The sequence below is a fragment of the Hyperoodon ampullatus genome, assembly GCF_949752795.1.
Source record: "Hyperoodon ampullatus genome assembly, chromosome: 9".
Taxonomy (NCBI): domain Eukaryota; kingdom Metazoa; phylum Chordata; class Mammalia; order Artiodactyla; family Ziphiidae; genus Hyperoodon; species Hyperoodon ampullatus.
Window position 1 is genome coordinate 47,403,701 of NC_136922.1, and position 288,358 is coordinate 47,692,058.

The 288,358-nt window shown below is 39.5% G+C and overlaps 2 protein-coding genes across 2 annotated transcripts; one reads left to right on the plus strand and one right to left on the minus strand.

Annotated features, from left to right (window-relative positions):
• Positions 1 to 1,918: 1,918 nt before the first annotated feature.
• MIOS (meiosis regulator for oocyte development) lies at positions 1,919 to 42,650 on the minus strand. Its single transcript, XM_079711668.1, has 11 exons — positions 42,271 to 42,650; positions 35,065 to 36,420; positions 34,649 to 34,736; positions 21,756 to 22,010; positions 18,872 to 19,041; positions 16,116 to 16,181; positions 14,378 to 14,536; positions 10,218 to 10,370; positions 8,372 to 8,576; positions 3,308 to 3,437; positions 1,919 to 2,146 (listed from the first exon to the last, which is right to left on the minus strand). The coding sequence occupies exons 2-11, from the start codon at positions 36,370 to 36,372 to the stop codon at positions 2,050 to 2,052; spliced, it is 2,631 nt and encodes an 876-aa protein (XP_079567794.1). The 5' UTR covers positions 36,373 to 36,420; positions 42,271 to 42,650; the 3' UTR covers positions 1,919 to 2,049.
• A 26,709-nt stretch (positions 42,651 to 69,359) lies between these two features.
• On the plus strand, positions 69,360 to 213,776 carry COL28A1 (collagen type XXVIII alpha 1 chain; the record flags this gene model as incomplete). Its single annotated transcript, XM_079711823.1, is given in 40 exon segments — positions 69,360 to 69,480; positions 70,354 to 70,413; positions 70,416 to 70,909; positions 77,572 to 77,592; positions 79,399 to 79,455; positions 81,097 to 81,129; positions 81,133 to 81,150; positions 83,021 to 83,062; positions 86,992 to 87,018; positions 91,642 to 91,686; positions 94,948 to 94,992; positions 96,057 to 96,110; positions 111,391 to 111,450; positions 112,567 to 112,635; positions 119,657 to 119,725; positions 122,202 to 122,270; positions 125,570 to 125,638; positions 130,974 to 131,042; positions 138,248 to 138,319; positions 139,073 to 139,141; positions 141,603 to 141,674; positions 144,585 to 144,653; positions 145,268 to 145,336; positions 148,791 to 148,859; positions 149,102 to 149,170; positions 160,691 to 160,759; positions 162,937 to 162,975; positions 162,977 to 163,006; positions 190,878 to 190,946; positions 191,500 to 191,580; positions 191,670 to 191,705; positions 197,288 to 197,324; positions 198,975 to 199,498; positions 199,500 to 199,530; positions 201,327 to 201,349; positions 201,353 to 201,381; positions 201,383 to 201,482; positions 213,274 to 213,453; positions 213,457 to 213,475; positions 213,712 to 213,776. Coding segments are annotated over 40 exon segments (3,243 nt in total).
• Between the last annotated feature and the right edge of the window lie 74,582 nt (positions 213,777 to 288,358).

Below are 288,358 nucleotides of genomic sequence, written 5' to 3' on the forward strand. Positions count from 1 at the left end.
TTGACTTCAATCCACTTTTATTCAATTTAAAAAAATAATAAAACACATTTGTTAAACATTTCTGTTGAACATGTTTAGGTAAAATATCTCGTTGAGTTTAAACCCAAATATTAGTGACCGAGTAATAAAAATGAAAAAATTAGTCTATTTTCATGTTTCACATACAATGAAATGCAAAACAAGCATAACAGACATCTTATATGAATATTTGGGTTTCACAGAAAATATTAGAAGGTTGACATAGGCATAAACAATTATTCTTAGAAATGTCATCCTGTGATTACAGGCAGATTATATAATAGACTTTATGCTTATGTCTTATATTGTACTTCCAAAAATTATAAATATTTTAGATATAACCCTATTCTAAACATCAATTCAAAAATTTACCTTACTTTAGCTAAGGAGAAATGAAAATGTATATAACAGTTTGACACTAAAGCTGACTTTTCATATTTTGGACAGAGTAAATTTGAAAGAAACACTTCAACTGAAGCAACTTTAAAGGTAAAGGTTATGTTTTAGTAAAATGAAATCAGTAAGATTTACTTAGAAGACTGGAAAAAGTCCTCTTAATAACAATCTTTGTTTAAAAAAAAAAAAAGATTGTAACTATTCCCAGTTCTTTCATTTAAACAAAAGATTGTCATCTAGGTGAGACGTTTAGAGTAGGTATGCAATGCTTTCCTAGAAAAAAGACTTTTGTAACAGATCTCAAAGTACAAAATAAATTTAATCCACCCTTGTTCAGGATTTAAGTCATACCTCAAATTAATCTAACAGATCTTAGTTTCACCAGGTAAAATTGCTAACGTGAAAGCTTCTAAAATTCTTGTTTAAGATATTTCTTTCTTCAAAATCTATAAGATAATTTTTAGGCTTACTTTTTATTTTTCTATAAGTACAACTTCAACTATGAAATTCAGTTCAGTCCTCTGCATATGTCAGATGATGCTACAAATCTTTTGTATTTCTCTTCCAACTATCTAGCTGTGAAAAGGGAAAAAATAAAATTTGAAAATAAAGTCCCTAAATTGGCCCAAATATACTTACTTTAAGAAACTTACATTAAAGGTGAAATTGTCTCCAAAGTGACTCTGGTTTCCCCAACATCTCCCAGTCTACCTTAGAAAAAACAGGATATTCTCCAAGAGGGAATCTGACAGTAGGACACAGTGACATAGATTATGCTGAATGGTTGGTCACATATAGACTTGTATAGACTTTGTATTCAGCCAAATGCTTCCAGATAATGAGCATAAGATGATAAATTAATAGGGACAGAAATCTTTGAAGATAAATAAGGACATTGGAAAGCAAAAGGTTGAAAAGGAAAATTTTATACGTTTCCTTGAAATGGTGCATATTTTTCTCCTCAGAAGAGAAAAAGTTGTAGGATACACTCTTAATTTTGACTTTTCTTTGGAAGACAATAAATCTCTGTGCCAAAAGATTTCTTATCTTAAAATGAAAGTGTATGAGAGAAGAGAATCCTTAAAAATATATGTATCAATCACACCTTGATAAATAATTCTCCAGTGTAGGGTAGGGGGCTTTCTAATTCTAAAAGTAAAAATCCACAATTTAAATTTAATCTGGAAGGAATCTAAGCATGAGTAAGCTTAAATTACCGTCTGAATCACTGAATTGGTCATATTATTCTATTTTAAAAGTGTACAGATTTTACTGAAAGATAACCAATTGCAACATAAAAAGTATGGTTTCAAGGTCTGTTCTTCGTCACTCCAGAAACTCTGTTTGCACAGTGTTCATAATTTCAACAAAACCCTAAAAAGTTCTTTCCAAAATGAACTTTTCCAACCTACTGAACAGAATTCATGCCCACACTCTGATGTTCATTTCAGCAGCATTTGTCTCTGTGAAGTACATCAAAATCACTCAAACATCAAATTGGTGATTTGATAGAATGATTTATTTTCCCATTACAGGAAAGTCACAAGTGACTTGTTCTGAGGTATGTTTCTGAGCTATGAAGGACATCTATCAGAAAGCTCCACACTTGAAGGTTCCTCTTTACGGGATAAGATTTTATGGCTGGACAGTCTCTGCAGGTACCAGATTCCCTGTTGTATCCAACTGCATACATTTACACGTGCATGCAGACACAGGACACTCGGCATGATCCCTGAAAAATAGGTCAAGTCACAGTTAAACATCTAAATTACACATACATACATACATTTATCTATATACCTATCGATATCTATAATGCAATTTTTCAGATGGCATTTGAAAAATACAGGAATTAAAACCCAAAGACAAAAAGCATTAAAAGCATTAAACTAGAAACGAGTGCCAAGCTGAACATGGGGAGAAAGTTACTGAAAAATGAACAGCTTCACTTTCTAATATATAATAAGCTATCTCATTTACAGTTATGAATGTGACAGGGATGTGCTCAGAGTTTAAATTAAAGCCAATGTGACAAACTGGGTGTAAAAGTTATAGCACTGAAGAGTACAGGGCCACTGATACTACTCAAAGTAAAAGTTAAATACGGTCTTGAGTCTCCACTGTATGAAGTGCATACTTACTACATAACAAACTTATTTACGAGATAACTAATATAGGAGTTTGACATGTATTCTATCATTGAATTCAGTTACATACTATATATTATATATGATAGGATATTCAGTCAGTCATAAAAAACTGTAAATATATCCTTTCTCCAAGTAAAGTTAAATAATGCTTTTCAAATATTTAACCCAAACATAATATTTAAACAATTTCTTATACAAGTATTAATTTTATAGTTTAAGATTACATAGGCTAGTGATAGAAATGTTCACACCACCTTTGTTAACTTAAGTGACAGTATAAAAGAAATTCATCCTTTGGCTGTGTACACCTGAACTATTTAAAAGGCCATCTGCTTTATCTCCTCTAACTCCAAGCCTATTAAAGAAAGAATGGGGACTTCCCTGGTGGCGCAGCGGTTAAGAATCTGCCTGCCAATGCAGGGGACACAGGTTTGAGCCCTGATCCGGGAAGATCCCACATGCCGCGGAGCAACTAAGCCATGCGCCACAACTACTGAGCCTGCGCTCTAGAGCTCACGAGCCACAACTACTGAGCCCGCGTGCCACAACTACTGAAGCCTGCACGCCCTAGAGCCTGCGCGCCGCAACAAGAGAAGCCACTGCAATGAGAAGCCCCTGCAATGAAGAGTAGCCCCCACTCGCTGCAACTAGAGGAAGCCCGCGCACAGCAACGAGACCCAATGCAGCTAAAAAAATTAATTAATTAATTAATTAATTAAAAGAAGAAGGAATGTGATGATTACCTGAACCAACTAAGCATGTGTCCAGCATGCCCACCGTGTCTGCAATTGTGACACCATGTAAACCAGTTGTTAAACTGAGCTAATTTTTTGTCTTTGCTCAAGTCTACCTTTTCATCTGATTTGGAGCCTCCTATGGGTTAAAGACAGTGATCTTCATTAACTATATCATAATACTTTAATCAAAGTTTCTTAAAAGGTATTTCTAAAATTATGTCAAAATACAAATCACATATCATACTGAAACAGCAATTTTAATGCTAGAATCTAGTTTAGATTGAAAAAAATACCAAATAACCAGTTTCCTTACATTTTTAATAGTCAATAATAAATGGAAAAATAGAAATTATCAAACCCACTTAGAAGCAATCTGAATTAACAATTTTAGAGAAACAATCAGTAGTTTAAAAAACTTCCCATAAAGAAAATACCAAGTCCAGTTTACAGGTGAGTTCTACCAAACACTGAAAGAACAGGTAATTTTCATCTACACAAAGAATAGGAAAGAATAGGAAAGAGGGGCAATTTCCCAATGCACTTCATGAGGTGGGTATAGCTTTGCTAACAAAATCAGACAAAGCCAATATGAGAAAGAAGATTATAGGCCAATCTTCCTCCTGAACAGACATAAAATCCTAAGTAAAACATTACCAAATAGTATGATTTAGCAATTCTACTTCTAGGAAAATGCACTAGAGAAACTTTTGTGTATGGTAAAAGGAAACATATGTAGGAATGTTCATAGCAGCACTGTTCATAACACTAAAAATCTGGAAACCAAGTGTCCATCAATAGTAGAATAGAAAAAATTTGTGTTGTAGTCATAAATGGAATACAAAGCAGTAATTAAAAAAAGGAATAAATGACCACTACATTAATCAGCATAATTGAAACTAGGAAAAAAAACCCAACTCCAATGTTGAGCAAAAAAAGGCTTGTCGAAGGACATATGCGTATGACTCATTTACACAGAATTTAAAACACAGACGACAGTAAACGTGTAAAACAACTATACAGACAAGCAAGAGACTAAACTAACGCACAATTTAGGACAGTAATGACCTTTGGGAAGAGCCCAAAGAGGTGGTATGAAGTAGGGAGAAACAATCCAAGGCACTAGTATAGACAATGCTATCTTAAAGCAGAGTAAAAGACTCACTGATGACTGATTTATCATAGTACACGATGTATACATTACTATACATTTGTCATTCACAAAAACTTGAAGAAAAATGTGTTATTACACATGTACATTTACACATGTACATCTACACACAAATTTACATAACTTTTAGTGCTTGAAAAATGCTCATTCTATTAATTTTGGTCACCTTAATACGTTTTTTGTCCTAAAACAGCAAATCAAATTATTTTAAGATCATATATAATTAGAGACAAGAATAGAAAAATGAGTAAGTAAAAATATTAAGTTTAATTAAGCAATTGTGTACCTATTAAGACATAATGCTATGTTCAAAATTTTACCTGGGCCATTGCTGGTCACACTGTAATGACCAAAATTGTCTTGCAAACAATTATTTAAAATACCCATCTCTTTTTGCTAATGGTATGGAGATGAAAGGATGTGAAGGTGGTTCAAGGATTTAAGATGTACACACACTGAAATTCTTCCTAAAAGCTTCATAAAAACAATTAATAATGAAAGAGAGAAAGAGAGAGAAGAGAAAAAGGAAATACAGACCTTTTAAATATAAGGTATTTTATACTTTTGTGTATAGTTCTCACTAGTGACTTTCACTTTGTTTTGTAACTTCTAATACAAAGAGAAAACAGACTGAGTCCAGAACAAATTAATCCTTATGTTTCTGATGAAGCTGAATATAACAGCTCTACCTCACTGCCATGTGAGAAGGCATTTTAAGATCAAATAGCTTTTAAATTTAAAAGATTTATAGTGAATTATGAAAAGTGCTATAGAATAGTTGAGGGTAACTAAAGTTTCACTTAGGCACTAACAACAACAATAATAATAAAAAAAAGAAGAGTAAGAAAGAAACTAATATATAATCTAACTTTTAAAAATATATCATACCTAGAAGTTAAGCTCTATAAGGACAGCGATTTTTATCTGTTTTGTTCACTGTAACATTTCTAGCACTTAGAAAAATAGCTATGAAAAAAACACTGTTGAATAATGTTTATAATTTTTAATGCTAAATATTACTGTTTATAACTTATAAATATTATAACTAAACACTTATAAACTCAATGAGACAGTTTCAATAGAGTTCCAATCTTCAAAGCACAATTGACTGTAAAAATTTGTTAACCCTCAGTTAAATAAGCTTATAGAAATTCTGGCCATTTGGATCACAGAGCATGATGGATGGATGCCATCTCTAATTGCAAGCAAAGCAACACAGAGGTTTGTATACCTAAATCTTTAAACTGCCATGAGAAAACATTTGATTTCTATCAGGTCCTGTTTTATTTTGGAACTCAGATTTTTCTGATTTTACAGAATAAAAAAAGAAAATGCTTATTACTTTGTAATTAACTCAGCTCAGTAATGCCTTTAAAGATCAGATTCAGGCTCCCCTAATTTTCCTACACTGTTTCCTAGGCTCTATCACACTGATGCACTTGGTAGTTCCCATACACTCTCTGTACTTATCATCTTCACTAATCTCTTTACCTTAGTTCATGCTTTGTACCCTTTGCCTACAACCTGGATAGGCTTCCCTAAAATCTTCACGTATTTAAATCTATCAGACTTTAGAGGATCAACTTAAACGGCATCTTCTTTTTGAGGTTTTTCAGATATGCTTCAGATAGAAGCAATGTTACCCTCTTTCAAAATTCCTAACATTTTCTTTATATAATATCCCTTATTCACCTCAGAGAGCTAGATGTATTTCAGAATTTGGAATCTTTGGGGATGTCAGGAAAATAATGAGCAAATATTATATAACACCTAACAAATATTATATAACACTTATATAAGTCTGAGGCACCATCTTGTAATTAAACACATTAGCATTTCTGCAGTGAAACATATGAATGTTCACAAATAAACAAGAGAAATAAAAACGTTAATAACCTCACGTCAATTCTGAACAGATTTTTTCTTTTGCCAAATGAGATTATTGTAAATTCATTAAAAAAAAAAAAACTTTGGCTTTTCAGATCTTTAGAGATTTGGGAATGACAGATAAAAGATTCTGGACTAGTATTTATTTTCTAGAACATATAATTTCTTATTTTACATTAGCTATTCTGCTCATTATATACCATAAGCTCCAAGAGGATCTTTGAGTCATCCTAGCACATCAGCCTTAACTTAGTGCATTAAACAAGTACTCAAACCTATATAAAGAAATTATTTCTGAAGCAAATTTAGAAAAAAATTTCTGAAGCAAATATGAGAAAATGTTAAGACTTGATAAACCTGAGTGTTGAATATTCGTTAAATTAACAGTCTCTATAACAGAGAACTTAAAATGTTTTATGATTTAATTTTCTTCAAATTCCAGAAAATTGCTTTTATCTTTTCTTACCTATTTCAAAAATAGAAAAAACTGAAAAGCTAGTATCTAGCAAAAAGGAACAGCACTCTAGCCATTACAGTTTCCTGAGGCTTATGGTCCAAAAGACATATTAAGTTGAACTATTTCCATGTATCTCAGTTCACATAGAAATTATTTACGCTATATTTTGCCTCCTTGTTCTTTCATTGTAGTAGATTTTTATTCCCAATTGTTATTTTCTATTTATTTGTATCAAGGACGTAAAAAAAGTGATCAACATGCAACGTTAAAAATGAAAATCCTTGGGGGTTCCCTGGTGGCGCAGTGGTTGGGAGTCCGCCTGCCGATGCAGGGGACGCGGGTTCGTGCCCCGGTCCGGGGGGATCCCACATGCCACAGAGCGGCTGGGCCCACAAGCCATGGCCTCTGAGCCTATGCGTCCGGAGCCTGTGCTCCGCAACGGGAGAGGCCACAACAGTGAGAGGCCCGCGTACCACAAAAAAAAAAAAAAAAAAATGAAAATCCTTGATTAAAGCTTAAGTCAAAACTAACATGTGCATTTGAAAACATCACATATTGCATTTGTTAAAAAAAAGGCACTATATTGAAAAATAACTTAATGATATTAGCAAATCTCTTTCACAGATGTTAATGTAACAATTAAACAGACTATTTACAAGAACCAGCTACAGAACAGAATTCCAGAATTTCACAACTAGAAGGGATCTCCCAGTCCAACACCTCATAAGTAAGAGCGTTAAAGTGACTCTCAAGGTCACCGACTAAATGTCACAGAGCCAGAACTACAACAGGCATTCTGATACCATACTCAGTTCTTTATTCCTTATTCATTTACCAGTATGCCAGATATTCAAATGTTTTTCATTAAATTTTTTGCTCTAGTATCATTTTCAAGTTATATAAATAGCTGAAATATTTCTAGCCACTAGTTACATTTTATTCAATTATCTACTGTTCTCAAAAATTTTCTCTATATGTTTACTTTAAGCAGTAAACAATAATGTTAATATTTCTAACCATTAAAAAAGTATATGTATTTACTAGGTAGCTGACAAATATAGCAGAAGCCAACACCAAAACTTAGAAGTAGAGGGATCTGACTTCTAGGTTAATACATTCTCTACATATTTTTTCACAGGTAGATTTTGAACATGAAATAAGAGAAAATGTCAAAGTGTTTTGAGACTATCAAAAATTCTTTATGCACACAAGGTATTTGTTACTAGATGGGGCCACAGTGACTTTTAAACATAAAATTTGAGGGAGCTCCTCTTAGAAAAAGTGGTAAGAAAATGGAATAAGATTATTTAATATTTAAGCTCTTCTCACGAATGTTAAATTGTCAAGCATTTGTGAGATTACCTGAGATATCATGGATATAGATTTTACTTTTAATGTACAGATTTCATAGAGAACACAAAAACCTTCAAGCCAGCGAAGTGGCTTGCTCTTAGAAATAATATAAACTCAAGTGGGTATGTCTTTTATTTACAACATCAAATCAATTATGTAGAAACAATTTCAGCTCCAAAAAGTATACTGTAGAATTATGTCATACCAGGACAACTAGAAACAGGTGTTCCCATATTGATGAGGCAAAGTGCACATCGAGGAAGGGGTTTTCGACAGCCAGGACAACTTGTGACTTTAGATTTTGTTGGTGAGCCACTGACACCATACTGACTAAAACCTCTGCCCTGATGGGGCACAGTTGAACAGCTGTAGGAGATAGACTTTCCACAAAAATTGCAACTCACAAACACCTATAAAACAAATGAAAGGAGAAATAAATATAATGCAAAGCTTCATGAATAAAATATAAAATAATCAAAGTTTGATCCTAACAAATTACTTTTAAATAATTTTTAAATTTTATTGTGTATTATAAAATAATTTATCTGCTAGGTTGATGAGCTCTCATTTAAGACTTCCACTTAGCAGTTACATTATTTGAATACTTCTCTGTTACCTTTGTTTAGTTATATTCTTCCTAACATCACTGTGATCTACAGAAAAAAATAACAAGAACTTTAGAGTTCACCCTGGGACATTACAGAATATCCCAATATGACTTTTGATACAAAGTTCAATGATATTATCTCCTAAACAAAATTTTCTTGTAAATAAAACACTCATTTCCTAAGATAAAAAGGAGTTAAGGATCCTATAATAGTTAAAACTTTAGAATAATAGCAATATAAACTGTTCATTACGCCTTTATATTAAACTCCTAGACTCCTGAACACTTATGATATAGATTAGTAACAAATATTACCATGTACTGCTATTTGATTAATACTCAGGTTGTTTTAATACAAACAGTAATTTCTCAAATTTCTAAAATAAGAAAATAGCACCATCCAGTGCTCACATGGAGCATATACCTGATATTTAACATCTGAACTCAGACACAGTGATTTCACATCAAGTGCTTTATGTAATAATTGATTTCACGTTGCTTTTTCTGCCTTTTTTTTTTTTTTTTTTTTTTTTGTGGTACGCGGGCCTCTCACTGTTGTGGCCTCTCCCGTTGCGGAGCACAGGCTCCGGACGCGCAGGCTCAGCGGCCATGGCTCACGGGCCCAGCCGCTCCGCGGCATGTGGGATCTTCCCGGACTGGGGCACAAACCCGTGTCCCCTGCATCGGCAGGCGGACTCTCAACAACTGCGCCACCAGGGAAGCCCACATTGCGTTTTTTAAATTGAAGTATAGTTGATTTACAATATTGTGTTAGTTTTAGGTGTACAGCAAAGTTATTCAGTTATATATGTATTCTTTTACAGATTCTTTTCCATTATAGATTATAACAAAACAGTAAATATATTCCCTATGCTATACAGTAAATCCTTGATGTTTATTTTATATACAGTGTTGATCTGTTTTTTAAACTACTGCTTAAAGAAAAAAAATTTTTCTATGTCTAATTAGACATATAGATATATATGTATATACTGTTAAAGAAACAACTCCTGCCTTATTACATATAACAGTGAAGAAAGTGTCAATATGTAAGTGGAATGTGTAAGAACATACAGTAGTTTAGATTCTGAAAGATCTTGGAATATATTAGAAAACCTTGGACAACCCTAGGACTGATTTAGGTTTGCCTAAGATCCTCTAGACCTGCTGTGGTTTGCTCTATGTCAGACTAAAGCTCAAGTCACTGAGATGATTGTTAGGAAGAGGCATGATCAAAAAAACAGGAAGATTAAGGACAAAGTGCACTCTGGGATAGATAAAGACATGGGAACTCAACATAAGCAAAAGAATGAGTATATTGATAACATTTTATTAAATTGAACCCTCAATTTACCCTATATAACATGCTGTAAACACTTCTATTTTTTGGCTGGGCTATTAGGTACATGTTACAATTTGATTCTCTCCAAAACAATGTACTTACCTGTGCTAAAGGCTTAGAACTGGGATCCAACTTACTCCTGTGAATATCAAATTCAGCTCGTTTGTGCCAAAACCTCCAGGCATCTAATAAATTTCTATAATTCTCAATCCAGTACTGAACTCTTTCATCTTTAAGAACATCTAAGGGAGAACCCTAAAAAGAAAACATGAATTATTTCAGTTTTTAAAATTTTCCTGGGTAAGCCTGAAGATTCTAGGCAACATGCGAGTATGCGGCACACGGGAAGAAACAGGCCTCTTCTTTGCCAAAAGCTGGCTCCTAATGAGGATACAGATAAAATAACTGATGGAAGCTCCATTAATTTAAGTTGGCCTCTACCAACGACATAAATATGCACTGTACATACCATTATACCTTGCCAGGGAAATGTAATTTTCTACCTCTTATTTAGGTTTAAAGACCTAAGAGCAATCAATTCACCTTCTTAGTTGAATGCAGTAAAAAAAGACGCAAATATTTTTTGTCCCAACAATTAAAACCTCTAGGTTCACAAAATATATTTACTATCTCATCTAAATACACACCAAAATTACTCAATCACATTTAAAAATAATACTGAGCCTGGTCCTTCATATCTAGCAATGTACTGTGGATTAAGATGCTATTTTTGTATACCTATTTATCTAAAAGTTAAAAATGCCTATTGTCTCCCTCGCCTTCAATTAAAACATATATTTATCACCTTCAAATTAAAAAAAAAAAGAAGAAAGAAAGAAAAAAACCAAAACTGAACCAGAAATGTTTAGTTCTTTTGCCCCTAGGCCACAGTGAAAAGTTACAATTCCTTTTCCTTAAATTTATTTTAGATTCCTTCTCATTAAGAACTTCAATTTTTTGCCACTAAGACTTTTCCTAAAGCTGTATTTTCCCTGGCAGCTGTGACACTCCACATTTCACCTACGCTTGCTTTGGGTTTTCGTAGAATGCTTTTAGCTCTGTCGAGGATATCGTCCTTATCTTCACATGATGAAGAAAGTAGAGAAAGCCTCTACCTCCAATGATGCTACGGCCATTAATTTAAAGCCAAGTTTTTCCGGTTCTGTTTGGGGGCCACAGAGAAAGTAAAATGTCAGAGGCAACTTAGCATGCATCTTATAGAAAAAGGGAAGAAACCTATAACAGCTAATAAAGACAATCTACCTTTAGACATTCTATCAAAATAGAAGCATATCTTTTACCTAGTAATTAAGTATTAATTTCAATTACTAGAGTTAAATTTAGCTAAAAGAACATGTGAAAAACTCATAGTTGACAACTTCATTTCTTAAAAAAATAAGCATCTACTACAGTCCTAATTATGACCAACTAGCCAGAACTAAGTACTAAAGTATAATAGAATCCCTGATTTAAAAAGAAAATTCACAGAAAAATCAGAAATCTTCATACCCCACTCCTTCCCCTTCCACGGCAGTGAGGATAAACTAAGAAAGAATCTGGTCAATTCCTATTTGGTAAGTCTTCTCTAGAACCGCCCCAATAAAACTTAAAATGATGGTCTGAAAAAGTCTGCAGAGAAAACAGTTCAGAGATTAAGTCTGACCAAATTAAAATTAGAAGGGCTTGGGAAATGCCATGGGCTTCCCATAGTAACAAAATGTAAGACCTAAGTGATCAGCAAGTAATTGAACTTCCAAAAGCATTAACCAACATTCTTTAGAAAAAAAGGAAAAGAACCCAGATGTCTATAATATACTGCAAACAATGGCCAGTATTCAATAAAAAAATCACTAGACATATAAAGAAACAGGTAAATGTGTTTCAAAGTAAAGGCAAAAGGCAGTCAATAGAACTAAACCTTAAATAGCCCTTATGTTAGAGCAAGTAAAGATCTAAATGCAGCTATTATTCAGACTTAGGGGAAAATAGTGTTTTAATTAGTAAACAGATAGGGCTCTGAGCTGAAAAATATAAACTATAAAAAAATGGAGACTCTGGAACTAAAAAGTACAATAACTGAAATTAAGAATTCCCTAGAAAACCTAACATCAGATAGAAGGTGACAGAATAGCCAATTAACAAATCCAAAGAATTTATCCAATGTGAAGAACAGAAGAAAAAAGATGAAAAGAAAATAAACAGAGCCTCAGATATCTGTGGTACAATATCAAATGGTTTAATATACGTGCAATAATAGTCCAAGAAGGGGAATGAGGTTGAGGCAGAAAAAAATATTGAGAGAAATAATGCTTGAAGACTTCCCAAATCTGATGAAAAACACTGACTTGCAGATCCAAGAACCTCAGTGAATCACAAGCAGGATAAAAAGAACCACAACTAGGCTTCAAGGGTTAAAGTGCTAAAAATCAAAAGAAAATCTTGAAAGCAGCCCAAGGAAAAATGAAGCATTACACAGGGGAAACAAGGATAGTAATATGTGACTTCTCATCAGAAACAATGGAGGCCAGAACACTGTGAAACCACATCTTTGAAATGCTGAAAGAAAATGAGCGAAATAGACATTTTCAATTAAAATTAAGCTGAGAGAATCTGTCCCCAGTAAATGTGAACTATAAGAAATGCTAAAGAGAAAGAGCAAAGGGAAATGATATGACATGGAATTTGAGTCTCTGGTAAGGAATAAATAGTACCAGGCATGGTAAATAAGTAAGTAAATATAAAAGCCCATGTTTTCATTCTTCACATAATTTACATAAAAGACAACTGACTGTTCAAAGCAAAAATAATAACACTAGGTTGGAGTTTATGATGGATGTAGAAGCAAAATACAAGACAATAGGACAAAGGAGGGGAATGTGTAAATGGAATTACACTGTTGTAACATGAAATATGAAGCAAAAAGCGGAAAGTGTCAGGTGTGAGGTAAGAAAGAGAAAAGGTGAATTAGGAAGCATGATGTATCAGGTGTGAAACGTAAAGTAAGCGGAGGTAAAATGTTGACTGATGAGTTAAGGATGCATATTGTTAGACCTATAGCAACTACTCAAAAGAAGAAGATAATGAAAAGGGGTATAGCTAAAAAGCTAATAGATAAAATAAAGTGAAATACTAAAATATTCAATTAGCCCAAAAGAAGGCAAGAAAGGAACAGAAAAACAAAAGGAAGAAGAAAAAGCAAAAGAGAAAACTAATAGCAAGATGACAGACCAAATCTTGACCATATAAATATAAATGGAGGGAACTTCTCAATTCAAAGGCAGCTGATCATCAGACTAGATTTTTTTTTAAAGCAAGATTCAATTACACACCACATTTTAAATGTATTTTATAAACCTTGTTAAGAGGTTACCAACCATTTGCATTCCATAGCCATATATCTACAGCTTGGTTTAACAAATGTGAACTCATTTCAGTAAGAAAACAATGATACCTTATGCTATAGAAGGACACCTTTTCTTCCATGGTCAGTGGCCTGTTACCTTAGGGTAAGTTTACATTGTGGTTTGTGGGCCAATCAATATCTACTTTTGTTCATAAGAAGGTAGGGTGGGGGGAGGGGGCATTTTACTTTGCTTAGCCAGTATGCAGCATGCTATCATATTGTATAAAAGGATAAGGACAGGAAAGAGAACACTAAGAAGGATAAGATTAGCTGGGGGGGCCATAGGAAATCTCAGGAAAAAGCTCTAAAATGTCACCATATTTCCAACAAAAGCAAAGGAGTAAGGAATCTTTGCCAGGAATCCATTTTTAGCCACTGGACAGTAAAAACTGAGAGAAAATAGATGACCGATTATACCAAATCATGCCCATTTAATAAATGAGGAAATGAGATAATAAAAGGGAATAATGAGAATTAAGACAGCTGTGTGTAACTTGCCTTCTGTATTTCAAGAAAGATGTATAGTAATTCAGATCAGGGAAAGGCAATCTCTTTGTAGAAGGTGTTGCTCTGTCAACAACTGGAGAAAACGAAGAGAGGTGTCTCTGCTCCATTTGAGCTTTACATAAATTCAAGACTGACACTTCTCAAAGTGAAAGGAAAACCCAGATAACCCAATACAGGAGGCGTAGGGACGTAAGGTAAGGCAGACGTCCTGTAGATCAAGTGATTAAAGCTAAATGTCTTCTAAAGATCGTCAGCAAGCAACAGGGCATATCCACTCAGTGAGGGAAGAAAATACTGAAGGCTAAGCAATTTTTTTCTCTTTAAAATATTGCTGCCGCCAGGCTGCGCTAACCTGTAACATGCAGTAACTTGCTGTTTGGACATCTCCAGTTTGGTCGACATAACTCTCCATTAAGTCCACTCCATCTTTAGTAAGGCCTGTAAGCAGTATTCCTTCCAAATTTCCAGCCTCCTTCATTTCGTTGGTCAACTTTTCGATGTATCTATTTAACTGGAAAATTCAAAGTGATTTTTCTAAAGCAATCCATTTGATTATTTGTATTTTCTGCTTCATAAATTCTACATTTGAAACGATTTTACTCTTAATGGAAAACAGTTTAAAAGAAAAGCCCTTGTAAAAATCTAGATATGTGATCTCTAAGAAGTCTGCATCTATTATAAATTACAATACAGCATTCATGATCACTTAAAATATTTTTTTAAAGGCAAGGTATTTACTATCTTTTGATAATTGTTCTATAAAAGATCCACAGAGGGTTTACTATTTTAAATTTAAAGAGAACTGTCCTTATTACTTTGCAAAGTTCTTGATGTCTATTATACAGTACGAAGTAATAAAGTCACAGAATCTGAGTTGGAAGGGAACTTCAAGATTACCAACAATAACCATTTCTTGTATTACATATAGGATGGATAAACATTAAGGTCCTACAGTATAGCACAGGGAACTATATTCAATATCCTCCTGTGATAAACCATAATGGAAAACAATATGAAAAGGAATACATATAGGTATAACTGAGTCACTTTGCTGTATAGCAGAAATTAACGCAACACTGTAAAACAACAATACTTCAATGAAATTTAAAAAAAAAGAACTTGTAAATCTCTTTTGGGATTTTGATCTGTAAAGCTCATGGGTCCTTTACAATCTTATCCTAAACAAACAAACACAAAAACAAACCATTTCTTATAAGGTCTTGCCTGACTTTATCCTACCCCAAACTCTAGCCAAGATGGCTTTATGTTCCCCAGCACTTTCTCATTATTGTAGTACTCAGCACAACGTATTACTAGTTGTTTATGTGCATTTCTCTCTCACTATCTACATAGCATATTCAGGTACTAGCTGTTTATTGTATTAAAAAATGAAGGAATCCTTTGATAGCATCGCTAAGAGGTGAGTTTAACATCTTTATCTACTGATTAACCTCACTCACCACAGTAGAAATAAACTAAAATATTAAGTCAGCATTTTAAAAAAAATTTTAGTTGGTTTACAATGTTTTTAGTTTCAGGTGTACAGCAAAGTGATTCAGTTATACACATATATATCTATTCTTTTTCAGATTATTTTCCCTTATAGATTATTACAAGATATTGAGTACAGTTCCCTGTGCTATACAGTAGGTCCTTGTTAAATCAGCATTCTTAAATAAGTAAACTTAGGTATGATACATGTTTATAATATCTCAATCTAATAAATTATTACCTCACTTTTTAGAGGAATTTATATATAAACCTCACAGATACATATTTATACATAAAGATTAGTTTCTTAATCCAGTGACAGTAAATATATATATATATATATACGTATTTTTTTTTTTGCGGTACGCGGGCCTCTCACTGTTGTGGCCTCTCCAGTTGCGGAGCACAGGCTCCGGACGCGCAGGCTCAGTGGCCATGGCTCACGGGCCCAGCCACTCCGCAGCATGTGGGATCTTCCCGGACCGGGGCACGAACCCGTGTCCCCTGCATCGGCAGGCGGACTCCCAACCACTGCGCCACCAGGGAAGCCCGACAGTAAATATTAATCACTTTAAATATGGAATTAAATCAGTTCTTACCTGACTATCACTAAGAAATTTACAAGCAAATGCCACTCTGTCACGTACCGCAACTTTGTTTTCATACTGAAAAGAAGAGAAAAAGCAAAGAGTTACTTTCGGGTGCTATGACTTATAAATTTTTGCAGACTAGGTATTTTATACCTAATATATATTTTGATTTTCAAATGTATTAATAGGTTACTGTGTATATACTGGCAGAGCCACTGATCGCCTAAGATGTTTTTCTTAATGTAACTCTAAGGAAACTCAGTGCTAAGGTTATTGTCCGTAGAAAGTAAAGATTTACCTCTTAAATAGACCAATTTAGTTTAAAAAAATTCCAGTTCTGTCTTATATAACTTTAACATAAAACAGAAGCAATGGTGAACAGTTTATCAAATTTAAGATGCCATGTAGTCCTTTCATCATAGAAATTAATTTTAGTGAAACTGAGGAAATCTTTCCTTCGCTTCTAAGTTAATCAACAAGTCTAGGAAATCTGTGAATTACCAGTAAATATACCGGCTCAGGATTTAGAAAGAATATCAATACATGTTTCTAAACACAAAATTTTAAAACATACCTTATAAGTAAATAGACACACTTTTGTGGCTATTGTAAAATACTCTTATATAGGTGGTTTGTGGCAAAATAAAAGGCATTATGATAAATTCTTAAATTTTTATATACTTGTCAATAATGTAAAACACTATTTTGAAAAGTGTTTACTATAAATGTAGAAAGATACAATTAATTTTGTGATAAGTAAAAAATAGTTTAAGGGTGGATAAAGGATCCTATTTCCACTGAAGTCTTCCATGAAATATAGTTTTCCTCCTTTAAACATAAGATCACTTCAGTTGATACCTTAGTGTGTTTTCTCAATTATAAAATATGGTTCTGCCCTAAAAAGGGGACATATTTGGTACAAATTAGATTTAACTCTTAGACTATGTTGCATGTGTTACAATTTTGATCTGGAAAGAGTTATAAATATTCTCTGTCCCATTTTATAGCTGAAAAAACTAAAACCCAAAAAAGTTAACTGACCAGCTAAGGTAACTGTGCAGAGCAAGGACTCAGACCTTTACCTTCTGATTTCCCAATTCAAAACTTTTCACTAGATTACTATAACTTAACAATTTTTTAAAAAGAACAATGATAATTATCATTATTTACATATAAAGTATAATCAGGGACACTCCTGAAACAGCTTGGAAATATCAATAAAAGCTTCCTACTCAGGATATGATATCCCTTACTTATTTAGGTATAAGAAAAGAAGGTATTTTTAATAGGTCACTTAATTGAAAATACAGAAGTTTAACATTTAGACAATATACTTCTCCATCAATTTAAAATCTGAACAATCCATTTCTTTTTCTAGTCTTCGTTGTCCTCTACCACTTCCTAAAAGTATCATTTTATTTCTTCAAGATGCAACATTTCAAGTCTTCTGTTTAACAACAAAGAGTAATAATTGTAAAAACAAAACAAAAAAAAACCCAACATGCTCTTGGATATTAATTTGAAGTGGTTAGAAAGGTTCAATAGTAATTTGTTAAAAGTAATGAACAAAACACACAAAGAATTGTCAAAATGGACACTAACAACATTTATTAATATATTCATTCATTTATCTCAATAAAATACATGTTTTTATAAATTCTTCAGAACTGACATTTAAATCAATTATCAATGTGTATTTTATAATATTGGGTTGGCCAAAAAGTTCCCTCAGTTTTTAAGTAAAAATAAAGGACACATTTCTCATTTTCACCAAGAACTTTATTGAACAACGTATTCACCATTTTGTTCTACTACCTTCTGCCATTTTTCAGGCAACTTCATAATTCCATCTTCCCAAAACTTTTTACCTTTTTGAGCAAAGAACTGTTCCAGGTGCCTATTACAGTCACAATACAATCTAACAAAATTGTTTTGAATGAAGTTAAAAGCGCTACTAGAGCCATCTTACAGAAAAAAATGAATGAACTTTTTAGCCAACCCAATAAATGTTACAATTGCAAAAAAAAAAAATAGAAATACATTTTGCCTTAGAAGGCTCTTCTCAGTGCTAGAAAGAAGCCCAACAAATGCCAAGGAAGTTGTGGTACTAAGGTGAAGCTTAAAACCCAATAACTAAAACTGATAAGCAACCCTCACTTCTTTCTTTCTGTACTTTGTGACAAAGAACCTATTTGGTGATGTGTTCGTAAGTGATTAAAGCAGGAGAGAGAGGAAAAAAAAAAAAAAAAACAGCAATGAAAAGACCAAATAGCGAAAAAATAAAATAGTCCACTGTAAGTAGTGTGATCATATAATTTATCTTCCAAACTGGTATGTGTCTGTGAATGACAAATACTAACTCAGACAAGATACATGGTTATCCTGACCATAACTGATCATGTACTGATTTACTTAACTAAGAAAAAAGCCAAAAACAAAAACACCATACACACATTTAAAAGATTATATTTCAATATACTATTCATGTTTCTATAGTTGTAGAGTTCTAGAGCTCAGTTCCTAAGCTAAAGGATAAAATCTTATTCCTCCAATGTCTGTAAATTATATTATTAAAACCATTAAAAAAAATCAAGTTCAGTTTGCTATCAGCTAACTCCAAATTTTTAAGATACCTATTTTAAATAATATAAAATGCATCAAAATATGACATTATTTTATGCAACTGACATTTGAAAATTTTAACAAAATTAGATTAAAAACTCCTATCTTAAAAGGAGAGTCTCATGAAACAGAAATTAGCTTACCAATACTCCATCATAAGATCCTGTTTCACTTGTCAGAAATGCAAACATGACACACAGATACGGGTTGTTTAACTGTAATCGTAAAGTGCTGCACATTTCTCTCCAAAGCGAGTTCTTCTCATCCGTATAACCCGATAAAGCCATTGCTACCACATTAAGATTCAGATCACCTGCATATTAAAAAGAGACAGCTAATCAAAGTAATCAAAAGCTTAATGTCTCCTAGTTCTTCAACTATAACAAATAAAGATCAGAGGGTGAATTTACCCCCCAGAAAAATAAGCCTATTAGAATAAGGGTTTTGACACAGACTAGAATATCTGGCAAGAACCACAAGCAAAAATTTCCATTCTTATAAAACTTCTACCCATATTGCAAACCCTGTGCAGGACAAGCACATCTTTTAATTCTCAAGTTTTCATCCCAGACAGATTCCTACACAGTATGTTAACTTAGGATCTAAATGAAGAGTAGTGAAGCAATACTATCAGAATCATTGCCAACTTCATCAACAAGTTAATTTATGTGGAGATGTTTCAAAGTGTTGATAGTAAATATTATTGTATCTCAGGACTACAATTTTCAAAATCATTTGTTTTCCTATTCCTACATATATAATGCTCATGCTTATGTATATGTTTTATCAGCAAAGTACTGAAAGCCAATATTTCAGCATTCTTATTATAGTATTATACTTTTAATTTTTCTAGGACCAAATTAACTATTATTATAGTATTATACTTTTAATTTTTCTAGGAAAAAATTAACTATCAGAATGATCACAGAACTGTATTTAGACATATTTGCAACAAAGCATTTTTTACCAATAGTCTTTTAAACATTTGTTCTTAGCAGTTTATACGGCTGCTGATGAGCTGCTAGCCTGGCAGTCAGCCCTACGGCTGCCTAGGCGTCTAACATTAAGTTTAGCTTCAAAAGAGAAAATTAAATTCATCTTTAGCTTTTACTCTTAAGTGTTTTCTACATTTATTATAGGAACTTTATTAGGTTTCTTGATCCTAATCATTTACTCTTTTTCCAAATAAAACAGCATTTCCCACTTTATGTTCTTAATAGCCTGTTCCTCATTTCTATAAACATTTTCCCCAAGTTATTTTGTGCCTGCTTCCTGTGCTTACTCTGTTAAAGTCTTTTTTCTTTTTCTTTCTTTCCTTCTTTCTTTCTCTTTCTTTCTCTCTCTCCCCGCGCCCCCCCTCTTTCCTTCCGTCCTTTCCTTCTCTCTCCCTCTCCCTCCTTCCCTCCCTCCCTCCCTTTCTTTCATTTTTTTAACATCTTTATTGGAGTATAATTGCTTTACAATGGTGTGTTAGTTTCTGCTTTATAACAAAGGGAATCAGCTATACATATACATATATCCCCATATCTCCTCCCTCTTGCATCTCCCTCCCTCCCACCCTCCCTATCCCACCCTCTAGGTGGTAAGAAAGCACCGAGCTGATCTCCCTGTGTTCTGTGGCTGCTTCCCACTAGCTATCTATTTTACATTTGATAGTGTATATATGTCCATGCCACTCTCTCACTTCATCCCCAGCTTACCCTCCTCCCTCCCCATATCCTTAACTCCATTCTCTATGCCTGTGTCTTTATTCCTGTCCTGCACCTAGGTTCTTCAGAACCTTTTTTTTTTTTTTTTTGGATTCCAAATATATGTGTTAGCATACGGTATTTGTTTTTCTCTTTCTGACTTTAACATTAAGAAACAACAACAACAAAGGAATATCTTCTTTGAATCCTGCTTAGAACATTTATCTCCAAATGGAAAGGAATATCTGATTCACAGAAATCTTTTCTCCAGTCCTCAACCAGGTTATTCAAATCACTGAAAAGATACTTTTCCCCTATTGTTAGTATGGGTGTTTAAATCTAACACCAAATTTTCCAGGTACACAAGACAAGGATTATCACGCTCTCAGATCATAGTAAAATTAGAATTAGAAATGGCTTTAAATATCAATTCTTTTTTCCATCACCACATATCTTCCACTGCACTCTCAAATGGGGAAGACTTATGCTAGAGCAAAACTGAAGGAAAAGAGGACAATCTGGGCAAAACATTAGCTTTTTCAACTTTTAGACTGCAAGTAAGTATATTACAGTTAATTTCAGGTGTTTTTCCTATGGTACCACAGAACTGTAATAGCTTCAAAATGGACCAGCAAATAAAAATTAAGTATTCTGAATACTCATAAATAATTCAGCCAGGTGTATTAAAAACTGATAGGTATATATACATCTTGAAGTGAAATATTCCCAATAAGAAAAAAACTGAATTCCTGGATTAATATTTATTTCTCTGAGTTTTCTCTTGCAAAATGTCAGGGTGAAAACTTTATCACATATCTTTGTTTCTTCTTTTTCAAAAAAATATTAAATGGAAACTATGTTCTAATCAGCAGACTCAAGTAGAAACACTTTTGTAGATCGAAGTATGATTGTTATAAGAATCTATGTTAGTCTAACTAAAAGTGTCATTCCGTTTCCTAAAAGTCAACCAAAAACCATACAAAAAATAAAGCAAAAACTAAAATACTCTCAAATGTTTGCCATAAAAATGCTTGCAAACTAAAGTAGTCCTAATCTCCAAGAAAATACATTTTTTAAATGTATGTGAACTATCAAGGAAAAAACATTGAAATGAACATACTTGAGTATTCCTTATAATATTAAAAAGACAATTAAGACATCTCCTTTTTCAATAAACAAAAGGGATGGACTAAACATTTACTTTAATAGACACAGTTCTGTGCTAATTTCTCTTTCAAAAAAACTTACCAAAAATATTGATTAGAGTTTTAACAATTATCAGCATCTTTTCTTTCAAGGATTCTATGAACAGCAAATATCTTATTACATAACCCAATACCTTTTTCTGAAGATGCCCCTTCATTCAGGATCTGGATTGCTCGTCGAATATCCAAGTTGAACAATGCCACAGCGGCAGCTCTCTCCCATTCCCCTTCTTGTACAAGGGAGTTCAAAAATGGCCCCACGTCGACATCCGTTCCTTTCTTTATCCACCCACAAAGCTGTAAAGCTAAGATTCTCTCTTCATTTAAATTCTGAATATCAGTTTGCTTATCCAACCCACTCCAATTATGTCTGCTGCTTTCTACCATTCCTAAAAAGAGAAACATCTTTATATTATTGTTTATTAGTGTTTGAAATGTATTTGGAAAATAAGTCAGTTTTACATAGGACTATTTCAACATTAGATTTTAAATATTCAACTTCTCAGCCACAATTTCATGATAGCATAAGTATAAAACATGCCACAAACAAAACACATTTTACATGTTGTTAAGTACAAATTTCCCCGAGTTACCAGAAAGAGCTGTGGGACTAACAGTCAATGCTTGATGGGCTATGCTGAGTCACTGCTTCAGAGCAGCCTCCCTGATCACCTAATCTAAAGTAGGGTGCCACCTGTATTATCTAACTAACCATTGGTTCCTCTATGTCCTTTACCTAACATAAGCTCCCGTATTTTATTTAATTTATTTTCAGTCTTATCTCTTCTCCTACTAGAACATAAGCTCCAAAAGGGCTCGCATCTTTTCTTTTTTTATTTGAAAGGTATCCCCAGTGTTTGAGATCTGATACTCACACTCTCTCCCTCCCCCTTCTGCCACTCTATGTATGAATATATACATCTATATGAAAAAAAATGAGATCAAAAACATCAAAGTACTTTGAAATGTTAAGTACTAAGCTAAAGTACAATAGGAATTATTTGAAGGTTCTCCCCCCTTACTAAACCAGGAGACTTTATGGCCTCATTTTCTTTTCACAAGGAATTTAAATAATTCTTGTAACATTACTTAGATTGCAATCAAGGCAGCTGATCCTAACTGGGGGATAATTTCACGTAAGATGATACTTGGTGCCAAATTAAGGTAAAAGAAAGATGAAACTTAAGGACTCTATTAATTGCAACTCAAATTCTTAAAAGTTCTAGAAAGTTTTACCATCAAAATTGTCATTAATTATCTGTTCTTATTTTAACAAAAAGGATTTTCAGAATAAACTGAATTAGGAATTAGGAAGCAAGAATGTCCAACATTACAAATGTCTTTTATTAGTAGTAATTTACACTTGTAATTTACAGCATCCTACATTTATATAGTTATATATAATACAATAATTATACATTTGTAGGGACTTCCCTGGTGGCGCAGTGGTTTAGAATCCACCTGTCAATGCAAGGGACACGGGTTCACTCCATGGTCCAGAAAGATCCCACATGCCGCAGAGCAACTAAGCCCATGCGTCACAACTACTGAGCCTGTGCTCTAGAGCCCACGAGCCACAGTTACTGAAGCCCGCATACCTAGAGCCCGTGCTCCACAACAAGAGAAGCCACCACAATGAGAAACCCGAACACTGCAACGAAGAGTAGGCCCCACTCACTGCAACTAGAGAAAGCCCACGCACAGCAACGAAGACCCAAGGCAGCCAAAAAAAAAAAAAAAAGAAAGAAAAAAGAAACAGAATACCTGCACATCAAAAAGAGGAACAGTGCTCCTCTATATGCAACCATGAGGGAAGTCAGTGAAGACAAAATCACTTATAGCTTATGAAAGTGAGATTTTAAGAACTCTGAGAAAACTTAGAATTAAATGATAAAGTTAATAAAACACTTATGTTAAAAATTAAAGAAGACTTTTTATTCTGAATAACAAATTTAAACTGTTTAAATAGCATGTAGTCATTAAATTTCATGTAGAACAAGCTGCAGATGTACTATAAGGTATTTACTTTCTTATCTCCCGTATAAATTTTGGATTCAGTGCTGATGATATTAGTTAATTAACTATAAAAATAACAATTTTAAGCAGGTGAACAAAAAGCAATTTATTTGTTAAACAATTCCTCACAGCTTAATAATTTCTAGTTTCTTAGAGTTTTTATTTTCTAGAAATTGTGTCATGGAATAGAGATCAATGTGTATGAATCCAAAGAGTTCAGTGCTAGGAGGTGGAAAATTATCCTGTAACTGCATGGATATTGTGTCATATTATTTTGGCTGCTCAGAGACTTTCCCACTGCTTAATAACTATGCTACAAGAAATTCGGGTTATCAAATAAGCAATGTGATATTATTGTGGGTTTTTAAGTACATAGTCATATTATGATTTTTAGTATGCATGAATTTTTAAATATATGATTAATTTAAATCTATTTATACACATTATGCAATACTAAAGTGACAAGATTGTACCTGCAAAATTTGAGACTACCCTATATTTAAATAATAAAATCAATGTTTTATGATGGTTGTGAGGGAAACAAGTGAAACAAGTTCACTTAAACATTAAAAAACATTAAAAAATTTTTTTTGTTTCAAATACTACATCAAGCAAGCACTGTTACTTGTAGATATGTTTGTTGCATTTTTACATCTATATAATAACAAAGCAGTAATTTTATCCAGTGTTTATAAGAACATTTTTGTTCTTAAAAACCTAAAGCCCAGCAATTCTGCCCGTCAAAGTAATTCTTCTTAACAGACATGCTTTCTAGATCAGTTTACCATTTAAGAATGAAAAATATTTTCATCATGTTGGATGGAAAGCTGACCAACATTATATAATTTTCTGCCATCTTAAAATGAAGGAATTATACCTACTGACAACCCTGTGACCCTGCTCCACAAGACGTACAAGGCATTCCCTCAGAGCATGCATTCTCTTCTTCCTGATTGATTTCAACACTTGGCCCGTCCCAAAAACTAGCCTTATCTCCACTGGCTTACACCTCCAATATTCTACCCACTCCTATCACAGACACACTCCAAATTATTCCTTCTCCAAAAGAGCCACAACCTCATAGCCTTCCAGCTCACAATCTCAACCTCACAATCTCTTGACCACTCATATCTTTACTTATTAGTCTTCTGTCATTCTCCTCCCTATACAAGTTAGATCCCAAGGACCAACAAATGAATCATTCTCTTGCCAGTATTCTTAACTCTCTTGGCCCACTGTCCTTTATTCTTTCTTCTGCTAAAGCAACAATGCCCCCACAGTCCTCCCATTTCTCAAGACAACTCTTTCTCCTCTTGTCTCTATCTCCTCTCCACAGCCTCCCTGCTCTTCTCAACAAGCAAACCTACTATGTTGAGAAAGTAGGAGCCATCAAGTGGAAAACCTGTCAGCCTCTGATCACTGAACATTAAACAACCTGCATACCTTTCCCCTCTCCCTACTGTGGAGTAGGTGTACATCCTCCTGTGTCTAAAGACAATCTTTCACCTGTGCTTTGGATCCCATTCCTAGGAATTCTGTTTTTCAGCCTCTTTACTCTGCATCTTCCAACCTCTTTCTAAGGGTTTCCTCTCATCAGCATTTAAACACACTTTAATCAATTCCATGTTAAAAACAAAAACTACACAAAAGCCCTCCCATGACTCCAGATTCACCTGCTGTTATCATTGTATATCTTTTTATCCTCCTTCATACAATCAAATTTCTTGAAAGAATTAATTAAAATGGATGACCTCTTTCTTCAACCTACATTTCTTGCCCATTGGACATCTTTATCTAGCTATATCAAATTTATCCCAAAATAAACTCTTTTCTTATTTTCAAATGCATTCTACCTATGTTATTCCTATCTAATTAACTGCAGTTAGTATTATCCCAGTTGTCTTAGCATGCTTTCATTTTTCCTTCCCCTCCATCCCCTGTATCCGATTAATTAAATTCTGTCCCACTCTCTATCCACATTTCTCTAGCTCTTCTGCCACTTACCTTCATAAGAACACCATCATATCTTGCCTGATAACTGTGGCTTCTGAGGTCCCTGCTATCAATCTTGATCCCCTCCAATCCATTCCACACACAGAGTGACAGCTCTAAAACACAAATTTCCCTAAACCCTTACCATGATTTCTAAGTCCTGGTTACCCCACTGCCTCAATTCTCTCTTCGCGTCCTCTCTCATGCTCTGTTCCTGCAATACTGAATGTGCTATGCTCCCTCTCCTCTGGGATCACTGCATATGCTGCTCCCTGTCTGAACCCTGTCTTTGCCTTTACCTCTTGCAGGAAACCAACACTAATTCCTAAAACCAGATTATGAATTCTTCTATACATAACTGTCTGTTCTTCCTCATATTATAACTATTTACTTGTCCATATTCTGAAGTACACTTGGCCCTTGAACAACATGGGTTTGAACTGCATGGGTCCACTTATACACAGTTTTCAATAGAGAAAATACCTGTGTTTTCATTTTATAGATCTCTAAATGTGGGGAAAAGTTAGTGTTCGACTAAAGATCACAATATGTGGAAACAAAAGAACAAGGGTTTGAGTCCTGATTCTACCAAACTGTTTCAGCTTCCTGTCCTTGAATGAGTCATTTATCAATTTCTTTGTTTTTCAAGCAGAAATACAAGTATGCAGATTTTTGAGTGGGGTAAAAGGGATCAGCAACCCTAACTACCCCCTCTCCTTGTTTAAGGGTCAACTGTAGAATGTAAACTCCCCTAGAGCAGGAATGCTATCTATCTTGTATAGTCTCCATGAGTGAAGAGACTCAGCTATCTTGTTTACAGTTATGTCTCCAGTTCCTAGGAGAATTCTTGGCATACAGTGAGCAAGTAATAAATACCTGCTGAATGAATGAATAAATTTACCTCATATTACAGTTGTAAGAATTAAAGTAACATGGAGAAAGCAACAAGTATGACGTCTAATTCATAGTAAGCACTCACTATATATTATCTGTCAGCAAAGTTAAAATTTAGCTCTAATAAACTTGTGCATTAGGTAATGGTGGGCAAGATGGCTCAATGTGTTGACTTACTATTTGTTGAATTATTAGAGATACAATTAGAAAAGAAGTATGGCCAGAGAAAAGACTGAAACTTAGGACTGCCATCTTTGACAATCATTTCTCTATTTTTTACTTTTTGGGTTGCAGAAACAAAATATCTAAACCAAACCAAACAAAAAGCCAAAAGTCTACCAATGAGATAATCTTTCCAACAGTAGTCTTTTTTAGTTTCGGTAAAGACTACTCTTGACTCAAGACAAGATACTCAGTTTGTCTCTACTGCACCAGAAACATATAAAGATATTCCATTTTCCCCCCTTGCTTTTCCTCAGAGGTAGTGTATTGGCTTTTCCCTGAAATATATCAAAGTACAGCTAGACCAGTCCCTCCCATCAGGAAGCTTGCACAAGCCTCTTAGATAGCCTCATCCACAGAGGGCAGACAGAAGAAGCAAGAAGAACTACTATCCTTCAGCCTGTGGAATGAAAACCATATTCACAGAAAGACAGACAAAATGAAAAGACAGAGGACTATGTACCACATAAAGGAACAAGATAAAACCCCAGAAAAACAACTAAATGAAGTGGAGATAGGCAACCTTCCAGAAAAAGAATTCAGAATAATGAGAGTGAAGATGATCCAGGACCTCGGAAAAAGAATGGAGGCAAACATCGAGAAGATGCAAGAAATGTTTAAAGAACAAACAAAGATAAACAATACAATAACTGAAATGAAAAATACACTAGAAGGAATCAACAGTAGAATAACTGAAGCAAAAGAACAGACAACTGAACTGGAAGAAAGTATGGTAGAAATTACTGCCATGGAACAGAATAAAGAAAAAAGAAAGAAAACAAATGAAGACAGCCTAAGAGACCTCTGGGACAACATTAAATGCACCAACATTTGCATTATAGGGGTCCCAGAAGGAGACAAGAGAGAGAAAGGACCCAAGAAAATATCTGAAAAGATTGTAGTCGAAAACTTCCCGAACATGGGAAAGGAAATTGGCACCCAAGTCCAGGAAGCGCAGAGAGTTACAGGCATGATAAAGCCAAGGAGAAACACTCCAAGACACACAGTAATCAAATGACAAAAATTAAAGAGAAAGAAAAATTATTAAAAACAACAAGGGAAAACTGACAAATAATATACAAGGGAACTCCCATAAAGTTAACAGCTGATTTCTCAGCAGAAACTCTACGAGCCAGAAGGGAGTGGCACAATATATTTAAAGTGATGAAAAGGAAGAACCTACAACCAAGATTACTCTACCCAGCAAGAATCTCATTCAAATTCCATGGAGAAAGCTTTACAGATAAGCAAAACCTAAGAGAATTCAGCACCACCAAACCAGCTCTACAGCAGATGCTAAAGGAACTTCTCTAAGTGGAAAACACAAGGGAAGAAAAGGACCTACAAAAACAAACCCAAAACAATTAAGAAAATGGTAATAGGAACACACATGTTGAAAATTACCTTAAATGTGAAAGGATTAAATGCTCCAACCAAAAGACACAGGCTTGCTGAATGGATACAAAAACAAGACCTGTCTATATGCTACCGACAAGAGACCCACTTCAGACCTAGGGACACATACAGACTGAAAGTGAGGGGATGGAAAAAGATATTCCATGCAAATGGAAATCAAAAGAAACCTGGAGTAGCAATACTCATATCAGATAAAATAGATTTTAAAATATAGACTGTTACAAGAGGCAAAGAGGGCTACTACATAATGATCAAGGGATCAATCCAAGAAGATGTAACAATTATAAATATATATGTAACCAACATAGGACCACCTAAATACAAAAGGCAATTGTTAACAGCTATAAAAGAGGAAATCAACAGTAACACAATAATAGTGGTGGACTTTAACACCTCACTTACACCAATTGACAGATCATCCAGACAGAAAATTAATAAGGAAAAACAAGCTTTAAATGACACAGTAGGCCAGATAGATTTAATTGATATTTATAGGACATTCCATCTGAAAACAGCCGATTACACTTTCTTCTCAAGTGTACACGGAACATTCTCCAGGATAGATCACATCCTGGGTAACAAAGCAAGCCTCAGTAAATTTAAGAGAACTGAAATCATATCAAGCATCTTTTCTGACTACAACGCTATGAGATCAGAAATAAATTGCAGGGAAAAAAACGTAAAAAACACAAACACACTGAGGCTAAACAATAGATTACTAAATAACCAAGAGATCACTGAAGAAAGCATAGAGGAAATCAGAAATTACCTAGACACAAATGACAATGAAAACGCGATGAACCAAAACCTGTGGGATGCAGCAAAAGCAGCTCTAAGAGGGAAGTTTATAGCAATACAATCCTACCTCAAGAAACAAGAAAAATCTCAAATAAAAAATCCAATCTTACACCTAAAAGAACTAGAGAAAGAACAAACAAAACCCAAAGTTAGTAGAAGGAAAGAAATCATAATGATCAGAGCAGAAATAAATGAAACAGAAACAAAGAAAACAATAGCAAAGATCAATAAAACTAAAAGCTGGTTCTTTCAGAAGATAAACAAAATTGATAAACCTTTAGCCAGACTCATCAAGAAAAAGACGGAGAGGACTCCAATCAATAAAATTAGAATGAAAAAGAAGAAGTTACAACGGACACCACAGAAATACAAAGCATCCTAAAAGACTACTACAAGCAACTCTATGCCAATAAAATGGACAACATGGAAGAAATGGACAAATTCTTAGAAAGGTATAACCTTCCAAGGCTGAACCAGGAAGAAATAGAAAATATGAACAGGCCAATCACAAGCACTGAAATTGAAACTGTGATTAAAAATCTTCCAACAAACAAAAGTCCAGGACCAGATGGCTTCACAGGTGAATTCTATCAAACATTTAAAGAAGAGCTACTACCCATCTTTCTCAAACTCTTCCAAAAAATTGCAGAGAAAGAAACACTCCCAAACTCATTCTACGAGGCCACCATCACCCTGATAACAAAACCAGACAAAGATTCTACAAAAAAAGAAAATTACAGACCAATATCACTGATGAATATAGATGCAAAAATCCTCAACAAAATACTAGCAAACAGAATCCAACAACACATTAAAAGGATCATACACCATGATCAAGTGGGATTTATCCCAGGGATGCAAGGATTCTTCAATATATGCAAATCAATCAGCACCATATCAACAAATTGAAGAATAAAAACCATATGATCATTTCAATAGATGCAAAAAAACCTTTTGACAAAATTCTACACCCATTTATGATAAAAACCCTCCAGAAAGTGGGCATAGAGGGAACTTACCTCAACATAATAAAGGCCATATGTGACAAACCCGCAGCAAACATCATTCTCAAAGGTGAAAAACTGAAAGCATTTCCTCTAAGATCAGGAAGAAGACAATGATGTCCACTCTCGCCACTATTATTCAACACAGTTTTGGAAGTCCTAGCCACGGCAATCAGAGAAGAGAAAGAAATAAAAGAAATACAAATTGGAAAAGAAGTAAAACTGTTACTGTTTCCAGATGACATGATACTATACACAGATAATCCTAAAGATGCCACCAGAAGACCACTAGAGCTAATCAATGAATTTGGTAAAGTTGCAGGATACAAAATTAATGCACAGAAATCACTTGCATTCCTATACACTAACAACAAAAACTCAGAAAGAGAAATTAAGGAAACAAACCCATTCACCATTGCAACAAAAAGAATAAAATATCTAGGAATAAACCTACTTAAGGAGGTAAAAGACCTGTACTCAGAAAACTATAAGACACTGATGAAAGAAATCAAAGTTGACACAAACAGATGGAGAGATATACCATGTTCTTGGATGGGAAGAATCAATATTGTGAAAATGACTATACTACCCAAAGCAATCTACAGATTCAATGCAATCCCTATCAAATTACCAATGGCATTTTTTACAGAAGTAGAACAAGAAATCTTAAAATTTGTATGGAGACACAAAAGACCCCTGAATAGCCAAAGCAACCTTGAGAAAAAAAAAAAACAGAGCTGAGGAATCAGACTTCCCGACTTCAGACTCTACTCCAAAGTTACAGTAATCAAGACAATATGGTACTTGCAGAAAAACAGAACTATAGATCCATGGAACAGGATAGAAATTCCAGAGATAAACCCACGCATCTATGGTCAATTAATCTATGACAAAGGAAGCAAGGATATACAATGGAGAAAAGACAGTCTCTTCAATAAGTGGTGCTGGGAAAACTGGACAGCCATGTGTAAAAGAATGAAATTAGAACACTCCCTAACACCATACACAAAAATAAACTCAAAATGGATTCAAGACCTAAATGTAAGACCAGACACTATAAAACTCTTAGAGGAAAACACAGGAAGACCACTCTTTGACATAAATCACATCAAGATTTTTGACCCACCTCCTAGAGTAATGGAAATAAAAACAAAAATAAACAAATGGGACCTAATGAAATTTAAAAGCTTTTGCACAGCAAAGGAAACCATAAACAAGACGAAAAGAAAAACCTAGAGTGGGAGAAAATATTTGCAAACAAATCAATGGACAAAGGATTAAACTCCAAAATATATAAACAGCTCATGCAGCTCAATATTAAAAAAACAAACAACCCAATCAAAAGATGGGAAGAAGACCTAAATGGGCAGGAGACATTTCTCCAAAGATGACATACAGATGGCCAAGAGGCACATGAAAAGATGCTCAACATCACTAATTATTAGAGAAATGCAAATCAAAACTACAATGAGGTATCACCTCACACCAGTTAGAATGGGACCATCAGAAAATCTACAAACAACAAATGCTGGAGAGGGTGTGAGGAAAAGGGAACCCTCTTGCACTGTTGGTGGGAATGTAAATTGATATAGCCACTATGGAGAACAGTATGGAGGTTCCTCAAAAAACTAAAAATAGAATTACCATATGACCCAGCAATCCCACTACTGGGCATATACCCAGAGAAAACCATAATTCAAAAAGACACATGCACCCCAGTGTTTATTGCAACACTATTTACAATAGCCAGGTCATGGAAGCAACCTCAATGCCCACTGGCAGACGGATGGATAAAGATGTGGTACATACATACAATGGAATATTACTCAGCCATAAAAAGGAATGAAATTGGGTCATTTGTAGAGATGTGAATGGACCTAGAGACTGTGATACGAGTGAAGTAAGTCAGAAAGAGAAAAACAAATATCGTATATTAATGCATATATGGGGAATCTAGAAAAATGGCACAGATGAACTGGTTTGCAAGGCAGAAACAGAGACACAGATGTAGAGAACAAACGTATAGACACCAAGGGGGGAAAGTGGCAGGTGGGGGGGATTAAAAAAAAAAGTACAGCAGAAACAATAAACCTCAGAATATTGAGAATGCAATGTGGTCTGACCTACTATATAGCTGTAAATACTATTTATGGGGGTAATACATAACTGTCCTTTTACTTTTATTAGTAAAAATGGAAGTCTCTAATTAAACTCTTTCATTTTATTATTTATAATAAAACTTACTTTTTTGGGTCAAGAGCTAATGAGAGAACACCAAAATGAAACAGATGATATAAGTAGTCTACTGAATCTTCAATGTGAACCACAGTAATTTAAAAGTCCTTTAAAAAAAATCAAAATAATATAACCATTTAATTGAAATGTTTAATGTACTCTTATTAAAAAACAGCATTTTGGGCTTCCCTGGTGGCGCAGTGGTTGCGAGTCCGCCTGCCGATGCAGGGGATGTGGGTTCGTGCCCCGGTCTGGGAAGATCCCACATGCCGCGGAGCGGCTGGGCCCGTGAGCCATGGCCGCTGAGCCTGCGCATCCGGAGCCTGTGCTCCGCAACGGGAGAGGCCACAGCAGTGAGAAGCCCGCGTACCGCAAAAAAAAAAAAAAAAAAAACAGCATTTTATTTTGTATTTTTTTGTAGAGTATTTATGAAAGTCCTATAAAAAAAAAGTTAGATTTATTACTTCTACTGCCACTCTTTGACTAAATAATGTAAACTGCTTTTCTAGCAGCTTGAGTTGGGCCCAAATTTGACTGCTATCAAAAACTAGATACCAAATCCTACGTTGGGAAGATAACTATAATATAACCCACAATTCAATTCCAATGAAGACAATAAGAACAACTGTTTAAAGAAGTCAGTGAAAAAACAGTAAGTTTGGCTCTTCTGTCATCTTTATTTTACTCTTAAATAGTTTATTAATTTGAATCCTACATTAATTCATGCATCATTCAATCATCAAAGACTACTTCACATACAGATGGCCAAAAAACACATGAAAAGATGCTCAACATCACTAATTATTAGAGAAATGCAAATCAAAACTACAGTGAGGTATCACCTCACACCAGTCAGAATGACCATCATCAAAAATCTACAAACCATAAATGATGGAGAGGGTGTGGAGAAAAGGGAACCCTTCCACACTGTTGGTGGGAATGTAAATTGATACAGCCACTATGGAGAACAGTATGGACGTTCTTTAAAAAACTAAAAATAGAGCTACCATATGACCCACCAATCCCACTCCTGGCCATATATCCAGAGGAAACCATAATTCAAAAGGATGCATGCACCGCAATGTTCATTGCAGCACTATTTACAATACCCAGGACGTGGAAGCAACCTAAATGTCAATCAACAGAGGAATGGATAAAGAAGATGTATATACATATATATATATATATATATATATATATATATCAATACAATGGAATATTACTCAGCCATCAAGAGGAAAAAATAATGCCATTTGCAGCGACATGGATGGACCCAGAGACTGTCATACAGAGTGAAGTCAGAAAGAGAAAGACAAATATCATATAATATTGCTTATACGTGGAATCTAGAAAAATGAACTTATTTGCAAAGGAGAAATAGAGTCACAGATGTAGAAAACAAGCTTACAGTTACCAAAGCGGGGGAAGCGGGGGCTGTGTGTGAATGAATTGGGAGTTGGGATTGACATATATACACTACTGTATATAAAATAGATAACTAATGAGAACCTACTGTATAGCACAGTGAACTCTAATCAGTGCTCTGTGGTGACCTAAATGGGAAGGAAATCTAAAAAAGAGTGGATATATGTATATGTATAACTGATTCACTTTGCTGTACAGCAGAAAGTAACACAATATTGTAAAGCACCTATATTCCAATAAAAATTAATTTTAAAAAAAGGAAAAAAGGAAACTGAATCTACGGCAATTAAAAAAAAAAGACTATTTCAGGTAAGACACCTCAGGTAAGGCCATACCTCATGTCATAGTTATACAGTACTTACCATTGGGTAGCTAAGTGAGAAGATTTAGGCAGCAAAATAAAAAGGGGTCTCCTTCAGTTGGAAATTTTTTAATTTAGTTTTTGTAAAAGCAAATACTGTGATAAAATCTGAACTAACAACCAGGATCCTATAAATCCTCTAATGTAATACCTTTCAAAGTGGGTCTTCAAAACCAATAATAGGGCTTCCCTGGTGGCGCAGTGGTTGAGAGTCCGCCTGCCAATGCAGGGGAAACAGGTTCGTGCCCCGGTCTGGGAGGATCCCACATGCCGCGGAGCAGCTGGGCCCGTGAGCCACGGCCGCTGGGCCTGTGCGTCCGGAGCCTGTGCTCCGCAACGGGAGAGGCCACAACAGTGAGAGGCCCACATACCGCAACAAAAACAAAAACAAACAAACAAAAAAAACCCAATAATAGTGAATAAATTAATGAATAAATTTAGAAAGTCAATCACTTCAAAGAACCAAGACTCCTTCCAAAAAGAATTTTAAATATAAGAACAATTATGCATTTAACGCAACAATTCACTAAAAATATCTAGTCAAAAACAACACAACAAAAAAAGAATATTTATGTATACTATCCTGAGATAACTAAATTTGGGGGAAAAATAAGAGTACAAAAATTATAAACATATTGCAGAAAATAAAATAGAATTTTCTTACCCAAAGATGATTTTACAATTGATTTAATTCCTGAATAAACCAATGATCCTTTGTTGCCTGGAGATTTCTGATCCATATCTTCTGTATACTGCTTCATAAGTATTTAAGTGCATAGGAAACACTAGTAATGATGCATAATAAAATATTTCAAAGCTAAATTTATTTTGATTTGGAGCCAATTCATAATAGGTATCAGTGCAAGAAGGTGGTTGGTTCTACTCTATTGTAGAGATATATTTTTCTCCCTCTTACACAATCTGCAAAGCAGTGTTTCAACAGTTTTAAACAATTTTACTTTGGAATTTTAGTATTAAGTAACTTGCATCTGCACATAAAACATTCAGCACGATATTTACAGACTGACTTTTCGGCAAATTTCAAGAACATTTCTACCAAATTCATCTTACAAAACTCACAATGCAAAGGATATAGTGCAGAGTATACCAGAGTGACTTGAGCTGTGGATCTTCATTTCCCGCTAAAATATGGTTTCTCCACACCTGTTCTGTATCAAGTCCGTACCTCGATAAAGCCCGAAGGCGCATCTTCGTTGCTATATCTTTTTCTAAAGAATTATCATTTTCTTCTTCCGCACATTCATACAAATGACGACCACAAGCCCACATTAAAGATGTAATTGGGCTCCAGGCAAGAGAGATCCTTTCAAAAACAGTGAAGTCAGACATTGTTCGGTTGGGAGTTACAACTATCATTCGATTTTGACTTGTTGGATGCCAAGCAAAGGAGGCAATGTAATTGTCACAAGGTTGCACACTTCTTTCAATTATTGTGGGTTCAGTTTCATCTCCAATGGGAGTGGGTGTGTGCTGCATATCATATAATCTAATAATATTACTATCCCTTGTTAAAGTGGCAAGCAGACCAGTCCTAGTTGGACACCATGCTACTTTTGTTAAGGGCTTTGGTTGCTCAGTCAAAGTCAAAACTGGCTTCTCAAATTTCCTAAGATCCCATATTGCAACCTGACCTTCATAAAAGGAAGCAACACGATCATGGAAGTATGGGTCTACTGTCACGCCCTGGACAGCTTTTGTATTCACAAACATCTTTTGGCTTGTATTCCGAAGATCAAAAATGGCTAGGTTACGATGCATACCAGCAAGGAGAAGTTTCTGGTCTCGTGGAAGCCAACAAAGAGAGAGACAAGCATCATTCTGTCCTAATTCATAGAGTGGTTTTGTTACTAATAATGTTGTTTCAGTTTCACCTGCCGAAAGTCTTACTTTCTCCATGGGAACTATATCAGGCGTGTATTTGCTGCAGATGTCCCAAATCAGCACTGAAAAGTCAGCTCTATGTTTATCTAGACCAGCAGCAAGCCAGTTACTATCCAATGGATTCCATGCAAGAGTATTGCATTGTCGTGCATGTTTTGGAACAAACTCTTTTCCTATCAAATCTTTGAACTTTGAGTTATGATCTTGACCAAGACTTGTAAGTACAACTCGACCATTTGCTTGTCCAACTGCTAGGAGACATTCAGGATCATAATTGAGATACCAGGCAACACATTTCATATAGGGTGTTTCTGAATTTATTGAGAGTAATGTAGCTGCAGAGTCTTCAGATAAACGTAGAGATCCAGCTTTGAATTCTGAATTCACAGTAGATTCCACGTGATAAAGGCTAAGTTCTGAGTCACATACAACAAATCTATCAACCTGGTGTGGCGCCCACAATATATCAGGTTTGGTACCACTCATGCTTACTGATGATCTCAAAGAGTGCAGTTAGGTCCATTCACTGAAAATCTGCTTAAAAATAAAAAGTTTTAAAATGCTAACAAAATACAATTCTAAGCTGAATCAACTATTCAGAAAGTCAGGAAATTTTCTACACAGGTACTCTGTTTCTCAATATATTTATATTTCTTCTAATTGCTATGAATTCAAGACAATATTTATTAATAAAAGGGGAAAAGAAGAACTTCCTCCAATAAGATGAGCTGGTAGGAATCTGAGAACTCCATTCTGGCTTTATTTCCCATGATCAGTTATCTTAACTGCACTATTACTAGTACCTTCAATTTAACCTCAGGGTTGAAATAACTTCAGTGTGGTGAGCAAATTAATAAGTATGATCCACCTGAAGGGGATAAAACTTTAAAGGGTTATGAATCACGTACCTAAGCAACAAGTTTAAAGCAGCACTATCCAACAGAAACTTCTGCAATGATAGAAATGTTCTGTATCTGTACTGTCCAATATGGTAGCTACTAGCCACATGTGGCTACTGAGCACTAGAAATGTGGCAGTGCAAATTTTAAATTTTATTTAATTTTAATTAATTTTAACATAAATAGCCACATGAGGCCACCATAATGACCATTACAGATTTAAAGTACAAAGCCACTAGTTTCTTCCTCAAATTTCAACGATAAGAAGCAGGAATGCATTGAGCGGAGTCGAGTTCAACTCCTAGCTCTGACATATACTAGCTATATACCTCAAAAAGGCCTTTGTGTTTGGGGGCCCTTTTATTTTCTCATCTGTACAACGTAACTGGTTTAGACTAGTGTTTCCCAAATTTCAGTTATTCATGTACCACCTGTGCCATTATTTAATATTTTTATTTAAACTGACTCATTTTTAAAATCTGAAAATCAATTTTAATTTCATCATAAGGTCCATGAGTCATGGGTACAATATGCTAAATATATTTTTTTCTAACATACTTAAATAAATATATAACTATTAAAAATGCTTGATTATGTTACCTAAAATCATCCTGTTTATGACCAGTAGGACACACTGCACTTTGGGAAACTGAATTAAGTGAGCATTAGAGGCTCTTTCAGTTTTCAATTCTATAAACTTCGAATAGGTATTTGAAACAAGAATTTTGAAAAGATAAATACGCTAGTAGGGGCTTCCCTGGTGGCGCAGTGGTTGGGAGTCCGCCTGCCGATGCAGGGGACGCGGGTTCGTGCCCCGGTCTGGGAGGATCCCACGTGCCGCGGAGCGGCTGGGCCCGTGCGCCATGGCCGCTGAGCCTGCGCGTCCGGAGCCTGTGCTCCGCAACGGGAGAGGCCACAGCGGTGAGAGGCCCGCGTACCGCAAAAAAAAAAAAAAAATACGCTAGTAGTAGTTTAAGCACATAAGCACTAAAAATAGTTTTGCTAAAAATGGTAGTTTAATAATAAAAGCTACTTACAAAAATGTAAATTTCTGTTTTTAAGCAAGTCTGGCTAGAGGTAACAGTCTGGATTAAAAATGAACAAAGAGGGCTTCCTTGGTGGCGCAGTGGTTAAGAATCACCTGCCAATGCAGGGGACACGGGTTCGAGCCCCGGTCCGGGAAGATCCCACATGCCACGGAGCAACTAAGCCTGTGCACCACAACTACTGAGCCTGAGCTCTAGAGCCCGCGAGCCACAACTACTGAGCCCACGTGCCACAACTACTGAAGCCCGCATGCCTAGAGCCCGTGCTCCACAACAAGAGACGCCACCGCAATGAGAAGCCTGTGCACCACAATGGAGAGTAGCCCCCGCTCGCTGCAACTAGAGAAAGCCCGCGCCCAGCAATGAAGACCCAACACAGCCAAAAATAAATAAATTAAATAAATTAATTTTTTTAAAAAAAGAACAAAGATACTCATAATCTTCATGGCAACTGGTATCTGTACACCCATGTTGTCAGTTCTTAAAGAGTGAAGTTATGGTTCATTCATCTCTCTATACCCTGTACCAGATGCAGAGCCTGGCACAGACTCATAATAAAGATATTCTAAATAAATTCAGCTCAGACATATGTTTTGATCTTGTAAAAGTTTCAGTTAGGAATTATTAGTCTAGAATTTCAATAAACTCATAAAATTTAGATGACTGGGAAAAGCTTCTAAGAATTCTCATACCACCTTATTTCCTTCCTTAATAGTTCTGAAGCCCAAGATCAATCATTTCAATTATATTCTTACTAGCACCCTCAATTTCTTCATTTCCTTGCCACTTTTGCCTTCCCCGACTAGCTCAACTGTCTTCTTTCTTCCACTAAGGCTGCAGAGTCTTACAGCTCTGCAGACTGACTCCATAAAAAATTAAGGTAGACAACATGTCTGGCCTGTGGTGCTGGTTCAGCAGTTCTTTTTTTTTTTTTTTTTTTTTTTGCGGTACGCGGGCCTCTCACTGCTGTGGCCTCTCCCATTGCGGAGCACAGGCTCCGGACGCGCAGGCTCAGCGGCCATGGCTCACGGGCCCAGCCGCTCCGCAGCATGTGGGATCTTCCCAGACCGGGGCACGAACCTGTGTCCCCTTCATCGCCAGGCAGACTCTCAACCACTGCGCCACCAGGGAAGCCCCCAGCAGTTCTTTTATTCATCTTGCCACTCTGGCCTTTATGAAATCAAAGTGATCTTTTTAAAATACAAACTTATCCAGGTTATCCAACTCCTGTTTAAAACCCTCTCATGGTTTCCAACTGCTGTTAGCATAGAGTTCTCATTCTTCAACAAAACCTACAAAACCCTAAATGCTTTGGCCTATCTACTGATCCAGCCTCAATGCACCCTGTTCTCCTCCCTGCTAACTGTGTTCTAGCTACACTGTCCTTTTCATTGCCTAGAATGTAATCCTCCACCCATCACCATACCTTTGCAAATACCATTCCCTCCGGTTGGAGCATTCTTCCCTCCCTTCTCGGCCATGTTAAAACCTGCTCAGCCTTGACATCAACCACACTCTATCCCCTCCCCAATCTAAATCAGGTTACTTAGATATATACTCTCAATGGAGAATATTCCTTCCCTTTAAATCACCCTCTCGGGCTTCCCTGGTGGCGCAGTGGATAAGCATCTGCCTGCCAATGTAGGGGACACGGGTTTGATCCCTGCTACGGGAAGATCCCACATACTGCGGAGCAACTAAGCCTGTGCGCCACAACTACTGAGCCTGTGCTCTAGAGCCTGCAAGCCACAACTAATGAAGCCCGCGTGCCTAGAGCCTGTGCTTCGCAACTAGAGAAGCCGCCACAATGAGAAGCCCACGCACCGCAATGAAGAGTAGCCCCCACTCACTGCAACTAGAGGAAGCCCGTGTGTGGCAATGCAGACCCAACACAGCCAAAAATAAAATAAATAAAATTTAAAAAATAAACAACAAAAAAATTCACCCTCTCCATCTCTCCTACTAGATTATAAACTCCTTAAGAGCAGGTGAAGTATCCTTTTTGCTCTCCATTTGAACCTCTAGTACCCAGCACAGTGCTGGGCACTTAGTAGATACTTAGTAATTACTTGTTAAATGAATGCATTTGTTAAATGACACCTCTCACACTGCTTTCTCCAAATTTCACTAATCTCCCCATGCTTACACCCACTGCCCTTTCCAGTAGGGGTTGGCTCAAGCCAAGAGCAAAGTGCTCACTGTCATAACTCGTTCCAATTATGGGTAAGCGCCCACAGTGAGCAACCCTGAGAGGATCACTCTAATACACTGACTTTCGTTTATTCTATAAGCATTTTGGGGCATCTTCTATGTTCTAGACACTGTTTTAAATGCTGGGAACACAGAGGTAAACAGGGACAAATAAGGTCTCCTGTTGCTATGGAATGAACTGTGACCCCCCCAAAATTCATATGTTGAAGTGTTAATCATGACTCCATGTGACTGTCTTGGAGATAAGAGTCTTTAAGGAGGTAATTAACGTTAAGGCTAAATGAGGTCATAAGGGTGAAGTCCTGATCTGACAAAACTGGTGCCCTTAAAATACAGAGATACCAGAGCCCTCTCCCCAAGTGAGTACACAGTGAGAAGGAGGCTGTCTGCAAGCTAGGAAGATAGCTATCACCAGAACCAGACCATACTGGCACCCTGATCTCAGACTTCCAGCCTCCAGAACTGTGAGAAAATAAATTTCTGTCGTTTAAGCCATCCAGTCTATGGTATTTTGTTATGGCAGCCCAAGTGAACTAATACACTAATAAAACCTGCATTCTAGTGCTGAAGTTATGTCCAATCTTAAAGAGAATTTAAAAATTTAAGAATGAGAAGGAAAAGAAGCACCTTGTGTAACAGGAAGTAGCTAACACAACAAAAAGAAGGAACAGATGCTGCCAAGTAAGGCTTTATTCATACTCATGCCCTTGCAAACAGAGGAAACCTCTTAACTGGAGGTATCCTTAGATCTGGCCCATCTTCCTATCTCACTGAAAGACAAATGCTAAAATAAGCACACTTTTTATATAGGCTTTCTTCCTACAACTGTACTCTTTACACAAATGATCCATGGTTAAAAAAAAAACTGGGTGCCACATGGAAAAATCCATCTTAAAAAAAAAAGAAAGTGTTACTATAATTTTTAAAACAATTTGATTTACATGACTCTCAATGAAGAATCATCCGTATTTCTTCTGATATTATGCACATATTTATATTACCATCCACAAAATCTGACTACAGTAACTCATACAGAATCACAGAACTTGAGAGTTAGAAAGAGGCTAGCAAACCCTGCGTAATTCACATAGGAGTAAAGAGAAGACCAGATGTTTTGATTCTTTTCCAACACCACCCTACTCCCATCCTAGATTACTGCACAGAGAAAGGGTCAGCTACATCATTTGCAGGGCCCCCTTCTTCAAAACTTATTAAGAATTTCAATACTGTGACAGCAGAGCATTAAACCAAGTGCCAGGCCTTCTAAAGATGGGCCTTGTGTGACTGCATGGCTCACACACCATGAAGCTGGCCCTGAATACAGAGGTACATCTATAAGCACCCTCTTAAGAAATGTACAGCTGACCCTTGAACAACTCAGGGGTTAGGCCGCGGACCCTCCAATGCAGTCCACATGTAACTTATAGTTGGCCCTCTGTATAAGTGGTTTCTCCTTATCTGTGGTTCTGCATCCTCAGATTCAACCAACTGTGGATTGTGTAGTACTGTGGTATTTACCACTGAAAAAAAATCCACGTATAAGTAGACCCATGCAGTTCGAACCTGAGTTGCTCAAGAGTCAACTGTATTTCTTTACAATCCAACACAATATAGATGGATCCTGGCTCCTGAACAAACACCACTAGGAATATGGTGGAGAGCAAAGAAAAGTGAGCCTGGAGTCAGAAGACCTCCAGCCACTACTAGCTAGACCCTAACAAGCCCCTTAATATTCCAAGACTATAAAATGGAGATAGAACCCACCCTATCTCCTTCTCACAGAGTTGTGACAATCAAATTAAATGAGTTCTATGCATCAACAAATGCGTATCACTACGATTCCCTTTAACAGCTCTGGAAATTAATGTTTTCAAATGCTGGAGACACTGAAAAATTGGGGGTAAAAGGGGTAGGATTTGCAATAATTACAGGCTTATATTTAGATGCTCACTTTCAAGTGTAACAAGCACTCACTTCCCATCAATGGTTTCTGAGCAAAGGAAAGCCATGATGATGATTCTGTGTTCCTCACCAGAACATCTATAACAGCACTGTCCAACAGAAACATAGTGTAAGCCATATAACTTAAAATTTTCTAATGGCCACATTGAAAAAATAAATAAAAAGAAATAAATCTAATTTAGCAATATATATTATTTAACCTAACATATCAAAAATATTATCCTTTCAACATGTAATCAATGTAAAATTATTAATGAGAAATTTACTTTTTTTCTTTTCTTTTTTTTGTGGTACCAAGTCTTGGAAATCCAATATGTATTTTACACTTTCAGCACATCTCAATCCTGTGTGGCTACTGGACAGTGAAGATCTATATAATACTAAGTATACAAGGTATCCAATCACCCTTTTATGTTGTTGTCTTTTCTACTTGTCTTACCATGACAAATAACAACAGTAGCAGTTTCAAGAAATTTCTACCATCACCATCTTCAAGGAGATGCTCTATATATCTCCAAATTTCCCTTAAAATATAGTTAAACAAAAGGCTGCAAAGGCAGTCATTTGCTAAGTAATTTAGGAATGCTCGTGGCTCCTGTGAGAAGCTTTATCCTCTTACGGAATTTTCATTACTCGTATATGCAGAGGACAGAGCTACGCGGGTGACAGGCCCTTTAAGAAGTATTTATTTAGAGTACAACCAGAGCAAGGCTGGCTGCTCTGCCGGGTAATGCAGAAATCTAAGGGCGACTCCCACGCTCCAGACACCTGGCTGAGCTTCGCGTCCAAGGGGAGGACGCGGTTCTAGACAACCCGGCCGCGGTGGAGGCTGCAGCGCGGACCCAGCACCCCGAAGGAGGTCCCCGAGCCCGCGGGCCGCTCGCAGCTCTCAGGCCCGGCCTGACGCCCGGCGCGGTTATCCCGCAGCGCTGAACGCGACTCCCCGAGCCTCGGCTCCAAGGAGGACCCGGGGTCCGCACCCGCCCGGGCTTTCCAACTGGGCTCGCCCGGGCGCCTAGCGGCCGTCCTGGAACTCCCGAGCCCTCGACTCGGGCGTCCCGGTCCGAGTGCGGAGATGCGGCCCGGCCCACACTCACCGACCTGGAAGGCAGCACTGCTTTCGTACTGCCGCTTCCGGCCTAGTCGCAGCCCCTCCCGACGGGGTTGGTCCACACGCCGGCAAGATGGCGGCCGCACGACGCGGCCAGTAACCGGGGCCACAGTAGCAGGGTCCACTTCCCGACCACCGCGCCTCTCAGACGCGCGGACTTGCCTGGGCCTGGGAAGGGGAGTTCCCCGCTACGAGCCCCGCCCCTCGCTCGCCCGCGGAGTCGCACCGCCCTGGGGCGGGGCCACGGCCCCAGAGGCCCCGCAGGCCCCGCCTGCTGTCCAAGCGCCGTGGTCCATCTCGTCAGGTCCCGCCCCCTGAGTCCCCAGGCGGGATCCTGGTCACGTGTAGCCGGACTCCTCTCAGAGCTGGGTTATCAATTTTAAGGGATTTGGATGCTTTAGCTCATTTAACTGGTTTAAATTTCCATTAAGGTACTTCCCTGGTGGTCCATGGTTAAGACTCTGTGCTCCCAATGTAGAGGGCCTGGGTTGAATTCCCGGTCAGGGAACTACATCCTGCGTGTGGCATCTAAGATCCTGCACGCCCCAACGAAGATGCCCTGTGCAGCAATTAAGGCCCTCACAGCCAAATAAATAACTATTTAAAAATAAATTTCCATTAAAAATTTATTTGTGGGCCATCTATGTAGTAGAAAGTCCAGGGTATTTGGTTCACGATTTATTCACTCATTTACTCATTCCACAAACACGTCTCGAGTGCCTATTGTGTACTTGCTGTAATTACTCCCGTAATTGAGTGAATGGGGCTGCCACAGGTGTTACAAATCTTACAGAAACTTTCTTCAGGTGTCCAGCAATCTGTGCTTGTCTGTTCACAGTTAAAGGTGGGTGATTTGGGGCTTGTGATAGATATAAACAGCATACTGAGCTTAGTCCTGATGATTTTCAAGGCGGATAGTTTGGGTAAGAGGATGAGTTTGGGGAGAGTATTGCCTGTGGAGGTATAAGGCTCCTTTTCACTCCTGCTGTTGGAGAAGTGGAGGCTTAGGAAGGTGCTGAGTACTGAGGGCAGATACCATAGGATTCATCACTTCAAACACTATCTTGCCAATCTTCTCAATAGTTTTGGTCCTGGCCCCAAATCCCCAACCTCAGACCAATACAAGTCCCTTCCTTATCCACTCCTACCATACAAAGCTGAGGGAAACATCTCACACTCAGGAGGTGACTTTGCTTCCTACTTCAGAAAGGAAATTAAAACTATTAGTTAGGAATTTCCAGAGCCTCCTACTATTTTCTCTTTCCTTCCCCTCACATCTTCACTCACTCCCATTTTTACCTTCTTATAGCTGACGTAGAGAAAGAGGAAGGGCCCTATATGCTGTTTCTCCTGGGACCTAGCACCATCAATTTTCTCCTCTTCCATGGGTCTTCAACCCCCTCGTTTCTACTGGTTCTTTACCTTCAATATATATTCAAGTCACTCCCACTTTTCTCCTTGAAGGAGAAAGCCATACTCACTCTCTCTAATCCCACATCCTCCTGTCTTCCCCTGAATTCGGTTGACTCAGACTTTCATGCCCACCATTCCATTAAAACTGCTCTTTACTTGCCTATTGTTGTCATCCCCTTCCAGAATATATGCTCCACATCCTCAGTTTTCATTCTGTTAAACCTCCACCTGCAAGTGTCAGCAAGGCATTTGGTGACCCAGTGAGGAATGACCATTCCTTGGCCTCCCTTTCAGCTAGGCATGGCTATATCGAAAAAGACTCACAGACTTAGAGAACGAACTTGGGGTTACCAGGAGGAGGGATAGTTAGGGAGGTTGGGATTGACATGTACACACTGCTATATTTAGGACCTACTGTACAGCATAGAGGGTACAACAAGGACCTACTGTATAGCATAGAGAACTCTGCTCAATATTATGTAACAAACTAAATGGGAAAAGAATTTGAAAAAGAATAGATACATGTATATGAATAACTGAATCACTTTGCTGTATACCTGAAACTAATACAACATTGTTAATCAATTGTACTCCAATATAAAATTAAAAGTTAAAAAAAAAAAACTGTGACCAGTGAGATGTGAGTAGAACTGGATCATGTCCCTTAAAAGAGAAGCTGCTTGCTGTCTACTACCTCTTCTCCCTTCTTGCTCTCTGGAAAATGGCAAAAAGAAACATGGACTAGAAAGGGAAGCCATGCATTTAGGAAAGCAAAACTGCTCCATTAGTCTAAGTCCCCGCCTAATTTGGGGAGCTGAGGTTCCCTCCTCCCTTGGATCAGCCAGAGTTTCGACCATTACACAAGAGAAAATAAACTCTCTTCTTTTAAAACTTACTGTTTGTTCAGACCTGTTTGTTACAGTGGCTTAGCTTATTCCCTAACTAATAGACAGGGACTCTGCTTTATTCTCTGCTTAATCTCCAAGACCTAAAGCAGTGCATAGCACAGAGCATATGCTCAAAACTTTGTTGAATAAATCCTAAAGCAATATCTTTCTCTGCTCTACACTCCCCTCTAGCTAATATCTTTTTCTCCCCTTCCTTTTCCATCTAAGCTTTTGTGAAAGTGTACTCTTTTCACATTGCTTTCAGTTCCTTGCACCCTAAAGTCCCCATAGGAAGAAGTGACACTTTTCTCATTCCACTTGGAGACTGATTCTCCTTCTTCACTAAACCATGTTCCTTGTGAGTAGAACTGGAGAATGTCCCTTAAAAGAGAAGCTGCCTGACATCGACTTATTCTTCTCCCTCCCTTGCTGTCCGGAAAATGGCAGACAGTATTTTCCTTGTGGATAGTAAACTTTTAGTATAGAACTTTGGATTTCCTCTAGCGCCCGACTACATAATATGTATTCAAAAATATTTACGAAGTGGGAGAGTACATTGTATTTGTTGGAAGATTAAACCGTATCAGGGAATTTAACACACTGGTCTGAGGTTACACTAGCTGTCTTTATCAAACATTCATTTTTGTAATGGATGCCAGAGTTGCTAGTCTTAATGTTTGTTTTGTTTTTTAAACTTCTGTAACCCTAACAGGATGCTCTTCTTTTTAATCTCCTTTATTAATGCTGTGGCGATCCAGTATAGGATTTTTTGTTGTGGTTTTAAACCAGTAAAGGAGAGCAGTTGAAGATTGTTAATTTCCTTCTTATTTACTGCTGCCCTCGGCAGCAATTCAGCAACCATTGGAATATTCCATGGAGTCTGTGACTGGCTAATCCCAACTCCCTTTATTTTCACATGAACAAAATCAGTCTGTACCTGAGAGCAACTTTTAACTCTTTAGGCAACAAGTGGAAATTAAGGCCCCGTGAACATGTGATATGGCTTAGGTAATCTTTTTACAAAGGTTGAGGATGAGAAGATTTGAGATATCTTAAAATAGTGCTCTTTAAAAAGTACTCTAAAGTTTCCCTGGTGGCGCAGTGGTTGAGAGTCTGCCTGCCGATGCAGGGGACGCGGGTTCATGCCCCGGTCCGGGAGGATCCCACATGCCGCGGAGCGGCTGGGCCCGTGAGCCATGGCCGCTGAGTCTGCGCATCCGGAGCCTGTGCTCCGCAACGGGAGAGGCCACAACAGTGAGAAGCTCGCGTACCGCAAAAAAAAAAAAAAAAAAAAAAAAAAAAGTATTCTGGCACACTCCCAAATTAATTTTGTAAAACAATGCACTTATTCATACATTTTGGGGGATTACATCTAACACTGTCATAGTAAATTTACAAAGTTGCCAAGGTTATGATTTTTAATACATTTTTAATGTTTATATTGTAAATAAAATGGTTGCATTGAACTTCAAATGTATCCAATGAAATTTAAATACCCTAGTGTAAATTTCTCACTATCATTCATTAAAAAATTTAGTGAATAAGCTATTCTTTAATTGTAGGAAATTTTATATTATTCTATTTTTTTCTCCTTGAACTTGTATGTCCATTCTACTGTCTCCCAGTGGATTATTTATGAGTTTGATAACAAACAATTATATAGCATGTACTACATGCCAGATACTTTACAATATAGGCTCATTTAACACTCTGTCTCAGATTGGGCACTTTCAGAGCCGTCTTTCAAGATGGAGATTAGGATGTAGGATACTTACTAGAGAGTATTCTTGAGATAAGCACTTGTGAAAGAGAGGAAGAAGATGTACGATTGGGCAGAGGGAGAAGCCGAGCTATGATTCAATACAATAAAGGGTTCAGCCAATCCATGGGAAACTTTGGAAATGAACTGGCCCTTCAGAGTTGTCTTGAGTTGGGACAAGGGACCCAAGCCCTTATTACTACCTCACTGATGTGGATGTGTCATTGATGTGAGCTGTCCCTTGAAAAAGGATGACTTTGAATGAAGCAGTTTTCTTGGCAAGGCAGTCCCCAAAGAAGGCTGACAGCTGTGGGCCAGCTGCTGGTAACACTCCCAGCAGCTGAAGGAATAAGTCACTCATTAATGAAGGGGGACATCTGGGTGGTGCATCACAGAATTCACCACAATCTTATAAGGATGAGGCTGATAATTTCCCCACTGAACAGATGAGATAACTGAGGCACAGAGAGGTTAAATAAATTGCCTAAGATATCTCTTAAGTGGTGGGGCTAGGATATGAACCCAGACAATCTGGCTCTACCCTTGCGCTTCTAACTACTGGTCCATTCACTACCAAATGAAACAGCCTCTGATCTAATTCTATGTGCCATTAAAATTATCTTTTAAAACAGAGGTTAGCAACCTTTTTGTGTGTGAAGGACCAGATAGTAAATATGTTCAGCTCTGCAGGCTATACTGCCTCTATCACAACTCCTCAATTCTGTTGTTCTAGTACAAAAGCAGCCACGGACAGTTCGTAAACAAAGGGGCATGGCTGTGTTCTAGGAAAATTTATTTACAGAAACAGGTGGCAGTTTGGATTAGTTTACTAACCTCTGTTTCAGGGAAAAAAAATATTTCAAGATAGAGGAAACACTCACCGTTTATTGTTATAGGAATAAAGTAGTACCAGATGGAATAAACGTAATGATCCTAACCTTATTTTTTAAAGACTAGAGGGAATTGTGCTAACATTTTAACAGCAGATGTCTCTGTGGGGTAGGTTTAAAGGTGATCAATATTTTCTTTATTATACTTTTCTATTTTGTGAGATAAAAAATGTAAAACTTTTTTAATGAGAGAAAACCCAGTGAATATTATTTTAAAGAGTATTGTTGGAGATATTAGGATGCTTAATTCCATAATGATAGACACTTCAACTTCATAATACTATACCCACAGAGTTAAGTCATAGATAATAAGGTTCAAGCAGCAATGCAAAGTGTCTATCAACTGGGGTAGTTTTAGGATGATAACCGCACCATGGGTGATGCGAACATTTCCTGTTTTGCTCATTGATTGCCTCTTCACAGGGTGTCTGTTTCACTAGTGGATATCTTGGCGTTATGGATTAAATGTTTGTACTTCCGGGGCTTCCCTGGTGGCGCAGTGGATGAGAGTCCGTTTGCCGATGCAGGGGACGCGGGTTCGTACCCCGGTCCGGGAAGATCCCACATGCTGCGGAGCGGCTGGGCCCGTGAGCCATGGCCGCTGAGCCTGCGCGTCCGGAGCCTGTGCTCTGCAACGGGAGAGGCCACAACAGTGAGAGGCCCGCGTACCGAAAAAAAAAAAAAAGTTTGTACTTCCCCTGTCAAATTGATATATTGAAATTCTAACCCCCCATGTGATGATTTTAGAAGGTGGGGCCCCTGTGAGGTAATTAGGTCATGAGGGTGAAGCCCTCAAAAGTGGGAGTAGTGCCCTTATAAAAGCGACCCTAGAGAGCCCTCTCAACCCTTTTCTGCCATGTAAGGACACGATGAGAAGTCGGCACTGGAACCCAGAGGAGGGCCCTCACCAGAACCCGACCGTGCTGACCTCATCTCAGACTTTCAGCATTCAAACTGTGAGAAATTATTTTCTGTTGTTTATAAGGGACCCAGTCTATGGTAATTTGTTACAACAGCCCGAACTGACTAAGAAATTGGGCTTATCCCTTCCGATGAGCACCGAAGCACTAAAGTAGCAGCCATCAACATTACAATCAAATCCCAGTGAAACCACAGCCATCTTTCTGACTGGTCTCTTCCACTCACTGGGTGGGATTTGAGTAAATCACATTTGGGCCTTTGAAACAGATAAGGTCTCTAAATTCTGCTAATTTCTCTGCTCCCACAGCCATTGCCCTAGTTTATTTAGGTCTTAATTACTGCTCACCCAGACAATAGTCTCCAAACTTGTCTCTGGTTCCCTGTTCCTACCCTTTTATGCTAAACCTTTGATCTTCCTGAAGCACATCTCAAGCGACTCTCTTATTTAGAACCCTTCATTGACTCATGTTTCCTACAGACCAATATCCCAACTCCTCAGCCTGGAGTTAAGATGTCAATATTGTTAAGTCTTTGTGGTTGATGAGAAAGAAAATTTGTATTTTCAATGGATCAACTTAATTTTAGAATTACCTGAACCCAATGAAGCCCAAAGCAGTTGTAAAAGTAGGCTTCTTTTGGTAGTAAAATGAGATAAAGATTTCCCGAACCAACACTGCAAGTTAGGCATATATCTAACTATGAAGATAATGAGTTCAGAACCAGTGTCATTTTGAGGAAAAGACCAGGTCACCAAAAACTCAAAGCATATCTGATTGGCCTCAGCCAATAATTTGGACTGTTTCTGATGTAATGTGCAATGTGTGACTATAAAATCTTCAAATGGGTAATGGACTTAATTCTCATGTTCAAAATCTTGGACTATCAGCCACTTATTTGCAAAACTAAGCCTGGCTTTCTCAGCTGAGTATAATTGTAACCCCAGGAAGAAATGGAAGAGGTAAGAATTCAGAAGCATAGAGAATCAGACTCAGGATAGAAATGATGAGGAAACAAATTTACTTCCTAAGTTTTAGCCCTTTTGTATCAGTCAGTTTTATAGTCATTGCAATGTTGAGTATATTTTGTCTTCTTTTGAAAAACATTTAAAAAGGGGGATTCAGTTTGCAATGATGTTTATGAGTTTGGAGAAATGTAATCTATTAAATTAGTATATTTCATGAATTATCTGTATAAGTGAGGTATATAAATTGTTTTAAAATTAATGTTAATAAATGGTGAATATTCCTCTCTATGTAACATACACAAAAGCTTCTGGGATATTAAAAGAAGTTATAGACATGAGATTGTCCCCATTCTGGCCCAACATATCTTTCCAAGTTGATCTTTTAACCCATACTAGCTCCAGCCCTACTGAATTATTCCCAATTACTTTTACAAAGCAACTTCCCTAAACATGTCTTTATTCCATTTTTCCCTGGAATATCCTTCTACATGGCTTAGAAAAATTAAGTTCTATCCGTTTCTCAAGATACGTCCCTCAGTTTCTCAAAGTCTCCCACAACTGGAGGTTATGTCTACCTTTCTGAACTCCTTGGTACTTGTCACTGTGCCTGTCTCACACCCTTAGCCTCTTTACACATACACACACATAATTACATATTATATTATAATAATGTTATTGCAGATTATATTACAATATACTCATATGGTTCTACTGTGAATTCCTTGAGAGTGGGATACACATTACAATTATCATTGTTCCCCATATTATTTGTCGAATCAAAACAACGAATGCATGATGAAAAATTAAAGAAACACATGAATGCTTCCATTCCAACTCAAAATTTAAAAATATTATTGCGAAAACAATATTGAAGGAAATGTCTTAAAATTCAGATATTTCTACCATGCACAACTGTTTTCATTTCTCTGCTTCACTTTCAGGATTTAGCTATGCTCATACAGCATATTTGTTTATGTAACAGGATGTTAAAAATAGGATTTGTCATCACTAGACTGGAGCAAAACGATAGGTGATGAATATTCGCACATTCCAAAGTGATATCACCTATGCAGTACTAGCATAGTGCTAGCATAGTGCTAACACCTATGCAGTGCTGGAAAAATTTTGTAACCTGAAGACCTAAACACACTGAAGGATATAAAGGGGTTGGAAATGAAGAATCTGGGAGAGATTTTTTTGGAGAAATTCATTTCCAGGGAGTCTTACTCCTTTTAGAGGTCTAAAAGTGCTGTTCTCAATGGAGAGCTTGATCTGTGCAACTGGCAACAGGGATGCAGGCAGGAAACGTGGCACACTGCTGTCTGAGCCATGCCTGGAGACTCAGAAGGCCAACTAGTTGCTCTGAAGGCCGGGAGGTGAGAGGTGCATCTATGGGAACACTTCATTCCTAGTGTTTGTCAGGATAAACGATGCAGGAGCGTGCCCTGCAGACTAGATGTGGGTCACAAGGGCAGAGAGGCAGCCTAGAGCAGTCAGTTAGAGGGCTTTCTGGTGGGAGGGAAGCGACTTCAGCTGACAGACTTTGGAGGCGTTTCATGTGTGGCGTGAAGGAGGACTGTGTTTGACACCTGCCAGAGAGGAGACCTTGCCAGGTTTAAGAGATCTTGACAAGGGATCCTCAGTGAAGCAGAATCCCTGACGAAAGCAGGAGAGCTGGAGAGTGGAGAAAGGGATCACGTGAATATCTTCCAAAACCAAAACAAAGTAGTAATCAGTTAAGTAGATCTTTCCAGGCTTTCTGCCTGAAGAGTCAGAAACTGCTCTTCATGAGTTTGGGGAAGACAGAGAGGCACAAAGTGGGGAAATGGAAATGACCAGGTCCCCTTTCCCACTGCAGGCTTCCAGCCTGAAGCGAGCCCCAGCTGGGGAGAGGAGAAGCTTTAAGCTCAGAGTTTTAGCTGCTACATGGAAACAGACTTTTTAATTATTGAAACATCAGTTTTATGACTCAATGTGAAAGAAGTGATTTTTATATCAAAGACTGATTCAGAGACTCATGACACCTGCCTATAATTTCATCCAAGGGGAAAGGAAAATCCTGCCCTCAAAAATAGGTATGAAAGGACAGTTGGGGGAAAAATAAAGTTGTTTTGTGATGGATCCTATGGAGTCCTGCTCTTTCAATAGATTGGTTACATTCAACTGTAATCAGAATGAGTGAACCATTTTATGCAACTAAAATTTCAAGTCTTTAATAAATTAGTACAAGTTGTAAAATATGATAAATACACAAAAGTTTTTGCAATTGTACACTAAAATATTAATTGCATAAACACTGTGATATTACACAGGGCTGAGGCCTATGGTTCTGTAGTTAGTGCATTAAACACCTCCAGGAAGGCCATTTGCATCATGGTTATTCTACAGTTGTCAGGCAGCAAGAGTCTTGAGGAAGGGACACTTTTCTAATATGAGGTATGATGCTATATGTTACATGTATGGTACCTTAAAGGAAATGATACTGTATATCCCAAGAAGTATTGACGCATGGTGTATTAACTAAGCAAATGCACAGACTATTAAAACGGTTATATTGTGATGATGGATGTTTTCACATTGAGTTTAAAAATAATCTCTCCAAAAGCAACTTGGTTTTTATTAAGCTGGGGGGAAAAGCATCTGTGTAACTGTTTATTTAATGGTTTAAAAGTTAAAATTCCAAATTTTATTTGTTTTTTTAACATGTCAGCCAAGAAAATACATATCTGTCATATCTGCTGTCTCATAAGTGTGCCAGAAATAAGCGTATTGGGTGAAATTGAATAGCACCAAAGACTGAATTTAACTGGAAGAGACTGTTTAAAATGGGAAGGCACTCAATTCTGTGAGAAACTCTAAGCTTTTTTTCTTATCCTATCCTACTATCTTATTCTATTATCAGGAACTTTGTCTCCCAATACATGTAAATCCTACATCTCTGATTGAAGATCTAAATCATTTCCTGTTTATATAGAAATAATTTCTTATATTAAAGCCTGCAAATTGTTTATTAAATACATGTGTTATTGCCTAACATTTTTTCTTTCTTGTAGTTTTACTATATATGTCTGGGAAGTAAAACTCCCACTTAATAGCCTATAAAGTCTGCTGATGTATCAGCAGTTGCCTTGACACTATTAGATGCAAGTAAGCCCTACCCTGACTATTAAATAGAATAGAATCTAAAAAATATAAGAGGAAGGAACACTTCCAAACTCATTTTATGAGGCCAGCATTACCCAAACCAGACAATGACACCAAAAGAAAAAAAAGTCACAGGCCAATATCCTTTATGAACACAGACGCAAAAATCCTCAACAAAATATTAGCAAACTGGAATTCAACAATACACTAAAAGGATCGCACACTATGAACACGTTGGATTTATTCCAGTGATGCAAGGATGGTTCAACATCCACAAATCAATGTGATACACCACATTAACAAAATGAAGGACAAAATTCATACTGATCTCAATAGATGCAGAAAAAGCATTTGGCAAAATGCAACATCCATTTATGATAAATAGAATTGGATAAGCTTATTCATTCTAATAAGTGCATTGACTCTATTCATTTTTCTTGTAGTTGAAATTAACATTGGTGTTCCTAGCATCTCTTTAAAATTTTAGTTTCTGAAAATTATTCCTTTTAACCTGAATGTTTTCCTTTGTGTTTATTTTAGAGGTTGGGGAGTGGAGAGTATATAAACAATGAAATAAAATCTACTCCCTTTTAACTATGCCCACATAAATACACAGGGGGATGGGAGTTAAGGGTGATAATTACTCACAGCATTCTTCCTCTGGACTTGGAGTTATTGATAATTGAGAAATACATACAATAGAGACATGGAGATCAGAGCGTCAGCATTACTATTAGTAAAGCTGAATGCAGCTTGGACCTGCCACCCCAGCTAAGTTTCCTGGTACTAGTATTCATGTCTAGACTTTGGACTTTCTCACCAAACAGAACCTTCCAGCTGCAAGGGACGTTACTCACTACTTCCCATCCTTAGATCTCTAATAGTAAGTTATGTAGAAGATGAGGTCAAACATGCACAGGACTTTGAATACATTAATTCTACCCACTCAGGAAACATGGACCAGTGGATGTTAGATTATTACCCCCATCATTTAGGATAAATCTAAATCCTCCTCCTGTGGAGAGGACGGAATAAGGGGAGAAAAGAGATACCAAAGGTTATACACTAGCAGAAGTATCATAGAAATATGAAAGCAGGGGCATACTTGTTAAAGAAAATGGGAATGTCAATCAACATCCTTGTTGGAACTACAGTCATTGATCAGTTGCAACCATAATTTGGCCCAAAATACAAGAATTTGGTAAAAATCAATGGAAGCATCCTATGAGCTTCAATTTGCTATACAGAATTTCCAGTAGATAACAGTGAGTATTTGGTTATTACAGTATTTGTAAGTACATATCCTTCATATCAGTAATATTTAGAGTAAACTTATGTACATATATATATATATACACACACACACACACTTTTTTTTTTCAGGGTCGATTGTTAAATACTTTTCAGCAAACTACTGGGTACTGTCCTTTTCCTTCATTTCCTTCCCTCTGCTGGGTCAGTTGGGTACTAAGCTCTTTGATTCTACTTTCTAAACATTTCTTGGAATTGTCCACTTCTTTCCATTCCTACTGCTGATGCTTAAGAGCCCTGTCTCTTATTTTACTAAGTTTCCTAATAGGTCTCTCAGTCTCCAGGCTTGCTTCCCTACAAGATTAATTCTTCACATGGTCACCAGAGTGATTTTCCTAAAATGAAAATGTAATCGTGTCATTCCTCTGCTTAACATTGTTCACTGGTTCCTCATTGATTTCAAGATAGTCTAAACCCTTTAACACAGCAGAAAAGAAAGTGCCTACTTATCCTCTGCTCCCTGCACTTCCAACCTCCGTGTCACAGTCTGGGCTGGGTGCCCTCTTTGAAGGTCTCTTTTATAGATATTATCATGCTGTATTGCTGTTGACTTTTTGTCTAATATTTTGTTATAAAAATTTTCAAACATACACAAAAGTTGACAGAATTATATAGCAAACCCACTACCCACCATGTAGATTCCACAATTAACATTTGATCTATAATATTTGACATATTTGCTATATCATAATATTCATCCATCTACCCATCCCTCTATGCATCTTCTGTTTATATAATGCATTTCAAAGTTGTAGACACCAGTATACTTGCTCCCAAACACTTCAGCATGATCTTATTAGCTAGAGTTGGATATTTGACTACTTAAAAATACTTTTGGTAAAATTTGTCATTGCCTTTTTCTTACCTATCTCTTCCACTAGGCAGAAGTGACTGTGTCATTTGTTTTCTACCCCCAAAAAAATAAGACACAGTATGCCTCACACATAGTAGGAACAAGGTTAACGTTTCTTAAATGAATACGTTTCAGATTTCATCAGATGTTAGTTTCTTGATTCATATATCAAGAAATTTTCTCACCCCTTTGATTCATCTTCTTATTCCCCTACCCAGAAAATTTGTAGACAGCAACTTTCATTCTACCTATTCAGCATCATAGGGAATTAAGAATTTTAATCTGTTAAAGATAGTAGACAAACTCTCTCATGGTGTCTTTCTATAAAGCCCCACAAGGTGGTGCCCAAATATCTTTTTTTCAAACAGTAGTCCCTCAAGACCCATCGTCAGTCCTCACTAATTTCTGTTAGTATTTGGCATTTCTGAATTTGGTTAATTAGCGTAATGGAATATTATACATATAAATATAAGTAAGAAAAATTACTTACATAAATAAAATTATACATGTGTATTTCCGAATCTATGGCTCTGGATATAAACGATGAATAATGATATTAAGTACCTTATATTTGTGTGAGTTGTATATCATTAAAATGTTTTTCACATCCAAAATAGTAAAATATGAATTCATCTCAAGTCCTATTTACCGTAAACTTTGTCCATGAAAAATTTACCCTTAGTACAGAATTTAAAAGGACAGAGGAAGAAACAAACTATTGTATAGGAGGAACTATGTAATTTAGATGTAACTCAAAAAATGATGACTCTGTTACCTCAACTGGGGACAATGTTGTGTGAACCAGAGCTGTAAAGGGTTGACATAATTATAATAAGTTACTTAATGTTCTTAAAACACTTTAGTTCCAGGAATTTGATTGATTTATTTAAAAAACTTTCCTTGTTGAATATTCTTATTAAATCCCAAATGGACTGACCAGAAAACTCAAATGGATGTTGAGTTTCTGCAACTTTTTATTCATGCAAATGATGATATTTAACCATATTACTAGCTGTATTTTGATCAGGTATCAATACCATGCACAGTAACCACAGTTTACTCAAATCAGTGTAACAACAATCCCAGGCTACTCTGGCAAAACTGCCCAAACCTAGAGGAGAAAGTTCTTCAACTCGGGGCTCTCATAAATGGTGTTCATTGCCTTTGATGGCCCAGGCATTAAGATTTACACAGTGAGAGATGAGACTCATTATGTGCTGGAATTTAGCCCATGATAATTTGTCTTGAGCCATTTGCTACTAAGGGAAAATTCCTATTTTTCAAACATAAATTGTTGGCCATATAACAGGCTCCTTTTTCTCCTGCTCTGGCACAAGCCTGGATGGTACAAAGGCCTAGAAACCTCCTGGGGTATTTAGGGATAATGAAAGATGACCAGCTGATGTACAAAGATCTAAACTTTGTTCCCTCACTATCTCACAGGATGATCTTTGGGTGGGTCTCAACACCTGCCTTCTATTTTATCACCTGTGAAGTGGAAGAATCAAACAAAAGTGGTCTCTAAGTTTCCTTCCAGTTCTGAGATTTGATGCTATTATTCGTCCCCAATAAAAGAAAAGTCTAAATACCATCTAGTGGGGAATGGAAGAATTCACCAAGATACAATACAACACTTTCTAATACCTGAAAATAAAATCAACTAAATGAAAAATAGAAAATATTTTCCCCATTAAAAGCAGAGTTTGGTCAAGGCTTAATAAATAGATCAGGGGTCCCCAACCCCTGGGCCACACAGCAGGAGGTGAGTGGCGGTCAAGCGAGCGAAGCTTCATCTGCCGCTCCCCGTCGCTCCCCATCGCTCCCCATCTCTCACATTATAGGCTGAACCATCCTCCCCCACCACTGCCCCATGGAAAATTCGTCTTCCACGAAACCTGTCCCTGGTGCCAAAAGGGTTGGGGACCGCTGAAATAGACCCTATCGTTTATTTTTGGGTGGATTCTGCATGAAAATGTTAAGACTTCTTTATTCACTGAAGGGAATAATTTTTTTAAAAGTTGGGCAGTCAAACTTATGATAGAGCAAGACCTGTCTACTTTCAGATATTTCTTAGAAAGGAAAATTGTAAAGATTTCCAGATAGCACCCTGATTTTTTGTCATAAAAAATCTGCTCTTAGTAAAGAATAAACAACACAGAAAGAGAAAATATAAATATTGAAGGAAAATTTTAGAGAAAGATTTTAATTGTCATAAGATTGGTACAATTGGGGAGACTTCCCCTGTGGTCCAGTGGTAAAGAATCTGCCTTACAATGCAGGGGATGTGGGTTCAATCCCTGGTCAGGGAACTAAGATCCCACACACCGCAGGGCAACTAAGCCCGTGTGCCACAACTACTGAGCTCGGCGCCTCAATGAGAGCCCGTGTGCCGCAAACTACAGAGCCTGCGCGCCACAACTAGAGAGAGAAAATCCGCACGCCACAACTAGAGAGAAGCCCTCGCCGCAGTGAAAGATCCCGCATGCCCCAACAAGGCTCCCGCATGCCGCAACTAAGACCTGATACAGCCAAAAATAAATTAAATAAATAAATAAATCTTTAAAAAAAAAAAAAGATTGGTGCAATGGGAGTTTATGCCATCACTGGGAATTTATGCTGTCACTGTGGTCTAGGGCACTATGTGTTGCATAAGTGACTCAACTATTCAGGCAGGGGACCAAATGATAAATAATAAAGCAACATATATCAGAGAGTAAATAATACAAAAAAATTGTGTAGAGGGAATGTGGAAGAGTCAACTTAATCAGAATTTGGTGAGGGGAGGGGTAATGGAGTCATGCTGTACCAGAATTAAGGGATGCCACATTTCCTACATTTTATTACCAAGGATAATTTTCAGGGAGATCAGCTCGGTGCTTTGTGTCCACCTAGAGGGATGGGATAGGGAGGGTGGGAGGGAGGCACAAGAGGGAGGAGATATGGAGATATATGTATACGTATAGCTGATTCACTTTGTTATACAGCAGAAACTAACACACCATTGTAGAGCAATTATAGTCCAATAAAGATGTTAAAAAAAAGGATAATTTTCATTTCCTTGCTGTTGAATGCTTTTAATCCTTCCCTTAGTTAATAAATAGGATCAATACCATTTTGGTGTTTTTCTAATTTACTGTGAATGACATGAGAGAATTCCTGTCATGCTTTTGGAACCAAGAAGGATAATGGATCACAGAAAGTTCAGAGCTTTGGGGCAAGTGTTAGAAATTCTATCAACATTTTATACTGAAAAAAATAGAGGGGGACCTCCAAGGACAAACTTCTCCAAATTGGGTAAAAAGGACATTGACTTCTCCCTTCTCAGTTGGAAATGTTCTTTTCTACTCTGGGTGAGCAGTATGGGAGGTAGAAATTGGGAGAAGATTGTGAAACATTAAATTATACCTTGGTCTTGGTATAATTAACCAATGTCTCATATGTAACTATGAGACAAGTTTGTGCTTTTGTGTTTCTATAACCTCAGGCAGAGAACACCTTCCAATATATACAAGTCATGCCAGATTTTGGTTCCTTTTAAATGATCCTAGGACCCCAAAATACCATCACTGTTGAAATGGAGACCTTGGCACTGGTACCAAAATAAAGCCAACATAGATTCTATATGGTTGAGAATTTTTTAAAAGTTGAAAAAAGATTTCCTGTTTAGCAGTGCTTTGAAGGAGAGCAGTCTGCTGTATCTGGGATCTCAGGTGATCGATGAACACTAAAAAAATTACTTCTAATTATCATTCTACTTACTCTAGGCCACCCACAGCAGGGATAGCAAAAATAGGGTGTTTTTCTGTAAAGACTTTGCTACAGAACAACTGTCAGAAAAGCCTGGACTCCAAGTTGCCTTTTTCCAGTCATCACTGTTATCTATGCTCTTTTATTTGGTCTGCGTGTGTAGCAGTTCAAGACCATCCTTAAAGTTAAGATTGCAGCCTTCAGCCATGGCGCATTGTTTCTCTGGGTGCAAACCTAATTGTTTTTTTGTTTTGTGTTTTTTGGTTTTTTTGTGGTACGCAGGCCTCTCACTGTCGTGGCCTCTCCCGTTGCGGAGCACAGGCTCCAGACGCGCAGGCGCAGCGGCCATGGCTCACGGGCCCAGCCGCTCCGCGGCATGTGGGATCTTCCCGGACCGGGGCACGAACCCGTGTCCCCTGCATCGGCAGGCGGACTCTCAACCACTGCGCCACCAGGGAAGCCCAATCTAATTGTTTTACATACATTGACAGAACAGAAGATTTTCTTTTGAGTCATCTACCCAATCAACTCAGTGCTGAGTGCCACACCGCGTGAGAGCTGGCAAATCTTAGGTTTGGGTCACCCTATCTGGCTTTGGGGTACAGAGGGGAATGAATAAGTAGGCAGGATTCTGACCCCTCACCTATTTCAGTCAGAACAGTTCTAAAGCAGGAGGGCTTTAGTCCATTTCTTGCCTCCAGACTCACCTGTTTGCATCTTTGAGGTACTGTTTTTCTGTAATTTGTTAATCTACCCCAGGAAAAAGAGTTGATCTTCTGAAAAATTGCCACTTCCTTGTCCCATGATTCTCTCCTCACAAAAGTGAAAGGTGTGGCTAACATCCAGAGGCTATTTAGGATATATATGTGGTTGCTTCCTGAGAAATTACATTGTTGCTTCTGCGATATATACACTATTTCTATTTTTCTATTACCAAAGCCCCACAAAACTCCCTTAGTTCCTCAAAACCTGCTGTGTGGTGAGGAGACAATGAAGACATTCACATTCACATGGATGCCTAATTTAATGCTGCAACTGTTGTTACAATTGAGCCTCTGTGATCAGATAGACCTGAGTTAAGATCCCATTCAGGCATTCTCTAGCATTAGTATGACAGTGGGCAAGTTACTGAACTCGTCCCTGCCTCAGCATCCTTATCTGTAAAACACGAATTCTTGCAGCACTTACTATAAGTAGATGGTTTGCTTTTGGAGGGTTAAATCCCATAATGTGTGTGAAGCAGTTAGCACAGTGCCTAGCACCTGGTAAAGAGTTCATGAAATGGAAGCTATTATTGTCACAATAATCAGAGCCATAAATGTTAAAATGTCTAAGAAAGCTGATTCTAGATAATTGTAACATGAACATTTACATGCTTTCTCTGATCGTCTTGCGATTCTTTACCCTTGAGGCAGTCTGTAGCGAAGCCTGCTGCTAGTTGCATTAAGTGTTGCACAAACACTGACTTAATATGGGCTGTAATCACAGGTAGAAAATAGGAAGAAAGAGAATGGAATCACTACAGTGACCACATTTCCTGGACGGAGACCTCAGAATATTGAGGTCCTCCCTCTCATGTTACAGTTTGATAGGATCTTGATAAATAATTAAATTCACTCCCTCATTTCATAAGTGGGAAACTGAGGTCCCCATGTTAGAGACAGAACCAGGACTAAATTCAGATCACTCTTCCACTATATATTCTATACATTTTATTATGAAAAATTTCAAAAATCACAAATGTAGAAAGACTAGAATCATGAACTTTTATATACTTATTGCCCAGCTTCAATAATTATCAACCCATTAACTCTCTTGAAAAACCAGGTTTGCATCTGAGTCTGGTATGACTTACCCTCTTTCACAGAGATCTTCAGAAACAGTATCTTACAGAGCAACCCCCAGGCAAAAGAACAGAAAGAGGACATGGCATGAGAAACAAAGGCAGGCTGTAAACAAATGCCTAAAATGTAGAAAGTCTGCCCATTTTTACAGCAGCCCGGAAAACACAGACTTGTTATGAAAGGACACTGTTCCTTTAAATTACTTACTGATTCCATCCAGATCTTGCACCCTGGTCAAATGCCTGACCACTCTTGCTTTAATTTAATCAAAAAACATGAGTAGAAGATTACAAAAGATCCAAACACAAAGACAATTTTTATTTCCCACGGAACAGAACAATATCAAATAACCAACTCCATCCCCAACAATGGTCCTTGCTGTTGGCATTTGCTTAACCAGTCTTTAATTCCTGTTTGGTAAACTTTATAAGGTAAGACGTAACCATTTTGTTTTAATCACTTGAAATAAGATAGGACATCTAGGAACTGTGGAAGACTAAATGGTTTACATACTTATGATGTGAAGAAAGCTTATCAAACTTTTTTATCCTCTGCTACTACTTTAAGTGCATTATCAGGGAAATATGAATAATTGTTAAAATGTAGAAATTTAAATTTTATTTTAAAGTTATTTTTATTTTTATTTTTTCCAGTCTGGCTCAGTACTTTATTTATTTATTTATTTTTTTGGATTTTTTTATTTTTTTATTTTTTGCTTTATAACAAATTTAATCAGTTATACATATACATATGTTCCCATATCCCCTCCCTTTTTGCATCTCCCTCCCACCCTCCCTATCCCAACCCTCCAGGCGGTCACAAAGCACCGAGCTGATCTCCCTGTGCTATGCGGCTGCTTCCCACTAGCTATCTACCTTACGTTTGGTAGTGTATATATGTCCATGCCGCTCTTTCACTTTGTCACAGCTTACCCTTCCCCCTCCCCATATCCTCAAGTCCATTCTCTAGTAGGTCTGTGTCTTTATTCCTGTCTTACTCCTATGTTCTTCATGACATTTTTTTTTCTTAAATTCCATATATATGTGTCAGCATACAGTATTTGTCTTTCTCTTTCTGACTTACTTCACTCTGTATGACAGACTCTAGGTCCATCCACCTCATTACAAATAGTTCAATTTCATTTCTTTTTATGGCTGAGTAATATTCCATTGTATATATGTGCCACATCTTCTTTACCCATTCATCCGATGATGGACACTTAGGTTGTTTCCATCTCCGGGCTATTGTAAATAGGGATGCTATGAACATTTTGGTACATGTCTCTTTTTGAATTATGGTTTTCTCAGGGTATATGCCCAGTAGTGGGATTGCTGGGTCATATGGTAGTTCTATTTGTAGTTTTTTAAGGAACCTCCATACCGTTCTCCATAGTGGCTGTACCAATTCACATTCCCACCAGCAGTGCAAGAGGGTTCCCTTTTTTCCACACCCTCTCCAGCATTTATTGTTTCTAGATTTTTTGATGATGGCCATTCTGACTGGTGTGAGATGATATCTCATTGTAGTTTTGATTTGCATTTCTCTAATGAGTAAAGATGTTGAGCATCCTTTCATGTGTTTGTTGGCAGTCTGTATATCTTCTGTGGAGAAATGTCTATTTAGGTCTTCTGCCCATTTTTGGATTGGGTTGTTTGTTTTTTTGTTATTGAGCTGCATGAGCTGCTTATAAATTTTGGAGATTAATCCTTTGTCAGTTGCTTCATTTGCAAATATTTTCTCCCATTCTGAGGGTTGTCTTTTGGTCTTGTTTATGGTTTCCTTTGCTGTGCAAAAGCTTTGAAGTTTCATTAGGTCCCATGTGTTTATTTTTGTCTTTATTTCCATTTCTCTAGGAGGTGGGTCAAAAAGGATCTTGCTGTGATTTATGTCATAGAGTGTTCTGCCTATGTTTTCCTCTAAGAGTTTGATAGTGTCTGGCCTTACATTTAGGTCTTTAATCCATTTTGAGCTTATTTTTGTGTATGGTGTTAGGGAGTGATCTAATCTCATACTTTTACATGTCCCTGTCCAGTTTTCCCAACACCACTTATTGAAGAGACTGTCCTTTCTCCACTGTACATTCCTGCCTCCTTTATCAAAGATAAGGTGACCATATGTCCGTGGGTTTATCTCTGGGCTTTCTATCCTATTCCATTGATCTATCTTTCTGTTTTTGTGCCAGTACCATACTGTCTTGATTACTGCAGCTTTGTAGTATAGTCTGAAGTCAGGGAGCCTGATTCCTCCAGCTCCATTTTTCGTTCTCAAGACTGCTTTGGCTATTCGGGGTCTTTTGTGTTTCCATACAAATTGTGAAATTTTTTGTTCTAGTTCTGTGAAAAATGCCAGTGGTAGTTTGATAGGGATTGCATTGAATCTGTAGATTGCTTTGGGTAGTAGAGTCATTTTCACAATGTTGATTCTTCCAATCCAAGAACATGGTACATCTCTCCATCTATTTGTATCATCTTTAATTTCTTTCATCAGTGTCTTATAATTTTCTGCATACAGGTCTTTTGTCTCCTTAGGTAGGTTTATTCCTAGATATTTTATTCTTTTTGTTGCAATGATAAATGGGAGTGTTTCCTTGATTTCACTTTCAGATTTTTCATCATTAGTATATAGGAATGCCAGAGATTTCTGTGCATTAATTTTGTATCCTGCAACTTTACCAAATTCATTGATTAGCTCTAGTAGTTTTCTGGTAGCATCTTTAGGATTCTCTATGTATAGTATCATGTCATCTGCAAACAGTGACAGCTTTACTTCTTCTTTTCCGATTTGGATTCCTTTTATTTCCTTTTCTTCTCTGATTGCTGTGGCTAAAACTTCCAAAACTATGTTGAATAAGAGTGGTGAGAGTGGGCAACCGTGTCTTGTTCCTGATCTTAGTGGAAATGGTTTCAGTTTTTCACCATTGAGGACGATGCTGCCTGTGGGTTTGTCATATATGGCCTTTATTATGTTGAGGAAAGTTCCCTCTATGCCTACTTTCTGGAGGGTTTTTATCATAAATGGGTGTTGAATTTTGTCGAAAGCTTTCTCTGCATCTATTGAGATGATCATATGGTTTTTCTCCTTCAACTTGTTAATATGGTGTATCACGTTGATTGATTTGCGTATATTGAAGAATCCTTGCATTCCTGGAATAAACCCCACTTGATCATGGTGTATGATCCTTTTAATGTGCTGTTGGATTCTGTTTGCTAGTATTTTGTTGAGGATTTTTGCATCTATGTTCATCAGTGATATTGGCCTGTAGTTTTCTTTCTTTGTGACATCCTTGTCTGGTTTTGGTATCAAGGTGATGGTGGCCTCGTAGAATGAGTTTGGGAGTGTTCCTCCCTCTGCTATATTTTGGAAGAGTTTGAGAAGGATAGGTGTTAGCTCTTCTCTAAATGCTTGATAGAATTCGCCTGTGAAGCCATCTGGTCCTGGGCTTTTGTTTGTTGGAAGATTTTTTATCACAGTTTCAATTTCAGTGCTTGTGATTGGTCTGTTCATATGTTCTATTTCTTCCTGATTCAGTCTTGGCAGGTTGTGCATTTCTAAGAATTTGTCCATTTCTTCCAGGTTGTCCATTTTATTGGCATAATCGATGCTTGATTCATCTTTAGTTCTTCTAGGTCCTTGTTAACTGTTTCTTGCATTTTGTCTATTCTATTTCCAAGATTTTGGATCTGGGAAATAGAATCTTGGATCATCTTTACCATCATTATTCTGAATTCTTTTTCAGGTAGACTGCCTATTACCTCTTCATTTGTTAGGTTTGGTGGGTTTTTATCTTGCTCCTTCTCCTGCTGTGTGTTTTTCTGTCTTCTCATTTTGCTTATGTTACTGTGTTTGGGGTCTCCTTTTTGCAGGCTGCAGGTTCGTAGTTCCTGTTGTTTTTGGTGTCTGTCCCCAGTGGCTAAGGTTGGTTTAGTGGGTTGTGTAGGCTTCCTGGTGGAGGGGACTAGTGCCTGTGTTCTGGTGGATGAGGCTGGATCTTGTCTTTCTGGTGGGCAGGTCCACGTCTGGTGGTGTGTTTTGGTGTGTTTGTGGACTTTTTATGATTTTAGGCAGCCTCTCTGCTAATGGGTGGCGTTGTGTTCCTGTCTTGCTAGTTGTTTGGCATAGGGTTTCCAGCACTGTAGCTTGCTGGTCGTTGAGTGAAGCTGGGTGCTGGTGTTGAGATGGAGATCTTTGGAAGATTTTCGCCGTTTGATATTATGTGGAGCTGGGAGGTGTCTTGTGGACCCGTGTCCTGAAGTTGGCTCTCCCACCTCAGAGGCACAGCACTGACTCCTGGCTCCTCAATTTGGGATGATTTGTTGTCTATTCATGTATTCCACAGATGCAGGGTACATCAAGTTGATTGTGGAGCTTTAATCCGCTGCTTCTGAGGCTGCTGGGAGAGGTTTCCCTTTCTCTTCTTTGTTCTCACAGCTCCTGGGTCTCAGCTTTGGATTTGGCCCCGCCTCTGCGTGTAGGTCGCCGGAGGGCGTCTATTCTTCGCTCAGACAGGAAAGGGTTAAAGGAGCAGCCTCTTCGGGAACTCTGGCTCTCTCAGGCCGGGCGGGAGGGAGGGGCACGGAGTGCGGGGCGAGCCTGCAGCGGCAGAGGTCGGCGTGACGTTGCACCAGCCCGAGGCGCGCCGCGCGTTCTCCCAGGGAAGCCGCCCCTGGATCCCGGGGCCCCGGCAGTGGCGGGCTGCACAGTCTCCCGGAAGGGCGGTGTGGACAGTGACCTGCGCTCGCACACAGGCTTCGAATGGAGGCGGCAGCAGCAGCCCCAGCGTCCCACGCCCGTCACTGGGCTCCGCGCTTTCAGTCGTGACTCGCGCCTGTCTGTGGAGCCCCTTTAAGCAGCGCTCTTAATCCCCTCTCCTCGCGCACCAGGAAACCAAGAGGGAAGAAAAAGTCTCTTGCCTCTTCGGCAGCTCCAGAGTTTTCCCGGACTCCCTCCCGGCTAGCTGTGGCACATTAGCCCCCTTCAGGCTGAGTTCTCGCCGCCAGCCCCAGTCCTGTCCCTGCGCTCTGACCGAAGCCCGAGCCTCAGCTTCCAGCGCCGCCCGCCCTGGCGGGCGAGCAGACAAGCCTCTCGGGCTGGTGAGTGCCGCTCGGCACCGATCCTTTGTGCGGAAATCTCTCCGCTTTGCCCTACCCAGGTATGTGGGGAGTTTCTTGCCTTTTGGGAGGTCTGGGGTCTTCTGCCAGCGTTCAGTAGGTGTTCTGTAGGAGTTGTTCCACGTGTAGCTGTATTTCTGGTGTATCCGTGGGGAGGAAGGTGATCTCCGCGTCTTACTCTTCCGCCATCTTACCCGGAAGTCTCTTTAAAGTTATTTTAAAATTGATTTTTAATTTACAGCTTACTACATAGAATTTCAATTATGTTAATACCTTTTGGGACATCTTTTTCTTAATTTGGAACAAGTTTTTATAGTTTAGTATTAACTACAGAATTCTTTATAACATGGTAAGTTTATCAATTTGAATAGAGTATTCGATCATGTTATTTTCATGGCGAAACAAATGAGATGCAAACACTGTGAATAAAATTAGTAAACTCTGCTGAAAGATAATTGTACTTCTGAAAAGTCGTAAAGTCTCTTGGATTTATTGATCCTGATATTTACCCCAAATAAATTTTAGGCAAAAAAGCCAAAACTATGGCATTTGGTTAAAGATGATCATTGTTTCTACATTTATAAAATGTAACCTATAGTAAGCATAGAGGTTTATATTTCTTTTATTTAACTAATGGCATTTTCCCCCGAAACCTATTTTGCTTGTATGTGACATGTAAATGAGAGAAAGGTGAGAACTATGAAAAACTGAGGTGAAATAAAACATGGCAAAAGTGATCAGAAATGGGTGGGCTCTTTAGGTACTAAACTAATAAAGAAGAAAGAGATTTCAAGGAAGTATTAGAACTAAAAAAGTGGAGAAAGTTGTAAGGGTGTCCTCTGGCTAATATCAGAAAACAGAAAGAAATAGTATGACTTTGGTTTGGGAGAACTAGATAAAAAATGTCAGAGCAAAGAGTAATAAAATATGAGATATTGTGATTATTGCTAATGAATCAGTTGTATTAGGGAACATTGTATATACAAGGCTTCGGGTATTAATTCATAATTATATGCCAACAAACTAAATGAGCAAATGCTTAGTTCTGGGAAAGATGTGTTTATTTGAAGCCAGCATTTCCGAAGCCCAAAATGAGGCCTGCAAATGAGAAAAATGTAGTTTTCATCTCAGGCTCCTATATGGGAATCCCCTTCCTTATGTTTTTGAAGAGCTGTCTTGCTCTACAAGCTTGTAAAACCTCTCTTGTTCTCAATGAAATTAAATTTTCCATCTCTTATTTCCAGAACTTCTGAGAACTTCCTTACATACAGGGTCAAAAAAAGAGAGATGGCATATGTAATACTACGGACATGATATTACACCTTTTTCCCCTCTGAAAATGCAATAGCAGCTGTGTTTTGCTACATAGCCTTATCCTTATACTAATCTTCAGTGTTAAACTTATACAGCCCTCTGTATTCTTCTCCTTGGTTAGCAAGGGATTACTTGGAGAGACATATCCTCGTTGTGTTCTACTTCCTCAGCACACTTCTTCTTCTTCTTCTTTTTTTAATACGCAGCTATCTCCACATCTTAGCATACCTGGTCTGAAGAGCAGTTGCCATTTGGTCAATTACACTTGAGGCACTTGCCAAGAGAGATGCTTGGCCATAGTGATACAAAGTCAGCTTAATAAAATTCCTGCTAGTTGATGCTATTCGAGGAGCAGACAATGGCATGGAGCCATCTACTGGTCCATCCCCAACCCAACAGCTTTGCTTCTCATTGGGGCTTCTCCATCTGGCATGTATGAAAGAAGTCAGTCACCCATCTCATTCCTCACTGCCTTTGCATATATTTCCACCCCCTATTCAGAGTCTGGAAAAATCATGCTATTTCCCAAGTTACCATTCCATGAAGGAAAGGTGCCAAAGAAGGAAACTGTTATTCCTTTTCCAGAACTTCTGAAGTCAATATACTTTAAACAGGCAAGCATTTTCAAACCATGCAGAACATTGGTTCAAAATAAGCTTTCTTGTTCCCATTCTAGGGTATACTGAGCTAGCCACACAGGAGTCTGCTCTTGCCAGGGAAGCCCGTGGGTTTAAAAGGCATTTGGTACATAGTTGGGCATACTGAGTGCTAAAGTTTGCTGAAGATTCAAATACAGGATTAGATTTTAAATTGTTAATCTACCCAGAAAAATAGTTTCACAGGGATGTTCAGAGGGGATTGCTTTCTGATTTCAAGTTCTCTTTCTGCGCAGTAGTTCTTCCAGCTAACACTTAGAAAATTAGTTTTGCTCTCATAATTTTTTTTTTTTTGGCCTGGTTTTATTTTTTATTTAAAAAAATTTAAACATCTTTATTGGAGTATAATTGCTTTACAATGGTGTGTTAGTTTCTCCTTTATAACAAAGTGAATCAGCTATACATATACATACATCCCTGTATCTCCTCCCTCTTACGTCTCCCTCCCACCCTCCCTATCCCACCCCTCTAGTTGGTCACAAAGCACCGAGCTGATCTCCTTATGCTATGTGGCTGCTTCCCACTAGCTCTCTATTTTACGTTTGGTAGTGTATATATGTCCATGCCACTCTCTCACTTTGTCCCAGCTTACCCTTCCCCCTCCCCGTGTCCTCAAATCCATTCTCTAGTAGGTCTGTGTCTTTATTCCCGTCTTGCCCCTAGGTTCTTCATGACCGTTTTTTGGTTTTTTTTAGATTCCATATATATGTGTTAGCATACAGTATTTATTTTTCTCTTTCTGACTTACTTCACTCTGTTCTCATACTCTTTTGATTGACTGGATATGCAGCTGTAGTACAGCTTGGAACTCTGGTGGAGTTGAAGTTAACAAAGTAAACACAGAAAATGGAGTTCTATGAAAACAGAAGGGCAATTCAGTTTTTGACTTGACCTCTGAACTCATTGAAATTGTGCATGTAATATTAAGACAGAAATGGTGGTGGTTCTCTACAACCCTGTAAAAATATTGGCATGGGCAGGAATTAGTTACAATGAAAACGAATGAAATACCCGTGCAGCAATCTGATACTACCTTGGAGAAGGTGGAAAAGTCAAACAGACCCTGTGATCGAACCACAGTCATCATATAGAGTGGGACTGAAATATTTTTAAATGGCTGTGTGCCTCCTGCTCCCCATAATATAATGGGAAATTCAGACTACTTGGGTGTAATTCTTTGAATATACAAAAATATTCATTAATAGATGTTTGGTTATGTTGCCGTGATCTATTTGGATTAGAAACTTTAAAAATCTCAATGTGGACAATTTTTTATAAATATGAATGAAAACCCTTTTCTCTTGCCACATGCCAGTTTTCAATACCACTGGCTTGAAATTAAAAATGACAAACTCTATATTTTATTAAAGTATTTATAACTGATTTTTCTACTAAAGGTGATACACGACAGATAATTTTCACCATCTACCATAATGTGGAACAGACATTTTGTCTGGTATCTCCTGCTTTTGCCAGCTTTTATGAGTCAAGCAATATATGGACAAAGAAAGAAAGGATCAAAGTCCAATTTACTTGCAAGGAAAAGTCTCCAGGGTAAAAAAGTGTTTTGTTCTGTCTTTATTAGTTTTAGCCTCTTAAAACTCCAATATGAATTTTTTCAAATAGTATCTGATGTAAATAGCAAACCACATATTTAGGTATATATGTGATATTCTATTTTGATATGATAATAATGCACCTTACAAACTTATAGAGCATACTTATAAAAACATCAGAATTTCTAGAGCACTTGTACATTTATTATCTCATTTGAGCTTCACAGTAGCCTTGTTAAAATGGGCATGACAGAGATTGCCACTCTCATAGATAAAGAAACTGAGGCCCAGAGAGGTGAAGTGGCACACTCAAGGCCACAGGCAAATTAATTAGTAAGTCACAGAGCTAGGATTCAAACTTAAGTTCTCCCTGTTAGGTTTCTTTGTCCCTTACCACTGCTACAATGTGATGTGTAGTCATTTTCTCCCTTGATTTCAAAAAAGTTAAAAAAAAAACAAACTGCACCAAAACAAGATGGGGCCTCACCAATATGATACAGTTTGAGAATTAGGCAGAGTATTATTTACTTCTAGACAACTTTGGCTAGTGTTTGTTGAATTTTTAAACTATAATGTACTTTCTTTCCCTCTCACTTTAAGCAAGTTTTACTTTGGGAAGATGCTCGGAATATATGGTATTTTGTTTGCTTTCGATTTGCACAATTTTACAAGAGGAAAAGAATTTGTAGACTTAGAAAGAGATTTAGTTCTTTACAATGTAAGCCCTATCTCCACAGTGCCTCTCTTTTTCACTTCCTTCTCCTCTCAGAAGCAAGCAATTCACGACCACACCACCTCAGGCCTTTCCTTATGCAGAGTTGTTTCACGAGTAAGGGCAAGGATTTTGCCTAACCTGTTCGTCCTATTTCAGACCCCACTTGCTTCATAGATTTTGTCTTCATCGTGGACAGCTCTGAAAGTTCTAAAATTTTTTCTTTGACAAACAGAAAGATTTTGTAGATAGCTTGAGTGACAAGACTTTTCAATTGACCTCGGTTGGCTCCTTGGAATATGACATCAAACTGGCAGCCCTTCGGTTTAGCAGCTCTGTCCAAATTGATCCACCTTTTTCTTCTTGGAAGGATCTACAGACTTTTAAACAGAGGGTCAAGTCTATGAATTTCATTGGGCAAGGTACTTTCTCTTATTATGCCATCGCCAATGTCAGGAGGGTACTTAAGAGAGAAGGGTGCAAAGATGGTGTGAAAGTGGCTTTGCTGATGACTGATGGCATCGATCATCCAAAGGATCCAGATGTTCAAAGTATTTCTGAAGACGCCAGAACTTCAGGAATATTATTTATCACCACTGGACTCTCTACTCTAGTCAATGAAACCAAACTTCGTTTGATATCTGGGGATCCACCCAGTGAACCCATTCTACTGTTGAATGATTCAACCCTTGTAGATAAAATTCAGGATCACCTGGTAGGTACCTAATGGGTTGGTTTTGTATATATTTCTCACCATAATATTGATAATTTGTTTACAAATTCTGTAAGGATAGATAGTGGGTCAAAAAATGAAAGGGAAAAAAAATCCACCTTGGAAATGGAAAAGGAGAATCTCTCCCATGTGTCTCTCTATCTCTCTACTTTCTTGATAGTTTATACCACGTAATCTGGGGAAGTCCCAGACTCATTCTCTGGAACTTCATTGTCAGCTACTGCTGAGGATTTTGAAGGGATTAATTTACATTCATCCACCTCAGACTCCTGTTTGTACATCCTGGGCTCATTGAACACTGCTGACTTATATTCGATTTGTAGTCAACTTGTGGTCTGCTGTATTTGTACTAAGTTCTTCTTTTCCCATTACACATGTGCAGGAATATTTTTTGACTGTTTGTCTCACCTATTGCCATATTATGCTCAAGTGAAGTTCACAGACTTCCATTAAAAAAAAAATCTCGGGCTTCCTGGGTGGTGCAGTGGTTGAGAATCTGCCTGCCAATGCAGGGGACACGGGTTCGAGCCCTGGTCTGGGAAGATCCCACATGCCGCAGAGCAACTAGGCCTATGAGCCACTATTACTGGGCCTGCGCATCTGGAGCCTGTGCTCCGCAACAAGAGAGGCCGCAATAGTGAGAGGCCCGCGCACCGCGATGAAGAGTGGCCCCCACCTGCCACAACTAGAGAAAGCCCTTGCACAGAAACGAAGACCCAACACAGCCATAAATAAATAAATAAATAAAATTAAAAAAAAAAATCTCCTTGTTTTTTAGGTGTTAACAAGGTCACCCAGTTTTAAATCAGCTATAACCTGCTGTCGCCCCACAGTTTCTCCCATCAAATCAATGAGTCCCACTAGATTGATCTGATTAGCTGTGTCACTGCTTTTCTTTATTGGTTGTGAGAGCCTTTCCTTGCTGCTAGGGAAAGCACAAGGCAAAGCAATCAAAACAAAATCCCTCTTCACAACATTTCTCAAGGAGGAAACTCCTGGAGATAAGGTGGTTGATTTAAGTGTCAAAATTGATTTTCTTAAGAATATTGATTTAAAAAAAATTTCTTGAGAGGAGGGCAAGGACAATGTGTCCTTTAGGTCCTGAGCACTCCATATGGGCTCTTTTCTATCAGTTGAAAAAAACGCAGGCCCTGTTTCAGAGTCTGTTTTTCTCCTTTTGTCCCTTCCCTCAATTCTTTTCCCAACATTACTTTGATTTTGTTACTCTCAGTTGTTTTCAGCATGAGATGCTGAGTTTTTCTTACCTAAATAATAGTGATCATGTCTTGAGTGCTCTCTGTGTATTATGCATTGCTCTGAGTACTTTACATATTTTATTTTATTCAATGTTTACAACAATCTTATGATGTAGGTACTATTATTATCTTCATTTTATAGTTGAAAATTTGAGGCCAGCTAAAAACCCTGGAGTCTGCATGCTTAACCCTGTAAAGTTATATTGAGAAGGAGAATAGTAACTATTTTTTATGGTTTTCTCAATTAAAATTGCCTTGAAACAGTTAAGGAACATCCCTTCTCCCAAGTTACTATTGTTTCTAGCCTTTTTAAACTTGGGCATTAGGGGTAGATGGGGAGAATTCTGACTAGACCGCAGGTGATAGGCTCAGCTCCCAGGTACTTGGGGTGAATGCTTATGTGAGCATCTCTTCTGCAAGAAAGGGGAATGTGCTGGGTGCCTGGCTAACTGCCTAGCCCTGCCTGTGCCATAGTTTAAGGAGTCCTCACCCCTGAATAAAAGTGAAGTTTCAAGCATGTTCAGGAAAGAACCCTGGGGTTGTGATGAGTCACCTGTTGCTGCGTGGAGAGGACACAGGACAGGCAGCTCCTTGTTTGTCCAGATGTGTCGGTCCAGGAGGTTCATACGCCCTCCAGACACACCCTTGCCAAGAGCTCCTGCCCAACTGAGAACACAGGCTGTTGGCAGTAAACCTGAAGCAAGACTGCTTGTTTCTGGGGAAACCAAAAAATGACTAAGCATCCTAATGACTCTGCTCTTCCATAGCATCCTGTGATTTCAGCTTATTTGTTCAGGTGGAAGCTCTGTGAATAAGCCACTTCTTAGAAGGAGGTGCTGCTTTCCAAACAAATTCCAGAATCCAAAGAGCTTATTAGGCTTTTCAAAGAAAGATATACCAAGCTTCAATGTTTCAAATTGCCATGGTCTAGGAAGCAGAACTTGACTTTTGATCAGACCATTGGAAAAAATCCTCATCTAATCTGTTTCTATTACATCTGTACTTCAATTTTTTAAAACTTTTTATTTTGTAATTATTATGCAGTTGATTTTTTAAAATAAGTTAATTCAGTATAATTTAAGTACACATCTGTGTCTACTTTGAGTGCACATTTCCCTGAGTTTTGATAGATGTATACACCCATGAAACAACCAGCATAAGTAGGATAGAGAGCATTTCTATCATCCCTAAAAGGTTCCTTATGCCTCTTTGCAATATGTGCTTCCCTTGTCTCTGAGATGCTGCTGATCTGACTTGTCATCCTAGATTAGTGTACTTTCTAGATTTTTACATAAACAAGCTCACACCACGTGCACTCTATTTGTGTCAGGCTTCTTACTGCCAGCATAATGATTTTGAAATGCATCTGGGTTGTTTTTTGTATCAGCAGTTTATTCTGTTTATTGTAGAGTAGACTTTAGTTGAATTTATGGACAGGAGTGTCCACAGTGAACAGATTTTGCAGGAGCCAAGACAAATCAAGGAACCACCACACATTCCTTGACACCTCTTGCAGGAAGTATCACATAAGAATCCCATGAAAGCATTTTAGTTCTGAATTACCCAAGAGAGACCTGATGATTCCAAGGTGAAGAAAATACTTGTGCTGCTATTTTATTATGATTTACATAACAGTATTGAAACCTAAGAAACAGATTCAAATCAATCTCCTGTATATATTACTTGGGCCTTCAAAAGAGCAAGAGAGAGTACATAGAGATTTTAAAAATTCTTTATCACCTTTGATATTAAAAATTTTAAAGTATGGGAATAAAGGTTGTGGCAAATTGGTCTCATTCTCTGAAGATAATTAAGCAAAACATCCATTTAGTGTATCCTCTCCTTCACATACAAAGAAAGGATCAACTTGATAATTTCTGTATCATCTTTAGAATCCTAGCCTTCATTAATTTATTAATTGTGGTCCACTTCCCAGTTTTTCAAGGCTTCCTCTGTTTAGAGCCTTACTTCTGTTCTCTAAGACTTTATAATGGCTATTCTGCTACTGTAGTAAGCTGCAAATATTTTTTTTTTTTGTCACAGAGTTTGTAATCCTTGCCTACTAAGTTCTTTATTCTCATCCCATTTGCTGTCATGCTAATAACTTTGACACCTTCCTCACATTTTCTCTGTTCCCTTCTCATAGCCTTGACCTCATGGTCACTCGCAAAACTGGCAATTCCATTCTAGCCTTCTTTTTTCACATATATGCCATCATAAAACTCTGACTCCATTAATAAAATGCCCCTTCTTTTGCTCTGGTGAGGTCCTTTCTCTATTTATATTTTTTCATTTAAACCAGTGGTCCACAACCTTTTTGGCACCAGGGACCAGTTTCGTAAAGACAATTTTTCCAAGGGCTGGGGCGGGGGATGGGGGAAGGTTTCAGGATGATTCCAGCGCATTACATTTATTGTGAACTTTATTTCTATTATTATTACATTGTAATATATAATGAAATAATTATACAACTCACCATAATGCTGACAGGAGGCAGGGCTCAGGTGGTAATGTGAGCGATGGGGAGCGGCTGTAAATAGAGATGAAGCTTTGCTCACTCGTCCGCCCCTTACCACCTGCTGTGTGGCCCAGTGCCTCACAGGCCATGGACCAGTACTGGTCCATGGCCTGGAGGTTGGGGACCCCTGATTTAAACTACAGTATCCACCTAGACCTTAATTGAACATGCCCTTCCCTCTGGCTTTGACCATATTCTCCCAGCTGTCCTCCACACAGCCTGCCTCTCCGCTTAAGTGAAAGGCCTCACTACTTCCCAATTCGCCAGCTCTGTCCACGTGGGCCCTTCTGTCCACTCTTTTCAATGTCCCTTCTCACTGCTTCCTTTGTCTGATTGCCCACACTTGTCTTTATGCCTTTTTTCCTTATAAACTTTGACATATAGAACAGCATTCCATCAATGAGTTGGTCCTTTGCATTCCTTTATTCAAAATTATCCACAAAGTCCAACTATTCCAAGAAACCGTCCTGTTCCTCCCCCTCAACGCCCCCTGAGTCTAGGATCTCCTTCCCAAGCAGCTTGCTTTGCCATGTTTTCTATCACTGGGGCTTATAGGCTGTAAGTGCCCTTAGGGAACGGAGCTTTGTTCTTTGTTTCAAACAGTCTGATCTGTTATGTAGTTTTGAATCCATTTTTGTTTCTACAGAAATATAAATTCCAGCAGACACAAAATCAAATGAGTTCCAAAAATAATTAGTAAGTTGTGCTGTTATGGTTTTTAAGCCCGTGGCACATATTTTTAAAGGGCAATACGGCAAAGCAGAAATTGAATTTTCAAATGAAAAGCTTAAAAGGTGTAAAATTACACATCAGCCACAGTAGCAGTTAAATTTATCAGTTTAAAATTGATAACGATATTGCTCATTGTAAAAAGGTTGGTAAAGTGACACAACTTTGAATTTTTCCTTATTTTAGTAGTTATTTTCAAATATTGCAATTTGACTTGAATTATTAGTCGTTTCATTGTCTCTTTTGAACTCCTTTCAAATTCCTTTCCTCTCTCTCCCTCCCAGAGGAAACCAAGTTTCTGACGTATATTTTAAATATTTTCACAATTTGGATCACATTGTATGTATTCATTTGCAACTTGCTTTTCCACTCAACTTTTTAGGAAATATATCTATGTTAAAATACAGAAATTCAACACATTGACTTTAACTGCTGAGTAGTATTTTGTTTATTGATCCATTACACTATTGATGGATATTTTATTTCAAATTTTTCACTATTAAAAACAATGAATGCTGAAATATACAAGTACAAGAATTTCTCTAGGGTATGTCTGGAAGGGATGTCAGGATCACAGGTGGAAGCAAGGACTTGTCCTGGGCAGCCTAGAGATAAAGCATGTACATTTCAACTTTCTAGGCACAGCTGAATGTTCTGGAGAGGGTAAAGCCATTTTACACTAAAATCGTCAGTTTTTCTGAGTTCCCATTCTCCACATGACCTACTAGTTCTTAAAGATACAAGTATCTCATCTGCTTTCAGCCTGGGTTTACACTGGCTAGTAATTTAAAATGACTGGGGCAGGGGATGATGGAGGGAGAGGGAAAGAAAGCCATAAGTGAGACTGAATTTGGTAGACAGGGTCTGTGGCCAGAGTTTTACAGCTCCCAAGACCATGTTGTCAAACTTTCTCATTTTATAGATGCGGAAAATGACCTGGAAGGATATATGACTTGCCTAAGGCCAGGTGGCTAGATAATGGTGGAAACAGGATGAAAACCCTGGATGATGAAATTCCCAGCCTAAATTTTTCTCTGATTAAATCCCTAGAATCACTTAAAGCATTTTGCTATCTCTTCCCTCTAAATGATTCATTTGATTGGAAATAGAGGTAGAGTAAAAACAAAACTAAAAGGATGCAGAGTCCTCCATAAAGGTACAACTCTGACTTATCTTTAGCTTCTTCATTACATGCTTTATTTTTAACATCTTGCAACAAATATTCTAGTGCTTTTTGCTTCCATCTTCTATTTTACCATGTGTAAATTACCCCTCAGATTCAGTCATAAGGCATTAATTTGACACATAACTTCTACCTTAAGAAAGCAATAATTCTATCTGTAAACGTAAGTTCTGTCCAGTGTTTGACTTCACACACGACCTTCAGTGCTCTTGTCAGGTAATACCACACTAAGCTCGAGTAGGGTAGTGAGACCTACATGTTGGACAAAAACCACATTGGGAATTTCTCTAAAATTATGAATTTAAAGTAGTTTTGAAAAACAGTCTGGGTACTTCATTTCTGTGTGGTTAAGTAGAAAATAGCACTGAACTTGGTTAGGCAGCTCAGCCCAAGTGTGTGACCTTGGGCAAGTCACAGCACTGCGTCTCACGTTTCCTTATGAGAGAATGAGCTGCTGGACCGCATTGACTTGTAAGGGTCATTAATATTTCATGAAATTATCACCCTAAAATTTATGTTTCAATGCTGAAAAATAAGTGCATATCTGTAAAGGAATAGAAAAATAGAGAAGAGAAAATACACAATTACATATTCTGCCGAAGTCTGTAAATAAAAGTGAGAAATTTCTTATTATGGCTGATTAAGCTTGTAGCCAAACTATGGAGATTACAGAGCTGATAAAAAACAAACGAGATAAAACATAGGATGCAAAAGGATAAAATTTCTAGAAAAAATTACTTTTAATGAATGCTAGTGCCCTTCATGTCTTCTATTAGTAGATGGCTCAGAGTGCTCCTTGGGTTGTTGGCTGGGGCTTTATTGATTTTACAAGGTTAAAAAGGCTGAATTGCTATTTTTCTTGGAAACTGCATATCCCATAGGGAATAATTAAGGTTAATAAGAAGCTGGAAGCAGAACCGTGAATTGAGTTAATGTTTCATTCTTTTTTCCCTCCTAGGATATCTCATTTGAAAAGAAGGTAAGCACCACATGCTGTGATTACTATGAATTACTCTAAAAGCTCACATAAGCAAACCAGCATTATAATTCACATTAGAAGATAAGGTGTGACTAAATAAAAATGCTTATTTTTTTAAAAGATGAGCCACTCTATTTTGAGGCAGCCATTTGATTTATTTTATGTCACCATATCCACTGCAGGCTGGACATTTTAGAAAAAGTAGGAAATATTTAAACAATTTTAGAGAGTGATTTTAGAAATCAATGATAACCAGACAACATAGTTTTTGCTGACTTTGATATGACTTCCTTTTTTCTAATTGTGTCTCAATATCTGCTACTTATGGGGGTCCTCCACTCTAGGACCTGTGCCTTGTGTTGGCCAGGGTTAGGCAGTGTTGCTGGCTAAGGGACAGGGCTTAGAGTTGCCCCCTGCTGCCTGGTGGCTGACTGAGTTTATTCTCCTCCCTGTTGGTGGCAACCAGACCAAGTGACAAAGGAAGCCGGCCAATATCGATTGGACAGTACTCAGCACAATAGATGACCATCAGCTTGCTGAGGACTGCTCTACTGGATGTGTGTTTCTGGGCAAAGAGTTTGGAACATCTGAACTTTGTTCAATAAACTGACTCTTTAACATTAGGAGTATCACATAAAATAATAGGAGCCAACCAAAGCTTGTAGAGCACTATGTTTCATTATTTTATATGCCATTAAGACAGATTAAAAAAAAAACCCTCTGGGGCTTCTCTGGTGGCGCAGTGGTTGAGAGTCCGCCTGCCGATGCAGGGGAAACGGGTTCGTGCCCCGGTCCGGGAAGATCCCACATGCCACGGAGTGGCTAGGCCCGTGAGCCATGGCCGCTGAGCCTGCGCGTCCGGAGCCTGTGCTCCGCAATGGGAGAGGCCACAACAGTGAGAGGCCCGCGTGCCGCAAAAACAAACAAACAAACAAACAAAAAACCCTCTGTCAATTAAACTATGATACAGTACCTTCTTATGAATTACAATTTTTCATTTTATACTATGGCAAGAGTCCTTTTAGATTTATTTAGATATAGATTTTTAAATTCTGTTATCACTTCTCTGCATACAGATAAGGGAAAATATAAGCAAACTAAATTGGTTATTTCTAAAACTTCTTCACATTCAAAGTTGAAATCCTCTAAATCACTTTTTGTCTCAGAGTCATTATTGGCTTTTCTACACGATACCAGCTCCTGTGCCACCAAAAGCGTTAGTGACACAGTATTTCTTCAAGTGCTCTTGTTTTATCTCTGGAGTTTTATTCCATCTCATTCTGGAAGCGCTGAAGTGCATGCGCAGAAAATACCAGCTTCATCTTGGTTGGGCCTGACTTATTTAATATGCATTCTGGTTTCAAAGATGTGAAAATAAGGAAAAATATGAATCTTAGAATTGATAAAATATGGTATAAGTCAAATTTTTTCCTTTTTTTGAGTAAAGGAGTATTTGGTGTTTGTATATTATTGAGCCTGGATGTGTTGTATAGAAGAGAAACAGCAGAATTTCCCAAAGTCCACTGAAAATGTTTATTTTTCCATTTTAACTGGCAAATGATGTTATACATAAATTTTTAATGGGAGGTCTATTTTATTTAACCATGGCAACATTTAATAATACTTTATTAGCTAGGTCTTCCCAGATCAGAGTTTTCCTAGAAGAATTTAATAGGGAGAGCAAAAGCTCCATATATTTGCAAGGTAAAGTTTCTTCAAAGAGTGCTCCATTTAGTTGTGTACTGAATGAGATTTAAAATGCTATATTTCACTGAGTGTTAATATTGTGTTTCATTATTGCTTTAGTGTGAACGCAAGAGTTGTGAATGTGAGAAGGGGGATCCAGGCGACCCAGGGCCTCCTGTGAGTATATTTCTGTTTTGAACTTAGGGTCAAGTCAGGAAGTCCTAGCAATGATAACTCTGCCCTGAAAACACTGGGCTACTTTGTGCTGTTGAAAAGCAGTTGTGTGCAAATAGCAGCAAAAACAGAAACGCTGTTCCTTTCTTTTATTCCTAAAGGGATACATTCTGTCCTTAGAAATAAGCTTGAGATTTTACTGAACTGAATTGAGGGCAGATTTGGTTTAAAATGACGACGTTCTTCCCACGAAGGATATTTCAGCATCACTTCTGATGCAACAATTGAAGCTAGAATTTCTCAGTACTGAAGTGAAAATTTAGAGAAAGAGCTCATACAAATCCTCAGTGCTCTAGGCAAAGCTTTATCCTACTTCCACCTAGAAACAAGTGACCTCTCCAGAAATTAACTGTGTCTTCACACTTAGCCAAGTGCAACCCCAAAATGCCTCGTGGGGAGGAAGCTTGTCAGGAAGCTCTGGGAATTAGAGTGAATTGCGTGAAATGGAAGACACCACTTGGCAAACAAAGGTAAAGGGCAAGATTTACTAAGATGATTCAATACTTGAAAAGATAATCCCCAAAGGAGTGCTTCCTTTATATTCTGCCCTAATATCTGGTAGGTGCCATGTCTGTACCGGGAAGGCATTGGAAACGACATCACAATGACTGGAGATGCTCAATGTTTCTCTAACAGACACCTTCAGGTGCCTCCACGCTGCTGCTTCAGTTTTCTATTTACTTCTGTGATTTCAAACCTTAGAGGTCAAAAGCCCTGTGGAGATATTTCACAAAAATTCATTGATAATGTTTTTGAACTGATGCTTGTATTTGGGGGCAGGGAGGGGAATGTGTACAGTGAATTTCTTAAGACTACAACACATTTTCCCTTGAGTATTGGGTCCAAAGCCTATACTTTTTCAAATCATTCTACTAATCAAGGCATTAGAAAGAGGGAGTGTTTGTCTTTTTTTTTCTTCAAAATACAAGTTAGATACATTACATGATAACGTGGCAGTCAGTAGAAGCTGATTTTGGCCAAAGCAAAGGTTTAACTTTCCCTTCCTATAAAGTCTTAGTTTATACTTATTACACCAAGAGATTGCCAGGGAAGGTTTGCTTGGGATATTCAATTACATTTTAGAATAAACAGTAAAAAGAAACCTTACAACTGCTGAGCTAATCTGACAATTTCAGTCCCTTAATATTGTTGGAAGAGATTACTGTACCATGTTTTAATAAGGATAGCCATAGAAATATGTTATTTAAAATTTATTGAGTGTTCCCAAAACCAGTTCACAGAAAAGTGAGATTTTTGGTGGTTTGAGAATAGGAAAATAAAATGCCTTTCTAGAATAGGATTGAAGAACTCTCTTCTTCCATCTTTTGAGATTCTCTCTTGGATATCAGGGATAGAGAGACATTATCTTTTTTGAGCAAATCTAGAGAATCTGCCATTTTAAGACTGTGCCATCTTCCTGGTGTGTAGTAAGGGAAAATAGAGTTGAATCTCTGCTTGGTAAGTAAAGTGTTTTTTACAATCTTCTCTAATGTTATGGAATGACGCCGATCAGAAATTAATGTAAGGTGTAGGAAACTAATAGAATACCTGGCTCCATATAATCTTTTTTCCCTTTGCCTTCAGGGTACACATGGAAACCCAGGTATCAAAGGTGAGTGAAGACCTAAAGGAAACCTGGTAAATGAATAAACAGCTTTCACTTAAACCAGTGTATCGCCTTCTAGGTCTACTTAAATAACAAAAATTAAAAAAACAAAGGATTGTAATATATGCCAATGCCAAAAACCTGATGATTCCCACAAAGAGTACAGGCCATTTACTTCCTACATCATCTGTCTGGTTTGTGTAAGCTTGTATTTACAAATTCTGAGAAACATATGACCATTTTAGTCAATAAGTTCAGGAAACCTAGGGAGCTGAATAAAGAGAAACTTGTTCTAAATAATGGTGGCCTAAATTAATTACTACAATGTTCCATGAATCACTAATACATATTCCAAAACAGATTGCTATTGACACTTGTATTTTTTATGGATTCACTTGATGGGTAACTCACCTACAATAACAATAGGAAAAACACCAGATTGTCTCTTACTCCCAAACCAAGTTCAGGCATTTCCCCAATTCTTTTCTTTGTGTACTCATCAAAAAAATCCTAGATTAATTAAAAAAAAATCATATCATTGTTGGGATGATGGTCTTCCAAGTTCAAGAGCAACAGAAGGAATCATAGGAGAGAGATTAGCAGATGTAACCATGTGAAAATTTGAGGAAAATTCATATATAATGAAAAATAATAATTAAAATAAAGAGGAAAACATATAGGGAAATGTTTATGTCAAAATACAATGGACATTGGGTTAATTGCTATAGTACATAAAGACTTTATAGAATAGGTGAGAAACTAATAATTAAATGGTCAAAGGACACAAACAATTTTCAAGAGAGGAAATAAATCCAGTGAAAAAAGAAATAGAAAAATGTTTAATTTCACTGGATAATGAATGAAATTTAAAGACAGACAACGAGGTACCCTTTACTACTAATTATTCACATTTTAGAAACTTTGGACTCAAGGGTGTTGGGTTGTTTTTTGCAAGGGAGGGGAGTAATTTTCTAGTTCACGGAGTTTGTTTTTTTCTGTATTTTAAATTATAAAAAACATTTCTTATAGCACTTAACACAGCAATATTAAAACAATAATAACTAGTGATAGCAATGTGGTGATGAAACTGGTTTCCCCTTCATTGCAAAGGTAACCTGGCACAAACACACAAACATTTTTGGAAGCAATTAGGCACTATAAGAAGCATTTAAATATTCAAAATTTTAATGCTAGTAACTCCATTTCTGAGAATATGTTTAGGGAGGTAATGAATAATATAATAAGTTAGGTGCATTAAAGTATTTTTGCCAGTTGCCTGCTTGTCAAAAAAGGGAATGTAAAGCATCCTTGGGTGGCTTTACAACACACACACACACACACACACACACACACACACACACACCCCTACACTCACCCATTTGTATGGGTCTAAATTGATGCCATCATGTCTTCTTTTTGCTTTGTTAAATACATGTTGTAAGTCTTTGCACGCATTTCATTTATTTGGCTTGTAATTTTGTGCCATATAATATATTTTCCTAAGTCTTGCTGAAATCAAGCAATCACTCTTAAGGACATTTTGGAAAACATTCCAAAGTCCCTTGGAGAAAAGCCAGAGTAGCTTGGCTCCGAGTGGGTACAATACTATATTTGAGAACAACGGCTGTGTTGTTAAACTAGGATGCAAGTCTCGGCCTAAGCTGTGAAAATATACCTGGATTCTGCACCCTATACATCTGGCTTCACTCCAAAGGGCAAAGGCTATCTGAGCTGTTATTTTCTTCCCTAGACTGCATGGTGAAAATGTCAATGGTCAAGGTCAAAGATATTTTCCCCATTGGTTTAACATATTAATCTGGGAAATCTGAATAGTGAATTTTATTGAGCAATCACTCGCTATGCAGGGACATGGAATTTTGACTAAGTTTTTTCTTGACACAGGGTGATGCCCAAAAAGGGGAACCGGGAGAAAGAGGCCCAGGGGTACGTACACAACTGAAATGCCTTCCTAAGAAAGTAATCCCAGGACACTAAGATTCTGTAATGGATCATTTTGACCCCTGCAGTGCAAGTGCAAAAATGATTTATGTCCATGTGTGCTCTTGATGGCTCAGACAGGCAATCAGACAGATTATGATCTTAGAAGTGGAAATGTGAGGAGAAAATACTCTGTCCAAAAGGAGTGATAATGGGACAGGGCGGTCCACCACATGACATTCCTTGATACTCAAGTTGAGATTTGTGAAAAGCTCAAATAAGAAAAATATTTTGCTTTGCTTCCTGTGTTTTTTTTTTTTAAATAGAGTAAATTAAAATTCTGGGAGCAGAAGAATTACATAATCTCAACTATCCTTTTGTAAATCCAATTCTACAGGCAAAAGAAGAGATTGTTCTAGTTGATTTATTATCCCTAAAATTAGAAGATGTCAAGAGATGGTGTGAGAAATAATTATAGTACATTTCTTCTTTTGCATTGTCCTGGAGGACTGCAGCAGTACAGCAAATAGCAGAGAAATGTACAGTGACTTAAAAGGAGGCTGGCATTTCTCCTCCCAGCTTTTCCCCTTGGATGAAAGCCCAGGACTCAGACCCAGAGGTTTTAAAAATGGTTCTCTTGGTGTTTTTAATAAATTTCATGAAAAATTCTGATAGAAAATTTGATCATTTCAATGGAAATTCCTTCAGAAATTTGTGTTAGTCATTCAGGAAAGACTTCTTAGGTATCTTATATATATAAAGCCTATTGTTATGTGAAAATTAAATTAAGACAAAGCACTTATTTTTGTGAAACATTCATTATCTCAGAGGAGAGGTAAAACAGCTACAATATGAAGTGGAATGTCAAAATATTGTAAAAATTTCACACATAAAGTATGGGCATTCAGAGGAGACCAGAGCTATCAGGGTAGGTTCTACAGGATGACCCCTGAAGGGTGTAGGACTGGGACAGGTAAAGACAGAACAGGAAAGTGGAAGGGGCAGGCATTCTAGATGGAAAGTGCTGTGAGCAGCAACCAGAGGGAGGGCAAAGTGTGGGGAATGGTGAGATGGGGTGCCTAGGGAGGAGTATTGGCAGAGCGGGTGGTCCATGCCAGCTGGAAGGCTGGGCTTTGCAGGGTGATGGGCACCTCCTGAGAGTTTAGATGAGGCGCATGGCCCAAGAGCTGTGGATTTGGAAGATTAATCTGGCCTGGCTCTAAAAGCAAAACTGAAGTGGGAACAAGCAGAAGGAAAGAGCATTTTGAAGAAGGTTTCTTGCTACAGGCTGTAGGAGAAGTAACAGGGTCATTAGCTAGAGCTGCTCCAGCCAATGTGAAAGCTGCTGGCCATGCGTGCTTAGCAGTTGAAAGAGGCTAGCCAGAGTGGAGGTGTGCTGGAGGAATAGACTACACACTGAATTTTTATGACTTAGTACCAAAAAAAAGATGTAAAATATCTTATCAATAATTTTTTAATATTGATCACATGTTAAAATGACAGTTTTTGGACCTATTGTGATACATACAATATATTATTAAAAATTAATTTCACCTGTTCATTCTTGCATTTTTTAAGTGGCTGTTAAGGAATTGAAAATGACATAGGCGGCTCATGTTATACTGGACAAAACTGGGCTACAGTGATGACAAAACAGAGAGGAAGAGAACATTGTGAGAACCAGGAAGGCGTAGAAATGAGGGGATGCAGTGACTAGCTCTACCTCAGATGTTCAGCAAGATTTACTGAGCACTTGCCATGCGCTGGGCCCTCTTTTAGGTGCTGGGGATACAGAGGTGAGCAAGGTGGAGAGACCCTGTTTCATAAATCGTTCAATCAACAGACAAACAAGTGAGTAAGAACTCCAGTCAGTGAGAGGGTTATGAAAATATAAAACGGGGCCACTAGGAGGTCCTAGGCAGAAAGAGAAGCAAATATAAAAGCTCTGAGGCGGGAGCAAGCTTGGTGGGCCCAGGAAATGCAAAGAGAGACAGAACTTGAGGAAGAGTGGCAAGGGAGATGAGGCTATGAGGTAGGCAGGGTCTAGATCACACAGGGCCTTCTTGGCCAGGGTCAGGAGAGTGGATTTAAAACTAAGTGCCCTGGAAGCTGTTGGAGGATTTTAACTGGTTGGATTAAAAGAATGGAGGGGGCAAGTTGAGAGCAAAGATGATTATAAATTTTGATTCTGTATGATTTGAAATATGATGGTACCATTCATAGAAATAGGGAAGTCAGAAGCAAATTTTGCAGAGACCAATGAGTGCAGCGCTGAATATCTTAAATTTGAATATTTTACAACTAGTAAGTAAGGTGCCCTGAAAGGAAGAAAGAAAGGTGAGATCAACCAAACATAAATTGACCAGAAAGTTAGGAAAACAAAACAAAAAACAGGAAAAAGAGTATACTATAAAAAGTAATATTCCTTGATTTTTAAAATTTATTTATTTTTTTTGCGGTACGCGGGCCTCTCACTGTTGTGGCCTCTCCCGCTGCGGAGCACAGGCTCCAGACGCGCAGGCTCAGCGGCCATGGCTCACGGGCCTAGCCGCTCCGCGGCATGTGGGATCTTCCCGGACCGGGGCACGAGCCCGTGTCCCCTGCATCGGCAGGCGGACTCTCAACCACTGTGCCACCAGGGAAGCCCTATTCCTTTATTTTTGTAAACTGTATTGGCCCCTTCCAAAATACAATCTTAACGCTCTTAACATAAAATAATGACAGAATTTTAAATATGGGGGTATAAGCAGTGGAGGGCACCCCAAAATTCCTGAGATTGATTCCTTTTTTAGTGCTGCAGACATGAATTGTTTTTATAGAGAACCCCAATTTAACTATCTTAATGTGGCCTTTAATTTCAAGCACGATACTAAACATAGAACTGTTTATGTGAATAAGTATTTCTGACAGGGATTAAATTGTAGTGTAACAATTTTTTTGACTAGTTTCACTCTTATTTTCAATTTCTCAGTGACTGCACATTTGGGGAGAAGTGTTATTTCCTTCCTAAAGAATTCCTTTTTACCTTTTGTAAAAAAGTCATACACAACAAAATTTTGTACTCTGACTCACAAGTAACTACAATCACAGCTTGTTTATTTTATTGGTTTCTCCAGCTCACTTAAAATACTTCTTACAATTCTATTTTCATACTTAGAAACTAGTTGTATGAAAAAGACATGTGATCATATTAGAAAAAGACTTGCTGTTGCTTAAAGTTGGTAATTTACCAGTCTGTTTAATATTCAGTATTGTGTTACTTAAAGGGTTTATGGGCACCACACAATGGAGAAGGCTGTGCAGAATTCCCAAGAGTGACATACAAAAGAAGCAGAAGCACTGGCCCCTTATTTAGCCTGAGATAAAATATAGTAACTTAAAGGTCACTGTCTCACTAAGGTTGACAAAGGAACCATTCATTTCCTGATGTTCTATATTCTAGACCGAATTTGAAAGGAGGATCATAATGGATATAAATATTTACAGACATTTTAAAGGCCATTATCTCAGCTCATTTTCAAAGCCAATTTTTCTAAACTGTCTCTGTGAAGCATCCTCAGCTGTGATAGTTCATAGTTTAAAAGTCAATATAACAATTTTGAAAGCACTATTATAGGTCATCACTTTTACAATGAGATTCAGTGTATAGTTTCTCCTTTAGCTTTGGGCCAAAGGGTAAGAAATTGGGTTTGAAAAAATATGTGGAACTGAGAATAGAATGTAATAAAAGGAAAATATAGGTTCTTTTCTTCCCCCTACTATATGCACATTCCCTAAATGCAGAGAGAAGTGAAAGACCTTACCTTTATATGGTCTTAATATCCAAGACTATACAGATGTGTTTTGTTATACTTTATAAAATGAAAAACATCAACTACTTCCTCCAACTATGCCTTCTAATATCATATTTTACTTATCTTTTCTTTTTTAATTAGGGAATCCCTGGGTACAAGAGTGAGAAGGTAAGTCGGTAACAACAAATAGATCAGAATTTCATAAAGAAAAACAGCAACATAACTGTATTTATATATTTAATAAAAGTTATTTTCCTTTATTTTTGTAAGTCTGGATTCCCAAATTCCTAAGTATATTCTCAACTCTGTTAACATAAAATAATAATAGAACTTAAGATACAGGTGTATGTTATAAAGGATGGAAGGAAGCCTAAGATTCCTGAGAATCCAGCCTCTCTTAGTCCTGCAAATACGAATTCTTTTCATAGAGAACCCCAGTTTAATGGTCATGCAATACGGGTATCAATATCAAAAGTTTCTATGTACAAATGGATGCAGCAATACTACAATTAGACTGCTGCCTTGGTGCTTAACTTCCTATGAAATGTAGACACAAGACCCTCTCATGGGGGAAAGAGGATCTATCCTGGTTAAGCAGTAAAGAATTACTTAGTTCATTCCATCAGGCACCTGGGTAGAGCTTGCGGGGAGGTAAATTTGACAAACAAAGGTTATGAGTTGGTACATTATTTCATTATTCTTTGCAAATTACCAATTAGGAAATCAAACTGCTTCCAAAGAAATTAACACGTTAGACTGGGGCTCAGGAATCTTCGAGAGGGTTCAGTGGTTCATTCATTAGTTTAAGCCACTATTATTATATGCTCTCTATTATCAGATTTTTCTGTCTGAAATCAGAACATAGCCCTCATCATTCATTCTGTCCTACAACCCTCAGACCTGGGCAAGAGGCATGCACTTTACAGGGTCCTGCTCTGGGTCTCCTCCAGCCTCCTCATGAAGGAGCCAGGTGTCTGCAGAGTGAGAGGCCCATGTCCCCTTCTCCTGGATCATGCTTTGGGTAACCAAGCCCCTGAAGTCCCTGCAAAATGGCCTGAGCCTGCTTCGAAGGCACACACGAACCTCCTTCCCATGTCCATCTTCTTCCTAGGCCTGAGGGAAACCAAATGGAAGTTTTGTTGGGGCAGGAGGGGGCTTTGTTGTGCTGTCTGTGGCACCATCACAGACATATACAGCTCCTTTGGCTGTGGGAGGAGCTGGAGGTAGGAGGTGAACTGAGAGCTGGGCTGTGGGCTGTGGGCATGGGCCTCCCACATGGACCTCTGAGGAATTCCAAAATTTTCTTAACTTTTTACTCCTTTTGGAGATACATTTGTCAAGAAAGGAAGCCAGAACATGACTAGTTTATTAGCTCGATTTGGAACTTTCAGCTTCTTAGATAGGTGGTATGTGGGCCTCTGCTTATACTCTTGCTCTGGGCCCTGTAAACATTAGGGGTGAACATACACACAGGCATATAAATATATCCCTAAACACTGGAAATGTTAGGTCGAAGAGGGGAAGAGTAAGAAATGCCATGATTCTGTACTTCGCCGTCAGAACCTGGACAACTCAATATCTTAGAGTGTCTGTTTCTTCATCCATATAGAACTGGATTAATACAAGCCTCTCTAATTTACAGGGTGGTTGGGGAATCAAATAGAATAATGGATGTGACAATGTATTTTAAATCATTTGCTGGTCTATAAACATAAGGTGCTATTATAAAGAGATAGGGAACAAGTGATAATATGGGAAAGTTAAAAAAGTTTCATGATTGTAAAACTGTCCTATATATATAGTTGAAGAAATTTCTCCATGCCACCACCATTTTGATTTAGACAGTATGCTAATTATCAACACCAGGAAACTCTCTGTGTATTTTTTTTCTTTGAAAAGATTCACTTAAACTTCTGGGGAATTATAGATTCACTGGAGGGGCCCTTGTTTGGAAAATACAAGCTGTTGGAGCAAAATTACCCTGAACCGTCAACATTCAAACTAGAATTTCACCAGTCTAAGCAGCGTCAGAAATCGAGGCTGGGAACAGAGCTAATCTGTTCAGTTTTTTCTGAAGCACTTGCTCTTGGGAGCTTTGTAATTCTGCCCATTCCACAGGGATTACTGAGCCCATCAAAAAAGAAAACGCCTTTGCAGAGGCGAATAACATGAGTACAGTATCTTCATTGATGGGAATCTGCCCCCATGCCGATGCTGTTCCTCAGGACCCTATAGCTAACAAATCTGTCTGGACAAATGGAACGTGAATTCTAGCCCAAAGAGTTTTGAGCATATTTATGGTACTTTTCTGTTTTATATTTTGGTGGTTGACTCATTTTATTTCCATCCAACATTCTTCAATTAATTGCTTTCTAATTGATTCTTCAAGAGTGATTTTCCATTTGCATTCAGCAGTAAATGTTCAACTTGTTTTAAGTGAAAGCTCAGTTTTTCCTGGGTCAGTTTGACTCACAATATGATGTGGAGAGAGAACAGATGGCTTTTGTTTTTTGGGGTTTTTTTAACTTTTTATTTTATGTTGGAGTATAGCCGATTAACAGTGTTGTGATAGTTTCAGGTGCACAGCAAAGGGAGTCAGCCATATGTATGCATGTATCCATTCTCCCCCAAACTCCCCTCCCATCCAGGCTGTCACATAACACTGAGCAGAGTTCCCTGTGCTATACAGTAGGTCCTTGTTGGTTATCCATTTTAAATATAGCAGTGTGTACATGTTGATCCCAAACTCCCTGACTATCCTTTCCCCCCGGTAACCATAAACAGATTGCTTTTGAATAGAGACATAGCTGGATCTAAACATTGTACCTCCCTCTTGCCTGCTCCCCAAGCCAGCAATACCCCAGGCAGGACCCTAGGCAGAAGTGTCAGGTTAATGGAAAGTAACTTGAAGACCATGGCAGTGTACCCTGTTCAGCTTTGGGTGGCTGAGGGAGAACACGGACTTGGGAGCCTAACAGACTCAAGCCTGTGGTCATGGGCAAGCTACTTAATCTCTCTGAGCCTCACTTGCCTCGTGTATGAATGGAGATATATACACCTTGCAAGGCTGTTGTGGTGATCACTAATAACGTCAAGACTTTGACACATACTCTGCATCCGTAACTGGTGGTCACAATTATGATATTCCTTCTCAGAGCAAAGTGTGGTCTGCAGGTTGGCAGTCAATGTGTGAACTATTTGTTGCTATTTTGTGATGAGATGAAGCTTGCACAAGAATATAAGTCCACTGTATCACTAAACATACTGCTTAGTTCAGCTGACATTTATTTTTCATAGCAAGACTTCCCTAATGAAGGAAGCAGGGCAGTGATGAACATTCTAGTGCAAGTTCCTTATGTAGTGGCACTTTGAGTTGCATGCTTTAGAGGAGCACAGACATAATAAAGCAGCAGCAGAAACAGAAACTAGTAGCGAGGGCACCAGCCTAGGAGTCATTGGTTGGCATGGACATTTATATAAATCATTTAACCTCCCCAACTGAACTGCCCTATCTTAAAAATATGAATTGCTTCGAGGCTCAGAATAAATATAGATATGTATGAATACACTTTGAAAAGTCTAACTGCAGTTGTTTTTCTAATTCACCTTGTTTCTTATTAGTTCTAATTATTAGAAGTCTTGAAAGCCTGATATAGTGGATTTGTATTCAGAGGCCCCAATTCTCATTCTATCTGAACAAGTTACTTAACCTTTTTAAATCACAAATTTTCAATCTGTGAAATTGGGCTAATAATATCTACCTCAGACAGTTAATGTCAGATTAAGTGACATAATGTCTGTAAAATAACATTAATAATAAACAGGAAAGCATAATTTAAATGTCAATTTGTTTTTCCATTAATATTCCAGGAAAGGCAGAACAGCAGTCTGTGGTGATGGAAAATACACAGCATGCTTGTCGCCATGCCCAACTCTCTCTCTCACCGCGGACCTTGATCATTCATCAGGGCTCCTTTCTCCACCAAGTCCGGACATGCTCTCAGAATCTTTCTCTCACAGTTCTCTAGGCAAACACTACTAATTGATCAAAGTTGGTGCTCAGGCTGGAGCATATGGTGTTGTGGAAAGAATACGGACTCGGAGTCTGAGTAGACCTGGGCTGAGACCTGATTCTTCTTACTAGCTCTAGGATGGAGCAAAGTTACCTTGTTGAGCTTAAGTTTCCTCATTTATAAAATAAGATGAAGGTGAAGGGGATTATGAGGTAAAAACTGCCAGTTATAAAATAAATAAGTCACAGGGATGTAATGTACTGCACAGGGAATATAGTCAATATTTTGTAGTAACTTTGGATGGTGTGTAATCTATAAAAATATTGAATCACTATGTTGTACACCTGAAACTAATATGATATTGCAAGTCAACTATACTTCAATAAAAAAAAGACATCTATGGATCAAATTGAAGAAAAAGGAATTGTAAAACTAATCTCATTGGGCTATAATGTGGATTCAATTAAATCACATATGCAAAAGACATAAAATATGGTAGATATTCATTAAACCTTAGTTTCTTTCCTCTTAATTTGATCCATGTCTCAAAAATGTTAAACCTCATTAGGTGGTATCACTAATTTGATTGTGTTAAGAATGGCTCATGGGTAAAATCTTTCAGAGTTCAATGCCCAAACAACCCACAGTATTGAGGATAAAACTGTGTATAACTCATCAGACTGCTCATGTCATAAGATTCTGCTGGGAATCTTTTAAAAAGAATCCGAACACTGAATGACTGCAAATGTCTTCTTATTTCATGTGTTCATTTTTTTAGGGTGAACGTGGAGAATGCGGTAAACCAGGAATAAAAGGTGACAAAGTAAGGAACTTGTTTTTAAAATGCTAACAGCTGTCATCCCTTTGGGACTGAGTTTCCTTAAAAAGAAATTCCTGGATTCATTATGTTCCTCTCATTACTGGAATTAGAGAGTCATCGGCTCAATTTTCAGGTCTATAAAACATGAAGGAAAAAAACAAAGCCATCCCTAACTTTATTTAATGGAGCCCCCAAAGGCCTTTCTTACGGACCATTAAGACTTTGCCTTGTGGCACCCTAACCTTTGAGGCCAGGCCCACTAAACGTTATGGTGAAAAGAATAATTTAACTAGCAAAGTCAATTCAAGCTCCAGTTGGGTCAAAGGAGAATTGTTTTCCAGGTATAAACTCTGAGAACAAGCACCTTCCAAAGTAGAGTGAAGAACTCTATGATATAGGTTAATGAAATACTTTTCAATAATGTGGAAGAACTAGACACAGATAAGGATTTGAAAATGCAGCAAGCCACAGAAAATTGGGTAGTTATTTACCTTTCATTAAAAAATAAATATGAATAAAATATGTAAACTGGAGACAATATTAAAATATTAAGGAGTTCCTTAATGGACCAGAAATACATAGAGTGTATATTTGAAACATGATAAAGGGTCCAAAAAAGTACAGAGTAAAAGTAAATAGTTTTCATTATAGTTAAGAACGGTTACCAGCATGCCACCAAGATACCAAAGTCTTTCAATATCTATTTTTTAATTATGGGAAGAGTCAAGGGGAGAAAACGAGGAGGAAGGTGAAAAGAAAAGGATAAAATAGTGACACTGGCTTATGTAACTAAACACTTTAAATAGGCTGAGACTTTCTGAAAGCTTTTAAACTACTGTAGAGTTAAAGGTCAGATGAATCTGAAAAATGTAGGCTTGGTAATTATCTCTGGACAAAATGAAAGGTGTGATAATGAATTGATTCTTCCTGGAGAATACCTAAAAATGGGAGATGGACATAGACTTGAAAATACAGAAGAATGGACACATAGAACAAAAATGAGTCAAAAAATAACTGGAGAAACTATTTGAAATAAAAATGGCTGACAAAGATTTAGTACAGTTCATTGACTAAGATGGCAGGGACTGTTAAATGCCCTATTATTTTCTGTGCTATAAAGAAAGAAAAAATACTGCCCATTATAAATATAAGGTGCAACTGATTGTACGATGTATCCCAATTTCAGAGATGTAAAAATCTGGAAAAATGCATGTCTAAGGTCAATGAAATATAGTGCCCTTGATGTGAAGAGCTCATGTAAGTTTACACATAAATTGTACAAAGAACACAAAGCAACATAAAAGAGGAAATATAAATGGGTAATAAATGAAAAAATTATCCAAACACATAAGCAATCAGGTAAGTAAAATTAAAACATTAGATATTACTTCACCTATCAAATTAGCAAACACTGAGATAATATATAATACTCAGTATTGATGGAGATATTGTAAGATGAAGATGCACTCTCTATACTCAGGTAGTGAGAATGGAAATCTGAACAAAATTTATGGAGGAAACTAGAGAATGGACTTGAGGATATGGGGAGGGGGAAGGGTAAGCTGTGACAAAGTGAAAGAGCGGCATGGACATATATACACTACCAAACATAAGGTAGATAGCTAGTGGGAAGCAGCCGCATAGCACAGGGAGATCAGCTCGGTGCTTTGTGACTGCCTGGAGGGGTGGGATAGGGAGGGTGGGAGGGAGACGCAAAAGGGAGGGGATATGGGAACATATGTATATGTATAACTGATTAAATTTGTTATAAAGCAAAAAAAAAAAATTCTTTTTAAAAATAAGGGCTATTAAATAAAAGCAAGATTAAAAAAAAAATTATGGAGGAAATTTTTACTTTTTCTTTCCATATATGGTGTGAGAGACAAAAGAGGGTGAATGAGAGCCTTAAATGTGCTTACAGTCTCTGTGTCAGTCATCTTCTTCTAGGAAATTATCCTTAGGAATGAATCAGAAGTTGAACAAAGATTTATACACAAAGATATTCACTATACTATTGTTAACAATAGAAATCATCAGAAACAACTTAAGTGTCAAAACTAGGGAAATGAGTAGCTATGACAGAATCATATTCTTGGATATTATTCAGTTTACTAAGAGTTTTTAATGACATGGAAAAATATTTTTGATAGAATGGAAGACCAGATAAGTAGGACACAAAATTGGATATACACTTTGATCAAATTATTTAAAGAAAGACCTACTGGATGAAATAATAATATTGGATGAAAATATGCCTCAAATGTTAACAGCTGTTGCTGTTAGAAATTTACTTTTTTCTATAATTGTCAAGGTATGTCTATTATGAACAGGTTACATTTTGGTAATCAGAAAAAAAGTGGAAATCTGAGAAAAGAGAGACTAGATAATATTATACTGTCATAAAAACAAATTTTAAAGGGCTTCCTAGTTATGGGACATATTGAAATACTTTCTGTTAGAAGAGTGTTGAGTATAAGTTGTGTTTTGCCAAGTTCTATGTATTGAAGATGGGCAAGAGAGTGATCTAGACATTGTGGAAACTCACTAAATTTTTTAAAATTTATTTTATTTATCTATTTTTGGCTGTGCTGGGTGTTTGATACTGCTCATGAGCTTTCTCTAGTTGCGTCAAGCGGGGGCTACTCTTCGTAGTGGTGTGCGGGCTTCTCATTGCGGTGGTTTCTCTTGTTGCAGAGCACAGGTTCTAGGTGCACAGGCTTCAGTAGTTGTGGCACGTGGGCTCAGTAGTTGTGACATGGGGACTCTAGAGTGTAGGCTCAGTAGTCGTGACACACAGGCTTAGTTGCTCCACGGCACGTGGGATCTCCCTGGACCAGGGCTTGAACCTGTGTCCCCTGCACCGGCAGGCGGATTCTTAACTACTGTGCCACCAGGAAAGCCCACTGAATTGTTAATTTAACTGACATTGCCTTGCTGGAAGGAAACAATATTCCACCAAATTTATTGCTTTCTAAGGATTCTTAAGAAATAAATTTTTAAAATTCTGATCAAAATGTCAATATACAGGCAAAGGACTTAACCTAAAATTGTGTTTTCATGGAGTCTGTTTACTAGAGAAAAGTTTACTAACAAGTTGGCTTGTTAATTAGGATCATTTTGTTAACAGTGAATTTGTTGGCTTTGATGTTTGGATAACCTGGGAAGACTGGCCATTACTGGGAACACAGTTCCTTCTCTTCCACGTAAAATCATTGCAAATTGAATGGATATTTAGAGCAATTTACCATTAATTTTATTCCACAGGGATCCCCAGTGCCAAATGGACCAAAGGGACCCGGAGGACTTCAGGTAAGGAGGCGAAAACCAAATCTAAGTCTGTATTAGAACACCTAGGGAGCTTTTGAAATCTCTGTGCCCGCTTGCACCCTCTACCAATTCAGTCAGAATGTCCGGGGATTGGAGTCAGGCATCAGAATTTTTAAAGATTCTCAGGTGATTCCATTGTGAAACAAAGTCTGGAAATTGGTGCTCTAATATTTTGAATAACTAACGCAGGCTCCTTCAAAGATAGGTGCCGGCAGGTGAGCCTACTTAGTGAGTAGCTGAAGGGATAAAAGTTAAAAAATTAGCGTGTAGGAAGACGAATAAAGTCAAAGCAGTTAAAAGCAGGATGTAACAATGTTTGCATTGCTGCTCTAATGCAGTAGGAAAAGCTATGCATTTAATCTAAATTACAGCATTTGTATTGTTCCATCATGATAAGTAGTAACTGCTCAATAACATGGAATGATTCTTTAAAGCATTTATTTTAGACTTATCCCAGGGATTTCAGAAAATAATTGGATCAGTTTTTCCAGTCTGGGGACTTGTCTTGTCTAAAGCTGTAACGGGAAGAGGGTGTGTATATGTGTGAAGAACTAATTTCAGCATTTCAAAGAGTGTACTGAAAATTATACCTTTACCCAAAATTTCCTAGATGGCATCTAGTTGACCATCAATGCCTTTGTTCTGGTCTGAAATTGTGTCAGGACAGGGGAGTAACTCTGATTATCACAGGTCATTGGAAACTCCAACTTACAGTTATATATGCCTTAGATATATATTTTTTAAGTTGTTGTTTATTCTTTCCAAAAAGGGGTCCAGCACAGGAATAATGTTGGAAACGCAGGTTTAGAAAACAAACACCTCATTAATAAATGTTTGCTCTCAGTTTAGGTACTATTTTAGAAGCTGTGTGTTTGACACAAGGAATTTTATCTCATTCCATTTCTCAATCGTGTGTAACCCCAACTTAACTCTGACTTAGATAGTCTGACTTCTAACTCCAGGATCTCTAGGGACCCTAATGAATGATTCATTCCTGATTGGCCTTCTGTACACAGAACTAATTCTTGGTTTTCATCTTGGAGCAGGGCATTACTGGACCTCCAGGGGATCCAGGCCCGAAGGGGTTTCAAGGCAATAAGGTAATCATTCCCGTTGATTATAGACAGGCAGAGGGCCTTTCCCGTAGTGAGCTATGGTAATACACATTTTTATTAGGCAGAAGTCAATGGATTCTTTGAGGACAAATCTTTGGAAATACATAATAACCTGCAGGTGTTATACACAGAATCATGTTTAAGTACATGCAGGAAGACAGTGTCATAGTCTTTTCATTTATTATTATTATTTTATTCAAAGGGGCATTATTAAATATAAGCCATTATTTTTGCAGTGTTTCCATCTTACTCCTGCCCTTTTAGTCATTTTATGACTCACTAGAAACTGAAAAGTAGTAATAAGCAACACAATTCAAATCACTCTGTTTCCCACAGGTAATGTCAACTCAATACACAGTTTATAAGAGAAGGGATATACCAACAAAAAAAAAACCTGTCATACCAACAAAAATTAAACTTTTTTAAATTGCGAGGGTGTAATCTCTATCAGTACCTGCCTTGTACTGTCATTCCACAGGTAACCAGGCAAGACGTATAGGGAGGGGTTGAATAAGAGCCAGATGGAACCAAAAGTTGAGATAGAAGGGATCTTTAAAAGACCTGTTTATAAGACTCCATTTTCCAATGAGAGTGGCCATTAATTTGCTGAAAACAAGCGTTTTAGTGCCTTTTTAACACTTCTCAGTGCTTAGTAAATTCCACAGATATAGTAAATATCTAATAAATGGTGTTGAGTTAGTGACTGGAGATCTGTGGAATTTGTGGCAGTAATAATAACAGCAGACGGTACTGTCCCCAGAGGACCCTAGATAAAGCCAATCTTTTAAGGGTGCTATTAAATTTAAGTTGTGGGGAGCAGTTGGGCTACTTGACTGTTCTTTTTTCCAGAGAGAGGTAAGGGAGTGACACGTATACTATTTTTAATGAGATAATGACAATGTGTGATTTCCTGGGGCAGTTTTAATTGGCAAATTAAAATAGAATGAGCTTCTCAGTGGGCGTGTGCTTAAGGCTGTCTGGGGAAACTGTCTTTTCCAGTCCTTGCCTATGATTAATTCTCTCTGGGGGAAAGAACTGGCTCTTCTGAATACTGAGTAGAAGTTTTTACAAAATTGCTCTGGCTGTAGGTAAAATCCTGCAGCAAGGAAAAGAAAATATTTTGACAGTCCACGCTTATTTCTAGGATTCTTTGGTTACCTAAGGTGATAATTTTCACAGGTTTGTGAAAAAGAGGCTTAAAATCAGGGATCAGGTTTGGAGTTTGCAACAGTGATAGAATTATAGATTGTTTGAGCCACAAGGGATATTAGAAATCATACTGGCCCAAAGTTTTCATTTTGGAAAATGAGAAGTCTGGAAATCAGGGTGTCTGTGGAGGTGCTGGGCTGGGAGCAGGGCACGCAGCTTCGGGAGACGGGTGATGGCAGTTCATAAAAACGTGCCATCGTTTGACCATTTCTCTTCATGTCTTATACAGTTACTACTCAGATTTTTCTTTTAAAGTGGATTTATTTCCACAGAATTTAGCTTTTAATTCTAAGAATGCATTAATTCTTAGAATAAATAATGAGTCAAGTATATTGGGGGAGGCTGTAATTTTCTGACATAACACTTCATGCTCTACTTTCACATCATCATCATAAAAGGAGTCACTTTTCCAAAAGTATCTGAGGACTTCAGCTTTCCAAGGGACTCTTTTTTAAAACATTCTTTTTTTCAAAAATTTTGGTGAAGACATTGAACGTAAAATTATCACAGTTTAAAATCGCAAAATTCACTGCCAGTTGAACACAAAAAATTCATTGTCAGTTAAAAAGATGTCAGTATCTAAAGAATATTGGGGGTTCTTGGGATGGAGTGAGATGGGAGTAAGCTTCTCATTTTTCTCCTAGTTATATTTTTGGCTTAAGGTCACAGATTTAATGGTCTCTTGACTGTTACTTGGAGACTATTACTAATTTCTACCCCTCTTTGGATCTGTCAACCAGAGACACATGTCACATTCATTAATTGTCTTAGGTTTTATACATTTATTCTTGTGTTGTCTTAAAAGTCAGGTTTCAGGGAATGACTTCATCTTGCATCCCAGAATGTACTTCTAAATCTTAAAAACTTAATAAACTATTTTTTTGCTCAATCTGGAAACAATGTTTTATAGTGACATTTCTTTTTATCCATTACCATTTTATTACAAAATGGTTTTACGATATTGCTCTTGCAATTCATGCCAAAAAAAAAACCTTTAAAATTCAGTAATTCTGTAGTTTCCAATGGACACAGGGAGGATTATTATTTTGAAGCTTCTAAAGTAACAGATAGCACTTATTTAGTGTATATTTACTATGCACAGATACAGTTCTAAATACCCATTTAAGATAACACCACCTTCTGAGGCATGATCTATTCTCACTCCCATGGTATAGATTAGGCTACTATGGCACAGAGAATTTAAGCAATGGATTCAAGTCTACACAGCTAGGAAGGAACAAAGCCAGGATTCAAACCCAGCCAGTCTGCTCTTAACCACCATATTATATCTCTCTCCTTAGGAAAACTGCTGAATTCCCTAGATAGTCAACCTGAGATAAATGCCTTTCTTCTGGACAGTATGGAAATTGCATCTGTCTACCCCCTCTAGTGTACTCTGGCTGGAAACAAAAGTCTGTTGAGAGTGCACTTCTACTTGGTTATAATGTTCATCTGAAAATGCAGGAAAAGAAGGAAAGGAATCTCATGGGAAAAAGAAACCAGTAATGTGCATTTTCAAATATTTTGTCTCTTATGAGACCTTAAAATAGAAAATTTGGACTTGTAACATTTGCAAAGATTCCATGGGAGTTTCTAGATAGGGCCTGCCTATAAATTTGAGTTTATGAATAGTCTCTCTGATGAGCAACAATCCCATTCTGTTGCTTTAGTGGTTGGGTTTTCTTCATCAAAGGCTTTGCAGAAAAGGTGGCCAAAGAATAAAAGGAAAAAATAGCATGTGAGAAATTAAGGAAAAATGTGATTCTGGCCCTATTTCACAAATCATTTCTGTTATTAGTATTTTCCATATGTAAAGTAGTATTCTGTCCTAAATGACCTTGTTGCCTTAGAAACAAAACATAGATGTTTCTCAGAAGGAAGCCACCTCAGCCTCTCCCATACATGAGGGTCAAGAGTGGTATTCATAAGAAGAACATCCCATCAGTCTCTAAAATCAATTAGAACTAACTATCATCATGCAAGTATCTGAGAAGCCATATCCCTAGGACCAAACTGGCAATGTCCCTAACGAGAGAGCACGGTGCTCCTTCTCAGTAAAAACTGAGGGCCTAAGGACCCTACACCACCTTCCAAGGGCTGGTGTGGTGGTTCAGGTGGCAATCCCATCTGGCCATAGAATGGGCCCTCCAATAACGAGAAAGAATGGCTCAAGACTGGCAGGGCTCTCAAATCACAGAGAACAAGTAACCAAAATTAGTTTTGAACAAATAAACACAGTAGAATGCTGGATATGCCAGGCCCACGTTAGGTAATTTTTGCCATTTCTTTTTTTTTTTTTTTTTTGCGGTATGCAGGCCTCTTACTGTTGTGGCCTCTCCCGTTGCGGAGCACAGGCTCCGGACGCGCAGGCTCAGTGGCCATGGCTTATGGGCCCAGCCGCTCCGCGGCATGTGGGATCCTCCCGGACCGGGGCACGAACCCGTGTCCCCTGCATAGGCAGGTGGACTCTCAACCACTGCGCCACCAGGGAAGCCCTTTGCCATTTCTTGATGTCCTTCTGAGGTTATTTCTGAAGGGTGTTTTCTTCTCAAATCTCATCCAAATCTACTCTTTCCAAGACCCTCTTTGTGCTCTGGGAGGAGGGACTGCTCACTGTGGCCTGAGCAGGAAATAGCCTGTGACACATTGAAGCATCCTAGCATGAGAGCTTTGGTGCTAGGGCCAAAAGGGCATTAGGAATTATCCCTGACATATTTCTCCAAGGCAAAGCAGCACATGTTAATCCTCAAACAATTTAAAAATACTGTGATATTTATGTTATATAGTAATTTATCTTAATAGACGTATTGCCTCCCTTCTTCTAACTTCTTCCATTTTTCTACTCTAGGATGCTCATACATTTTCTGCAGGGCTTTTCCCCCCTAAGTGTTTTCTTCTTGTGCTACACTCAAGTATAAGAAACTCAAAGTCCTCTTACTTTATGTTCAGTTTAGCTTCTGAGATGTTAAAAAAACTCATAGAGAAATAGCACCAGTCTGGTCCAGTTTAATAAATGGATATGGTCAGGGTAAATAATCTCCAGTGAATCAAACATCCAGCCCACATCCAAAATAAACAACAGACCTAGTATTAGTGAATAAGTGAAACTTACGTTTTAAAGGAAGTAAATGAGGGCAAATGAAGCACTTAGCCCACTCCAAAGCTCTGCACTGCACATGATCCTTGGACACCCTACTCCTCCTTACCTAGCTCTGTCATACTTCCATCCCATTTTTTGAGGTTCCCAAGCATGGTAGATAATTTTTTTTCGTAGTTGGTGTTCTTATAAAGAAATTAAGTAAATGAGAGCTAAATGTACAGATCCTGAAATTAAAACTGTAAACCTAGTAAACATCCCTACACATCATCCTGTTTTCTTCAAAATGCTCTATGAAAGAGGTTAGTTTTTAAAACAGGGATGGCTGTCCACCTTTGACATAGCTATTAGGAATGCGCATGTATTTTGGTAACTGAAAGAGTACTAATCAAGTTTCCTTTTAGTTTCCGTGCATTATACCTTTAAACATTGCCACTCTTCTTTCAAATATGAACCATTGGCAGGAGAATTAGATAGATATGTACACATCCATCACTGTTTTTGAAAAATCCAAAGCAGAAAATCTAGGGACAATGGGTCAGGAGTACTGCTATCATATCTGAGAGAGAAAAAAAATTATTATATCTACACTCACACATGTTTAAGATAAGCAACAAATAAATATTTGTTGAATGAATGAATGAGGAAATAGTCTTAAATGGAATGAGCTGTCAACAGTATCATACTGCAGACAGGTCAAATAGGCAGGACCTATGCAGTCACTTAGATTGTCAATTTTGCAGGTTTGGGAAACCTTTGAGAGATTGGAGAGGTGACAATGGATTGTGGAAGGAATCAGAGAGAAGGGTGCAATAGCCAGGAATTTTGACCATTCTTCCAAGATATCTGGACAATAAATAGAAACAGGAGAGTATAGATGTAATCCATCAGAAGCTTCTTGTGCCTTGAATAACCTAATGCGTTATTTGTAATTCCGCTTTCTTCTAAGAGAGGCATGGAGGCTTGGAACTTAATTTTTTTTTTTTTTTTTTACAGTTTCAGATATACAAGTTAGAGTCTTATGTTTTCTATAATGTCACAATTTTCACTAGAACAGATATATCATTAATGAATATTTAGTAGTTTTAAAAAATTCATTCTTGGGGCTTCCCTGGTGGCGCAGTGGTTGAGAGTCTGCCTGCCGATGCAGGGGACGCGGGTTCGTGCCCCGGTCCGGGAGGATCCCACATGCCGCGGAGCGGCTGGGCCCGTGAGCCATGGCCACTGATCCTGCACGTCCGGAGCCTGTGCTCCGCAACAGGAGAGACCACAACAGTGAGAGGCCCGCGTACCGCAAAAGAAAAAAAAAGAAAAAAAATTCATTCTTTAGTTTTGCCATTATTTGAATATCGATGCTTGATTTGACTTAAAGTTAGCTTAGCAGCTTTAGTAGGTCAACCTACTGAACATAAATAATATTTCAACTGTGGTTTGGAAAGAGTTCAAATACCACAAATATGAACTACGAAGAAGCTGAAACTTTCTCCTCAAACTAGAAGGTTGTGTAGTTTTATTTCAGCTCTCACACAACTCAAAAGCCTAAAAATCCCCTAACATCATGATGTTGCTTTCAACCACTAAAAAAAAAATCATGATTTCTAATAGGATATAATTCCTTATAACTTGATGGGAAGGAAATCAGGTGAAACATGTAGACATCAACAATCCCTAGTACAGAATAATCAAACAGAAAACTTTTTTAAGTTCACAGCTCTCAATACAGAATAACTATATTTTTGGCTTCATGAAAAGTATTTTTAAGTCCAGGGTATTCAAACACGTCAGCTTTTCCAGTTGTCCAAAACCAATAATGGGCCTTCTGGTTCTCCTGGCAGGCTAACACCTTTGAACAAGGTTGCGACTGCTCAGTGTATAGCAGTGCGAAGAATCCCTTTACAATTTTAATTACAAATATCTGTCTAATGCAGAATCAGAGCCAAGCTGCCAAACTATGTGGCTGTTTTTCTTCGGGGATGTCAAATTCTAAATGCTATTTCTGTCCTGGGCCTAATTAAAGGGAAAGAATAATCAGTAATCCAGCGATTCTTGTTGTGGAAAGGGCTTTGACCTACATGCCTATCTGCCCACCAGGATACTAAATGAGCTTATTAACTCATTTGACGTGAGACAACTAATAGTGACAACTTGAAGTGGCTGCCAGAACATGTGGCGTGTCAGCCATTGGCTTCAAGACAGATGATTTTCCTCCCCAAATCTCTGACACATATGGTCCTCAGCAGATGGGGTACACCCTGCGTGCATGTGTATGTGTGCATGCGTGTGCAGAGCCTGCCAAGACAAAAACTCTGACGGATCAAGGCACCCAAAATGCTGCCAAAATTTCCCACAAAGGTGCTGAGTCTAACCCACAGGCCCAGTCAAGTGGGGCACTAATGTGGAACACAATGAGTTACTGCATGTCTTCAGAGCGTTGTCAGAATTTTTTTTTAATACTTATATCAGTGCTCTTAATTAATTTAAGTTGCAGCAGCAACAGTGCAGCAGGGAAAATTAAGTTTATTCTAAGAGGAAGGTTTTTTTTAAATTGTGGTAAAATATACATAATATTTATCATTTTAAGCATACAATTCAGTGGTATTAAATACACTCACAATATTGTGTATCCGTCATCACTATCTGTGCTCAAAACTTTTCCATGATTCTAACGTAAACTTTGTACTCTTTCAACAATAACTCTCCTCACTTTCCTCTGCCCCCAGTCTCCAAGAGTAGGTTTTTAGGAAACATATCACGCTGTTATGAACCTCTCTTCTCTCGTAAATTGGTGTCCTTCTTCTCCAATTTATGGAGGGGGTTCACCCTGAATAGTTTCCAGCCACTCATTTTGTGCTAGAGGAGTCCTAAGAGTGTCCACCAGAGCCTAGATTCTTAAAAGCTCTCCTGATGGGCCGTGGAACAGTCCTTCCTTTTAAGGAAAATGACACACAATTCCTTAGGTTTTATTATATATAATGAAATATGACTTTCCTATTAGATTGGAACATATGAATCATCCTTTTTGTAAGTCAAACCTAGCTGTATATTGTCAATTTCATTCGCTTTAACATAATAGCAATCAAGAAAAGGAGTTGAATTACTAAAATCTGGTACAACACTACAATTTTCATCACATTCTCCAGCAATTCTTTGTTATTATGGAGTTTTTTCTTCTTTGAAAAGCATAAGTAGGTAGAGTATGTGAACAGTGATCTTTTCTCTTACCCAAGTAGATGTTATTTAAAAAGATTGCAATTGGAGATTTTAAATAATGATGGTTCCAACAGTGCAGTTGCTTAATAACTGCTTTATATGTAGAGTTACATTGTGTGATTACAGTATTGCCAGTTATTATTTATGTTAACTTTACCACTAATTCAGTGACAACATTGATCCAGGTAGACTTTATGTGCCTGAAAGGGCATATAAGTTGGCTTGTAATAGTATATACTTTCATGTGGCTTCTTTTTATTTTAGAGATTCTTTGTCTTCATATGATGATTCTTCAACTATGGGTAGATTGTAACTATCTGATTTTTGTGTTTTTCATCTTGTAACAAAGATATAAATTTAGTCTGCAATCAAATGATTTTTGAAATACTTTAAGAATGGAAAAGTCCCAAGAGGCAGTTTTGCATGGTGGTTAGAGCACTGGCTCTAAAGCCAGACTGCTGGGGTCCAAACCCAGCCCTATACTGTATTAGTTCTGTGATTTGGGAAATTCACTTTTCCTCCTCATACCTCAGTTTTCTCATTAATGTAATGGGTTAAAAACAGAGTTGTTTGGAGGATTACATGAGTTAATACATGAAAAGCTCTTAGAATAACACCTGTTACATAGTAGGTGCCATATGTATCAGCAATAATTAAGCAGTTAAGTATTTTGACAACCCTCTTTTCATTAATGTAGAACTAAGCTAGCCTGATATATTTTCTAAAAATATGCCTCTTATTACATAACACTTCTCTGAAATAAGAGAAATTAGGAACTAAAAATAGAGCTTGATTTAACAAGAATTTGATAAATGTTAGTTTCATGCCTCCACCCCACCCCCGTTTTTCCTTCTTTCCAAAAAAAAAAGGGGCTTTTCTTGACTTTTCTCCCAAGCCTTTGTATACAGTAATCACTTCATTGAGTTTCAGCTAAGAATGTATTTTGTCCATACTTGAACCATTTTGCACCTACAAAATGCTCATTCATCATTTTCTTCCACTGGGAAAGTATGAGAATATTTGTCACAAGACTTAAATTATTACAGTTGGTGCTATACATATCTGGGAAACGATAAAAAGAAGTTGCTTAAACATCTATCTAATGTTAAGAGCCCAAGGTATGACTAAATTATTTATAATTGTATTATTCAAGAAAAGGTAAAGTTCTGTCCTCAAAAAATTCAGAGTCTTGGACAACCATTCATTATTTATTATTTTAGGGAAAGGAAAGATGTTGACTTTGGTTAGAGCCAGTGTCTGGAATAAGAAGTGTTGGGTTTCTCTAGCTGAACTTTCCATACAGTGTAACCTTAGGCCATCTATTGGCCTTCAACTGAAAAAAAAAAAAAGATTAATTGTATCTGGATAAGTTTGTAGCAAAAACTGTGCAATAAATACTTTATATCACTATGTAATGTATGCACAGTCGCTCTTAGTTAAAAACGTAAGTAAACCAGTGGGAACGCCAGAGGAGCAATTCCAAACCCCCAGTTCCCCCTGCCTAGACCAGGTTTCCTGTTTTGTTCACCTCTAGCAGCTGGCACAATATCTGCTCCTTAGTCACTGTTCAGTAAATGTTTGAGGCCTGGATGGTTGAGTAGATAATATCAATTAGCTAAACTTTGAGAATGGAGAGCTGAGCAAAATCACATGACATCCTCCCACAGTTTATGGGGAGACATATTAACACATGCAGAAATGCAAAGTTGCAACTGAAAAAGTTGCTCCGAAAAAGAGGAAAATGATGTTATCAGTGCCTCTAGAATAGGGATTTTACCTGACCAGAGAGGCCTTCCCTGAAGCCATGCTGTTTAAAATAAGATCTGAGGGATGAATAAGGATTAACTAGGAAAAGAGAGAGGTAACCACATCCCAGATAGAGACAACAGCACATGCAAAGACCCTGTGGCAGGAGGGAACATGGCAAGTACAAGGAACTGAACAAAGGCCAATGGTGCTAGGGTGGCTAGAGAAGAGGCAACTAATAACAAATAGTTTTGAAAGGACCACAGGACCACACCATGCAGGGGCTCACAAGCCTTGGAAGGAGCTCTGTCTTTACCCTAAGAGCAAAGGGAAAGGACTTGAAGGGTTTTACTCAGATTAAAATTAGAAGATTGCTCTGGCAGCAGTGGACGGGTGGGGGAATAAACTAGAATGTGCTAGAATGGATGCATGTAGAGTATTAAGGACTTTGCTATAGTCTGAGCAAGAGATGGTATTAATTTGGGGTAGACTGTAGAGGCATGGTAGAGGACACAGAGGTGGATGGATTTGAGATTTGTGAGCATATTGTTAGGTGTTGGTGATGCATTGCATATGATGGATAAGGGAGTGAGATATGTTAAGAATGACTCCTAAGTTCTGGCTTGACATGTGGAGGGGTCTTGATGCCCTTCCCTGAAATAGAGAATGCTGGAAGATGATCAGGTCTGCAAGTGAAAGAATATGACTTTGTCTTTGGAAAGGATGAGTTCCTTTTGAAATTCTCTTTTTCCTGACTTCTTTTATACTGCCTTGGTCAGCTCTCCCTGCCCCCTTTATTTTTTCTGGGCCACTGTCTTCCCCAAATCCCCACAAGACATCTCTGTGTTCTTTCACTCCCACCCAACTTAAATGTTGGTACTCTCCATGGTTCTGACCCGAGCCTCCAGCCTCTTTAATCACTCTAAAGCTGCACTGTCCAATAGAGTAGCCATACGTGGCTTTTGAGCACTTGAAATGTGGCTAGTCGGAATTGAAATGTGCTATAAGTGTTAAATACACGTAGGATTTCAAAGGCATAACATTAAAAATAATGAAAAATAAAATCATTAGTAAGAGTTTTATATTGCTTATATGTTGCAATGATAATATTTGGGGTACATTGGGTTAAGTAAAATCTGTTATTACTTCCTTAGTGTGGCTACTAGAAAATTTAAAATGACAAATGTGGCTCACTGTATATTTCCAGTGGACAGTGCAGCTCCAGACGGTGATGCTGTTGTCACCTCATTCCTGTCCGCTTGCCTCACAGAGCTGCTTACTGTCCCCAGAACATTTCACATCATTTTATGCCTCATACCCTCTCCTTTTCCAGAACTTTCGTTCCCCCTCTCTCCTACCACATTAAATATGATTCTTACATTTTTGTTCAGAGCAAATATCTCCACTACTATATAAAACTTTCCCAATTCCTTAAGGTAGAATTAACCATTTCTGCCTCAGAGTCTTACATGCTCTGTTAATACACTTTTTATAGCTAATTCACATGCTTATATTTTGTTTTATATTCGTTTGCCTCTCCAGCCAGATTCTAAGTGTCTGCAAAGTGCAGGTGCAACCTGATTTATGTCTATAATTATGTTAGGGGGTACTGGCTACCAGGTTGGTGCTCAATGAAAGTCTGGTGAATAACAATTGCTCTACACATATTATACAGCTACCATGTGACTGGTTATGACTTAGATGTTTTAAGACAATATTTCAAATCCTCTCAACAATGCTGCAAGGTAGATATAATGATCCTCATTTTGCATATGGGGATCTTGCAAAAGCTCAAACTGTTAGTAAATTATAGAACCAGAATTCAACTACACTGACTGAATGAAAAAGCCATGGGTTTTTTCCTGTGATACCATGCATACTGAAAAATGAATTTAAAAATGAAGATTATATTCCTACATCACAAAATAGGAAAAAACACCAATTTCCTAAGATTGTTAGAAGATTAAATGTGATAATCTATATGAAGTGTCAGGGCAGTGCTTGAAAGCAGTAGGCTTTATTAAACATTGGCTTTCTTCCATCTTGAGGTCCATAGCATAGGCATCCTTAATTTCTGAGAAGGATCAAAGTGGTTTACCTAACCTCCTCGATGCCCCTCACATGCTTACACTCATGTTCACTTTCACTCACACTCATCCAAAGGCCATGAGACACAGACTTCTCTGGGGCTATCGACTTTAACCCGATCCTCTTTGTATATCCCCCTGATGTTTAAAGAAAGTGGAGTAGAGAAATAATAAGTAGTACTGAGGGTATTCAATCTGTGGGTGTGTTTGTTGGTGAGGATTAGGGCAGGAATAATAGCAAAGAAGGAATCAAGCCTGGAGTCTTTCAAGGCTATGTTCCCTTGGTGAATTCCAGGAAAATCATTTGGAGTAGAGTGCTGACTCTTTTCTTCCTGTTCTGTCTTATCCAGCTATGGTATTTTACAATCAGAACCACTTTCTTTACCATCTCAGGAATCTCTGTAGGAAAGGGAAAGGGGAAGTGTGACAGGGATGGACATTAATTGTGGACCAATACTGTTCTGCAGGTCCTAGGTTGAGATGCAAGCCTCCCGGGAAATAAATTTAAGCAGGTAAAGTGTGAAGATATGTTGCCATGGGGCTGTGTTCAGGTAAGGGAAAGTGGCCCCTCTATAACCTCAGATCCCTGTAATTCCCCTGAAAAAGCAATATTAGGAAGTCTCTCAGTTGCTGTTGGTAGGGGACCAAGGCTAAAGGGAGCTCATGCGCTCAAGGGTAATATAGTTCTTTATCCTCTTGGCTCTCCTGGCTCCCTCATTTCAAGTTAACAGCAGAACCAGTGCCTAGTCCAGAGTTGGGAAACTTTCTCACCAATCTGTGCTCTTGTTTGTTTTAGATCAAACATAGGGACAAGTACACAGTAGGGCAGAGCTTCCACTATAAAACACTCAAATTCTCCTCCAAATACATAATATATTTAAAAGCCTTCTGATCCATTACAGAACCAAACTACATACCAAAGGGCAGGGAATGAAGAGAATAGGGAACTTAGAGCCTTATACCATTATTATTATTATCATCATTATCATTATTTTAATGGTGTGTTTTACCTCTCAAACTAGCCCCTTGAGTGTGGGGCCTTTGTTTTAAACTTCTATTTATTACCATCCACATAGCAAGTACTTGGTGTTCCTTTGCTAAGTGATGGAAACATTCACCCCTATGCCGTGTAACGGACAAGGTGATTCCAGCTTGAATGGAGAGCACAAGAAGTTATAAGGAAAGATTCTTTGAAGTTAAAATTTGGAATCTTTAGGAAACTGAATATTCTCTAGCACTTAAACTTGAGATTAAGAAAACAACTTCAAATTTGGGGAGAAATGTTATATTCTCCCCAAAGAGAGAATATTTGTCTGATATTATACAGAGAGAAATTCCATGGCCAAGAACATGTAAAAGATAAGAATGGCAATTACTTGGCTGATTCAGAAAATTTAACCTATATTAAAAGATAACTAGAACCTTGAATTTTATTTTATTTTTTTTTGTGGTACGCGGGCCTCCCACTGCTGTGGCCTCTCCCGCCGCGGAGCACAGGCTCCGGACGCGCAGGCTCAGAGGCCATGGCCCACGTGCCCAGCCAGTCCGCAGCATATGGGATCCTCCCGGACCGGGGCACGAACCCGTATCCCCTGCATCGGCAGGAGGACCCTCAACCACTGCACCACCAGGGAGGCCCTAGAACCTTGAATTTTAAAGGAAAAAAATCAGGTTGATTTATCTGCCAGATTGACTTGTACTCAAAAGGATAAACAGAAGGTACTTTTCAATTCAAACGCCAAAGCATCATGAACTCTTACAATCAACTGATTTTGAGACAGGTTTTCTTTGTTTGATTCATCTTGAGCCTCGACATATCTTTTAGGGAGGTGATTTAACTATGACCTTTCTCCTTTCTCTTCTGTTCCCCTTTGCATTTGGCTAAAGTCAACAAACTTCTTTCAAGTAATGCCTCTACCATATCAATATAACATTGCTCTAGTTACTAAGAGTCCCCTCCAAAATCACAAGCCTCTGGGGAGAATTGAGGCTTTAGCTTAGTGAAAATTCCTTTGTTCCCCTCAACCTGGGAGAAGGTTTGTCTCCACTTCCTGTCTGTTGGCTTATAAAAGGATGAAGAGAAGAGAAAAATCTGTAAGTTTAGTGAAATTTTAAATAGCAAATATTCATTATCTCCAACACAAGTATGCTTTGAAATTTTTCTTAACATAAATTAGAGGTACATGCATGTATGTAAAGAGAAAGAAAAATACCATATGATATCACTTATATGTGGAATCTAAAACATGACACAAATGAACATATCTATGAAACAGATACAGACTCACAGACATACAGAACAGACTTGTGGTTGCCAAGGGGGAGGGGCGTGGCAGAGGGATGGATTGGGAGTTTGGGGTTAGCGGATGCAAACTATTATAAACTATAATATTCAGAATGGATAAACAAGAAAGTCCTACTGTATAGCACATGGAACTATATTCACTATATACTATCCTGTGATAAACCATAATGAAAAAGAATATATATATGTGTAACTGAGTCACTTTGCGGTATGGCAGAAATTAACACAACATTGTCAATCAGCTATACTTCAATAGAATTCTAAAAAAATAACAATAAAAAAACCCGAAGGAAACACACCAAAAATTAACAGTTGTTATAGATAGATAATGTAAAATCTTCTTTGTATGCTTTTCAATATATGGCAAATTTTCTACAGTGAAGATACATTATTTTGATAAACAGAAAAAATTAGCATTATAAAAAAAGAAATGGTAATCAATAGCCACTCTCCTTTCCTCTATCAACATGCCAAAGGACCAGAAGCTTGAGAGACCTAAAGACCCATATCCCTGTGGGTGATACTGAGGTGTGAGTTTGTGAAGGCCAGGTAACCCCTCTGGGACCAGGTTCCTCACCTGTGAAATGCAGGAGTTTGAGTGCCATGGTCTCAGTTCTATAATGCCTGAATTCTATGATGGGCCTGCCACATCATAGACTATATTAACTGAAAATGCTTCTGGTTTCTAGTAACAAACATCTCGACTAATAGTGGCTTAAATCATAAGAACGCTTCTTGTTGAGTAAACAGAATGTTTGAAGGTAGGTAGTCTAGGACTGGATCAGGAGCTCAGTGCGGTTGTCTAGGAGCCAGGCTCTTTTAAATTTTTTCTGCATCATCCTCTTCAACTGTTGGCATTCATCTGAGAGACTGTTGCCTCATGGTTACAAGATAGCTATCACATCTCCAAGTAGGAACAAAGAAGCAGAGGCAAAAGTTTCTCTTTGCATCCAGTAAGGTCCCCACATCTCATTTATCAGAACTGAGTCAAAGGATTAACCTAGATTAATCAGTGGCAAAGGGAAAGATTCTACCCTTGTTTTAGACAGATTATCATTCATCCTACACATCTGAGGGCGAAGAATAGTTGCCCACTGACCTGAACAGGTCAGAGTTCTAACAGCAGGGAAGAAAGAAAGGAGAGGATGATCACTGGGTAGAAAACAAATGTGTCTGTCAGAAGCACTTAATAAAGATGTATTGAACAAATGAGTGAGGGCCACGTGATGACTTTCATGGATCCTAAAAACTTTTGCCTTTCTAGGTACTTTCCTCCATAAAAATGTTTAAAATTATATTTTACAACTGAGTTGGTATAAAGAAAAATGTAGTCCAGACTGTATTCATTATTATATATACTATTGTTTATTTTTTATTCTGATTTTAAAAATTAAAATGGAGACATTTTCATGAACCCTAGATACTGGGTCATGGCTAAGTCCATCCTGGGTCTGTGCTATCTGTCCAACTGGATGGTAAACACTTGAGGGTGGAGACTGTGCGCTAGGTTTTGTTGATGCCCTCAAAGCCCCTATCACATCACTATACGTCTAAGAGCTGCTCAACAAATACTATGGAGTTGACCTAACATGTCACTGTTTCTTCCTCTAGGGTGAACCTGGTCCTCGTGGTCCTCCAGGAGCCCCTGGTATTGGACAGCCAGGTATTAAGGTAAAGATACTGGTCTCTCGGCCCATTGATGACTACTGAATTTATTGTAGGGCTGGGGGAGCTGTGATTTGAACTCTGCTCAGTGTTACCCTCATGGATACACGGAGGCTGTCTGTATAAGTTACTTACAGGCTGGATGATTGGACACTGCAATGCCCTGGTAAGGGGCAGTTACCACAAGAATACTCTATGTATTTTTTGATTTGGTTGGAATGAAAATTTTGCTTGTCTCCAAATACCCACCCTCTTGCCAACATACATCTAGCTCTGTTGAGTTTTCATGGATTTTACATGTTGGCATGCAAAAACGTTACTGGGAAGTGAAACACCTTAACATGTCAACTATCACCTGCTCACATCAAATAAGCACAGAGGGGCAGAAACCAGAAGAACCATGACACTGAATAAGTAAATGTTGACGGAGAGGTTTGTAGGGAACTAGAAAGGACTAGAACACCCAACAACCTCGGGTGCTCTACATCATGCAGGATGTACTAGAGCAGAAGTGCTTATTTTAAATGGCTTTTCTGTGTCACTGGGACAATAATACTCCGACGAGGGGCTAAACCAGAGAGCAGTACAAAACAGTGCACTTCGAATGTAATCAGGTGTCACCATGGAATGCATTTAGACAATAAGCACATTGAGATTCCAGGGAAGGTGGAGTTTATACTGGCAGAGTTACTGGAGAAGAGTTCTGAAGGAGAAGAAATGTGAAACAGAACTGAAGGGCGAGGTGAAATGGAACAGGGCAGGGTGGTGGGGGACGCATCCCCGGATGGTGGTGAGGGGGCAGAGAACAGCACGGGCATTGTTAACTTGGTCATTTCAGTAACCAAAAAGAGTCGTACACAGTCTGACCTGTCAATTGCTATGTAATCGTTTCTGAAAGCTGAAATTGCGTTTAGACAAGAAGGAATGAGGAACGTTTGGGGGTAATTTGTTCACTTAAATTCAAGGCATTTTTCCTCCTCTAGGTTTTTTTTTAATCTTTAAGAGTTTGAAAAGTTTGACAATTTTGCTATTTATCTTTGTTGAAATCTCCAGAGTATTTTGTGCTATGTGTATTCTTCATTTAAAAAAGCAAACTTTCATTCAATTATTTCTTCCTCCTAGGGGGAAAGAGGCCAGGAAGGAAGAACTGGGCCTCCAGGACCGATTGGTGTTGGTGAGCTGGGCCAGACGGTGAGTAGCAAGAAATTCTAGGTGGAATTAAACGGACAAATATAGTTCTTATGTGCTCTTTTGGGTTAGAATAAATGGTTAAACTAAGCCATCTTTATCTTTTTAAACAACAAAAGACGATAAATATATAAAGACCAGATCCAAGTGTTATTTTTCATAACATTTGAAATAGGGATATCTATCTATCTATTTATCTATCTACCTATCTATCTATCTATTTATATTTATAGGATATGTACAACAGGCTCTCTCTTACTGTAATCTTTTGTGAGATTAATCAGTTTGTCCTAGAAGGAAGGAGTTCTCATATGTCAAAATTTCCTAGGAGATAGGAGATCTAGATTCATACCTAATGTCCATACTTTGTAATTGACTTCCCTGTAACCATGAGAAAATCACTAAGAATAAGGACCTTGCTCATTACCTAACCTGTGAGTATACTCTAAAGCTAGAATTGATCATGGTAGACAGGTAATACCTGTGTTATTTGCAGCTTCTACCTTATGTAGCTTTGATATTTACTATTGTTGGGAAAGAAAAAAAATTCTGTCAAAAGAGAGCTGGAGAGGAAACGAATAAAACATGACTGTTCTGGAATAAGAAGCTTTTTAACTTTTCAAGTAATCATTATTCTCCCAGGAAAGAACAGTAGCTGACTTGCTGGGGTAAAAATAAAAACAACCGACTGTGAATAGTTGGTCACCCAATTGGGCTTTGCATTGCATAGTTCCTCACATATAATATTAACAGAAACCTGTGCTTCCTTGCTGTACTCTGAGAATGAAATGGTACTATACTATCTGAGGGCTAGTCTTTTCACCAATGTCTTGATACACTAATTCAAAAAAGAGAACATTATATAAAGGAAAAATACACTGGTCTAATTATCTACTGTGTTTCCACTAACTAGATAGGTCTCTTAAAACTAAACCACTGAAAAAGAAGAATATGAGCTCCCTGCAGACACTGCTGGTTCTACACTGGAGAGGCTGGAAACCTAGAAAACCGAAATGACATCAGCTAGAAATATACAGGCCCAGATAAGTTGCCGTGTATAGAGGGAGTACAGCAGAGAATTTGGGAAGTTTTAGACAGAAATGAAAAAATCTTTTCACAATGTTCTGAATAAGTGGGAATAAAAGTGAGCTTCATGTTTCACTGCAAGGCCTTTATGAACTGTCCAAAAGAACCTGAGATTTTTGAAGCAAGCATAAGATCTCTTCTTTTTCTTCCACATGCCTACTTTTAACTTAATAAACAGCTCTGCCTTGCTGCTGGATCCTAGGAGAGACTGAATGGCTAATCATGGGACAATACACGACCATATATGTCGGATTTTTTTTTTTTTTTTGGCTGCATTAGGTCTTTGTTGCTGCATGCTGGTTTTCTGTAGTTGTGGCGAGCAGGGGCTACTCTTCGTTGTGGTGTGCGGGCTTCTCATTGCAGTGGCTCCTCTTGTTGCAGAGCATGGGCTCTAGGCACGTGGGCTTCAGTAGTTGCAGTACGCGAGCTCAGTAGTTGTGGCACACGGGCCCTAGAGCTCTCAGGCTTCAGTAGTTGTGGCACATGGGCTTAGTTGCTCCGCGGCATGTGGGATCTTCTGGAACCAAGGATTGAACCCGTGTCCCCTGCATTGACAGGCGGATTCTTAACCACTGCGCCACCAGGGAAGTCCATGTTGAATTATTCATCATGAACTGGGTGTTATACAAGCCATCTAGGCTATGTGTCGTAGAAGTTCATCATTATTCTTGAAGATACAAATAGTTTCATGAGTAATTGGCTTAGACTCCTATGGCATCTACTCCATTGCTACTTTTCCCACAAGCCACACCTATAGCCCCATATGAACAGACAAAGGAAGAAGAAAACTGAGCATGTTTTGCTGGCCTAGCTGGAAATAGACTCCTGTTCTCTGCATGAACACAGAGTATGAAGATATTTGTGTCCTAGGTGAATGCTCACCAAACCACATCCATTTAAAAGAAGGCTCTAAATAAACAAGTAGACAGGATGTCAATCAATCTATTTTCCCAGCTCTACTACCATCCACTCAGTTTTTTTTTTTTTTTTTTTTTTTTTTTTTTTTTGCGGTACGCGGGCCTGTCACTGTCGCGGCCTCTCCTGTTGCGGAGCACAGGTTCCAGACGTGCAGGCTCAGTGGCCATGGCTCACGGGCCCATGTGGGATCCTCCCGGACTAGGGCACGAACCCACATCCCCTGCATTGGCAGGCGGACTCTCAACCACTGCACCCCCAGGGAAGCCCCATCCACTCAGCTTTAATGAGTGGCTTGGATGGAGGTTATACACAGGATCAACATAAACTTCCTTTTAACAAACCTAATATGGATACTGCCACTGCTGAGTGACCAACCTGCAAAAGGTACCTGCATGCCTGATGTCAACTTTCTCTGGAAAGGGCCAGTCACATTGGTAGTATCAATATGTTGACTAGCTGGAACTCTTTCATAATGGAGAGGGTCATGATGATGGCCATAGTTGGTGGGGGGGGCAGGCAATTAATCAAGTAAGGATTTGCCATTACTGTCCACCATTGAATGACTTACTGAATGTCTCCATAGATCTACTATGATGCATATAAATATGGATATATTTGTGTGCTTCAAATTCATGGGTTTCATGAATCTGAGAATTCAACAATTTTGAAAGTTCTTAGTTGTTATCTCTTCAGATATTTTATTTTTCCATTCTCTATTTATTCAGAAATTCTGTTAGATATTTAGTTGCATTTTAAGGTGATTTGCTCAAATCTAACTCATAATTCACAAATTTATCTTTTTCTGGTTATAAAATGTCCTGAAATCATACCTTGTATTTTTAACTTAATGAGTATTTTTTAAAATTCTGAAAGCTACTTTTAAAAATCTGCCTTTTTTTTTACTAATATGTTTTTGCTATGCTGTCCTCTTTGCTTCTTATATTTCTATTCTTTTCTTAAGACCATTAAAGTATACTTCCTTTTTTGGTCTCTATTATTTTATCCTATTATTTGGCAACCTTGGGGAAGTTTACATTATACTGGCTCACTTTTACTCACTGAGAATTATTTTCTTGTATGTTTTGTACTCTCACATCTGAACTCACTGTCAGCCAGGTTTGATTGTGAAATCCCAAGTGTTCTGTTTGGAGCATGTTTGAAAGAAGTGTGCATTTGCATCTCTTATGTACTCCAGGCACATCCTTGATGCTATTGTCTTGATTAAGGTGTCCCCAGACCACCAACGTGGTGTCACTTGAAACTACAAACCCATACACAGCACAGGACCAGGTTAGGAGTTTTCAGGCCCATTTAGAGCCCAAGTGAAGGTAGACAAGATTCTTGTCATTCGTAACACTGTGTTTATGGGATGGCTTTTTTCCACCCTGCGCTTTCGTTGAAGATATATAACTTTGAAGGTCCTAGCTTTATGGGGGGGGATCTTAGTTCTAATTTTCTCCTTGTTTTCCATCGAGTGAGCCAAAGTCTTTGCTCCTGGTTCTCCCTCTTAGACTACAAGACTTTGTCCTACCAGACAACCACACTTTTTACCCAGAACAGTTACAGTGTCAGCTTACATGCTTACCTCTAGTGTTCAGTGCTCTTTTTGTTTTGGAACCCCATGATTTCCCTTATTTATTGATTTTTGGGGCCTTCATTTTAAAGAAAAATGTGTATTACTTGCCTTTCTGTTTGTAGCTAGAGAGTTTTCATGATATTGCCAGAACATGAAATTCTTGTTTGTTTTCTTGCTATCCAATCACAATTACACAAATTAGAGTGACACTGTGACGTCTTTGATTTAATTGGGAACTAAAATCATAACAAAGATGGGAAGGATCTCAAGTAATACATGAAAATATTCTCCCAAAATGTCATAATAAAAAATCAACAATGAGAGCTTTTTAATTATTTCAAAGTAACATAAAGACTTACCTTAGGACTGACAAAGGTTCTGCTGAAAGAACCTTTGTTTCTTTGTCTGAATCATTTCAAGTGGTTTCAGGTTTAGTACTAACTATTCTTTTTATATAACAGTGATAAATAAATCTGATTGACTGAATTAATATTCCAGCTCCATGACCTAACTTTGAACTGTCAGCTACCTTCTTTAATTATATGATTACCACTAGTTTTGTGTTGGTGTGACAGATGACTGATTCATGAATAATAAATTGATTCAGATTCTCAGGGTGATCTGTTTGTTTTTTGTGCAAGGATACTCAGAGCACTATCTGTGAAAAATATCCCCTGAAACAAAACTATAATTATTTTGAAGTTAAAAGTATAGTAGATTTCACTGTTTTAATATTAAGGATAATTTTTATTATTATTGAGCATATTTATATGTAGCATATGCTTGCAACATATACTGAAACCACTTTTATTGATTACCCACACTACTGAGATTATTAAGGAAGATAATCAGATAATGGACAGTCATATTTTATCTTGTTAATGTCTCATATAAAGCATTTCTGATCAGACTCTGTTAGCTGATAATTAGTTCCTTCCACTAGATATTTTTAAATTAGAAGTGTTCATTAGAAGCCAAATAAGAATGTCATAGCTATAATTAGTTCTCATGGCCTTTGAAAAGGACACTATTTTTTACAGAGCATATTCGTCTTTTAAAAAATAATCTGTTGGTACCATCTTAATAAATTAACAGTACAGTTCATCTAACCCAAGTACTTTCTCTTTCTCTTCTCTGGTTGGCAGTCATCTTTCATCTTGACTGTTTAGCTGGAAAACTTGAGAATATACTGATAGTGTAGAATATTACTCTGACAGTTTCCAGTAATTACACCTTGAATCACTCTTTTTTTTAATGTCCCTAAGTGATTGTTCACAAGCATTAGCTCTGTTCTCAGCAGCCTGGAACACATGACTCCTAAAAGCCTTCATTATTTTCATTTTCACCTTGGCTAACGTATTCTAGAAATGCAGAGACGAAGGAAGGGTCTGTGCTTACTCTGTGCAGCATGCCTCTCTCCATATTGCTTAACATAAAGCCGTTCACTCTGAGACTACCTAATTTGTAAAAGCTTTATAAAAGGACATTCTTAGCAATTGCAGGATTCAAGGGAAATAATTTTGTTAGTGATAGCAGATATTTATTGAGTGCTTAATATGTAAGAGCTTTAAATCTCTCTGAGCTAATCTTTATATTAATATGTGTGGTTGAGGTAGGTACTATTGTTACCACCATTTTGATGACAATGCTGAACTTTAGAGAGATTGAATTATTTGCTTAAGGTCACATTGCTACTATGTAGCAGAGCGGGGGCTTGAACCTCAGTGCAAATGACACCCAAATCTGCTTTTAGTTACCATGCAAGACTGTAAACTTTATGAGACAGGGAGCAGGGCTGCCTACTGTTTTCAGACCCTAGCACAGTGACTCGCACCTACCAGGCTTTTGGTAAACATTTGTTGAACGAATGGGGAAAAAAAAATTGAATGAACTGGAAAAAGATTCCTTTGCATTCAATGTAAATTGAATTATTTTCATTTGTCATATCGGTGGGGAAGAAGAATAATTTGTTAATGTTTTTGGTATCGTGTGTGATATTAGCTAGGGCTTGTCTGTTTAGTTTGCAATCTAGTTTTCACGCTTATGTTTATTTTCCCCCTCGTTAATTGCTCTAACATTAGAGTAAACTGTCATGGATATTAGAGCTTTGATTAAGGTCTTGGATGGTTAAAAGCTAGTTTTCCCACAAGCATAGCAATTTAAATTGAATTAAATGCTAGCTTTTTCCTTCAATTAAAGTCTTTACTAAATTGGCTATGCACAAATACTAAAGAAGACTCTTTTAAATATACAGTATTAGGGAAAGGCAAAAAAAATTAAATATGGGATACAGTTAGCTTTCTCTCTCACAAATCTGTAGCTGTGATCAGTCACTGATGAGCATAATGCTGTATCCTAGTTCTGCTACCAGGCTTGAGTAGAAAGTATCTCTTAAATTACCCTGGATTACTATATACTGAGTCCCAAGATCACTCAGAGGGTCTGCAGCCAGCTGGCTTTGGGGCTCTGGGCAACTCAGTAGACCTTGTTCCGTCAAAGATTTACTGCCCTGGCAAGAAAGCCCTAATTATCTTTCTAGGTGCATTAGAGGAAAAGCTCCAGTTCATGCTTCTACAATTCTTGTTGTTAGTTCCTTTTCTACTTTTTTTTTTTTTTTTTTTTGCCTTCTGGCCAAGAAGAAAGAGGGGAAAACTTTATAACCTTTTAAAATTCCAGGTTTAAGTGACTATTTTGCTATTATTTTTCAATGAGTATGTTTCCTGTCAGTCCATTTCAAAGCCTGGGACTGTGTTGTTTTTCTTTCCTTATGTGAGAAGTCCTCACCTATCTGAGTGCCTTTTTGAGGAATAGCCACATGGGCTTCTTACTTTTAAACACTGAGATGGAAAATCCTGTTCCTCCTTAATGATTCTATCACGATTCCTACTTGCACATAAACCTCCAGTGGATTCAACCAGCTCCTGAAAGAATTCAAGTCTGAATCTAAATTTATCAGGATGGAAATTAAAACAACATATGAACAGAATTCAGTGCTTTAAAACAGCTGTGTAGTGATTTCTTCACAGGGCTCCCCTGATACCTAATTAAATTATTAATCACTTCACATCCTTCTCCAGGCCACACAGTCCTAGATTTTTAGCCTTTCCTCATAGGATTGATTTCCTCATCCTTATTCTGAAGCATCACTTAATTTCCATTTTCCTCCAGTTTGAGAACACTGGAATAGAACATCTTATGCCAATCAAATGGAACAAGTATTTAATACAATGAGAATATTATTCTTCACAACTCTATGATTCTACTGATCAGTATGGAGTTTACTAGAAGGATTCTCACTAATCACATGAACAGGACTATGCCCATGTGAACTGAAATATGACCATTTTCTTTCTTCCTGTCTCCTCCCTTCCCTCTTCTCCCATTCTCTCTTTTTCTCTCTCTCTCTCTTTTCTCTTGCTCCTCATCCCCTCGTATCCTAACCAGGGTTCCCGTGGGCCTGAGGGAGCACCAGGAGAGAGGGGCTTACCAGGAGAAGGACCTCCAGGACCAAAGGTAACAACAACACCTTCTACACTGAGGAAAAATGCTTTGTATTGCATGGTCATGAATGACAAATTTAAAAAAATGTGTCCTAGCCAACTATCCCAGGTCAAGTATTCTCCTGACCAGCTTCAGCCTATTAAACGAAGTAATATGTAAATTTCCCCTTAACATGAAGCTATAATGACATTTGCAAATATAAATAAGTAACTGAAAGGCTGCTTCTTCATATAATTACTGCATATGAAATTAGAGAAATCTCTTAAAGTAGTTTGTAGTCATTAAAGTCACAGTGATAAATAGCATCTTTATGCCCAGAAATTAAGTTATTGAACGTGGCTATACCAAGCTTTACCCACAGCTTTGTTTTGTGAAACGTACAGAAGAAACAGTCTAATAAAACAATTTGTCATAGTACTTCCATTAACATAAGAAAGGAAACGTGGGTGGGTGGAGGGAATTGGAGTTACCATATTACAAGAAGGAGCAAAATGTTATGCAAGACCTACCTTTTACCTGGCAATTGAGAATTTAAATGTTTCCACTGCCTCCCATATGTAGTTCTTGGAGCTCAGGTTCCTCTAGACCAGGGCTTGGCAAACTTTTTCTGTAAAGGACCAGACAGTAAATATTTTAGGCTTTGTGAGACATACGGTATCTGTTGCAACTACTTAACTTCTGCTGCTGCAGCATGAAAGCAGCCCTAAACAATGTATTAATAAATGAACTTGGCTGTGTTCCAATAAAGCTGTATCTACAAAAAACGTGCAGTGGGCTGAATTTGGCCAATGGTCTGTACTTTGCTGATCCCTGCTCTAGACTCTTTACCCATAATATATGGCTCATTTGTCAAAGGCCACCTAGGAAATGATTTTCCAAGACACTTTGGGCAGCATCAACAAAATTTCAGAGTAAGTAAGGATAAACTTTGGGGTCCTTTTTCCTTCTTTTCTAAAATCTTTCCCCCAGAGACACATGCATGCATACACACTACCCAGAGAAGCATGTGCTGCTTTCTAAGTGTCTAAGACCTTCCACTTCAGTCATTCAGTCGAGTCACTGAGATCCAACCTTCTCAGTACGGCCTCACACTCTAAAATTGCTTCTCATTTTCAGCCTCTTCCACCATGATCAATATTCAGTTATCTATGAAAAACCTAAATCTCAACTAAAGGGAAATCAATTAGTTAAAACAAATAATTCACATGAAGTTGTAACTGCTGGATTGAATTTTAAAAGAAGCCCTTGTTAACTAACAAAGTTTAATTTGTTATAGTAAATGGAAATAATATGTTGGATGAAGGGGACATTACTAATGCTCTTGACTAACCAAAATATCATCATGAGAAGGCAGAGGCCAGCAATTTGGCACTACATTTCAGAAAGTTTTATGATACATAATTTCTTGAATTTTTTTGGCACATAGTAAATTTCTATTTATGTGTAGCCCAAACAATCTGAAAATTCAAATAGCCAGAATTATTTCTCCTTATAATCTGTGGGGTTTAAAAAATAAGAAGTAAGTGAGAAAGGAATAAATGAAACACTGCGAAGCATATTTCAGGGCATGTCTTAGTGACAGATTCAACTGTATGATATAATGATACACTCCTTCATAATAACCTACTCTGACTCATCAAAGAAAGAACTCATTATATTCAGTGTTGTTTTAGGTTGACTGGACACAAATATACTCTGTGGTAACAATCAGAAGAACCCATTAGTCAGAATACTTCACTCCCCAACCAGCAAGACCAAATTGGAGTTTTCTGTATATTCTTCTTGGGGTTACTTTGCAATGACGTAGGGCTTAAGTGAAGAAATTATGAAATAGAGGGACATTAAGGTGTGTTTTCCTGTTTCCTAGTTTTCCTGCAAACGTTCTTTGATTTTGCTCCCAGTTCATGAAATGTGTGCTATTTCTGATTGATTATATGGTTTGTTTTTCATACAAATGCACAGTGTTATGACTTCATTGATATTACATCACAACCAGAGCTATTCACATGTGACTCTAGAAGCATATCCAAGAAGATTTTCCATGAATTCTTCTAAAACTAAGTTTTCAATAAATGATTATAAATTCTGGTATAAAACATGTAATAGATAATTCAATCTTAGCAAATATTATTTCATATACTGAGAGACAAATTTTCATTGTGTAATGGACCCAGTTATAGAAATGTTGAGGAAATGGAAGACTGATTCTGTTAGTTATAATATGTGATTGATCAGATCTCCCATTTCCAGATATATATGAGTATATTAGGAATGGAGAGCTTTTCCAACTTTAGTGATGCTGCATGCGTTAAGCTTGGATAGATTCTCTTTATGAAGGTTAATGCTAATTTTCTTTGGCAATTTACAAATCTTGGAGTTAGAATTACCCACTTGTAGTTAGCAGTGAACTTAGATGCTTTGAATGCTTGAACTGTTTTAAAATCCTGAATTTTATTAGTGAGTTGATATCCCTTCCATATACTTTCAGAGTGAAAAAGGTTCTGAAGGACCAGTTGGCCCACAAGGATTAGAAGGCCCATCAATCGAAGGGGACAAGGTACTGCAAAAGGGTGTATAATAGAAAGGATGCCAATACAGTTATTTTTTTCATTGTTCTTTATGTATGTTCATTTATGAACTATGTACAACCTGAGGATCATACACCACGGGTATCCAGTTAATTATAAAGGCCTTAAAGACCAGTGCAAAGGGAAAGCTGCCAGAAGGGGAAGAGATATAAGAAATGTGCAAAAAGCAGAGAACTCAAATCAGTTTGGAGTCATTTATATGTCAATATCTAAGCATAACATTATATTAAAATAACAATTGACATTGATGATTATCTTGGGTGTTGTATTTCTACTTGAATTATTTATTCCTTTTATTTACTATTTACTGGTAGCTGTCTCTTCTGGGCATCTGTATTTAAATAGTAGAGACAGTGGTAAATAGTGAATTATACAAATTTTAGATGTCATACAATTCTTGGTTCAAATAGCTCAGCACTGGTGGTGTAACTCTACTTCCAGAGTACCTTAAAAATATGTAAGATGCTCTTTCTGCCTTTGGAGTACTGAGTACAAGAGAACGGTTGTGTTTTGAGTTTAGTAAATTAACTTATCCAGGTGTTGTTGACATGGCATTCGTGGTTTTACATCTGGGGCTCATGCAAAGAAAACACATTAAATATCAGAATATTATCACATAGTAATTGCAAAACTTTCATCTGCTATTCCCTGACCAAATCAATACTGTCTTCCCTTTCTTCCTTTCCTATTCTTTTATATTCTGTGATTCAAGTGGCTAGATAAACACTATGAGGACTCTCAAATACACACAATTGTTGCAGCACAAGGAAGTAGCTTTAATATAGATATTAAATGTAAGTAATAATACCCCAAAGAGGATCTCTCTTATTTTTTTTGAATATTTGCAGAAGAGTGATATGAGTTGGGTTTGGAGTTAGGGGGAGTGAACATGAATCTTGCTTCTGACATCTATCAGATGTGTGAATGGGAGTTACTTAACCTTGTCTGGAAAATGGAGACGCTTACTTTCAGAGGGTTGTTGTGAGGATTAAATGAGATAAAGCATGAAAAGCATTTAGTGCACTCTCTGCCACATGATAAGCAATCAAGTTCTGAATCAGAATAGCCCAGCTTTGAAGTAGAACTTGAGTCCTTTACATGCTTCCATCCATGATATTTATTTAGACTAGGGATTGACACAAAGTGAAACACTGAGAAGCACATGCCAGGACATGTCTTAATGACAGGTTCAGGTTTTTAATATTATATAAAGTAGGATCTAACGATGTGCTTTTGTTCATAAAAACATATTTATTTTAGCCCAGGCATTGGCAAACTACAGGGCAGGCTGCCTGTTTTTGTAAATGAAGTGTTACTAGAACACAGGCACACTTGTTCATTTGGGTATTGTCTATGGCTGGCTTTGTACTACCAAAACAACATTCATTCATTATGAAAGAGACCTTATTATGACCCAAAAGCATAAAATATTTACTATCCAACCGTTTAAGAAAAAGTTTGTAAACACTGATGTAGTCTAAATACAACTGACATTAAAATAAGAGTATTTATTCATGTTGCCTAATCCAGTCATCAATTCTCAGTTGCCAACTTACTTGACCTATCAGTAGCATCCTCTGCTAGCATCTTCACCTTCTTGAAACAATCTCTTCACCTGATCTCTCTGGCTGCACCTTATCAGTCTCTACTGCTTGTTGTTCTTCATCTCTCTGACCTCTAATACTTGGAGCCTCCAAAGGGCTCAGTCCTTGAACCTTCTCTCTTCCCTATCTACTTGTAAACTCACCCAGTCATGGCTTTAAATACCATCTATATACTGAGGGTTCCCAAATTTATGTCTCCAGCTCAGGCCCCTCTTGCCTACTTGATACCTCCATTTGGATGTCTATTTTAGGCATCTCAGGCTTAACATATCCAAAACTAAGCTCCTGGTATACCCTCCCCCAACCTTGCTTCATCTCAGTCTTCTCCTTGTCAATAAATGACAAGTCTATTCTTCCACAAACCTCAAAGACATCCTAGGGTCCTCTCAATCTGTAACAAATCCTGTTGGCTCTATTTTCAAATTCTATTTAGGATCTGAGCACTCCCCACCACCTTCACTCAACAGCCTGGTCCAGGCCCCCATCACCTCTCATAGGGACATCTCTTCAGTTTGTTCTCAGTACAGCTTCCAGAGTGAGCCTTTCAAGACTATGTCAGATCTTTCACTCCTCTGCTCAAAACCTCTAGTGGCTTCTCATCTCCCTCAGTGAAAAGCCAAAGTTCTTACTATGGCCTAAAACACCCAACTGATTGTTCTGTCTGAGCCCACTGCCACGCTTCCCTGACTTCATCCTCTACCACTTCCCCTCTGCTCACTAGCTCCAGCCACATTGCCTCCTTGCTATTTCTGGAATCTGCCAGGCATCACCCTTGCACTGGATGTTTGCTCTGCCAGGAATGCTTTTCCTCCAAGTTTCTACCTGGCTCATTCCCTCTCATCAGTGAGACCATCCCTGGTCACTTTTTCCAAGACTGCAGCTGTCTCCCCATCCCTCCATTTATTTTTCTCCTTAGCACTTATCATTATTCAACATACTATTTATTTCTTCTATCCATCTTGTTTATTATCTTCTGTTTCCTCTACAAAAATGAAAGCTCTATGAGGAAAGAGAGTTTTGACTGTTTTGGTCACGGCTGTTTCCCTGTGTTTGGAACAGTTCCTGGCAGGTAATGAGCACTCAACAAATATTTGTTGAAACACACAGAGAATGGATGAATGATATTGTTTTTCTTACTGATAACTCTCACTTTATTTCCCAAACTTATTCATGGAAAGAGAAGGTGAGGTTCTTTAATTTTGCTGCACTTACCTTAGATAATTTCTTAATTTTTAAAATGCATTTTAGTAAGATTTGGAGGGAAAGGGTATTTAGAAATTTAAAAAATATTTTTCTTTAATTTCTCTCTCAAATATTTATTTTCTTGCACCCTATGAATTTTATACTTCTAAATATTTCTGTTATGATCCTAACAAGAAGTGTCTGTGTCATTATAATAACAATTCAGGAATTCTGGGTTCTTGTGTGAAAAATAAATGTAAACTGGGGCAAAGAGTCACCAATTTAGACCAAATAGTGAAAACATCATTCACTATTTTGGCAAATTTGAACTACAAACTATTTAAAAGGAACGGTGTTTTCTAACTTTCCATGTGGAGCTTCTTTATGGTTTAAAGACAGACTTTAATCCAGCATAATTCAAGATTAGCATAGTATGAAATAATGAGGGTAGTTGTTATACTTCTGACTTATTTTCTACACAGTGGGATATGCGACCTGTGGGACCCCAAGGACCAATGGGCATCCCCGGAATTGGGAGTCAAGGGGAACAGGTAATCAACGCTTTCTCTCTTTCCCTTTTGTATAGAACATTCTGGCTTAAACCTGGTGTTCACTGAAGGCCAGTACTGCAAACTGCTATAAGAACATTTGATAGTGAAATTGCAATGGAATATATATCCAAAAGTGCATGTAGGGAAGGATAAGATGGTTTCATGAGATTTTAGAACTTCTAAAGACTTAAAAAATAAATTGTATGTTTCTTGGTGTTGTGACTTTTAACATTAAAGCCTAATTTACAGGACAAGAGTTTTGGAGCATTATCTTATATTTTTAGTTTCCCTTGGGAGCGATAATTTATTTACCTGTTGGTTTGTGTGTGTTTTTCCCCCTTGAAGCTTTGTGAATGATGAAATCCCACTCTCTTCTGATACCAGAAGATTAGTGTTTCCCACCCCCAGCCACGTAGCAATCTAAAAAACTATTAAACTTAAAACAAGGACCATAATCAGAGGGAACCACTTTACTGAGGGGGCACTGTTCCTGAACAGAAGCAAACCACAGATAGGGTTTACAAATAGCTCTTGGCCCCTCTTGGTCAGAACAAAAGAAAGATCTGTGAAGCTGTGTCTAAATTTATGGCTGGAATGACTTCCAAATTCTTCTGATCACAACTTTTGGAAAAGCAAGGCAATTTTGTTAGATTGAAATAATATGAAGAGGGCTTCCCTGGTGGCGCAGTGGTTAAGAATCCGCCTGCCAATGCAAGGGACACGGGTTTGAGCCCTGGTCCGGGAAGATCACACATGCCACGGAGCAACTGAGCCCTTGCGCCACAACTACTGAGCCTGTGCTCTAGAGCCCGCGAGCCACAACCACTGAAGCCTGCACGCCTAGAGCACGTGCTCCGCAACAAGAGAAGCCACGACAATGAGAAGCCTGCGCACTGCAACGAAGAGTAGTAGCCCCCGCTCTCCGCAACTAGAGAAAGCCCGTGCACAGCAACGAAGACCCAACACAGCCAAAAGTAAATTAATTAATTAACTAATTTTAAAAAAGAAATAATGTGAAGATAATATAACAGTACTATCTACCTACATAATCTCATTTAATCAAAGTGACCAACAAATCCAAATTTATGCTGAATGTCCTCCTGGGTAGAAAGTGGCAAAACAGTTTGATTAAAATTTATGATTATGGTTTGAATTATTCTGTTGCTTAGCAAACTTCCTTTATCTAGGGTAGTGAGAGAAGGGAAGGATAAAAAAGGAGATAACTCCAAATCTCACTGTTGACATTAACTCTGAGTTTATTTCTAATCATATTCTAATTAATCAGTATTTTTATTGTTGTTAATCCAAGCAACAGCCAAGTTGGGTATTACTCCTTTTTCTATTTCCTTCCCCTTGGTAGAGGTCCTAGTATAATACATTAGGTGGATTAGGGTGCAGAAAAAGCCAGGATAAATATTTATATAATATTTAGACAATAATTAAGAGCTGGTTTGTTTGGACTACACAAGATCATGGTTTGACTATGCTGCCAGGCATTCTCAGACTTTGTAGTTTTTTTGCTGGTTTCAGCAAAACCGTTTCAGCTAGTTTCTGATCTTGGAAGTGACAGTGCTGTCACATCCTGGGCCTTGTGGTGTTCCTGGTGCTGAGTCACCACTGTGAAGCTGAAAATGAAGTTCAAAGAAAGCCAAGCCTTTCCAGATGGCCTGTGAATCTTGGACCTCCCACCTGCAACTCCCTGATGCCTTTAATACTGTTTCTTGGTGGAAGCTGTTGTTCTACAGCTTGAAAAGAAAAAAAAAGAAAAAAAAAAAAAGACCCCTTTGACTTTTGTTTTCTCACCCCCTTCTCTTCTTTTCCAAGAGAAAAAACCTTTTAGGGCATATGTGACCATATGGAGCTGGCCCCTGTTGGATAGGAAATTGAATGGAATGTGTCATTTGTAAACTGTCTGAACAAGGAAAGAATTTGTTTACCTTTTTAAGACAAATGATTTCAATTCTACTTCAATTTAACCTCTATGCAGGCAGTTCCCCATTTTTCTTCTTATCCTTAATTTAACATGTTTACCCATTGAATTACTTTTATAATTAGATCTTCCCATTTCTCTTACAGACATTAATTTTCCCAGTCATCTGTTTCTGGGGGAACTCCTGTTTCCAGCAACATGTTTACAGTATTTCTCAAGTGGCCTGCAGATTTTCACTAAATACTTGGACGCTTGACTACTTCAAATCTCTTAAAAATGAATCGAAATATAAATAACCACATATACCTGTGTACACACGTATATGAACACATATCCTTTGAATTTTGGGGGGTCTTGCATGCTACTTGTAGACTATTGTATAAGTCAGGAAGGATTCCTTCTTATAATGGTTCAGTATAAATACTGAATCTCAGCTTCCTTAAGTTGTTTAGACTGCTTCATCTTCATCAACAAAAATGAACAAACAGTTGTATCATCTAGCTGGAGAAAATGGGATAGCATTTGTAATAAAATAATCATGTATCTGTAACCATTATTTGCACAATCATGGCCTGTGGGGTGTAAACAAAACAAAATCTTAGTTTTTTCTCTCATCATCACTTTAAATTTTTTTCAGTGGGTAAAGTTTTTTCTTTTTCTTACCACAGAAAAAAATTACCAGCAGGCTACAGACTTTCCTTATCACTTTTAGGTAATAATAAGTTATAGGATCACCTCTAAGTTTCAAATCAGTTTTAATTGTCTAACAAAAACTATGTAGTCAATGTATTAACCTTCCTTTTAATCTTCATGTATCTTGTACGAGCTGCAGGGAGAATCTGTTGTCCATGGGATGGAAGGTGCTTCTTATCCTCCCAGGCTGAATCAAGGATGGGAGGATGGGAGGATGGAGGTTCTTTCTTGGCTGGTCTATTGTCAGATGGCTTTGGGTCCTCTGGTCTTGGCAGATGTTTGATGCTGACACTCTTCCTGGTGGGGCTCCTGCACTGCCCCTGTGACTGCCCCTCCTGGGACATGGATGAAGGACTTTTTCCCTCCAGCTGTTTCTCCCCATCAGCCTCTGCTTTTCTGGGGCTTTACTCTATGCTGACTCTCTCTGTTGGAGTTCCATTACTCTTCTAAGTCCTCTTGGACAGGATTCAAAGCAGTTCCAGGTCAACTCCAAGCATCTAGAGTACATCTGGGCCACAGGAAAAAACTCATGTGTCCTTTGCACTGACAAACTCTGGATGCACAGGCTGATCCCACCCCAGCCCTCTGCTGGCTATCACAACCCATTTTAACTTTCTCAGGCATGAGTCAGACACTGGTCCATTGTGTCCCAAAAATAAAAATCAAGGTCTGCAAGTCGTTTCATTAATGTTCCCTGGCTAGAATGTGGTAAAGAGAGAAGCAAGCCAAACCCCTTCCATTTTCTCCAAGGAAAACACTTTATGAGACTATTTTCTCCAAAGAAGACCTTATTACATCCTGTCTCTTCTCCCTTTTTATACCCACAATGTGAATGAGAGTCAAGTATCAGACCGTTCTTCAGTTTGCTGTTTGCAGGCTATCGCTTCTTAGAGCCTAGGTCAAATTTTCAATTTCACATCCTGAGAGATATTGCTTGGTACAGCTAGGATACAGGTTTGCCTGCATGTACTGAGGTGAAATAGGTTAATAAGATGGAATTTTTGTTTCTCTTATTTAAAACTCCAAGCTGGCGTGTTGGCTCCATTCGTCACGGACTTCAGAGTTTCAGGCTTCTTCATTCTTTTTTTTTGCGGTATGTGGGCCTCTCACTGTTGTGGCCTCTCTGGTGGCGGAGCACAGGCTCTGGATGTACAGGCTCAGTGGCCATGGCTCACGGGCCCAGCCACTCCACAGCATGTGGGATCTTCCTGGACCGGGGCACCAACCCGTGTCCCCTGCATCGGCAGGCGGACTCTCAACCACTGCACCACCAGGGAAGCCCTCTTCCTTTGTTTTTGCATTCCCTCATTTCACTAATTAGTAACTGCCTGTGCCTGCTCCTTAGAACTCAGGGAAGGCCCAGGAAATTAAAGCCTTTTTCTACAAACAAGAAATGGGGGAAATGGAGGGACTTTTGTACCTGGGAGGGCCTCACAGGGTCCTACTCGATTTCAATTCCCCTTTTTCTTTTATATTACTCAATCCTAAAGGGAACAGGGCAGACAAGAAATGGAATAAAGTTTTGGATAGAGAGGTTAATCACAAACTCAACAGAGGAACTCAGTTTTATGGGGACTCAGTTTCAAATCCACAGACACAGAACCGGCGGCTACCAAGGTGACGGACTATATTTACACCATCTTAATTCACTGCTTTTATTACTTTTACTTGTGAGACCCTGTTCTAGAAACTCAAGCAGTAATATCAGTAGAGGTTACCTGTGGGCTGGCTAGTTTTCATTCCCCACAGTAGGTCCAACAACCACAACGTTTAGTTAAAGATATGGAGTCAGGGACTTCCCTGGTGGCGCAGTGGTTGAGAATCCGCCTGCCAATGCAGGGACACGGGTTCGAGCCCTGGCCTGGGAAGATCCCACGTGCCGCAGAGCAACTAAGCCCGTGTGCCACAACTACTGAGCCTGCGCTCTAGAGCCCACGTGCCACAACTACTGAAGCCCACATGCCTAGAGCCCGTGTTCCACAAGGGAAGCCACCGCAATGAGAAGCCCTTGCACCACAACGAAGAGTAGCCCCCGCTCACCACAGCTAGGGAAAGCCTGCGCGCAGCAACAAAGAACCAATGCAGCCAAAAATAAATAAATAAATAAGATATGGAGTCAGAAATAACCTTGCAAATAAAAATTTTTCTATGAACTTGGAAGCAAATTACCTTCTAAATTAGAACTATTATTTATCTCTTGGGGAGAGGCATGACACTTATTATTTAACCAGCTGTCCTTAATGTTGCTTCAAAGGATCACTGATCATTATTAAATAAATACTCCTCTGAAAGTACCTCCCTTTCAGTAGATTCCTTCGAGTCCCATGTGAGAAGTAGCTCAATAGAATACAGTTACTGTCCTTGAGATTTCTGATTTGAGCTCAATGGTGAAAGCTCAGGTTGTTCTCTCTGGTTATGATACTGCTTTTGATCAGCAGTAACCTTGGCTTCTCATGTGTCAATTTTAGTTACTCTGGAATATAACTGCCTATCTTTTCCAAATATATATATATATATATATTTGCCTGAAATATATTTATATTTGAATAGATACATGCACATATACACACACATATGTGAATAGAGCATATGAAACTCATTTTTTTCTTACTTTGCTGATATGTTTTGCTCTTAGGAGAACAAAGATAGGTATATATTATTTTTATTTTGCTGCTATGTTCAAATACTCTTCAAATACTCTTACCTCATTAGGGAGAAGTAGGCCAGATAGGACCTACAGATCCTAGAGCACCAATGGGACTTGGAGTGCAAGGTCCAAAGGTGAGTTGTCTAAGCTGCTTGGAAGCGTTTATGTAATATTATGTAAAGTTTCATTTATATCCAAATGCAATACATATCATGTATGTGTCATCTGTTATTTCATCAGAAAAGAGTCTGATGCTTAACTCGTATTGTTTAAGAGAAATCAAAATCTTAGTTTATTTTAGTGATGACTATTTATATTTTTTATTTATTTATTAGCATTAGAGGTCCTCTTTCGGCACAGAGTGATTCTTTAAGAACATTATTGTCTGCCATATTATAAAAGCATTAGGAGAATTTCAGTAAAGTTTACTTCCCTTCTTTTGTTTTATAGCTGGCTCCTTCTCATCCTTCAGATCTCAGCTCAAAAGTTACTTCCTCAAAATTCATTTCCTAAATATAAAGTATGTCCACCCCACTACTGTTACCCCAGACTGTTATTTAAAATCACACTGTTCGTTTCCCTTGCTTTTTACCACTTACCTCAACTTGCATGTTTTTTGAATTACTTTTCATCTTACTACACCCTTTAGAAACGCACTGCCCAGTATGGCAGCCGCTAGCCACAAGTGGTTACTGAATACTTGACATGTGGCTGGTACAAACTGAGGTGTGCTGTAAATGTACTATACACTCTGGATTACAAAGCCTGGTACAAAAAAAAGAATGTAAACTATATGATTAATACATTTGTATATTGATTACATATTGAAATGGCAAAATTTCAGTTGTATTAGAGTAAGTAAAATATATTATTAGAATTGTACTTATCTGTTTCTTCTAATGTTGTAAATGTGGCTGTTAATAATATAATTACATATATGGCTTGTTTTATATTCTATTGGACAGTGCTACGCCACTGGGGCAGGGATTTTGTTTCCTTTTTTTCTTCTTTGTTACTGAATCCTCAGTTTGGGGGACAAAATAGGTACTCAATAAGTGCTGTTGAATAAATAAATGAATCCTTATTTTACCCTTCACAATTTCTATAACTCATCCTGAAGGCATATAGAATCTGGCAAGCTATGCTGAGCATTAAAATCCATCATTGTTCTGCTGTCATTGACATGATCCTTATGAGAATTTGGGTATTAGAAGAATATGTAAGACACAGGTCTAAAACAAATATACATTTTACATATATATAAACATATAATTGCAAGAGACACAAAATATACTAATATAGTGATCATAGCTGCCATTTATTGAATGATTTTGATGTGTCACACAATGTGCTGTGCTAAATATGCTAAGTACATATATGTGTGTATATACATATATATACTATATTTATGTCTATACATGTCTATAGTATGTATATATGTATATATACATATTATGTCATCTAATACCAATTTCAGAGAGGCCATATAGAGTAACAAGGCTACTAGGCAGTTAGACTACCTAAGTTCAAATCCCGGTCTTGCACTAGATGGATATATAATCTTAAGCTTCTCTCATTCTAAAAAATGAAATACTTAAAATATACTCACTACTATAGAGAATAACAAAGAACAGCCATGTATTCCACAACCCAGCTTTATCAAATATCAACATTTTGCCACATACATTCTAGAATTTTTTAAAAAGAAGCATTACAGATATAGCTGAAGGCCTCTGCCTGTGCTGCCCAATCCTATTGCCCTCCCTTCCCTCCCCAGATGTAATCATTATCATGAATTTGGTGTTTATCATTCTTTTGAAGTTTTTTATAATTTTCCCATGTTTTTATGCATAAGCCATATATTGCTTTTTTTGTATTCTTGAACTTTACATAATATATCATTCTGCAATATATTTATACTCAGCCTTAGTTATTTGTGTTTTTATATGCCTTTAATCCATTCAGTTTAATTATTTTATGATACTATATTGTATGAGAATACCTCATTTAAAATTTATGCTTTCCTCTTGATGGACATTTAAATTGCTTTCCATTTTGTGCATTTGCCAACAATGCTGCCATAAACATTCTCTGGGTTTCCTCTTTTGTAAGGATACAAATTTCTCTCATTAGCAGGATTGGATGATCACAGAGTATGCAAGTTTTCAATTTTGATACTGTGAAAATCCTGCCCAAAATAAACAATGGGCAAAATGTTTGGACCAGATTACCCTCCTTCCAGCAACAGGTGAAACTGCTCTTTTCTCTACATTCTTGCCAGTATGAAGCGTGTAAAAATACATCTCATTGGTTCAGTTTTTATTCCTTGATAACTGAACAGTTTTTGTGTGCTTAATGGACCTCAGTTTTTCTCTTTTGTAAATTCCTGTAGATACTGATTTTTTTTTGTTTTTGATGTTGGGTGTTCCTTTCTTATTAATTAATAGTTCTTTATATATCTGGATAATAGTCCTTTGTTATTTGGGTTGCAAATCTCTTAGGCTATGGCTTGTCTTTTTCACTTAGAGTACTTTTCAGCATATACAATAGAAGTTTTAGATTTTGATGTGTTTCTATCCCTTTATGGTCTGGGCTTTTGGAATATTATTTAAAAACATTTCTTGACTCCAAAGTCATAATATATTCTTACGTATTTTCTTCTGAAAAATTTGGTGTTTTACTTTTTAAAATTTAGGTCTTTAATACACTTGGAATTTATTTTTGTGGATAGGGCAATGTAGGGAGTCTATTTTTTCCCCATATGGATAACCAAATATCCCAGCATCAGTTATTAAGTAGCCCATCTTTGCCACACTGATTTGTAATACCTCCTATGTCATATATCAAGTTTCTATATTTGTGAAGATCAGTGCCTGAGTTCTCTATTCTGCTCCATTCGTCTATTTATATCTCTCAGTGCTATTACCTCTCTGTCTTGATTATGATAGATTTATAATGTTTTATCATCCACAGAGAAAATACTCTCATCTTCTTCCCTGGTTATTCTTTTTTTTTTTTTTTTTTTTTTGTGGTACGCGGGCTTCTCACTGCTGTGGCCTCTCCCGTTGCGGAGCACAGGCTCCGGATGCGCAGGCTCAGCGGCCATGGCTCACGGGCCCAGCCGCTCCGCGGCACGTGGGATCCTCCCAGACCGGGGCACGAGCCCGCGTCCCCTGCATCGGCAGGCGGACTCGCAACCACTGCGCCACCAGGGAAGCCCTTCCCTGGTTATTCTTAATTCTAACATATATATTTTAGAATTGGCTTGTCAAATTTGACAAATATCCTGTTGGAGTTTTTGAAATTGCATTGAATCTGGATTAAATATTGAGTCTTTCAAACCACAGAGTAAAGCTCTCTACCTTTTTTAGGAAAATATTTGTCATTTTATCCATAAAGATCTTCTACTTTTTTAGTTAAAAAGATACCTTGGAGAAATTTTTGCAATTGTGAGTTGTTTTTTTTTCTGTATCTTCCAATTAACTATAACAGGTGTATAGCAAAAGTATTGTTTTGTTATTGTTATTGTCTTGTTTTGTTTTGGTATATTGATTTTTGTATCCAGCCAGCTGATAAAATCTCTTATTTCTAATTGTTTGTAAAGTCCCTTGCTTTTCTACTCCCTGTGTACATAAGCATACTGTCTGAAAATAAAAACAGTTTTGCCTCTTCCTTTTTAGTTCTTTTTCTTATTCACTTTTTATCATTTTACACTGCTAGGGTCTCCAGTGCAACGTTTAAAGGAAGTGACTTCAGAGGAAATGCTCCTAAAATTTCACTTTTAAGTGTGACATTTGCTGTAGGTTTTTTTTTTAATATAAATTTATTTATTTATTTATGGCTGCATTGGGTCTTCGTTGCTGCGTGTGGGCTTTCTCTAGTTGCCATGAGTGGGGGCTACTCTTCGTTGCGGTGCGCAGGCTTCTCATTGCAGTGGCTTCTCTTGCTGTGGAGCATGGGATCTAGGTGCGTGGGCTTCAGTAGTTGTGGTGCGTGGGCTCAGTAGTTGCGGCTCGTGGGCTCTAGAGCGCAGGCTCAGTTGTTGTGGTGCACGGGCTTAGTTGCTCCACGGCATGTGGGATCTTCCCGGACCAGGGCTCAAGCCCGTGTCCCCTGCATTGGCAGGTGGATTCTTAACTACCAGGGAAGTCCCTGAAATCTATGTTTAACATGTATGAATAGTTTGTTATTATTTATTGCTAAATAGAATTCCATTGTATGGATATACCACAATTTGTTCATCTATTCATCTGTTAATGGAAATTTTGGTTTTCTCCAGCTTTTGAATATTATAGATAAAGCTCTTATGAACATTTATGTACACATCTTTGTATAGACATGTTTTACATTTTTCTTGAGTAAATACCTAGGAGTGAAATGGCTGGGTCGGTCATACGATAAGTATTTAGCTTTTCAAGAAACTGCCAAATTGGTTTCCAAAAGAGTCTGCATTCTGTCTGCATTTTCACTGAGTATGGAATTCTAGATTAATGGCTCTTTCTTTTTTTTTTTCCAGTACTTTCATGATGTTGGTCCCCTGTCTTCTCACACTATTTCTGATGAGAAATCTGCTGTGATCTATACATTTGTTTCACTACATAATGTCTTTTCTCTGGCTACTTTTGAGATTTTTCTCTCTATCACTGGTTTTGAGCCATGTGATTATAATGTGCCTTAGTTCAGTTTTCTTCATATTTTTTGTGTTTGGGTTTCATTGATCTTCTCGGATCTATGAGTTACTGCTTTCATCAAATTTTGAAAATATTAGGTTAGCATATCTTGAAATATTTCCCACCCTCAGCCTTCACCCAGGAAATTCTCACTTAAATTTAAATGCTTGGAGTTTTCTCACAGTTCACGGATGCTCTGCTTATTCTTATTCAGTCTCTTTTCTCTGTGTGTTTCATTTTGAATAGAGTTTATTGCTATATCTTTCAGATTGTTTATCTTTTCTTCTGTGATGTCTAATCTGCTTTTAATTCTATCCAGTGTATTTTTATCTCATACTTTGCAATTTTCAACTCTAGCAGTTCAATTTATGTCCTTCTATATCTTTCATATCTCTATTTAACAAGTTTTAACTTTCCTTTAGTTTCTTGAACACATGGAATGCAGTATAGTAACTGTTTTAATGTTCTTATATGCGAATTCTATCAACTGTGTCATTTTCTGTGTCAGGTTTTTGCAGCTTTCTTTAATCCCTGATCATTTTTGATTAGCTGTCAAACATTGTGAATTTTACCTTTTTAGGTGTTAGATAGTTTTGTATTCCTATAAATATTTTTGAGCTTTGTTCTTAGATGCTTCTATACTACTTGAAAACAGTTTGAGCCTTCTGGTCTTGCTTTTAAGCTTTATTAGGTGGGACAAAAGCAGCATTTAGTCTGGGGTTAATTTTTCCCCACTACTGAGGCATGACCCTTTTTAGAACTCTAATCTATGCCCTCAGCACTGTGAAGTTTTCTTTCTTGCCACTGGGAGCAGGCACTGTATCTCTCCTGCTGGCAGTTCTCTCTGATCCTTTAAACTGGTTGTTTTCTTGGCCTTGGGTAGTTTCTTCACTTTGTGCTGAACAGTATTCACCTAAATACTCAAGGTGGATATGCATCAGATCTTCATAGTTCTCGCCATGGCACTCCTTCCTCTCTGGTAATCTATTGTGTGAATTTTTGATACCTTGGCTTACCCAGACTCCTATCTCTGTCTCCTTAAATTAGAAAGACTTCTGAACTTTCCCTGGGTTCTCTCTCCCTGCACCATGGCCTGGGAACTTTACCCAAACAGTAAACTTGGGAAATTGTAATTTTCACCTATTTTGTTTCCCCTCTCTCAGGAATTATTATCCTTCATTACTTAGTGTCTAATGTCTTGAAAGTCATTGTTTCATATATTTTGTCTGCTTTTTTAGTTGCCTCAGGTGGGAAATTAATTCTAGTCCCTACTGCTCCATTTTGACGAGAACCTTAAGTTGCATCCTTTTTCTTAGGTAGACTGGTCTGTGATTTTGTTTTCTTATCTTGTTGTATGACTTTTTAAATCAAAGTTTTATTAGCCTCATAAAATAAATTGGGTAGACTTCCCTCTTTTTCTATTTTTCAGAACTATTTGTATAAGAGAGGGAATATCTCTTCTTCAGATGTTTAAAAATTTGGTAAGTTTTGACTGTAAAACTAAGTGTGTGATCTGGGAGGGAGAGGAAGTTCCAGACTTGCAATCACTGATTCAATTTATTTAATGGTTGGTTTATTTAGTTTGTTCATTCCTTATGTCATTTATGTAATTTATATTTTTCTTGAAGATTATCCATTTATTAATGTTTCTAATATATTTGAAATTGTCACAGAAATTTTCTATGATCAAAAAAAATGTTACTATGTATATAATTATATTCACCTTTCATTCCTAATACTGTTTTTTATGACTTTTCTTTTTTAATATTAATCATTACTGTTAGAAGTTTATTTTCTTCGTATTTTTAAGTATTACCTTTTAATTTTGTTACTCTTCTTGCTTTTTGCTTGCAAGTTTATTATTTTCTGCTGTCATCTTTATTATATCCTTCTATTTATTTTTAGGTTCACTGTGCTTTTTTTCCACTAGCTTTTATAATTTAGCTGAAATGACTCAATTATTTTCAACATATTTTCCTCTTAATAAATGCAGTAAGGACACTTGTATACTGTTTGAAAGTAGCATGTGTTTTCTCTGAACATTTTAAAGGACTTGTTCTTAATCACAAATTAACTGGAAAGTGAGTAGAATTATTGAATATTAGACTTGGAAGCAATGTTTGGGTCCCAATGGTTTCATTTCATTTTTATATTAGTTTTTTTTCAGGATTGCTATCACTAATTACCACAAACTGTGGCTTAACATAATAGAAATTTATTGTCTCACAGTTCTGGAGGCTAGAAGTAGGGGTGGGGTCCTCCATATGTGCCTGTCTTCAAATTATGTTTTCCTCTTATAAGGACACCATTCACATTAGATTAGGATCCACCTTAGTTACCTCATCTTAAGTTGATTACATCTTAACTTGATTACAAAATAAGGTCCATTCACAGGTGCCAAGGGTTAAGACTTCAACATATCTTTTGGGGGAGGGGGCTGGTCACAATTTAACCCATAACAAATAACATAACCCAAAACTGAGACCCAGAGAGGTTAAGGAACTTGCCCAAGGCCAAATAGTTTAATGACTATTAATTACTATTCAGATTTCCCTGCTCATAGGCTTTTCTCAGGTATTACAAGATGTAACCAATTTCGAGTACCTTAAAGGGGAGTTCCATGATAAATATGAACTTCTGGGAAATAAAAATCTTTGCTCATCCACCAGGGGGAGCCAGGCTCAACAGGGCTCCCAGGACAGCCAGGAGTACCGGGAGAAAAAGGAGCTACAGGGAAGAAGGTAACACTGCTTTTCATATTATTGGTGTAAAACTACTGAATCACACTGTATCTTGGTCATGCAGAAGCTCAAATTAAACCATTCAAGACAAACTTAGTCTTTTCAAGAAAAAAAAAAATCCCACAACTCAATTTCCTTTTTCTCTTAGTTCAGATAAAAGAGCGCCAATTCAAAGCCTGAGTAGTATCTGACACCCTCTGCCTTCTCTCTGGTATTTTGGCCATGGTTTCCTACAGTGACCTAGTCCCTTTGGGATTCCTAGAAAGCACTTTTATTTAAACTTACAGAAAAACACTTTTTTCCCCCCTCCAAAAGGAGAGTCTGTAAATGCATTCAGGAAGTAAGGCTACTATAAAGATTTCCTGAAGTATTTTGAGTTGACATTTGAAATACTCATTTTTCAATATAAGTAGTGGAAAACAGCAGATGGAAAGGCTGAAGGTCTTTCTTGTTTTTTAAAAAAACAAACCACCAAATCTGAATGAAGAGCCAAAAGAAAGTGAGCTTATTGCTTTGGCAATTGGCTGGGAAATTGGAATTTTTCATGGTATTTCAGCTGCTCTGAGCTAAACTGGAGTTTGATATGAATTTATTCAAGTTGGTAAACTTCCAACTTAATTTTGAGACTAGAGTGAAGGTCTGGTCTGTATTGGAGGATTGCAGCAGAGACTGCTGGCTGTAAGAAGAGACAAGGTGGGTGTGTACATACTGTCTATGGAGGGTCAGCTAAGACATCAGTGCCATTTTCTCTAGGGAGAAGTGGGGCTTCCAGAAGCAAGAGGCCCTGAAGGACCACCTGGAAAAGGACAACCTGGCCTCAAGGTATGGAATTGACAGTGGTAGGGGAAGGGAAGCAGACTGCCTGAGTTCTGGTCCTGATACTAAGGAGCCGTCTTAGGAGAAATTTGATGTTATTCTTGCTATGTCAGAGGTGTTTACTTCTGGCTTAAAATTATGGATACCAGCTTTTGAACTTTTGTAAGGCAGCAAGTATGTATTATTCATTTTCATTTTCCTACCATCTGCCATTAAGTCCCAGCTTAGAGGAAGAGTTCAACACATTTTCTTAATAAACAGCCAAATTGACATTTAAAAAACACATAGTAAGGGAAAAGAAGACTTGAGATACATCAGTGAGATGTCAAAGTCCACAAATTTTTTTTCAAATATTTATATAATCTCACAGAGTAATAAGAAATATAACCTTATTAAGTGGTACTTTCACAACATGGAATATATTTATTTTATACATTGTAGAAATGCTAGTTGAATATCATCTTTATATGTCAAGATGAGAATATCCAAATTCATCAATAAGACCATTAGTGACATTATCTATAGCCTCTAAGGTGTCAGACGTTCCTGCATTTCTTATGTGCGGTCATCAATGACCATATAAAGATTCTGAAGAATTATATATGAGTAAAGTAAAAATAAAATCCATATACTCATTAGTGTTCTGTTTATAATTCTATTAAAATAGTAATTGATAGCTTAGATGTCTATGTCTTGTGAAAATAATGGCTAAAATTGAGTTGTTAACCTTAAATGTGAAAAACTGAAATATATTTGTAGAATTTCAAACATTTTAAATAATTGACTAACCAGACTCTGAGATCTATTTTTGGTGGGATGGGAAGCAGGGAGTAAAAAGATGAACAGAGAATCCCTTTTCAACATGATGCAAAAAATACTTTTAGAAATAATTGCCTATTAACATTCATGAGAACTAACATTTTCTTGAATATACTTTTGGAAAACAGACCCTTGGACTTATAACTGAAGCTGTGGGAATGAATGATAGCTCTGAGAAAGAGAGCTAAGGTTTGAATCCCACATTTTACAGTAGCTGGAGCAAGAGCATTCAAAACAGCATGAAGATAGGCAGAATGCATAGTAGTACCATGTTAGAGAAACCAAGGAGAAAGGGTTTCAAGAGGAAAGCAATGGGTGGTGTCAAATAGACCAGCAGAGCAAGAAGAATATGCACTGACTGGATCTGTGGCTTTAAGGTGATTCGGGGCTTACGGAAGGCTATTGGAGAAGAGTGGTAGGAATATGTTACATATCCAAGGTATGTTATGGTTCAGTGTTGGCACTTTGTAATAATAGTTGGATTCTTACTGTTGGCTTCTGGGATGATTTAGGTCAATAAGTTCAATTTGGTAGTTAATGGGAGAAAATAAATAGTTGTGGGTAGATCTCATTTCTGTTGGCATTAATAATGATACAATAAGTTATATTCAATATGTGGACATTCAACGGGTTTTTTTTTTTAATTACCTGTGTCACTACTCTCGATTAGTATGCATATTAGGGAGTTCTTTGCATGCCTGTGGATTCTACAGGTCACCTTTTCTTCTTAGTGAAGTGTCTGCATTGCCGATGACCTTGGTATAGTCCAGTGGTTCTCAAGGTGCAGTCCCTGGAACAGCAGCACCTGATGCTGCTGTCAGAAATGTAACTTATTGGACCCCAATCCAGACCTATTAAATCAGAAACTCTGGGTGTGGGCCCAGCAATCTCCAGGTGATTCTGATGCATGCTTAGGTTTGAAAACTGGAAAACTGTGGTATAGTCATTTATGTCATATATATTGAATGGCCTCGGCTACAAACCCCAAGGAGTTCTTTTGCTGAGCTAGGCACAAACTTAGGTATGGTGCCTTGCAGTTGAACCCTAGTGTAAGGATAGTTCTGAAATTCTCTGAGGCTTCTGGCTGAAGGTAATACAATTCTTTGGAGGTAGCATTTGTGTACACAATCCTGCTGGGGAACACTAGGCAATTTCTAGCTCTGCACCAGGTTAATGCTCACTCATCTTTCTACCAGTTGAATTATTGGCCTCCTTTGGGAGAAAGAACTAGACTCTCCATTGAGGAAGAAACAAGGCTGGATTTTTTAAATGTCTTATTTTTTGTTTTAAAACTGAAATAGCACAGAAGCTGAAAAACAGCATGACAAATCATTTCTTTTCTGAAACTGACTGAAAATCATCTGTTAATAGACCAAGGGGGCAAAAAAACTGTAAAGTCAAATCAAAGGCCCCAAAGGAAGATACTGAACATAGAGTTTAGAAAATACTAAATTATACTGAATAAATGAAGACTGAACAATTCTGAAGTCATCCAATCTGCTCAGGAACATCGACAAACCCTGTGCAGCTGAGCTGGGCTTGGGGAACATCACTTTAAAGTAGGTATTCATTGAGAATCTGGCCATGATATAACATTAAGGAGGGTCTGTTAATAGAACAACTATATTTTTATTATAATTTTTGTCAGGGTGATGGAGGAAAGAAAGGGAGCAAAGGAAATCAAGGACAGAGGGGATTTCCAGGGCCAGAAGGACCAAAGGTATGTTTCTTATATTCTCATTTACGCTTTGGGGAGATTGTAATTGTGCCTGGTTTTAATGGAATATTAGATTTCTACTGTTTTCCTCTCAACAAATACAAAACAAAAGCCCCCCAACATGAAAAAGGCTTTAGAAACCACACTATTTCAGACCATAATAGAATGGAATAAAGAGATTGCATAAAACATGTGGTCTTCATTGAAATATTTATTCTGCTAGGAGAGAAGCTGTGTGTCAGTCCTCTCTAGTAACAGCAAAATATTCAGTAGTTGGGATAAAGTTAGGACCATAGAAGGTATCAATTCTCTATCATCTTGTTTTGCGGAATAAGAACAAAAAAGTCCCAGACTGGGCGGCAATGCAGTAAAGGATGAAGAGCAGTGCTTCAGAAGGCAGGAGAGTGGGGTTCTCGTCCTGCCCCAGCCTGGAACTTTTGGGGGCCAGTCAACGTCAATCATAGAAGGAAAAGAGTAATAGTATCTATCTCACAGGGTTGTTGTGAAGACCTAAAAGAGTGAATAAAGAACTCAGCATGGTTCCTGGCACATCGTAAGTGTTCAGTACATGGAGTTATTCAGAGAGGAAAAAATCAGTATGTGAAATGGAAAGTAGGGCATATATGTCCTGATAAACTGCCCGAGACAGGGTGCTGAGGAAGAAGTAAGGAAATTGTGAAGCAAGAAGTTAGATACGTGTCCTGACTAAGCAGGAGAGAATATTGAGGTCATCTGGATGTGTTCAGGGCCCTAGGAAGACGCTAATTGTAAGAAAGAAACAGGGAGTCTGTTCAAGGACCAGACTATTAAAGAACAACTAAAAAAAAAAGGGTACCAGCAAGATATGAGCAGGTACAAAAAAAAAAAGGCATCCCTTATAGACCAGTATTTCTTAAACTTCCGTGTCATCAGTATTGCCTGGGAGCTTGTTACAAACCCCTGTTTCTTGGTGCCATGCCTAGAGATCTGGATTTAGTATGCGGGTGGGTCCCAAGAATCTGCATTTCCTAAATAAGTCTCTTCTGCTGCAGGTAGTTCAAGGAGCACATGATGAGAAAAGCCATTATATAGGAAATGTGTTGGATTAGTATTAACAAATGTGATTACTCTATGTCTTAGTTACGCTGACTCAACGTGAATATTTTTCTGTGTTTTGAAAGGAAGTTTTTTCTGATAAAGAATTGCCATATTTCAAAACATACACATAAATAAGGGTCTTTAAAAGAATTGCATACTTTCTATGTATACAATTTTGTATTTAAAAGTAATTGGCTTCTCTTAAAAAAAGAAGAATAGATTAAATCTAGAAGCATAATTTTGCTTCATCTGGTTTTAGTGATATTTTAACAGGTTAATGTTTTATCCCTTTGCCATGGGATTGAATAGGGTGGTTATCTGTTGCCAGAACCCTGGCCATGTCCTGTGCCATTGTCATACAGGTTTGGAATTAAGGACTGGCACATACAGGCCTCCGCATCACTTGGCCCCAGCGGCCAGTGTGCTCAGCCTGTTGGTCGTATTATGGAATCAGCACAGTGGGAGGCCTCAGCTGTGAAGATGGAGGTGGCTCAGGGCAGGAGTCATCACCAGTGAGTCTGATGGATAGAGTCCCTCCTGGAGGAAGCAAGAGGACCAAATAGTCAATTTTGTAAGGCAGGAGGAGGCCAGTGTTTTGGTAAAGGTACAGTGAGCAAATATTTTAGGCTTTTTGGGCCAAGAAGCAAAATTGAGGATATTATGTGGGCACCTATTTAACAATCATTCAAAAATGTGAAAACCATTTTTAAATGATTGTTATATAGGTGCTGTACAGTAGAAATTAACGCAACATTATAAATCAAACATATTCAATAAAATAAGTTAAAAAAACAAAGACAATTGCTTTGCACGGTGTTTTAAAGTACTTATATCAGAATCACCAGAGGTGCCTCATAAATATTCATATTCCTGGGCCCAGCCCCTAGACCTATTGAAATAAAATCTCCAGGCCTGAAACCCTGGACCCTATATTTTACCAGATTTCTCTAATGATTTCTCTGTTTCCTAAAATTTGAAAATCACTGATCTAGAACCAGGTAGGACAGAGACATTGCTTGTTGTTCCAGGCTGAGTCTTTACTGAGACTCATACTGAGACAAAAAAAAAACAAAAACAGAGAAATGTTTTAATTTTCCTGTTCAAAATTTCATTTTTTTAAAACATAAACTCTCTACTTTTAATAAGGGACGTGAGATACCACACAATGGAAGACTGATATACTGTGGACCATAAAATAAAATAACAAAGGAAAAAGTTATAAACTAGAAGGAACATTATTTACCTACCAAGTGTACTCAAAAACTTACACTAAAGGTATTTGTTATAATGGAACAAATATTTCCCTCTGAGCTTCCTGGCACACAAACACAAAAGTGAATCACCACGAATTGCATGATTTTTATTAGCTAAGAAAAGGATGCACGAGAGAAATTTCCTATTACTCAGCAATTAACTGAATGCATTTATTAAAGGGAGTGAAATTTTAACCATCAATAACTTTAGTAGTGGTTTAACAAAGATGCTCAAATATTTTCACATTGGTCTGTGAAACAGGTCACAATAGTTTAAAATGCTAGAAATACATTTTTATTTATTTATTTATTTTTTGCGGTATGCGGGCCTCTCGCTGTTGTGGCCTCTCCCGTTGCGGAGCACAGGCTCCGGACGCGCAGGCTCAGCGGCCATGGCTCACAGGCCCAGCCGCTCCGCGGCATGTGGGATCCTCCCAGACCGGGGCACGAACCCGTGTCCCCTGCATCGGCAGGCAGACTCTCAACCACTGCGCCACCAGGGAAGCCCTTTATATTTTTTAATATAATTCCTGTATATGGTTTCCTTGTTTGACATGTAATGAGTATTCTGCTCTTTTTTTAGGGTGATCCAGGGATTATGAGCCCATTTGGGATGGCTGGAACATCAATTCCTGGACCACCTGGGTCAAAGGTATGCATTCTTGGGAATAGTTTTTTTCTTTTACTTGGGTCTTTGGCAGTTGGAGTGGGGAAAAGATTCATGAAACCAGTGAACTAGAATTTCAGTTTTGGAAGAACCCAAAGATATTATATAGCTCAACCCTGATATTTCACAATTAAGCAGATGAAAGGCCAGCAGCAAATTTAAGATTAGAAACCAGATTTCTTGCTCCTGGTCTTGAACTTTACCTTGAACTACCTCCCTTAAATCCTAGACCCTAAAGCATGTAAGAATTTATTGCATTTGTTCAGAATAATCTGCTAATCAGAAAGTCTGGCAGAAAAGAAATCCACTCAGATGTAAGAGCATTCCTGGACGTTTTCACAGTCTAAATATTTGAGTCTAGAGAGCCACCTATTATTTCAGTGGCCTTTCTCTGAACAGCTTAGTAGTCTTTACTGACAGTTTTTATTTGCTTAAGATTTGAAACTCCCCTCAAATACATTAGAAGATGTACTCTCTCAGGATCTGATTCTAATAGATTAAGCCCTTTATAATTGGCCAATGGCTTTTTTGCTCTGTGCCATTATGGTTTCTCATAAAATCTAAAGCCTGAAACTGTGAACATTATTTGAAATGTACAGGGAGATACAGGAGGACCTGGGTTTCCTGAATTTAAAGGAGAACCTGGAATTGCTATTCAAGCACCAAAGGTATCCTTTTTTCATGTTCTTTCGTTGTTTTTTTTTTCCTGTATGTAAGAGAAGTGGAAGTAGATTTAATGCATCATAAGTTGATGATTGTGATTGTTCTACTTGAAGTCTCTACATTGATGAACTGAAATGTAAGAATACACTATTCCCTTTTTAAAAAATCAAGCTAGCAGATCATTTATTTTTCATAAATGTGGGGGAGGATAGCTCCTCTGGTAAAATGTTTGCTGACTAAACAGTTGATTGAAAATGCTTTTTGTAATATCTTTGATATGAGATTATATGACCTCTAGCCTCCTACATTTATATAATAATGGCCAATGTATCTCTTCTATAAAACATTGTCCATGTTTGGAAACTTTACTGAATCAGATTTCCCTGCTTTGTTGTCCATCATTCAGAGTTATTTCAAATGAAAATGCAAATAATTATAGGAGAAGACAGCTTTTAGTAATCAACACTTTTTTCCCATGGCGACAAAGTACCATTTCCCTCCTCACATAAAACCCAGCATCAAGCAAAATTCTACATTCCAAATGTCAACAAGCACATCCCTGTTTATGAGAACAGGCTTTAGGGCTCCATAATCAGCACTTATTAAATTAGTAGCATGTTGTTATGTAGCTTTGAAGCTGGCTTTAGTTTATCAGATTGTCTCTTCTAGATGAAAGGGTTCAAGTACTAACGTCAGTGATTTTCAAACTTCAAAAAAGAAAACTTAGAACCATCTTTGAAATATAATGCAAAACCTATTATATACTGACATAAGTTGGAGTGGTTCTTTTTGAAGGATGAGGTAAGATCCTGACCTCTGCTGTTCTTAATCACTTTAAGAGTCCTCCTTCCTAGGGTGATGATCTTCTGGCTTATTTGAGACAGAAGAGGTTTCCGGGATGTGGCATTTTCAAGCTAAAACAGAGAATGTCCTGGGCAAATGAGAACAAGATGGTCATCCTACTGCCCAGACTCTGAGGCACGCAGGAACCCAAGATATGTAAATATTCTATGGAAAACCAAGTTATGTATGACTCAAGGAAAAAATTCCAAATTTCCTAATGCTAAAACTACAGATATGACCTCAATCAAGAACATTTGGGTGACATTTTTCATATTGTTTGATAACTTCCTGAATCTGTGTATTCCTAGGTCCGTGATTTAAAAGTTACTTCTCTCTACTTATACTATTCTTTACAATAGAAATAAAATCTAATTAAATGTGCAGCCGGGGTTTAAAAGCTCCACCTGTTTTCTACTGATCATTATTAGGCATCGTTGGTGATAGTATTTAAAGTTATTTGCCTCTTCAATCAATCTTCTAACCCCTCGGCCTCTAATGATACTCTTTCTGCCATTCTCCCTAATGCATTGGTTTTTAAGCTCTTGGAGGGTTAAATGTCTGATAAAAGTTTTGGCATGTTAAATTCAGTTTTGTGTATCACTTCAGGGACCTCCCAGATTTTTTTGAAAGCCCATTTCGAAACACCTGATTAAGATTTCTACCCTAATTTCTGTTGAATGAGAGAGACACTTCAAAGTGAATCACTCTGCAAGACATTTTCTTGAATCCAGTGCAGAAAGACCAAGTGGCAAAATTCCATCCATAGAAATACTGTGAGGCATCCAAAATAAAAATCTGAGCAAGAACACTGCCGTTTCCCCACCCCCATTAGCATTAGAAGTAACAAGCTAACTGAAATTTTTGTAGGAGAGAGGACAAAGATCCCCAGGAAAAAAAAATGTTCAAAAACTATGAATGTTTCAATGGCTTTCCCCCCACTCTGGATGCCAGAGGATAAAAAATAACAGATGCTGATAATTTGTTATAGGCTTGGAACTTAGAAATGAAAACTGAAAGTGAATTTTGTTACCAATTTTTTTTCTTTCAACTTAACCAGGGAGCAGTTACTGCTTTGTTTTGTTGCTGGCCTGCTCCTTATGTAAGCATGCAGAGAAATGGGCCTCTTATTTTAGGACCTGTCCCATAGAAAATATTTAGCATTTTAACCTTGAACATAATTGGAATAGGATAATAAATTGCTTCTGAGAAGCGACCAGTTCCTTAGTGGGGAATACACCCAAATTCACCTCTCCAGAACAATTTGTTTTTTCTCTGTCATACAACCTTAAGAGATCGCCTTGGGTTTTTGTTGATGATAAATAGTACCTTAAGTGTTTATAAGTGGCCACATGTTTTCTGAAGATCGTTCTTAAGAACGTTAACCACATAAAGCCAGTCTCTTTGTTTTAACGGGAAATAACAGCTATTGCATTCATGATTTTCAAAATCAATTTAACTTTCTTATTGCTTAAATTGCTTAAATAACTTTTTTTCCCTATCATTCATTCACAGGAGTAGAATCAGGAGCAATTTTGGGGAGTTAGATTTTGGGCAACACTGTGGCTTGGAATAATGGCACTTTGATTTCAGTGTTTGCTTGCATATAATATAAATATTAAGAATCCTGATACTTCTTCCAATCTTGGAAAACAAAGGTTTATTAGTAGAGTTTCCTCCTAATGTGGAAAAACATAAATATTTAAAAACATGAACAGCTCTTTATCAAAATAATTGACGTGTATTGACAAGGGCCATTATAAGAGTTATCACAGCAACAGAACGGAATGTGGTATAAATAGAAATGTTTTAAATATAAGTGTAGTAGACTTACAATTAATAAATCTTCTCTGGTAAGAGTTTTCCTCTTTTTTTCTTTTTCTCCATTTTAATTTAGCCAGAAATTTCTCCAAGTTCTATTTGTACAGAGAACTCTAATGTTCAAATGGCAACAATTCTCCTTCCCTATCCTCTATATAAGAGGTCAGTAGTTGCTACTAAAAGTTTTTGATGCCCAAGGTCATCACCGTAAAGCAGTATTTATAACTTTTTCCTAGGTCTCAGGATATGAACCACAAACTCTATGTCCTATTCTTTTATAAAGTGTTTTTTTAAAATTAATCTGTTTTTAATTTTTATTTGAGCTTATTTATTCCTCACCTAATTTGGGCCCCATTGAGGAAGATAATAGATGAAACATAATAATAGGTAACCTACAGTATCTTATTTTATACTTAAACTTTTACTACATATTCTTCTCTATTCTTCTCACATGATGCTTACTAAATTTTCTCATTTTATACTTCCTGATTTATGATGAATTAAAAATAGGTAATTTTTAAAATTAAAATATCAGCAACTAGCCCTTTTCTAATGCCCATGAAGTGTGTTTCCCATAGAGGACTTTGTAATGGTTCATATATATTCCCTACACTCATTCCATGGGTAAGACTTATGAGGAGATAAGGAGTTGCCATATTTCCTTCTAAAATTTTTCAAACCATTCCTTTGCACTTATCAAATCCACCTTTGGCATGTTGAGTTGGTTTTGTGCTTAAGTTTTGCCAGGTGTTTCACAGTTTAGTCTTATGATATCTCCTGGTGTTGGAATTTACCCAGGGTGCCCAAGGCCCTTGGGGACCAGTGGGCACTCCAGGACTCAAAGGTGACAGCTATCCCGGTGTGGCTGTAAGTGTGGACATTGCTTTTATTTCCTTCCTTCCTCTCTCCCTCTTTTCCTCCTTTCCTTTCCCTTCCCTTTCCTTCCCTTCCTTTCATTCCTCCCTCTCTCCTTTCCTCCCTCTCTTTCTCCCTTCCTCCCTTTTCTTTCCTTTCCTTTCCTTCCTCCCTTCCTTCCTTCCTTCCTGAACACTGCACACAACAAGGTTGCTCCAAGGTCGCTCCCTCTCTCCATTATTATGTCATCTCAGGGCCCTGGAGGATTACCAGGACCCCCTGGACCAAGGGGTTTACATAGAGAGGGAGACACTGGAGCAAAGGTAAGACTTTAAAGTAGGTAACAGTAGCTTTTAAAAATGTACCTTTAGTTTGGTAAAGGTAAAAATCTTTATCAGACATGATAGAAGAGGAGAAGCATCTACAGAATTGATCAAGTTACTTTTCCTCATCTATGGACTTCCTGGGCCTTGTACTCACTTGAACATGTAGATTAACTTTATGGTTTTTGGTAGCAACTCTCACATTCCTTTGCTGCCTTGTCTTCCTGTACCAAGAACAGACTTGGTTCAGATCCCTCCCCTCTCTGGCCATGCCCCTGCCTAAGTGCTCTCATGCAATATCATGGCTTTAACCACTATCTGCACACTGATGGCCTCCAAGTTTCTATCTTACCTCCTCTAAGCCCTGCTTTCACACGTCTAGTTCCTTGCCATACATCTCCTCTTAGATTTCTCACAGACAACTCTAACCTAACATCCAAAATAAAGCCTTTGATTTTCACTCCATAAGCCTGGAAATGGTGCTACCAAGCACCCTTTGCTCATGCCATGATGCCTGAGTCATTCTTGGTCCTTCCTTTCCCTCTCTTCCCTCCCCGTGTAGGCCTATGGTAAATCCCATCAGTTCTACCTTCAAAATGTATCTTGCTTCTGGCTGCTTTTCTCCTGCTGCTTCCATCAGGCAGCCCACCATTATCTCTCACCTGGGCTCTTCAAACCTCTTCACTGGTCTTCCCTCTTCCACCTCTGCCCTTCTATTACCTAGCAGGCAAATTGATCTTTTAAAACCATAAATCAGATCACATCCCTTTCCTTCTCAAAAAAACTCTCTAATGGCTTCTCTTTATACAGAGAACAAACTCCAAGCACTTTCCATGGCCTCCGGGGCCCTTCACAACTTGGCTGCCGCTCCCGCCCCTTGCTCCCTTGCTGCCCACCTCTAGCCACACTGGCCTGCCCTTCTTCATCTCACTCCTGCTTCCAGACCTTGGCTTTGTCAGGATAGCTCCTTCTTCGGGTCTCAAATCTTGCCTCCCTGTCCGCCATACAAAAGGCAATCCTGTCTCCCCACCCCCATCACTGTCACGTCCCCCAGTGTGTTTCCTCCATAGCATGCAGCATTTCTGAAATCATCTTGCTTATTTACTGCTCTGCATACTTCACAAGAGTATAAATTTTCCTGCAGGCCGGCTCTTTGTCGTACTAACTTCTTGGACCAGAACTAGATGTGCTACCCAGTAGGAACTCTATAACATGTTGAATGAATGGAAAATGAATAATCAGCGTTACCCTACAGAGTGAAATTCTCCTTAGAAATATACCTACTCACTTAGATTTTCAAATGCTTTCAGGTCATTAGAGAAAGAGGTTGTAAGTGCCTAATGTCAACATTTTGTCTTGAGTTTTTGGCCTCTGCCCCAGCACTTGGGAGTGTTGACACCTTGACACTGCTTCTGTACAGTGGGGCAAGTACCCTTTTGGCCTCTCCCAGGTAGAATGAAAGACTGGAGACCCATCGCACTCAATTCATCTCTAAAGGAGATCTTGATTCCTGCCCATCTCTGTGTGTTAGGGTAATCAGGAAGGTCAGGGAGACGTGTCTAAAAGTGCTGAGTAGGCTGTGCTGAGGACAGACGCCCTAGGTGCTTTTGTCAAGGTTCTGGCTTGTCTGACTCAGGACTGAATCTGATCCTCATTTGAATTTGGGTATTGAAATATTCTTTTATCTTTAAGGCAAAGTGTCTGTCAAAATGTTAAAATTTAAAAATAGAAAGAGGAACTTCAATATGTAAACCGCATTACTTTCTGCTGAGCAAAACATTGGTAAAAACTTTTGTTTTTACACTAAACATTCCTTTAGTTATGGAACTAGAAGCTTATTCCTATTCAAAATAAGGCATGTGTTAAATATACTGGAATGCATTTGTATTCCAATGGAAGCATGTAACCATTTACATTTCCACAGAGTAGATTATTATAAATATTTTATATAAGTATACATTGTATTATATTAAATTATACCATCGCGTTACTGCTTTACATTTAGCAGTAATGATAAAGACAGGCACTTAAGCACAGATAGTGGGCACTTAAAAATTTGACTCTTGTGGGCTTCCCTGGTGGCGCAGTGGCTGAGAGTTCACCTACCGATGCAGGGGACACAGGTTCGTGCCCCGGTCCGGGAAGATCCCCCATGCCGCAGAGTGGCTGGGCCCGTGAGCCATGGCCGCTGAGCCTGCGCGTCCGGAGCCTGTGCTCCGCAACGGGAGAGGTCACAACGGTGAGAGGCCCACGTATTGAAAAAAAAAAAAAAAAAAAAATCGACTCTTGTGCATGTTCCACCATGTCAGGTTATTTAACATGCAGACTAAACATTTACTAAATGAGTTCATTTATCATTTCCCTCTAAAAGTCCCTTGTATTTTTTTCATACACATTTTAAGGGGAAAAATCACAGGAAAAATAAAATGTTCTTTCAAAATTTTATCCTGCCTATTTTCTGTTTTTGTTAACAGTCAGCATGTTGTCAGAAGATGCCTTAAGCGAAACTCATATTCCCTCTGCTAACTCACACAGGAGGCTGAGTGGAAGCAGTAGCCTCCAGCTCACATCTACTGAGGGGAGATGGGAACACAAGTGAGGACCTGCCTCCATCCCGCTGCCTTCTCCTTCTGTCGCCCCTTCCTGTGGATGCTGGGAAAATGCATTACCCTGGCCCTCTCTAGCCCTGGAAGGAGATGTCAAGAGTGCAAGATAGTCTTAGAATCAAAGAACCTGTGGATCATGAACTTGAAAAATAAAGGAAATTCTAAAAGCAAACACCAGCTTTTAATAACTTTCAAAATCACCTCTCTTCTTTTATAGAAGGCTTAGAGACTTTATGGGCCCTTTTTCATTTTTTTTTTTCCTGAAGAAAACTTTTGGACACACACACAAGCACACACAGCCCAACAGAAGCTGGTAAAGAAAGGGAAATATTTGGAAAAGTCTAATTCCACTTAACTTTGTCCTTTTGGTTTGGTAAAGTGGAGGTGAGACTCTCAAAAAACCTAAGGTTGCCAATGGTAGCAAAAGCACAGGACTCAAATGTATGCAAAATTCCCCTCCTTCCATTTCTTCTTAAAATGGCAGAGAAATCGTAAGTGCATGGAAATGTGTGGGTTTGTGTGCATGCACACACATGTGTGTGTAATTGTATAGACATATAATCAGACATGTTTCTTATTTAAATTCTGTGTTGTCACCTTAAAATATTGGCCTTAGGGCATTAACTTACAAAACAAATGTGTTTTGAAATGAGGAAACCGTTAAGGTTGACGATTAATTTATGGTGGGTTTTGCGATATTTAGTTAAGGTCACATGTGTTTAGCATTTGACACAGACATTCGAATCAAAGCTTCTATGTTTCAAAACATATAAAAAACAGTCCCTGACATCTTGCACCCTTGTGGCACTCCATGGCTTTTTTCCAAGTGGAAGAATTCCATTATGACATCAGTGGTTACAGTACTTCTCTATACACTTCCCTTGAATGAACGTAATCCAAATTTTGACAAGGGCTTCTGAGAGATTTCTAAAATTCTTGTAAAAACTACAATTTCTAAGGAGATAGTAGATACAGTTTTAAAATCTACTTTTTTTTTTTTTTAGTCTTTTGGCCATACCGCAGGGCATGCGGGATCTTAGTTCCCTGACCAGGGATGCAACCCATGCCCCCTGCAGGGGAAGCGTGGAGTCTTAACCACTGGACCACCAGGGAAGTCCCTAAAATCTACTTTGGAAACATGCCAGAAAGAGGAACTGACAATTCAGGGGTTTTTTGCTAAGTTGGAAGTGCTCATCCAGTTCCCTGAACCCTAGACCCAAATTGTCTGCTGGATGATGGGGAGGGCAAGCTCAAAGATTCTACCTAACACTGCTGCCATTTCTCTCCTGGACCCAGAAAGATGAGAAGGACCCTTTGTGATTTGGGGACCCTCATTATATAAATCTCATCTCCCTTTGACAAGCCCAGATAATTCTTTGCTTCTGTAGTTTCACCCCCATAGGCTAGTGAATCACCCCAGGGCTGATTCACTGACATCTCTGAGGGTGAGAGTTTACTCTTGGCCTCCTGGAAGAGAACTACAAGGAGTGGCTCTCCTGAGCTCCAGAAGGGCAGGAACATCTTGCCAGGCACCTCTCCCAGCTCTTTCAGCCCCCATCAGAGTGCTAGTTCATCACAGAGAAAGCCAAGGCCTTCCCCAAAGCTTTGCGGCAGTTGAGCTTAGGCCAATTCTTGCAAAGAGGAACTTTAAGCTCGCTTTGGAGCCCTCAAGGGACCTTTTAACCATAAAGTGGTTGGAATAAAGTCTGGGCAGAAACAGCTTGTTGGGTTGTTATTGTTGTTATCATGATTGTATACTACCTAAATATTATATGTTACCTAAATATTTCCAGAAGCTCATGGCATTTTTAACAACTCTCTTATTTTACAGATAAGGAAATCAAGAGCCAGAGAGGTTGAGCAACTTGCCCCTTTACAATATAAACAGTGTTGACACTATATTGTGTTGAGTGTGAGAGGGAGTCTATAAATATGGATGAATGAATGAAAAACTAAGTGCATGAATAAATCAGAGCAGGTAGAATGACTTGTCCTGATCTACAGATGCTCGGTCTTCAATACTGTCCATTTTCCAACTACCTCGGCACTGTTTAGTGTACAGTTAGATTGTTTCTCTTTCCATTCTAGTTTTTCCATTGTCAAAACTTAAATTATGTAAACATTAAGCAGAAGCATAAACCTAAAACCCAAAGAGTTAAACATTTTCCAAAAGCTTTAAATGTTTGAATATTATAAATACATGCTTTATTTGACAAAGGTGACCCATACTCATAAATTAAAATGGAAGTCTATGTGAAATTCCACTGAGTATCATTATTCTAAAAATGTTCCCAGCATCTGAATCGCCCCTCTGTTCTCTGCAATGGCTCACATATGTGCACACCACCAGCAGGCAGTGGTGGAACAGAGGAGCGATTCACACAGAGATGCATTAGGAATTTGTGGATTCCACTGGCGGACATGGACTGGACAAGGAACTCCATTTTGAACTGTGTCTGACAAGGAGGGCTGACCTAGGATACAGACTTAATGCTAGTGAAGTTGAGGGTCCATGATTCCAAATTGGAGTTGAAGAAACCCCCCTTTTATAATATGACTGCAAAATTGCTACAGGCAGGACAATCAGCTTGAAAACAGGACTAATTAAAGCCAGAGCCATATCAAGTTTAAATACCAGGCAATTTGACCTTTAGATGCCAGAAAAGGTCACTTGACTAGGTGACTTTTCAAGGTTACTCCCCAATTCAGTTCCATGCATGATCTCTGAAATCAGAGTTGGAATGTAGTCTACCTTATAATTTTCAGTATTGCTTTCATTTCTCCTTGCTGTTTTCCTAGCTCTGCATTTCTCTTCCCCGGAGTGCATACACACCTTCCTTTCAACCTTAAGGATGCACACTAAATCCTCTTATCATTCAACACCCACATCACCATCAACACATTTTAATTTTTAATCATGCAGACTGGAGGAACTTTCCCCCAGTGGAAAATTATATTGAATATCCGTACAAGAGCCTTTTCTTCTCCCTGATATTAAGGGCGCTGTCAACGTTTTTATTTTTGAGATTTCTAACTCAACTAAATAAGAAAGAATGTCCCTTTCCAGTGAGATTCTTGGTACAGGGGAATCATTTGCTCATCTTTGATGAGTTCATTTTGAGAAAAGGAAGAAACAATCAACAACAAATCCTCCCAAATCCTAAAGCAAGTTTTTAAGTTATCATTTAACATACTGTTGCTTTGGGGTAAATATTAAAGTTCTAGGAGAGAAATTGATTTGAAGAATTGAAATTATTTTAAATATTTTGAAATTTCAAGCTGGGAAAGTACACTAAAGGAAATGTTATAGCGACTTGAGTTTTTGTTTTCTAGCACCTTCTTGTTTCCCCATCCCCCTGAGAAGTATGCTGGTAATTGTTACTGTCTCCCTTTTCATCTTAAAGGGTGTCAGTGAAAAGCAACTGAGTTGTATGACAATGGCCAGTCTATAATTAATACACATTATCAATATCTGGGTTGTCTGTCCGTAAGCTTAGAAGAAGGCCTCTAAAATTTCCATTGACATCCTGGCAACCAAAAGTGAGGTATTCAGGAGTCACCAAACTGTTACATATACTCGTTACGTAATTCATTCCAGAGTGGTGCTTGTATTTGTGGTAGTTGGAGGCTTAGTAGTTATACCTTAATTTTATTTAAAAGCCAGAAAGAAACATTAAGCAACTGCTAATCATCACTTTGACTTCTTCTACCTTATTTTAAAACTCAATCATTCCTTGGTTTCATCATTTAGTGGACTCTTCAGAGTAACATTTTTTGGGGAAAATCCTTGAGAAGCTAATTCTTTTCACAGTGAATTCAATTTGCTTTTTATTGACCCAAAGTAGAAAAGCATGAAATCACTTTTAGAACAGCTGTAACCTGCTTCCACAGCCCTCTCATAGAGTGACAGAGACTTAACTGGCACAAACAAAGGGAGAAATGGTGATTAAAGCTTTATTAATATATGTAGGGGGAGAAAGTCTAATGGGCTGTCTTGTCTCTAAGAGTACTATCTTCTCAAATATTATATTTAAATCTTATAAAACATAAAAGGTATAACAAACTATTTCCTTATCACTGGTCCACTTGAAAACTTTACCACTTATTAGCTCTGTAACCTCAGCAAGTCATTTAATCTCCCTCAGACTTAGCTTCCTCATCTGTGACTTGGGATAATAAGCCTACATCAAAGGGTTATTCTGCGAAGTGAATGGAATAATGTCTACAAAACATTTTTATGAATTCTAACACACTAAAGTAGTAGTAGTAGTAGTAGTAGTAGTAGTAGTAGTAGTAGTAGTAGTAGTAGTAGTAGTAGTTGGGGTATGCATTACTATGCCAAATGAAGTATATTTGCAGTATGGATAAAAAGAGAGTAAGAATTTGTATAGCTAGGAGATCTGGAATGAAACCAATTGAAACATCGGGAAAAACCACAAAACTGAGGAATGGCAATAGAGGCAAAGGGAGAGGGAAGCCTTAGACAGCTGGGTACTCGTGTAGGTTGTGTGGGCCTCTTGGGAATCTTACAATCAGGATGTTTTCTTTCTTCTTTCTGAGAGAGTGTGATTGACTCAATGTAGGAAAAGGACTTCCACAGCCACATAGCCATGGTCTTTGCATTAAATGGCAGCTGGAAACAAGTCTGGGGAGAAGTTGTCATCTTGCATCTAGCTCCAGCCAACACCAAGCTGGGAGACGGACTCTGGAGTCAGACCTGGGTTTGAATTTCTTCCAGCTGCATGGCTTTTGGCAAATCATGTATCCTCTTAGGTCTCAGTTTCCTTATGCAGTAAGTTGATGTTAAGAAGTTCAGATAAGATAATGGCTAAAATGCTCCTGCCACATGATAAAAAATAAATTTTAATTTTGAGTTCTTTTATTAAAAATTAATTATAATCATTTTAATATTAACCAAAGCGAATATTTGCCAAAGAGAAAATGAATGCATGTGATAGTGCCTTTGCTTTCTTTTTCTTCTTTTCTTTCTTTTAAAATGTAAAATGTTCAATGAATGATTACTAGAGCCATCATAAGATTATGTATGATTTTAATGAGGTTGAAACTAACCACACTGCAGGGTTATGGTCTAGGTAAAACCTTTACTGAATCATTTGCTAAGTTCATATATGCAAGCACTGCAGAAAGTCCTAAACTTGGCCATTTTCTATGAAATTGAAAGGAGTATCTCCCATCCAGAATCCCTTTTGTGGGCCAAGAGGAATCTGGAGACAATCTAAATAGTTATTCTTTTTTTGAGGGAGTGGAGATGAGAGGGTAGGGGTAGGATTTATAAGACTTCTGGTCTTATGAAATTGATGGACAAAGTTAAAAATGGCAACTCCAGAATTTGCTTTCAGGTCTGTTCATTATCTCCTAATGCAAGGGCTCCCTCTGCAGGCTCCAGTAACCTTGGATCCTGTGTGGGAAGCGAAGTCCAGCTATGCAAGTACTTATTGTAAAATCTTATTTGTGAATGTCACTCTATCCACAGACAATAAAACTACATATCTGAAAATATCATAGTAAATGCACCTCTTAGGTACCATTGGCGTTGCACTGTAGCAAAACCAGAGTTATCAAGGGATGAAATGAGTCCTGACCACGGTCCTCTTGTGCTCATTCACCTTGTTGTGGTCTAGCGTGGACGCATGGCCCGTGGAACAAAAGACACTATACATTTTCAAGAACCCACCATAGTGGAGGGACACTATCTCTGTGGACTTACACAGCTCATTAAGGGCTTGATATTCCTATCTACTGAAAAGTATGATCCATAAACACCAAGGAACCACCCTAAAACCTGTTACTGACCAACTCTAACACTTGCAGAATGTGTTAAGATAAGTCTTGGTTTAAAGTCTATCAGATTCATAGAAGCACATATCAGGTTATATTAACATAGATCAAGAGATTACAAAAGACAACTTTGATAGGTAAAACATAGTTATATGTCAACAACTACATAGAAAAGGACAGATAGCTTGTTTGAAGTAGACACTGCAGTACCACAGTTGACATGGATCACACCCTTAAAGCTCACTGGCCAAGGTTCAAATATACAGAGGGCAATAAGATGTCCACAGAGGCAGCTATTCCATTGCATTTAGCCTTTAGACACTCCTGAAGGGTGATGGTTGGGGGAATTGAATAAGAGAGAAAATGGAGCAAGTGTGTGAAACAGTAAGGTATAATTGGAGACCCTCACCTGGTGAATTTATAGATACTCCTTTTAAAGGTACCTCAGAAGTACTCAAGAAAGAAGAGATAATAGAAATGTATATAATATAAGACTAGTTCATGTTCTCTACTTGGAACTCTTGATGATAGGGGTGATCATTTAATCTGGGAGAGACTTGGGTTCACTAAAACTTGGCAGTCAGAAGGAAAGAGGTGTTAAAGAGATAATTAGTACCTGTGGTCTCAAAAGCAGCTAAGTATTAAGTGGAAGAGATGGATAGAGAAAACCAGAATCATAACAGTGGCCTGCAAGCAAAAGGGAATACATAATTATGAAGTAGAGATTAAAATAATTAACTCAGTAATAAAGTTTAAAGGTTTCCCCACTTTTAAAGGCCTTGTTTTCTCTAGAAGTATTTTAGGGTTTGGAAGTAGAAAGCAAAGCTAAATAAAAGATGGGATTTTTTCTACATAAACAATTTTATCATTTATGATTTTTGCACTGTTGAAAGCTATTGATATCAGCTACTTAGCTCCTAACAGGACATGGACAAAACAGAACCTAGGCCTAAGAGCTTGGGAGTCTAGGTTCAAAGCCTGGTTCTGGCCTTTTTTTTTTCTTTATAACTTTATTGAGGCATATTTTACTTATCACAGAATTCACCTATTTTAAGTGTAGAATTCAACGATTTTTTTTAGTACATTTACCACGTTGTACAGCCATCATCACAAATCAGTTTTAGGACATTTTCATCCCCCCAGCAACACCCCTCGTGCCCATTTACAGTTAATCCCCCTTCTTAGTTCCTATTCCTGGCCCCAGGCAACCACTGACTTACTTTCTGTCTCTATCAATTTGCCTTTTCTGGACATTTCATGTATGTGGACTCAAACAATATGTAGTCTCAAATATTTGATTTATTTCATTAAGAATAGGGTTTTTTTGTTTGTTTGTTTTGGATTTTTTTTTTTGCGGTACGCGGGCCTCTCACTGTTGTGGCCTCTCCCGCTGCGGAGCACAGGGTCTGGACGCGCAGGCTCAGCAGCCATGGCTCACAGGCCTAGCCGCTCCGCGGCATATGGGATCTTCCCAGACCGGGGCACGAACCTGTGTTCCCTGCATCAGCAGGCGAACTCTCAACCACTGCGCCACCAGGGAAGCCCAAGAATAGTTTTTGAGGTTCATCCATGTTGTAGCATGTAGCTATAGTTCATTCCTTTTTATTGCTGAATATACCACATTTTGTCTATCCATTTAGCAGTTGATGGACATTTTCGTTGCTCCCAGCTTTGTGCTATTATGAATAATTCTGCGAAGAGCATTCATATGTAAGTCTTTGTGTGGACATATGTTTTCATTTTCTTTGGGTGTATACCTAGGAGTGAAATTACTTGATCAAATGGTAAAATTATGTTGAACTTTTTAAGAAACTGCCAAACTGTTTTCCAAAGTGGCTGTACCAGCAACACACAAGGGTTCCTATTTCTCCACATCCTCTTAGCCCTGCCTCTCAATAGCTGTGCAGCTTTGGGCAAACTTTAGTTCCCTCTGTAAAAAACCAGGTGGGGTGGGGAGTTAAGACTTACCAAGCACCTGCTCTGTGCTAGACATGGCGGCAGAAGCATGGCATTCTTTGTCTGCCTCCACTGTCATCTCCATGAAAGGTAGATATGATTTTCTATGTATCTGATGAATTTACAGAGGTTCAGAGAAGTTAGGTAAGTTAGTTATTGTCATACAGGATTCTTGTGAATACTAAATTATATCAAGTCTCATATACGAACATGCAGAGCACAGTGTTGGGGACACAGAAGGTGGCTAATAAAGAGATTTTCATTTCTCTGCTTCTTCCTATCATTCCCATCTCAAATAGGTCTAACCACAGGGCCTGACCTGCGCCAATCAGGCCCCAACAACTTTCTGGTGATAGTTGCCTATTATGAAACTGTCATGCAGTGGCGAATCTAAAAGCCTTTAGAGAACCCACCCTGCAGTCATAACCACTCTAGGGGCAGGAGTATCCTAAAGCCAATCCCTAACCCAAGTTGCATAAAAACATGAGAGCAACCAGTTCAGGAGAGGGTTATATCTTTTAACCCTTGTTTTTCATTCTTGTCTCTTCTTTCTCCCTCTCTTCACAATGGCAGTAATTACTTTTCCAAATTCCTGAGAAGGGAGTTCTGAAAAGTATATATTAAGGTTGCCAAGAATTTAATTGACTTTATTGCTCTGAAATGAACCCGTATCGGTTGGCTCGATAAATAGCAATAAGAAATAAAAACAGGGCTTCCCTGGTGGCGCAGTGGTTGAGAGTCCGCCTGCCGATGCAGGGGACGCGGGTTCGTGCCCCGGTCTGGGAGGATCCCACATGCCGCGGAGCGGCTGGGCCCGTGAGCCATGGCTGCTGAGCCTGCACGTCCGAAGCCTGTGCTCCACAACGAGAGAGGCCACAACAGTGAGAGGCCCACGTACCGCAAAAAAAAAAAAAAAAAAAAAAGAAATGAAAACGAAGAGGAATAACACTCCCTTGACCAAGTATAGAAAAGTGATATGGAAGAAAAGTGCTCAATTATCATCTTAGTCAAATTCAAGGGTTTGGGATTTTAAAATATATTTCTGAATATGAAAATTCATATGAAATAGTTTAATATGAAATACGAAATTTTATATGAAATATTATACATCACAAAATTTCTTTTAATCAATAACTTGTCATTCATTGTGTCTTTTCAGGGAGAGCCTGGTGTCAGAGGCCCTCCAGGCCTCCCTGGGCCTCGGGGCATAGGAACCCAAGGGCCAAAGGTGAGTCCCTCAGGTCTGTGCTCTGGGTGACGGTCAGGTACCACCCATGACGATGCATAGGAAGTGCTCATTCTGATGCTGACTTAGTTTTCTCTTGATTGTTGATGAAGAGTCTTATTTTCTTATATCATGTGAACTTTCAGTAAAATAGAACATTTAGGTCTATGAAGCCATTCGCTTCCCCCAAAGAAATTAGAAAGTTAATGTCTTTTTAAAAAGTGATTGCAAAGTGCTCAAAATATTCCCAGGTTCCTTAGAGGCTGTGCCATCATTAAGAAGCACGCGTTTACTTTGGCCAGAGGTGCCTCAGGTCGCCTTTTAACAGGACACCAGCTGATGGATCTATTGTGTGCTGTGTACATAGTCCACTCTGTCCCCAGTGCAAGGGCCTAATTTATTGTCCCCGTGGAAGGTGAGAGGAACTTCCTTTGGCTCCCTTTGCTCTCACTTCTATTTCTCTTCCTTTTGTCGCCTCCAATTTGGTGATTATTTATCCTTTTATTCTTTTAATCCAGTGTTTCTCAATGAGGGAGATGTTGTCCTCCCCTCTCCACCCCAGGGGGACACTTGGCAGTGTCTGGAATCATTGTGGGTTGTTACATCACACTGGGGAAGGAGTGCTACTGGCATCTAGTGGGTAGACGCCAAGGATGCTGCTAAACAACACCCTACAATGCACAGGACAGCCTCCCATGATGAAGAATTATCCAGGTCAAAATGTTAATTATGCTGAGGTTGAGGAGCCCTGTTTCAATTGTTCATTCATTTGCTTAACAAATATTCCTTTGATTTGTTCAAAAAGGGAGGTAAAGTATCAGGCATGTTCATAGGGTAAACAGGTTTCAGAGAGCCACCCATCACAAATTCAAATGTTAAACACGAATATTTACATCCAAAATGCACAGAAGTGAATTAGAATCCTATTATCAGAGAGGAAAGGGAAAGGGCTTTATGAGGCAAAGATTTGACTGAGGATCCTAGAATTACCAAGATTCTTAGTTTATCCATTTTTGTCCATCAACTCCATTTTGACCGTGGGCTATTTCTTTTTTTTTTTTTTTTCAGTACGCGGGCCTCTCACTGTTGTGGCCTCTCCCGTTGTGGAGCACAGGCTCCGGACGCGCAGGCTCAGCGGCCATGGCTCATGGGCCCAGCCGCTCCGTGGCACGTGGGATCTTCCCAGACCGGGGCACGAACCCGTGTCCCCTGCCTAGGCAGGCGGACTCTCAACCACTGCGCCACCAGGGAAGCCTAACAGTGGGCTATTTCTTAACCTTACAGATCCCTTTATATGGATAAAGATCCCTCCAAGATGTTAGTAGTTGTTATCACTGGGTGATGCAATGATGGGTCTATTTTTATTCTTCATCGTCATTTTAATTTCTTTTTCTACTTTTTTTTTTCCAATGAGTTCCTCTTACAATCAGAAAAAAATAAAGCTTTTTCCCATATTGGAAGAAAAAGACTGACTTATACAGTAACTTTTATTAACTCAGGATTTCTCAAAGTTTGTTTCCTCAAAATGTTAATTTGGGAAATTCTGGGATAAACAAAGTTAAACTAATCTTTCTATTGTGGGACTTCTTGAGGCTTTAATATATTCACACCGTGGTGTAGAACATTTTCCAATCTTATTTGACCACAGAAGTCTTTCCTCAAGAAACATGGGGTCAACTTAAGCTGTAAGGAACATATACTGGGAAATGACGCACATTTTGCTTCATTTACATATGTTCTTAAAAATTCAACTCTGATCCACATCAATAGCTGCTGAATCTTTAACTGCAACCCCTGTGAATTAATACACCATATTGAAATGGAGCAACACAGTGAAGTCTACATAGAATTATGTATGAGTGGTCTTCGAACTCTTGGTGTTCTAGGGGTTGACGGTAGAGCAGCTTGGAGGAGCCCAAGCAGATGAGGCTACGGGTCCAACGCTTCTGCTTACTCCAAGCAGCTCTGTCTTATCTCTTTACAGCTGGATTACATGTAAAACTTTTGCAAAGCATTCTGTGGCTTAAAATTTTTGTGAAAACACTACTTTATATCAATATGGGCAGCGTGGATGTAGGTCTCCATCAGACTGAAGTGAGAATGTAGCTGAGAGCAGTAGTCTGTTGTTTCTTTCTAAATCTCCTTAACCTTCTCTCCGATTTCTGTCTGTCTTCTCACAGGGTGATACTGGGCAGAAAGGCTTGCCTGGCCCTCCTGGCCCCCCCTGGCTATGGATTACAAGGAATCAAAGTAAGTGAACAGGAGTGTGCCAGGGTCGCCTCTCAATTCACTAGGGCGATGGGGAGAAGAGGTTGTGGATAATACAAAATACGACTATTATGAAATGGACTTAATGTAAGCTTAGTTTTTAGAGGCATCATCCAAAAGTGGAAACATGGTGTAAGTCCAACAGCTTCACAAACGCTAATCATTACATAAGTAGCTTGGAGAAAAATTGAACGGGTACAGTGGTTTACTGTTCTGCTGGTTTCTGAGCTGAACAGAGAGTCTGTGCCCCACCACATGTGCTCTGTCTCCCTTACCTTCCTCACCTGTAGCCTCCGTTCTTTGCCCAGGGCTTCCCAAGTTCCCAGTTTTAGCTCACAATGGACTCACCCGGGGAGCTTTTGAATAATGCTGCTGCCCTACCCCAGAAGAAGGAAATCTGAATCTCTGCGGGTAGAGCTTGAGTACTGTGGGTTTAAAAGCCCCCCACATGATTCTCCTGAGCATCCAGGTGAGAACCCTGACTCTGTGCTACCTGAGTTCACAACCGCCCATTCTGCTTGATTTCTGTCTCAGCCGTGACAAGCCTATCTATCAAGATGGGACTCCCAGGGTCTCCCCTGTCTCAGTAGACAACATTTGGCATCTACAGTCTGCTGTGTAATTTCAAACAATTCCCTCTTCTACTTCTAATATGGTTTATTTATTTTTTATTTTGCTTTACTGGCTCCCTCTCATTCTATTTGTTTCCCCCCAAATAAACTTCTATGGTTAAGCTTCAAAAATAATTCCCTCCTGGCTACTTGATATTGGCTCTAAAAAAGTGGAAGCATTTGGGCTTCCCTGGTGGCGCCGTGGTTGAGAGTCCGTCTGCCAATGCAGGGGACACGGGTTCGTGCCCCGGTCCAGGAAGATCCCACGTGCCGCGGAGTGGCTGGGCCCGTGAGCCATGGCCACTGAGCCTGCGCGTCCGGAGCCCGTGCTCCACAACAGGAGAAGCCACAACAGTGAGAGACCTGAGTACGGCAAAAAAAAAAAAAAAAAAAAGTGGAAGCATTCAAAATAAACTCTTTTTTAGATAGCAGAATTTCTTAGTAAGCAGGAGGCAGTAGGAGCTGAAGATAATAAATGTGAAAATGCTGTGTTGAAATTAAACCACCTACCTGTGTTAAGAGTGAGCTTTGTCGAGAGCAAAACTCATTGAATCTGTGATAAATCTTCCAATCTATCACGCAGAGTCTAGGGCTTCCACTGCAGATCTTTTTTTTTTTTTTTTTTGGTGGTACGCGGGCCTCTCACTGTTGTGGCTTCTCTCGTTGCAGAGCACAGGCTCTGGAAGCGCAGGCTCAGCGGCCATGGCCCATGGTCCCAGCCGCTCCGCGGCATATGGGATCTTCCCGGACCAGGGCACGAACCTGTGTCCCCTGCATCGGCAGGCGGACTCTCAACCACTGCACCACCAGGGAAGCCCCACTGCAGATCTTTTACATAACAGTTGTTCATCTTTCAGGCTGAGGATCCAAGCAAAGGCCAGTTAATACTGCTGATAGTGAACAAGCACAGGAAAATACAGCAAAAACCTGCTTCCTTGTAAACAGCATCTTTCATACTTAATCTTTCTATTCTACAGTTAACAGATAGTTTTGTATTTATGCGTTTGCTTTAGCAATGAACCTATAATTGACCACCGGCTTGTCACCAAGCTCAGTTCACATGTGCTGTGAGTTCATTATCACTACCTCGTTAAATCCTGTGCCAGCTTTCTCCCTTTGTTATCTGGGAACTATTTCCTTATTTACATAGGGGCCTCTTGGGCTGCACTTAATTTAACCTTACCAGCTCTGCCCTTCCTTATGCCCTCCAGGTTATGCCATGTTCAAAGTCCCTCCTGAGTGAAACTACGGTGGGAAATCTACCATAATAAGGAAAGAACCAAAATGAAAACTGCCACGTATCCAGTCCTATCAGAAATGAGATAACCTTTCCTCCACCGAGGGTTGTGGCCTGATGCTACTTGGCAGTGAGCCTTGACCAAGGCTGCCTCACAAAACCTCTCTAGACATCCTGGCATCCTGTTGGCAACAGGGCAAAATTATTTCCCTTAGGATGCCTACCTCGTTTGTCTGACCCTGGCTTGTACCATCACTGCAAAAGGGAGGGAACTGAAAAATCGAATTGGTGGTGTTCCTGAGTCATTTTAAGGCTACACATTTAGTGAAATTTCATTTCTTATGTTCATTTGTTGAATTTATTTCACACCCCTTTCTAAAATCCATTTGAATCAGTGAAACTTGCTTTAATTGGTACGTCTGTTGGTGAGACTTTGATGGACGCCCTTGCTGTTGACCTTTAACATCAGGGCCTGACTTGTACCCCATCTCTCTATGCCATCCCAACCACGGGGAAAATAAGGGCTCGGGCTGCAATCACAGAAGTGATCTGCTCTAGCACTGACCTAACTTCGTTGCTAGAATATTGACTTTTCAGTCAGTTATTCATTCAGCCAACCAACCGACCGACCAACCAACAAACCAACCGATACTGACTAAGCACCATCTATGTCAGGGAAATAGGCTAAGTGCATCATAAAACAATGAGTAAAAAGATGTGAATTCTGTCCTCATGGGGTTAGACATAACACTTTTTGAGCTTCAGAGCATATGGAGGGGTGGCACGGTGAAATGAATTGGGTTACAGGGGTAGGCAAGAGCCCTGTAGGGTCCAGTAGGCCACAGTAATGAGTAGTCTTAATCCTAAGGGCAACTGAAAGAGCAGGGTGACATGATCGGGCAGGTATTTAGACAAGACGTGCCATTGCTCTGCAATCCCCACTGTGGCCCAGCTGCTCCATGCTGCAGAGGAGCTCCAGCTCCTCCACGGGCCTCAGTGCTTTTTCTCAACCACACATGTCTACTGATTGTATGGATGAATACAAGACTGTGGCTCTTTTGTCCCAAGGTGGCCTTGGCCATTCGGGTTCACAGCATAGGTCAGGAGGTTACACGATGCCACCATCTTGTCCCACGTGAGCCTCCAGCACTGACCATTTTCCCTAGATATGCCAGTAATCCTCCGATTAAGTCAGGAGGGAGAAGGGATGGGGCTTGGTCTTGAGGGATTGCTTGATGTGTCAACTAGCCCTTGAAGGGCCAAGAGAGATGGAAAGAGAGGATGGGTCATCTAGGTTAAAAAGCCAAGTATGAGGACAGACAGAAATGGCTTCTCCCCCCACCCCCCTCTTCATTTCTACTCAGGAGCCATGCCTGTTTTCCTCTCTCCATCTTTGTTTAAGTCAGTTCCTGTGGCCTGATCAGCCCTGACATTCTCAGAGGATCAGGAGGTCCTTATAAAAATAGGATTCCTGATGGCCCTCCATTACCTTAGGAGTTTCTGAAACAGATGTGTGGACTGGACTATGACTCCTGCTATGCATAAATCCTTCATTCATTACAAAAATGAGCTTCCATGCCACTGGCTTCCATTCTCTGTTTAGGTCTGAACATGACTGATCTCTTACTGGCTGAGGAAACGCTCCCTGTGTTTAGGTTGTGGCAAAGGATGGGCTGACTGATATTTCAGACCTCGCCAATTTGTTATCAGTGTGAACAAATAGCCTCAATGATGTGCTGGGGGAATCCAGTGAACACTACCTGGTAGAAATCCCAGTGTCTCCAAAGCTGACAGAGTGTGATGACTGCAGTGGTTCCATGGTCACAGAGCTAACAGATCAACTTCTGAGAATCCTGGGGCCCAGAAATGGAGAGAAACTTAGTCCCAATGACCTCTCCCCTCGATCTACATTCTGATCTTCATGATCTGATGGAAAGAGAATGAGCTTGAGAGCCGCTCGGACCTCAGCCTGAATCTGTCTAGTTGTGTAAGCTTGGGCACCTTATTTATCTTTGTCGAAGCTTAAAACGTACTCATCTTTAAAATGGGGATAATAAAGCCTATTTCACAAGGTGTTGTAAAGATAAAATTGTACAAAATGCCTAGTACACAGTAGTGGATACTCAACCAGAGCCTGGGCTACGGAGTCAACAGATTTGAATAATGGCTTCCTGAGTACTACACCTCTGCCTCAGTTTCCACATCTGAGGAATAATGATAGTGAGGATAATAATAGTACTATTTTCTAAAGTTGTTATGAGGAATAAATGAAATTAAATGAGACAGTATGTGTAACATATCTAAAACAAGGTTTGACACATGGCTACATATGCCGTAAATGTTTGTAGTTATTCACATTATAATTTCTTCTAGCTTCCCTTCCCTTTCTACTAGTCCCTCATATTTTCCAGAATGAAGGCCCAGAATTTTGACAGTCATGTGATGTAATGCTCTAAAACATAAAATTTTGGTTGCATTAATTAGTGTAGGCCTGGCACCTGTACCAAAAAGACCACCAAATGTATAATGGGTCAAATACAACAGAGGTTTCTGTTCATATGGCAGGCCAATGGGAGTCTTCCTAATTGGTGGGCAATTTTCTTCCACATAGAATTTCAGAGAACCTCAACTTCCATTTATGTTTCCTCCATTGGATGGGCCCCTTTACCACTTACACCCAGCAAGCAGAAAGGGGAGAGTGTGGAAGAGGCACACCTGCTTCTTAAGAGTCTTGGCCAAGAGGTGACACACATCACCTCTGCCCACGTTTTAGTGGCAAGAACTAGTCTCATGGAAAGCTAGTCTAACTGTGTGACCAGAAAGAAGGGGAACCAGGGGTTTGGTAAAGAGCTGGCAATAGCCATGCAAAATTCAACCTGCCTCCAGGAAAGATGGAAATTTAAAAGCTATATGTTATTCTGAAGTATGTTGGTGCTTCCGGAAGAAAACAGAAAACAAGAGTGGTCTCCATGGCAACTTCCAGAATGCCTGTCACTCTCCTTATACTGTTGGGCACAGTGATCTGGCTTACAGGGACTGGGTTCAGCTTTATCATTCTTTTTATCCTATCTTCAAAAAAAAAAAAAACCCTCAGAGTCTTGCTATCTTCTTACTTCAAGCAGCATCAGAAGTACCACTGGATAATTTAGAAATTGCCTTGAGCAGACAGGCTGAGTACCAACCAGCCAAAGAAGTAGAGCAGGCTTGGGGTTTAGTGAGATGAGGAAACAAACAAGAAATGCTCATTCTTGTCTTTGACAGAGCCAGGGCCAAAGGGACACCTGAAACCAGGCAGGAGAGCTGTGGTCGAAAGGCTGGAGAGAGGCAGGGATGGCATCAGAGGAGGGAAGCAGAGCTGATACAATGAACCTCATATCATGAGACAGAGAAGCCAGTGATTAGGCTCAGGTGGAGAATAAGGGAAGGGTTGGAGTCCTAGGGGATTACATGGGATGCCAGTAGCATTGGAAATCAGCAGGGGTGTGAGGATGGGTGAGTCAGCCCAGCTTGCATAGGGACAGCAAGCTGGGCTGACTCACCCAGCTTGCTCGGTGAGTTATGTAGTACTACATCCTATAGTACTACATAATTTATAATTATGTGAACATGCGGCCATTCTAGATTGTTGTTTTTCTCTCCCTTTCCTTCCTCCCTGCCTCCTGCCCACCTGTTCATATCTATCTAATATACAAAGATGTAAATACTATATATGTATTTCTTTTCTTTCTTGTAACAGATATTGTCCATATAAAACCAAGTTGAGGGGCTTCCCTGGTGGCACAGTGGTTGAGAGTCCGCCTGCCAATGCAGGGGACATGGGTTCGTGCCCCAGTTCGGGAAGATCCCACATGCCACGGAGCGGCTGGGCCCGTGAACCATGGCTGCTGAGCCTGCGCGTCCGGAGCCTGTGCTCCGCAACGGGAGAGGCCACAACAGTGAGAGGCCTGCGTACCGCAAAGAGGGAAAAAAAAAAACCAAGTTGAGTAAAGGACATGGATAAATTACCCTTAGTTGCTGCTACCATCTTGATAGCCCATGAATTTCACTGTTGAAAATTTATATAATGTATTTTATCTTTTTCCCACTTCTCAATGCTTGGTTAGAAATAAGTTACTAGTATATATGTTTTCCCTTCTCTATTCAGCAAGGTAAGAGACATCTTTACTGCTCAGAGCTTTGAGCCTGGGGAGAGATCTAGGGCCATATTATATTCTCTAAATTCCATGTGTTATCTTATGCAAGCCTCACCAGCCTATGAGGTAGTTTCTAGAAAACTAGGGCACAGAGATGTTAAGTCATGAATCAAGGTTGCTCACAGCTACTCCTCCAGGCGGCCTCCCTGAAATAATCATGTCAAGTTGGGTAGTAATCAAGTCAAGGTAGATGTCAGAGAGAGGAAAAAGATCAGTTTAACACTTTCAAAATTAAATGCCACTCAAAATTTTTATTTGCACCTTGTGATGTAAAGTTGGCCCTTTGAGAGGTGAGATATATACTGTGAGGTCTTTTTTCTTGATAATCTAAAATTTTTTAAAAGAAAGAAGCATAAAAAGTACTTCTTTTTCCCTGAGCACAGTTCTGTCTGAAGCCAGGGGTTGGACTTGGTGACCTTTTGAAATCAACCACCAGGCATAAGGCTAGGAATTACAGCAGGATCTGGGCTGGCATGCGTAGCTGCTGTGGGGTGAAGCGGTTATAACCACTATACTAGTCACACATTCAAAGGCTTATCAAGTCCTTTCCGGTTTGGGTGGTTGAACGACATACTCTTTTGTACTGCAAACCTCTGTGACAAGTCAGTGAGTGGCCAATTGGTCTGTAATGTAAACTTTTTATTGCTTTTACAGACATCTTAAGAACTTTATAATTACTGGCTTTTTATTATCAGCATCTTTCCTTATCTAGTTGCAGATATGACTTCTTATTTTAAATATAACAAGTGAGGAGAAATGAGGTAAGTTACCTGTTCAAGATCACTCACAGAATCCCTAACAAAGAAAAGACTGTGGAGTCTATGGGTGTTGGTGGCTCAAACTGACAGGTGATCAACCTAACCCCAGAATGATCTCTCTTTCATCTTATGAAAAAGTCTTCAAACAGTAATTCTTTAGAACTGCTTCTCACATTATCATAATGGGAATCATGGGTCCAACTGGTGTGTACTCTGCCCTAGGAAACCAAGAGAAGACCAAAGAGTACTGAAATAGAGAAAAACAGGCAACAAAATTATCTGCCTCTAAGAGAGAGGGAATTAGGAAGAAAAAGGAAAAAGGGAAATAAAGAAAACTGGTTATGGTGAATTGAAATAAAGAAATTGGTTATGGTGAATTCTTTAGGATGCTATGGTAAATAATGCTTTTGGCCTTAAAGTTTCTACTACCTGAAATTAATGAAGTTACTGTCTTTTGGTTACATTTTCCTGGTATTCTACTTTCATCCTTTTATTTCTGCCTTTTGTATCCTCTTACTTTACATGTTTCCTTTAGACAACAAGTATTTGGAATTTTAAAACTCCAGTCTGACCATGTTTCTCTTTTGCCAGGAGCATTAATTCATTTACATTTAATGTAAGTAGTGAGCTTTTTTTAAAAAAGATTTATTTATTATTTATTTATTTATTTTTGGCTGCGTCAGGTCTTAGTTGCGGCTCGCGGGATCTTCGTTGTGGCTCGCAGGATCTTCGTTGAGGCATGTGGGAACTTTAGTTGCGGCACGCTGGTTTCTCTCTAGTTGTGGCATGTAAGCTTCTCTCTGGTTGTGGTGCACAGGCTCCAGGGAGCATGGGCTCTGTAGCTGTGTCGTGTGGGTTCCAGAGCACATGGGCTCTGTAGTTTGCAGCATGAGGGCTCTCTAGCTGAGGCAAGCAAGCTCAGTACTTGTGGCGCACAGGCTTGGTTGTCCCGCAGCGTGTGGGATCTTAGTTCCCTGACCAGGGATTGAACCCACGTCCCCTGCATTGTAAGGAGGATTCTTTACCACTGGACCACCAGGGAAGTCCCACTAGTGAACTTTTAAAATTTATTTCTACCCTCAAATTTCAAACTATTTGTCCCACTTATTCTATGTTTCTTTTTTTTAATCTTGTCTTTCCATTTTAAAGATTTATTAATTTAACTGTTGTATTTTTCCCCTTTACTAGTTAGGAATTTACACATTTTCTTCCTCTTTTTTCAATACTTACTCCTAAAAATATTCACATTTGCCTTATGAAATATCCATACCAACTTTCTGGTTACTACAATAACTTAGAACGCTTTAATTCCATTTGCCCCACCTTAATATTATTATTGTGGTTTTATATTCTAATTAATTTTAAATCCTTCAAGACATTTTTATATGATTGCTGTTTATTTACATTTATCCACATATTTTCTAGTCTCTTCCTTTTTAATCCACCTTGCATCTCATACTGGAACCATTCTCCTTCTGCCTGACTTGGATTTTTCAGAATTTCCTTTGGTAGGGAAATTCTACTAGTACAATCTCTCTCCATTTTTGTTTGCCTGAAACTAAATATATTTATTTCTCCTTAATATCTGCTTAAAATATATTTTTCTGAGTATAGAATTCTAGGTACACAGTTTTCCTCTCAGTGCATAGGAGATTTTCCCATCCTTTGGCGTCAATGTTACCTGTTGGTTTAGCTATTCCATTGGTGGTAATTTGTCCTTTTCTCTATAGCTTTTTTTTTTTTTTTTTTTTTGCAGTACGCGGGCCTCTCACTGTTGTGGCCTCTCCCGCTGCGGAGCACAGGCTCCGGACACACAGGCTCAGCGGCCATGGCTCACGGGCCTAGCCGCTCCGCGGCATGCGGGATCTTCCCGGACCGGGGCAGGAACCCGCGTCCCCTGAATCGGCAGGCGGACTCTCAACCACTGCGCCACCAGGGAAGCCCAACAGTGAGCTTTTATAAATGTTATTTTTGGCGTATGCAATTACGCCTTTAAATAGTGGCTCTTAAACTTCAAAGGAGAAAATAAATTTTTTATCTATTAGAATACTAGTCTTCTGAAAGTTCTCCAACTGGCTCCTGTTGGTTTTAAGTCAGTAGTTCCCATTGTTATTATTATGCCAGTTTTAGAAAAAAATAAATCTTCCACAAACCTCAATCTGTTCTTCCTTCTTAAGTTACCTTACTGTGGTGATTTGGTAAAGCAAACAAGTTTTCTGTGTCTTCTTGTTACGTATATACTTAAATAGTGCACACACACTCTGCCAGGATTGTGAAATGAGTAATGCTAATACGCCCTTCAAAATAGAATGCTTTTGTTCTGCAAATAAGGAAAATAAGTTTACATACAAATTTTAAAATCAGATCTTCTTCCTGCTCAAAATCTAGGATACTGACTCTAATACTCAGTCTTGGCTAGTTGTACAAAATTTTGTTTCAGTAGTTCATTCAGTAAGTGTTTATTGAGTATATGTAAATATGCTGGCTCTATTCTAGGTGCTTGGGATGTATTATGAGCAAAAGAGACAAAGATTCCTGCATTTATGGAAACTGCATCCTATTGACAATAAATATAATAAATAAGTTATATAGTATGTTTGAAGATGAAAACTATTACAGCAAAAAAGGAGAGCAGGGTAAGGCGGATAGAGGGCTATGATGAAGTTTTAAGTGTATAGCCTCATGAGAAGATAACATTTGAGCAGAGACCTGAAGGACGTGAGGGAGGGAGCCTTGTGGATTTCTGAGAGAAACACATCCCAGGCAGAGAGAAGAGCTTGTGCAAAGGCCCTGTGGTAGCAGGAGGCTGCCTGGCATGTTTAAGGAAGAGCAAAGAGACTTGTATGTCTGGAGATGAGGTCTAAGAGGTAACAGCAATGAAGTTGGAGGAGGGCCTGATCAAGTATAGCCACATAGGCCCTTGGAAGGACTTTGGCTTTTACTCAGAATGAAGTGAGGAGCTATTTTCTAGGTTTTGACCAACAGCGTGATATGGTCTGAATGACTTTTAGAAAGAACAACAGTGACTGCTGGGCTGAGAATAGATGTAGTAGGACCAGGACCAGGATTGGACTAAGGAGGCTATTTAGGAATCCAGGCAATTATAAATGGTGTTTGAAAATCTAAGTTTTGTAATCTAGTTACGTAAATTTAATTCCCTAGGAAAGAATTTATATCTAGTGGCCTGTGTCTGAAAACAGAAATGTGTAATAGGAAACATTCTGACAAAATTGATGCCAGATATGTAAATGTGACTGCAAATCTACCAACTGAATTTTGAGCTATTGAATCATACTGAACTATACTTTATATCTGGATTGTGGCACAAAAATAAAACATCCTAACCCTAGATACATGTTTTCATTATGCATTTGGAGAGAACAAAGGTGGAATTTTCCTCTCCTCTTTTGCCTTTATCTCTTTGTTCCCTTTCTCTCTCTCTTCAGTGTATGATAATTACATACTGAGACATTATAGGTGAAATTGTGAGGTTTATAAGATATACGTGACCAAAGTAACACTTGCTGTTACCTGACTTCCCTGCCAAAGTCCAGTAAAAGAGGTATCTGTCTTCTATTGGCCATTCGAAAACATCTGGAATGTACTTTTTAGTAAACTAAACCCTCATCCATGGTAAAGATGTGGATGTGAATATGTTATCCAAAATCTATTGATAGTTTATAATTTTTAAAACCTTTATGTATTTATATAACAGGAAAATAAATCTAAAGTGTTTTTAAACACATACCCAAAGAGATCAGCTTCAGAAATTAGCAAGACTGTATGATCCAGGCGACCAATCTTAAGTCTTCTCAACACCTTAGCTCCCAAAGATCTAGTCATACCGAAAGCCTTTCAATTCTCTGTGAAAGCTGTGTTCCCTGGCCCCAGGTCTTTTGCATGTACTGTTTCCTTTTCTTGGGGAGATCCTTTTAGCCCCCACTTCAACAGGCTCACTCTTACTCATATGTCAGGCACATATTAGGTAGCACTTCCTCCAGAAGTCCTCCCTGTTTGTTCGTTTTGTTTTGTTTTGTTTTGTTTTTTGGCCGCACCATGCAGCTTGTGGGATCTTAGTTCCCTGACCAGGGATTGAACCCTTGCCCCCTGTAGTGGAAGTGTGGAGTCCCAGCCACTGGATCATTAGGGAATTCCCCCTCCCTGTCTTCTTAATTCTGTGTTCCCTTTGTGTTTTCACTGGATAACCCCCATGATAACACTTCTCACATTCTATCATAGGTGCTTGTTTTCTTATCTAACCACAAGACTGTGAGCTACGTAAGATGGCGAATGTCTTGTGTCTTTTTTTTTTTGGTACCTGAGCACCCAACAAATGCCTGGTGCATATTAGGTATCTAATAAAAAATGAATCCTGTCTATAGCCTTCCTTAATATTTATCATCTTGCCTATTTCCAGAGCATTCACTCAATAAATATTAGTCAGCATCTACGATGTGTTGGCCACTGAGCTAAGTGCAGGGGACAGACGTGACTGTGAGGCTAAATAAAACACCTATGCATGGAGGTTAGATTCTATAGACTTTCCATCTACCAAAAAGAAACTTTTTATAATTTAAAAAGAGATCAAAACATGCAGTGGAGAAGAAAATAGGGACCAGTGGATTGGGTCTGTGGGCTTTTTATCTTATAAAGGATAAGATGACTTTCTTTAATATTTTGACTTCATATTTATTTCACCCACAGTGAAAACTACAAGTCTACAGAGTCTGATTCTATAAACCTCTTTATAAAGCACATTTCCTTCAGTCTGAGACATCCGCTACATACATTCTCTCACATGCTATCTAAGTAGCGAAATGTGTTTGTGTTGAAAGTATTGGGTTAAAGATTTGTATAGGAGATGGATCTGGGAACTAGGGAGACTGAAGCATATTTCACACCTCAAGGAGAGCCCATTTTTTGTGAGCCATAGAATACCTGTATTTATAATTTACCACTTCTCATTGCATAAGATAGTGGCATTGCAAACAGCCTTGACAAGAAGAAGCAAAATGTCCTCAAGTTTAACCCTGGTTACTTTGCTTGTGAAATCATGAACTGCAACTCAATCCTAATAATGGCAGCCAATGTGGAAAACAGTTTCCCAGAGTTGTCAGCTGTATTGATAGTAGATTCTAAAGTGCGAATTAAAGGGACAAAAGACACAGGGCGACACTTCTCCAACTGGGAGAATCTCTTTACCACCTGCTTTTGCTTCTTTTGTCAAAACACTCCCTTCTTGGCTATGCTCTTTGTCTTTCTTCACTGTGCATCCCTAGCCCTTGACATTCCATGCTGCATGTTGAAAAATGGGATAGAAGCTCAGGCAGTGGGTAGAAGGAATTTTAAGCATTCTTACTTAGGGATTTGGGATAAGAATCCATGCCTGGCATACTCAAAGAACATCAGGGACAGGATGACTGGAATGCAGTGAGTCATGAGGTGTGATGAGAAGCCAGTGGAGAGCTCTGCATAGAGGAGTAACCTGATATAAATCATGTTCTGGCAGCATGTGGGAAGTAGACTGTGCGGGTACAAAGACAAATTAAAAGTTGGGATAGGAAGAGATTGCCAAAGTGCAGGTAAGAGATGGTGCTGGTTTAGCCCGGGGTGGTAGTGGTGGAAATGGGAAGGGATTCCACCACTGGAATTGGTAAATTGGATTCTGGATTGGATGTGGGATGTAATTTAAAGGAGTCAAGGATGACTAAGATTTGGGGCCTGAACAACTGAAAGGACAGGGTTGCCACTTTTTGAGATGGGAGAGACTATAGGAAAATGGGGATGGATAGGTATGGAAAAAATAGCTCACATAGTCTGAAATTTTGATTTGGACATGAAAAACTAAACCTCCATCAGAGCTTTTTTTTTTTTTTTTTTTTTTTTGCGGTCGGACCCGCAGGCCCAGTGGCCATGGCTCACAGGCCCAGCCGCTCTGCGGCATGTGGGATTTTCCCGGACCAGGGCACAAACCCATGTCCCCTGCATCGGCAGGCAGACTCTCAACCACTGCGCCACCGGGGAAGCCCCCATCAGAGCTTTTAAGTAGGTATTTGGGGATAGAAATCTAGAGTTTGGAGCAGAGATCAATACAGGAAATATACATTTGACTTAACAATATATAGATAATATTTAATGTCTTGAGAGTGGATGAGTACATGTGGGGAGTGAATGCACATTGAAAAGAGAAGTGGGCCCTGGGCCCTTCAGCAAAAGGAGGTTTTTATAACGAAAAGGACTCAGCAGGGGAGACGGCGAAGTAGTAGCCAGTAGGTAGAGAACCAAGAGGAGGTGGATCCTGGAAGCCAGGTGAAGTGTTTCAAGAAGGAGAGCATTGTCAGCTACTTTTGGTGCTGCTGATTGGATGAGAGCTGAAAAGTGATCATTAGATTTGACAACATGGAAGTCACTGGTGATCTTGACAAGAACTGTGTGTGTAACACACACACGTATTCATGCATACAGAGGGGGAGGGAGGGAGGGAGAGAGGGAGAGAGGGAGAGAGGGAGAGAGGGAGAGAGGGAGAGAGAGAGAGAGGGAGAGAGAGAGAGGAGAGAGAGGGAGAAGGGGAGAGAGGGAGAGAGGGAGAGAGAGAGAGAGAGAGAATAAAATACAGGGGGAAACCTTAACAACTGATGAATCTGGGTGAAAATATGGGAAATATTTGCATGATTATTGCAATTTTTCTGTAAGTTTGAAATTATTTTAAAATAAAATGTTTTAAAAAGAGATAATGGTGAGAAAGGAAGTGAAGACAGAACATATAGGCAACACTTTTGAAAAGGGAAACATAGAAATAAGACTGATAGAGCGAGTGAAGTGTGTGATTAAGGAAGTTTTTTTTAAAGGTGGGAGATATTATGGTATGTTGTATGCTGATGGGAAAAACCTAGTGAACAAGGAAATATTCATGATGCCAAAGAGGAAGTAGCTGCTAGAGGCATTGCCCTTAATCTTCTGAATTAGAAGGGCTTTTCCTCGTCCTCCGCCCATCCATCACAAGAATCTATTCTACAGCATTCTCAAGGGCATCTGGCCATCCAGACTCTGGGCATGCTAGGGAGTAGAAGAAGCTTTTTTCCTTTCTTGTATGTTTTCCAATGACCTTGTAACAAATTCAAAAAGCTTTGTTACCTTTTAAAATGAAAATTGCACATCCTTGTATCAAATCCAAAGACCTCACAATCACTCAAAGTTGTGAAAGTCTCCCTCTGTCCCCTTCAGTCCTACCCTGTAAAGGTTGCCTCTGTTTGCAGTTTGGGGGTGTAGCTTCCACATTTTCAACTAGATTGCAAAAACACGCACATATATAGCACAGCAACCTTTAAAAATCATTCTATACATAATTTCCCCAACTCGCTCACCCTACCCGCTCCCGCATCTCAGTTACTAGAGCAAGCATGGCCCTTCAAATCAACACATAAAGATTTACTATATTTTTTAACAACTACATAGTAGTCCAATACGTGGGTGTAACATAATTTATTTATATGTTTCCCTTGAGAACATTCTTGTATTTTTCCATACTTGTACTGGTATTAAATATTTCTATTTCAATATATATATTTATGTATGTATGTATGTATATATGTATGTATGTATGTATGTATTTATTTATTTTTTTTTTTGCGGTATGCGGGCCTCTCACTGTTGTGGCCTCTCCTGTTGCAGAGCACAGGCTTCGGACGCGCAGGCTCAGCGGCCATGGCTCACGGGCCCAGCCGCTCCACAGCATGTGGGATCTTCCCGGATCAGGGCACAAACCCCTGTCCCCTGCATTGGCAGGCGGACTCTCAACCACTGAGCCACCAGGGAAGCCCCCGTTTCACTATATTTTGAAAGACTTTTTCTATAGCTATAATTGGTAGACCTTTCTTCTTTATGTTGGACTGAAACTTGCCTCCCTGTGAATTTTTCTGCAGTTGTTAATCCCTTGATGTGGTTTTCAACTTCACTGTGAGCATGAGTCTAGGCTTATAAAAATTTGTGAATATAATTTCATTATACCATATTTGTCTCTTTTACTGTTAAATGTTAACTCAAGTGTTTTCTTACTTTAGCCTTGAAGCAAGCATGATGCAATTAAAGCCTGAGTTAACTTTGTTAATAACAGAATTTTCTTAAAAGATATGTTTTTATAGGAGACTGTGACTTTGTTTTCACAATATTTCATTCTGTTTCTTGGCCTCAGATATGCCACCCACATCTGTGTGTTCTGTGGTACAGCAAGGACAACTCTTAGGTTGTCATTAAGCAGCTTACGAAGACAGTAGAAGAGTTTTACAGGGAAAAATCAAGAGAAAAATTTCCATATATGAGTAGTTCTGCCCCTCTGAAACTTGCATCTGAATTGTCAGGAATAGTTACTACCATGCTAAGTTGAAAGCAATGAGAAAGGAAAACAAGGCATATAAATGAATGAGGTTGAGGACAGCCTATAGGAATTATTAACCATAAGCCTCCATTGTACTTTTATTCTTTCAACTTTTTAAAATTAACGTAATTTTCTTTATTTTCTTAAAAAACAGACTTGGATATATTTATCATTTCCATTTTTTAAAACAAATCATTATTTTCAGCTATTTCAGTTTTTAATTTTTTTTATTGTGAGTACACTTAACATGAGATCTACTCAAACTTTTAAGTGTACAGCACAGTATTGTTAGCTCTAGGCATTATGTTTACGACAGATCTCTAGGACTTATTCATCTTGCATAACTGAGACTTTATACCCGTTGTCTCCTCATTTCCCCCTCCCCTGAGCCCCTGGCAACTACCATTCTACTCTGCTTCTGTGAGTTTGACTATTTTAGTTATCTCATATAACTACTATCACACAGTATTAGTTCTTCTGTGACTGGCTTATTTCACTTAGCCCTCCTATGTTCACTGCAGCACTACTCACAATAGCCAAGATATGGAAACAACCTAAATGCCCATTGAGGGATGAATGAATTAAGAAGATGTGGTATAAACATCTAATAGATTCCTAATCACCGCCCTCACAAAAGAAGGAAATTCTGCCATATGTGACAACGAGGACCAACGTGGAGGACATTATGCTAAGTGAAATAAACCTATAATACTCTTGTTTAAAGAATTCATAGGACTTTATAAATATTACTCCTTTAATCCCCATAGGATATCCAGAAAGAGACACATAGATGAGCAAGTACTGTGAATCCTCTGGTGAAAGAAATACTCTAAGAGGGCAATTAGCTGTTAGTCCTTTCTGTGCTTTTGATTCCTGGTAAAGAATAACCAGCTTATAGAATGCTACTGTCTTTCAGTAGCTGTCATCCTGATAGGCATGTAACATGTAACACACAGCATTTAAAAGCAATCTATGTCCACGATGGCTTTTCATTGCCAGTGTCAACCATACCTCCAGAATTTCTTGGTGGGAGGGGGCAGCAATTTAAGTGTCAGGGAGGCCAGGGGCCTGATCTGGAAGGGTGCTGGCATAGCAGGCACTCTGCTTACAGTGGGTTGGAGGTCAGCGGTGTGGCTGGAGATCATGGGATGAAGTGTGGGTGTAATCCACTCCTGGGTCTATTTTTGGGTGCACCACACAAGTTAATGGGTCTCACCAAACCTACTGATAGGAAATAACTTAGACCTAAGGGAAGGCCTGGCTTAATGTCACATTGGTATATTCTTTTAGATATAATTAAACATGTAATGTGTAGTCTAAATGCATATTTCCCTTTCCCCAGAATCATATGGTGATGATATGAAGATCATTTTTTTTTACCAGGCTTCACACCTAAAAGTGTGACAGTTAAGAGACATTCATTGTGACAGCTGGAACTGCTACCTTCTGCTTATGTATAAAGTTGCCTGCTGTACTTCTCTGTTCACTTAACAGAAAAGGCTCTCACCCTACATTTCCTCTTGATGTTTCTGAAGGCTGTGCATACTGAAGTTAGGTAAATCTAACTAGCATCTTCCCTTTGGCTGTCTGTTCAAGGAAGAACGGCTTATATATTTTGATAAATTTGGAATTCCTAGGTTTATGCCTCATGAAGACTGGCTTTTCCATTCCTTTTTCTTTATGGCCCCAATCCCAGGGGATTTGGACAGGCACTAGCACCAGCTTTTAGGAGGAAGTAGTTACTTGTTTGTGTGAGATGTTAGGGTGCTGGGGTGATCTGGGCCCAATCAATGGTCCAGAAACATTAACTGAATATCTGCTTTTGCCAGGCACTGGGCTAGACACTAGGGGTAAAATGACACCCAATATATGGCCAAAAAGTATGGGGGAACCAGAAATAGATCTATATGAGTTAAGGTTAAGATGAGATAAAGCCTGCAGAGAAATAGGCTACAAAACAGGGGGAGCCAGACTGTGAAGAACCTGCATGGCTGAGCTGAAGAACTTCAGTTGGAGTCTATCAATCAGTGATTCTCAAAGCACGGCCGCCAACCAGCTCTATCAGCATCACCTAGGAACCGGTTAGACATGCAAGTTCTTGGACCCCACATAGACCTAATGAAGTGGTAACTCTGAGAGTAGATCCCCATAGCCCTTGTGTTAACCAGCTCTACAGATATTTCTGATGTACACCAAACTTTGAGAACCACTGCTCTGATGATAGAAAGGCCTGGAAGGGTTTGTTTATTTTAAAAGCTCACTTTTATGGTGATATAATTCACATGCCATGCAAGTCACTTGTTTAAAGTATACAATTCAATGATTTTTAGCATTTTCACAGAATTGTGCAACTAGCAATGCAACCTAATTTTAAGACATTATCATCATCCACCAAAGAAACCCCGTACTTCATAGTCACTCTCCATTCCCTTCCCACTAAACCTCTAGTCCCAGGCCACCACTAATCTACTTTCTGGCTCCATGGATTTGCCTATTATAGACATTTCACATAAATGGAATCACATAACATGTGGTCTTTTGTGGCTGGCTTCTTTCATTTAGCATAATGTTTTCAAGGGTCATCCATGTTGTATCAGAACTTCCTTTTTATGGCCAAATAATACTGCATTGTATGGATATACCACATTTTGTTTATCCATTTGTCTTCTGTTGAACATCTGTGTTGTTTCCACTTTTTGGCTATCGTAAATAATTCTGTTATGAACATCCGTGGGCACATTTTTATGTTTTCATTTCTCTTGGGTATATAACCTGGAAGAGTTTTTTTTTTTTTTTTTTTTTTTTTTTTTTTTTTTTTTGTGGTACGCGGGCCTCTCACTGTTGTGGCCCCTCCCGCTGCGGAGCACAGGCTCCGGATGCGCAGGCTCAGCAGCCATGGCTCACGGGCCCAGCCGCTCCGCGGCATATGGGATCCTCCCAGACCGGGGCACGAACCCGCATCCCCTGCATCGGCAGGCGGACTCTCAACCACTGCGCCACCAGGGAGGCCCTAACCTGGAAGAGTTTTAAGAACACATATTGACACAGCCAGTTGAATGTTTTAGTATATTTGTTATTTAGTTTGGAACAATGCTTCGCATTCTTTTGCCTCCATACCATTCACACGTCCAGAACACTCCATCAGCAACTATTCTCACCGTTCCCTTTTTAGGTAGTGGTGTGAGGGTAGGAGGTGGATTGTGTAGTTGGAAATATGCTCCTCCCCTTGCATCCTCTGGGTCTCCTGTAGCAACTCCTCCCCCTGCCCCACAGTTGAGAATCTCTGGTATAGAGGCATAGGAGCAGAAGTAAAGACATGGATTAAGAAGCTATTGTAGGCTTCCCTGGTGGCGCAGTGGTTGAGAGTCCGCCTGCCGATGCAGGGGACACGGGTTCGTGCCCCAGTCCGGGAAGATCCCAAATGCCGCGGAGCGGCTGGGCCCGTGAGCCATGGCCGCTGAGCCTGCGCGTCCGGAGCCTGTGCTCCGCAACGGGAGAGGCCACAACAGTGAGAGGCCCGTGTACCGCAAAAAAAAAAAAAAAAAAGAAGAAGCTATTGTAACAGTTTAGTCCACAGGTGATGTGCATCTGAGCCAGGGCAAGTTTAGAAGGGATGGACTTGTTGAATCTGAACCATCATCATTAGTGACTCATAGCCTTCTGCCAATTTCCAACTATGCTGCACAGGCAAAGTCGTACACTGACTTGCCTTTGGTGTGAAGTATTTTTCAGCATTGCTTTCTCTCCTGGAGGGAGAAAAGCCATAGAAGAGCATCACTTCTCAGAGAACAGTCTTTGCCTGCAAAATCCAAAGCCACCCTGGGCGCAGCTCACAGCCTCCTCATTTTAATGTTTGAATTTTCACCTTCTGACAACTTGAAATACAAATGATTTCTGAGCCAAATTATTTCTTGGTAATTTAATGCAAAATGCTCTGTGTTGTGATCTGATCTGCTAAAGGTGGGAGGAACCATAAGATTCATATCTGTGATAGTTTCCTATGGCTGCTGTAACAAACTACTACAAATTCAGTGATTTAATACAATACCAATTTATTCTTTTTCAGCGCTGGAGCTCAGAAGTCTAAAATGAATGTTATGGGGCTACAGTCAAGGCATTGACAGGGAATCCAGAAACTGGGGGTGGGGGCTGGATTCTATTTCCTTGGCTTTACCAGAGTCTAGGGCCACATTCTTTGTATTCCTTGGTTTATGGCCCCTTCCTCTATCTTCAAAGCCAGTGGTTTACATCTTCTCTCTCCACCTCTGTTTTGCTGTTTCAATCACCAGACCTTCTTCTCTTCTGCCAGCTGTCTCTCTCTGCCTCTCTTTTGTAAGACTATTTGCGACCGCACTTAGGACCCACCCAGATAGTTCAAGAGAATCTCCCCACCCAAGATCCTTAACTTAGTCACATCTGCCAAAACCTTTTCTCCCCTAAGTAAGATAACATTCACAGGTTTCAGGCATTAGGCCCTGCATAGCTTTGGTGGCCATTATTCAGCCTACCTCAGTATTAAATCAGCACACTGCTGCTTCTGGGTCAATTCTTGTGTGTTAATGAAGGGTATATGGAAAAGAGAAGAGTAATTTGGAAGCATATACCATTTCCTGGAATCCTTTCATTCAGCAAACTTATACACAGGGACTGAACGCTGGGCCAGGAGGCCCAGAAGCAGGAGGCTCCACGTCCTGCTGCTGTGGTAGCAGCTGTGGCCGCACAGGCCAGCATTCCCACTGTGCCTGCACCCTCGCAGCCCAGCTGAAGCGGCCTGTGCAGTCAGCAGAAGGCTTCTTCAATGAGTCACTGTGGTTTTCTGACTTGTGGCAAACTCCTCACCTGCTTTGTTCAACTGTCTCCCAGGCTAGTGCCACAGGAGATATTAATAAAGTCGACCTGCTTATAAATAATGGGTTGGCCCAAAAGTTCGTTCGGGTTTTCGGTACCATCTTATGGAAAGCCTGAGTGAACTTTTTGGCCAACCCAGTACCTCCTTTGGTGACCCACAATAGGAAATCTCCGCTGGCACTTTTCCATGCATCTCTACTTTGTTATCTCTTTTCCACATGGATCCCAAATGCTCATCATGAAATTTACCGAGGTACCCATGGGGGTTTGTGAGGCTCAACAAGACAGAGATTAGGATGCATGGTCTCTAGGCAACTTCTACCAAAGAGATGGCCCGCCTCCACATCCACTGTCTCTAGCTCAGGGCGATATGCAGGGCCCTGGAATTAGTACCTCAGAGGGTGGGAAGATAAATAAGATGAAGTGCTTCAATTTGGGGAGTTTAAGATAAGCAGGCCAGAAAGGATACGAACATCCAAACCTGTTCTGAGACAGGCTACAGGAGAGGGGTGGGTAGATCTGGGGGAATTACTCTTGACTGGGGGGAGGGCGAGTCAGGGAAGACTCCTCGGACGCGTTTGGTGGGTTGGGACTTGCCCACAGATGGGATGAGCGTGTTTCCGGAGCACAGATAAGGTCAGAATGAAAAAAGAATCCCAAGCCTGGAAGACTGAGAGGTGAGTGAAAGAGGGAAAGCCAGGAAGAAAGGCAGATGTGGCGAAGGAGAGTTTCTGTATTTGATAGTTTTGGTTCCGAAATGGCCAGCAGAAGGAAAGGTCTAGAGAGCAGATATAATGTTACGCCTGGAGCTTAGAGACTGGGGTAAGACTGGGGATTAGAGAATTGGGGGTTATCCCCAGAGGGTCACCATGGATGTGGACAGGAATAAGGGTCCAAGGCAAACATCTACCTTGAGGGCACAGAGAGCACTGTGAGAGACACCGGAGTTCTAAAACACAAACCGACAATGACACAAACAAACCACGAGAAACTCAGGAGGGAAACCAGGAGGTTGCACCATGCAGATGGCCAGCAAAGGGAGCATCCAGAGTCCCCTCTCTCTCGCAGAGGAACTGCCATAAAGCCGACCTTGTCATTTTGTATTTATCATTTGTGGTCAAGTGTATTCAAATGCCATGCAGGATATTTATGAAATTTGGCAGGTTTTACAGAAGGTTATTTAGGCAGGAGGGCAGGATAAGTCAATTTATGCAACTGAATCCAGCTGATAAAAACCCTCGAAGCTATGATGCTCTTTGCACTGTGACCTATCAATGTATTTAATTCTAGACTTTATGCTAAGAACCATTTTGTTACTGGAAAATGGGACTAAATTCTGTGAGTTGGATAGAAAATCCTAACAGTGAGCACACGTGTCCATGAAACAATCAGAGTCCCGTGAAGTGGCTTGGCTTTTGCTGAAATTATTTGCAGATATTCATGTTGCTACTTGTTCAATTACTTTATCATCTGCTGGTAGTTATAAACAGAAAAATGGAAGTAGGGACTAAAAGTTTAAGAAAAATGACTGGGGGGAAATATGGCCAAATGGAGCACATTTGGCTATGACTGTTGTGAGCTGAACTAGGCCAATATGGACATTCACAATTTGTCATATTCTTTTCAACGACTGTCGGTAGTCTCTGAAGATTAGAAGTCAGCAGGAGTGACCTGCCTTCTCCTAGACAAACTTCCTGTTAGGTGCCATGCTCCAATTAAAGCAAGTTTCAGACAGAATTCTACCCTATGTTCAGCTACTTATTAACAAGTAGGCACAAAAACATGTACTGAAAACTGGGTCCAAATTCCATTCTGTCTCTTTAAGTACTTTAACAAGTACTTTGCCTAAAATGATCCCTCTGAGGCAACGACAACAATGGTCTTATGATGGGACCAACTAACCTCTTAATCAGATCAGGTGACAGGATTCTTTATTATGGGATGAGGGTAAGAGGCACCTGTTCTGAATGAGTTCTAGAATTTAGGGTACTCTACCAGAAGCATTCATGGGGGTGTGGGCCCACCTGGCTATTATACCCGATTTATGAAAGAGGAAAGGGCCTGTACGACACTTCCAGCTACCACACGTCTTGAACACCCCGTTTTTCCCCCAGGGATCAATTGTTTCTATCATCCTTGTGGAGCAAATTCAGAGGGCAAGAGTCGAGTCACCTGTCTTTGAAGTGTGGACTACTGAGTACAGTATTTCAAGTGTTAACTCAGCAACCCGAGTGTAAATTAACTTGCACATACACACATTCATGGTACTGTTTAAACTGAAGTACATTAAGGTAAATTACAAAAATATAATTATAATAATTAACTTTCTTTTTACACGAATATGGAAAAAGCCACTGTGGTAAGCTGAATAATGGCCCCTAAAAATGTTCACGTCCTAATCCCTAGAATTTGTGAATATTACCTTACATGGCAGAAGGAAGGTTGCAGATGTGATTAAGTTAGGTATTTTGAGATGGGAAGATTATCCTGGATTATTTGTAGGCCCTACATTTAATCATGAGTGTCCTTATAAGGGGGAGACAGAGGGAGAAGAGACTGTGGAAGAGGCGATGTGATGGTGGAATCAGAGGTGATGAAGGGGAGGAAGAGGGAGGAAGAGGCCACCAGCTAAAGAACACAGGTGACCCCTGGAAGCTGAGGAAATCGGGGGAAACAGCTGCTCCCCTCAGAGTGTCCAGGGGAAACCAGCCTTACCAACACCTTGACTTTAGCCTAGTGAAACTGATCTGGACTTCTAACCTCCAGAACTGTCTGAGAACAAATTTACGTTGTTTTAAGCCACTAAATTTGTGGTCATTCATTATAGGGGCAATAGGAAATGAATGTAGTCATCAATATATATATATATTTTTCCCGGTACGCGGGCCTCTCACTGTTGTGGCCTCTCCCGTTGCGGATCACAGGCTCGGGACGCGCAGGCTCAGCGGCCATGGCTCACGGGCCGAGCCGCTCCGTGGCATGTGGGATCTTCCCGGACCGGGGCACGAACCCGTGTTCCCTGCATCAGCAGGTGGACTCTCAACCACTGCACCACCAGGGAAGCCCTATAGTCATCAGTATTAATGTTAGTAGCATCTTGGTCCAGCTCATGGAAATTTCCATGGGAGCTGTTTTGAAAACCCTTGCCATACATGGCTGACAGTTCTTGGGTTATTAAAAAAGACGCTGTCCTGAGGGCCATAGAGAGAGGACCTTTAGTGTCTAAAGGTCCGGGCCCAGGATTCATTCCTGCCGGCTTTAGTCTGTTTCCTTCCCTCAGCTGCCATGGATCGTCATCTGTGCCCTAAAGGCTTGCTTTACTTCCCCTAGATGTTTTGATTTTTGTCCCATGGGGGCCTCGGGCCTTCCCCTGGGTGGGGGGGGCCTGCTGCCTCCCTCCCCTAGGTCTGCCCCACTAGGGAAACTTCAGGACTTGTCCTGTCCCCAGTCTCTCTCTTGAGCACTGGTGAGGTCCCAGAAGAGACTGGGTGGGTGGGTATGAATTTGCCTTGTGCCTGGAGCTCCCAGGAGTTTTGTCTTCTCCAACTAGCCCACACTCAGCAATTTGTTAAGAATTTTAGCTGAATCCTTCTTATTAGCTTTTATGACATCTGTCATCTCCAGCAGGTAAGTGCCCATGTCCTGTCTCTCCTTGGAGGAGCCTGTGTTTCCTTAGATTTTGTGTAAGCTGGTGGCTCTGCAACCATAGCTCTATGGTAGATTCAAGGAAAGTTGCGATTTCATAGATTAGTTAGCAACTTTGGTGAGGTTGTAAGAATAAAAGCAGCCTCGTTTTCTACGTCCTAAGAAGAAGCCAGACATCCATTTTATATTTTTTGGCTCATCTATGAATTTGATTTTTTTCCTCATAGCACCTTACTGAGAAAACATTTGGAAAGAAACACTGTTGTTTCCTGACATACCGGTAATATGAACGCCACACAAATCTATTAAAATATTCAGGTAGTTGTGCATTACCCTTAGAACTCTCTCTCCCAGAGAATAAGCAATCATCTGCAAAATTAAAATGATCACAACTTTAGCAGAAAAGATCTAAGACTGAGATATAGTGGTTAAGAAGCTGGGTTTGAAATGTGGACTTAATTATATATCTTCAGATAGACAGCTTCTTTTGTGCAGTGGCTTCTGACCCATCTTGAAATCATTGCTATCATTTTCCTGAGACTTGCAAGGAAAAAAAATCTGATTGGATAGTATTCACCTCTGCCAAGCCAAGGCATGGACTTACGTGCTAAAGGCTTTCAGCCAGATAGTCTACTTAAGAAGCCTTCAAGTATCTTGAAGGGAAACTGGTGATTAAAAAGAAAAAAAAAAAAAGCCTTTATTATAGGGAAACCCAGCTGCCTGGAATAAGTACAATGTTAACAATTATACATAAAATATCTATATTATGAAGTAATGCAAAATAAATTCCTGAACATGGAGCTGATTCTAACATGATAATTGGCTATTCTGAGGCTTTCCCCCCACCCCCAGGGCATGGCAATGAAGCCACAGTAGCTTTTAACTTCACAAGAAAATTGTGTCATTTCTCAAAAGCACCTAGTCAGTCATAAACATTTATTGAACATGCTCTAGATTAGCTGCTGTGGGAATCTAAAAGGTTGTAAAATAAATAAGTATTCTGAATAATTGTCAGAAAGGTATCAAGTTCTTTCTGAACCCACTTTTTCTAAATATATAATCCCCAGTGATAATTCACCATCACACCATAGTCCCAGCCCCTTTGTTTTTCACACTATTGTGTCCTTTGGGGTTGGAACAAAGCCAGCTACAGATTTCTCCCAAGAACCTTTAATCTCCCCGACACCTGGCTAGGAACCCTCCTGACCCCGAGGTACCCGTGCTCTCAAGCATAGCCTTGACAACCCCAAACCACCTTTCAACCAGGGACCTGGTTGAATGAAGATGTCCTTATTCCCCTCCACAAAAAATCTGAGATGGCTAATTTATGCCGAAGTGTCATTTACTGATACATCTTTCTTCAGAGGATACCTTCCTTGTAATTTTTGTTTTTTAATTTTCTTTTTAATGAGAACAGAGAATGGAAGCATCTCAGGCAGGAATCTTCCCCATGTCCTTCATCTCACTCTGTGGGCTGGCTACCTAATCTGTATGACAGGCTAGTCCGTATGTAGACAGACCTTTCTATTTTTCATATTCAAGATGAGGCTGCAGATCACTCTTGGTAGAGCATGTTTTCCAGTAAGTGTAATGAGGTTGGGCTGTGTTATCCATATATTCCCACCTATTCCTCTTCATTACGCCTGTGTTGGCAGTGTAATCTTTAGAAACAGAACAGATTTTTCTCCTCTACTTTGTCCTGCTTGAATCTCCAGCTTGGAATCAGAGTGTTGCTTTACTGTTTGGGGCTTACTTAACTGGCTCTAATCCCTATCCAAGTTTCTGGGGCTCCAGGTTTCCTGGGAACTATTCTGTAAAGTGAATAAAGCAGACCAATGATCCCGGCCTGTCTCCTTTAACCAGCTAAGCACCTAAGGGGCACTCCTTCTTCAGGGGAGAGTCTCCTTGGATAGACCTGAGACATCTGTGCACATCACTGTATAAATATTCACTATGAGCCCTCTGTGCTAGAGCGTTGTGTTTCGCTCAAGTGTTAACAGGGTGAAAAAGACATTCAGTAAAGGAGTTCTCTGCAATCTGACCACAGTAAAGAACTTGCTATGAGACCTCTAGAGTTTAAATGAGGAAGCAGGGGCTTCCCTGGTGGCACAGTGGTTGAGAGTCCGCCTGCCGATGCAGGGGACACGGGTTCATGCCCCGGTCCGGGAAGATCCCACATGCCGCGGAGCGGCTGGGCCTGTGAGCCATGGCCGCTGAGCCCGTGCGTCCGGAGCCTGTGCGTCCGGAGCCTGTGCTCCGCAACGGGAGAGGCCACAACAGTGAGAAGCCCGCATACCGCAAAAAAATAAATAAATAAATAAATAAATAAATAAATGAGGAAGCAAAACTACACCTCCCTACCTGCCGTCCATTTAGAAATACTACATGACAGAAATGAAAAGGGCCTCAGAGTTTAGCCAAGCCAGCTTGGCTAGGGGACAGGGATGGATGCAGGAAGAACTGAGCACTTCATTTACCAACAAGAGAATCTCCACTTATATTCATTTTTTTTGTACTTTACTGTATAAGATTTGTTACAATGAAAGAGTTCTCTCCTAGGGATGTGTGCAAAGATATATACAAGACTATTTGCTGAAGCATTATTTGTAATAGGGAAATACTGGAAACAATCTAAATGCCCATCACTAGAATAATGTAGTCTAGTTATTTAATGGAATGCTGTAGAGCAGAGAAAATTAACAAACTAGAACTACATATATGTACACAGATAAATTTCAAATAGATAGTGTTGAGACTTAAAATACAAATTAGATGCATAAATGTATCGAGTATTTGAAGTTTAAATATAAAAAACAATATTGTGCACTGTTTTAGAATATACACATGTGTAGTTAAAGCATAAAAACGTAGATATGAGTGTTGCATATCAATTTCGGAGACAGGTTTCCTCTCTCCTTCAGGGAAGGGGATTAGGTACATTGGGGATTTCAATGGTATCTGTACTATTTAAGTTTTTAATATGGTGTTATATCAGTGTTTGTCTTTTTCCATATAAAATTTTGTGTCTGAAATATTTCACTATAACACTTTTAAAAAGAAACGGTTCTGTTTTTAAAAAGCTTGAAAGCCAATGAGCTACGACAAGGGGTTCAGGAATGCTGATATTTGAAGTTACAATGGTCTCCAAGCAACCCTCTGTGGCACTTTCCAGCAGTGACCTTCTAAAGCCCATCCTGCCTTCTGGAGCCTTGGATCTCGAGCCTTTGCAAGCCTATGGCAAAATGCATATTATACCCCTACCTCCATCTTTGATTCTCATTAAGTTGGTCTCAGGTTTTTATTGAGCATACCAGTGATTCTAGTGGGCATGGTCAGGATACCTTTGAGAAAGATGCTAAAGGTAAGCAAATCAAATCCCAGGAGCCCATGGTCCTTCAAACCTTCGCCAAGGACTCATTGCTAATAATGATCTAAAGTAGGGGCTGCTGATCCAAACAGCATCAGTGCTATGACTTTTGTATACTTGTTAGTGGTTATTCCTGTTTCATGTTCAACATCATGAAAACCTTTTAAACCTGTGCGGTTTTGAAGATGGGGGTACAGGAACAGCAGATAATGTTAAGATATGATGGGGAAAGTTAAAAACAAGTACTGAAAGGAAAATATTTTTATTTTCCAAATTTAGGAGGTATTGAATTTAGATAAATGGATTTACGTTGCTACAAATGATCAGGTATGGAACAAAGAGTGTACGGTGAATTATAAAAACACTCCTTGGCATTAATTGGGGAGAGATGCTGTTAAATCCTCTTGTACTCCATTATTAAGATAATACATGCTTTCAACATATCAAAAATATAGAAAATGTAAAGAAGATTATAAAAATTACCAGTAATATCATGACTGAAATATCAATAACAGCTGCTTGTTACTTGTGAACCGGTTGATGTCAAGTTCACAGTTTGAAATTGGCAAAGGCGGAAGTATTTACACCACAGAAACAGACAAATGCTATAAACCAACTCCCTCACTTCCACCCCAGATAAGTAGTTAAATTTTTACTAGCAAAGTATTGAGCCCATCTGACTTATATGTGTATTTCCCCCCAAATTTAGATAATGCTATAATGCAGTTTTGAAAGTGCAGATGTATATCAGACCGAAAGTATATTCTGAGAAATATCTTGGGAAATTAACAGGAGCATCCCTTTCACATATTGAGTGCAGGGGGAGCAAGGACCTCAAGGCTTCCCAGGGCCAAAGGGCATGACAGGCCATGGCCTCCCTGGCAGGAAGGTAAGTATTTCAGGACCTAAGAGAAATGCTTAGGTTTAGGATCTCAGTAGCTTAACTTGAACTCTGGAAGAGCTCTCATGCACTTGACACTCTTCTCCTTACAAAGCTCAGAGGAAAAAATCCATTTCAGAGTGAATCCTTATGCATTTCTTTTCCTAACTACAAACAGGTTTACTTTATGAAATCTCATTTTCTTCAAACTCAAAAGCCAGCTGATAAGGAATAAATCCTTACAACGTACCATGTAGAAGATACCAGATAACTCAGGTGTTAACCTGTATAACAGTTGAAGTTCCTAAAGGCAGTGAGCTAATCGGATGGCATCTCATGGTCTCCTCACCTTGAGGTCCCGAGTTCATCATGAATTAGATTATGGTACCTGGGGGGATGTAAATAAAATGCCCCCCCATTTTTTTCATATAGTATATTCATATCAACAAGAACCACAGGTCTTCAAGAGGTACCACAGCTGCAAAGAAATAAAACTTTAGGGTTCATCTTATTTGGTGTTAATATTCACATTCTAAGCTTATCTTTTCATCGTATTATAAAGGGAGAGCATGGAGAACGGGGCAATGTGGGAAAGAAAGGGGATAAAGGGGAAATTGGAGATCCCGGACCCCAAGGAAAACAGGCAAGAAGTGATTTTTAACATCTTATGGTAATTGTATACAGTAACTTCTTCCAACCTACATTGACTGTTACTCTTCTTCCACTAAGTAGGGCTTACACGGACCAAGAGGAGACCGAGGACTGACAGTGAGTATCAATCCTGGAGGGTAATTGAGGGGTTTGTGCTCACAAAATGATTGCATTTGTGTTTTAGCTTTAGAAGTGACTTCTTTTGACACAGAATTAGTGCTGACATAGATGCAGGAGGTAATTGAACCCGAATGTGAGGGAGACATAACACCCAGCGCCCTTATCCAGCCTTGTGGTAGAGATATAACTGCCCACCCCCCGGTAGAAAGGTTAACAAGGAGATGAACTGTTTAAAAGAAGCCAGATGAGCAAGGGACTCTTTATTGTACATGATCCTTCACATTTCAGCACGGGGGCTCTTTTTTCCTGAACTAGTTCCTTTAAGAAGTGCTCTGAGAAGAACAGCAATCACAAAATTGGGATTACTTTTATGTACTGACTCACCTATTCAACAAATATTTGTGATGATGTACAAACTTTCCCTGTTCTTCTCTCTTTTGTTCTCTTTTGTTTGCACCACTACAAACAAAAAGCTGACCCCTGAAAGTCCCACAGGATGGGAAAGTTCTAGAATTTCTATAGCAAAGTCTATGTCTTCCTTTCTAACTTTGAGACACTACATCTCCTGGAGTTGAGGAGAAATAGGGACCTTCTCTTCTCCCCCCCTTTTTTTAATTGGGGTATAGTTGTTTTACAATGTTGTGTTAGTTTCTACTGTACAGCAAAGTGAATCAGCCATATGTACACATATATCCCCTCTTTTTTGGATTTCCTTCCCATTTAGGTCACCACAGAGCACTAAGTAGGCTTTTTCCCTTTTTGATTCTTTGGTGGGTCATGGTCTGGGGATGTTGACCTTATGTATAGTGCCAGGAAAACCCAGGGGTGGGAGTTCAAGTGGTGAAGGCGAGAGCTAGACATGTGACAAACAGAACTGTGCATGGTTTTATGGCCCATCTGCCTTTTTCTCTTTGTTGTTCCCCACCAGAAGTCAGACCCTCCCCAGATGCCTATGGAGGATGAAGCAGCTATATATGCAGCAATTTCTCCCTAAAGTAGCAGAGGAGGGTATATGTAAAATGCCCAGAGGAATGTTTCCCATAGGTTTGTACCCTCCCTCCTGTCCCAACATGGAGAGGGGAACTGGTTTCCTTCATCCATGCAGTTGTTCATTCACTTCACCAACGTTTATTGGGCACCTACCCTGGGTCAGGGTCTAAGACAGGCACTGGGAGAATAGTTGAGAGGAAGAGACTCTGTCTCTGGACTCAAGGAGCTCACAGCCTAACGGGAGAGAAAGACAAGCAAAGGATGTTCACCTATAGTTTGATAAATGCTGTGATAGAAGTGATATGTGGGTCCAGAGCAGACAAAATCAGGTATGGCTTGATGCAAATTCTCTTTTCCTTCACTCTTCCCTTTTTGTAGCATTTAGAAAGCCAAGGTCAGCATTAAATGAGATTCTAATATGTGACAGGCTCCTTCATATGAATACCACCCTGACCCAGTACTGCAGGGTGCCTGGGGGGCCCATGTAAAGTACGGCCCCCACTCTGCACCCCTGGACTTCTAGTCCTTCTCCAGTTACACCCCTTCCCCCAGGTGAGGAGTGACCACCCTGAGCGCACGCCCCCCTCTGTACTGCACTCTGGATACACAGGATCTCAGAATTGCCCCAAATGGCCCCAAGTTTGGAAGCTGAGAGCACTGGCCTGTATGCACGAGGTGGCCAAGGGGCAGGCATCTGGGGGGATGGGACGGAGCTTGGATTCACCTCATAAGTGCTGGCTAAGGCCCGGTGCAGCACAGGGCCGGTGGGGAGAGGGTGCAGGGAGAAGGGGACAGGATACAAGCCGCAGCCGCCTCTCACCCAGAACCCACATGAATCCACATGACAGCCCATGAGGTAGGTAGTAGTGTCTTCCCTCCAGATGAAGGCACGCCAAGTCACGCAGAAAGCTTGAACGATACGCCCCAAAACACCTCAATAACAAGTAACAGAGCCGTTAGAGCCAAAGCTGGCTTGTCTGATGCCAAATCCCGGCTGCTCCCCCATGAAGGCTGTTCTTGGAAGGCATCTTTCCTCTCCCCACCCCCATTCTCTCCCTGATCAAATATATTCCCAAACACTCTCAGTGGCACATTCAGTCCAGACTAACAAAGTCCTCTTTTCAGAGGCAAATACCATTGATGAAGTTCAAGTTTTTAATCATTCACACCAAATTGCTTCAGAAAGACTGTTTCTCCGTGTGTCCCTTAAATGTCAGTGTTTCCCAGTGTCTGCCCTCAGTCTTTTCTTCCCAGTCTTCAAACCCTCAGGGAGGGACAGCTATCAAAGTCAGGGGGATGTACAGTTTGAAAAGGCTAAGTTAATATTACAGTAAAGTTGTATGGAGAATGAAAAAATCTTTTTATATTATAAATATAGAAAACAATATGCTTGACAAAAGGGGGTAGGGAGGAGCTAAAAGAGGCAGAGAAGCTCTGCTTCACGCAATCTCGTCTGCCATCCCTGTTTCAACAGCCAACTGTACACTGACATTTCTGAAATCTGCATCCAGCTTGAACCCCTCTCCTGAGCACCAGGCCTCACATCCTACTGCCTACTGGACATCGCCAGCTGGGTGTCCCACAGGTGCCTCAAACCCAGCCAGAATCAAGCTGAACCAGTGATCTTCATTAGCTTCAACATGCCCCTGTTCTATTCCTCCTTATCTCAAAGAGCGGCACTGTTATCATTTGCCTCCTAGACTCCTTTCCCTCATCCTTCCTTCCAATTACTCACCAACCCCCTTCATCTCCTTTTGAAATGTTCCTCCGGGTCATTCCTTCCCATCCATCAATACCACCACGGCTTTCTAGTGTTATCTTCTTTGCCTGAGCTATATAGGAACCTCAGACCCCTCCACTGGCTGCCACAATCACCTTTCTTCTCTGCTACGGACCATGTCTCTTCTCAGTGCTCAGGATAAGTCCACGCTCTTCAGCATGACACAAAGGCTTTCTAAAGTCCATCTGTCTTTCACATTTCCTGTCATTCTTTCAGTCACATTCCCTGAGTCACAAGTTTAATCAAGTACTCCAGTGCACTGCACTTTGTGTGTTCCATCCTCTGCCTGAAAAGCTCTTTCTCCTCCTCTCCCCACCCCACCCAGGTCAGAGTCTGCCTAACCTCCCTAGACCACAGGCCCACACCCTCTCTCCCATCCCTGGTATTCCCGGCAGACCAGCGTGGTTCCTTAGCTCCAAGCCAATAGAATAGTACTTACAAAAGTATTTATTTATTTGCCTACTTCTTACTAGACTCATGTAAACATGAGTCCTTTGAAGGGGTATAAACTTGTTGCCTTCATCATTGGCACTGAGTAGCCAACGTGGTCATTCAGCAATTTTAATGGAAAGGGTGAAACTATTCCAGTGACTTAAAAGCAAAGAATACAAGGAAAAGATTTACACACACACACACACACACACACACACACACACACACATGACTACTTAAAGCATATTAGACCTGGGGACAAAGGACAAAGACTGTGCATAAGAGAATACAACTTGGAAACATACATATAAAATTCAGCCTCACAAATAGTAAGTGTAATTTAAAACAATGAGATATTTTGCTCTATCAAGTGGCAAAGATTATATAATAATAATAATAACCAGTGTTGTGTCTCTAAAACAAAATGGGTTTTCTTATATACTGTTGTTAGAGGCGTCCGTTACTACAACTTTTCTGGAGGATTGTAAGGCACTCTGCATCAAGAACCTTAAAATGGCCATGCATCTGACTTCAGTAATCAAGTTTTTCAGAATACTTAATAATATGGGAAATTAATTACTACATAATGTTAAGTGAAAAACTATAATCATAATACTTAGTGAAAAGTATTTTCTCCACTTGTAAAAAATTAAACACAAGTATATTAAATACATAACGTTTCCCCTTCCTAGATAATATAAATATATTAATAGACATTTCCCCTTTCCAGACATACTCTAGTTTCAGATTTATGAAATCTCTCTCTAAATGTGGAAAAGCATGACAAAGCCTAAAAAAAAAAAAAGATAACTGTTGACTCTTTCATTTCATATAATTTTTAAAATCTCACATTGGGAGTTCTTTTTGTATAGCCACTTGAAATCATTGGCTTTTACTCAATTTACAGAAAAAGAAATTAAATTAAAATGCCCTGAATATTCTCTGTACATGCTTCTGTTAAGCCATGTTACCGTCTATGTCACCTTCACCTCACTTCTGTCATTATAGGTTTTCTCCTTTAAAACTTTACTTTTGCAACTGTTACATTATATCTTCTTAGAACAGGTCCACTGCTCTTTCCAGTTCAGATTTTCTGGGCTTCCGCTTCTCTCATCTGTTAAGTTAATCATCCCTGTCAGCTTCTTGTCTTTGGCAGATGTAGAATCCTGACTTCTCCAGTCTCATCCCATGGCATTTGTAAACATGCCATGCAGGGCAGGATGTTGGCAGATTGATTCCTAGTACCCAGTTCATCTCAGGCCCTTCTGATGGAGCTGGTGAGCAGCGGGACCTGCAAGGAGCATCCAGGAACCCAGGGAGGTTTCATGGAAGAGCCCAAGTGAGCGTATTAGGAAACTGGAGAGAAGACTTGCAAATTTGGGGATTGGTACAGAAAAAAAGGAGGGAATACAGCATTGGATGAGATCCCTTTTGGCCCTGGTGCTTGTCCTGGTTTGTCAGCACATGTGGGTTAAACCATGTAACTGAAAGCATGCATTGCCCACACCATTATTTTCCTCGGAGTCTGCAGGGGATTGGTTCCCAGACACGCCCACCATGCCCAACCCAGTAGGTACCAAAATCCGTGGATGCTCAAGTCCCGCATATAAAATGGCGCAGTACAGTCAGCCCTCCGTATTATGGATGCAGAACCCATGGCTATGGAGGGCCGACTGTAGGTAGTACATCTTTTGTGGGGCCAGACCCTGTGTGCGTGTTACCTCATTTAATCCCACAACATCCCTGAGACACAGACACTGTTAGGTCACTTCATGCCCAAGGTCACACAGCTGATAAATACTGGAGCTGCAATTTGAACTCCAATCTGAGTTATTACATTTCACAGCTCAAACGCATTTCAATTCTGATATATTATAGGCAACTTTTAACCTCTGTGCTATGTATTTTTTATTTATTTATTTTTGGCTGTGTTGGGTCTTCGTTGCTGCGCACGGGCTTGCTCTAGTTGTGGTGAGCGGGGGCTACTCTTCATTGTGGTGCACAGGCTTCTCATTGCGGTGGCTTCTCTTGTTGCAGAGCATGAGCTCTAGGCGTGCGGGCTTCAGTAGTTGTGGCTCCTGGGCTCAGTAGTTGTGGCTCGTGGGCTCTAGAGCACAGGCTTAGTAGTTGTGGAGTACGGGCTTAGCTGCTCCACAGCATGTGGGATCTTCCCGGACCAGAGCTCGAACCCGTGTCCCCTGCATTGGCAGGTGGATTCTTAACCACTGCGCCACCAGGGAAGCCCCTGTGCTATGTATTTTATTTGCAGTGGAAGGATTAAGTCAAATAGCCCAATGCTGATTATAATAAGACATACCTTTCATGACTATAGGAAAAAATATGGTCACACAATTAATATTTTCCTCTTTTCCTCCAGAAAGAAGAAATCATCAAGCTTATTTTTGAAATATGTGGTAAGATTTGATGACCAAGAAAAAACCCATCACTTTAAAGTACCAACCCCACTATGTTCTGTGTTGTCAAGATAATGTACTCACCCAGGATATGTCTACTGTAGAGCTCGTGGGAAAGTTTCGAGCTCATTTTCAGTTTCAGTGGGAAACTGAAAGGAAGCCGTGTGAGGGGATGTGGGAATCCTGATTTAAGAAAAGAAGTCATTTTCCCAGGGTAGTTAAGAGGCGTGAAGATAGTTGGGTCTGTGGGCAGCCAGGCCTTTTGTTAGCACAGAGCTCATTTGTATTCAGTGACATTTACCTGAGCCTGAGAAGGAAAGAACAACAAAGGAAGCACGACTACAGGGGCCTAACTGGTGTTTGACTCCAGCCTAGCTGGTGATGACAATGTCTGTGTTTTTCCTGAAGCAAAAAGTCTTTCTACATTGAGTTTTGAGCCCTACGTCTAGAGTGCCTGCCACTTCAGAGGCAAAAGGACCGAGTCCAGAGGTCATCTTGGGTCACAACTCTATCTAAATGCTTCTATGGCGAAATAGACTTAAAACAGAGTTACCAGAACAAGGAAGTAAAGCAAAAAGACTAGCCAAAAGGCAAGCAATTAATGGATAATGAAGGTAACTTCTGTGTTTAAAACGGACAGAGGCAGGAATATCATTATCCTTCCATACAGAGAACCCCAGAACTGACTTGTCCCCCAAAAGACTTCCAGACCTTAAGAAGCAGCCTGGGACTCTCTATGGTGACAGGCCGATTTAGACATTGCTTCTGAGTTCTAGAAGCGCTGTAAAATAGCAGCCAGTTTCCTGATGATTTATCGTGGCAGGGCTGCTGGGCAACATGTGGATATGAATACATCAGTGGAACCCTGATAATTTTTATTGCCAAGGAACTCTGGCAACTGCTTTGAATGATAAACCCTAAATAGAAGTTGTTTATTGACCAGTGTTCTGAGATCATTTCCCTGAAACAGTTTCACAGTATGGATGGACTGCTGGCCTCCTTGATAAGATGGGAGCCACTTTAGTGGTCACTAAGGGCGTGACTGGGGACATAAACCAGAGTAGCTAGGGGCCGCTACTCTTGGGTCCAGTTAAAGACCTGAATCTTTCCCCCCACAATTAAAATGTTTCATCCCATTACTTTACCTATTGGCCACGCCAATGAGCAAGTATTCATTTTCACATAAGGATATGGTTGAAGACTGAAATATTAGCATTTAGATTCCGATTAAATACAAATGGTCAGATGATAAAGGGCAAATTTAGGATGGTGGTTATCTCTTATGGAGAAGGGAAATGGAATCGGGAAGGCATACACAGGGATGCCAAATCTTTTAAAAATACTATTTTATTTTTTAATCTTAGAAATTGGCTAGCTGTTTATTGTTTTATCCTCTACAGCATTTTGTGTTTTTTTGTGGGGGAGGTTTTGTTTTTTTTTTGCGATATATCATTTTTTTTAAAAAGTCAGGTATAGAAACCAGAAGGGAGACAATCGTCAGCTGTGTTCACGGTCACAGAAAAGGAAGGTTACAATCTAGTCTTAGGTTCATGCTTGCCCCTCTCCCCCTCCCCCCACCCATCTGATATCAATTAGTGATGTTTTAATTTTCAACCCTGCTGTGTTTCTATGTCAATATTTGTGTTTCAGGTTGTGGGTGTAAATGCAGAGAGGCACCGCTAGAGCTGCTGTTTGTGACTGACAGCTCAGAAAGTGTGGGACCGGAGAACTTTCCGATTATCAAAGACTTTGTGAAGACTCTGACTGACAGAGTTGCGCTGGACCTTGCTATGGTCCACGTAGGCGTAATCAACTATGGCCATAAGGTAGAGGAGGTGGATCATTTGACGCAGTTCTCCAGCAAGGATGACCTCAAGCGGGCCGTGGACAACATGCAATATCCGGGAGAAAGCACCTACACAGTCACAGCTCTCCATGCCGCCAACCGCATGTTCGAAGCCGCAAGGCTGGGTGTGAAGAAGGTGGCCTTGGTCATCACTGATGAGCAGACAGATATGCGAGATGAAAAGAATCTGACAGAGGTGGTGAAGGATGCCAGTGACATCGATGTGGAAATATTTGTGATTGGGGTGGTGAAGAGAAATGACCCCAACTTCGAGATGTTCCACAAAGAAATGAATCTAATTGCTACCGACCCAGACAGGGAGCACGTTTAATCTATTTGATGACTTTGTTACCCTTCAAGGTAAGACTCAGCTCCAGAGGAAAGGAATTCACACTGTCCTTCCAAGTACCACATCACAGGATTATCCTGACCAAAAATGAAAATCAGGAGGCTAATGAGGTGTATACTGGCATTAAATTGTAACACAGAAACTCTGGAAGACAAAGACGTTTAGTATTTCATTCAGGGAGTACAATCCCTTGTCTTTACTCATTTGTAGTAAGTGCTGAGTTGGCCTTGGAGTTGTTTAACTCGGGTAGCTGCAATTCAAGGACTAAAAAGAAAGGACAGGATTTGGGGGCATTGCTAAGATTAGTTCATGTTCTAAAAGTTACCTAACTTGGATAAGAGATGGAGCAAGCCAGCAGCAAGACAGAAAATAACTCATTTTGATTCTATGGTTATCATAGAATAACTCAAGACAGAAAATAATTCATTTTGATTCTACAGTTATCATAGAATCAAAATGAATTAAGAAGTGCAGAATGAGTGGAAAACAGGGATGGTAATCTAAAGAGATGAGAGACACGGTAACTGGGATTATTTTCTTCTATTCTCTATTCTCTGTTCCTATGAAAAGAGATAATGAAGAGTAAACAAGTTGACGTCAGGAGTTTATCTTAAAGAACAACATGTTGAATATTCCTCATACACTCAGTGCTGATCTGATGGCTTTCCCTATGTTGCTTTACCCTTCACGTGAACTGACATTTCCTGACGAGCCCTGCTAAGACACTGACTCACCGACCAACATCACTTTACAATGAAACACTCCAGTTCTCTGGAAACTGATAACACATTCTGGCAGGGCCCACACCCAGAAAGCTTGTGAAATAAGTAAAATTTATACTTAATGTGTTTGCAGGCCTCAGTTTGACACCATCCTTCCTTCTCCACTCATCTGGGAGCAGGGCCTGACAAGGCCTCCTGCTGTTCCCAGCCTACTCCAGGTACCAGCACGTCTGGCCCTAAGGAGAGCAGACCACGCTCAGAACCTTCCCACTTTCCCTCTTTCTCCAGACCTTTCTAACCTGGGGTCCCATTTCCTTAACACCCTATTGGGTGACTGGTCTATTCAATCTCACTGGGCTGTTAATGTGTTAGAACGGCCAGCAATATTACACATTTCAGAGACACGTTATATTTTAATAATTGAAGAGCTATATCATCTTAATCAAAGGAGTTACTAATTTGTTCTAGGCAATGAGGGGTATATTTTTGGACTGGCTGGCTTTTTGCAATTCCCAAAACCAGAGGTAACTGCCTGTTAAACTTATTATGGGTTAGACTTGCCCCTTCCACAGAGTAGTTCGCAGATAACAGACAGACACTTCGGATAACAAGCATTTAAGTCATTCTTTTGCCTATTTGGGCCATCGAATATTATTAAATTAAATTAAATAATTAAATTATTTTAGATGGCCTCTTACAGATGAGGTAAAAATGCGCTAAAACTTCGTTCCCCTAGTGGTTGACTTCAAGTGATGGGGAAGTGTCTGTTTACTTTTAAGGAGAGTGCAAAAGGTCTCTCTTTTTTTTTTTTTTTTAACGCGGGCCTCTCCCTGTTGTGGCCTCTCCCGTTGCGGAGCACAGGCTCCGGACGCACAGGCTCAGCGGCCATGGCTCACGGGCCCAGCTGCTCCACGGCATGTGGGATCTTCCCAGACTGGGGCACGAACCCGTGTCCCCTGCATCGGCTGGCGGACTCCCAACCACTGCGCCACCAGGGAAGCCCCCAAAAGGTCTCTTTAAACAGATTTTGAGTGATGTTTCATTGCTCCTCCTGTTCCCTTTTCTACTTCTCTTTTAAAAGATAGATACCCTGAAGCAAAAATTGTTTTAAAAAAGTTGTGAGGATTTTGAATCCTACCTCTCATATTTTGGGTTCACCACTGCTTCAACCTGGATTTGGGATATCGGGGGAAGAACTCACTGAATCCGCTCCAGAACCCCAGAAAGAAATTTCTGAGTCTGTAAGTAACTGTCTTGCTTAATTTGTGAGCCTAAAATCGTGTATTCAGTCTGTTTTACATCAAAGACAATCTTGCCCCACGCTGTCGAGAATCAACTGAGGTATGGATATTTTCAGGTCCTTGGCTCTAAATAGCAGGCTTTTGTCTCCAGATTTCTAGCTCTGAAATAGCTCTGGGGCTTATGAGCTTGAATATGAGATTTTTTAATATTTCCATATTTTATAATTATTTATTAAATGTTACAAATAATATTTTTATGTTATATCCGTGCCACCACCAAAAGTAATCGTGTACATTAGAACAGATTAACACTACTATTTGAATCAATTAATACCATTTGAATCAATTAATACTATACTATTTGAATCTTGCCACACTGGCAGATCTTTCTGTATGGGGTCACAATTCTCCCTCATCTGTCTGGGTATCCACTCCCCACTTTGCACCCTCTCAAGTTTCTTCCAAGTGCACACATGCTCAGCCTGCACTCTCCCAGCTTCCAATCCACGCTCTTGTTCATTTAGCTTCCCCCGCCTGTGCCCAGAGTGGGGACAGGGAGGGAAACCATGCATGCATATCACACAAGGTGGGTGCTTCGTTTCAGGGCTCCCCAATCACCTGTGCATGAAAGAACTACCTCCTGAATGTATTGAGACAAATGTGATCATCCTTAGAGCAAGCTTCTGGGAACTGACTTCAGCCGATCAGGTCACAAGCAACTGTTAGTTTCTTTTAGGTGAAAACTGGAGAGCCTCTCATAGTTACTGGTAAGTGAGTGTTGTAGTCTCTTCCCCACCAAGTTACAACTAAAGCAGCTGTGGACTGATGTTCACTGCATGTATGGACATCGTCTAGCAAGCAGGCACACAGCAGTGTCCCTATTTTGTAAGCTCAGTGAAGTCCCTGTGCTGTCCTTTTATGAAGTCTTCATAGACATGAAAGATTCATTTTGAGCCAGTGCAACAGTATTCAAGCATCAGGATTCAGCTAACTGTATAGTTGGACTAAGGCCCTGAGAAACCTCCATATCAGGAGGTGGATGCAGAACCATTCAGGAGTCAGGCCTAGGATGCCATTCCTATGGGGACAGATTACAGGACTCACAAGATTTTTATATTATGTTCAAAAAGGGACAGAAAGGCCTCTAATATATTTCTATTTGATTAAATACGAACTGACTTCGAGATGAGACATTCCAATTAGGGCAACAGACTGCCCCTGGATTGTAGATTGAAATTAACACACGCATTTATATCACATGGTCTATATCAGGGGGTCAACAAACCCTTTCTGTAAAGGGCCATATAGTAAAGATTCTGGGTTTTGCAGGCCATTGGATCTCTGTTGCCATGACTCAACTCTGCCTTTGAAATGCAAAAGCAGCCATAGCCAGTACTTCAATGAATAAACATGGCTGTGTTCAGATAAAACTTATTTCCCAAAACAGGTGAAGACTCAGATTTGGCCCATGGGGATTTGCCAACTCTGGGTTTTACTCGGTATTTTAAAGTCAGTTACAGACAGTAATGTACACAGTCCATCTACTCCTGCTTGTGTGAGTTACCCCTTTGTTCTTCCCTTAGTCAACCCATGTCCCTTTCTAAAAACTTCCTACACAAGAGCAAACTCAGGTTTCATCCAGCAAGTGGTGCCTAAACGGAGCTCTCCTCATAATGAATTCCAGTGGCATGTATTGATCATTTACTGCAGTGCTCAGGGGTGGCTCTTAGGACACAGTTCCTGCCCAGGAGAAGTCCATGGTCTCTCAGTGAATGGATAAGTACAAGAGGTATTAAGAACTTTAGCAGAGCTACGGATGAAGCTCAAGATACGGTACAGTTAAGTTCAGGGCAGAGTAATGGAAGCTTTACAGAGGAGGTGGTGTTGAGCTGAGTTTTAAGACTAAGTAAGTGTTTTTGAAGGCAAGAGTAGGGGGAAGCATATTTCCAAGAAAAGGCAACATGTGGGGGCAAAGGGGAAATCCAAAGGGAATGGCATTTTAAGAAATGAGGACAAGTTCAATCTAACTGGAGCTGAAGGTGTATCTGGCAGAAGGGCGAGAGTTAAAACTGGACAAATAATTAGAGGACTAATTATAAGTGGCTCCATGTGTCAAGCTAAGGAGCTTGAACTTCATCCATAGGCCAGGCAACCAGGAGAAAGCAGGAGAGTCTTAAAAGCAAGGGTCGTATGGTCACATTTGGTTGCACTATGAAAGAGGAGGAGGGGGAGAGGAGACTGGAGGTGGGATAAGAGGAGTAATGGTCCAGGTGAGAGATAATGAGTCCTTAAACTAAGGCAGGAGCCATTGGAATAAAGGGACACATGGATTGGAAAGCCATTTCTGGGGTAGAATGAACAGGATTTAATGACTGAATGGATTGGAGGTTAGGGAAAGGGTTTGGGAAGGACGGTTGTATCTCTAGCTTGGAGATGGGGTGAACTGAAACACCATCCACTGAGATGGAGAATATAGGAGGCAGGGTAGGGTTCTCTGAAGGAAAATAATGGGCTTATTTTGTACCAAAGTGGAGGTGGCTGAGGGACATCCAAGGCAACGGCACAGAATGAGACAAGAGCCTGTGCCTCTGGTGTCATGACGCAGGAAGTTAGATGCCCTGAGAGAAAAGTGATGTTAACAGGTTATGACAGAGGAGGCATTCTAGTAGCTGGCGGGGGCGGGGGGGCATAAGAAGAGGACATCCAAAATAGTTTAGATTTGTAACACCAAGAATCACAGGGTGGGTATCAGTTGGATCTCCGTAGGGGCCCTCTGACTGAGATAGTGGGAGCTTGTAATGAACCTGAACTTGGATAGTCCCTCTTGTCTCTACACCTTCTCACCCCGTCTCTCTCTGCACAAGCACCGAAGAGTGAATTTTTAAAAGTGAACGATCCTAATAGATATTTAGTCTGAACAAACATCTATGCATTTATATTCACATTTTAGATCGGTCATATGTATATGTAATGTATACACACACATAAATACAAAAACATAGGTATGTATCTGTGCATGCACACCCACCTTTATCTAAAAGTATAATTATAGTATCAAAACACCTAAAGTAACATGAATCTGTCAAAACCTTTCAATCCTCAGATGGTTCCCAAGCCTACCCTAGGCAATACTGCAAAATAAATAAACAATCTCAGAAGCCCTGTTTCCCTTTTTGTGTCTCTGTTTCCTCTCTGTTGTCTCTTCTATCACTCCTTAAGACACCTAGCTCTGTACTCCTTCTTCCTCTCCTTTCTATCAAAATCTGTTTTTAGGGGAAAATCTGATATCAGTTATTACACTTTTGTGAGAAATCTAAGCTAATGGGTTGATTTAAGTCAAGAAGGACATGCATTTGAACTATTTTATCTAGTTGTGGAATGAACATGATGTACACTATACATCAACAAACAGATGTATTGGGAAATATGGAAAGCAGAAGGATTTCCCAGGTTCCACTAAATTCATAACGCTTTGGCAATCCCAGCTCTGTTGCCTTTTCAGGCCAGTCTTGAGAAGCTAAATGTGTACATCCATTCTATTCTGCCTCTTTCCTGAAATCTCAGGATAGTTTATACTTTCTTCTGGAATTTATCACATTTTAACATTGTTAATACTTATTTTTGTATGTACCTTAACTTTCCTAATGGATTTAAATTCCTTGAGGACATCTGTATCTAATTAAACTTTGCGTCTCTCAGGTCCTAAAACTGTGCTTCGTCTTGCACACAGTAGATGCTCAATAAATACTTATGGACCAAACCAAGGCTATACCAACTGTTAGAAAAAGAAATCTGAAGATTTCCTTCGGTGAAAGATATCAACTATACCATCATTAACAAGATTGTATACATAAAAATATCCTTATCTTTTTTTTTTTTTTTTTTTTTTTTGTGGTACGCAGGCCTCTCACTGTTGTGGCCTCTCCCGTTGCGGAGCACGGGCTCCGGACGCGCAGGCCCAGCGGCCATGGCTCACGGGCCCAGCCGCTCCGTGGCATGCGGGATCTTCCCGGACCGGGGCACGAACCCGTGTCCCCTGCATCGGCAGGCAGACTCTCAACCACTGCGCCACCAGAGAAGCCCATATCCTTATCTTTTATGGGACTAACAATGTTGGTACTTGATGTTCCTTTATTCTTTCTGGGCGTGGCCAGTTGGGGAAAGATTTCCCAGATATAAATGGGAAGAGGGCAATTAAATCAAGTAAACATCATTTAATCAGACCAAGTGGCTATATCCAGTAATGGCCCATTAGGCAAATAAGTATATGGATTTCATATATGAAGTCACTTCTTGTCATTCTAAATGTATTCATAATTAATGTCAATGCAAAGAGTGTTTATTCACTGAAGCCAGTTTCTTGTAACAGTATTACAGATTTCTTTCCCCCTTGAAAGAGCAGAAAGGAAAGAAGCCCTGTCTACCCTTTCCATAAAGGTCCTTTTTTGTGTTATGAAAAATTGTCCCCAGATTGCAAATAACTTAGATAACTGGCAGCAGAGATTTTTTTCTCTCTGTAGAAAGGAGGCTGTGGGATTCCTATGAGGAGTGATTCCACAGCAACACAGTGAAGGTGACAGCCAAGCTGGTGTGGCAAGAGTCCCTCTGAGTAGCTCCTGCATGAGGTGGAGAGGCATGGTGGAGGCCAAGGGGGAGCTCAGAGTCCCCTCCTTCTATTTAATATGGTCCTGATGTAGAGTCCAATGCCAGCCTTAAGCCGAGCATGCCGGTTCCTCATTTCTATGGAAGAAATGGATGTTCTGTATAGATGTAAATTACAGAAAACTAACACAGCAGGCTGACTTTGCTGGCTGTCCTGCCCTCTCTTTGTCCATCCTCTCTTTTAGTGAGACCCTATCCCTGGTCCCCATTCCACTGGCCGCATTTCTCCCCTCCTTTCATTATCACACAAGCTGCTCAAAGATCTCCATCTCCATTTTCGTTTTTTTCATCTCTTCCATCTCTTACTCTCAATGCCCCATAATCCTTATGTGTTCTTACTCCATCTCAAGATCCATCTAAAGAGGGCCACTTCTGAAGCCAGGGTTCCACTGGCAATTTCTTTGAGAACCGGAGCCTTAGGCAGGTTCTGCCTTGATAATGGAATTGGATGTGTCCCTTCATCCTCAGACCTGACCATGGGCTCTGTCCTCAACTCTGATGTGACACCTGTTTGTCCCCTACTGTGTTCTGAGGCCACTCCCTTCTGCCTCTTCCAAGACCAGGATCTTCCTTCCCTGTGGTACCCTTTCCTGACGACACTTCTGACTCTTTCCGTAGAGTCAGGAAATAGGCTTCAGCCTCTCCCATCTCAAAAATTCCCAAACCCTCTCTTAGTTCACATGTGCCTTTTGCTACTGTCCTATCTCTATGTTTACATAACAAAGTTATTCCACAGGCCAGTCTCTGCTGTCTCTGCCCCTCACAACCACACATGCACCCTCACTCTCCTTCTCTCCATCTCCCTCTGGCTCTCACTGTTTCCTCACTTCTGTTCCCCTGGGAAACCCTCTGAAGTCAGGCTGCTGCCTCCAATATGCCCCTGAAGCTCAGCTGGAAAAGTCACCAACAACTCTTTAATTGCCAAATCTTTATTGCCATATTCTTACCTAATCTCTCTTTTGCATGTATCACCGTGCCGCTGCTTATTTCTGATTTTGCAAGTCGTCTCTCTCCTTGTCCTTCTTCTGAGCATTCTTTCTCAATTGCTTTTAGGTTTTTTCTTTCTCTGTTTACCCCTTAACATTAAACTCAATTTTTCTGAGATTTGTCCTTAGCCTGCTTCTCTTCTTGTTCCATATTCTCTTTCTGAGTTCCAAAGCCACGTGTGCTAACTCTCAAATCTGCCTCCCCAATCCAGACCTTTCTCCTGGGTCCCAGATTCACATTTTGATTGTCTGTGCACATCTTCTTCTGGGTGCCCCAAAGGCATTCAACATGGAATACATTCACCGTGCTGCTCCTCCAGATTTCCTTCCTAGGGGTATGGTCCCTCCAACCAGCCGGGTACCTGGCAAGAAACCTGGGATACACCTGTAGCTCTGTTTTCACTGTATCGTCCCCACTTGTTGGTACTATGGTCTTTGGTCTGTTCTTATCATCCCTCGATCTATGCTCTCAATTCCTTCCTCCTCATCAATACCTCTACTGCTTTAGATCAGGGCCTCATCATTTCTTAACAGTATTTAATAATATGGTCTCAAAACTCTTATCCCATCTCTCTTTTCTATATCCTCTTCAGCTTATCCATTACTTGCTGATAGTGTCATTTTATATCTTTGCTCTTTTCAAAATAACATCATTGAATTATTTATCATATATATGATTCCATTTTGGCTGAATTTTCTTAAAAACCTGTCTTTAGTACCATGGCCTATATTTTAACTTGGTACTGAATACCCATGACAGATTAGGAAAAAGACACAAATATTTGAGGACATCTATATTCAAGTAAAATTTTATATTCAAGTAAAATTTATATTCAAGTAAAATTTTATAAGCTGCTCCATCATATTATACCCACTATTGAATGAAGTAGCCTATTCAAAGTCCATAATCAATACTTTCAAACTACATGGACTTTTTAAACTTTCAAAAGACTTGGGACTAAGCCTAATACTAGTTTATTTTCTCCACTGACACGAAAATTAAGTTGATTTCCTGAAATCAGACCTAATTATTTGTAAGTGGCCTTGACTAAGCCACATACACAGATATAGCTATATTCGTCAATACAATAATTTATTTGTTTATAAAGTAAAATTAATACTTTCTCATTGTGGTAGCCAAAAAAACCTCAAACTCTTCTTGATAAACTGCATAAAAATGAATTATTAGTATTGCCAGGTGATGTGTCTGTAGAAGCCTCATATATTGCTAATCATAGACTTATTAGCCTCAGAATGTAAGATGTTCCTCTCTTAGGGAGAAGAAAAAAATAACATATTGCAAACTGATCTAGAAAAAATATCCAAGATCTGGAAGTCAGGAAACTTGGCTTGTAGTCTCAATGTTGAAGTTAAATCCTTTATTTCCTTGTCTCCAGAATTTATACTTTTCCTACTTTATTATTTCAGAGATTGGTGTGCATCTGCTTAGTGTGCTGTGCTCTTTTTTTAGACTTAAAATTTATAGTGTATTTCACAGTGAATGACATCTTAGAAATGAGATCTGACAGCTGCCTGGCATTGGGTGAATCACCTGTTTCTTAAGGTTTCCATTTCCTCATTTGTAAAATAGGGGATTATTACCAGAATATTCTTCCTTTTGTAAAAGTATGTGATTAGAACAGTCAAAAACCTTTACTGGGCAATGCCAGAATGGAGGACATTATGCTAATGTATGAGAGGGTTTAGACAGAATAAAATCCTGCAGTTTCCCTCTAGGAAAGCTGCAAGCGATCAGGGGAGGTGCAGCCCAAACTCAAGGTGTTCCTCACAGCCCTCAGCAACCTTAAATGCAAATGGAGAGCATTCAGTTTAAGTGCTTGCGTGCTGAGAGACCTGGCAAAGAAGCGTTATTACCTGGGAAGCCTCAATCAAGGTCAGAACCTGCGAAGCCAGGCACCTTGAAGGCCCTGGCAGTGCCCCAGCTGGCAGGAGAAGAATCCCCACTGCTGACTGGGAGAAACGTGGCCCTGCACTGCTGGGGAAAGCTAAGTCTGAGCACATGGGCTAATACACATGATCATCAGCACTCACCCAGGGAAGACGGGAACTCAAGTTTAAAGAGTTTGTCTGCAATATATGCAAGGTTCTGGGTAACGAGTTATGAGGAAAATGTTCGGAAATCAGAAACCAAAGGACCTTCTAGAACTGTGTGGCACCTACTTAGTTATCCTCCTTTAGGTCATACACTCACGTTCTTGGATACTGCTTGAAATCTGTTTTCTCCCCTTAAAGATCTGCTCTGAGGCTAGAAGGGACTGAGCATAACACATCTGCCTGTCCAGCTGCACGGAACAGCCCGGCCTCCAGGTGTCGGCCCCTCATGTGCCCGGCTCCTCTGCTGTGTTTTACTGTGTGAGCTCTGCTCGGAGCTGGGGCCATTCGTGTCCTCCAAGGCAGGCCAGTGTGGGGGGAGCAGAAGTGAGCAGAGCTGATAGGCAGCCTGCTGTGTTTAGGTTTAAGTTTTATAAATAATAATAATAACAGAGAACGCATATAGCAAACACTGGAGTGCCCACCACCCAGACATAACTGGTGTTTCCCTCTGTTCATCACTGTTGCTTCAGATAAACTTAGAGTCCTTGCTGTTCTCCTTCAGAGTCTCTTTCACCTCCTCCTCCTCTCTCCAGAAGCAGCCACTATCATGAATTCGGTGTGTATTCTGCCAGTAAAGTTTGGGGCGGCTTATATCCCACTTTCAGAGTTGGAAGGTATGTTAGGGACTAATCTTTTCCTATTTTAAAATGATGACATTAAAGCCCAGAGGAGAGAATTCTCTGGGAGTCCAGTGGTTAGGACTGCTTGCTGCTTCCACTTCAGGGGGCGCGGGTTTGATCGCTGGTCCGGGAACTAGGATTCCGCATGCTGTGTGGCATGGCCAAAAAAATCAATCAATAAAATAAGATAATAAAGCCTAGAGGAATTGAATAATGAATCCAAAGTGTCCCCCTATCCCCCTCTCTCTCCCTCTTTCTTTCTCTCTGACCCATTCTGAACAGTGGCAAATATTTCCTCCTCCATGCTATAAAGATTTTAAATAAAGAAGAAAAGGCAGGAAGGAAGAAAAAAAGAGAGAGAGAGAGAGAAATGTGGCATGGCTTAATCTGTCTTATCAGGAAAGTGATATTTACACATGTGAAACCAGAAATGATCGAGAGGATAGGCTTAAAGGTTAACTTCTGCATGGTCAGGGCCAAGTATGGAGCAGCAGAGGTACCATGCACCTTCTGGAAGGGGGGCCTTAGTACTGACTGGGTCCCTGGGGAAGGTTCTGCTGCTGGGGACGAACTTTTCCTGGGCGGTGGTGGGAGGACTGACTTTGAGAGCCAGAGGCAGCGTGAGGAAGAGGAAGGAATGAGAGCGTAGCAGGGTGTGCTGGGAGGAGTGGGACGTGGGGTTACAAACGTGGGGAGGAAGCAGGAAGTGGTGGGGCTATAGGTAGATCAGTTGGAGGACTTTTGACCCATCAAACTTGATCTCTTTTTCCAATCATAATGTCTCATAAATGGTGATAGCTTAAGGGAAGACACTTACTAGTGAAAGTATACATTGGTAAAACTTTGTCTCACAAGGCTCAAATATGTGTGTTCCTTGACCAGAATGAGCAATGTGGTTTCTACAGAAAAAAAAAAAAAAAAAGCAAATAAATTAAATGTTAAAAAACACTATTGTAGTTATGTATATTCTGTATTCAAAATGGTGTTATAGAGTCACAGTAAAATATATGGAAACATAATATATTAAATTTAAAAACCCCAGAAAACCAAACATACAGTATATATTTTGTTAAAAAAATATATATGCGTATAGAAAAAAGACTGGGGAAAAAACCACCTGAGTATCAACAACAATTATTTCTGGGAAGTGGAATCACTTGTGATTTCTAGTTTCTTCCTTGCTTGTCCAGATTTTGTAAATTCCCTTCAATGAACATGTTTGCTTTTGTAATAAGAAAATTATAAAAATGGCAAACTATAATATATAACATAATTATGTATTATGTAAACTATACATAATATAATTATGTATTTGCTTAAATAAACTGAAATCTCATGGAGCCAAAATATAAAATTATTCTCATTTATGAAAAAAAAATATTTCACTTGTTCTAGAACCTGAGGCGTAATGTTCTAGTAGTCAAAATTCCCAAATAGGGCTTCCCAGGTGGCGCAGTTGTTAAGAATCCACCTGCCAATGCAGGGGACATGGGTTCGAGCCCTGGTCCGGGATTATTTGGAGCTTCAGATTCCTCCATAGAAAATGAAGTACTGATAAATGTTTCCTCTAAACTTAAAATTCTGTAGCTCTATGAATATAACAAAATTCTCACTCAAATCGTCATCTGCATATACAGGATCATTCTGAAAGAAAGAGGAATGCCAACTGACCCACAGTTCTACCTCCATTTGTACCAAAAGATGTGTTTGGGGTTAGTGAAACATCACTACTGTATTTGAATTGAGTGCCCTTTATATAGGCTGATAACCAGACCAGTCCCAATGGAAATATTTGCTCTGATAATCATTTAATTATTGTAAAAATATACACACATGAGTAATAGAGTTAGCTAGCTCTTCCGCACTGTGTGTGTGTGTGTGTGTAGGGGGTACAGAATCAAAAGCAGTGGAACAGTTTAGATGGCAGAGAGCAGCTAATGATGACAGCTGGCTTTGGTCATAAGATGACAGGGGGGCTTCCCTGGTGGCGCAGTGGTTGAGAGTCCGCCAGCCGATGCAGGGGACACGGGTTCATGCCCCGGTCTGGGAAGATCCCACATGCCGTGGAGCGGCTGGGCCTGTGAGCCATGGCCGCTGAGCCTGCGCGTCTGGAGCCTGTGCTCCGCAACGGGAGAGGCCACAGCAGTGAGAGGCCCGCGTACGGCGAAAAAAAAAAGATGACAGGAAACACAGGTGAGGAAGCATCAAAAATGACTTTACCTAGTTCACAGATTTGCCTATTTAAATAAATAAACAAGGGCTTCCCTGGTGGCGCAGTGGTTGAGAGTCCGCCTGCCGATGCAGGGGACACGGGTTCGTGCCCCGGTCCGGGAAGATCCCACATGCCGCTGAGCGGCTGGGCCCGTGAGCCATGGCCGCTGAGCCTGCGCGTCCGGAGCCTGTGCTCCGCAGTGGGAGAGGCCACAACAGTGAGAGGCCCGCGTACTACAAAAAAAAATAATAATAATAAATAAAAATAAATAAATAAACAAAAGCAAACACACAAGAGAGGGCCTTGCAAGGATAAATGACCACACTATGCTAGGACTGAAATGAATTATCAATTCAACCTCATGTAGCTGGGGTCCAAGGAAAAAGAAAAAGAACTTAATTGGACCCATAAAAGATTGTCCTAGCTCCTGGCAACTGTAGTCAAGAATAACTAATGTGACTTTTTTTTTAAGCTTTTAAGCAAAACACATTTTCTTCCTTGTTTCATTACATATCATAAATTTAGATGAAACTTGGAAATTAGTTCAGAAAACTTGCTTTTGAAATTATAATCCTTTATCCCTTAGCTAGCATACATTTCTCAGAACTTCTTAGAAGCTAAGCATCCTGCAGCACTTGACATTTGCTGGGGTCCAGATAATAGGATGAGATGAGAAGTGATTGCTATTGTTTTTATTTTAACAGTATTATTGTCCTCTGTCACTTCAATTCCCAATCTCAACATTGGTGGAGTTCATGGTAGATATTTTGGAATATATTGTTAAGTTCTCTAGTTCTAGTAAACAGAGAGGAAAAGGCCATTAAAAAAAAAAAAGGTCAAAGAAATTAGTGGTTATTCTCCCTCTTCATACAACTGACTAAGAAAAGGATGAAGATGAACTCCTCCCAAACTCACATCTTTTGTACCCTGCAGGTAGATCTCTCTGAAAGGCCCAGCACAAAAGCATTTGTGCCTGGCAGTGGGAAAAATGTGTGTGACCACGAGGTGGTCAGAAAATCCATAACTTAGGTATTCAGGAATGCCTGACATAGGGGAGAGGCATCGTTTCGTGAGCTTTTATTGAAATAATTAATATTGAAGAACTGGGGAGAAACTTTTCTTTAAGTGTTCCCCAAAGTAAAGTAGCTTTTTTGACTTGATATCACCAGATTCAAAACTGTGGATTTTTTGTATAGGTCAGTGTCTCTGGAGCCCAGGACAAAGAGAATGAGCCTTCAGAGCCCACCTGGGCTGCCAGCCTTGCTGCCACTCCATCATCTGAGGCTGCCACCACCCAGGGGCCATTGCTCAGGTCCCCTGAGGATCAGGCAGAGGGTCTGGAAACCAGAGCTCAAAGTCCCATTTTGAACTCAGAGTGAGAAAAGTTCGTGCACGAAGGTAAGAGATTTCTGCCTATCAGCTGTTGTATCTATAATATCAAAAAGGCACAGAAAGGATGGTCTCTAAAATCTCATCCAGAGAGAACATGTTTTGACTCTAAACAGGGAGGACAAAAGACACTTTTCATTTTATTATATATAGAATTAGAAAACCGGCTGGTTGTTGGAACAAATTTGGTCAATCAAAAAACTTAAAGCTCTTATAGTGTTTATTGTTATTTTAAAATTTGAAAGCCTTTAGAGAGGATATTGCGCTCATGTTTGCAGTAGCTCTTACCACTCCCTATTGTCTTACATGAAGCCTTCACACATGTAGACATTTGAATTTTTGACCCCTGGTTGGAAGTAAGAAAAAGAAGCTAGAATCTATATTCCAATTCATCAGCATATTTTCTATGGAGTTAATGTCTATAGAGATTAATCATTACATACACATTTGTGAAGAACATGCAAGAGAGACAACATCCTTGCCCCAAAGCAGCTTAGATTGGCTTGACAACAATATACATTATTCAGTTATTGCTTTTAAAGAGTGGAGGTAGCGAGAATCCACTTGCTCCCTTCTATTTGGCCGAAAAGATAAATTTAGAGGTCAGTTTTAGCAAATAAGTGAATTGAGACATATTCCAAATCTGGGGAAATGATTATGGCAGATGGAGAAAGGGCTTATTTTGCTATTGAGAAATGAAGCTTATGGCATGTAAACTGTCACACAGAACACAAGTGTCAGGCAGCAAGTATCTATTTGGTCTTTTTTGGGAATTTTCTCACCTTGGTATAAGTTCCTCAGTAAGAAATAATAATTAAAGCACTAAGGACAAACATGAAATAAAAAGGGATTTAACAAACAGCTTTATTGTTGTAACTCTAATTAGCTTTATTTTTTATTTTTTTGGAGAGTGGAAGTGTTTCTGAAACTTATTTGTAAACTGACATTAGAAGGTCATGTTTTTATTGTCCTGTAAAAGCTGATCTTTTGGGCTTCCCTGGTGGCGCAGTGGTTAAGAATCCGTCTGCCAATGCAGGGGACACGGGTTCGAGCCCTGGTCCGTGAAGATCCCACATGCTGCAGAGCAACTAAGCCCGGGCGCCACAACTACTGAGCCTGTGCTCTTGAGCTCTGAGCCACAACTACTGAGCCCACGTGCCACAACTACTGAAGCCCGTGCACCTAGAGCCCATGCTCTGCAACAAGAGAAGCCACCGCAATGAGAAGCCCAGGCACTGCAACGAAGAGTAGCCCCCGCTCACCACAACTAGAGAAAGCTGCACACAGCAACAAAGAACCAAAGCAGCCAAAAGTAAATAAATAAAATAAATAAATTTATTTTTAAAAAAGCTGATCTTTTTAAAAGAAAATTGTGATATAAAGAGAGCCCTTCATGGAGGTAGCCATTGTTGGCACGTATTCAAGTGGCACCCCGGAAACAGCCCAGGACCACCTTGCTGCATGCCCTAGCCCAAGCCAAAGGAACATTCTGGCCCCACTCACTTCATGCTACAGCCTAGCACTAGATCTGGGGTGGCCACAAGTGAAACAAGTGAAAAGACAGGATCATGGGGTACATCCGAGCCAAACTCTGTAAGCCCATGAGCCCTACTTGCTTCAGCAGTCCCCTCCTTTTGGGGCAAAGATTCCAGAGTGAAGAGAAGGAAAAACACACACTTTAAGGGAGGAGAGTCAGCTCAAGCCTGACCCCCGGGGCTTCCACTCCAGCAACCTGGGAGCAGACCCAAGGGCAGTGACAACCACTGAGCAGAGAGGACGTCCTGCCTCACACACAGCTCCAGTTCTAGCTCCTCCACCTCCAGTCCAATCCCCTACCAAGGTGACAGCTGCCAGCTCACCCTGAGGAAAGACATGGCTGGCATCCACATCAAATCCAGCTCTCCCACCAAAGGCAGTGGGCACATGCACATAGCATAGGGACACTCCTACATAAGAACACCCCTTCAAAACCAAAATAGCTAACTGTTTCATCTAGGTTCATAGACACAGAGAAACTTAAGTGAAATGAAAAGGCGGAGGAACTACTCTCAACTGAAAGAGAAAACCCATGAAAAAACAATGAAACAGAAATAAGCAACTTAGCAGATAAAGAATTCAAATCATTGGTAATGAAAATGCTAATTGAATCAGGAAGAGAAATGATCTAAACATAGATCATTTTAATAAGGAACTAGAAAATAGAAAGACCCAATCAAACATAGATAATTCAGTATCTGGGATAAAGAATACTCCAGAAGCAATGAGTAGCAGAATAAATGACACAGAAGGACACATAAGTGATCTGGAAGATAGAAGAATGGAAATCACTCAATCAGAACAATAGAATGACAAAAAACAAAACAAAACAAACAAACAAAAACAAGTGCACCATTCAAGATCTCTGGGATAACATCAGACGTGCCTACATTTGTATCAAAAGGAGAAGACAGAGAGAAGGGGATCAAAAATGCATTTGATAAGATTATTGCTGAAAACTTCCCAAATCTGAAGAAGGAAACAGACATCCAGGTACAGGAAGCATAGAGGGTCCCAAACGAGATGAACCCCAACAGACCCACACCAAGACATATAATTAAAATAGCAGGGCTTCCCTGGTGGCGCAGTTGTTGAGAGTCCGCCTGCCGATGCAGGGGACACGGGTTCGTGCCCCGGTCTGAGAAGATCCCACATGCCACGGAGTGGCTGGGCCTGTGAGCCATGGCTGCTGACCCTGCACATCCGGAGCCTGTGCTCCGCAACGGGAGAGGCCACAACAGTGAGCAGCCCGCGTTAAAAAAAAAAAAAAAAAAAAAAAAGCTACATATTTAAAACAAAAATTGTAATTTAGACAAAGGAACATTTTCTACCCTTCCTTTAAAATGTGTAAAAGCAACTTTGAATTTTAGTGGGGTGGGATGGGAAGGTACTTGATGGCTGAGGACCACTTGAAGCCCACATGAACTCCTGAGCAGAGCGTTTTAAACATACAGTATACACTAAAAAAAAAAAAAAAAAATGAGCCACCAAATTGAAATATAACCCAACAGAGTAGCAGAGAACTGGCTCTGTCATTTTATGACATCCAGTTTGGGAAGATCACTAGTTCTGAGCTGAACTCAGGCAGCATTGGTATATATCATCTCACAACACACTTTCCTCTTCTTTCAGGTCTGTGACCCTCATTTGAGTTTGGGGGTACACAAAAGTGCACCCAAGGAAGGAGAAGCTGGAATAACAGCCATCTCAGCAAAAACAATCTTGTATAGCTTAAATTTTTATTATGTAGTATTTGATACTACAAAATAATATATGCAATATACTTGTAAATTAAAAAACATGATACCAAGATGGGCACCAGTGAACACACCACATGGAGAATGAACCAAACATAAGCAATTCTGTTGAAACTTCCTGTGAGCCCCTGCATCATCCCAACCCCCTGCTTTCTGCTAGAATAACCCATCTTGAATTTTGGTCTTACCATTTCAATTTGTTATTGGTTTTTATATGTTATTTTACATGTGAAACCACATAAACCTCTAAGTATCTCTAAATAATACATAGTCTTGCTTATTTTAGAACTTTATAAAAATGGTGTCATACTCTGGTCTTCTGCAACTTGCTACTTTGATTCAATATTATAATTAATCACTGTTTTACCATATCTAAATGTATTCCTAAATAATTTATTATTTAGGTTTTTTTGAGCTTTAAAAAATTGGTTTCATGACGTGTAATTCTTTTTCACTTGATATGTTATTACATTATAATTCATACTTGTTCACTTTCACATTTGTATAATACTGGTATGAATATATCACAACATATTCAACCATTACCTTGTCTATGTTAAATTATTTCTAATTAATATTTTTCATCAGCTTTGTTATGAATGCTCTTACGTGTGGCTTTGGGTGCTCGTGTACCAGTGGTTTTCTAGGATATATACCCAAAAGTGGAATTGGTGGGTTGCAGGATATGTAAACATTCAAAATTAGTACATCATACCAAATTTTTTCCCGAAGTGTTTGAACCAGTTCATTATAAATTTGCACCAGTTGTTGTATAAGCGTTCCCATTGCTTGACATTCTTTTTTTTTTAATTTATTTATTATTTTATTTAATTTATTTATCGTTTCTGGCTGCATTGGGTCTTCGTTGCTGCGCACAGGCTTTTCCCTGGTTGCGGCTAGTGGAGGCTACTCTTCACTGCGGTGCGTGGGCTTCTCATTGCGGTGGCTTCTCTTGTTGTGGACTACAGGCTCTAGGCACGTGGGCTTCAGTAGCTGTGGCACGTGGGCTCAGTAGTTGTGGCTCGTGGGCTCTAGAGCGCAGGCTCAGTAGTTGTGGCGCACGGGCTTAGTTGCTCTGCAACATGTGGGATCTTCCCGGACCAGGGCTTGAACCCGTGTCCCCTGCATTGGCAGGCAGATTCTGAACCACTGCGCCACCAGGGAAGCCCTTGACATTTTTTTTTTTTTTTTTTTTTTTTTTTTTTGCAGTATGCGGGCCTCTCACTGTTGTGGCCTCTCCCGTTGCGGAGCACAGGCTCCGGATGCGCAGGCTCAGCGGCCATGGCTCACGGGCCCAGCCGCTCCGCGGCATGTGGGATCTTCCCGGACCGGGGCACGAACCCGTGTCCCCTGCATCGGCAGGCGGACTCTCAACCACTGCGCCACCAGGGAAGCCCCCTTGACATTTTTTTTTAACACAAAATTGTCAGACTTCTTCATTTTGTTAATCACGGATGTGAAATGGTATCTTGTTTCAATTTGCCTTTCTCTGGTAGCATCTTACCATATTTATTTACCATCTGTGCTGTTGCTTCTGTGAAATGTCTATTTATAATTGGGGGAGATTTTCCTATTGGATTGTTTGCCTTTGCTTATTGAATTTCTGGAGTTCCTTATATATCCTGAATTTGAATTCTTTGCTCATTATTTGTGTTGCTAATATCTTTGTGGCTTGCCTTTTTATTTTACTCTTTTCTTTTTTTAGTGAACAGAAGTTCTCAATTTTAATGCAAATTTACCCATCTTTTTTTTTTTGTGGCTAGCACCTTTTTTCCTTGTTTATGCTGCTCAGCCTTTCAGCCACCTTTCTTGGGCAGGAAACTCACCCAGGACAAAACCTGCTCTGGGTGCTGGGTGTACCTCTCTAGCTTCCCATCTTCATGCCTGGTAATTCCTATGAGCCTATTAGCATGTTGGTGATTCCCAGGTGACTTTTTTCTTCATGTTTTTTAGTTGTCTCAGCATGATAGTGGGTCTGAGCTACACAGATGGCCACTACCCTATCTTTTGTTGTGGATGGAGAGCTTTGGGTATTTTCTTATTTCCTGGAAGCCCAGCAATGCATTGAAAAGCCTGTATTGTCACCGTATGGTTGTTGGAAAGCAGAAAGACCCTTCAGAGTATCTAGCCTGCCATTTTGCAAAGAGCAGAAGTACTTATGTTTGTTTTTCAAGCTTTTCACAATTTTCCCATATAGAAAATTGATATGCAAACATATTGTAATGTTGACTTAGGTGTTCATCTCTTTGTCTGAAATGTTCTCCTCTTCCTTCATGTGACTGAACAAATCCTAACATTCCAAGGACAACTTGCAGGCCTCCTCCTTTGTGGTACTTCCTCATCTCTCTCAGTTGGGCCATGCTCAACTCTGAGGACACAAAGCACTTGCCCTAATGCCTCCATTCTACCCTGATCACAGTCAGAGCTGCCTTGCACTTAGTGGAGAGCACTTGTGTTAGTTTTGTTTTGCTGCTTTAACAAATTGCCACAGGTTCAGCAGCTTAAAAAACACAAATGTATTATCAGTTCTGGAGGTCAAAAGTCTGATGCAGGTCTCGAGAACTGGGCTAAAATCAAGGTGTCAGTGGGGCTGTGTTTCTTCTGGAGGATCTAGGGAAGAATCTGTTTCCTTACCTTTCCCAATTTCTAGAGGCTACCCACATTCATTCTTGGGCTGTGTTTCTTCTGGAGGATCTAGGGAAAAATCCGTTTCCTTACCTTTCCCAATTTCTAGAGGCTACCCACATTCATTCTTTGGCTCATGGTCCCTTCCTCTACCTTCAAAGCCAGCAACAGCTGGTTGGATTCTTCTCATGCTACCATCTCTCTGGTGCTCTGATTATAGCTGGGAAAGGTTCTCTGCTTTTAAGGACTAGTGTGATTTGATAAGGCCCACCTGGACAATCCAGACTAACCTCCCTATCTCAGGTTCCTTAACCTTAATCACATCTACAAAGCCTTTGTCCTATGTAAGGTTCTGGGGATTAGGGAATGGACACTGTTGCATCCATTACTCTGTTGATCACAGCAACTGTACCGTCTGCCTGTTCTCTGAATTTAGAAGCAAAGACATGCCTTGTTTATCTCTGTGTCCCTAGTTCCTGGCACCTAGGAAGAACTCAATGCATTAAAAAATATTAGAACTCACTTTATAAAATTCATTACAGAAATAATTAACTCCTTGAAAGAGAGGAATAGAAAACGTTAAGAAAAAATCACACCAGTTTAAAAGAATAAGAGAGCAGTGATATGTCAATGAGTTAAAAACTATTACTCTCATCCACTTTGAGATTCAGGACACTCCTCCCCTCTTTTCCCACCATAAATAGCAAAACAAAGGGAAAAGTCACACGGAGTGTTGTCTGGCTAGATAAAGAATCAAAGAGGCTGAATTGAACAACCTGAGATTTTGGAAAAGAGAATGGTGATTTATGTTTTTATTTTAATCTAGTTAAAAAGCTAATATGGAAATAACCCAAGTGCCCATCAACAGTTGAATGGATAAAGAAGATGTGATACACACACACACACACACACACACACACACACACACACACACAGGAATATTACTCAGCCATAGAAAAAAAGGACGAAATATTGCCATTTGCAGCAACATGGATGGACCTAGAGAATATTATGCTTAGTGAAATAAGTCAAACAGAGAAAGACAAATACTGTATGATGTCACTTATATGTAGAATCTAAAAAAATAATACAAATGAATCTATATATACAGACTCAAGTAAAAAACAAACCTACGGTTACCAAAGGGGAGAGGGAGAGGCGGAGGGACAAATTAGGAGTCTGGGAGCAAAAGATACAAATTACTATACATAAAATAGATAAGCAATAAGGATTTAATGTTTAGCACAGGGAATTATACCCAATATCTTGTAATAACATATACTGGAATATAATCTGAAAAAAAAAAATCCAAAACTGAATCACTGCACTATACACCTGAAACTAACACAATATTGTAAATCATTTATACTTCTATTTTTAGAAAACCAATAGAGATGGGGGAGATATATGACATTTTGTTTCTCCATTTTCAAATAAAAAAGGAGAGACTGTGTACACAATGTGCTAAAACTAAGAATGTGTATCGAGAGAAGTGTCCATTTTAAATTAAGACATTGAGAAATCTTTAGTATTTTATTAAGTACTAATGACGTTCAAGAATTTTAACACTGACAAACTTCCACTGAAATGTTAAAATATCTTAGACGATCATTTCTACCGTTTTCATTTAGTTGAAACCTCAGCTTTGCTGACTGCAAGAATTGCTCTCATGGGAGGTCTGAAGAGCATGCTAAATTTATAAAATGCCAAGTAGGTTTGGTGATTTTAGTCTTACTGTTTTTCCTACACACAACAAGAAGTAAACGAAAGAATGAGAGAAAGCCATTTGCACGTTACATGTAACAGAATCGTTGCACGTCACTAATAAACCAAGAGATCCTATAAGTAAAAAAGAATAAAAAGGAAAAAACAGGAAAATGATAGGGACTGGCAGTTCAAAGGAGGTGGCCAATACACCTCTGAAGGGATGCTTAGCTTCATTAACTGTCAGAGAAATGCATGCTAAGCAGGTCTGGGGTGAGGCTGGGCACCCACGGGTGATTCTGATGAGCTACCCTGGCTGAGAACCAGCAAGGGGACATCTGAATTATGCCAATCTCAGGAGAGAGTCCACTATTTGAATTGGAATTTTAGATGTTCAATGATTTATGCCCTTTTTCTCTACTAAACTATAATTCAGTGTCTTGCGTGAACAGCCGTGCAAAGATGGATTAATGCTGTTGAAGTGTCCGGAAGCTTTCCCCCTCACTAAAATAAGACATGTTTTAGAATATGTGTGTCTGATCGTTAAAACAAGAATAGCTCCAAATCATATTTCACACATATGAACGGCATTTCAGATTTAAATATATATATCTGACTTGATTTCTAAATTCATTATTTCTTACCATTTTCATAAATTAGTATCTTTGAAAAATCATTCATTTAAGCCAATGCATTAAAAGTCACATCAAACTCTGAAAGTTAGGAAATTTTAAGCCCTGCCGAAATCAGGTTGAGAAAATATGGGCTCTTCGACTTGCCAAGGATCCTTAGAATCTTCTAGTACTATGTCTCCTCTATTCCTTATATCCTTTAGACAAATACTCTGACTGGGCATTCTTGTGGTGAGCATTTCTGACAAGACAGTTTTCTCCTCCAGAGGCAGCCCATTGTTTAGGTAACACCAACTCCCACTGCTAGAGTTGAGCTGGATGTCCCCTGTGGCTTCCATCCTAATAAACTCCTACCCTGACCTTGTGGAATCTTTCAGAATGGTTGTGTTATTTTAAGACAGCCAATATGTCCTCATTCGTTTGGGCTGCTTCAGCAAGCAGCTTCTCCTATTTCCATGGCTCCACCCTACCCTCTAATTCTGAGCATGCCCTCCAGCTTGTGATGGGTGTTCTTGGTGCCTAGAGTAGGAGAGGAGCAAACCTGTTAACACATCCCTGATTCTAAACAGTATTATGTCCCTGTGGAATAGAAAAAAACCTAAGGTAACTGCCACATCAGTAGAAGACATGGGGAAATTTCCCTCTATCTTGGAAGCAAAGAAAAATAAGAATTACATCGTAGGAATTCTAAATAGTAAATCAGGACTTGTGGATTGCAAAGATAGAAAAATAAAGATTTCTTTCCCTATTTCTCTCTGAAATTGACTGAAGCTTCAATTTTATTTTTACTATCCTTCAAATTTGTCTTTAAAGTCTGCACTCACAGTTTCTTGACATTATTTTTAAGTACTACTGGAATTCTCCAATTATTTTCTCCTTAGTATATTAGCTGGTGTTACCTTAAATTCATCATTTGGCTGTTTTTTTCCATCTCTTGCATCTTAATGAAGAGTGCTATGGTTTTGCTAGTTTCAGCAATTTGGGATTTTTCTCAAGTTGATTCTGTTATGAATACATCACTGCTCAGATTTGTTTTTGACTCTTTAAAACAAAACAGAGCATGTCCCTGATGGGAAAAAATCAAAAACAAAACCCTAACAGACCTTGTTTTTATGTAATCATCTCATCTCTAGTCTTCCAAGAAATAAATATTGGAATTTGTGTAGACTTTCTTTGTGGTATATTACATAATTTGCTATTAAATAATATGGAAAAATACAGTAAAATTGACTAAAATTGTGCCTATTCAAATTTTAGAGTGTTACTTGAGCTTTTCCCATACTGAAAGTTGAAGGCCAAGCCTGTTAAATTTGCTTCGTACCACCCTCTGCCTTCGCCACAAACCAGCAGTCCCTCTGTATTCCATTTCTCTGAATGGCGCAATCACTCAGCCGCTGACCTCATCTGGCCTCTGAGGAACACCCCAGACTCTTTTCCTCTCCCTTACTCCCAATATCCAATTGCTCAGTGCATCTGGTCCATCTTACTTCTCCCTGATCTTCTCCACCCTGAGTTTCTCATTGTTTCCAAACCAGCCTCCTCACCTCCATCTTATCCCTCACCTCTGATCTTTATCCCCCCAGTCCTGCTGAGTTACAGTAAATGTGACCCAATAATTCTCCTCCTTAAAATGCTTTAGAGGCTCTCCGTCTTCTCCAAGGTACAGAGCAAACCTTTTAGCGCAGTATTCGAGGTCCTCACCCCTGCTTACATTTCTCATTTATCTTCCTCCAGGTTCTTATACATATTCTTCAGTTCAGCTATACTCAACCATTTGCTACTTTCTGAGAGCACCATTCCTTTCCCTTTGAAATATTCCCTCTTTGTGTCCTCCCTTCCTTTTTTTCCTTCCTCCCTCCTTCTCTCTCTTCCTTTCTTCTTCACTTAGTATTATGGAACTCATTCTGTGTCAGTAGATGGAGAGCTACCTTAGTCTTAAAATGCTTCACAGCAGTTCATTTTATTTAATCAACCCATCTTTCCTTGGCCTTTCAATGTTTCCAATCTTTTGTTACTATGACCAAGGAAAAGCTTCACTGAATAGCCTTGTACACATTAGTCTTCTTTTTTTTTTGTACATATTAGTCTTTGTGTAAGTATATCTATACAATATATTCATGAAGCAAAATTGTAAGAACAAAGAGAATGTACTTTTGATAGGCATGTCAAAGGACTTACCTTAAAGATTGTGCCAATTTACATTCCCCCAACTTACGAGTGTACCTGCTTTTTCCCTTTCTCACCATTATTGAGTCTTATCAGTTGTTTGATCTTTGTGATCCTCTGATGGTTGAAAATGGGATCTCACTTTAGTTTTAATGTGTATTTTTCTCTTATTTTTTCATTTCTTTATATTGCAAAATATTTGATATATTCAAAGGAATATATATTGCATATAAGTAGGTTTTAAAGTAAAATAATTACATAAAAACCTGTGTATTTACCACCCACCTGAAGAAATAGATCACTACCAATATCATTAAAGCCACCTCTAAGTTTGTCCCCAGCTGGACAAAGGCAACTTGAAAATAAGTGGTCATGGTGACTTGAGGTGCCCAAGAATATGCTATATGACTCTCCAGAGATTACCATGGCCAGCAATGTGCTATACAGGTCCTGAGATTATCATGCCCAATGATACCCTATGTGGATTCCAGAGGTTACTGTGTCCAAGGATATATCATGAATCTTCAGAGGTCACCCTTGAAAGCAGCTCAAAACAGGATAATCTGGGGGAGCCAATCCAGTCTTAACCCCAAATACCTGCTACAAATAATCCAAAGGTCTGTGCTAGAGCTCTGTGGGAGGCTAACCCAGTCCTTGTGGCTCACAGAGATGCCATGTCAAGTTCTAAATGCCACCAGAAACCCTGCTCAGCTTTGATCTTCTCACCTTGTATTCTGCTTCCCTGCTGCCTGCCACTCAGTATGCCAAGTATTAAAACTGGGTGTAGTTATGGAGGTGATTCATTTAGGATTATGCCAAGAACCCAGGAATGCCTGAGAGTTACTCCAAACCCCAGCTCCCCACATCGACAAGAATACGTACAGAGAACAACAGCAAAGGACAGCAAATCTCCACATCAGAGAACAACAGCAAAGAACAGCAAATCTCCACATCAGAGAACAGCAGCAAAGGACAGCAAATCTCCACATCATTTTCTATACTTGAGTCAAGTGCCAGGGCTGAGCTTTCTGGCAAGTATGACTGAACCGCACAGCATTTTTGGTCCTAGGCTAGTTCATCCTAAATAGTTTCTAACCAAATGCCATCTAGCACATTCCTTAGTGCCTTGGGAAAGTAAGCAGGAAAGACATTCTTTTATTCACTCACTCACTGATTTGCTCATTCATTCATACAATTACTGTCTACTGCGTGCCAGGCACTGTCTCTGCATTTATGAAGCTTATTTTCTAGTGGAGGACAGACTTAAGAGTCACGTAAATGTCAAATAGAAATTAATCTGTGAAATATATGATGTGCTCAGTACTATGAAAAAGGCCCATTGTGCCAGTAGAGCATGTAGTAGAGAAAACACTGCAAGAGAGTGAAAGTCATCAATGGTATGGAAGATCGTGATTGTTTGTTTACAATTATCCTTTCTTTCTCTATCCTTGCCATGTTTGCTGGAGGTAGGGTGTACTTTCCTGCACATTTGACTCTGGGCTTGGTCATTGATTTGCTTTGGCCAATGGAATGTGCACAGATGTCAGGTATGCCATGACTGAGCAGAAGCTTTAAATGTGGTTGCATGCTTTGGCCCTGTGCCTCTTCTTCTGGACCTTCACCAAGAAACTAGCATGCCTTCACCTTTGGTCCCAGAATAAGAAGATGCATAGAGCTGAACTGAGGCTAGGCAAGCCCACTTGAACCAAACCAAGCTTGCTGAGCCCAGCAGAGCTGGAGCCATTGATAGCCCTCAAGTCATGTGGGCAAGAAATCAATGTTTGTTGCCACCAGCCACTTAGATTTGGGATAGTATGTTACCACTATAAAAGTTGACAGATACAAATCCCTACTCTCAGGCTTGCCTTGGCTGTCTATGGCAGGCTGTAGGCCCTGGCCTGGCTGACATGTGAGAGAAGAGAGAGGCTGTAGGAGATGGCTGGGTCTTTTCCCATGTAGGAAAAGGCTCTGACATGTCTACTGTTGCAGCTTCTTAGAAGAGGAAAGAAAGAGAGAGATGGATGGTTTTGCTTCCAACTAAGATGGAGTAATATGGACCAGATTTATCCTCATTCTTGAAACAACTGAAAACAGACAACATTTAGAAAATGACTCTTTGTAAAACATGTAAACCAGTCAAGGAAGGACAGTGGGCCCTGATAGGCAGGAAAGAAAATGAAGTGAGCCCTGCAATTGCCCCAGTCTACTGCTTTGGCAGCATTTCCAGGCTTCAGTGCAGAGAGAGGGAACTAAGGCAGGACCTGGCAGATTCCCTGGGATGAGGCCTAAGAGCTCAGAAAGACCAAGGTGGCTAGAATTCTGAGGATGAGGATGGAGATCTGGACAGGAGAGAAGTTCACAGGGTGCGAACTTGGGAGGTCTGTGGAGGGTTCCCCCTGAGTATTCAGCTAGGTACTGGTGAGTGAATGCACATGCGGAAACTACCCAAACCTAGGAACTGAGCCAACTGAAAAGATTCAAGGTAACAGTGTCAGGTGCTAACTTTGGGCCGGGAGCAAACAATGCCTGTCATACCAGCCAGACTGGAAAACCTCAAGACTCACTCAGTGTTTGGTAAAGTACATTCTGGACCATAAAATAAGTGCCAATAAATTTAAAAGAATTCAATTCATATAAAATATGTTCTTATCACAATGAAATTAAGTTATAAACCAATAGCAAAAATATATTTGGAAAAACCTCAAATCGTTCCAAACTCTATAAACTACTTCTAGATCCATAGGTCAGTAAAGAAATCAAAGAGGAAAATTAGAAAGTATTTTGACCTGAATGAAAATAAATACATGATATATCAAAATATGTGGCATGCTGGAGCTTCCCTGGTGGTGCAGTAGTTAAGAATCTGCTGCCAATGCAGGGGACATGGGTTTGAGCCCTGGTCAGGGAAGATCCCACATGCCGTGGAGCAACTAAGCCCGTGTACCACAACTACTGAGCCTACGCTCTAGAGGCCATGAGCCACAACTACTGAAGCCAGTGTGCCACAACTACTGAAGCCTGCATGCCTAGAGCCTTGCTCTGTAACAAGAGAAGCCACCGCAATGAGAAGCCCTCACACCGCAACGAAGAGTAGCCCCCGCTCGCCGCAACTAGAGAAAGCCTGCGCACAGCAAAGAAGACCCAATGCAGCCAAAAAATAAGTAAATAAATCTATTTTTAAAAAAAGAAAAAAAAATTTTTAAATAAATAAAAACAAATAAATAAATTGTTCTAAAAAATTTTTCTGTGGCATGCTACTAAAGCAGTATGTAGGGGAAAATCTGTAACACTAAATGACTATTAGAATAGAAGAAAAGTCCCAAATCAATGACTTAAGCATCCAACTTAAGAAACTAGAAAGGAAGAGTAAATTAAACCTAAAATAAGTTGAAGAAATAATCATTACCAGAGTAGAAACTAATGAAATAGAAAGCAGAAAATAAATGGGTATATACTTATTTCAAACTTAACAAACTGTATAAATAGTTTCAGTTTATTGTATATCAGTTATACCTCGATGAAGCTATTTAATATTTTTTAAAGTATCTTGGAGTGGGGGAGGAAGGAAGGGAGAATGAATGAATGAGCTGACCTTTCCATAGCCTGAGTGAGAGAGATAGAGAACCTCTCCAGAGACTAGAAATCACTTATGTGCTTGGCATTTTAATAGTTTAATACAAATTTCCCCTGTCTAGAAGTAAATGTAGGTACTTTGGTGACCTGAGCGTGATTAATCAAATTAGCATCCCTTATTATTAAGGGGAGGAGCTGGGGTTTAAGATGTAGCTCTTAACCTCCCCTTACATTACTGAACCCATAAATGAGCTGGCATAGTTTCAGCTGTAATTTCAAGTCCGCTGAACCCCAGCCTTACTCCTGTTGTTCCTGTCTCTGTTTACGGCATCACCACATATCTTCACCTTCAGATCTCACCTTCCTTTCACATTCCATAAGTCACTGAGTCCTACCAGTTAAACCTCAAAAATCCTGTTGTGGGGCTTCCCTGGTGGCGCAGTGGTTGAGAGTCCGCCTGCTGATGCAGGGGACACGGGTTCGTGCCCCGGTCTGGGAAGATCCCACATGCCGCGGAGCGGCTAGGCCCGTGAGCCATGGCTGCTGGGCCTGCGCGTCCAGAGCCTGTGCTCCGCAACGGGAGAGGCCACAGCAGTGAGAAGCCCACGTAATGCAAAAAAAAAAAAAAAAAAAATCCTGTTGCATCATTCTCTCCCCACCTTATGCTCCACCCATTCTGCTTAATAATCCCAAAGTTACTAGGTTGGGTTTGTTTTTGGTATTTTGCCTTTTGTCCTCACACCTGCTGCTTCCTCTGTCTCTTTTCTGCATGGCAGACTCCTACATATTCTATAAGACTTAGTTTAAATATTGTATCTTTGACGAAGTCTTCCCCAACTTCCAAGAAAAATGGCCCCCTTTTGTTTGACCCCCAAGTAATACTGCCCTAATGGCATCTACTAATGGCACAAGAAACACGATAGCTGTAACCGGGGCAGTGAACTTGGACTCCTACAGTGGTTTGGGCTTGAAGAAGTCACAGAAATGCTAGTGTAAAGTGGAAGAAGCAGGAAGAGAGAAGGACTGCTTACATCAGAGGCTGCAGTACCATCTTTCTTGGGGACACCTAGACACTAAGAGCATTTTCAGAAACACAGCAATAAAACATGAAAAACAACCATTTTTCTTAGAATAGACATTAGTAGAAAAAAGAAATGTGCTCTGAGGATTTAGAAGCCTGCCGTTATCAACCCTACCCATGTAGGAAAGAAATAATTAGCTTACTGGGGAATTCCCTGGAGGTCCGCTGGCTAGGACTCTGCGCTTCCACTGTAGGGGGCATGGGTTCGATCCCTGGTCAGGGAACTAAGATCCTGCATGCCATGCCACACTGCGAAAAAAAAGAAAAGAAAGAAAAAGAAAAAAGAAATAATTAGCTTACTGACATAGGGACTTGTGTCATTGCAATGCGGACTATACCCAGGCGTTTTAAATGGGGTCTCATGCAGCAGGGACAGGAGGAGACTGGCCATTTACTTCCACTGGCCAGTGTGGTCAAAAGCTAATTGAAAGCCCATGTACATTCTTTTTTGTTACTGTGGACATTACAATTCATTGAAATAAATATCTATCACTGTGGGAGAAACAACCTGGTGTAAGAAATGGAAGCCAGGAGACAAGTTTCCTAATTCAGCTCTACTAAAAATATTTGCAACTGATTTATCTGGTTTGTTTGATAAAGAAAAACAATTTTAAATATCTTAAGATAATGATGCTTTTAAACTTAACATTTATATTTCCACTATCAAAAGGCTCTGGCAAGTAATTTTTAAAGTGGCATTTAATCAGAGGAGCATGTCCAAACAAGAAGCAATGTCCCTTTTTCCCCGGCAGCCTTGATTCAGTTAATAATTAAATTTTTGTTGAATGCTGACTATATTTAGAGTACTGAATTAGGTGTTGTTTGGACTGAAAAAGAAGTTAAAAAAAAATTGTACCCACATTGAGCCTACATACTAAAGGAGCACATTTAAGTCCACATGTTGACAGCAAATCAATTACAGTAACATTTCAGAAAACCCATCATTGTTAGGGAATGTTGGGTGCTACCCAAATGAACTTTTCTTCTAAGGTAAACATTTTTCACTCAATACCAAAAATTTATTCTAACTTAAAGAGAAAAACAATACTGGAGGTTTTTATGAAGTGTATATATTACCCATTAGTAAGGAAATCCAGAAAGGTTGCTATACTAGTTAAGAATCTTTATTTATAACTCCAAGGTTGACTTAACTGAATCATTTGAGAAATACCTTAGGGAGTTCTGGATGAACCAGATCTAGACTTTTCTTCTTAAGACTTACATCCTAACTGACATGAAGTTCATGTTTCTCATCCTAAATCTTAGCAGAAGTTTATCTTTTGCTAGTCATTACCAAGTCTAATGACTTCATTTTACAAATGCCAGACTCAGTTCCTGGAGGTGGAATGATCTGCTCAGTCACTTAGCTAGTTACTTTAGCTAGTTAATCTGGTTAGTCCTACAGCTAGTTATATAGCAATGTTACTACTCAAAACCAGTTCTTCTAACTCCAAGGAATGTGTTGCTCTTGCTTTACCTGCCCCCGGCTGTTGCTCAGGGTGTCTAGAAACGGGGAAACTGGCCTGTCAGGAGCCTTTCACACACAGCCCACGCCCAAACACTGGTCCAGTTCTGGACCACTCTCAGGCTGCTGTCCATCCCGTGGTTGGTTAAGGCCTCAGAGCCGGATAGTGAAGAAACAGTCATTTCCAGCCTTCCTGGCTCTGAGTAATTCCTGGGTTGCATGTATCCAGGAGGGTGGATGAGTTATGAGTTAGACATGTGGGTTTGGTCAAAATTGGACAGTCCAGTTACCATAACAGAAACTCAACTTTTATTCTTTTCTGCACAGGGCATATAGGAATGCCTTAGAAGTATGAGTCAGACAGCAGTAGCAACTTGTGAAACTGCTGTGGACTATTCACAGAGTGCCTCTTAGGGTTGAGGTGAAACTGAAGAGCTGTTCAAAGGTGTCTTTAAATTTTCAATCTACACTTAATCAAACTCCTACCTCCCTTCTTCACAGTATCAGGTCCAAATAGGCCCTTTTTAGTCCTCTGGGAGCAGACTCTATATAATTTAAGAGGGATCCAGTTTCATTGGACTTAATACCTATTTTCATACATGATGCTGTAGGTATTGTTTTACCATTACCACTGACTCTTATTTGTAAAACACTGATGCCTCTTCACAATGATACCAAATGTCATCTGTAATTTTCACAACGCAATTTCTTCTATTCGGCAGTAACTCCAGACCCCTTAAGAATTTGCCTAGAGGTCCACACTCCAACATTAGGGAAGAAAACTGATACATCTCAGACGGGAGCCCAAAGGCCTCAGTAGGTATTAATATAGTTGATGAGGGCGGGCAAGGGTGGTCCACCAAGTATTTCATATCTTCCACCAGGCTACAGAATGAGGGACCAAGAGCTTGCTTTGTTTGGGGGTAGGGTGGATGCTCCCTGGGAAAACATGTCCCGTAAGAGACAAACGGTGACCATACAGCAGACCAGGTTTAGTCTCCTGCGTGTCAAACTCATAACCAGTGTTCATCTCTGTTGGGAGTGCGGCTGGTCTTCAAGGGAGTCCAGAACTAATTGCACTGATCAACTCACTGCTCAGGGCACTGCACAGTTCCTGGGTCTTTGTCACATAGAAGACAGTGCTGGCCTTCTGTCCTCATGTGACACAGAATCCAGGTCTCCTTACTCTCAACCCAGTGCCCTGTCCACACTGCCTCTGTGCACCGTTCTGCCATGCGTGGTTACTTCAGTGACCCCAACGAGAAGAGAATAAAATGACTCCTAACATATTAGAATGTCTGTTCAACCCATACATAGGCAATACACTGAAACACTTATTACACCCACCTTCTCATGGCAAAAGGACATTTATGTTTCTATGATGCATTTGGATTAAAAAAATTTTATCCACGTGCCTTTCCATTGATTCCCTCACATCCCCTGCAATTACATATGAGCATAAACTTAAGTCTTCTTTAACCCTTTTCAGAAAACAAAAAGCAAAACCAAACACCACCAGCTTGGAATCCCTGCTTCCTCTTGTATCCTTTAGGAAAGAACTAACCTCTCTGAGTCATAATTTCCTTCCTCTCTCCATATACATGGAAATGATCTACCAACCATTTGGTGGCTTAATTCCTAGCCTCATAAAGAGCAACAGAGTCATGGTTACTTCTGCCAAATCTGTTTCTTTGTAATCATATTACTGGTTAGACTCTTTCAGATAGCAAGGAAGAAGCTCATCAGTGTCGTTTACAGGATGGTATCCACAGGGAGGGCAGATGCTGAGGAAGCCAACTCTCAGCCCAGGGTCTGTACCCATCTCAGCACTTCTGAGACCAGGTTGTCCAGAGAGCCAGGGGGAGAACAGAAATCTTGTCAGTCAAGATACAGAAGCAGTGCTGATGATTCAGATGTGTGGCGCTATCTACTCATCTATTTCAGTGGCTGTCTGAGCAATGTTTTTGTTCAAGTTCGAGAAAGCATGAAGCAATTACTGGTATTTAGAAAATGATTATGAACAAATGAGGCTGCTTTCACAAGCCACGGGTCCTCACACATTCTTTTTATATGTGTGACATGAAAGTCACAACTTAGATCTAATTTTCACACTGGCCTTGGAAACTGGAATATCGGGGCCAACTGAGTCCAATTTGCAGGAGGACATACTCATACTCCTGGGAGAAAAGGCAAAAGCAACCTCAGAGGTGATGGGCGGATTCCTGGGGGTGGGGTGACTCGACTGAGCAGAGGATACATTCAAGGCGGTGCCCATGTCTTCCTCAAAGAGAATCAAGGGGCAGTTAAGCAACTCGGGCTACCTGTAGGCTCTGTAGTGGCGGAGATGGGGAAGGACAAACCTGGTCAGAGGTCATTAGGAAAAGCTGAGGGTCAAAAGCTGGAAACACCATCCACAATGGTCATTATCAAGTATGACAGGTCCACAGAGTCTAGGTTTAGGATCACACTAGATCATATTGAGAGCAGGACGGGAATAAATGAGGGGAACGTGATACCTGCTGAATCCAGGGAGTTGGCTGTTAGCAGGAAAGCATCAGGTGGCTTGGTTAGAGCCACTCAAAGAACCAGAGGCAGGACAGCACAACAGCACTAACAGTGAAAGGTCTGCTCTATGTGACACTGGTAATAACCTTCAAATGCCCTCTGGTCTGGTTTCTAGGACATTCTGGCTAAGTGAAATGTCTCTAATCATGAGGCAAAATCCCCAGCACTCCCAATCCCCAGACAGTCTTTGTAGCAACTGGACAGCAAGTGGCAATCACAAGACGAGGGAAATATGAATGTACAGGTGGTAGCAGGTGTTGCTAGGCAGTCAATAAACAATGACAGGAATGTGGCTACATGCCGCCAGTACAAAAAGACCCAACAGCCACTAAAATTGTAAGCAGCTCTTGCAGGAAATTGCTCTCAGCTGGAAACCCCTTTCTTCATCACTTTAGCAAAGCTATATTGTAACTAACTTCTAACCAGGCACCCCCAGAAACCCCCATGTTCTACTCATCTCTGGCCCAAGCTTACCTTTCAAATCTCCTGATCACACAATACCTTGCCTAACTTGTCAGTTCTTTCGTAGATCAAAGAAGTAGAAATGAAGAATAGGTAATTAACAGATGGATAGATCTCTTCCCTAGCTTCCCCTTCAGTAATCCCCCGAACAAATTTTGTGACCAAACAGTGTGAAGAAGATAGCATCTATTCTTTTTAATGGCTGAGTAATATTCCATTGTATATATGTACTATACCTTCTTTGTGCATTCATCTGTTGATGGACATTTAGGTTGCTTCCATGGTTTGGCTATTGTAAACAGTGCTGCAGTGAACATTGGGGTGCATGTACCCTTTTGGACCATGTTTTTCTCAGCCATTAAAAAGAACAAAATAGGGACTTCCCTGGTGGTCCAGTGGTTAAGACTTTGCCTTCCAATGCAGGGGGTGAGGGTTCGATCCCTGGTTGGGGAGCTAAGATCCGGCATGCCTTGTGGCCAAAAAACCAAAACATAAAACCAGAAGCAATACTGTAACAAATTCAATGAAGACTTTAAAAATGGTCCACATTGAAAAAATCTTTAAAAAAAAAAGAATGAAATAATACCACTTGCAGCAACATGGATGGACCTAGAGACTGTCATACTGAGTGAAGTAGGTCAGACAGAGAAAGACCAATATCACATGGTATCGCTTATATGAGGAATCTTAAAAAAAAACGATACAAATGAACTTATTTACAAAACAGAAACAGACTCACAGACCTAGAGAAAGAATTTATGGTTACGGGGGGAAGGGTGGTGGGAAGGGATAGTTAGGGAGTTTGGGATTGACATATATACACTGCTATATTTAAAATGGATAACCAGGGACTTCCCTGGTGGTGCAGTTGTTAAGAATCCCCCTGCCAATGCAGGGACATAGGTTTGAGCCCTGGTCCAGGAAGATCCCACATGCCGCAGAGCAACAAAGCCTGTGCACCACAACTACTGAGCCTGCGCTCTAGAGCCCGTGAGCCACAACTACTGAGCCCACGTGCCATAAGTACTGAAGCCTGCGCGCCTAGAGCCTGCGCGTCACGAGAGAAGCCACCGCAATGAGAAGCCTGCGCACCGCAACGAAGAGTAGCCCCCGCTCACCGCAAGTAGAGAAAGCCCGTGCGCAGCAACAAAGACCCAACGCAGCCAAAGATAAATATAAATAAATAAATGAATTTTTTAAAAAAAGGCATATTTGGAGCTTACTATATAATAAATAAATAAATAAATAAATAAATAAATAAATAAATAAATAAAATGGATAACCCTCAAGGACCTACTGTAGAGCACAGGGAACTCTGCTCAATATTATGCAACAGCCTAAATGGGAAAATAATTTGAAAAAGATACATGTACATGTGTAACTGAATCACTTTGCTGTACACCTGAAACTAACTTAACATTGTTAATCAACTGCACTCCAATATAAGGTAAAATGTTAAAAAAAAAAAAAAAAAGAAGAAGAAGAAGATAGCACCTAGAGGAAAATCACGAGGAGTCAAGGCGCCTGCACGCAGTGGGGGTTGGCGACAACTGAGCCCCACCTCTCAGTGATTAACTGAGATGCCTCCCCTCCTTCCCTTTACAACTTTCACGGCCGAGCAGAATCTTCGGAGGTGGTTTCTGAGGGACACCGAGTCCACCGTCTCCCCAAGTTGCCAGCATCCTGATTAAAGGCAACTTTCCTTTGTACCAACGTTCATGAGTTTGATTTTGTAAGCGGTGAGCAGCAGGACCGACTCGGTAAAAATATGACACTTTGGGGAACTGGGTGGGATGAAGGCGGTGCCTGCATCCCCAAGCGCGGAATTCCTCCGTCTCCCGCAGTCCTCTCCACTCTCTCCCCTCCAGCTCCAGCACACAGTGCCTTCTCCCAGGGCTGGCACGGTGGCCTTTGTTCATATAAATCCTATCCAGCCACTCTCCTGCAAGGAATCACTCAGTGGGTTCTCAGAACCCACGCACCAGGGCCCGGCCGGCACCGACTCCCGCCTGCCTAGTGGAGACGTTCACGTTTCCTCCTGGTCACATCCCATGCCCTCCAGCCCACTGGCAGCCTTTCTGTCCCTCCACAGACAGAGTTCTTTCCCATCTCAGAGGATCTTTTCTGGCTGTTCCGCAACCGCGAAGGTTTTTCCTCCAGCCGTTTTTGCAAGGCTGGTCCCGGCTTCATACCCCAGGGCTCAGCTCACATGACCTTCTCTGACCTCCCTGTGTAGTCGCCCGCCCACTGCCTTTTTAATACCTTCGCCAACCTCCTCACAAGGTTTGTTTACTTCGTATTATCTCTTCTAGGGGCACGGGCCTTGCCTGCCTTGCTCACTGTATCGAAGTGTCCTGTGCATAACAGGCACTCTGATAAATTTGTCTAAGTTGAATGGATGGATGAAAGAATTCTCAGTTCGAGGGTGGGGAAAAGATGGGAGGAGAGGGACCATCAGGACTACGCTTTGTTGAAGGCATTCTGAACAATTACCACCTCACTCTTCATCCCTGGGATGGGGCCCAGCCCTCTGTCTCTCTGGTTGGCTCTAGACCCTTTTCTTATTATCTTATCCAGTTGAGGGACCAGAAGAGGCAGCAACAGCTGGTGCAGGCTTTGAGCATAGAGGGAGCAGCTTCCAAGGTGCCATGATGTGAAGGGACTGGCAAAAGCTCTCTGGCCCCAAAATATCCATTCCATCTACTTGCCAGAGCCATCTTTTTTTTTTTTTTTTTTTTTTTTTTTTAATTTAGTTGTAATTGACGTCCTGTGTGAAATTCTTCTATTAGCATTACAAGCCTGCCTGTCAGCTAAGACATTGCCTCCTGGGTCCTCCTTTTTTCAAATGTAAACAGCTCTGGTAAGGGTAACACAAAAAGTTGTCCCAGCTCCCTGCCATTAAACACACAGAGCAGGATCCTGCCTGGGACTGAAGCAGAACCAGGGGCCTCCCCTTTGCCAGATATAGAAAGTCCCAAGGGGCCATCATTCCTACCCTAACAACGTGAACAAGCCTGATGAGGTACAAAATCATCTTTAAAAACAAAACGCTTGAAGCAAGTGGTGAACAGAACCCAAGTGAAGCCCAAGGAAGCCCAGGGCTGCGGGTGAGACTGCCGGAGGCCCCGCACTATTCCCCTCCCACACAAGCTGGCAGCCAGCTTTAAGGGCTTAGCCTCGTCTGACTTCTCTGGGAGGCCTCCTCCTCCACAAGCGTTAAGAGTAACAAGGTTGGATCAGATAATAGCCCTGAACCTGCCCAACCTGCTTCACAGGGGAGGCTGTAACCTGTCCTGAGCTATATAAACATAAGCATCCACACGGACTTTAGCAGTTCAGCCCGGGGCCATTCCTTCCTCTGCCTCTCAAATTACATTCAAGAATTTCCAACGAGAGAAAAACTCGACCCCGGTGGACACCACTCAGAACAGGCACAATGTCAGCTGACATTTTAGGTCTAACTACCAGTGTTTGTAGACGACATTTTGAAAATCATGCTCTTTGAGAGGGGACACGATTCCCCCTTCTGCTCTTGGGTTTCTCAAGTCTCCTTTGCCCCACCCGCAATCCTACACACGTACACACAACACACACACACACTCTTCCTCCGCTAGGGTTCTCAAGTCAGCCCCACTGACCTGAACAAGGATCAGTCTTGAGCAGGAAGCCAGTTTGAATCGAGGTCGACCTATGAACCTGGCCGGTCCCTGGCGGACTGGGGGGTTTGGCCAGCATCTCTAGCAGTTATTATGAAAGTCTTCTGTAAACCTGTGCTGGTGCTTGCGCAAATCCCCCAGCTCTTTGACACAGGTGTTTTGACTTGGTAATGCAAATCTAGACCTTTAAATGAATCAGGTGTTTTCACCTACACCTGAAATTTTTGCTATTGATTTTCTTGCTTTCCTGGGCTTGGTTTTCAAGCCCCTAAAAGACATGAAGCTTTCTATTTAGTAGCTAAAGCTCTGTAAGAGTTGATTTTTATTGGGGCCCATGAATTCTTTCCCACAGCCTTGATTTAATCCGGGTCCCAAAGATATACTTCATTCACATTTACTACGAGCAGCATAACCAAAGCAGCTCACTGATAACTGAAGAAAAAATATCAGGTCATAAGGGAAGGACAGGAGTAGGCGCATTTTACAGATGAAGAAAGCAAAGTCTGCAGATAGCTCCAGTCATTTGGCCAAAGGCATACCATTATATAGGACTAGCAGAGATGGTCCTAGAACCTGTCTCCATCCCCACATTATTCCCACCGTGTGCGATGATAAGGGCTGCTCTGGAAGGAAGAGCCAAGGTGAAGACTGCACAACTAGCGTATCGCTTAGGATTAGGTTTAGTTGTCAAGTAACAGAAAACAATTAATTAATTAATTAATTAATTTTAAATATATAGATTTTATATATATTTCCACAAAAAAAGAAATAAAGACGTAAATAGTCCAAGCCTGGCGTGTAGGCTGTATAATATCACTGGGCCATCTGGGCTCCTTCCGGCTTCTCTATCCACCTTCCTTAGGGGGTGTCCGCTGTCCTTTTGTTGTCAGGATGACTCCCAGATTTCCAGCCATTATATCCGTGTGTCAGGCAGGGAGGGATGCACTAAGGGAAACAGGCACTCAAGCCAGCTAAGTTGGTCCACTCCAAAGAACTTTCTAGGGGCTTCCCTGGTGGCGAAGTGGTTGAGAGTCCGCCTGCCGATGCAGGGGGACACGGGTTTGTGCCCCGGTCCGGGAAGATCCCACGTGCTGTGGAGCGGCTGGGCCCGTGAGCCATGGCCGCTGAGCCTGCGCGTCCGGAGCCTGTGCTCCGCAACGGGAGAGACCACAACAGTGAGAGGCCCGTGTACCGCAAAAAAAAAAAAAAAAAAGAACTTTCTAAAAATCACCATTCCATGCCTTCTGTTTGCCCTTAATTGGCTAGAACTGTGCCGTAATTACTTCTAGCTTCAGAGGAGGTAGACACATCACCACCTTGGATAAAACTGGGGTTCTGTCAGTAAGGAAGGAGAAAACCTCTTCCACAGAAAGCTAGCAGTCTCCCCCACGTGGAGGGTGGGTTCTCGGTGCCACCAGGGATCGATCCTATTCTATCACATGGGATGAAACGTGGAGGAAGAAGCCAAATCCTGTGGAAAACCCTCAGGCCTCATTTTACTTAATCACTTTCAGCCTTTCCAACACTTGATCACTCCCTCCTTACTAAGCACCTATTTTTCCTTTGGCTTCCAGGAAACCATATCCCAGTTTCTTCTTAGTGTCCTTGGCTAGGTCCTCTTTCCCTTCCTGACCTCTGACACTGGGTGGACCCAGGGCTCAGGCCTCGGATGGCTTCTCAATCTAGCCTTCTCCCTGGAGGTCTCATCCAGCCCCTGACTTTATATACTCTATATGCTAAAGACTCCCCAATTTTTATCTCTAGCCCTGTTCTCTATCTTCTGGTCTCTTCTATCTGTGCTAAAATCTCTCCTTAGGTGTTTCACAGGTCTCTCAATACTAACAGGTCCAAAGCCAAATTTTGTATTCATGCACCCAAACTGATTTCTCCGCAGTGTTCTCCATCTGTGGAATCACACCACCATTCACATGTTCATGCCCAAAGCCTCAGTGTCATCTTCAACTCCTCCCACCCCAATGCCAGACCTTCAAACTGCATCTGGGATCTGACCACCTCTCACCAAGTTCAGTGCCACATTCCTGGTCCAAGCCACTCTCATACCATCTCTCAGCAGGTATATGCAACCGTCTCTTAACCGGTCTCCTTGTGTGATGATTAATTCTATGTGTCCACTTGACTAGGTCACGGGGTACCCAGATATTTGGTTAAACATGTTCTGGATGAGATTAACGTTTGAGCTGGTAGACCGAACACAGCAGATTTCCCTCCCCATTGCGAGTGGGCCTCACGCAATCCATTGGAGGCCTGAAGAGAACAAAAACACCCGAGCAAGAGAGAATCTGCTGTCTCAGCCTGTCTTCACGCTGGGACTCTGGTCTTCTCCTGACTCGGACTTGGGATCTCCAGCTTGTTACTGCAAATCATGGGACTTCTCAGCTTCCATATCCATGTGAGCCAATTCCAAACAAACGAACAAATAAATAAATTCACTCATTCATTCACTCCTTCTATTGGTTGTTTCTCTGAAGAACCCAGACTCCTACACTTTGCTTCATTCCTTCTCTTCTATAGTCGATTTTTCACACTGCCTCCAGAGTGAGACTTCTAAAATGTAAATCAGATTATGACCTTTTGCTCAAAGCTAGCCAATGGCTTATTGGATATACATTATCTTCTCTAACTGCATCTCTATTCTTTCCCTCGCTCATGCTTCTCCAGCTATGCTGACCTGCTTGCTGTTTCTTACACACACCAAGCATATTCCTACCACAAAGCCTTTGCCCCTGTGGTTCCCTATTCCTGGAGCTCTCTGCCCTCAGATTTCCACACTGCTTGCCTCCCCAGGTGATTCTGCAGGTTTCTGCTCCAATGCTGTCTCTTCCAAGTGATCGTTCCTGCTGGCTGATCTTATCATTCTTCATCCTCTTAATCTGCCTTATTTTATTTTCATAGCACTTTTCACTACCTAATATTATGGTATATATTGATTTACATATTTTTTTCTTTACCTGTCTTCTCCATGATAATGTTTACTCCATGAAATCAGGGATTTTGTTTTGTTCAGGACTACTTTATCCCCAGTGCCTGATTATATAGTAAGTTGCAATGAACTGAATATTAGTGCCTCCTTACCAAATTCATATGGTAAAGCCCTAATGCCCAGTGTAATGCTATTAGAAAGTGAGGCCTTTCAGAGGTAGAGGGGAACAAAATTTGCCAACCTAAAATATCTCTTCGAAATAATGTGGATTATTTCGAGCTGAAAATAATCAAAGCCCAAAAGTCTCAGGAAGAAACTTTGACTTTCCCCCTAACCGCTATCACCTGTAGATGGAGGACTTGTTCCAGGAAGGGAGCTATCACCATAGATAACTATAGTATGAACTAGGTGAGTGAACAGGGAGGAACCTAGCAAAGTCTGTTTATTAAAATTCCTCTCTGTGTCCCATTGTCTCTGCAGGGCCCAGCAAACACCTGTTTACCAAACATTTGCTTTTCCCTCTCCATGTGAATTGCCTTCCTCCCCTTTGAAGCCCCAAACCACTACTCCCAACACCCTCTTTGTCTTTAGCTGAAGATGGTACTTAAGGTGAGGGCTTCAACCATATTGGCAAATTCCTTAGTTTTCCTGGGTCTCTCCCATGTATATATGTTATTAAACTTTGTTGATTTTTTTCCTGTTAATCTGCCTCATGTCATTTAATTCTTAGACCACCCAGAAGAACCTAGAAGGGTAGAAGAAAATTTCTTCCTCTCCAACAGAGGGAATTAGGTTATGAGGGAGAGGCTCTCGTGAATGGCATTGGTGCCCTTATAAAAGGGACCCCAGAGAGCTCTCTAACCCTCTTTCTGCCAGGCGAGGATATAACAAGAAGACAGTAGTCTGCAAACCAGGAGCAGTCTCTCACTAGAACCCCACCACACTGGCACCCTGATCTCAGACTACTAGCCTCCAGAGCTGTGAGAAATAAATGTTTGTTGTTTCAACACCCAGTCGATGGTAATTTGCTATAGAATCCCGAACTAAGTCATAGACACTCAGTGAAGATTGGTTGATTGAAAGAGTGAATTCATAATAGAAGAAAAAACCCTTTAGTAGACACTAACCATATATAGCTATACGTTTTTCTTAGGGAGGCTTATACAGGGCTTTAGAACGTTATCCTTTAGCCTACGCAGAAATCCTAAGAGGCAGGTGGATCAAGTTGGCAAAAACCTAAAAAGAATCCTCCAATGAAAGACATAATACGCTCTATTTATGTTAATACGAATTCCTTCCATCTTAGAATAAACACTGCTGACTCTCAACAATATAATCCCTATCTAGCAAGTGACAGAAAGTCTAGAAAGTGAGATGTAAAGGTTTTGCTTTATCTTCCAAATAGCATTGAAAATATAACTCAAGTATAAGCCCAAGAAACAAGAGAAAGGGTTATTTCTAATCCACATAGGCTGTTGCTGACCTTGAATTTTAGTAACTGACTGAATTCCTAACATCAAACCCTCTGTAGCAGGAGGGATAAAGATACCATGGGCTTTCTGACCAAGCTGCTTCTTGAACAGAGATTCAGGGTATTTGTAAGAAGGGTACATATGTAGAGTAGGAATCAGTATGCATGTGGCAAAGTGAGAAATAAGAGCGATTAGCCTGTTGGTCATAGTTCCAGAAAGGTCAGTGACCATAGCAAGTCAGGACCTCAATGACGGTGAATAAAACACCCCAGCAGGAGTGGAAAAGGGCTAGAAGAGAAAGTTACAAAAGATTCATTGTTGTTAAAGCAACAGCAGATACTCTTTCTTAAAGGCTAGTCCACATTTCTCAAGATGGCATGTATAAACATGAAAAGAAAGCACTAGAAAAAAACTTGAACAATTTTTTTTACTATTTTTTACGGTGAGGAATGTATCTTAGCGAGATACCAACGTCAGAATCAACAGAGGAAAACAATGACAATTTAATTATGTAAAAAATACTACAGAAAAAAAGCATTAAAAATTATAACACAGGGCTTCCCTGGTGGCGCAGTGGTTGGGAGTCCGCCTGCCGATGCAGGGGACGCGGGTTCGTGCCCCAGTCCGGGAAGATCCCACATGCCGCGGAGCGGCTGGGCCCGTGAGCCATGGCCGCTGGGTCTGCGCGTCCGGAGCCTGTGCTCCGCAACGGGAGAGGCCACAACAGTGAGAGGCCCGCGTACCGCAAAAAAAAAAAAAAAGTTATAACACAGGTAACATACTGGAAAAAACATTCGTCTAATGTATGACCAAGTGTGAATTTTCTTGGTATAGAAAACCCTTAATTAATCGATAGTTAAAGAGAACAGCCACTGGAAAAACAGCCCAAAGACAAAAAAGTAATTAAACATAATCATTTTGAATAAGCAAGCACAATTCACTGGTGTATAAACAAAATATAATGTTTTTCCAAAAGCTGCTGTGAACTGTACTGTCTTTTTTTTTATTGAAGTATAGTTGATTTACGATATTGTGTTAGTTTCAGGTATACAGCAAAGTGATTCAGTTCTCTCTCTCTCTCTCTCTCTATATATATATATATATATATTTTTTTTTTTCAGATTATTTTCCTGAACTGTATGGTCTTGAGTCACCTCCTCTTCCCCTTGTCCCCCACCCATACTTGTTAATAGTCAGGATAACTTAGCAATATCTCAACCTCACTCCACAAGTTTTCAGTCATTCAAACAATCTCATTCCAGTTCTTTTATTTTAGTCATGTTCATTCATAAAATTTCAGTCTCCTATGAAATGGAAATCTTAATCTGCAAAATGTTAATACCATATTCAAACCACCTTTCCTCGTCCAGCACAGGCTGAGTGGTGGCTGGGAATGGAGAGAGGTGAGCTGCCCTCTCACACGCCCCTGCTCCATGACTCCTGCTCCCTGACTGCTGAGGAGGCAGAAGGAATGCTTCTGCTTGGGCCAAGGCTGCCCCTCTCTCTTGGTTGTTGCCACCTCCTTCTCTAACACTGATTGGCCTTGTTTTTCACAGATGGCGAAGATGACCATAGCCAGCTCTCCAGGGGACGGACGATTTGATTTTCCTATGGTGACCCCTGTCCGGGGCTCCAGCCACAGAGCCACTGCTCTGGGAGGCTTAGGTAAGGCCTGACCCCTTCCTCACCCCCTACACCCGCACGTCAGCCTCAGGGATGGGAGGTCCACCTCTGCACCCTTCCTCAGGAGGCTTCCTACCTCTGTACCCTGATCCGAGGGAACTTTCAGTGAAACGGGAAGTTGGGAAAATCCTACCCACTATGGTGAAGATCTTTTAAATGATTTCTATTTTATTTTTATTGAAACTTAGGTCTTAAAAGCTTAAAATTAAGAACAGAATGCATAAACTACTCATTAGCAGCCAGGAGGTGGTGGAGATATGTTCCCACCCTCGCAGGGAAGGCTCCCTCTGTGCCTCCTTCCAGTCACAGCAGCAGGGCTACTACCTATCCCAAAGGTAGAAAAAACTTACAGTGAAACTGCTCTTCTAATCGACTGGTCAGTAGCCTTAAGAGTAATTTTCTGATTGTAACCTTCTTCCTTTCCTTGCCTCAATTAAAAATATTTTCTAGTAAGAAACTCACTACACTCTCAAAGCCTCAAGCTTTCAGTTTGCATTTAAAGAAGAATATACCTGTACATTGGCATCAACCTCAGTTCCCAAAGGCACGTATGTGACAAATCTCATCTCTGTTTTTAAAATATATTAACTTAGTTTTTATTCTGTGTCCCCATGAAGCTAACCTGGCAGTAAATTCAGGCCTGGACCTTCTCTTTACTTCCGTTCTGCTTTTAGGTCACAGGAATCTTTTTGGTGTTATGGCTTGAATCACAGGGATTACGACTTTTTCCATCAAGACCTGGCAACAGCTACGTCCCTGCGCCCTTAACACCTCCTCAGTCCATGGCCCGGCTCCTCCAAGACCACAGCTCTCTCCTCTCCTCAAGCCAAGGGGAAGAGTCTCAATCTCTCTTTCACCCTGGCCTTACCCCTTTCCCTCAAGCCCTAATCTCCTCAGTTGATAAAAGTGTCTAGGAAAACAAATCCAAGAAGTCTCCAAGCTTCCACAGAGCTCTGCTGTCCACCCTTCTCCATGCCCCTTTGGACACAGTGGAGCACAGATCCTGTTATGAGCAGGGTTGGGGGTGGAGAAGATAAGAAAAGGGTAAGTATGAAGGGAATAAGAATTATACAATTAATTCACCAAAATATTTCCAACCACGTCCTGGTCTTGTGCTCTGTTTTCTCAGTGCTCAAATCACCCTGACATGTAAGGTGCCCTCTCACAATGAGACATCAGGGCACATTTCCTAGGAAGTAAGTTACCTTGGCGTGTGATTTCATATAAGGTGGCCTTAGATGTCAATCTCTATGAATTAGGCTCCAAGCAGGGTGGTAAAAAGTAAGGAAACCCCATTTTAAATAACCTGTCTTTACTCCTGAGGTCTGTGAATTAATCTACTAATCTAATTTCTTTGAAACTTTCATTTTGGTTGGATGCACAGGCATTTGATACTAAAATAATTGGACAAGAGTAGATGGTTTAAGTGCACAGCTAATGGGCTTTAAACACTTCTTCTACCTCCTTGGCTTGCCTGGCTAGCTACCATTCCTGGTTCAGGATAGGACTTATTTATGAATAGGCAAGTTATAGCATCATCTGTTTGTGTGATCTAAGGGATTCAAAAGTTTCATCCCAAAGAACAAAGATTTGTCTCTATCAATCTGCATTGCTGTCTGAAATTCTACTCATTAAACATTTATTTCCTTGTAATAACCAATGTCTCTTGGATAGCTCAGGTGTCCTCTTAAAGATGCAATTATTAACCTTGGGAAAGAGAATACTGTTATGGGATGTGATTTTATCTGATTGCTTTTAATTTGAAAGGAGCAGCTAATACCCTGACTCCACTGATGCCTTGGGGAATACAGACAATGATTACTGGGAAAATGAGGTATAACTAATATGTCCCCAGTCTTGACGTGCCTGAGGCAATCAAATAAGGCCAACTTTTAAAAAGTATCTATAATTCAAAGGCACAGAATCTTCATCCCTTAGATTCCAGGAATTCCTTTTTTTTTCTTTCAGCCTTAATCCCAGAGGGAGGGTGACTTGAGTTAGAGCCCTCCTGCTGACTCACAGTGAAAATGTAGCGTGAGTCAATAAGGACCCTTGTGGCCTTAAACCATAGAAAGTTTTGGATTTATTTGTTGCTGAGACATACTCTAACCTATTCCTTTTTTTTTTTTTCTCCTGAGTTTACCTCCCCAAAGTAATCCCTGGAAATCATTGAGGAATGTTTACATGGTCCCCAGATTCTCTCTGGTTGTTGCTTGTCCCCTCTGCTGTACTCTGAGCTGCTGCTGCATTGGGACTCAGAAGTTACCTCTTGACTTCTTGTAGGTTCTGATGTTCTGCTTCTGTGGCTTGCTCTCCTCCTCTTCCTCCTCTTCCTTCTCCTTTTTATTCTTCTTCACCACTTTCCTCCTTGCCCCTTTGGCAACTCTCCAAAGTACAGCTAAAAATAAGCTGAAGGTTTAAAAATATTTATTGACGACTGAGGACAACAGTAAGGAATTACTGCCCAAAAGAGAACACTTAAAGCTGTATGTGGGTTATTGTTTCTACACACGCCCCTCCACAATGAGTGGCCCCCTAATGACTAACTCCCTCCTTAGCTTCTCACAACATTGAAGTAGCAGTTCAAATTCCACCAAGATAGGGGCCATTCACCATGTTCCACCATTGCTAGACCCCACCATCAACACAAAATCATCTCCAGACGTCTGACTCTGCTCTTCTTTAAGAGACTCTGCCAAATTATTAGGTATAACTGCTCAGCATCTCATCTCTTGGATGAAATGGACAAATTCATAGAAAGATATAAATGACCCAATCTGACCCAAGGAGAAACAGAAGATCTGAATAGACCTATAACAAGCAAAAATAAATAAATAAATAAACTAAATGAGCAATGGAAAAATTTTCAACAAAGGAAAACCTAGGCCCAAATGGCTATACTGGTGATTTCTATCAAATATTTAAAGAAGAAATAATGCCAATATTAAACAAAGTCTTTTAGGAAATAGAAGAGGCTGGACTACTTCCAAATTCATTTTACTAGGTCAGTGTTAGCCTGATACTAAAGCCAGATAAAGGCACTACAAGAAAAGAAAACTAGGCTCATGAACACGGATACAAAAATCTTTAATAAAATGCTAACAAAATAAATGCAGCAAAATATAAAAAGAATTATACACCATAAACAAGTGAGGTGTATCTGAGAATACAAGGTTGGTTTAACATTCAAAATCAATTAATGTAACACTATATTAACAGAAGAAATGAAAAATCTATGATCATCCCAATGAAGCAGAAGAAGCATTTGACAAATTCCAATACTTATTTATGATTAAAAACTTTTAACACACTAGGAATAGAAGGAAACCTCCTCAGTTTGATAAAGGGCTTCTATGAAAACCCTACAGCTAACATCATACTTAATGTGAAAGACTGAATTCCTTTCCTCTAAAATCAGGAATGAGACAAAGATATCTACTCCAACCACTTGTGATAGTTAATTGTATATGTCAACATATGTACACACACACACACACACACACACACACACACACACACACACACACATTCTGTTTCCCTGGAGAACATTGGCTAATACATCACTTCTATTCAACATTGTACTAGAGGTTCTAGCCAGTGCAACAAGGCAAGAAAAATAATATAAGAGCATATATATTGGAATGTAAAAGTATACAGATTGGAAAAAAAAGAAGTACAATTGTATGTATTTACAGATGACACAATGTTATGCATAGAAAATCACAATGAACCTATAAAATCTATCAGAACAAATAAGTGAGTTTAGCAGTGTCACAGGATAAAAAAATCAGCGTACAAAAATCAATTATGTGTTACACTCCAATAAAGATGTTAAAAAAAAACACACAATTGTGTTTCTACATACGAGCAGCCAACAACCTGAAAATGCAATTAAGAAAACAAATATAGTCATAATAGCATCAAAAAGAATAAAATACTTAGGAATAAATTTAACAAAAGAAATGCAATATCTATACAATGAAAACAACATAACATTGTTGAAAAAATGTAAAAGATCTAAAATTTAAAAGATCATTATAAATGAAAAGATACAGCATATTCATGGAATATAATACTTCATATCACTAAAATTGCAATTCTCCCCAAACTGATCTATAAATTCAACACAACCCCAATCAAAATCCCAGTTGTTGTTTTTCTTTTTCTGAGAAATTGACAAGCCAATCTTAAAATGTATATAGAAATGCAAAGGACCTAGACTAATCAAAATATTAAAAAAAAAACAAATCTCAAACTTACTGTAAAGCTACAGTAATCAAAACAGCATGGCAGGGCTTCCCTGGTGGCACAGTGATTAAGAGTCCACCTGCCAATGCAGGGGACACGGGTTCGAGCCCTGGTCTGGGAAGATCCCACATGCCGCAGAGCAACTAAGCCAGTGTGCCACAACTACTGAGCCTGCACTCTAGAGCCCACGAGCCACAACTACTGAAAGCCCACACACCTAGACCCCATGCTCTGCAATAAGAGAAGCCACCGTAATGAGAAACCAATGCACCGCAACAAAGAGTAGCCCCCATTCACTGCAACTAGAGAAATCCGGTGTGCAGCAACAAAGACCCAACTCAGCCAAAAATAAATAAATTAATTAATTAATTTAAAAAAAATTCCTTAAAAAAAACAGCATGGCATAAGCATAAGGATAAGCATATAGATTAAAGACACCAAATAGAGAGTTCAGAAATAATCCCACGCACCAACCTTCAAGATGGTGGAGGAGTAAGACGTGGAGATCACCTTCCTCCCCACAAATACATCAGAAATACATCTACATATGGAACAACTCCTACAGAACACCTACTGAACTCTGGCAGAAGACCTCAGACTTCCCAAAAGGCAGGAAACTCCCCACGTACCTGTGTAGGGCAAAAGAAAAAAGACAAAACAGAGACAAAAGAATCATTCAGCTTTTTCTTTTCCTCTACAGCTGACCATAATAATAAACAAGTAAATTCCCTGTTAAAAAAAAAAAAAAAGAATAGGGACTGGCCCTGTACCTTGGGGAGGGAGCTGTGAAGAAGAAAAAGTTTCCACATACTAGGAAGCCCCTTCACTGGTGGAGACGGGGGAGGGGTGGATGGGGGGGAAGCTTCAGAGCCACGGAGGAGAGCACAGCAACAGGGGTGCAGAGGGCAAAGCAGAGAGATTCCTGCACAGAGGATCGGTGCTGACCAGCACTCACCAGCCCGAGAGGCTTGTCTTCTCACCCTCCGGGGCAGGCGGGGGCTGGGAGCTGAGGCTCGGGCTTCGGTTGGATCCCAGGGAGAGGACTGGGGTTGGAGGCGTGAACACAGCCTGAATGGGGCTAGTGCACCACGGCTAGCCGGGAGGGAGTCTGGGAAAAGGTCTGGAACTGCCTAAGAGGCAAGACACGATTGGTTGTGGGCGTGTGAGGAGAGGGGATTCAGAGCACCATCTAAATGAGCTTCAGAGATGGGCACGAGCTGTGGCTATCAGCATGGACCCCAGAGACGGGCATGAAATGCTAAGGCTGCTGCTGCAGGCACCAAGAAGCCTGTGTGCAAGCACAGGTCACTAACCATACCTCCCCTCCAGGGAGCCTGTGCAGCCCGCCACTGCCAGGGTCCCATGATCCAGGGACAACTTCCCTGGGAGAATACATAGCATGCCTCAGGCTGTTGCAACCTCATGCTGGCCTCTGCCACCGCAGGCTTTCCCTGCATTCCGTATGCGCCCCCCGCCCCCCCACCGGCCTGAGTGAGCCAGAGGCCCTAATCAGCTGCTACCTTAACCCTGTCTTGTCTGGGCAAAGAACAGACGCCCTCAGGCGACCTACATGCAGAGGCGGGCCAAATCCAAAGCTGGACCCCGGGAGCTGTGCGAACAAAGAAGAGAAAGGGAAATAAAAACAAAAATAAACAAATCAGACCTAATGAAACTTAAACGCTTTTGCACAGCAAAGGAAACCATAAACAAGATGAAAAGACAACCCTCAGAATGGAAGAAAATATTTGCGAACGAAGCAACTGACAAAGGATTAATCTCCAATATATACAAGCAGTTCATGCAGCTCAATATCAAAAAACAAACAACCCAATCCAAAAATGGTCAGAAGACCTAAATAGATATTTATCCAAAGAAGATATACAGACTGCCAACAAACACATGAAAGGATGCTCAACGTCACTAGTCATTAGAGAAATGCAAATCAAAACTACAATGAGGTATCACTTCACACCGGTCAGAATGGCCATCTTCAAAAAATCTACAAACAATAAATGCTGGAGAGGGTGTGGAGAAAAGGGAACCCTCTTGCACTGTTGGCTGGAATGTAAATTGATGCAACCACTATGGAGAACAACAGTATGGAGGTTCCTTAGAAAACTAAAAGTAGAACTACCATATGACCCAGCAATCCTACTACTGGGCATATACCCTGAGAAAACCATAATTAAAGAGTCATGTACCACAGTGTTCACTGCAGCACTATTTACAATAGCCAGGACATGGAAGCAACCTAAGTGTCCATTGACAGATGAATGGACAAAGAAGATGTGGCACATATATACAATGGAATATTACTCAGCCATAAAAAGGAACGAAATTGAGTTATTTGTAGTGAGGTGAATGGACCTAGAGACTGTCATACAGAGTGAAGTTAAGTCAGAAAGAGAAAAACAAATACTGTATGGTAACACATATATATGGAATCTGAAAAAAAAAAACAGTAGTTCTGAAGAACCTAGGGGCAGGACAGGAATAAAGATGCAGGCATAGACAATGGGGTTAAGGACACGGGGAGGGGGAAGGGTAAGCTGGGACGAAGTGAGAGAGTGGCATGGACATATATACAGTACCAAATGTAAAATAGATAGCTAGTGGGAAGCAGCCACAGAGCACAGGGAGATCAGCTCAGTGCTTTGTGACCACCTAGAGGGGTGGGAGAGGGAGGGTGGGAGGGAGATGCAAGAGGGAGGAGATATGGGGATATATGTATACGTTTAGCTGATTCACTTTGTTATAAAGCAGAGACTAACACACCATTGTAAAGCAATTATACTTCAAAAAAGATGTTTAAAAAAAAGTTATAAGGAAAAATTTCCAATGACCCCAGATTCTTGCATCTTCCCAAACATAGAAAAGCACAAATATCATAACTTGAGATGCTTGTTCTTTGTGATTAGCAGTAATCTCTTGATGCTTGACTATGTGATATTCCCAGCAAAAATTTCATATATATCCTGGCTCCTCCCTTATCTCTTTAGAGCAGTTCCTCAGAGCTATCTAAGAGGCTGTCTCCCAGACTATAGTCCTCAGTAAGGTCCCTGAATAAAACTTAACTCACAGCTTTTACATTGTGTGTTTTTCTTTCAGTTGACATAATATAAAAATATTGAGATGTTTTAAAAAATTAAGTTTTAAAAATCTGGTGTGCATTTTACATTTACAGCAAATTTCTGCTTGGTCTAGCCACATTTTAAAAAATTTATTTTTTTACTTAGGCTGTGCCAGGTCTTAGTTGTGGCATGTGGGCTCTTAGTTGTGGCATGCATGCAGGATCTAGTTCCCTGACCAGGGATCGAACCCAGGCCCCCTGCATTGGGAGCATGGAGTCTTATCCACTGAACCACCAGGGAAGTCCCTGGACTAGCCACATTTTAAGAGCTCAGTAGCCACCTGTGGTTAATGGCTACTGTATTGGAGAGACCAGCCCTACCAGACCCTGATCCCTTAAATTTCTGTCAACTGTACTCATCCTTCCCTGAAACACTCCAAGATTATTTGCTTCGTATCTTGATAGGCACTGTTACCTTTTCTTGGAAATTCCTTCCCTTGTCTAAGTCTTTTGAATCTTGCCTACCTTCTAGTGTCATCTCAAATGTAAGACAAAGCTTTTCCGCCTGGGCCAGAGGTGTTCCTCACTTATCTTTTCTACCATAGATTATCTTAATCTATGCACATATATCATTTCTCTTTATTGTCTTGTTGAAAGTATTGAGACATTTTTGTTTCTCTTCTCAGGCCTAACAGATTGCCTTGCACATAGTAGGTACTCAATAATCATTCATTGTTTTAAAGTGGATTGCACTGAATTCACTGCAAAGGAAAGGAACTAGTCTATTGAGAATCAAACCACTGATAGCTAGTGAAACATCTGTCTGGCAATATGTTTTCTACCTACCGGGAAACTAGAGGCCTGCTGACTTGTCACTCTATATCCAAAGCAACCATTAATTATACGGAAAATGTTCACATAATGTTATGTGGTAATTCAAGAGAGTCCTCATCATTAAGTTGATGATTATATTTTATTTAGCTATTATCACTTTAAGGCTGTGCAGGGCTCCCTTTTGGTAGACTGTCTGTTAACTTAGCCAGAATATTCTCTGTCATTTTGTAAAAAACTGCCAGTTAGTCTGTTTTTCAGGCACTGAGGATTGTTGAAAGGGATGGAAAGAAATGGTAACTGCTTTGACTAAATATTTATAAAGTGTTCACATCTCCCTGGTCCCATTCTATTTAAAAAGCGAATTCTGTCTGCTAGGAAAAAAGAGTAAAGGAGCACTAGAGCACGAGATTTCCTCTCTCCAAGTTCTATCTTTCCACTTACGCTTGTTTCTGTCTGCTGTGAGGCTGCAAAAAGCACTAGCTTGCTTTCCTTACAGAAGTCCCAGAGCCAAGGTTACTTAAGTTTCTTCCCCAAATATGAAAAATGACCTCATACAAAAACTAGTTACTAATACTGAAGTGTTACCTCACATAGGTGTTTGCACTGTATTTATTTGACAATACAAATGAAACCATTGTGGGTCTCTCTGACTTACCCGGTGTCACACCATTTAGACTCTCCTGTACAAAGTATCAAGACCAGCTTTTCACTCACCAGAGTCCTAGACTTTGCAGAATGTGGAGGTTCTCGAGCAAGACGAGATTACTCCATGTTAGGAACTTGTGCTCTGACAAGAAAACCCCTGGGTTAATAACCATTCACTGACTGTGAGATATTGAGCAAGTTCACAAACTGAGCTTTGTTTCTTTCCATATAATACTATTTAGCTCATAAAATTGTGGACAAAAAAAAGTTGCCTGCCATTTCAGTAAACAGCAAATGTTGCCCGCTGTCAAGGGATCAGCCACTGCAGCCACACCCAATGGTGTTCCTTGAGGGGAATTCAGAAGGGAGAAAAACAGGATACTGGCCCTAGATAGATAAGATACCTATCTAAGGAATAAGTTCAATGAGCCCAGACTCTTGTATCTTCCCACACTTAGAAAAGCACTAAAATCATTAACTTGAGAGGTCTGTTTTTTTGTGATTAGTAGTAATCTTTGATGTAGGACTGTATTTTTTTTTCCAGCAAAAATTCCTAGATATCTTGGCTCCCACCTTACCTCTTTGAAACAGTTCCTCAGTGTCAACTTAAAAAAAGGCACAACATGAGACTTGTGAGTTAAGTTTTATTGGGGGCAAAATGAGGACTATAGCCCGGAAGACAGCATTTCAGATAGCTCTGAGAAACTGCTCCAAAGAGGTAGGGGGGAAGGTCAGAATATATGTGATTTTGGTAAAGGGGGAGTACATGCAATCAAGCACATATTTTTTGCAGAAGGTTTCTGCTAGTCACAAGGAGCGGTCATCACCATGAAGGATTTTAGTGCTTTTCTAGATATGAGGAGATACAAGAATTGGGCTCATAAAATCGGCTCCTGAAAATAACTATCTGAAGAACTGTTCTGCCAGTTTTTCCCAGAGCACAGAGTGCCTCATTTCTGCTCTCCACCCTGAGCTCCTTTCAGGGAGTGTTGAAAGTCAGCAGCTGCAGCAGTGCATGATTTAATCCTTGTAGAGGTAGACGGCAAGTGCCAATGGCAAGTGCCAATTTATAGTTGACAAGAGCTATCTGAGAGGCTGCATCCAGGGTATAGTCCTCAGTAAGGCCACCAAATAAAACATCATTCTCAACTTTAGGTTGTGCCTTTTTCTTTTTTGTGACAAAATCATTGTGAGGTTTAGATGAGATAAGGTGCCATAGTACATAAAGTGCCTGATGCATGGTAAAGGCCCAATAAATATAAGATATTATTATCTTCCTCTGAGAAACACATCCATTTACAAAATAGTAGGTAACCTACTTCTTAATCCTCCTGTGAATTAAATGGTAATTGTCACAGTCCTCAGGGGTTAACAGGTGAGGCTGCCCAAAGTCAAAGGAGAGCAACCCAGAGGTTACACCCAAGATCTTGTCATACATTTGTTATGAGGGCAGAATGTGCCACCCAAAACATGCTTCCTTGGCATAAGGATTATTTTGAGCTGATTTTTTTGAGAAACTGCACACAAGGGAGCTCTGAAGATAGAGAAGAAGTTACTGTTTTGTAAGGGAAATTTACATTAGAAAGGGAGCCTGTACCAGGAAGAGTTATTACCAGAAATAACTTTTTCACCTAAGAGACTTACCCGCATAGCAGGGCTACCTTTGTTTACCTAACATTTTCTCTTCTCACCTTCCTGTGAATTGTCTCCCTGCCACTGAAGCCCCAGAGCCCTCTCCCTTTCTTTATTTAGCTCAGGATGTATAAGCCTCAATGTCTGGCTGCCTTTTGAGTCTCATATCTTTGTGGGGCCCCCATGACCAATTAATTAAATACATTAATTAATTTCCAATTTAATTTTTAAATTAAATTAACTAATTTAATTAACTTAAGTACCTAATTAATTTAATTTACACACTTAATTAAAAATTTATTTCTTCTGTTAATGTCTTTTATTAAAAGGGTGGAGGGTCAGCCAAGAACCTAGAAGAATAAAAAGAAAATTATTTTTCTCCCCTGCATTTGGGATACCAGGGTGCCTCAGAACATCAAAACTTGGAAGTTTTGCTATAAAATATTATTGTCCCCCACTACACATGGGAGAAAAATTGAGGCTTGAGAAAGTTAAGGCTACATAGCTCATCAGTACCTAATAAATAGTGATGCTGTTGCTAATAAACAGTGATGCTGAGATTGTCTTCAATAATCTTCGAACTATTTAGTCAAGTCAACATGTTTATTTTAATATTTATGGCAGTTATTTTTTCATTAAACTTTTTATTTTGAGACAATTGTAGGTTCAGATGCAGTTGTAAGAAATAATAGAGAGAGAGCAAGAGAGATCCCATTAACCCTGTACCCAGTTTCCCCCAATGATAACATCTTGCAAAACTATATTATCACAACCAGTACATCTGATAGGGTTAGCATAGGATAGTTACACAGGTAGTTGTAGAAGTCCCAGTAGGGGACTATAGATAGAGAGGGAAACCTAGGAAACTTTGGGAGACCATTGTAAGTAAATGATCACTCAAGAAAGCTACTGGAACATCATGGAATGAAGCAGGCTTGCTTAACTATAAAGCCATAAATAAAAGCACAAGACATGCCCCAGGCCATTAGGTGGAAGAAAAATGTTACCACCCTTCTACTGATTTGAATAAGCACTATGATAATCCTAGTTTGACCTCAGAGGGTCACACACTCTCCTGCCTGATATGAAGGAGGAACTAGTGATATAAGTCTCATGTCTACTTGAAGAAGGCGGTCTTTTCCCCTCCCCCTTTCCTTGACTACAAAATTGTAGCCCACTTAATCCTCAGGGCAGAGCTCTCTCACCTGCCTGCTTGCATCTCTTACAGCGTCCTATATTAATACATCTACTTCTTTCCTATCACTTTGCCTCTCACTGAATTCCTTCTGCACTGAGACACAAAGAACCTAAGTCTCAGTAAGTCCGAACACCAGGTGAGCGATTCTAATTAAAAGACCGTGGGTTCAAGTCCCAATCTGAGGTGCACAGTTTCACACCCACCTTGATGCCGTCAAGTTACAAAATGTTTGCATCGCGAGAAGGATCCTTCATTTGCCATTTTATAGGCGCCTCCACTTCCCTCCTGCCCCTTCCCCCTCCTTAACCCTGGCAAGCACTAACCCTATTCTCCATTTCTATAATTTTGTCATTCCAAGAATGTTATATAAATGGAATAATAAGGGTTTCTTGTCGCTTCAGACTATATTAGATGTGACTCAAAGCACATATGCTCTTTCAGTGAACAATAAATATGAATTTAGGGTGGATGAAGAGGCTTGAAGTTTATAAAGCTGGAGAGATAGGCAAGGGCCAGATCATATGTGCCACATGAAATAATTTGAATGTTATTCCATAGCCCATGGAAAGCTGTTTAAGCATTTTAGTTAGGAGAGTAACAATTTCAGATGTGTGATTTAAGGAGCTCACTCTGGGGCTTCCCTGGTGGCGCTGTGGTTGGGAGTCCGCCTGCCGATGCAGGGGACACGGGTTCGTGCCCCGGTCCGGGAAGATGCCACATGCTGCCAAGCAGCTAGGCCCGTGAGCCATGGCCGCTGAGCCTGTGCGTCCTGAGCCTGTGCTCCGCAATGGGAGAGGCCACTCCGCAACCGGAGAGGCCACAACAGTGAGAGGCCCGCGTACCGCAAAAAAAAAAAAAAAAAAAAAGCTCACTGAGCCCACATGCCACAACTAATGAAGCCCCCGTGCCTAGACCCCGTGCTCTGCAACAAAAGAAGCCACCATGATGAGAAGCCCACACACCGCACAAAGAGCAGCCCCTGCTCACTGCAACTAGAGAAAGCCTGTGCACAGCAACCGAAGACCAAATGCAGCCAAAAATAAATAAAATAAATAAAATTTAAAAATAAATAAATAAAGAGCTCACTCTGGTAGCCACGTACTGGATGGGTCTAGGCTGGAAGCAGGAAGAGAAATCAGAATCTAATATCAGTAGTCTATGGAAGGGATTCCAAAGAGGTGAACTAAGCAATGGCAGGAAGAGGAGGAGGAAACACACAGCGAAGATATTGAAGAGAAATCACGGAGGCGGAGGGTGAAGCCCAGGACTCTGGCTTGGCTGACTGGCTGGGTAGCTAGGCCATTTACCAGACAAATGAAGGTCAAGATCGGAGTGCAGAGGGTGAGCTCAGATTTCAAATACTCATTTCAAGACACTTGTGAGACATCTGTGGACAACGTCCAGGAGGATACATGGGGCGTGGGCTCTAAAGAGAGTTCTGGGCTGATAATAATGATTTGCAGTCTTCCACCCACATGTAAGAGGCAATGGAATCCACGGAGATGAAGAGTTCCCGCAGAGATGGTGGACACAGGGAGAAGACAGAGAGCAAGACAAATCACTTCCCTTCTATTTTCTTACCTGCAAATGGGCTATAATGATAACCATCGAGCCTATATCATATCTCTAGGGGCGAGGCGCAGGGGAAAAATATGTATGACAAAGGTTAAGACACTACAGAATTTGATAAATTCAAGGTATTACTACTGCAATAAAGATGATCTTAAAACATTGACCTATAATAAAATACTGGCAAGTTTTCAGCCCTTTTTATTTTTTCCTTTTAGTAGTTGGCACTTTTTTTAACCTTTTCCAAATATCTAAGTCATGCTCCTATTTTTGAAGAAGTCAGAAAGGCAGACATGCAATTACAGTGGTATTCTGAGCAGTTGTTCAGGCATAAACAGCAACTTCAACAGACAAAATCTTATAATTAGGGGCAAGTCCTCAACCACAGCTCCAGAAAAAGTGGGATGGGAGCAAGTGAAGCACCAAAGGATTTTATCTTCAATTGAAAAAGTGAAAAAGCAACATCAAATGTATCTTTTCTTCCTGTGGTACATTCATTTCTGAATTTTTCATTTGCATATTGCTCTCAATACCTTCTGCCAACAGAAAGGCAGCACAAGTGGAGGAGAGATACTCGTGTGAGAGAGCCCTCTTGCAAATCAAAACATGTGTAGTCATATCTAGTAATCCCTCCTCCCCTCCATTGCACCACATTCCCCAGCCTCACCGTGGGGGTGCCTTATTTCCTTCACTTTCTTTAAATCTTTTTTTTTTATTAATAGGATTCATGGATACTACAGTGAAAGCACAGAGAGGACACCAAACTGATTAATAAGGAAAATGCACAGAAGTACCTACCTGTGCAAAAGTTTCATGCTAAACCATAATATACTCTAAGTATCTGGGAAATGAAATCACAGATTTCCAAATACTCAACAGACTTTACAAATTCTATCAAACTTACACATATATTTATTAGGCTATTTCCCTCTTATTAGACTGAGGGAAATAGGAACCATTTATACAAATTCTTTCTGTCACATTGATTGATGAACACTCTCATTCATCGGGCCACTATCTATCTGGTGAAGACTGGGAACATGTCACTATGTTAGGGTCTGGGTGGGGCCTGGGGCTTGGGGAGAGTAGAATAGCTTGAAAATTTTAGTCTGTTGGATACTAGTGATTTAATAGAATCTTTTTTTTTTTTAATAGAATCTTGATTGTCATGTTACCAAAATCTCTTCACATTTTTAAAGAATTCCATATTACCTAAGGGACCTTGGGAAGCCAAAGGCGTATATATACTGTAGATTCTCCATATTTGCTAATTCTTTTTTTTTTTTTTGATAAAGCAGTCTATAGTGAGTTATCTTATTTATCACTGCTTAATTTGGAAAAGGTTGTGAGCCAGGAGCTAAGGGTCCCAGTCATGAGTTGAATAAAGGAGGCCTGCACAAGTACAATAAAGAATCCTACATAACCATATGACCTGCCAAGGCTACATCTGCCCAGGGGAGCAAACTGAGTATTGCCACAGGAAGTCACTCTGTGCTGTTCTGAAGCTTTGCTGAATCGAGTTGTGCACCAAGCCAAGGCATTAAAATCAGCAGGGCTGGTTCATGGTTTAATAATGCATGAAATTCATGAAGATAGAAAGCTTCCTCCAGGAAAGCCCCATCCATCTCTGACCCATGTCTCTGCTTTTTACCTAGGTTTCATATGTATTGAGAAGAATCACTCCCAGTTACCAATAATCTTAGTGGTGCTGAGAAAAGCTCCCTGTATGGAGGAGCCGATGATGGCCCACCACGTGGTACAACAGAGTTAGTTGCAGGGGAGAGGGGGGAGAGAGTCATGGTGAGGGCTGGTGTTGGGACTCAACATGACCAGAACAGATCTTTTGCAGGTCGGGGGGTGGGGGAGGGGAGTAGTGTTGGGGACAGGGCAAAGTAGAGAAGGGAAGAAACACAAGAGTGTTTCTCTGCTTTTACCAGGATGCATGGCTTCCTATTGCTTCTAAATCCAGAATGGGTTTTGTGGGCTGGCTGACTCTTCCTCTCTCCAATAATGAGAGTGAGAAGGAATACCAGCTAGTTTAATTAATCATGCATTCAACAAATATTTAGTGCATACCTGTTATGTACCAGCTGTTCCAGGAGCTGCAGTGAACACGTCAAGGAGCTCAGCTTCTGGGTTGGAATAGGGGTTTGGGATAAACATTCTAAAAAATAAACATTTTATTTATTTTTTATTATTTTATTTTTATTATATTATATATTTATATTATTTTATTATTTTATTTATAAAACAGTTTTATTTTATATATTTATATATATATATTTATATATATATTATTATTAAAACAGTTTTATTTATAAAAAGTTTATTCTAAAAAATAAACATTCTACCAGCATCCTGGTAGCACTGATCATCCCAGGGCCCTTGACTCAAGTCTCCAACATTGTACTTGTTTGCATGTCCTTGGCCTCTCAACCACATGCTCTACCTACAGGGGACCATTGACATAACAACAAGCCCTGCATTCTTGACTCCCCATTTACACAGGCTCAGTCACACTGTTTTCACTCTTCTTATTCATCCTCATGGTCTCACTTTCTGCCCTGTTCACTCCTATGCATTGTCTGCAACAGGAATACCATGAGCAGTTTTGAGGATTTAGCCAAGCCCTGAGGCCTGAGCCCACTCCCCCCTTTCCATTTTGATGGACTTCCGGGCACAACACCTGCTTTGCCCTTGTTTTGCTACAAGCCCTCGGCTCTTAATGTGCCCCCCCAGTGCTGCCTTGTGTAGACACTCTCCTCTGCTGAGAGCCAACCAAGAGATGACTCCCGGCACATTCTCCACTCTGGTGCCCACCACATGTGCCTTGCTGAGAAATAATGGTACCTATCCTCCTTCCCATGTACAGCAGGCTGTGCCATGCCTGCAGGCCTCAGTGGGGGTGATGCCCACCCCCGTACCCCAAGACATCAGTCGGCACGATTGGAACTATTCTTCTGGGCCCCTGCCTTTTTGAAAAAATCAGAATAACCAGGTCTCTGAGACTTGGGCCTGGACATTCCAAGGAGGGTGGGGGAGTGGAAGCAAAACCCCCAGCCCCTGTACTTGGGCATGGACTGACTGGACAGGCTCAGGATTGCACCCTGAGCTGGAACATTACCAGGTTATTACCATCTGAGAATATTGTATAGGCATCATATATCATTATGAGAATTATTACTGTTTGCATACAAGATATGCAAGATAATTTTACCCCAAGGTAAGAGTAAGTGGTTGATGTTGGTAGATGACCAGCTCCCTGTAATGCTCTCTAGGAGATGGTGACAAGTGAAAGGCAAAGTGTTCCCGTCTAGCACCATCCCCTTCTTTGGGGACAGGCATTGTGACTTGTCTTGGCTCTCACTTCTTCCCATTCAATAGTGTAAGTCACTTACTAGTCTGTAGGAAAGTCTTGAGGTGGAAACACTGTCCTAGAGGACTGTAAACTAACTCAAAGGCATGGCCTTTGGGGAGCTTTTTTGTGTCAAAGAGAATTAGATCCTCCAGGTACTTTGATGTCCTGGGGAGATCAAACATAGATTCATGAAGTAGAAAAAGGAGTCTTGTAAAGCAACATAGCAAATAAATGCAAATTAAAATCAAATAGCTATAAATTCTAGAGGGACCTAGAATAGAAGTGCAATATAGAGATGACAGTAAAGGAAAGCTTACTGGAAACAGGATCCTCCCAAGATAGTGGGCATGGTACCTGCTGCCAGTCTGTACCACACCAGCCACCAGATAGAAGGAAAACCAGTCAGGGATGCTAAAGGGAAAATCCAATGTCTGTGATTAGCTGTCAGACAGTCATTAGCATTCCCCTGATCACAGAGGAGCTCAGATTTGAAGGTCTCACCTGATCAAACACACTTTCTGTGTAATGAAGTATCGAGCCAATACTTGGAATAAAAAACCTGAAGGTCTCCTTGGAACTACACTGCGATTTTGAGTGTGTTCATCTCTTGCTTGTGGGATCAAATCCCCATCGGGTCCATTTTCTTTCTTAAATCTCAACTATTAAAATAGAAGGAAACGACCCACTTTATTTAAGGTGGAATTGACACCTGATCCACGTTCTTTCTTCCAATCTGGGTAACAAAGGTGTTGGCAGTTCTGATGTACTTATGTTGACCTGATACATTTCTGAATGAGAAACTAGTATAACTCTAAAACAGGTAGTTTAAATAGAATTGATCATTTTTTCCTTCTGATAAATTTCTTTTCCCCACTTTACACTATGTATATACTTTAAATGCATTTGCTTTTTATTCAAAGGACAGAAATGTCACTTTTTCAACTTGTCTAAATTTTAGAAGGCAGATTCTTTTCACTACATACTAGTGTAACAAATATATACTCAAATTTCCTAAAGAAGTCACTTAGAAGTGTGTTCATATTAGTTGCATTATCAAAAATAAGTATTAAGTTTATCTAAGGTGCATTGAATCTATGAAACAGCATGATTCAGGGATCAGAACAACTGGGCTGTCATCCCAGGAGTTTACTTAGTTTCTGAAAGGTTACACCCAAACTCCAAAGCTTCAAGAAGAATAGAACCTGTGCCTATAAGACTATGATTGTTGGCACGAGTATAGTCTTGGGCTCCAAGTCCTAAAGGATTATCATACAGTAGTTCTTCCTCATTCAGACTTAGGTTCCTTAAAAACACCAAAGGAAGTGCTATTTGAAGTGGAAGAACTTAAACCCTTATACAGAAAAAATAAAAAACCGTGGCAGAATCAGCTGTACATCAACTTAGGAAAGCCCCTATATTTTTAGGTTTACTAAAATACAACAAAGAGAATTTGAAATAGAAAGATATTCATATTTCTATTCATTTTACATGAATAATATGAGTAATGTAGTTAATTTCCTTTTATCATTCCTTGCTCACTGGAAATTTAACTGGCTGTCCCTCCTTCTTACACTATTTCAGGAAGAGGTGTCTAATTTAGTTTTATTTTGTTACAGATAATATATTCAAGATAATATAAAGGAGTCCTTTTTCTCATCTTGGTGGGTCTCTTCCCAAAGGTACCTTCCTCTGTCTGTAGAAGTACGCTCTGCTTCAAATAACCAAAAATGCAGTGGCTCCAGGTTTTCATCAGGAATCATCGTCTTTCCACCTTCCAGCTCCTTCTATACTTGGTCATGTGATTTTCTTCCTCGTGGTTGCAGGATGACTGCTGCAACTGCAGCATCAGGACCACTCACAAGGCAAGAAAGAGGAAGGGCAAAGGAGAATAGCAGTACTCTTTCCTTCCAGAGGCTTTGACATTTATTCGAGAATGAAAGACTGTAGGGATATTTGCCTACGTCTCATTGGTGTCACATCACTCCCATGGTTGAAAGAGAATCTGGGAAAACTAGAGTTTTTAACTGATGATATTTCTGCCCTAAACAAATGAGTATTTTGTTAATTTGGAAGAAGGCGGAAATCCTGTAGGTAACCAGCTATGTTTGCTACAACTCTCTTTCTGAATGTGTAACTCTGGGGCTATTGACTTCTATCTCCTGCTTCCCATTTCCTCAGCTCTTCAGTACCTCTCTGTACTCATACACTCCACAGACTTTGGCTCATAGGCCCTAGGTTACTTTTAATTATCTTCTTTTATCTTTCCAGTATTTCACTGCAAAAATCTCTATTCATTTCCTGCCAACTCTCTCTGCCTCCTTCTATTACTTTGCTCTTTTCTCTCCTTTTTCTCTCCTTTTTTCTAAGTACCTCTAACAGGAGCTGCTCCTGATCCAAGATTCTTCTGTTAGTCAAAACACACCCAGAAATAATTTCATGTGTATCCTCTTCTAAGTCTGTCATTAAACATCAGACATTAATCAGATATTTTTATATTTGTAAACTTTTGCATCTGTAAAATTAGTGTGAGCTTGCTGACAAGCAGGGTGGCACTCAAGTAAGTCTGGTTATTGATTGGGGGGCATGAGCTCAGGTTGCTCAAGGATATATCCCTGGGCCAGAAAGGCAGAGTCTTAGTCACAACCAGAAAGGTCTGAGTGTAGAGTCTCAGACGAGCAGGAGCACGGCAGGGTAGAGATGGCAAACTGTCTGCCTTTGCAGCATTTGTAGACATGCTACTATACCTTGCTGATTTATTGATGATATTGTGAAAAGAAAGTATACATATTCAATACTGAATCTACTTTGAGCACTTGCTGGGGGTAGAAAGGGGTGGTTGGCTGAGATGCTGAAGTGGGCAGCTGGATTCACATACAGAAAGGAAAATGTAAAGTCGGAAGTTAAGAACCCCACAGCTGCCGACAGCAGCTGGGGTGGTCTGGGAGAATTCCAAGCAACTTTCCTCCCAAGAAGCAAGTTCACACATCCCAACTGGACAGCTTGGGACCTGAGGATGTGACTGAGACAGACTTCTTTTTTTGGGAGCAGCAAGCTGTTTTTTGGCAGCAAAACTGAAATCCAGTTTGAATCCAGATAATCTTTCTAATTGCAAAACTCTAACCAATGTACACTTTTATAAAATGCTGCATAAGGATTTTCCACACTACCTATATCTGCTCATGGTAAAGACTTTGACAATGGATCTGCTGCCTCTTTGGAAAGTGAGAAGATGTAATAACTGGACAAAAAGGAGGATAGTAAAGAGGGAGACAGGCTGAGAGAGCAGGCTCCATCATTTTCAAATAAGACCAGTTGCCACAGAAGAATGTAAAGGAGTTGTCCTTGGCAAATGGATGCACAGGGGGTGCCAACTGGAAAAACACTGGAGGGAAGGTGACATGACGCTGAGCTAAGACACTGGACACAGATATGCTGAGCCTTCAAGATCCAATAGCTCATGATAAGAATGCCTACTTGAAAAGATTTTATGTTATATTCACCATGTACTCTGACAATTTAGACATAGTTATCACATTTGTTTTATAGCAGCAAGAGTGATTAGGTAATGCCAGCTTTTTGAGTTGCTCCTCAACACACATTATATTCTATCAAATCATCTAAGACCTCATGTGAAATGAAAGGCAAATAGATGCCTTCATCAGGTTTCAGTTATATTTAAATCGGGGCAGGGGGCTTTGCGTTGAGTTGTTGCCATTGGAGCATAAGCACCAGATCTTTGAAAGACTGTGCTGGCAATTTGGATACTGAACTTGGTCCTTAACTTGACAGCAAATGGCATCCTTTTGTTCTCAAATTATGTTCTTACACCATGTATTACAAACCACTGAAAGAGAATAATACTTTTTAGGTAATTATAATTATAAATGAAATATAATCAGTGTTTACCATAATTCTGAATTAATAAGAACACATTAAAATTATAGCCATATAAAACAATATTTTCTTCTCCTATAGTTTTTGTTCAAAGATATTCAAGAAATAAAAGACATTTTACATACTCATGTCATTATCAGTTTCTAGACCTTTTTTTGATGTATGAAAGTGAGAAAATCTAAAATCACATAATCTCCACTGCTGGCTTTGCCATTTGTAGGGTATGCTAATCAAGTTCACCAGAAATTCCCAAGCCTTTTTTGCTAAAACCTATTCTTTGGGTCATAATTCAATAAGGTTATCTTTTATGTAGAGGACTTTCACTGATACAATTGAGATTTTTCCAAAAATGGCTCCAGTATCCTTGGTTTTTACTCTTTGTTTTGTTCTGCATGGTATCTCCAGTGGGAAGATATCCATGTAAAGAGTCACTCAATTGTTGCAAATAAGTTGTCACATCAGTTGAGATGGTCATTTCTTCATTTTCTAAAATTGTTTCTCTAAGAAAAGGAAAGTTACTTCAACATACTTTATCCCAACTAGAAATTGCTGTATACAAGCAAATAATTTCTCTCTGGCCACACCATGTTCTTATTAGATCAATGTTTAGATGAACTCATTTTTGTGTTTGAGTACAACTGATACATATGGTAGGTAGGTGAAGGATAAATTTTGTTTTTTAAATTGTCCAATAAAGAATTACTTTGGTTGTGAAAAACTGACTTGTTTCTCATGGCTTTCAAAAAAAATGTAACAGGGTTGCAAATTTAACTTACAGTACAACTGAAATATGTTCCTTTGTTTTTAATTATAAATATTGTAGGCTTCCCCTCCTGACCTCTAGTCATGGAGGAAAAAATCACTAACTTTTAGCCCTATCTGGGTGAAATCTTAGTTCAAATGAATACAGGAAACAATCCCTTTAGATAATGTTCAGCTTTGGGGAAAAAGACAAAAACAAAAAACAAAAAAAAAACAGCTCCCAGATCTCCTCTATGGTATGTCCCCCTGACCCCACTGCAAGATGGCTTCTGTGGACACGGGGAGACAGGCAAGGTCTTCACGACTCCTGGATAGCCAGGAAGAATATTGGGCACAGTGGTCTTTGGGGCGATGGACCTAGTTTACCTGGTTGGTTCTTGCCCAGCTGATACCTGTGGCTCAATTCTGTGGCTTCTGTACAATGTAGACCTCCTCCAAAGTCCTTATATGTGCTGGTTTGGCATCATCTGCATGCTCTCCCTCCATTCTCCACACAAGTTTTAACTTTCTTCATATTCTTCTGGACCTCTTCTTCAATGTAGATGGTTGGGAACCATTAGAGCAGTTCCCGAGAGCTGTCTTTAGGTCTTCATGTGGTCAGAACACAGGCTCATGAAGGGACTTGTGGTCACTCTGTCATCTGGTCTCTCTTTGACTGACTCAACCTCATTCTGGTTCTTGCTCTGTCAGAGCAGGTGACTTGCTCTGTAACCTGCTCTACAGAGTACCGCACCTCTACTATAGCAACCCCCCACGGGGATGCTCTCCACCTCAGGCTCAAGGACTGTAGGACCCTATAGATACACCTATGGGAACCAAGGCCACTGGGGGAAACCACAACCTCCTCCCGACTTCCTGCATGGCCAAGTGATGTGGGTTCTCCCCAGGATGGTGCAGACAGCCTGTGAGGTTATTCCTCCCAGAGTCCCAAGTGGAGTGTTGGGGGCAAGAACATCTCTGCCTTCTCTACTTGTGTGTTTTCCTCACTCATCTGGGCTGGGGAGTGGGGCGGGTGGCAGGGTGGGGAGGGAGTGTGAATACATCATCCTAGTGCTTTGCTTTCTTAGTCCTCCTACTCCATTCAGCTTCCCTCTTCCACCATCCCCTGGGAAGAAAAATGGATGGGTTGTCTTTGATTTTGTGATGCATCTTCTTCCATGTGGCAGCAGGTCTTGGAGTTCTGCTGTCACAGGCGACCCAGGTTTCTTCTCTAGCCCAGAGGAGAAGTGCATAAGCTGGCTCCTCCAGGCTGGGGCTGCCGTATGTTAAAGAGGACAGAGACCATTTGAAAACTCCTCAGAGGGCAACAGTCTGACTTGGAAGTCTTTTTAAATTTTTTTTCCTGTATAATCTTATTTCTTATGCCAGAATTGGAATAAGACAAAATAATGTGGGGATTTTTTGCATTTCTTCTTAGTATAAATCCTAGTCTCCAAAACTACGCACCCCCATCACTTTCAATTAGATGAGTACTCAGGTAAACTGGTGAAGGACACCCTCTCAGAGAGGCAAAAGAAAGAAGCACTTTACTCATTTTCATCATTTTCCCTGTTGCAAAATAAATGTGCTGCCATGGGAATTCACCTCACTTCTACATGGAGATGGATGCTGTGCCACCTAACAATTCCTTAACAAAAATCACAGGAGAAGCAAAGATTTGTTTTTTACCTCCCAATGGGGTTTTTGTTACTATATAAAGAAGACAGAGACTTCTTCATTTTTGCAGACACATTTCTTGCACTAAGTGCATGATAGTGTATTATACAAATAGCTATTCCTTTCTGTATATAAGGAGCAAAGCTTGACATTTTACCAAGCACAGCAGGGGTTACTATCAGTACAAATTGATCCACACCCCTGAAGTGTTGGCTTATGGCTCAAAAAGAAATCTTAGATGAGATTGAACACATCAATTCCTCTCATAGTTAACAGAAGCAGTACACAAAAGAAGAATTCACCTACCCTCTCTCCCTTACATACTGCAAAAATACAACAGCTGACTGCAGCCATTACTATCAGGTGGCTTGTCAAACTAATATCTCCTTTCAGAGCGAGAGGTTCCGCAGTCTCTATAACTTACTCCCAGATATCCTGGCTTTTTGCATACATTTTGAAACAAATCTCATCATTACACAAAGGAACATGTTGAAGCTTCTTTGGTCCATTCCCTCTCAATACAATTTTTAAAAAACATTTCCAATGTATAGAAATTTACCCATTACAGGAGCCTCTTTTCCTTGGCTTATGAATTTGCTACCTACTAGGATGTTTGAACCCAAAGCTTCCCAAGTCACATAAACTCACATGTCCTCAAGATTTTGCTATGATCAAATCATTCCCTTGTACATGCATGATAACCAGGTGTCCCTCCTCACATTAAAAAATTTTTATGGTCAAAAAATGTTTATGGTCAGACAGTTTCAGCGTTTGAAATAACAGGGTGCACAGAACATATTGCAACTGTTGAGTCCCATCCCTCTCTATGTCCAAGAAAAGCTGAATGAAACTTTCGATTCTGGTTCTGTTTGCGTCTATGTAACATGGCACAAAAAATTAACAAAGATATGGAATTTTGCTATGGAATAAACTGCAGTCAACATATTAACTAATGGCTAACTATTCAAGCAAATCCATCTTTGCCACCAGCATGCTGTTATCTACACATGCATCAAGAAATAACCCACAATGCGGCAAGAGAGATGAAGCCACAACAGAATGGCTTTATATATAAGCAAGTCAACTCACCACTACACCTATTATTACTGGCATTTGCTTTTATATTTTAATTAATAGCAGAGAGTTGTGCCCAACTCAGTTACAAACATTGGTGAATTGGGCACGGGCAAGATGTGGGGCTAGTGAATTCCACTGTGACAGCTAAATCTGTGTTCTTGATGGCGAAATCATGCACGTCTCCCTCTTCCAGAAAGGGAAGAGCTCCAGTAAAGAACCTCTGGTGCAGAAGATTGAAATGTACCACACAACATCAAGATAGGGTGGGCAAAACACCTAAGCTACCCCTCTGGCCCGATCCCTGGACACATCCCTACCCTCATGCCATATAAGGAACAAGCTCATCCCCCTTCAGGGAGCAAGCGAGCAAGGGAACCTGTTGTTTGTTGTCACTCCCCGCTACTGCAGCAGGTGCCCCAATAAAGCCTTACCTGGGAAAAAAAAGATACAGTGTAAGTTCTATGAGCATTGTCCCAGGTGATATCTGGAAATATTTCATAAAACAAGGCCTATGAGTATCTGGTTACCATATTAAAGTTTATCTCCATATAATATCTGCTCAACACTTCTTTATAGGTGAGGTCCAGCTTTTCATGGAAAAAGTGGAGGAAGAAGTTGGGACCCAGCTCATGTCTCATCCTTTATACCCTAGGATCAAAGCATAAGTGTTCAGTTAACGGAACCTACACTCGGTATTTCAGTGAATGTCTGGTGTGACTCCAAATGCTCCTGGAGACCTGAGCTCTCACCTTCAGCAGTCTAGCAAAGCCTTTCCTACATGTACAGTATTCTCCCTGAGGCGAGTTCTGGCCAGCACAGTTTTCTTAATCTTATTATGTCTCCAGAAGTGTTTTGGTGCCCCTTTGGATTGGTGTCTCTGCCAGATGTCTCATTAACCTTCTCCTTAATCTAGCCTGGAATATATCTAGACCCCAGAAAAGTTTTCTCCTCTATCTGGGTGGTCACATGTTAAGAGTTTACTGAGAGAAAAAATGTAGCGAACCACCCTACAGAAGGCTGAAAACCTTTGTAACTGATATTCCATGGACAGCATGGGGGATGTGAGGCTCATGCAATCACAGAATTAGGGAACCATAGGTAAGAAATGGAAATAGAGGGCCTTATTCTTTCTTTTTTTTGTAATATAATTAGATGCCTTTGTAACCTGATCATGATTCACAGAGACTGAGTAAAATGTTAATGACTTATAATCACTTCTATTGGCAAATGAGATTCTTGGGACCCATTCTCCCTCCTAAGAAATAAAACTCCAGTCATATAGGATGAGGGCTGAGATGGCTTAGTTTAGAGTTAGATCTTGAGAGCAAGACTACAGGAAACTAGGGTGGGGCTCCTTCTAATTTGCCATTTTCCAGCATAGATCTCAGAGGTTCAAGTAGACAATAACAGTAAAAGAATTAAGTTCTTACATGTCCAAGGCACTATGCTAAGGAACGTACATGCGTACTCGTGACATTTTATAGATAAGGAAAGTGTGGGTCAGGACTTTTCACGTTTAAGATTGCCCAGCTGGGACTTCCCTGGTGGCACAGTGGTTAAGAATCTGACTGCCAATGCAGGGTACACGGGTTTGATCCCTGGTCCAGGAAGATCCAACATGCTGCGGAGCAACTAAGCCCATGTGCCACAACTACTGAGCCTGCACTCTAGAGCCCGTGAGCCACAACTACTGAGCCCGTGTGCCACAACTACTGAAGCCCGCGTGCCTAGAGGCCGTGCTCTGCATCAAAGAGAAGCCACCACAATGAGAAGCCTGTGCCCCGCAACGAAGAGTAGCCCCGGCTCGCCGCAACTAGAGAAGGCCCGCACACAGCAACGAAGACCCAATGCAGCCAAAAATAAAATAAATAAAATAAATAAATTAAAAAAAAAAAGATTGCCCAGCTGGAAAGACGCAGAGCTGGGATTCACACCCAAGAAAATTACTTAATCTCAGTCTCATTTGTAAATTGGGACAATTTATCTTACCTTGCAGAGTGATTGTGTAACAAATAAGTAAATCTATGGCAGGTACCTTACGTCTGGTACTAGGTATTGAGACATACATAGAATCTATTAACTTTTGCTTCCCCTAAATGTCTTCTCTGCAGACTGAGTTACAGCTTCTGTCCATTTCATTTCTTTTCCAAACTATGGACTAAAACTCATTTAATATTCTCTCTCCATTCTGTTTTATTCTCCTTTTAAACTATTTGACTGTGTACTGTTCACTGTCCTGGACCTCTTCCTATCGCATCATTTTTAAAACAAGATAAAGGAGATGTGTATTTTTTCCTGCACTCTTTTCCTTCAGAATTTTTTTTCCAAAAAGTAAAAAGAAACATCATTTAAAAAATTCACTTAAGAAAGTCATGTTGCAACATATTTGCCTACCATACCTCATCAGTTATGTGATTTTTGTGTCACATTTCTAAACGAAATGCCATCCTTGAATTGAAACGTACATATTTTAGAATTGGTAAATTCTTTAGCAGTTAGGCTTATATTTTAACATATCTAGTACTTAAGGAGACATATTTTCATCCAGAAAGTGTTTATGCAATAGAGTATTACCAACACATAAATATCTCTGGAAGCACAACAGGCATCCAAAAAAGCTCAAACAGTAGACACCCAGACACTTGAGGAAGACTTGCTATTTGTCATAAACTTCTTTCCTGAATCAAGACATGGTTGATTTACGTTTAAACAAAACTTTCACGCTTGTCCATCAAAAGCTAACACCATAATTTCAGGAACTCTTATTTGGAAAACTACCAGTGTCTCTAAAGGGTCTCAGCACTTCTCAGGCTTTAGCTATTAAGGTCTCCAGCCATCCAGGTAGGCCTGTTCTGTGTGTGTCTCAAGCCCTTCTTCCTGGAGAGGCCAACAGCAGATATAGGCCTGTTGAGAGTTAGGATTTAAAGAGCATACACACATACAAAGGATAATTTTAATCTGATACAGAATCAGATCTCATGTTACCCTTCTGTTTGTATGCCCTTTAATCTCTCTAAACTTCCTGATGGCTCAATCTCTATGCAATGCTGGCCTGAAAGCAGGACTCAGTGAACTTGTGGGGGAGGGGAATTTTGCCCTTTTTCTCCTTTTAGTTCTTTTGGCTGGCAACTAAAATGACATAAGGCAGATTAACAGGAGAAAATTAAATTTATTACATGTATGTACAGGGAAACCACATAAGCATGAAGAATTTCGAAGACAGCAAAGCTAAGGTATATATATATACACATACCATTCTGAACTCTGGAGGAGGAGGCTGGGGTTTGAGACTTTGAAGGGAAGTAAGGCAATTCACAGGAAGATGAAAAGAATTAATGTTTTGTAAATAAATGTTTGCTGAGCCATCTGAAGACAATGGGACACAGAGAGGACTTTGATCAAACAGGGCTTGCTAAGTTCTTCCCTGTCTACCCCACCTAGTTCATACTTTCCTACAGTTGTCTATGGTGATAGTTACCTCCTGGAACAGGCCTTCTATTTTAAATTCTTTTAGGCAGTAAAGGGGAATTTCAAAGGTTCTTCCTCAGTCTTCTGGGCCTTGCTTGTTTTCAGCTCAAAATAATCCACATGCCTGAGTGGCACATCTTGCAGTGGCCTCCCCTGAACCCCATCAAACTCATTCATTCAACAAATGATTTAATCTCATAGTTTTAGGCTAGTAGGCCCTCACTCGTTGTAAATACAATTTAAAACTCAAATAGTGGATGAAACCAAATTCAGCCATTCCCCACTGTATTGATCTTTTGGAAAAGGAAACTAGTAAGTAATAACAAAGACCTGGGTGGTTGGGGGCAGTTGGGGTGTCAGGAAGTTGCTCAGGACTAGGCAAGGCAGGTGCCTGTAGACAGATTTGCCTACCCCATGGGAAGAAACCCCTTCCTATAGGGAGAAGGCTGTTCTGACCAATTTAGGGCAGGTTACCATTCAGACAGCCAGCATCTATTGACTATACCTTAGGTCCAAGGCCTTGTCCTGGACACTGTAGGACATGCAAAGATACAGACTGAATCCCTGCCTTCTAAGATGTGCCAATCAATTTATTACAAGATAAGAGGCTTGCACTAAATGGTTCTAACAAGTGCTATGGAAGGGACAGAGAGGAGTGGTGGGAGCTTCCTGGAGGCATCTGAACTGAGCCTGAAGAGACAAGGAGGACTTGGGCAGCTGGAGATGGAGAATGAGAACGTGCAAAGATAGTAAGAACAGAGCAGGAGGGAAGTGTGTTCTGCAAGCGCCACAGGGGCACTGGGGAGTAAGAGGCTGTCAGCGAGGTCAGCATGAAGCACATGGCTGGGTCCTCTCCATCAAGCAGTGAAGGAACCCCCCAGTTCCTTGAGACTCAGTGTCTCCATCTATACAGTACAAGGAGTAAACAACACTAGAGGTGGGGAAATAGAGTAATGCATTGTTATTTTCCCACAGATTCCTCCAAAAATGAGTTGTCAATTCAACAGGGAAAATACGTCAGTTTTACTATTGGGCAGCAGGCCGACCCACATCCAAGAAAATATGTCTTCAATTCATTACAGAAGATTTATTTCCCTCCCAGGTGATCAACTAACTCTTTTGATGTTGGAGCAGTTAAGAAAACCGAATTCTGAGTCCTTTGTTTGTTGTTGTTTGCATTTTAGCTTACAAAAATTTTGTCTAAAGGTAAGAAACATCTGTTTGGTGAATCTGGGAAAAACAGGCTTTTCTTTCTTTCTTTTAAAAATTGAAAAAAATTTTTTTTAATTTTTAAGATCATTTTATTCTTTGGACCCATACAATCTATTGGAAACAGCAATTTTAACATATTTCCATTCGCTATATAAGGTTTGTTTCCTTGTTGGTTTGTTTCTATCCTCAAACAAGCTCCCTCAAGTTTGAACAGGGACTGGACTGGCTTGGGATCTCTTGAATGTGATCTGTAGGATCAGAGTATGATCCCTGAGATCTCATCTGTCTGAATTGGGGAAGAGGTCTTCTTGCTCTCTTAAGTGATGTCCTGGAAGGGGGCAGCTAGGACCATTTGCATTTGGGAGACAGCAGCTCCTTTTGACCAAGTTTGATTTTACCCACATTTTAAGGAAATTTAGGGAAGTTTTTCTCTTGATCATTAGCTGTTATGGTCCAGAATCCCTGTTTCAACGTGCATTTTTCTTTTTTCTTTAAAATGGCAGAATGTTATTTGTTGAGGGTAAATAGTTACCTCTCTGTTCCATGTAATCTTCATAGGGGAGATGGTGTTGGAGATTGGTTTTAAAGAAGGGTGATTTGGACAGAGCTGGAGGAATCAGACACCCTGACTTCAGACTATACTACAAAGCTACAGTCATCAAAACAGTATAGTACTGGCACAAAAACAGAAATATAGGTCAATGGAACAGGAAAGAAAGCCCAGAAATAAACTCACACACCTATGGCCAATTAATCTACAACAAAGGAGGCAAGAATATACAATGGAGAAAAAACAGTCTCTTCAATAAGTGGTGCTGGGAAAATTGGACAGCTACAGGTAAAAGAATGAAACTAGAACATTTTCCAACACCATACACAAAATAAACTCAAAATGGATCAAGACCTAAATGTAAGGCTGGACACTACAAAACTCTTAGAGGAAAATGTAGACAGAACATTCTTTGACATAAATTGTAGCAATATATTTTTGGATTCATCTCCTAGAGTAATGAAATAAAAACAAAAATAAACAAATGAGAGCTAATTAAACTTAAAGGCTTCTGCACAGCAAAGGAAACCATAAACAAAACGAAAAGACAACCCATAGAATGGGAGAAAATATTTGCAAATGAAGGAGTCGACAAGGATTAATCTCCAAAATATACAAACAGATCATGCGGCTCTATGTAAAAAAAACAAACAACCCAATCAAAAAATGGGCAGAAGATCTAAACAGACATTTCTCCAAAGAAGACATATGGATGGCCAAAAAGCACATGAAAAGATGCTCAATATCACTAATTATGAGAGAAATGTAAATCAAAACTACAATGAGGTATCACCTTACACCGGTCAGAATGGCCATCATCAACGAGTCTATGAACAATAAATGCTGGAGACAGTTTGAAGAAAAGGGAACCCTCCTACACTGTTGGTGGGAATGTAAATTGGTACAACCACTATGCAGAACAGTATGGCAGTTCCTTAAAAAACTAAAAATAGAGCTACCATATGACCCAGCAATCCCACTCCTGGGCATATATCTGGAGAAAACAATAATCTGAAAAGATACATGCACCCCAATGTTCACTGCAGCACTATTTACAATAGCCAGGACATGGAAGCAACCTAAATGTCCATTGACAGAAGAATGGATAAAGAAGATGTGGTACATATATACAATGGAACATTACTCAGCCATAAAGAAGAGTGAAATAATGCCATTTGCAGCAACACAGATGGACCTAGAGCTTATCATACTAAGTGAAGTAAGTCAGACAGAGAAAGACAAATATCATGGTATCAACTCATGTGCGGAATCTAATTTAAAAAAAGATACCAATGAACTTATTATTATCTCACATAACAAGAAGTCTCCTAATAATGGTTCCAGGGTTGGTGTAGCTCAATGAGGTCATCAGGGCCCCAAGCTCTTTCTTTCTATCCTACTTTCTCAGCATGTTAGTACTTATGGCGATGGCTGACACTGTTCCCTATAACACATTCTTTCACCACGATGCTCAGAGAATGGCACCAGATAGCTCTCCTGGTGCCCCTTGTTTTCCAGAAAAAAAAAATCTTTCCTAGAAACTCATCACCCTGGCAGAGTCTCCTTATATGTTTTCCACCAGAATCGTGTTACTGGTTGCCTCTAGCTACAAGGAGACAGGAAGGTATTTGAGAAAGTGCAGTGGGATAACATGGCTAGAGTGTAAAACTGAAATGACTGTGGCAATGTCCCCTAAGGCTAGGCACATTGCTACCTGAACATAACTGGGGCTCTGTTGTAAATGAAGAAGTAGGAGATGGCTGTCATGGGACAACCATTGTGTCTGCCCTGGCCCTGAGGGGGTTCTGACACAGGCATCCATGAACCACATTTTAAACCAGTGGTTGTCAAACATCATCTGGTTATATCAGAATCATCCATGGAACTTAAGAAAGTGCCAGAGGTGCACCCCTATGTTCACTACAGCATCATTTACAATAGCCAAAGTATGGAAGTAACCTAAGTGCCCATCAATAGATGAATGGATAAAGAAGATGAGGTATATATATGCACAATGGAATACTACTCAGCCAAAAAAAAAAGAAATCTTGCTGTTTGTGACATGGATAGACCTAGATGGTATTATGCCAAGTGAAATACGTCAGGCAGAGAAAGACAAATACTGTATGATTTCACTTATTTGTGGAATCTGAAGAAATAAAACAGACAAACCTAACTAAATAGGAACAGAGTCATAGATATAGAGAATGAACAGGTGGTTGCCAGAGGAGGAGGAGGTGGGGGAGACGAGAGAAATAGGTGAGGGAGATTAAGAGGTAACAAACTTTCAGTTACAAAAATAATGAGTCAAGGGTATGAAATGTATAGTGTGGGGAACAGAGTCAATAATTATGTAGTATATTTGCATGGTGACAAATGGTAACTAGACTTATCCTGGTGATCATTTTGAAATATAGAGAAATACTGAATCACTATGTTACGTACCAGGAACTAAGAGAGTGTTGTAGGTCAATTACAGTTCAAAAACATATGAACTCATAGAAAAAGAGATCAGATTTCTGATCACCAGAGGTAGCAGGTGTGGGGGAGAGGGATTTGGAGGAAGGCAGTCAAAAGGTACAAACCTCTAGTTATAAGACAAATAGGTACTGGGGATGTAATGTACAACAGGATAAAGGTAACAACACTGTATGTTATAAATGAGAGTAAATCCTAAGAGTTTTCACACAAGGAAAACATTTTTTTTTCTATTTCTTTAATGTTGTATCTATATGAGATGACAGATGTTCACTTAACTTATCATGGTCATCATTTCATGATGTACATAAGTCAAATTATTATACTGTATACCTTAAATGTATACAGTTCTGTACGTCAATTACATCTCAGTAAAACTGGAAGAAAAATAAACAGTAAATAAATAAATAAGCCCTGTGATTAGAAGTAAGTTAGAAAAAAAAAAGTGCCAGAGGCCTGGACCGCAATGATTCAGGCCTGGGCATCAGGATATTTTAAAAGCTCACTAGGTGATTCTGGTGAGCACTAGGATTGAGAACTCATTGGACCAATAACTTAGTTTCTGTGAACACCAGTTAGCAGCCTATGGAGATGATATTAGGATACTAAGAGCATTTGTCACATAGGATAGGTGTTCAGAGTAAAAGGTACATAAAGTTGCAGCTCAATGATGCAAAATAAGTTTTGTTCTCAGTCTACCCTCCCCTTCTGACAGACTGGTTTTAGAGGCAGATTCTAGTTTTCTCCAAAGAAACAGTGCTTTTCAAAATAGTGAGGAGTAAACTTGTTGATTTTGGCTACTGTACTAGCTCTCTATTGTTGCAGTAACAAACTACCACAAATTTAGCATCTTAAAACAACACCAATCTGCAATCTCATAGTTCCGTAGGTCAGATGTCCAGGCAGACTAGGGTGGGCTCCATGCATGGAGTCCCCTGAGGCCCCATTTTCTTGCTGGATGTCAGCTGGGGTTCTCTTTGCTGCTAGAGGACATGCAAATTTCTTTGCACGTGGTCCCCTTTACCTTCAAAGCAGCAACGGGGTGTCAAGTTCATCCATGCTTCAGCTCTGACTTCCTTTTCTGCTCTGGTTGGAGAAAGCTCTCCATTTCTAAAGGCTCTTGTGATTACACTGGACCCATGTGGATAATGCAGGATAATCTCCTTATTTTAAGAAAGTAAACTATGCTTTATCACAACAGAGTCATGGAAGTGATATTTCATCATATTCACAGGTTCTGGGGATTAGGATGGGGTATCTTTGGGGAAAGGAGACTATTTTAGAAATTCTGCCTACTATAGCTGCTCATCCACTTTCCTACTTAGCACCCCTTTACCCCACTGGCTCTTATTCATTCTTCAATTGTGTTATCAGCTAGTATTTAGCAATCCCCAGGTAAGTGTTCATGCAATCCCCAAGTAAGTGTCATGGACATGGAGGACAGTAAGCTGGCCTGACTTTGAGGTATCAGAGGTATCAGGCAGTCAAGCCTGGGAACTCCAATCAGACACAAAGTGATAAATGAAAGGAGACAGTTCACTCCAAGGGCAAGGTGAGTGACACTGACAGGTAAGCACCACTGGGGTTCAGAGGTAGTTATGAATGAAGACGATGTCAGAGCCAATGGCCCTGGGAGATCTCCACGACAATTCTAATCACACGGCACAGGCAGCCCCGAACTTTCCTGCCTCCTAAACTCATTTTGACTTTTCTCGGAAGCCCAAATTGGTCCAGAAACGTATTCTTTGGAGCAAAGCATAACTGGTAGTTGTCCAGAGTAACTTAAGGAGTTGTCAGGCAAGTACTGTTTTAGCTTTTCTTTCAATCTTTCATTGAAAAACTTTTCCAGTATTGAAAAATCAAAGCACAAAGAGAAAGAGGGAAAGTCTAGATACTCTTGAAATGCCAAAAGAAAACAAAACAAAACAAAAATAAAGGCCTGAAGACAGAAGCCATAGGTGAGCTTTCATGGCCAGATTTTTATCGTGATTCTGTAGTGGACACTGTGGGGTGTGGTCTGGTCTCCCCTTCATGTTTGAGGCACCTATTCCCCAGCTGCTGGGAGTGCTGGCAGCTGATGGCTCTCAGCTAAGTTCCAAGAATTACCCTCAGCTGAAGAGAGCTACCTTGTCCAAGATCATGCCTTCTCCCTGGGCAGTCCTTATCCAGTGACCTGCTAAATACAGGTGTCCCAGCTATCTGAAAGCAGAGCGTTCCTACAAAAGCTTTCATAAGTTGAAATGGCATAAAGCAAAGAGGCAATTATCTTAGGACACATCTTGCTAACAGATGTACAAAATAAACTGAAATAGAGCACAGATGCTCACCGACACAGTTCAAAATTCTGGTGGCTTGATGCTGAGTGACGTTCCCTGGGGAAGGAGCTCGGCGGTGCCACTCTCCCTGCTCTGTTCAGGGTGTGTGCTGCCACTATAATGGCTCCATCGCTGCAAAACAAATGCGGAATGCTATTTTCACTTTTCACCTTTTTCGTAAAAGTGAAAATCCTCTTTGGATTTCTTTGCGTTAGCAAAAACAGGTACTAATATAGGTGTTTCATAAAAGTAAAGTGGAGGAAAGCAACTTTTGAAAAGTGGGGGGTACCTGTATTGGTGCATAACGGTCAGGCAGTCTTGCCCCAAGTAGGACAAGACTGAAAGGCCATCCCAGTTCCAGAGTTTCCCTGATGGGCTGGCTCAGGCCTTTGTTAGGTCTGCTTTACAGTTCAACACCTCCCTCTGCACAGACCTGTTCCCTCGACTTCTCCCTCTGTAGGTATGAATCCCAAGGGTACTTCCCATCCACCTTCCTGCATGCTCCTCTCAGGCCAGCAACAGAGCCTAACAAGTCCCATTAACCCTGACGATAGATTGTTCACCAGAGGTCTCCAAAGTGGATGCGTCTGTGTGTGTATGTGGTGTACAGGCACACGTGTGTGTTGCGTTTAATTCAAGGAAGAATGGGAAAATGATCTAGCAGTTTAAAACACGAGTGGGAAATAAATTTATTGAATTTTAAAATTGTATCATGAGCTTCAATTTTTCTTTTTAAAGTCTCAATTTCATCTGCCAAAAAGGGTTCTGAAAGCTAACAATGAAAAGGTGAAAAATTCAGTGGTACAGACATTGTGAATATATTTTGATTTTGTATGTTAAAGCCACATGCCTGATGTGATTTCAGCTTGAGAGCAGAGTAGATTGAAATTATTCACCAACTCATCCATTCACCACCCTGGTCTTGATCTTAGAGTGGGGAGATGAATTGAGAGCAAAAAATAAAATTACTAGTTGGAATTGTATGAGCATTATATTAAATGACTTCCAGGATACAATCTTACATGAAGAGATGTATTGGGGAAAACTGAATTACATATTTAGTTGAAAATTAGAAAGATGACATTGTGGATTCAGAGAGAGCAAGAATTATATCTCATTCATCTTTTTATTTCCCACAGATGTTTGCAGAGGGTAGGTCATCCATAAATATTTGTTCAACTAAAAGGATCTCAGACTGCGACTTCATTACTTAAACCTTATAATTATAACGTATCTGTGTGCTGTGGTCACAGTCCAAGGGGTTTGGGCTGGATTTACCACTGACCACTCCTCTAGCCCTAATGCAGGTCACCCTGTTATGCCAGTTTTGCTTACATTTTAGTGTGTCTTGGCTCTAGAAGCCGGATTGTTTATTGTCAGATTGTTTCTGTCATTCTTTCTCACATGAAAAAGGATGTGGACTGATGGGCTTAGAATTAGGGTATTAGGAGATTTGATGTCTGTATTACCACACCCTAGTCTCCTGGGTGTGATTTTGACTTATATTAATGCCAAGAAAATAAATCAAATGTTTGTTGACCTTGTGTGTACAAAATAGCTTGGGTTGAACCAATACCTTGGGAAGAATTACCTGTGGAGAGGAGAAAGAAGTAACCATGACAGCTCCTAATTTTAACATGATATGCCATGGGGTGATGTTAACTTTTAATTCTTAGCAGTAAAAAGTACAGCACCTTTTAGAGAGAAAACCATCCTACGATCCTATCACATAAAGTAGAGTCTGGAGAAAAAGTGTCCAAGTAAACCAATCTACTTTCTTTAATTTCATAAAAAAAATAATCTCACTGATGATAGTAACCATGCTTTTGGGTAAAGTCACTGCCTCACATTTTAACACCTTCTATTTCCCTTGCTTCACTTATTTGAATTTCGGTAATGGCAAGAAGTTTGGGTAATTCTACATCAAAAGTTTTGATGCAAAAAGTTAAAAAGACAACCCTTTAAAGGAGATTCTGATAAGCGAGTTTGAAATAATCTATGCAGTGATCTAAAGTTATTAAAGAGCAAATTTAGAAAATATTCTGTAAGTTTAGGTTTTGTAAAGAGTACTAATTAGTAAAAGGCTAAATTACTACTTAATACAAAGATTCTACAGTAAAGCACTAATTTACATTATTATGAGGTAATCATTAGCCCTAAATGAGGTCATTTGTGATCTTAAAATTTATGAGCACCAAGCAGTTTTTCATTTTTTCCACCCTCCTAAGTCAGTATATTATAAAGGAGACTGGATCTTGGTGTGTTTTGAAACTTCAGACTCAGGTTAAATTTCACCACTAAGTCAAGCTTCACTTGACCTTTGAACACCAGTTTTCCATTTGGTAAATCTGTTTGAGGATTTAGTAGCCTAAGAGAGTGTAAGGACAATAAAACATGAAAAGAAGGTCTAACTTGGTAAAATTATGAGAGTTTCAGGTGGAAAACAACACCAAATATCATTATTACTTAAGGATTGCAGAAAATAGCAGGGCATATGTCTAATTTAGGATCACTAAGAAGACACAGGTGATTCACTTATTATTTCCCAACTCTTTTTTTCTGCTTCCACTTGAGGATGAATATTTGAAAGTGCCTAATTTTAAAAAGGAACATGGGGGACTTCTCTGGTGGTCCAGTGGTAAAGAATCTGCCTTACAATGAAGGGGAAGCGGGTTCGATCCCTGGTGGGAACTAAGATCCCACATGCCGTGGGGCAACTAAACCCACGTGCCACAACTACTGAGCTCGTGAGCCTCAACTAGAGCCCGCATGCCGCAAACTACAGAACCCAGGTGCTCTGGAACCTGTGAGCCACAACTACAGAGCCCACATGCCCCGGAGCCTGCAAGCCACAATTAGAGAGAAAACCCACCACCACAACTAGAGAGAAGCCCGTGCACCACAACGAAGAGCCCACGTGCCACAACTGACACAATACCTGACACGGCCCAAAATAAATAAATTAAAAAAAATAAAATTTTAAAAAAGGAACATGATATAAATGAAGTTATAAAGTAACTTCTGTTAAGTTTCAAAGCTCATTAGTATTATCGTGAAGTGAGCCCAGCTGAAATAGGATCCTAAGACATGTTGGAAACCGTTAATGCAGTGAGATGAAACAGGAACAGAATTCAGCCTGGTGTAGCCTTCACCTGGGTTTGGCTGTTGCTGCTCCAAATGTGATTTATTTAAGAACAAACAATACAGGCTTCATGAAATACAATGAAGTCAGATTACTGGGTTTTTCCATATTGGGGCCACAAATCCAGACCAAACTCCTCTGGGTGAAGATGGCATTTTCTCTGAAGAAAGTGAATGTTTCCACTGTCAGTTTCCCAGGGGAGGGGTCAGTTCTCCAGCAGGAAGTGAAGCGTGAGAGCTTTAGACTGGGGTGAAGGGAGAGCTTCCTCATTTTTCACAGGGCAGATGTCAATTTGGCTGACACTCTTAAAGATGTGGTAGTATCTGGAATGTTCTAATGGGGGTGGTTCAGCTACCTCTGGTGCCTTACAAACAGGTGGCAAGGAAATGACAGCTTGGTGAGGGGCAAGAGGGTCCCACTGGATCTGGGCGGCTCTCATAAATTATTCTCTGGACTTTTTCTTCTGTTATTCTGGAACATTCAGGAATGTCTGGTCTCTGCTTTGCTGTGGTAATAAGGGAGAGGACAAGTTCCTTCTTCAGGGCCAAACAGGATGGTAGGAGGAAGTCACAGCCCAAGATGACAGTGCCCAAAGAAGCAGGAAATGGCCAACCAGAGGAGAATCCTCTGCCTCACTGTTTCAAATAAGGTAGAAAAATACTTGCAATTCTGTTCCTAAGATCTACCTCTGCCACAAAAACCTCACAAACCACTTTTGAGCGCCACTCAAGACCTCACGAACCACTTTCGCCAGACAAGATGCTATCAATTTGGGGTTAAAAATAATAAGGCAGATTCTCACTGGTTTTCAAGTATTTTAAAAAATGCACCCATATTTTTTTGGGGCAGGTTCTAGAAGAAAACATTTCCACAGAAAAGAGAAAATTCTAGGATTTTGATGAGTCCTTTCTGTTAATTCTAGGAAATTTTCCTTCTCGTTTCTGTCAATTCTAGGAAATTTTCCTTCTCGTTTCTGTCAATTCTAGGAAAGTTTCTTCAGCTGGTGAGAGGGAACTGAAATTTACAAGAGGCATGTGATTTTTTAAAAAAGTTTTTAAAACACACCTGCTGATAGAAAATGGGGGCAATAAAAAGTCTAAAGAAACAAAAGAATTGCTGCCAATGGGAAGAAGAGGAAAAAAGAAAAGACATGGAATGAGAGAAGAAAAGAATAGGGGAAGGTTCAAAGAGCCAGAAGTTCACAGGCAAGAAGAGAGAGGAAATTCAACCAGGCAAGTAGGTCTGTAAGAATTTTTATAAACAATCAATCATTTCTATGCCTTATTTTTCTAAGCATATACTTTCACCTCATCAAATAAAATTATTATGTAAATCTAAACAGCATGAAAAAGCAAGTTTCAACATTTTAAAGAAAAAATCCAACTATTAAAATAATCATACCTTTCTATTCCTGTCTCTCACACACATGCACATATACACCCCACTGAACAGTACAGATACAAGGAAGACAGCCTTGCATAAAACTAAAGAAAATGTTGGATCATTACTTGTCTCTCAAACTCCTTTCTAGATTTTATTACCATTTCTCTACAATCTAACAACAAAAATAATGGAAAGTGAAATTCAAGTGAAGTGCTACCAGGAGTATGATTCCAGTGTTAACAGGAATAGAAGGAGGAAAGACAATTCACTTTAAAGTTCTATAAAAAAAGATTTGAAGCTGACAAAAATCAAAATGATTAGTTGTTAAGACTAAGACACTGCACTCTAATTCTGTGCAGACACATTATCTAGCAGTTCTACAAATGAGGAACTACTGTTAATCTTTCAACTACACATTCATTCGAAAACTCAAATAGCTAAAGTCCTAGGACTGAATCTCATAAAAAATAAATAAAAACAATGTGTATTTCATGAATGCAAAGTAAACAGGTGTATTCAACTGCACTAAACAGAGGCAATATATAGGAGAAAAAAAGTGCAAATGCCCTGGACAAATTTTCAGTCCTGGAAAAAATAAATATCTAAAACACAATATAAGAAACACTAGCAGAAATAATGGGTGGTTCTTTTGGCAGAAGAAATGATGCAACACAAAGATAGTTTTAAGAACTAGGGTAGTTAAAGTTCTAGACAAAATAACTAAACATTAATTAGCAAAAAATCAAACTTATGGCAAAACAAAGTTTACTTTCATGGTTTACTAATACAGACTTATCTGGAGAATGTCAATGTGGCTTAACGCCCATTGTTAAATGTTCATTCAGTCTTAATTAAACAGTAAAGGAATTTCTATTTGCACAATCTATATTGTCAGCATTATTAGATCTGATATAAAATATGTTTGGGATAGAGCCCTTTCCTTTAGCAAGAAAATAAATTCAACAATAATCATGTATCCTTTCCAGGATTATACCTTCGGAAAACTTAAAATAGGTAATAAACCTGTAGATATTTAGGTAAATACATCTCTTCTCTGACATTAACTAGCAGTACAACTAAACACTACTGACTGGAAGACATGGGGCTTTCTGGATATGTTAAATTGTACAACTCTGATACTAAAGCAACATGAAGTAGCATTTATCTCCTTAGCTTTTCTAAAGCTGCTTAATCCAAATGGCACTGCATATATATATATATATATATATATATATATATATATATATATATATATGTTGGTACATACATATATGTGCTTGGGCACTAGTAAGTAGCATATTGGGTAGCAGTTACTGAAAACTGAGGCAGATAGGCTAGCCTCAGGGGCCTTATGAACAGCTGTAATAATTTGCTTAGGAAGAGGTAGGTCAATTTTTATTCATATCCTAAAAGTCCCAGGCCGATCTAATATCAGTAGACCTGAGCTTTGTATGAAATATGCCTAAAACCACAAAGTTTTTGGCCTATAGATCACATTTCAATGAGCCTTCACATATGCCCAAAGCATGATTACACAAAGGTGGGGAACATTATTATTACTATTTTTTTACATAGTAGGAGCAAAGAACTTCATAGACATAAATGCCTTTTGAAGCATATAAAATGTCTGTCATTCAGGTCAGCTCAAATATTACCTCAGAGGTCTTCCCTGACACCCCACCCAGAAAATTGCTCTACCATATCATTCTTTTATTTTCCTACCACCATTCTCTGAAATATCTTGCTCCTTCATCTATTAATTTGTTTATTGTCTAGCTGTAGAATTAAGGCTCTAGGAGAACAGAAATCCTGTATATTTTCTTCACCACTGTATTTCTAGTAGATGCTGGGCACAATTATTTAAATAAATAATTAGTTGAATAAATTAATTTCTCAGTGTACATGACAGATCAAAATATACCAAGAAATAGAAGAGCAATCTTTTCCTCTTTCTATAACATACTACCTATACACATATATACACAGACACACACTTACCTGGCCTACAGCATAGGTGTTTCTGTTTTTTAAGGCACATTATTCAAAATCAGAGGTGGAGTGTTTTGTTGCTTTAAAGAAAAATAATATATGTTGCAGTAAAAATTATTTAAGCCTATTTAAATTGAATAACTTTGATGGGAAAATAGTTTAATATTTTTGGTAAATAACCCCAAAACTACCCATTAAAGGCAATGTTCCTCCCACAACTTTTACATCAATTAAAAATAATCAGATAAAACAGCTTTAAACATGGTAATTTATTTTATGCAGTTGTTTAAATCCATTGTTTAAAAATGTTCAAAAGGCACTTTAAAAAACATATTTAAAAATACATTTTTCTGACTTATTGGTGATCACTTAAAATAAGCAAGTCACCAGACATTTTTAAATCATTCATGATACTATTACCTTACATAATTTTTAAATTCCAAAACACAAATGTTCACTGGGTAATATAACACACTGCTTAGCAGTAAGATTAGTTTCCTTCTAATAATATACTTTATATGGATTATTAATTTGCAGGGCCCTGCAAAGTTATTTAAACTTAACACATATAAACTAAAAACTAGAGAGGTAAAGGAATTGAAATAGAGCATTATTCAACTCTGAAGTTTCAGAGTTGGTTTCTCTAAAGAGAATTTATAAAATTTCTTATTCTAATTTGAATTAAATCTCTATTTCAACTCCAATATATAAACATAAGCCATCTTTTAAAAATCAACAGAGGTTACATTTAGCACAAAATAAACCACAGGTTGTCCCCTAGATTTCTTAAGTATGCTTCTGTCAGGTCTACTATAAATAAGTAGAGAGATGAGGCAAATGAGGTTTTTTTGTTTGTGAAAAGGGGAATTTACTTCATTTAATTGTATATCTAGCATTAGTTTAACATCGTAGACTTTTAAGTAGGTCAAGTATCCTGAGAGCCAGCAGGCATTATTCTTAGACAAATTTTTACTTCCAACCTCATAGGGAAAACTAACGTTAATAGGTATAAAATAATGTAAGTGATACATACAAACTCTAATCACTAATAAAAGCCTAATTAATCTTGTGAAGGCAGAATTAAGAGTAGTTAGAAAATGGAAGTTAGTTATCAAGGAAATAAAGGGCAATAAATACAAAGAAGCAGAAATTGTCAGAGAATATTCTAAAGAAATGAAAATTTAAATGAATAAAAGGGTAGACCTGATCTAATCAATCAAATGAAGGATTTTTCAAGCCTCAATATAATACAGTATAATGGGCTCAAGGAAGTGAAAAATTAATACTCAAACAATTATGAAAATAACCAGTTAGTAAATTTAATGCTCAAATCCAATTACCATACTTAAAAAAAAAATTGGTCCGTGATTTACTTTTGAATCTTCTTACAGTAACAAAAACTCCTCTGACGTTTATTTGAAAACAAATAATTGAACTCTGGGATAAAAATCTGCTTTGTATCAACTATGAACTTCCCACTTGAAAATACAAGTATATATTGGAGAATGTAAGATAGCAAAAGCCTGTTTTGAGACCATACTAAAATCATTTACCCAGATGACAAAAATCTTAATTTAAAAGACAGTAAGCCATTATCATCATGAAATCTGGTTTTATATGCTCTATCAAATACTTGGAGAGTTTTTTGCTTTATTAGGTCCTATAGGACAGTCAACTGATTCTTGAAAAGTGATGAAATTTTGATAGTATGAATTGGCAGAAAAACATTCTGCACATTATAAAATAGTACTTTGCTACCTCTATTTAAAATTATTTTACTAACAATTGTGGACATTTTTTATGACATTCATTTAAGTATGCTTTTAATGAATTAATATATACTTACTAGTATTTACTGAAACTTTTCTGCCCCAATATGAAATTACTAAACTTTATATTTTACTGTGGGCCCTGATATTAGTAACTCTGAAGCAGCTAAAGAATTTTGCCAAAATGAATGATCCACTGACCCTTTAAATTATCTTTAGTCTTTTACATTTAATATAGTGTGATGCTGAACTACACTCATTTAAAACATGCTTTATCTAAATTTTTGAAAGATAACCTTACTTATGGGGCAAGTAATCCTCAGCGTGTTCCAAGGATGATTTGCATCAGAATCACCAGGTTTTAGGGGAATGCTGAATAAGACTCACCTGGAGGGCTTGTTTAAACATAATTGCTAGCCTCTACCCCCTAGAGTTCCTGATTCAGTAGGCCTGGGGTGAGACCCAGGAGAGGATGCATTACCAACAAGTTTCCAGGTGAGGCTGATACTGCTGGTTGGGACCACACACTGGTAGAGAACCCAAGGTTCTCTACCCAAGGGTATCTGGTAAGAACCAGATAAGTTCTTATCTGGTAAGAACCCAAGGGTATCTGGTAAGAATGCATACTCCTGGGTCCCATGATAGAATCAACATTTCTGGAATTGGGGTCTTGAAATCTCCGTTTTAACAAGCCCTCAGGCAAGAGTATAATAAGCACAATTTAAAAACCACTATGACAATTTGGCTGGTTAATTTGACTACTGCTGGCCAATGTATCAGATGTCACATGCCATCAAGTAAAAATGGAAATAACGCTAATGATTAACCTCAAGGCTAACAAGGGGCAAAGAACACACAGGCTTCGAGTATAAATCCTAGCTCTGTTACTTAGTAGCTTTCTGACAGTGGAAAATGACTTTAGTTTTCTGAGCCTCAGTTTTCTCATCTATAATATGGGAATAACCCCCAATTTGTGAGGATGAACACAGAGTATCTAAGCACGTTACCTGCCATACAGTAGGCATCAAATAAAAACTAGCTATTACTTATTATAAGAAATATATGAGATATTTCCTTTATTACCTGATTTGATTAAAGCAGATTTCTCATTCATTTAAAACAAATATTTACACTCCAAGGTAAAGAATAATAAGAAAACTTTATACTTAGCACTCCATACTCTGGGCCAAACAGTGTTTTTAAAAGCCATACACATTTTCACTCATTTAATCCTCATAAAAATCCTATGAGGTAGGTAGTATTATTGTCCCTAGTTTACAGATGAGGGAATTGAGGCACAGAGAGATTAAGTAAATTGCTCAAGGTTACAAAACTAGTGATGGAGCAAGAATTTAAACCCAGGCAGTCTGACTTCAGACCCCAGGATTCATCACAATGTTGATTTCCTATGAATCAATTTTAAGGTTTTCGGATGTTCATGGTAAACCATTTATACTTCTAGTACAGAAAAGTAGCATGTACGGACTGCAAATAAATTCCTATCCACACCAAGGTAAAGAGTTGTTCAAAGAATAGAATGAACGCCTTGAAATTTTGGCAGATGATATCATCATGAAAATAACAAAAAACAATTCAATTGGTGAAAACTGGTATAGGTTTTCACTATGTTGACAGAGTAATCCATAATTAGCCACTAAGATGAACATCCTCTCAAATATACAACTGAAAGAGGTCATAGTTTTGACATGTTTTGGCACAATAAATATAAACTATTTAGCTAAGCAGCAGAATCAATGGCATGACAGCCACATAAAATTAGCATAATGATAAAATATAAGAGAAATGTAAATTATTTGTAATGTTTAAGATAATCTTATGGAAAGTCTGTAAAGTATTCTGTTATGATACACTCAGATGATATTGCTAAAGACAACAAAAATTTTAAATTTCCTTTCCTTCCAGAAATTCTTTAAATAGAGGGTCACTAAAATTAGAATGAAACATTTATGAATGTGTTTTTGATGTCATCAAGACTGAGCTCTCAGGGAAGGGATATGGGAACAGATGTATATGTATAACTGATTCACTTTGTTATAAAGCAGAAACTAATACACCATTGTGCAGCAATTATACTCCAATAAAGTTGGAAAAAAAAAAAAAAAAAGACTGAGCTCTCTTACAACTGTCCATTGGCAAAACAATCATCCCCAAATAAGTCAGCATCAAAATTCAGGCTGTTATTCGTAAACTAAGTATTTGGTCTTTTAATATCTGACATATTTCAATTTGTTTAAGCACTCTGCATTTTTTAATGTTTTTAATTAACTCTGGTCAAAATCTCACAAATTATTTTGCCAGTGTAACTAACAGCCACCTCAGAGCCTGAAAATGAATCTCAAAACTCTGCTTTAAACAAGTTATGAAAGGCACAAACAAGTTCTCATCTCTCAACAGGATGAGAATGAAAGGAACTATAATTATGTAGTTGGGACAGTTTTAAATAATCAGTTAAAAATGTTACTTAGTGATTCCTGAGAGTGGCACTAATATAAGAAAAGCATCCCCAAATAGCATTACATTTACTATTTATTAGTTACCCATAATTAACAATGGGTAAATTTGGGAATAAAATATCTAAAAATGCATGTTTACAGAATGCTATTAACACTTTCAGTAAATAAATATTAATAGTTGAGAATGGCATTCAAGAATGGTTAAACATGTTTAGGAAAGAGACAACGGGGACTCAGTAAAAGATTAGCTATTAATTAGAACCAAGTATATAATACAGTCAAGGCCCATGATAATTTCAAAATGTGGTTTTATTAATGCACTTTAGGTCAAGTGCCATTCTTATTCTACCTTATTCTGGAAGAAATACGGCCAATTATAAATAGTCACAGCAAAATTTTCATTAGACAAAAGTTGCATGTGTGTGTGTGTGTGGGGGGTTGGTTCATTTATATCATACTGCAAATATAAACTCATGTTTTGAGTTTACAAACAACACGGAGCAACAATATTTCCTTCTAAATTTTCTTTAAGGCAGATCTGTGTAGCATCATGTGTGGGGTACTAACAATGGTGCAGTGTAGTTTTAGCAAATTTAACTGTTTTAGTTTCTCAGTGAAAATAATACATGTGGTCAGGAACAGGCAACAAAATCTCTTCTAGTTCCTCTGCCTGGCCACCATTTTAAAAACACAAGTTTTTCATATATGTATATATATTACTGTATCAAAACACATTTCAACAGACTTCACAGCTCACTTAAAGCTTCAGTTTACAGTCATTCATATGAAAAATTTCTAATATGGAATGTTCACTTAGAAAGAATTCCTCACTGGGATTCCAGTGTTCTATA

Coding starts and splice junctions, on each gene's coding strand:
- MIOS (XM_079711668.1), bottom strand. CDS start 36,372: ATGAGTGGTACCAAACCTGATATATTGTGGGCGCCACACCAGGTTGAT. Junction 34,737..35,064: donor TGCACTATATCCTTTGCATT/GTGAGTTTTGTA, acceptor CTTATGAAGCAG/TATACAGAAGATATGGATCA. Junction 16,182..18,871: donor GATCTTATGATGGAGTATTG/GTAAGCTAATTT, acceptor TCTTCTTTTCAG/TATGAAAACAAAGTTGCGGT.